Source organism: Sminthopsis crassicaudata, chromosome 2 (genome assembly GCF_048593235.1).
Source record: "Sminthopsis crassicaudata isolate SCR6 chromosome 2, ASM4859323v1, whole genome shotgun sequence".
In the NCBI taxonomy this organism is placed as follows: domain Eukaryota; kingdom Metazoa; phylum Chordata; class Mammalia; order Dasyuromorphia; family Dasyuridae; genus Sminthopsis; species Sminthopsis crassicaudata.
Window position 1 is genome coordinate 345,978,511 of NC_133618.1, and position 288,358 is coordinate 346,266,868.

Sequence of the window (288,358 nt, forward strand, 5' to 3'; positions counted from 1 at the left end):
GTCTTATCAAAAATTTGTTTTCATGCTTAGTGGTGTTCTACAGATATATAAGTCCTTATTAAATATTTATTGATTGGTTGTCTGGTTGTTGCATGGTCTAGTACCCTACCCAGACCATCTAATCCCTTAAGGCCTCACTTTTTCTAATTTGTATATAATGAGAAGTTTCGACTACCTGTTATGCCTAGAATTTTCACTTCTTTCTCTTGCTTTACTTGGCTTCCTTCAAGTCTTAACTAAAGTTCCATATTCTGCAAAGTGTTTTTCAGGGTCCCCTGTAATGTTTGTGCCTTCTCTCTAGAGATTATCTTGAATTTATCCTGTATTTTTCTTGTTTGTGCATGCTATCTCTACCATTAGACAAGGAGCTCCTTTTGAGAGCAGGAATTAATTTTTTTTTGGGGGGGAAGGGGCTTTCTTGGTATTCCAGCTTTTGGCTCAATATCTGGCATATAGAAGGCATTATAATTGTTAATAATCGTTGACTTGATTTGACTTTACTCTCAGACCCCCTTCAGTTTCTAAAATTGTGCTTATTTGACTACCTAAAAACAATAGAATGACAATAAGTGGTCTAGATAACAAATAATTTCAGCTCTTAGTCACTGAATAATTTAAGTTGGATGTATATTTTTGGGGAAAAAAAACACCTATTGGTAAATTTAAAGGAAGGGTTGGGCTCTGATTTTTTAAGGTTCCTTTTCACTCTGACATTTTGGGATTCTTCTGTACGAATAATAGTTTATTTATTGAATTCCCTTCATGTGCTTATAGTTTTAAAATGTTCTTTTTGGAATTCTCTCCAAAAGCTTTTAGAAACTTGCTTAAATTTTAGACAGTGTAGTTCTATATTCTGTCCACATAAAGAATATTAATTTGGGCTTGCCTGCTGTATACACAGTAACAATGTTATAGTGTTTTAATGTTGCTACAAATTACTTTGACTTTTTACTGTTGCAGACAAAACTTCCCTGGGGCCCCTACTTATGGTTTTACATGCTTCGTGCTGCCACATCAACCCTTTCAGGTATTGCTTTAATATTTGAGTACTGTAAATAGCAGGTGACTTAGCAACATTGATTTAGTAAGCCACATTAATGAAGGAAGGGAATGGAATTTCAAAACCATCTTTCTTTATCTCCTGCCTATTCTGCCTCACATATATCACTTCCTCATTTATTATTATATCACATTCCTCACAATGATGTTTAAATGGCTACACCTGCTTCCCTTTTCTTAATCTTTATTTTTATCTTCTGAGCAATTTTTGCTATAATTGACTGCCTTTTATATTTTCTTTTTCTTGGCTTTCATGATTTCGTTACCCCATTGTTTCCTCTTGCTACCTTTCTGACTATTCTTTCTCAGCCTGATTTGCTAAATCATTATCCAGATTCTATTCCTTAATCTCAAGTATTTGTAGAAGGAATCAGACTTTACTCATGACCCTCTTGACTTTTCTTTCCAAACTCCGCATTTTAGAGATGTCATTAACGTTCATGGATTCAGTTACTATATCTATGAAGAAGATTCTCCAAATTATGTATACATAATTCTCTCTCCTGAATTCCAGTCCTGTATCACTATCAAGTATTCCCTGCAGACAAGAACTGTTTCATTTTTGTCTTTGAATTTCCAGGTGATTGACTGAAATCTCTGCCTAGATGGTCCTTTAGGCGTCTTAAAATCAACATCTTCCATGCTCCCTAGATCTGCTCTTTCTATAGGTTTTTCATGTTTTCTTCTGTTCACTTAGTTTCACAATCTTGGAGTCATTCTTAGCACTTTCATACTTTTCCATCTAATTAATTGCCACATCTTGTTAATTCTATAGTCTGCAATATTTCTTGCATCTATCTTCATCTTTTAACTCATGTGGCCACTACCCTCATATAGAACTTTATCACCTTTTGCTTGAATTCATTAAAATGTTTTATTGTGGCCCCATGTCTTAATATATCACCTCCAACTTCTTTCTTGTCACAAAAAACTAAAAACAAATCATTAGACAAATATACTCTATATAATGCTGTATCTAAAGTTTATATGATATTATATTTCAATAACTTCTCTGCAATAATGAGGGACTGAGACACCAATCTCTCATTGTCTAACTCTGAGATCTTCATTGATTTTTCAGTTATTCAAAGTTCAATTTGATTTTCGGATATTTTCATTTATATTCTGGTAATCACATATGTAACTTTCTTAGTATTGCCTATTTTACTTTGTAATTTAAATTTTTTCCCATATTTCTCTTAATTCTTATTATTCATTGTTTCTTACTGCATAATGATATTCCTTTTTTTTTTTTTTGTCATCTCATAGCTTTCTAGTAATTTCCTAATGATTGTAACCCACTTTTATATAGTTCTATGATCTCATAGGGTGTTACTATTAATATTTTTATATGTATCAGATCTTTGTTTCTGTTTATTTCTTTGGGACATTTCCCCAATAAAACAATATGATAGCTGATTAGGCACAGATCAGTCATTTTGCATAATTTCAAACTGTTGTCCAGAATGATTAGTCTATTATCACAGCTCTACCAACAGTGCATTCATGCTTTTCACCTTTTAGTGGTGACTTTTTTGCCAATTTGCTTGATGTGAGGAAAGACTTCAGAGTTGTTCAAGTTTACATTTATTTCACATTAATGATTTATAACTTGTTTTCATTTGGGCAATTATAGTTTGTAGTTATTTTGAAACCTTTTCATATCCTTTAACCACTTAAATATTAGGGAATCTTTTTTTGATATATGTTTTTGTCAGTTTCTAAATAGTTTGAATATCAGTTTCCTCAACTGTATTTGACTGCATTTCTTTCATTTCTCTTCTGATGCCATCTTTGTATCACTTATTCAAAATCTTATATATCTAAGTTTATGTATTTTAGCTTTTTTGATCTCTTCTATCCCTAATTGGTTTAAGTAGTCTATTCCTAGCCATTTTATGAAAGTTGCATAATTGTTTTTCAGAATGTTTTTATGCTATGATGTATTATATTTAAGCCACAACCATTTTGATATATATTATTGCATATGGTATGATATAGTCTAAATTCAATTTCTGCCAATAAGCTTTCAAGTTTTTCAAAGAGTTCTTATCAAAAAGGCAAACCTCTTGTTAATTTACCAACAACTAGACTTCTGTTCTTTATATTTTTTATTTATTTCCCCTAACTTGTTGATCTATTTTTCTTTTTTGTTTTTGTTTTTAAATTTCAGCTGGGGGATTCCTTCTGATTGGTAGGATGTAAATTCCTTCAGTTTAGAGAATATTTCATTTTTATATTTGTAATTCCAGCACTTAGCACAGTGCTTGGCACATAGTAGGTAGTTAATAAATATTTATTAATTGATTGGTTTCCCTAATGGTGTTTTCTCTCGTCTATCATATACACAATTGCCAACTGGTAGTTCTAAAATTTGCTCCTCTCTAAGAATGTTCAATGTCTTCCATTTCCACTAGAATAAAATTTAAAATGTCTAGCTTAGCATTTAAAGCCCTTCACAGTTTGGTTTCAATCTTCTTTTCCACATATTTTTTGGAAAAAGCAATCCTTCTTACTTTTCCCACATATAGCATCTTTGATCTTGGAGCCTTTGTTAAAAGTGGTCCCCATTCCAGGAATGAACTTTTTTCCTCATATAAGGATCTAAATATGCTAGAGATTTAATATGGCTATTAAAGTTTCCTATCTCTTAATTATTTATCTTTATATTCCCAGCATTTTTCCTTGTGTTAATATGTATTTAGTGTTTGTTTTATTGTATTTAAAAAAAAAAATTGACCCAGAGAATTTATATCCAATGTAATATCCAACTGTAATAGCCAAATAGCATTCCATTTATGACTCCTACTTGTTTTTGGTGGATTTTGACCCTTTTTCTCTTCTTATTCTGTCTCTTCCTGATTCTCTATATTCAAGCTTATCAGCTATTATATATTTCAGTGACATTACATTTAAATTAAGATAAGGCTAGAAAAGTGATAGTTTTGAAAAATTGTTTTTGATTTCTATGCAGCATTGGACAGCTGATGACTGTCCCTTCCTTTTGGATACTGCCTTTGACTTCCAAGATAACATATTCTTCTGGTTCTATTCATATTTCCCCATTTATTCTTTTTTTTTTTTCACTGATCCTTAAACCTCTTGCTACTCTTTAAAGTGAGGTTCTGTTCTTGGCCATTTTCTATACTCCCACTATACACACTCACTCTCTCTCTCTCTCTCTCTCTCTTTTTTTTTTTTCAGAATTTTTTTTCCCACAGTATATATGCATGAGTAATTTTTTTTATAATATTATCCCTTGTATTCATTTTTCCAAATTATCCCCCCCCTTCCCTCTACTCCCTCCCCTAGATGACAGGCAATCCCATACATTTTACATATGTTACAACATAACCCAGATACAATATATGTGTGTAAATATCATTTTCTTGTTGCACATTAAGTATTGGATTCCGAAGGTATAAGTAACCTGGGTAGATAGACAGTAGTGCTAACAATTTACATTCACTTCCCAGTGTTCCTTCTCTGGGTGTAATTATTTCTGTCCATCATTGATCAACTGGAAGTGAGTTGGATCTTCTTTATGTTGAAGATATCCACTTCCATCAGAATACATCTTCATACAACCTTGAAGTGTACAGAGATCTTCTGGTTCTATTCATTTCACTCAGCATCAGTTGATGTAAGTCTCTCCAAGCCTCTCTGTATTCCTCCTGCTGGTCATTTCTTACAGAGCAATAATATTCCATAACCTTCATATACCATAATTTCCATTCTCCAATTGATGGACATCCATTCATCTTACAGTTTCTAGCTACTACAAAAAGAGCTGCCACAAACATTTTGGCACATACAGGTCCCTTTCCGCTCTTTAATATTTCTTTGGGATATAAGCCCAATAACAGCAATGCTGGGTCAAAGGGTATGCACAGTTTGATAACTTTTTGGGCATAGTTCCAAATTGCTCTCCAGAATGACTGGATTCTTTCACAACTCCACCAACAATGTATCAGTGTCCCAGTTTTCCCACATCCCCTCCAACATTCATCATTATTTGTTCCTGTCATCTTAGCCAATCTGACAGGTCCCACTATACTCTCTCACTTAGTAATCTCACTCATTTCTGTGACTTCACTTAACACCACTTCCATGCAGATGACTCCTAAATATTTCCTTAAATATAAATTTAATCATACCTGAGCCTCAGTTTCCTAATCTATAAAATGAAGTTGATAAGTTAAATCAAGGGTTTGTTTTAGCGTGAAATCCTCTGATCCATGCTATTTCTGTTCAAACCTGTTCCCTGTTGCATAGGGAATATTGTAGCCAAAATAGATTGCTAATTTTCCCTGGAACAACATTCTCCCATGTTGATAGTTTTGATTATTTTATTTCCCCTAACTAGTATTTCTTCCCTTTTCCTACCTCTGAATAAAAGCTCAAATGTCACTTCTTCCACTTAAGTTGTTTCATACTAGAAAATAAATTCCATGTTAGTAGAGTTATCCTATTTAAACCTTTCCCCTTCCTTCCTACCTAATTTATTACTCTAAACATAGTAAATAATTAATGAATGTTTGTTGAATTAAAAATTAAATGCTGTTAAGTCCAAGTTTTTATTCAGAATTCTCTACTATTTTAAATTTGTACCTTCAGTGTGTGACTTTCTTGGAGAGAAGATTGCATCACTTCTGGGTATCAGCACCCCAAAGTATCAATATGCGATTGATGAATATTACCGGATGAAGAAAGAGGTGTGTCTTTCTTTACAGCTTTCTTTTTTTCTTTTATGCTTAAGATTTGTATGGACATAAATTAATTTATCTGTTTAACCCATATTTTGCAAAAAGAAATCTATTTCCATTAGGGATTTTATCCTAGAGTTATTGATTTTGCTTTCAGACTCAGGTTTACTATATTTTCATGCTTTGACCAAAAATTCACTCTAAACTATTGGAATCTATTCTGTGATTTGTGTACACCACAGGAGCTATGGAGGATGTCTACATAAAGCTACCAGGCTTTCCTTTTTTTAAACTAGTCTCTGAATAGTCTAAAGTTTGCCCTTCTTTGATATACATATAATAAGGAAGCAAGCACATCATGACATAAAAGAGAAGAGCATTGGCAATGAAGTCAAAGATATTGTTTTGAATTATGCCTTTGTTACTTACTCTTCCTTATATGATACCTTTCTACTGACTGTCTTTTCATGCCTAAAATTCACTTTTTTATGTATGTGTGTTTTTTTCCCCTCAATATATTTTATTTTCTCAAATACATATAAAGATAGTTTTCAACATTCATTTCTGTAAGATGTTGTGTTCCAAATTTTTCCCCCTACTTTCTCCATTCCCTCTCTTCCCAAGACAGCAAGCAGTCTGATATAGGTTAAACATGCACACCTTCTAAACATGTTTCCATGTTTATCATGTTGTGTGAGAAAAATCAGACCAAAAGAGAAAAAACCATGAGAAAGAAAAAGCATTCAAACAAACAAAAAAGATGAAAATATTATGCTTTGATCCACATTCTGGCTCTTTCTTAACTTCTACTTTTTGCATCACTTGTATCTTTCAAACTTTGCTTAGATGTCATTTTATACACGAAGTCTTTTCTGATTCCCATTACCAAGTATCCCTGTCCTCAATTATTTTGTATTTATATTGTATATAATTATATGTGTATACTTCGTCTCTTCTGATGAAATAAATGTAAGCTCTTTTTTTTTTTTTTTTTTTTTTCATTTTTCCAAATTATCCCCTCCCTCTCTCCACTCCCTCCCCCCGATGGCAGGTAATTCCATACATTTTACATGTGTTACAATATAACCTAGATACAATATATTTGTGTAAATACCATTTTCTTGTTGCACATTAATTATTAGCTTCCGAAGGTATAAGTAACCTAGGTAGATAGACAGTAGTGCTAACAATTTACATTCGCTTCCCAGTGTTCCTTCTCTGGGTATAGTTATTTCTGTCCATCATTGATCAACTGGAAGTGAATTGGATCTTCTTTATGTTGAAGATTTCCACTTCCATCAGAATACATCCTCATACAGTATTGTTGTTGAAGTGTATAGTGATCTTCTGGTTCTGCTCATTTCACTCAGCAACAGTTGATTTAAGTCTCTCCAAGCCTCTCTGTATTCCTCCTGCTGGTCATTTCTTAATGTAAGCTCTTTTAAGGGAGACTGTTTCATTTTCATGTTTGTATCATTAACATTTATCATGGTTCCTGGTACATGGTAAGTACTTTGTTGATTAGCCTCTCTGAAGCTCATTTAATTCATCTGTAAAATGGAGATAATTTGTATGATGTTTACCTCACAGAATTGTTGTGTTAAGAAATTTGTAATCCTTACAGGGTTATATTAATGCCAGTTATTATTTATTAACTTTGTAAGTAAAATTTATGAAGGAATCAGAATATTTTGAAATGAAAGTCTAAAATACTGTATAGTTAGCATAAAGGGATAAGTATCATTTCCAAAAAATTAGCAATTTTGCTTATGAAATACTATAAAATAGAGAATACTTCATTGCGAGTCAGGGAATGTAGTTCCAGCAGCAAATCCAATCTTGAGCAAGTTATTTAACTTTTTTCTGACTTAGTTTTTCCATTCTTTAATACTTTGGGTTTGTAATATCATAGATATACATGTGCCTTCTATTTTTTGAGATAGCAAACTTATAGGTATGTAGGTGACACAGGGGATGAATACTTATACTTGGAATAGGAAGACTATAATTCAAATCCAGCACCAGACACTTACCAACTATGTGATTCTGGGAAAGCATTTAAGCTTGCCCAACAAATAAAGACATTTCCCAGCTTCAGTTTCCCCATCTGTAAAATGTGAAATAGTAGCACATCCCTCATAGAAATATTGAGAGGATAAAATAAGATAATACATATGAGGCTTTGCAGACTTCCATCTCCTCTTTCTACTTCTCCAGTTTATGTCGCAAATATGTAGAGTGCCAAATACAATGCAAGTGTCCTAACATTACTGGAAATCAGTGACATTGAAATTGGTTTAATTATCTTCATTAAAGTATCAATATTTTTGACATTTTTATTTCATTAGACTTAGGACAGATTTTGTGGTAATTAATGTTTTATATCATGGCATGTGAGTTTAATGGAAATTTTCTGCTTAAAAATTCAGATTTGGACCGATATTTGCTCTATAACTTGTTCAGTAGTTTTGGTCTTGACTAACTCTTTATGACCTATTTGGGATTTTCTTGGCAAAAATAGTGGTGTGCTTTGCCATTTCCTTCTCCAGCTCATTTTACAGATGAGAAAACAGGCAAAAAGGGTTAAGTGACTACCCTAAGGTCACACAACTAGTAAGTGTGTGAATCCAGATTTGAATTCAAGTTTTCCTGATTTCTCTGTCTTCTCTTATATCTAGGTACCCCCACTCCATATTTGCTCACACTTATATTGCACGTTAGGGTTTAGAAATAATTTTGCACATAGCAATCTAATTAGATAGGTGATGCAAGCAGCAGTACTCCCATTCTACAGATAAGGAAATCGAAACTTAAAGTCATGTTAAATGACTTATCTACAGTTATAACAAGTAAGTGTTGGAACTAAGATTTAAACCCATTTCTTTGTACTTTTTCTACTCTAATATACTATATATAGATTAACCTCTATTTACTGAAGATACTAATAGAACTCTTTTACCCCAGTTTGGGTCTCTATTGTTGTAAACAACTTTCTTAGCAACATTCACTCTAATGTACTCTAAGAACAGGAATGAGGAGTACTTGCTAACTTATATATGAATTATTAATTTAAATTGGGGAAGATTTTTTAAATATTAAATATGTTGAAGGTTGGGGTTGAAGACAAAAAGCAACATTCCCAGTGTTTTTCTTCAGGTCCTTATTATCTTTTATCTGGATTACCTTATTGCTGTTGTAATAACTAGTTTCTTTGCTTCTTGTCTTTTTTTTGTAATCTCCATATTTTGGATATAATCACACCAAATTAATTTTCTTTAAAGTACACTTCTAATAATTCTCCCTTCATTATTATCATTAGGATAATTCTCAAATTCTTTAGTATGATGTTCATTGCCTTCCATAAATCCATCCCAGTCTATATAGTTCTGGTCAATTTAATTCTTTAATCATATACTGCTATGTTCAAATTGGATTATTTTCCATTTCCTAAAAATGCTTTGTTCTCATTTCCCTTTATGAGTGATATTCTGTTCTCGTGAGATTTTTTTTTCTCCTCTTTATATCTTTCTTTTTTCAGAATACTAATTAATATTTTTCAATTTAATGTTTTATATCCAAATAGCCCTTGCAATCGTCTTCAGGGACTGCATTGTTCTTGTTGATGACCTTACAAATAACCTCTTATCTTAACCAGTTTGAGAGTAGACCACTAGTTTGGGGGAACAGAGGGGACTTTTGTATTCCAACCACATATCACAGTATGTTGCTATATGAAGTCCTTAATAAATGTTTTATTTAATTAAATAAATTATCTTACGGCTCTACAAAGTCTACACTTTTTGCTACATTATCCAGAAGCTGACATGGATATTTTTGACGCCATTATCATCTAAAATTGTTCCACCTTTCAGATTTCTTTAGCCATAGTTACCTTACTTGCTTGTATATTTCTTCTGTTTTGTCATTCACTGACAAAAGTTATTGTTAACCCATATTAAGAACTTGAATCTCTCTAATCTTCTAATCTTTTCCCCTTACTTTGGTTTCTCTTGTTTCCTTACTTAATCTTGAGTCAATTCATCATAAGCATTTCATTGATTCACTTGGTGCCAGGGAACCTAAAAAGTGTTATTTGCTGTGACAAGTAGGTAGTCTAGGATTCTCTCTATAAAATTGGGGCAGTGAGGTGGCTTAGTGAATAGTGTGCTGGGCCTGGAATCAAGAAGACTCATCTTCCTGATGAGTTCAAATGTAGAATCAGATACTTAGTAGTAGATATGTGATCCTGAGCAAGTCACTTAATCCCCTTTGCCTCAATTTCTTCATTTGTAAGATAAGCTGGAGAAGGAGACTAAATATCTTTGCCAAGAAAACTCTAAAGGATGTCATAGAGTCAAACATGATTTAAAATAGCTGAACATTTGAATTATGTGATTGATAGAATACGTTTTTCTATATACATTGTGGAAGTATAAGGACAATGCTTTTATTGTTGATTTGCCATTTACTTTTCCAGATCATTTACAGATATAAAAACTGAAGCAACAGGGTTAATTGACTTCCCCAGGATCACACAACTAATACGTGTCTAACTCAGGATTTGAATTCAGATCTTCTTGACTTAAGGCTGATCCACTGAACCACCTAGTTGCTGCATTAAGAATATTAAGTGTTATTATTGCTATTCTAAAATCTTTCCCCTCTTCCTTTCACCTGCCTACCCTTAGACTTGGATAACTACCCTGTCTCCTACCCTCCTCTCTTTACCCTTTTCTGTATAGTTCCTATTAAAGAGAAAGCCATGAAATAAATTTCATTTCATTACAATAAATATAATATAGTTTAATCTCAACTAGGTCAACTCTTATTATATTATTATCTACAAGAATTCATTCAAATTTTTTCCTTTCCCTTTAGGCACCAGCAATTTATAATCAGAATAGATTGTCTTGTGTTTTGTTTTACTAAGAGAAAGTCAAGGAATTTTGTTGTAAGATTTCTCAATGTCAAACTTCAAAAATAAACTCTTTAACATATCAGTCAGAATTTCAGAGTTGGAAGGAATCTCTGAGATCTGATTTATTTGGAAGCTCTAATACTACATCACTTATTATTTATTTTGAGTTCCAGAGCTACATACATTATGTAGGACCTTCTGGACATATTGAACTGGATATTTCTTAGGCACCTCAAGCTCAACATATCCAAATTCTTCATATTATAATTTAATATATCTTCTTGATTTTTTTCTGCTTTGTCTCACTTTTCTATTTCTAGGGAAAGCATCACTATTGTTAGTTATGGTTCTTAATTTTGGTGCCATCCTTGACAATTCATTTTCTATTATTACACATTTTGAGTTAGTTGCTAAATCTTATCATTTTAAACTATACAACATCTTTTGTACCTCCTGTAGCCAAGAAGGCCATCCTTCATCTTTCATCTTAGTTTTCCTGCTTCAGAACTTTTTTCTTTCCTATCTGTCCTTCAACACTGCTGCTAATATGTGATTTTTCTAAAGTACAGGTATGACCAATGTTTTCTAATATCTATAGAATCAATTATAAAGTCCTCCATTATGCATAGAGTCCTTTATAACCTTTCTAGATTTATTGTTAAAATAAAGCACGTTAATCCTTGTAAGAACAATTAGCTTTCTTATCCTTCTTTGTATATGATATTTAATCTACTATCTTGTGGTCCATTTGTACTAGCTATCCCCAATGCCTGAGAGATATCCTTTTTCCATTCTACTTCTTAAAACTCTTTGTTTCCTTCAAAACTTCATTCAAGCATTACCTTCATCCTCTAGTTACTAATCCCTTCCCCCTTGAAAGTACCTTGTTTTTATTTTCAATCAATCAATGACTATTTATTAAATAACAACAATGTCCTAGATAAAGGTCACAAAGTGAAACAATCTCCACCCTCAAAGAACTTTAATAGGGAAAGACAACATTTATGTTTATAAGTAGGTGTAGAACATATTCAAAATTAATATAAGAAGTTTTGGGAGACAAAGAGATCTTAAAGGAGGGGAAAGGATCCACATGTGCAAAAATGTGGCAGCCCCTGTGTGACCCTGGGCAAGCCACTTAACCCTAGTCTCAGGAGAAAAAAAAAATGTGGCAGCCCTTGTAGTGGCTAGAAACTGGAAATTGCAGAATGGCTTAATAAATTATGGTATATGAATAATTATGGAATATTATTGTTCTGTAAGAAACGGCCAAGAGGATGATTTCACAGAGGCCTGGAGAGACTAAATGAACAGATGCTAAGTGAAATGAGCGGAATCAGGAGAGTAACAAGAAGACTATACGATGATCAATTCTGATGGACATGGCTCTCTTCCAACAATGAGATGATTCAATCCAGTTTCAATTATTCAGTGATGAAGAAGGCTACATACACTCAGAGAGAGGCTTGTGGGAACTGAGAGGACCATAACATAGCATTTTCATGCTTTCTGTTGATGTTTGCTTGCATTTTCTTTTCCTTCTCAGGTTTTTTTTTCTTCTAGATCTGATTTTTCTAGTGCAACAAGATAACTATAAATATGTATACATAATACATATATTGTATTTCATTTATACTTTAAACATATGTAACATGTATTGGTCAACTTTCCATCTGGGGGAGGGGATGGGGGGAAGGAGGGGAAAAATTGGAACAAAAGGCTTGGCAATTGTCAATGCTGTAAAATTACCCATGCATATATCTTGTAAATAAAAGCTATAATAAAAAAAAAAAAAAAAGAAAAAAAGAATCATTGGATTTAACATATATTTTAACATATTTAACATGTTTTGGACTACCTGCCCTCTGGGGGGGAGGACTGGGGGAAGGAGAGAAAAATTTGGAACAGAAAGTTTTGCAGGGGTCAATGTTGAAAAATTTCCCATGCAAATGTTTTGTAAATAAAAAGCTTTAATTAAAAAAAAAAAAGTTTTGGGAGAAAGCACATGTATCTGGGGAGGTGGAGATCAGAAAAAGCTTCTTGTGGAAAGAAGTATGACTAATGTCTTGATAGAAACCAAGGAGTCTAAAGAATTAGATAATTAAGGCCATTTGCCTTGAGCTCATTCATTTTCCTTTCTGTTCTCTTGAAATTGATAGGATCCTCTAATCTTTTCTATCTTCATGTAGAAGAAGCAGTTTCTTGGGCTTCATGTAGAATAGTGTTAGGGCTATATGTCTTGAAGAAAGGAATATTGTAAGGCAGAGATAGGCTCCTGTTAGAAAAACAGACCAGTTTGTCCAGATCAAAGATTGTGAGAGAGGGTAAGTAATGTTCAGTGAAGCTAGAAAAGGTTAGGTCCAAGTTGTAAAGAGTTCTAAAAGCCAAGCAGAAGTTTTTATTTGAAACTAGAACCAGTAGGAAGCTCCTAGAGTGGTAATTTTCCCTCAAGGGAAGGGAACAAACACATATTAATCAATTAATGTGCTATACACTGTGCTAAATGCTTTACAAATATTATCTCACTTGATCCTCACAGCAATCCAGGAAGTAGATACTATTATCCATGTTTTATAGTTGAGGGAAATTGAGGCAGACAAAAGGTGACTTTCCTAGGATCATATACGTAGTCTTATCCTTTGACTTCACATAATATTTTTTATCTATCTTACACAAATGTGATGTGAATGTTTGTGTCATATCTCTTTGAATAAAATTATATATTCCATAAGAGCCAAGTCTTTGTTACCTGGACCAAGGCTTTGTATGTAAGTATATAATAAAGGATTATTAAATGAATCCTCCAAGACCCAGCTTAAATATTCCTTGCTCTAAAATATTTTTCTTTCTATTTTTGCTGAGGCAATTGGAGTTAAGTGACTTGCCCAGGGTCACACAGCTAGGAAGTATTAAGTGTCTGAGACCAGATTTCAACTCAGGTCCTCCTGACTTCAGGGTTGGTGCTCTATCCACTGCACTGCCTAGCTGCCCCTTAAAATATCTTTCAAGATAATTCTAGCTCAAGTAATTTCTTTTTCTAATCCAGATGGTACTTTTTATTCTTGACCTTGTTAATTAAGAGAAGACATTTCATCATTAAGCTTACATCTATTTAATTTTATCTCTTTTTAGGAGGAAGAAGAAGAAGAAGAAAATCGAATGTCTGAAGAGGCAGAAAGACAGTATCAGGAGCAGCAGAGGAAGCTCCAGGCTGACTCTATTGTTCAAATGAACCAGCCAGACACTGTGGCATCAAGTTCTTTTGTTAATCTCAATTTTAAAATGGATGGAGACTGTGAAGTAACTATGGAAAATAAACAAAATCTAACCCCTATTGGCCACAACGTAGAATAAAACAACTTAGTAAATTTCAAACTCCAGGGTATTTTTTTTAATTTAAGGAAACTTATGGTGAAACTTATATCTAAAATTTTGTTAAAAGGAATAATTCTACATGAAGCCCAAGGTCACACAACTATTAAGTGTCTGAGGTTAGATTTTAATTGAGGATAATTTAGGATGTCTCTTAAAGAATTCAAAGTCTGTCTAGTAAACAGCAGTTTTCTTTCAAATATATGATTGCCTATAGACATAAGCATAGGCTAAAGCTAATTATCTAACATAAATATATATATATATAAAAACAGCAAAAGCTCTTTTGTCTAAATGTCTTGTGACTATGAAAACATGCTATGTTTTTGTTTATAACACTGTAAGGAAGATGGTGAACTGAACTTGTATTCCTAAATTTTCTAAATAGGATTTTTTAAGATAATATTTTAAAATTTGTATTCATATTTCCGTTGATTCTAGTTAATATACTATTATAGTTGCTTTTTTCAGTGCCTAAAATTTGGTCTTAGAACAAGATGGAAACCAATTTTTTCTTGTTAGTTTAGAAAAAAATCATATTCCATGGAAAATAACGTTTTGGTTAGAATGGAACTGTTCATTTCTATTCTTCCCAATTTAGGTTTTAAGATTAATTTTGGCTTGTTTAAACCTCCTTAATATTGATTTTTTTCTTAATAGTAGAATTAGGGACTAAATCAAATTTTGTCTCATTTCAAATTGAAAAATACTTTTTATACAAGTTGTAAAGATCCATTAGCAACTGAATAAATTACAGTGAGTATATAAAAGCATATATAGATTTCTCAGAAATATTCCAGATTTTGGCAATGAAATTTTTGCCTTTATCTCGCTTCTTTATTTTCCAGTGGATAGAAGTGATTGAGTTTTAAATTAGCATAATTGGTCCATTGCCCACCATGTTATTTGCAAATCTTATATGGGTGTAAGAAGTTACTTTTGAATATGTGCTTAAATACATAATCAGTATGGATATGAGATTTGTTTGTGATGGTCATTTATAACTTTAAGAAATGCAGGGGCAGGAAAGAATAAGTGGTGTGTTTTATAAATGCTGCTTTTAAAATCCTGTGCTTATAAAACAGAACAAAAAACTGAATAAGCTTTCAGAGGGCCAATTGTTAAGACATAAAATTAACCAAACATTGTCTTTCATTTAAATAAGTATATAAATTAAAAACAACTATTAATGTAGATATTTTACATGTGTTGAAAACTTGCTCTTCCTGATCTTTGTTTTTCTCTCATTTTTTTAGTTGTGTCTGATGCTTTGTGACACCAGTGGAGGTTTTCTAGGTAAAGATACTGGAATAGTTTGCCATTTTCTGTTCCAGCTCATTTTATAGTTGAAGAACCTGAGGCAAACTAGGTCAAGTGACTTGCACAGAGTCACTCTGATAGTGTCTGAGGCCAGATTTGAAATCAGGAGGAAGAGTCTGTCTGACTCCAGGCCTAGCACTCTATCATTCCAGATGTTTGTCACAAAGCACTTGAATTGCAATTTGAAAAAGAAATCTGAGAAGGGCTCAGATTTTTATCCCTACTTATTTTCTGTCCTCAGAAAAATGTCCTCTTTTTAAAGCAGATTGTAATAGAAGGAAAATCCAGATTTGACATCTAAGCCTTCTCCCTTTTTACCACTTTATAATTTATAAACGTTTAAAAAACTCCAATTACAGATAGAATAATTTTCAAAAAGCATGCTGATAGCATGTAAGTGGTACTTTATCTTCCTAATGATACGCATTGCTTAAAGCATTAACTTTATATTTAACAATTCCTTTCTTTCAAAAATAAATTTTCCCTTTAAGTTCTGGTTGTAGGATAACTTTTTTATAAAATACCACATAATGTACTTAAATGTTTCTTTCTAGTAATTTCTGCATTTCATCTACCCCCTCTCACCTCAACTTCTTAAACTTAGACTTTATATCACAATCAATCATTTGTCTTATTGTTGAAAGCTAGCTAGCAACTGAACTGTGACTTTAAAATTATGTATTTGTGAACTTTTAATGTTAAGATGTGAAATGTCTAGAACTGTCTTTTTGTACTACCTTCACTATGATCAGGCAGGCCCTTGTCCTAACTTTCTGTACAATATATTTACGTGCCTTAATATGTAATACTTAGTATGTGCAAATTTTATGAAATGGTTAAACTGATTGCCTGTTAATTCATTAAATTACTTTACCTGATCATCTGAAGATCCTCATTTGTTCCTATCCATACATAATTCATCTCTTTTTTTTTTTTTAAACAAAATACTCCGTTCTTTTCCTTAATTTATATAAAATAGAACCATACTCAGAATATTTTTGTGTTCCTCACTGCCACTTCTGGACCTTAGCTATCTGTAGTTCCCAGATAGGGCATCTTTTCCCCTTTATGAAAAATTTTAGAACTCTGGGAGCTTAGTCTCCACTTCCAATCCTCACTTGAAGGACGTCAACATAAATGTTAATATCCCTTCAAATACCCTTCCTTCCCAGTTGATTAGTTTACAAACTCCCATCATTGGTACCTTTACTCCTCACTAGCAACACATATACTTTATATAATCTACAAATATTCCATTGCATGATCTGGAACTCTGAAATTCCACTTTGACAACACTAATCTTTCCTTCTCTTTTAAATCTGTTCTCTAATTTATTTACAACTTGTTACTCTAGTCCATTTTCCCAGGCACTGACATATTCTGGCCTGATTTTCCTCCCTTTGAAATCTTAACCCAGTTTGATTTTAGACTGTTCTTTAATATTGAATTCCTTCTCCCTTTTCCAATCCTAATGTTAGATTACTCTTGATGTGGATAATGTAGATACTAGATGATGGTAGACACCAAAAGTTGAGGTTCATTCACATAAAGAATTCACAGTGGCCAGTCTCTTTGGCAAAAGGTTGATTTTATTAATTTAGGGAAGAGGTTACAGACAAAATGGAGGAATACAATCGACACTGAGAATGAAAAATATGAAAGAGTAGGAGAATGTATGAAAGACAAGTTTGTTAGTGGAACTCAGTAAAAAGGGAGTACCCCCATGAGGTTGGGGAATGTTCTTAGCTGATTTAGCTTGGTTAAATCCTGAAATGGACTTAGCATTCTAAAAGACTTAGCTGTAAGGAGAAGTAGGATTGAGCAGAAGAATTAGGAGAGGTAATATAGGGAGGTTTAAGGAGAAAAATATAAGGCAGAATGCCATTGCAGATCCAAAGGAAAGCAGCAGCCATGGGATCACCCATAAGTAGATTTTATAGAGAAAATTTAACCTCAAGGACATGACTGGGATTTCCAGTAGGGCATGGCAAGGTGAGTGCTGGAGATCTCTAAAGAGGTTGGATCTTAGGGGTTTGCCATAAATTGTTTTTCAAATTGGACAACTTTCCCAGAGAGTGGGGCCATGAAGTTAAGTGGGGCCTTCTTCCTGCTTGCCTCAGGGATCAAAGTAGAAAAATGACAAATACGCTTGACAAAGAAAATAGTAGTTAGGTTCCAATCCCAGCTCTGTTATTTCTACTTATGTGAGACCAGAAAAATTTTATAAAGAATCTAGTCCAAATGCAGTTTCCTCTTTAAAATGTGGTGGGGGTGAAGAGGGATTGGATGAGACCCTTTAAGATTTCTCTCAGCTCTAAATTATCTTTGTAATCCAATTAGACAACCTATTAAAGATCACTACCATTGTTCTTTCTCCAATGTTAAAACTCTCTTCTCAGTCCTTAATGACCTCTTTGAAGCTCTGAAATGGGTTTCTTTCTTGATATTTTCCTCAGACACTGCTCTCTCCTGGTTCCATTCTTTTCCCTCCCGATTGTACCTTCTTAGTATTATCCACAGCCATTCATCTCATAAATCTTCGTAATTTTCTTTTATCCTGATGATGCTGACCTCTCATCTATCTCCACTCATAGAATGTAGCCCACAGTTTATGCCCTCATTGTTCAGACACCTGTAATAGCTTTTAAGTTTTCTTGCCTCTAGTCTTTCCACAAAGCTGCCAAAATGATTTATCTGAAGCACAGGACATACCTCCCCTAACCCACATGTTTTAGCTTCTTTGGGTAAAATCTAAATTTATAAATTGAAGCCCTTGACATTCTTGGTCCAACTTCTTTTCCCCCCTGAAATTTCATATTATTCCCCTTTCTGAACTTGATTCTAACTTCCTTGCTATTCCTGGTATGGAATATCTTATCTTCTCCTTTCTGTGCCTCTGCATAGGCTGTCCTGGATATTTTCCTTACTTAGTTCAAATGCCACCTCCTACAAGAAGTCTTTTGTAATTTCCCCAATATTTTAATGTTAGTTATACTTATTTACCTATATATTCTGTATTTCTATATATGCACCTATGTATACATTTGTTTCCCTCCCCAATCTTGAGCATCCCTGTTTTGGGGAGGATAGGAAGGGCATATTCTTGTATACCCAGCACTTAGCACAAGATGAACTCTTGATAAATATATACTTGAACTGAACTGAAATTAAGTTTACTCATTTTAGTAAATGGAGCTATTCTTAAAAAATACAAATCCTCTCACCTCTATAAAATAGTAATAAAATTTGCTTGCTTTTAACATTGTTAGAAATTTTCTATTTGATCCTTTTAATAAAAGGCTTTTCACATTTATTTAAGTTTTTAAAGTATGGTCTTCTATATTTTCACTTATGTTCCTAAATCCTCCCAGTAAAAATTTAAGCCCTTTGAAAGTTTGGTCTGTCCTTTTTTAATCTCTAATGCCATATGGCAAAGCTTCTTAAATGTGGGAACTGTAAAATTATGACTTATCTGCTTATGTTTGGTTGGCCTATTTTATATACCTACACACTAAGGGGTGCAGAAAAATTTCTCAGGCAAAAGGGGGTCACAAGTAGAAAAAATTTAAGAACATAAGGAAAACTTAGCAAATGTGTATATTCAAAAAGCCAAATGAATCTATAGTCTTTTTCAATGTGAGTTATTCTCTCCAATGATGTAAATCATAATCTATATGATTACAAATCTTTTCCATATTCTCCATAAATCTGCTACATGACATGCTGGTAGCCTTCCCTACTTTTATAGATAAAGAAAAGATACAAGTCTGTAACATAACCAGTCCATATTCCAATGTCAGTTGAAGGTATAACTAGTGCAACCATTATCCCTATTTTGTAGAAGAGGAAAATGATCTGCCCATACAGCTAGTAAATTTTGACTACAAAACCAATGTTCTTATTACTTGCAGTAATCCTTAAAGCAAAACTCAAGGGATTCTAATAGGCAATAAAATAAATATTATGTTTGGTTCCTTCAACTATTGTTGAACTATTGTAAAAAGTTCAATCCTAGTCATCTCAAAGCTTATACCCAAATATCTGCACTTTCTATTGAAATTATACAGAACAAATGGCTAAAATAAGTTCATTTAGGGTTCCCCCCACACTTGGAATTAGGGGAAAAAACTCTTTAAAATATTGATTTGACCCTTTGTAATCTTTTAGATGCTACAGTATAAAAACTGTCTACAAACCCAGGAAGTAGTATGATTTTATAAATGACTTTGGTTTGGGGATTAGAAGATCTGCATTGAAAAGTCTAAGATCTACCACTAACAGTGTGAGCTTTAACTATTCTGAACCTGTTTCCTCATCTGTAAAATAGGATAATTCTTCTAATAGCTTATACTGTTTTTTGAGGGTCAAATGACAATATATAAAATATTTCATGAACTGCCATTAAATGACTGATTTACAATAAAGCTAAGCTTTATAGTTTTGTTTTGAAGTTCTATTTTGTTATTAGAATTACTTGTTACTATTACAGACATTTAAAATATGCCCTTTGACATCAGCAAAACATTGACATGGTACATCAAAGTTTCTTAAATCTTAAACTTTGAGTCATAACCCATGTGGGATCACATGACAATGTGGAGATTGTGAAAAATTTCGCACGGTAAAAGATTTCTGAATGTGATGACCAAAAATTAATTCAAAATCAAACACATAATGGATATGACATGTTTCTGACAGCTCTTGCCTGTTTTATATCACATAATTTTGCTGCAGCCTTGGTTCTGAACACATAATACACACATTTTGCATGTCCAAAAAAAAACTGCCAGAAATACCTCATCTTATTAGATTCAAGATGGGTTTGTATAAAAATTTCTCAGGAAAAAAAGGGTCATGAGTGGAAAAAGTTTAAGAAGTCCTGTGGTTCATGACTGTCTGCCATATATGAGTTAAATATAATCATTTTACTTCCTAAAAATAGTATTTAACCCCATTGATTAAGTTAACATGAAAATCCAAAAAAAAACTAGGCTCTTGTGGCTTTCTACAGATAATATGAATAGTTTAATTGTGCTCTTACAATTTATTTTTTTTTTTTAATAATTATACAGTATTCAAGCATGTCTCAGATGGAGTCATTTTAGTCTGTTAAAGATCATGTGTCCTCTAGGTCTGCAGTGTTTTCATTATCATTTGCAACAAGAGCCTCTCTGTTCTCATAAGTCCAGAAGCCATTCAGATCAATTAGGATGGTAGTGACTGTGTCTCCTTGATTACTGCTGATTAAATCCTGAAGGGATATTTTCAAAGGATCCTTAGGTTTCACCATATCAAAAATTTCATCCTGTAAATGTGGAAAGATACAATAAAACATGACCCACTGGACTGATTTCACTCAATTTGTATGACTAGTAAATAAAAAATATGGGTTATGAATTACCCTTGCTTTTACAATTTCTTTTGTTTATTTTAGTAAATTTAACAAATAATCTAAATAACTATTTTATTCATGAAATAGGGAGAGGGAAGGAGAGGAGAAAAAGAACCCTATGACTGAATACGATTATAGTTAATTGATTGGCAAAGCTAAGACTAGATTTCAGGTCTAAATTCCAGTCTACTCGAAGAGCAACTAGTAAACTGAGAAGATTTTTGATTTGGGATTCCAATAGCAGGTTAAAAGTACTCACCCCATCAAACAATATACATTTGATCAAAGAAAGATCAATATAAAACATGATTTTCAACAAATAATAATCATTTAAATGAAGGAGCCAAGATTAATAGTAAAGCATCTGCTTTACCCTTTTATAATTTAAAATAAAGACATGGGACTTTATAAATCATAAGTAGTAATCAAACTTCATTATTTAGATTAAATGGAGTAAAGGCAAGACTACATATATATACATATATATTTAAATCTACATATATACTTCCTAAGTATACTTTAGTAGTTTTCTACAAATCAAAAACAGATACAGAATCTCAGAAGCATTATAGAATGAAATAGAACCTTACATTTACAAAAAGTTGGTATAAGATTTAGATTAGTTGGATTTAGTGAAATGTATTTCTTTTTAATTTTGAGCGTGGGTAGATCTGTGAAACCATATTCCTAGATTTAGGCTGGTTATAGTTTTTTTTTTTTTTTTAATTGCCAGATATTAATGTACTTGTAACAAAATTTCAAATGTGTAATGGTGAAACTAGGTTTTGATATAGAAAATAAACTGGTTTGTTGAGAATACAGTTCTGAAGAATAATGTTCTAAAAATATTGGGTAGCCCATATAGCTAAATTATTCTGGAAAAAAATTACCAATTGATCAAAATAAGAACCAACAATAAGAAAATAATCTAATTAAATTCAGTTAAAAATATCCTATAATTTTGCTCCATTTAATAAAAAGATAGTGATAATGAATACAACAAAAGGAAATTCAGTTTAAGCAACTGTAATCTGAGTGAGTCTAACAGCATAATAGACAGATCCATCTAATTATTAATCAGTCTTTCACTGATAGGAAAAAACTCCTTATTTGAATAGCTTCCACATATCACAATTTAACTTCTAAAAAAATACACTATTAAAAATTTCCTATCATAATAAAAATGAAATTTAACCTCAATTCAAATATTTTTACTCTTTCTATGGAATTCATATATGGTGATCAATTCACTTTCATAACATGGTTCTATAGAAATTGAAAAGAAGTAACCTTAACATCTTGAAATGAGACAGGATCTTGTCCATGGATTTTCATTAATTCTTGTATAGCCTGCATTAAGAAGAAATAAATGTGCAAAAACAAAAAATACATAAATTAAAAAATAAATCTTGACTGAAAAGTGAAAAATGAGCAGTGTTTATCTGATTAAACATGCCTTTCATTTTAAAATATAAAGAGAATGTGTGAGTACTCACTCTATAGTATGCAAAAACAGGTCATGTTGTCTGCCACTCTAGCTGTGGAATGAGTATGGCAGCAGTAAGAAAGCTCTCATGTCCACAGATTCTATGATAGAATGCTGGCTAAGAGTTCTCTGAAAAAGGTTATGTATTTATAGCTCATACTTAATCCATCTGGACAATAACATCCTAACTACTGAAAATCAAAACTAATTCCAAGTCTGATACAATTAGAAGCCAGAGAAAAATTATATTAAAGAAACATGAGTGAAAAAAAAAATTCTTTAATAAAGATCCACAGATATCCAATAAAGCTTAATCTTGTAATGAATCCTAACTGATCACAATAGTTCTATATATTCCTTTATTTGGAAGCTGCCTATAGAGCAAAAAATAGTGCAGACATGTGGCCGAGTCAATGTCTGCCAAAACTGACATTCACTACTAGAACTGGAGTATCCACCTCACTTAAAAAAAACCAAAAACATAACTTTGACAAAAATCACAGTGGTTAATAAATTAAACTAAATATAAACTGTTAAATGGTAAAGTACTGCTGTAAACATTTATAAAACTATGATCTAAGCTGACATATATTCACAATATACATCCCCAAGACAGACTTACCCTGAAGAAATAATTAAGGGAAAAGACATTAAGGTATCCTCTGTTCTCTATATCAAGCAATTTGAAAATATATTGCAATGCAGCAGGTTCTTTTCGGTTTTCTAATGCAAGCACAAAGTCTAGATAGGTCTTATAATCCTATGAAGAAAGGAAATAATATTAAAGTAGGATATGCAAATAGAATTTAGAAATCTCAAGGACAGGGACTTATTTGGATTTGTCTTTGTATCCCTAGATTTACAAATAATAGGTGCTTAATAAATATTTGACTGGTTGAATTCAGGACTGATTTTCCAAGTCAGTACATGATAAAATTATTTTGCAATAAGTGAAGGTAAGAGTTTAAACATTACTTTAAAGTCAGTGGGAAATAACTATTATAGCCATAAATTTAATTCTACCTTTGAGTACACATTAATAGTTAATCCTGGATAGTTGATGGGCACACTTAACTATTCCCAATCAGACTACTTTAGTCATATCATATCTGCTTTTCATTTTAAAAAGGGAAAATAAGTTAGTGACTGAACTCTCACAGTGAAATAGACAATAGACTTAAATTTCTTATTCTGAATTTCTGCTGCATATTCTAAATTAAATTAAACTAAGAATCAAGTCTGTCACAGTAAAATTTATATACCACTGTTAAGTGTTTAAAATCACAGCAGAAAATTTTAATTAATCCCTTTGAATAGTCTAAAAAATTAAGAATCTATTAAAATAATTATATGGAATCTAAGCAATTTTCCATAGTGACAAGGAAAACTTTTCTGATCCCTGCAAGTGTTGATTCTCTCTTTCCATCCCAGGAAAAAGAAAATATAATAGTATAGCCTGAATTCCCCATTTCAGAGTGATTATCAAAAAATCGTTTTGACATGGTAAAGGAAGATGAAATATATGAGAGCTACTTAGTGAAAATAAAATAATATGTAAAAGGTTTTGAAAAATAAAAAGTATTAAGGATTCAGATCCGTAAAATCACAATAGAAGGAATCAAATTAGCCTATCATTACTATCTAACTGAATCCAGTCTCTGCTTTGGTTTATTTACTCCAAATCATCACAAACTCTATACTGCTGGTTGCTATGGTTGTAGGAATTACACAGCAAAAGCTATCACTGCCTTTTCCTTCACTGCTTTTGCAATCAACTAAATGAAATCCATTCTTTAGCTGAGAGCTGTTTCAGTTGTAAGATAAAGCCTTTTAGGAGCAACTAGGTGGCACAGTGGATAGAGTACCAGCTCTAAAGGCAAGAGGACCAGAGTTCAAATTTGACTTCAGACACTTAACATTTCCTAGTTGTTCCTAGCTTCCTGGGCAAGTCATTTAACCCCAACTGCCTCAGGGAAAAAAAAAAAAAAGAGAGAGGAGAGAAAAGGCTTTTTGCATACTATTCATGTTGTTCCTCAATTATTATTACTAAGATTTTTACTAAGATATTACTAACATTTTTTCACTCTCCCTCATTGTTATAAAGTTAAATTTTTATATAATTAGACTTTTCATTTTTGACAGCTCTAAAATTATGAGGTCATTCTCTCAATCTATTTTTGTCCTTTATCTCTTCTTTCACACACACACACACACACACACACACACACACACACACACACACACCCCCCAAAAAAACCCAACCCTATTCTCTGTATACTTCCCCACCTACTAATCACTGCTGTCACCTAACATCTGACAAGTAAATCCAATCATTGGTCTTTTCTCACTCTTTTTTGAGCTCTCTGCTCATGACATGGCAGAACCCCTCTTTCATGATGATTTCCTATTTAGAAATAATTCTTAATATTTAACCACTACTTATAAATTTCTTTTGTGAGATTACCACAATGGATGGATGCCTCCATGCCTTGCTCCTTTATGTAGATATTTACTAGTGCTCTTTCTTAAGCCTTATTCTCTAACTAACCTTCTATCTTGGTTGTCTCATTAGTTAAGAGTCAATTTGCCTTGCAGAGATAACTCTTACATATATATATAAATATATATATGGTACATATACATATTTAACCCATCTCTTTCCTGAATTCCACTTCTGGGTAGTACCAATTGAGTACTACCCATTTCTACCTGGATATATCACAGATACTTCAAATTCAGGATATATAAAATCAAACTATTTTAATAGATTGATTTGTTATATTGGATGATGACCAATGGTTTGACAAATAATACATTATATAATAAATAAGAATAGCATTTTGGAAACCAAGAAGTCTGAATTTTAGCCCCAACTGTATTGTTTATTTGGTATGTGAGTTTGGATGAAAAAAAGTCCTTTACCTCAAATCTATCACCCAATGGAATTAGCCTTCAACAGGACACACTATCTCCTGACTTGTAAAAGCAAACTCTTCATCTCCCAACTTAACCCTATGCTTCCTTCTGTCTTTCCAGTCATGTGAGGATTATCCTCAAATCTGTAGTTTCTGTCATTCTACTTACCATAGGGAATAATATGACTTATTGATTCCTCTTCATATCTCTTGGAGATTTAATTTCTTTACTCAACAGGCCATCATTCTAGTTCTAGCTCTCATAATCTCTCACCTGGATTATTCCAATAGTGTCCCTGCTTTTAGTCTTTCTCCCCATGTCAATCCATTCTCTATAAGGCTTATTTAAAAAAAAAATATTTTAGGAGCAGAGACTGGACCAGTGATTTCATTGAATAAATAAACACCATATGAGGAAAGTTCTTTTTATCAATGCAGGTCTATACCTTCTCTTGCCACTTAAAAAGTCTTAAGGAATTGTCTAGATTAAAAAATATAGAATTCTGATCCTTGAGGGCACTGCCTGTCCTCTTTTTGTCTTTCTCCAGTAACTAGTACAGTTCCTAACATATGGTATATGATTTATAAATTCTTAATGGCCTTGAATTCCTGCTGATCTCAAAAGTAACATTAACTAATTTAGTAACTGTATAAAGCACTTAAGTGCTTTAAACGCTTAAGTGATTTCTTATCAACCGAACAAAAATATTTAATTTTAACTGTCCAAGAACTTACAGTAAACCCAGAGAAACAAGAATTTTCATTTGTTTCCCAGTTCCTAGGATAGAAACTTGCACATAATTTGCAGTTGGTAAATATATGTTAAACTGAATGTGATTTTATAACTGACCTTATAAATACTACCTTTTTAAAAATCCACAAGATTTGGCAGTTTATGAAATTATTTTGCCAATCAGCATACCCTGTTCTACAATAGGTACAGTAACACAAGGAATAAAATCATCAATTTTTATCTGACCTGGATTAATAATTATTTCCTAACCTATTCAACAAGTAAGGAATCAATACAATCTGAAGCTCAAAGAAATTTTGAGTGCTGGGGCAGCTAGGTGGCACAGTGGATACACCAGCCTTGAAGTCAGGAGGACCTGAGTTCACATTTGACCTCAGACACTTTATGCTTCCTGGCTGTGTAACCCTGGGCAAGTCACTTAACCCCAATTGCCTCAGCAAAAATAAAGAAAGAAAGAAATTTTTGAGTGTCCAAAAAGAACTGGCTATATTTCTTTAGGAAATCACCGACTAAGAGGATATTGATACCATTTCTCCATCATAAGTAAGGCACTCTTGGAAGACACGATCAAGGAAGACATTAGTCATAGTTGCTGTTCCATATCGGGAGAGTTCTTCCTTGCTGAGCATTCCATTGTGGTCCTTATCAAGATTCAAATATTGGCCTGGGGGACAGAAATGTAAACAAACATAATGCTCCAATATAACTGATGGATTAAAAACAATTATTTACATATATATTCCTATCAATACTACTATTTATAATAATTGACATAAGTGTATAATTTCATCTGTGCTTGACTGATGATGTTTTTTTTTTTTTTTTTTATAAATTTTATAACATTTTTTGACAGTACATATGCATAGGTAATTTTTTACAACATTATCCCTTGTACTCCCTTCTGTTCCAAATTTTCCCCTCCTTCCCTCCACCTCCTCCCCTAGATGGCAGGCATTCCCATACATATTAAATATGTTATAGTATATCCTAGATACAATATATATGTGCAGAACCGAATTTTGTTGTTGTTGTTGTTGCAAAGGAAGAATTGGATTCGGAAGGTAAAAATAACCTGGGAAGAAAAACACAAAATGGAAACAGTTTACACTCATTTCCCAGTGTTACTTCTCTGTCCAGACTGATAATATGTTTAATAAATGTTTGGTGAATGACTGATTTAACAGCACAGTAGTTCAGTTTTTGGTATAGGTACAACCAAATTTTTAAATAATGTTCATTCTGATATTATCAGTAGGGAAGACTGCATGATCATCATCTAGAAGAGTTCACTGACTTGAAGAAATTCAGTCTAATTGAGCTAAGCCCTATACTTAATTGTTTTTGTGGACTTCATTATGCTATAGTATTGTAAAAATTCATATTCATAATATCTCTGAGTAAGAAAATGGTTTTCTGGGGATCATGCACTATAACCTATTTAAGAAACCTGAAAAATTTCTAGAAAAAATTTTAAGTCAGTTGGGAAATGGTTGAGTAAGTTATGATATATCAATGTAATGGAATATTATTGTTCTATAAGAAATGGTCAATAGGGTGATTTCAGCAAGGCCTGGAGAGACTTGCGTGAACTGATGTTAAAGTGAAGTGAATAGAACCAAGAGAACAAAAAGATTATATGATGATCAATGATGATGGAGGAGTTGGCTCTTTTCAAATATGAAGTGATTCAAGCCAATTCCAATATACTTGTACTTTTTGTGTGTGTGTGTGGAGCAAATGGGGTTAAATAACTTGCTCAAGGTCACACAGCCAGTAAATGTTAAGTATCAGAGGCCACATTTGAATGCCAGGGCTGGTGCTCCATCCACTGCGCCATCTAGCGGCCCTTTCAATAAATTTGTAATGGAGAGGCATCTGCATCCAGAAAGATGTGGAGACTGAATGTGGACCAACAACAATTTTGTTGTTGTTTGCTTTTTTATTTCTTTCTCATTTTTTTTCTTTTGATTTTTTTTTGTACAGCATGATAAATGTGGAAATACAGAATTGCACATATTTAACCTGTATTGGATTATTTGTTGTCTAGGGGAGGAGGCTGAGGGAATGAGGAGAAAAATCTGGAACACAAGATTTTACATGGGTGAACGTTAACTCTCTTTGCATGTATTTTGAAAATAAAAAGTTGATATTAATTTTACAAAATCCACTTTTGGCACTAATAAAGTACTTTTATAATCTTGGAAATCCTCCTAACCCAGAACATAATAAATCTTATGAAATGATAAAATATTAAGGTAATGCATTAAGATTATACAAATTGTAGCATAATTTAGCAACATACCATAAACCCGCAAAGCAGAAGGAGCAGAAAACCAATTTGTTTCTTGACTTTCCTTGGAAAGTTCTTCATCCCGAAGCTAAATGCACATGACAATAACTTAATCAGAATATTGTTACAATAAACTAGAATAATAAATATTGTTAAAATAGTTTACTTACCTCTAGTAAATCATCTAAGAAGCTGCATGCTAAAATATCTTGTATTTTTATCTTTCCTAAAAACACATTAAAACAGTTAAGTTTCATCTTAATCCTAGTACATATTTAAAGAGTTGCCATTCTAAAAACCTGGAATATATTTCATTTGTTTCTGAAATAAGAACAGATTCAAAAGAAGAGGATAAGCAATTTCAAATATGACCCTCAGAATCTTCCCATGGAGGCAAAAACATCATTATAACTCTATAGATGGGCTTCTATAAGTCTAGGAAGGTGAAGTCACTTGATTATAATGTATGGGATAAACTGAGTGAAGATACTTTCAAAGGAAGATAGTCTTAAACTATATCTTAATTGTGACTTGAAGCTTTACAACAAGTAGAGCTACAGCTTAAAAAAAGTATGTTCCTCCCTACTATTTCTTAATTAGCACTTAAGTACCTCTTTTAAAGGCAGTTTATTATTTTATTTCTGGGATAGATTTTCCATTAGAATGTAAGCCTGGACAATGGGAGAAAAGGCCAGGCAGGGTGATGGTGGGGTTCTGCTCTTTAATCTTGTGTTTTACAGTTTTTACTTTGCATTCCTTTTATTTACAAACATCTTGTCAGATGGGAGATGCCTTTTCTCATGAGATCTTAATAAACTCGTTTTTTTTTTTTTTCCTTACTCTTGAGTCTCTGTTTTTGTGGTTGATACTGTCCTACACAATAATATGGTGTTATTAATGAAACCAAAATTACTAATCTACTTTCTTTCTTTTTTTATTATAGCTTTTTTTTTTTTTTTTTTTTTTTTTTTTTACAAGACATATGCATGGGTAATTTTTCAGCACTGACAGTTGCAAAACCTTTTGTTCCAACTTTTCCCCTCCTTCCTCCCACCCCCCCTTCTCCCAGATGGCAGGTTGACCAATACATGTTAAAGATTAAGTTAAATACAACATATGTATACATGACCAAACAGTTGTGTTGCTGTACAAAAAGAATCGGACTTTGAAATAGTGTACAATTAGCCTGTGAAGGAAATAAAAAATGCAGGCGGACAAAAATAGAGGGATTAGGATTTCTATGTTCATAGTCATCTCCCAGAGTTCTTTCGCTGGGTATAACTAGTTCAGTTCATTACTGCTCTATGCTAATTACTTTCTAAACTTTATGGAGGGAAAAAAGTTATGCTTCATGATCAGTTATAAATGTATATAAGAACATTTTGATCAAAGTAGGAATTGGGTAGGAATACACACAGTGAACATATTTAACTTCATTGGTACAATTTAAAAGTGTACTACACAATGTCTTTATCTTAAGTAATTATAAAACACATTACTTTTAAAGTAAAATATTTTTTAAAAGCACCAACAAATATACTAAGGAACCTGTCTCATTCAATTCCATTTTGCAAATGATATAACTGAGACCCTGAATTTAAGTTAACATTTATTGAAATTCATAGAACCAAGTTAGTGGCAGTTAGTAGCAATTAGGTATCATTCAAAGACAATTTCTAAATTTGTAAATCACTGCTGCTACTTTTTCTTTTCTATCTTTTGAAGTTTAATAGCTATAGCAGCATTTCAGAGATATGGCAACATTTTCAAGACATGATATTTCTACTTATCACATTTATAAGCAAATATTATTAACAATGCTCAAGTTTGACAAAGTATGTTTTTACCTGTTCTCAGAGGATCTAAGAAGAAGAAGAATTTCCTAACTGCAGTGCAGACATAAAAGGAATAAAAGGATTTTTCTAGTCCATCTAACTGTGGCAGAGTGGGGATAAGTTCTAATATGTAGTTTTCTAAATCCTGGGGGGAAAAAAGTGTTTAAGCTTTAATATGCAATCTTCCTATTTTTTGATTCCTATTTAAACAATGTTATCTAATCTTCCATGATTATTAATCTCTACTGAAATAAGCTCATAACTAATGAGGAAACCATTTCATAATTGTTTAAAGCTACCTATATTGTTCAAAATATTATATTCTGGTATAGCAAATTTTGTTACTTATCACAGTGCAGAAATTTGTAATTTTGAGCTTTTTTTTTTTTTTTTTTTTTTTTTAATTAGGAATAAAAAGAGATCTGGTTCTAAAAGAGGACTAAGCTGAATCTGAGAAAGTTCTCTTTCTCCCCACCTTAATTTACTCCTTTACTTCCCTCTATTTCTATGTTTTTCTCTCTCCCTTCTCCCTTACTTTCCCTCCTCTCTTTAGTCATCTACATTTCTTAGGCTCCTTTGCTTTCCTCAAGTTCAACTTGCTGTAATATGATTTTGTGGACTTTGAGGGGGGGCGCCCTCTGTTCTGGCAGTGAGTCAGAAAATCCTAAATCCTTTGGTTTTGGAGTCTGCCTCAGGAAATTCCTGTGCCTACTCTGTTTGATTCTGAATAGACTACTTCTCAATTCATTGCTCACTGATCTGGTCAGTGAAAATCAAATTTCAGAGACTATCCTCAATTCATCTGGAGATTACTCCTTACCCCTACCTGTGGGCCATAGAATTAATATATCTATGATTGAAAGCTGAATAAATATATCTCCTTACTTCTGTTTCTTTACTGAATTCCCTTACAATTCAGTCCACTTTGTAATGGTGTACCATCACTTTCAATAAAACTTTGCCCCTTGACTAGGAAGTGCGTTTTAACCTGCAAATTCTTTTGAGATACCTCGCAACACAATTCTGGTACTCCAAACTTTTGGGGTCCTCCTTTCCCAACCTCAACAAACTTCAGGTGTCACCTTCTACAGAAAGCCCTTTCTGAATTCCTTAATTATTAATGTTCTTTCCCTTCTAAAAAGTTGTTTTATAAAGAACTCACTGTATAAAAAGTATGTAGCAGCCCTTTTTGTAGTGGCAGGGAACTGAAAATTGAGTGGATGCTCATCAATCGGGGAATGGCTGAATAAGTTATGATATATGAATGTAATGGAATATTATTATTCTATAAGAAATGATGAACAGGCTGATTTTGGAAAAGCCTGGACTTACATGAATGATGCAGTGAGCAGAGCCAAGAGAACATTATACACAGCAACAAGATAATGATATGATTGATTGTGATAAATTTGGCTCTTAGATTCAACAATGAGGTGATTTAAGGCAATTCCAATAGCCTTGTAATAGACAGAGTTCTGTGGCAGGCTGACCCAAAGGAATGTAGCAGCAAAGCCATGAGCCATAAATTGTTTTATAGGGAAAATTTAGCCTTAGGGTCTTGATATAACTTAGATTTCTAACTGGATTACCTTTAGAGAGTGGGACCAAGGAATTAAACTGATCTCCATTATGACAGCCTTTTTTCTAAAGCATTGCCTAAAGTGGTGGTCCTCAAACTTTTCAACTAGGGGGCCAGTTCACTCTGTCTCTGCCCCTCAGCCCATTTGCCATAACCGGGAGGGCCGAATAAACATCCTCAGCAGCTGCATCTGACCTGTGGACAGTAGTTTGAGAACCCCTGGCCTAAAGGATTAATTTTTATCAATTCTTTTGCTAACCATACCTAAAATTTAAAATCTCATCATTACTAAATTCATACTTACTGATTCCCGAAGGTAACCTTGGCCAGCCACATCATATAAACTAAGCCCTATTCTTGTTTGGTGGAGCCACACTATAAAAGAAGATTCAAAATATATGAGATTAACCTTTCAATATATTTGGGCACACATAATGAATATAATGCGCTAGTAGTAGATGTAGACTTCCAAACCCAACAATGCAATTTACACACGTTGACTAGCTTTTAGTTGCAGAATATTTCCAGTGAAAATAATGCCCAACAGAAATAGGAAACCATAATTTAAAAGGAAGGATATTTGATGCTATAAATTAACTGCTTTAATTCTAAAGAAGTTCATTTACTCAGCAAGCATTTATTAAGTGCACCTCCTATCTGTCATTGTGAATACAAAGCCAAAATTAAAATAGTCCCTTTTCCTGAAGGATAACAATATATAACATAACAAAGAAAATACCTACTACAAAATAAACACATGCATGAATCAGGATGGACTTCATGAAGAAGAAGGCATAAAGCTGAATCTCCAAAGATACAGAGGTAAAGAAAATACATCCTAAACATGAGATCAGGAGATGGAACTTATTTTGTCCATTTACTCCGTAACCCAGTGATACTGCTCTCAATGCCTTTTTGCTGTTCCTCAAACATTTTGAGTAGCAGTCCCAATGTCATAGAATGTTTTCCCTTTTCTTGGCTGCTCTGCCTTTCTTCAGGTCCTAGATAATATCCCAGCTTATACAGGAAGCTTTTCCTGATCTCTCTCAATTTTAATGTTGTCCCCTTGTTGATCAATTTAAATTTATCCTGTATATAGCCTGTCTGTAGACAACTGTTTGCATATTATTTTTCTTAATTAGAATGTGAGGTCCTCGAGAACAGGGACTGTTCTTAGTAATTTTTTTTTTTTTTTTTTTTTTTTTGGTAAATGTAGCATTTAACACAGAGCATGGAAATAGCAAGTGTTTAATAAATGCTTGTTTTCTAAGAGAAGTTAAGAAGGACATGTTGGCTAGATTGCAAAGGTAAAGAAAGGAGGCAATGTATAATAATGTATGATAAGTATGCTGGAGCCAAACTGGCAAGAGACCTCTGGAAAAGAGTTTGTATTTTATTCTACTAGGATAAAACTGAGAGTCACAGATGATTTTTGAACAAGGTAACAAAATGTTTGGATTTGTGCTTAAAAAATATTAATTTGGCAGAAGAACAGAGGTTGATTTGGAGAGAAGGAAAAAACTGGAAGAAAACAGAATAGGAATGTATGCAAATAGTCCATGTGAAAGGTAAAGTGGGCTTAAACTATGGTAATCCCCATATTAGTAAGTCCTTGTCTCTATATGGAAATACAATTCTACAGGTTGCTCATATCGGATATAATCCACTCATTTTTAAAGATGAGGAAACTGAGGCCCAGAAAGATTAAGTAACTTATACAAGGGTAAGATGATTAGAGCAGGTTTTGAGCCAAGGTCTTCTAACTCCAAATCCAGGTATCTTCATTATGTCACATTTTAAATTGATCTGAATTACTATATGTTTCTAATGCATTTTGAAGTGGTTTAAATAGTGCTACTATTTAAAAGAGATATGAAAAGCATTAAATCTGAAGTCAAAAGACCCAAGTTTACCATTGTATTGTATTATTGTGGTCAAATCACTTAAAATTTTAACTAATATTTATATTATACTTTAAAGTTTGCAATACTTTTCATAGGTATTATATCTATTCGTGCAGGATTCAGAGTTTAAAGATCTCCTCACAACAATTCCATGAAGTTAAATACTATAGTGATTATCTTAGTTGCTTTTTTATATGAGGAAACTAAGGCATAGAGTAGTTTAACTGATTTGTTCATCATCACAAGATTAGTAAACATAAGAGATGGAATTTGATGGAATCCAGGTTTCTCTTAACTAAGCAAATTGTCCTTTAAGTATCCATTTACATTTGTGAACTTCAATTTCCTAATCTATAATTTTATATACTTGCATTATCTACTTTACAAAAATTTTTGAGGGATTAATAAATTTGAAAAGTACTATGCAAAGAGAAGCTATTATAGTTTAACAAATAAAGACATGGTCATAATCTAATCATATGATTGTTTTCCCAAGATGTAGAAGATGGGGGAAGGGAAGGAATTACCATCCTTATACTTACCTTTTCTCATAACATAATTAAAGAACTGCATGATAGATATTCTTCCATAGGGATCTGTGTGAATAAGTTTAGCAAAAACTTTTGCCATAAAGAACTGCCTAAGAAAAATAAATAATTTACAAACATGATATAAATTACTTAAGAGATGAATTATTGAATGTAGTTTCATAAATGAAGTAATTTTTGAATAAAGCCAACAACCATAGGGAATATTTATTCCTTTTAAAAATTATATTTATTATGAATTCAATCATCCACAAACATTTAGTAAACAGCAAGCACTTAAGACCTTACTAAGTGCAACATTGTGTAGACTCTTGGGAAAGAAAGAGAAAAAATTCTGTAGTATCTTTAATAGAATTGTCCATGAAACATGGCTTACTAATTTAAGTATTTTAAATTTAACACAAATGTAATAAAATCACTCATATATTAGTAAAGTATACTGCATAATACTTTAAGATTACTGACTTTTAAAAGTTTTTTTTCTCTATATTAAAAAAGTATATATTTTATTGTTGCTCTCCTTTTCAAACTATTTTCCATTTTTCCTCTATCCCCCCCATACCACCTCATATTATCACAGGTGTTAGTATCCCCATTACTGTAAAGGGGCTGTTTATTCTTCAGATATTTAAATTATTAAAAACCACATAAAATGTGGGTTGCTTTGTCCTTTGAGTGTTGGTCAGGAATTCATGGTCTACATTTCTATGGTCCCTTCTAGCTCCCAACTCTAAGACTCCATGCCCAATAAATCAAAAATAAATAAATAAATAATTGGTCATTTTAAACTTTTATTATCTTTCATCTGATAGTTTGTAATATTTAACTTAAGCACAAATACTACTTTAAATGATTCATACTTGCACTTTGGTCCAGATTTTTCTCCAACTTTCAAAAAGTTTTCATAATTGATCATTGCTTCCTCCCCAATCATAGGTGGTGTCTGGTGTTTGTCCAGTAGAAACCATAAATTCTTAAAAGTGACACAGAAGAACATACAAAACACAACAAAAAAACCTCTGAATTTTGAACAAAACTAGCTAATTCCCTTTAAGAGAGTTTTAATATTGTACTTTTTAATCTTCTTTTCTCACCACTGCTAAGCCCCTTATTTCATTAAAGAATAGTTCTTGCTTTAGAGACCTTGAGTTCATCATCCCTTCAAGTAGGACTCTTAAGACAATTCTATGTCCTAACTCAGTAGAAAACAGTTTTAGAAGACCTCTGTTGCATACCCCAAAAGAGTTTGGGTCCTGTTTGAAGAGATGATAAAGGTGAATAAAAAAGTAATTTCCCTGCTAGCAACCCAGTGTCAAGATGGACCAAGGGGAGGAGAGTTGAGAGAGACTGATTTTTTACTGTTAAAAAAAAAAATCTGGAAAACAAGTTACTCCTTAAAGTAAGCAAGAAGGAACACTGATCTGATTATCTCTTAAATAGATCTTTTGATTTTGATTAGGCCTTTTGTTATCCTAAGTGGGCTTTTATTGCAGTAGGCCCTCCCTGATTGAAATCCTTGTTGAAGTCTTTTCACTGACAAACACTACAATTACTGGACCCAATTAGAGAGTCAAGTTATGATGTTAACCCCAGAAGTTATTTCTCTCCTATATAAAGAACCTACCAGTGCATCACTTCCTTGCTAACTCCCATTAGGGCCCTAAATCCTTTTCTAGGAATTTAGCATCTCATGTTCATTAGGAATTGCTTATTTTGTGGCAGCAAATCCATTAGGACTTAGTCTACCTAAGGGTGTCAGCCCCTTAGTTAATGGCAGTTTGCTAATGAATCTAGTCTGGTTCTTTTCCCTTGTCAATAGCAAACTCCCTTTTGGAACTTGACATATCAAGTAATTATAAAATCTTTGCCTCTCTATTTGAAAAACAAAAAAAAAAAAAAGTGGTTCTAAGTCAAACATTCATAGTTTAGGTGCTATCTATATTTACTTATTAACATTTACATTTTTTTCTATTCTCACCTGTAATTCTTCATTGTCTAACAGTTCCCTACTTTTCCTTTGCAGAAAAACAGCTCTAGACTCTTCTCTTAATTTCTGCAATAAAACTTCATCTTCAGCTGGGAGCTAAAACAGATACAGAAAAGCGTTACCAAACATTTTGCACATAGGTATATTGACTGGAAGTGTTTATCTTGACTCTAAAGCAACCATTTTGGTGCCTTAAGTAGCCAGAGAAAAAACTCATCAAATTTTTTCTTGACTTACATTTTTGAGTGTTCTTAATTTCATTTTATCATACTATTTTTGGAGAAATGCTTTTATTGCAGCATTAGGCTAATGTAAAAGAACCAGTGTGATGTAACTGAACTTAAAATTAGATGATTTGAATTCTAACAATGTAAATATGGATAAGCCATTTTAACTCCATGAAAGAATTTCCTCATTTTCCAAAGTAATAATATTTGTGTTAGTTATACCAAATTCAATCAAGCATTTATTAAGTACTATGTGCCAGGCTTGGTGCTGGGCCTTAGAAATAGAAACACAAAATAACTGTTGCCCCTCAAGGAACTTAACGTCTTGGAAGATCATGTAAGCATATAAAGAATAAATACAAGGTATTTAGGTAAAGAGGGCATTGGCATTTGTGGGGAGGGGTAATATCAGTAAAGCCTTCACAAAAAAGTTCATGCTTAAATTTAGTCTTGAAGACTTTCTATGATGTAGAAGGGTAAAGTGAGAAAATTTCACAGAAAAATGTAAACAGCACTGCCTCTGAAGCCAGAGGACCTGTGTTAAAATTTTGACTTTGATTCTTTACTTATAAGATTGGGGTAGCAATACCTAGTTCAAAATAAACATGTGACAAATTCACAATGGTCATTCTCATTGACAAAAGGAAGGTTTATTGGGAATAAGGTACAGACAAAAATAAGAGGTAAAATAGGCACCAGGAGTGGTAAATATGAAATAAAGTTTAGAGAGCATATAGTTAGGCAAGGAAAATGACAAGTTCTCCATGGGAAAACTCAAAATTAACCAAGAGAAAGGAAATATTCTATGAGGTGGGAATAAGCAAATGAATAGCAAGTTAAGTTGAAGAGAGTAAGAAGAAAGGTGCCATTACAGGGAAGGTACTGTGAGGGAGAGAAAAGAGATAGTGGGTTTAATCCTGAATAGAACTTAGCAAAGCTCTTCATCATATGCAGATCTTTTTAGGGAAATATAGCCTTATGTGTTTCTCTGGGAGACCAGAGAAGTAAAGCTGGGAACTCAAGAGGGAGGATCAATGAGAGGAAGTGCCAGGGAGCTCAAAGGTGGAAGAATCAAGGAGCCAGATTGAATGCACCTAGCAGATCAGGTCCCAGACCTGTCTAAAGATAAGCTAATTAATATTTCAAAAACAAAGCGTTCCATCCTCACAATCACTCTATACCAAATGGATAGTCTGGAAATTGGTTATAACTGATAACTGCCAGATAGTCTTCTTTCTGATGGGAAGATAATCAGTTCACATCACTTATTGCCTGTAAATCTGGAGAAGTCATTTAATTCTCCTGGAGCTCAGTTCCTCACCAGTGAAATGAGGGGATTGAATTAAATGTGCCTTTTGTGCCTTCCTGCTCTAGCTCTATTAGCCAGAATAGTCATTAGGAAGGTACATAGATAAGGAGATACATATTATGGGTGAGAAACAGCAAGAATGCCAGTGTAAACATTAGTGTATAAGAAGGGAAATTATAAAGAAGTTTGTAAAAGGAAGCCAGATTGTGAAGGATTTTAATAACCAGAGGACTGTATTTTATCCTAACGGAAATTGAAAAGTACTGAAATGTATTAAATAAGAAAGTGACATGGTAAAATATGATCTTTAGAAACTGGCTATGTAGAAGATAGATTAGCAGGAGAAAACTGAGGTAGAAAAACCACCCCAGTGGAGGCAAGTGCATGATTCAAGTGAGAGCTGTATGAATAGTGTCAGGATAGATGTGAGAGATATTGTGGCTATAGAAATGGCAATATTTCACAAATGATTGGATATGGGGAGTGAAGAAGAAAGTTAAGAGCTTGAGAATCTAGAAGCCTAGGGAAATGGTAATGTAATCAATAGCAAATGGGAAAAGTATAAGTTGAGGACAGGAGAGGAAGAAATAGTGAGTATTGTTTTAGACATTTTAAGTTTGAGAGAATTCTCAATTATTAAGAATGAAATGTCTAACAGGTAGTTAGCTGATAGGATTTCAGGAATAGGATAGGTGTTCAGGAAAGAGACCTCGAACTGGATAGATAGATCTGAAATTAATCTGCATTTGAGAAAATTAAACCAAGGTCAACAATTAAGATAATATTAAGAGAAGAGAGAGCCTTAAAGTGCATATATAGATAAGAAATATGCATGAAAATCTAAGAAAAAAATTAATAAAGGTCATACAGATAGGAGAAAAACCAGAAGTCACAAAAACTTAAGAGGAAAAAGAATATCCAAGAAGAGCACGTTATCACAAATGTCAAATGCCGTAGAAGGGACTGAAAGGGTAAGAGCATCAGATTTGGCAATTAAAAGATCACAGGTAATTTTGGAGGGGGCAATTTTAGTTTACTAATGGAATGAGAGAGAAGTGGAAGCAATGAGTTTTTCTAAGACTTTGGGACTAATGGAGTAATATAATATGTTTGCCTGAGGAACTAATATGATTTAGAAAATATTTTTTCTAATAAATGATTTTTTCTAATAAATGAGAATTTAAGATTTGACTGAAGTTATATTCTGAAGAGCCTCCATTTTCTTAGTAAAGTATAAAGCAATGAACCCTGCTAAAGGGTGTATGTAGAGGAAGGTACAACATGATCTTGACTTTGATTTCTGAGAAAGTTCTAGAAAGAAAAGTAGTGATTCAAAGCCAATATAGCTTTATCAAGAAGTTATTACCAGACTAAGCCCACAAGATTATCAAATTAGTAAATGAGGGGGATGCTGCATATATATTTACCTAAATTTTACCAAAACTTGTGAGAAGGTATCTCATACTACTCTTAGGAAGAAGAGAAGAGCAAGGATTAGACAACAATGCAATCACATAGACTCAGAACTGGTGGGATTCTGTTAGCTGTTCAATGTTAATGTGGTAGGAAGTCTCCAGTGGACTATCCTAGGGAAATATAGATGTTCTTGTACTGTTTAACATTTTTATCAATAATTTGGATAAAATCACAGCACATCATATTGCAGACAGAACTAGGAAGGATAATTAACACACTAGATGATAGAATCCAAAAGAATCTTGATTTAATAGAAATAAATTTAAAGTCTTGTACTTGGGATTAAAAAAAATCAATGTCACAAGTATTAGATTATAAAGGTATTAATTATTCTGAAAAAGATTTGAGAGTTTTAGTGAACTACAAGTTCAATGAGTCAATAGAATAATATGATAGGCAAAAATAAAGCTAATTCAATTTAGATGTCCCACTGCATTTTGACATTAGACCTTATTTAGATCTATGTTCAGTTCTACACACCATAATTTAAAGATGTTGATAAATTGAAGTATATCCAGAAAAGGGCATCCAAGATGGTGAAGGAACTAGAGAATATGATCTAAAGATGGTTGAAGAAACAGAGTATGTTTAGCCTGGGGAAAAGAAAACTGAGGATGAATATAGTAGAAGTCTTCAAGTATTTAAAAGATAGCCTTAAAAAAGAACTACTTGAGAGCAGGCCTTGTTTCACAAAATCAAAAAAATGTTCATAATATTATCTCTTGAGCAAAGAATTTACCAAATATTTAGATAATTTTTATAGGAAGTCTTCAAATCTTCTGACATGCTAATTTTTTTTTTTTTTTTTTTTTTGCTGAGGCAATTGGAGTTAAGTTACACAGCCAACTCAGGTTCTCCTGACTTCAGGAATGGTGCTCTATTCACCACACTACCTAGCTGCCCTTGACATGCTAATTTTATGACTTAGAACTGAAGAGTGGTGAAGAGTTGTACCATAACTGAATTCTATGGCTTAGAAGTAGAACTGAGGAATGGACTGAGAAATGGAGTTGAAGAGTATTGAATTCTAGGGTTTAGAGGTAGAATTGCACCTCACTATTGAATTTCATGGCCTAGACTGTCTCAGATTGTTAGTTTGTGGAATTATAGCAGAACTATAGCATTTCCAAGACCAGGTAGCCTTAAATTATTTCTATATCTTCCCTAGTAGCTGTACCCCACATCATTAGCATCAGTTCATGGGAGTCTCCCCAGGCCTTTCTGAAACCATCCTGCTGATCATTTTTTTACAGAACAATAATTTTCCATTACATTCATATACCATAACTTATTCAGCCATTCTCCAATTGATGGGTATCGATTAAGTTTTTATTTCCTTGCCACTACAAAAAGGGCTGCTACAAACATTTTTGCATATATGGTGGACCTCCAATCTTATCACTGACCTGAAATTGCACCCTCCAAAGACAGCAGTTAATACTCACTATTATTACTAAGAACTCATTGTTTGACAAAAGTTGAAATGGAAGGCAGACTGGCAAAAATTAGATATAGACTATCATTTTATGTTATATACCAAGTTACAAAATGGGTATATGACTTGGACATAAAAAGTGACATCAAAAACAAATCAGAGGACTAGGGGAAAAAATTTACTCATTAGGCAACACTATCATCATCCTAATTCCTCAGGCTTGCAACCTAGGAGTCATCCTGGGCTTCTCACTGTCTCTCATGCTTCATTATCAATCTGTTGGTAAGATTTGTCAATTTTACTTTTGCAAAATCTCTAATATGCCTCTTTCTCTCCCCTATCACACAAATGCAGGCCTTTATTTACTCATGCCTGGAATATTTATAATGTCTTGCTGCTGCAAATCTCTCCTAATTCAAATTGATTTGCCTGAAGCACAAGTTACACCATCTTATCCTCTTTTTCAATAAAGTCTAGTAGCTTCCTACAGCATTCAGGATCAAATACAAAAACTCTTGTTTAGTATTCAAAGCCTTTTTATAATATAACCCCCTAATACTTTTCTAGTCTCCTTTCATTCAGAGATAGTGAGACTTTCTGGTTGTTCCACAAACAGACATCCCATCTCTCAACTTCAACCATTTTCTCTGTTTCCTACGTCTGGAATACTAGTCCCTCCTCCAATTCACCTACTGGACTGACCTGACCTCCCTGGCTTCCTTTAAGTCCCAACTAAAATTCCTTCTTTTACTAGAAGCCTTTCCCATTTCTTCTTCATTCCAGGGCCTTCCTACTATTAATAAAGAAGCTTGCATTGTATTTATTTTTTGCATTTTGTTTCCCCCATTGTGTTGAAGCGTGAGAAAGTGGCAGGGCCTGAGTGGCACAATCAATGCTGGCCAATAGCAATAATGCAATACTAATTCTGTTGATCAGAAAGCTGTAGAAAGAAATCAAAGATGGGAACTACCTGCCCTTACCATTTAGCAATAATACCTCTAAATCATAATATTAGCATATCAACTTAATCTTTGCTTCTCTTTCCCAAAAAGTTATCTCCCTGATTCTCTTTGCTAGATTCCCTAGGAATTTTTGCATCCTTCAATTGGTGTCCCAATTATCTCCTTGATTCTGACTCTGCTGGAATCCCCTGGAATTAGCCCTCTGCAGCAGCACTTCTTGCTTTTGCCTTTTTACTAACTTTAGTCATAATAAATCTTTGCCACTTAACTTGGAAGACTGATTGTGCAAATTATTTCCCCAAAACAACAAACAACACTGGACCACGGGGGACTCTAATCTTGAGAGTTTCTTTTGAATGGGACTGACTGGATGAAACTTTCTCAGTATTGAGACTAAGTTACATGATCTCTATTCTCAAATCTTGAACCCTGGATTGTAGGGAGTCACATGGTCTCTAAAGGTCAGACCCTCAAGAACTGCTATGATCCACAGGAAGCAGACATTAGTCAAGGACGGTTATGTCCTTTTAGTCTATCCAATGAAAAGGCTCCAGTCTTTTCCTGGATAAGCCAGAAGTTGGGTAGGTTACAGGGGCACATGGCTGGAGTTGGGATGGCTTTCAGGTGTGTCTGAGCCTTTCCCTGCAGGGATTATATAAATGCTTTCTCTTCATACCTGAAGATGTCTCTGATTAGTTAACTTGGGAAAGAAGGTCTAGTGCCTGTTCCATATACTTTCTCCTCAATGACTGGGTTGTAAGCTCCTTGAAAGCAGGGACTCTCTTTTGCCTCTTTTTTGTATCCCATAGCATTATAAACAATATTTTTATTGACTGATTGAATTTTGATTACATAAAATTAAGTTTTTACATAAACAAAAGGAATGCGGTCAAAATTAGATGAGAAGCAGATAAATGGGAAAAATGTTGGCAGCAAGTTTCTCTGACAAAGATTTTATTTCTGAGATATACAGGGAAAATATTTCAAATTGGGGAGCTATTCCCCAATGATGAATGACCAAAGCTGTTTTCAGTGTGATATGATTTACTCTCTTCCCCGCCAGCAAGAAGCTATTATCAGGCAATTCCCAAATTATTTAGGAAGGATTTTTTTTACCAACTCCCACTATTTCCCCCCCAAATTCTGGGTAGCTTCAAATAACCTTTTGATATATTGATTGGCATATCTTTAGACAGGCCTGAGATCTGATCTGCCACTGCTGCCTCCTGATGACTCTTCCCTCTGAGCTGCCACTTAGCTCTTGACCCCTCTGTCCTGACCCCTTTTTTCAGGTCTCACTGAGAAAACGGCCCAGTAAATTTTAGAAGATCTGATTATGATGAAGATCTTTGATAAGTTCTCTTCTGAACTAAGTCTACTGTGAGGTACTCTCTCTCCTTCATAAAGCCTTCCTTTGAATGGCACCATCCTCCTTATTTTAGCTATCTTTTGTTAGTCTAACCCCCCAAACAATAGCTTCCTTCCTCCTTACTATTTCCTTTGTCCTGATTGTGAGTTCCCCTGGGGAACTAGTGTTTTTCCTTAGCCTAACTCTCTGCTCTAACTATTTCATATTTATCATTTCTGGTATCTGTTACATTCCTTCATTTTGTCTATAACCTCTTCCCCTAAGTAAATCTACCTTTTGCCAAAGAGGTAGTGAATTTGTCACATATTTATTTTGAACAAGGTATTGCTATCCTTACAACATCAAGAGGAAGAAATCCAAGCTGTAAGTAGCCATGTGAAAAAAAAGCTACATCACTGATAGAAAATACAATATTAAATACAAATTTTAAAAATTCTGAAGTTCTAGCTTGGGTTGGCCATTTTTAATAAGCTCCAGTGGCTCCTTAATTCCAGAATCAAATACAAAATCCTACATTTGGCTTTTAAGGATCTCCATAATGTTCCTATCTTTTTTGTCTTTTTATACTTTCACATATCCTATAGAGTTCAAACAATCTGTCTTCTAACTCCTTCCATCTTGCACCCCAGCTTCCTTTTAAGTCTTATTTTTACCTTATGTAAGAACTTTCTCATTCTTCCTTAATCTTAGTGCTTTCCTTTTAAGATAACCTCCAATTTATCCTATATATATCTTATTTGTATAAAGTTTGCAAGCTGCCTTTCCCACTAAACCATAATTTACTTAAGAGCAGGGACTATTGGGTTTTGGGAGTTTTTGGTTGCCTTTATATTCTGAGTTTTTTTAGCACTTGATGGCACATAGCAGGTGCTTAATAAATGCTTTTGTAGACACTGGAGCTGTGAACGGGTCTAGATTTCTGGAAAGCAATTTGGAAATTTCCAGCAATCTGGAAATCAAAAAGTTATTAAACTTAGCATAACCTTTGACCCAGAAGTACTACTACTAGATACATATCCTAAAGAGATGAAAAGGGAAAACTGAAGACTTATATGAATTGATGCAGAGTGAAGGGAGCAAAAGTAATTTATATGATAACAACTAATACAAAGACAAAGATTCAAAGAAAATTTAATTAACAAATAAATTAAAACGAGGGGGTGGAAAAAATTCAAGTGTTCTATGCTCAATTCTGTTTTATAAGAATTATGATAACAAAGGTACAAAAATAGTAATATATTAAATACATCTCAGTTAATTGGTATTTAAATAAAATATCTTGATTTTATGTACATTAAAGACTCAACCAATACTTAAAAAAGATTCTAGGCTCTTTCATTGCCTAATTCTATTACTTACCCTATAATAAAACCGTGGAATAGATTTGTAGAATGCGTTTGCATTTTTTCTACCTCCTTTCCATTCTGTGTAGTATTTTGTAAACAGATCCATTTCTTCCTCTTTAAGTTCTTTTTCATTTTTTTTTGCTGATAACAGAAGATATGAAGACACATAGAAGTATTTAATATGTTATAGTCATTTGCAAGCCATATTACACCTTCTATTGTCAGGAACTTTATTCCTATCCTATTTACATAGCTTGCTAGAAAGAAAAAATAAACTTTTGTAGGATGAAAAATTTTTAATATTCCATTTGGGTAAAAGATATTCATGTATAGGCACAAATCTCAATTTCTGTGGAAAAGAACCCAGCTATGGCCACGTAAGGGAAGTAAGCCTAAAATATCTGAAGCAGCTGTGAAGGAGAAATAGAAATAGCACATGCCAACCAAGTCAAATCACAATTAACAAGAATCTAGACAGAGCTTTGGGCCTAGAGTCAAGAACTGAATTCAAATCCAATTTCAGATACTGTCTAACTGTGTGACAGTCACTTAACCCCAGTTTCCTCAATTGTAAAATGGGGATAATAACAGTACCTATCAATGCCTATTGTATAGTAGGCATTTTTAATAAATGCTTGTTCTCTTCCCTCTCTAGCCTGCTCTCCAACTCCTGACATCTTGACTACTTCCCCTCAAAGTAGACTGCAGATAGCCTAAGACCCTAACTTTTCCCCCCTTTATTAAAGATTTCTTTTTTTCAAAACATATGTGTGCACAATTATTCAACGTTAGCCTTTGCAAAACCTTGTGTTCCAATTCCCCCCCTTTCACCTATCCCCCTCCCTGGCAAGTAGTCTAATATATTTTAAACATGGTAGAAATGTTAAATCCAATATATGCATACATATACAATTATCTTGCTGCATAAGAAAAAATAAATCAAACCAGAAAAAAAAAAAAAAAAAAGAGAAGCAAAATAAAATGCATGCACACAACAAAACAAGTGAAAATGCTATGTTGTGAGCCAAACTCGGTTCCCACAGTCCTCTCTCTGGGTAGAGACAGTGCTCTTCATTACTAAACAATTGAAACTGGTCTGAATCATGTCACTATTGAAGAGAGGCACATAGGAACCTAAACTTAAGAAATCTGGGAATAGCAGTGCCTACCAGATTTAAGTCAAGAAGATCCAAGTTCAAATCCTACCTCAAGAATTTACTAGTTGTGTGACCCTGGGCAATTAACTTAAGCTCGTTGCTTCAGTTTCCTCATCTATAAAATATAGTTAATATAAATATAAATAAACATAGTCTCTTATCTCCTAGGGTTGTTGTGAGGATCAAATGAGATAATAATTGTAAAATACTTAGCCACAATGCAAATGTTAGCCATTATATTAAAAGATGGGGAAAAATGGTAATAGAAGGGCTTTTCTTCCTCACGCCACTAGAATGAGACCAACTTATTCCAATAATAAGGTTAAGTACAAGAGCTCTGGGAGTCACAGCATCTCCCAAACCATTAGTCTTGCTTCTAGTCTAGCCCTCCTGGCCAGAATTTGAGGTAGCAACAACTGTCATGAACAGAGCAGATAAACCAGCTTAGCTAAAGCTGCAAGGAACATTTAAGGAGAAACAGGAGGTATTCTGTAACAGGCAAGTCAAATCACCACCACTATTTTGACTACCATCTTCTCCTTAGATTCTGATGGAAACAGCTCAGGAACCCACAAACCTTAAGAATGGCAATGCCTTCAAACCTGTGGCTTCAGGCATCATCCTGGGAAGTAATTCCTGTGGGTAGGCAGCCTATCAACTGCTCTTGGAGGTGCTATGGTCACAGCTCTTGCCACCATAATCCTTGGCATTATCAGAAACATATAATTTCATAAGTGGAAATAATGTTAAAAAGAGATAGGAAGTACTTAATTATAGAGCATGGTGGGAAAATCAGTGAAGTTCCAAAGTTGTACAGTTATGTTAGATATGAGGGATTAGTTCTTCCATAGTGATTATGGAGTTCATGGCTCAATCTTCCAATCAGAGGGACAGTGATGAAATAAAATACCAAATAGGTTCTTACAGCATAAGATTTTCCCAATTCCTGGGGTATTCCTGGGAAAAAATAGAGGAGATTATATTTCCTTCCAGAGGCAAAGAGATGCCTCTGAAGCTTCATGAGAGATTAAACTGACGGGATAAGATCTGCACTTTAGGAATACCGGTTGGACAGGACATGAGTTTGGCATATATAAACCTATTCCTATATAAACTCTCTCTCTCTCTCTTTATATATATATATATATATATACATATATATATATATTCCTGATGGACAATATAATTCATATCAGAGTTGAAAATATGGACAACATTTGGTTAGACTGCCTTTGGAAAACTGCAGGACCCCTTTGTCCCACAGAAACAACACTCCTAACAGTGTTGCTAGATGAGACAGGATATTATAATTTATTAAAGGATATAATTTACACATATTAAAAATTAATTTCACTCAGAAGGAAACTGATGAGATAGGGTATGAAAGGGGGGAAAGAGATAGATGTGACTAATGAGGAATTTCAAAGAAGACAACATATAAACAACTCCCTACTAAAAAGATATAAAACAGGATAGATAGTGATCTTAAAAAGAAAGCACTAAGATTGAAGCAAAGAGAAGGGAGAGAATTTCAGGCATGAAAAGCAGGTGAATAAAAACACGTGTTTGAATTGAAACATGGAGTCTCATATACAAGAAACGTTAAGGATGCCAGTGTCACTAGACTGCAGAGTATATAAATGGCAGAAAGGGTGTAAGAAGACTAGAAAGGTAGGGAGGTACAAGATGAGGGTTTTAAAAGATAATGAAGGTTTTAAGAGCAAAAAAGAAAATTTTATAATGTTTCCCTAGAAATAGTGGAGAGTCCCTAGACTTTCATTTTAGGAACATCAATTTGGATGTGACTGGATTTCGAGACCTATAGCAAGGAGAACAACTAAGAAACTACTGCAACCTAGACTTGAGGGCCTGTACCAGAACGGTTGCAGTTATCAGTGGAGGGAAGGAGATATATACTAGAGATTTTATTAAGGTTGAAATGATAGGACTTAATAACTGATTGCATTTTGATAGGGAGAGGAAGAGGAGTCATGGATGACAACTTGGGTGGTGTCTGGATGACTCAGTTTAATACTTTCAATAGGCCCTAGCATGGAGGAGTACCGATAAGAATACCAAAAGTACTCTTGAATGCGTGTTGTCCGGGAAGAAGGAAACACGTCTTTTCGACTTCGGCATAAACTCACGGTGCTTAAAGGACAATAGAAACACAGACACTGCGTAGAAATTAACTGGTTTTTATGCAGAGAAAGCTCAAGGTACACCTCTCACGGACACTGGTGAAAACCCGCAAACTAGCAACCGAGGGTCCAACATTTCCCAAAAAGTTATCCCTCCTCCCCTTCAAGAAAGCGGGAGGCGTCGAGGCGCCCATGCCAAGCCCAACCTCACCCTCCTTCCGTGGCGGCTCCCCGAGGACCATCAGAAGAAGGTGACCTTCCCGCTCCCACCTCCCGCCGTCTTCGTGTCCGTCTAACTTCTCGCACTCACAATTTGGGGCTGCTAACCGTCGCCGTAGCACCTCTTTCCAATCCATTGATGAATCCCTGCGTGGTGCCTCCGACCGTGGCTAACGGCTGCCCGGTGGCTCCCTCTCTAGAGTTCCCATAGCAGGCCACCGTAGTCATTTGGGAAGGGGGCGGGGCGTGGCGGGGAAAGGAGGGAGGCTCCAGGAAGGAGGTTGATGCTTATTGTCCATTTTAAGTACGGGCGGAAGTATGAGCGGAGAGGGATGAGGGCGCTAACCGACCACCTGGGAGAAAGCCAATTATTCATTCGCAGGTTCTAAAGGAGAGAGTTACAGAAGTCGGATGGATTTTTTCTTCTAGTAGCTCGCAGTGTCAGCCATCCTCTTTGCGATTTTCTTATAAAGACTAGGCGTCTTTTTTTCCTTATCGTGTTTTATAGCTTCCTAATCGTCACTTGAAGTTCGGTTGAAATGGGTACGCGCCGCTCCTCGCCTTCCGGAAAGAGCACTGTTTCTTCACTGCCCCCCGCCCCTTAACGGTGAGTTCCTTTTTCGCTGGAATGGAATTGGTTGTAGGAACCGTCTTTCGCTGATAGGAAAGGAGACAGGAAGTTCTCAATTATCCCACCTCTGTTCGCTAGGGAAGTGGAGGAAGGGGAAGTGAAGCTGTGTGTGGCAGACATTGAATTTTTTTCGTCCCAGTGATTCACAATATCTATTCCATCTATACCCTGGGATTGAATTGCGAGGCATTTTGGGAAAGGTAATTAATGCGTTTCTAACTTTTTTTATTTAAACAAAAATTTCCCTTCCTCCCCTTTTACCTTCTCTCCCCATGTGCCCGTTAAGAAATCAAGGGGGGGAAAACTCTTTACAAGCACATATAATAAGATAGTTGTCACCATCTGCATGAACTTGGTGGAGTCAGGTGGTTCTCAAAATTAATTTTAAAAATCCCCTGAGGCAGTGGTTCCGACTTTTTTCCCCCTTTTAAAAAGAATACTTTGTCTGGTAATTTATAGGTTCTTGTAGAATCGCATTGTGAAATAATGATTTTTACATTAAAAAAAAAATCTTCCTAATTTCGAAACTAGAAGGGCCCAGTTCTTAGTAGTTATAAAAGCTTCCCCCAACTTTTTGCTTAAGGTAATTAGTTAAGGACAGCAGAGACTCTCATAAATGTTGGGAAAACATCTGTATCTGCTGAGAACAACTTTTATATAAGGTTCCCCACTGGGTAACGAACTTTAAATGTAAAGTGAAACTAACACTCCTAATTTATATTGGGACCCCAGTTCAAATCCCAGACTGATTGATATCACTGTATCTATATCACTAATCAAGTACCTCCCTTAACCTTTCTGGCCCTCTTTCCTCATCTGTAAAATTGGAGGGGTGTGTGTGTGTCTAATTAGATGACCGTTGAAGTTCCCTCCAGCTTTAAATCTATGATCTACTTCCTAAGATTTATTCTAAACTCCTTGTTTTAGAGATTAAAAAAAAAATGATATCTTCAAAATCACATTGTTAGGGGTGAATGGAACTGAGTTGAAGAAGATGAATATCCCTCTTTTTCCTAAGTGCTTAGTGAAGTTTTTTAGCTAGGCATTGAAATGAATAGAGTACTTGTCCAGAATTCAGGAAGATCTGAGTTCAAATGTGTACTCAAAACTTGCAAGTTGTACAAGTTATTTAATCCTATTTGCCTCAGTTTCCTCATTTGTAAAATGAACTGGAGTAGGAAATGGCAAACCATTCCAGTATCTTTGCTAAAAAAAACAAAGAAAAAACAAAAACAAAAAAACGAGGGCATGAAAAGTAGGACGAAACTAAGTGAAGAACAACAAAATTTATCAGTGTCTGGTTTGGGTGAGGACTTGACCAGAGTTGGGCAGTGTAATGCACTGGATTAATTTGACTTTTCTGGCTTAAGATTTTTTAATTGTGTTGATTGATATTTGTTGTTTCAGTATTCATCATTCTTTTTCATTTGACACTCCCAGGTTCTCTCTCTTCTGTAAATTTTCATGACACCATCCTCTTGCTTACACTGAATAACCACGCCTCCACAGTCTTCTTTGCTGGTTCATAATCAATATCTTGGACCGTTAGTGTGTATTCCCCAAGGTTTTGTCCTGGACTCTCTTCTTGGGTGACCATATCAGCTTTGACATAATATTTGTATTCTGAGGAAATAAATGATTTACAGGTCTCTTATCTTCAGTTCTGATCACAAAAATTTATTAGATCTCTGACTGGATATCCTAGAAACATCTTAAATTCTGTGCATTTAAAAGAGAACTCATTGTTTTCCTCATTTCTCTAAACTCACTTTTCCAAATTTTCTTATGGCTAATATGACATTTTAAAAATTCAAGAGATAATTTCTGGGTAACTTAATCATTTTGCTACTATTGGCAGCCTGTTTGTTAATAAAAAGATGATCATTTGGCCATCTTTCATAGACCAAAGACTTTTCATGGAGTTCTTACCACTTTATGAGCTCTCTCCCTGTGAGTTCTCCATAAAATAGTACTTTTACATTTAGCATTTGGACAATATGACCAGCTAAGCAGAGCTGGGCTCCCTGCAGTAGAGTTGGAATGCTTTGGTAATTTAGTTCAGGAAAGGACCTCAATATCTGGTATTTTATCCTGCCAAGTGATCTCCAGAATATTCCTAAAATAATTCAAATGAAAGTGATTCAGTTTTCTGGCTTATATATCTGCATGAAGCCAGTATAATGGCTCCATAGACCTTCAGTTTGGTAGTCAATCTAATACCTCTCTCCCACACTTTTTCTTTGGAGCCTCTCAGACACTGAATTAGCTCTGGCAATGCATGCCAGTTTCATTATCAGTATGATGTTTGCAGCCCAACAACTCCAAGAGAAATGCCAGGAGCAGAACAGAGGTCTGTATATAACATTTTAGATCTGACTAAGCTACTGTCAGTCACAAGGACTTATGGAAAATTATGTCAAAATTGGGTTGCCCAGTATAGTGGTTCATCAGAATAGTACATCAGTTTCATGATGGCATGCTTGCCCATGTTCTGGACAGTAGACGTTGGTCTCGTGTTTTCTCAGGTCACCAGTCAAGTGAAACAGGACTGTGTGTTTTCTTCCATTCTTTTTGGCATAAAGTTTTCAGTCATATTGTCAACTGCCTTCAATGAGGACAAACATGGAATCAAAGACAGTAATTGTAGGATTTGTCAATGCAAGGCATTAAAGGGGGAATTCATCCAAGACACAGTACAGTAAATGTCTGCTTAGGATAATAAAAGGATAATCAAAATCAAAAGATCCACTTAAAATTCTATCTGGTAGTAGCTTGGCTTCCAGATGGTTTACAGTAATTTAGCTTTCTCTGTCATTGCATACCTAGCTGCCAAAGACTTGGTCTTTGCTGGAGTCTTTTTATTGGAGTCCATTAACCTCAAAAACGTAATAGCTGTTTGAATTTGGATAAGTCACTTAATTTCTATTTATCTTAGTTTTCTCAACTATAGAATGGAGATAATTAAAAAAAAAAATAAATAATAAAATAGCTATTGTAAGAATCAAATGAGATAATACTTATAAATATGGTTAACACATCGCCTAGCACAAAGTAAACAGTTGTTTCCTTCCTTCTTAATTATCTTCTTACCTCTTACCACTTCAGTTCATCCTCCAACTCTATCATGAAAGTGATTTAACTTAAGTTCAGATTTGACCATCATACTCCTATTAGGTAAAATCCATTGTCTCCCTATTGTCTCTAGGATGAAATAGAAACGTTTTTTAGCTTTTAGAGCTATTCATGACTTTGACCTAATTTATCATTCCTAGCTTATTGGACTTTACTTCTTCTCCTGCACTCTACAATTCAAACTGGCACTGTTCCCCATATCTGCTTTTGTACTTGCTTACTCCCATACCTAGAATGTACTCTTTTTTTTTTTTTTTAAACTTCATATCATTCCTCTTCAAGATGGAACTTGTACAACCTTCTTTATGAAATTTTTCCTGATTTTCCAACTGCTATTGTTCCCTCTCCCAGACAATCTTGTAAACTTCATATTTATTTGCTTTATATTTATTCTTAATACATCCATATCTATAATTGTTTTCTCTTTCTCCTTTTTTGTGTTGTCTTTCTCCTCCTTATTTAGTAATAAGCTCTTTGCAAATAGGAATTGTATGTTTCTTTTTGTATTTTCAACATTTAGCATAATTCCTGGCATGTAATGATATTTTATAAATACTGGTTGATGGACTGACTGTGGAATCCATTTTGGTCCAAGATTGATGTTTCCCAGCGAGTGACAGCTTTTTAAGATCTGGCACTCAACCTGGGTGGGCCCCTAATTACATAATAATGATTATTATGAGGATTGGATGAGGTACCATGTAAGTGCTTTGGCAGCCTTAAGTACTATATAAACATTATTATTATTTTTTCTCCTCCAAGAGACTGAACTCTAAGCTCTCAAACAAGGTCTGTTATCCAATTTTGTGCCTCCTCTAAATAAATTATAAACATTAAGCACTTATGTGCCAAGCATTGAACTGGGAATACAAAATCAAAAAAGAAAGTCCCTACCTTCAAGGAGCTTACAATCTCACAGAAAAAGACAACACATAAAAGGAAACAGGAGGGAGAGGAAGGGGAGGGTAAGTAACCCATTCTAAGACATATTAGAGATAACAGGAAAACTCTCCTGGGCTTAGCTTTTTCCTTAAATGGAACTTTGACATTCATGGCCCTACCTTCCAATTGAAAGTTAAGATTAGTGGTGAGGTGGATTAGTGTTGCAAGGTTGATGAGATCTTATATGATGATGAAGTTATAATAATAATGAACTTCCAAGGACATGGTAGAGAAGCCCCAAAGTAGTATAGCCAAGAAAGGAATGTTTGAATTGAGCCTTTTGTAAGAATATTGTGATTTACCCAATTCTTACCATGCAACAAGAAACTCAGTTTTACACACATATATTGTATCTAGGATATACTATAATACATGTAACATGTATGGGACTGCCTGTCATCTAGGGGAGGGGATAGAGGGAGGGAGGGAAAAATTCGGAAAAGAAGTGAGTACAAGGGATAATGCTGTAAAAAAAATTACCCATGCATATGTAATGTCAAAAAAATTATAATTATAAAATTAATTTTAAAAAAATATTGTGATTTACCTCGGTTAAATGCCATTTGTAACTCCAGATGGGGTACTAATATATATATATAATTTTTTTTTTTTAGGTTCTCTGATTGGCTTATAATAAAAGAGTTCTCAGTTGGAGTCAGAAGACATAGATTGGATGTTTTCCACTTATTGTTTGATCTTCAGAAAGTTATTTAACCTTTTTGAACCTGTTTACATCTGTAAAATGAAGACATTGGACTAGGTGACTTCTAAGGCCATTTGCAGCTCTGAACTGTAGTACCTGGAAGAACCTTAGTTGTCTTGGATCTAACTGCCTCTTTGTTCCTAGAAAGAGATCATGTTTCCCTACAGTTTGACATATTGTGATCTCCTTACAAAGAAAGGACATTAACTTGCGACATTAACTTGCTTTTTCATTGAGAAACTAAATATCTGTCTTCTCAAAATTAGTCCCATTTTCATCCTCTCATCCTCTTTTTATTCTCTTGTTCTTGTGTTCAGACAATCCCTGGATTGCTTTTTCCATTTTGCATGATGACTCTCCTTTTATCTTTCTGTCGAAGTTTGCTTTGGAAGAACAGACTGTATTCTGGCCCAAGTTCCAGGAACTGGACATTTTCTGTTTTATACTCTTACTTCCACTTCGGTAAGAAAGAGCGGAGATATTTTTCTTTTACTTTACCATTTCAGAGAAATACCAAAGCAACTAATGTCCTGATTTCCAAGGCCATATCTAGTAATAAGAGTGATAAGGATACAAGTAGGCAAGAGTCTTCTTTTTCCCCTCATCCTTTATTTTCAGCTGGAACTGCAAAGAAGAAATCAGAGATACTTGGATATAAGAAAGATCAACAACACTGTTTTCCCTTTAGTCACCCTGTGTTACTCCCAACAAAACCTTTGAATTCAGAAGAATGGGAAAAAGTAAAGGAAAATTTTGAACAAAAAAACATTTTTGAAAATTGGATGATGAGGCAGATGATCAAATATAACTATTCTATAGATATTGCAAAGTCCTTGCTGTCTTGGATAGCCAGGAAAACTAATGGAATTGTGGAATATAAGCTACTTATTGGGTATTTGACTTTGTGTGTTTCTCAGAGACAAACAGCAGAGATTATTGATGTGTATGAAATTATGAAAACCAGGTACAGAACTCTCGAACGTGAAGGTTATACCCTTCTCATCCGGGGATTAATTCATTCAGATAGGTGGAGAGAAACCCTGATCCTATTAGAAGACATCAAAAAAGTCATGCCTCCTTCAAAAAAGAATTATGGAGACTGTATTAAAGGAGCTCTTCTTCACCGAGAAATGAACTTAGCTTGGAATCTCTATCTTGAAATGCTTAATCATAGAATAACTCCTAATTGGGAAACTTTTCAAGCTTTCTTTGATTTTGCAAAAGGTGTGAAGAACAACGAATTTGAAAGAAGACTTTTAGACATCCTTTTATATCTAAGAAACAACCAAATGTATCCCAATGAACCCTTTGCCCAGAGTATAAAAACATGGTTTGAGAGGTAAGTTGTGATTTTTAAAAAACAAACCAAAACATTTAGAAAACATATATAACCTGAACTAAGTAGTACATTTTCTGCCTTTTTCTCCTTTCTCTTTATCCACTTCATCCAATTTTGAGTTTAAAGGTGATTAATTTTTTTGTTTTGTTTTATTTTTAAACTCAGGTGCTTGGAGTGAAAGGAAAAGGAAAGTAGAATTTGACTAAAACTTTAATTTCTCAAGTTCTTAAGTGGTTTAGTTGCTAGGATAGCATACCAGTGTCACTTTATTCTTAGCACTTCACAGTTATATGTCATAATTTCAGTGTGGTTTATTGAAACAGCTTCGAATTAGACAGTAGAATATTTTTTAAGAGTACATCCCACTTCAAAAATTCAACATTAATATAAGGAATGTCAAAGAGAGGGGTGCTAATATTTAGAAAGGTTAGAAAAGGCCTTATAGTGGGATTCAGTATCTAAATTGTGCTTTGAAAAAAGTGATTATATGAAACAGATGAGGAAAGGATACATTCTAAATATGTACAAAGGCATGGAAACAAGAGATGGAGATGAGACAGATGACTCTAAATTGTTAAAAATTAGGTGATCAAAAAATGGTTTAGGGAATAGATAGATGGATTTGATTTTGAAAATGAGAAATTGAGAAAGGAAGTTGGAGATGTTTAGTGAGTAGTTAGTAATAAAGGTTATGTGCAGATGTATAGATTTTGGAGCTGTTAGTGATTTGAGTTTGTGAAGTCACTGGAGAGAGTAAAAAGAGGAGGGTTTAATAGAGAATCTTTGAATTACCCACACATAGTAGATGTTCTAGTAAAGGAAATTTAAAAAGAGTACTTTTATAAATACATAGAGAATAGAATGAGGGAGATAGGGATCAAGTAGAATGAGAAATGAGAAGATGCTATTGGATCTGGTAGTTAATGAGATTGTTGGCAACCTTCAAGAAAGCAGAGGGTGTAGAGGGAGAAGTGGGAATCAACCATGTTATAGGAAACTGAAGCAAGCTTGTAACAAGTGGCAACAAGTATGGAAATCAGTTCTAGTAGTTTGTAAAGGGGAAAAGATACAGAATTTTAAATGTAATTTTGTGTATTAGTTAAAGCATAAAACAACTCTAATCAATACAGTATAGCTGTTATTACAAAATAAATATATGGATATTTTTCTACAATAAAGCCATTCTGAGATGTTTTTTCACATGATAGCTAGTAAACATAGTTTCTAATGTGTGCCAAGCACTGACTGTGCTAAAGGGTAGAGGTACAAGTACAAATAATGAAATCGTAATCATTAGAAATCTTATCTTTTAATGGGATATTCAAATACACATAAAAATACAGCATAAATATAAAGGTAATAAAATATATACAAAGTAGTTAAGTGAGAGAGGCCACTAGCAGTTGGGAGGAGCAAAGGCTTTATGCAGAACAAGAGAGGGTAGGAGGAAGAAAAGAGTATATTCTAAATATCTCTTAGAGGTGAGGATTACACTTTGTGAATGACTAGTATCAAGGCACACAAGACAGGAGACAAAGCACTGTGTTTGAGGAAAAGAAGGAATACCAGTTTACCTGCAGAGTACAAAAGGGAGAATGATGTCCATTGAGGCTGGAAAGACACATTGTGGCCAAGTTCTGTAAGATTTTAAAAACTGAACAGGTTTTTATTTTTGTTTTTAGAGATGCTAGAAAACCACTAGTAGGGGCTGAGTAGGATGGTTAGTTTTTAAGGAAAATTATTTTGGCAACATCATATAGTATAGATCAGAGTGGTGACAGAATTCAAGTATGGAAACCAACTAGTTGGCTATTAGGATAATCTAAATGGAAACTGAATTAAGTTGGTGATCATGTGAATAGAAAGGATCAGATTAGAGAAATGTTGTGAAGTTGAACCAAGAGGATTGGTTGGATATGTGGAATGAGAGACAGAGAGGAGTCAAGGGTTATTAACCTAGGAGATTGTAAAGATGGTGGTGCCTTTGACAGCAGGGAAAATAGGTTTAAGATATCTCTAGAAAATCCAATAGATGATGCAAGAATGAAGTTGAGAGAGAAGACTAGAGTCTTTCATAAAGATGAAAGTTATATCTATGGGAACTAAAGAGCATACTGAAAGAATATAGAGGAAGAAGGGGAAAAGACCCTTGGGGAAAACCTATAATTAGGTACCATTATATGGATCATGAGCAAGCTTGGAAGATTGAGGGAGGAGGTAGAAAGGAGAGTGGTGACAAAATCTCTGAGAGCATTCAGGAATAGAAAACAATTGACTATCAACTGAAACAGGCAGGATGTGAAAAATACAACTGAGAAAAGACCAGATTTGAAAAGCATTGGAGGAAAGTCCAAGATTGGAAACTAAAGAGAACAGTTTCACTTGAATGATGAAATCAAAGACAGACTACAGAAGTTGAGGGTGACTGTGTATGCAACTTTTTCAAGAAGTTTGTTTTAAGAAACAGAGGGAAGATAATGAGTGCTTGGGAGTAGTAACTTCTAGTGAGGGTGTTATAAGGGTAGAAAGAATTGAAAGAACAAAAGAGGATAAACATTCATATGGCACCTATTATGTACCAAAGACAGTGAGGTGATACAGTGGATGGAGGGCCAGGCTTGGAGTCAGGCGACCTCATGTCCTTGAATTCAAATTTGGCCTCAGACTCTTAATTAGTAACCATCTTTGCTTCAGTTTCCTTAGCTATAAAATGAGCTAGAGAAAGAAATGGCCAAAAAAAAAAAAAAAAAAAAAGTATCTTTGCTAAGAAAATCTCAAATGGGGGTTGCAAAGAGTCAAACACAACTGAAGTGACTGAACAACAACAACAAACTATCTATGTGCCAGGCACACAGTGACACAGTGTGTTACACTGTGTTACAAATACTTAATAGTATTTTATTTTCCAGTTACATGTAAAGATAGTTTTCATTCATTTTCGCAAGATTTTGAGCTCCATATTTTTTTTTCTCCTTTCTCCCTGCTTTTCGAGATTGCAAGCAATGATACAGATTTACATGTACAATCATTTTAAATATATTTCCATATTAGTATGTTTTGAAAGAAAAATCAGAACAAAAGGGGAAAACAAGGAAGAAAAAAAAGGTGAAAATAGTATGCTTTGATCCTCATTCAAGCATTTTCCATCCTAAGTCTAATGGAATTGTTTTGTATCCTTGTATTGCTGAGAAGAGCTGTGTGTCATAGTTCTTTATACAGTCTTCTTGTCAATGTGTACAGTGTTCTTATTTAACCCAACATTAGTTCCTGTAGGTCTTTTCAGGTTTTTCTGAAATCAGCCTGCTCATCATTTCTCATAGAACATTACATTACATTCACATACCAAAACTTATGCAGCCATTTCCCAATTGATGAGTACTCAGACAATTTCCAATTTTTGTTTGTATAAAAATAGCCTCTACAAACATTTTTGTACATGTATTCTTTTATGGTTTCTTTGGGATACAGACCAATAGTGCACTTCTGATTTTAAAAAATATTCAGTTTTATAGCCAAATTGCTCTCCAGAATGGCTGGATCAATGTGCTAAGTGCTTTACAAATATTATCTCATTTATTTCTAATAACAGTTCTGTGAAGTCGGTGCTGTTGTTGTTATTCATTTTACATAGTTGAGGAAACTGAGGCAAATGGAGGTCAAATGATTTGTCTGGGGCCAAATGGTTAGTAAATGTCTGAAGTCATATTTGAGCTTAGATCTTCTCTAATTCCAGGCCTAGCACTCTGCCTACTTTGCCTTAAAGCTGGCTACAAAGAAATGAACTACTAAGTGGGAAGAAAGACTACAACTTGGCCAGTGATTGGGGAAAAGAAGAGAATAGGTAGTTAGCCTCACTTTTTTTTTTTCCCTCACAAAATAAGAGGAAAGTCCTGAGCTGAAGGGGCATGAAGCAGATATATGGGAGTTTTGGGGAAGATAAATGTTTGACTTATCCTAACTTAAGCTAGTCCCCTGGTAGTTTTAAGTTTGATCTAGGAACAAAATGAATGAAGTAGAGGAACCAAAGGAAAAGAATATTCAACAAGTATAGGCATTGACAATTTGAGTTGATTTAATTCATTGAAGCTTTTATCCTGGTACACTAGCTATGTATTTTTTAGCACCTACACCACTACCATGTGTTCATACCACAGAAAAGGTTTGGAATAGCTTCCAAGAAGTGTGAGATAGGTAATCAATTAGGGAGGAATAAAAAGTCTACCTTGCTCAATTCTCAAAATTCCCTTTTCCTTTTCAGATTTTCCTCTTTAAAACCAGTTTTCTAAATCATTTTTGGTATTTCCTTTATTCTTTTTTTTTGGAAGTTACGTTGAAACTCATTTTTCTTTAGTTAGATCAGACTGTGGTCTGAGAAGGTTTGGGAGTCTGAGACCCATGAAAGGGAGGGTATCTAATTTTTAATTTCTATTTCAGTAAATGTCAATAGATATAATACATGAATAAAAGCTCTGGGGAAATCAGTAAATTTTTAATTTTTTAATTGAAAAATTGCCTAAACTTTTAAATTTTTCTTATTTTATTCCTCTAACTAGAATTTCTAACATCATATTGAATAGTAATAATGATAGTGGACATCCTTGCTTTATCCATGATGTTACTAGAGAAGCTGCTACTTTTTTCCCATTACAGAAAATTTTGGCTCTTGGTTTTAGATAAATACTACTTATCACATTATGGAGAAGTCCATTTATTCCTTTTTTTTTTTTTTTTAACATAAATAGATATTGAATCTTATTAAAACTAATAAGATGCTTTTTCTGCTTCTCCTGATAAAATAAGATTTCTGTTCAGTTATGTTTATAGTTATCCTAACATTGAACCAGCTCTGCATTTCCTTATATAAATCGAACAAATTCCTGATAATTTTTTTGTGATATATTATAGTGGCTTTGCTAATATTTTATTTAAAATGTTCTTATAAATATTCATTAGAAATATTGGCCTATACTTTTCTTTCTATTTTCACTCTCCTTACTTTAGATATTGAGACCATTAGATTGTGATTTCCACAAGGACTAGAATTAATTTTTGTCATTTTTTATATCTGCAGCACTTGATATACTACCTGATATATAATAAATACTTAATAAATGCTAACCTTCTTGATTTGACTTGATTGATTGTATAATTATTATTGAAGGGGCTTCAGGACGATAGGGGCAATGGAGCAGTGTTGGCTGATCTGTAAATTGATCTGAATCATTCTGGAAAGTTTTTGAATTATGTCCAGAAAGTTAACAATTTTGACCTAGCAATACTACTATTCAAATTTTACCTCAAAAAAATCAAGAAAGAGGAAAAGGTTTATAGATGTCCAGAAATATTTGTAATGGCTCTTTTTGTTTTACTAAAAAAATAAAAACAAAGAGAGGGCTCATTGCTAGTTGGGGAATGACAAACAAATTATGATATAGAAATATTACTGCACTTTAAATTATGAAAGACAATTTTATACAGACTTGGTGAGTTGTTTGTAAACTGTTTTAGTTTAAGTGAGTGAAAAAACAAAAGCAAAACTCAATAATCGGCTTTGTGTGGTGAAATTTGAAATGAGTAAATACTGGTCAAGATTTTGAGCATATCGGTATATTAAGGAACAAATGCCAGTTGTAACACAAATTAGGACCAGGCCTCCTCAGTTTTGGCACTGGACCCCAGATAAGGAAGACAGGAAGACAAATTTTCATGCATTAAAACAAAAAAGACCAATTAATTAAAACGATTAACCAGTATACAAAATTAGGTCCTTGGATTTCTAATTAGAGGACAAATTATGGGCTTTCTAAGTTGGAAGGAAAAGAATTGAACCAGAACAGTTCCCTGAAATCAGAAAAAGAGTGTCCCATTCCCTCCAAGTGTCAGTATTCACTCAACAGAACAAAGAACCAATAACTAATTGATCAGTATGGAGCCAGTTTTCAAATAAGACATGAGTTGAATTGCAAAATTATTAGAAAACTTGCATCCATTTTCTGAATTGGTCTGTATAATATAGATCCTTATATAGATAAGGATCTCTAAACAGAAAGTAGAAGTGGTTCATCTTCCTAATCACAAAGGGCCAGATTTAAATAAATAGGTTTTCTCATAAGTCAAATTGAACTAGACCATTATTAAATTGAAAGGGAACTGTGCTGATTTCAGAATTGAGTCACAAGATAAGAATAATTGTTGTTCATGAAATTCCTAAAACATTCTCAATTAAACAACAAAATGAATCCTCACGATGTCTCTCTTCAAAAATTTTGTCTCTGCACCTTGAATCCTTCACCTTTGTATTCAGGAGATATGTAATATTTTATCTTAAAATTTTCTGGAACATAGTTCATCATTTCATTGATTACATTTTACGTCTTAACAATTTTTTTTTAAACTTTTGTTTTGGTCTTGGCAATATTGTTGTCCTTATAGAAATTGTTTTTCTGGTTTTGCTTACTTCAATTTGTTTCATTTCATTTCCAGCTCCTCTGCAGCCTCTCCCTCTCTCTCTTTTTTTTTTAATCATTTCTTACATCCCATTAATATTCCATTCATATAAAACAGTTTGTTCAGCCATTCCTTAATTGATGGACATCCTCCTATATTCCATTATAATCCTTAGTATTAACCTTTCATCTCTCTTCTATTTGATTACTTTCCAGTTGGAATAAATATATTTTTACACCAAATTATCTATTTGAATGTGTTCAGCCACTCTTTTAGTTTTAGTTAAGATGCCTACTTTTCCCCTGTCCTAATCTCCATGTTTTTACATACTCTTCAAGTGTTCCAATTATTAGAAAGGCTCCTGTTATTAGAAATAATATCTATCATCTTCCTCCTTTATAAATTGGTGTGTTCCTTTTGCTTTTTATTCCTTATCCTTTTAAAATCCTCAGAAGTATTAGTCTACCCACCAGCCCTCTGTTTTTTTTCTATTTAACTGTCTTCAATGTACTTTGGGACATTTAAGTTTCTAAAAAGCTTTCTTCCCTTTTATTGTACTGTTAGTGCTGATACATCATACAGCTCCTTCCAATTGCTCAAGTAAATTTATTTTCTATTTTTCTGTAGACTTTTGTGGTTGTTTTTATATATTTCATAGCTCTAATCATGTGAGAAAAAAATGCTTGAAATTACATCATGCTACTCTGATTTTAGGGGATCTATAGTTCTGAGGTCTTGATAGCTTAAGAATAGATTAGGTATTTGGAGATTGGGGTTCCAATTTGGAAACCTTATGTGTGTGTGTGTGTGTATATATATATGTATATATATATATATATATATATATATGTATAAGTAATATAAAGTCTTAGAAATTTACCTAAGGGAATGATGGGTTAAGGAATTTACCTATTATCACACACATGGTTTTGGGATAGAACTTGAACCCCCAACTCTTTCTGACTTCAAAGCCAATCCTTTGTTTACTTTAAAGAGATACATAGATACATTTATTGGCATTTTTTTTTTCCATTTTCCAGATAAGGAAACCAACTTGTCTTTGGTCACATGTAAGTAGTAAATATTAGATGTTAGATTTAAATCCAAGATCTCATCTTGACTCCATATTTTGTATTGTTCTCAAAGCAATGAGAAGAATGAGTCAAGAATCAGGGTATAAGCTATCATTTAACTATTCAGGTTACAGTACATGTACAATGTAGCATGTTTTTTTCTTTTTTTACCTTGTCCATTTAATGTGCCATTTGAACTTTTCTTATTAGAAGCTATTGCTCCCCCCACCAGGGAGAAAATAGTTCCAGATAGATTTTTGTCTTTCCTATGATTATAGAGGTTCTAAGTAACAGAGCTGGGATTTGAACTGAAGTTATAAGATTTCAAGTCTGGTACTCTTTGCACTGTACCACTTGATCACTTTAGTAAGTATGTCATACATTTAAGATATTTATATGTTAGTGAGCTTAAATTTTAAATGAACTTTATTATTTTGTGGCTAAATATAAATCTGACCCTCTTTTGGCAATCCTTTTTCAGTATTCCTGAGAAAAAATGGAAAGGAGAATCTGTCATCATTCCTAAGAGGTAAAAGAATTTTGTTTATTTTTAAAAATCTTTAATTAAGACATGATATATTGAACAAAGAAATTCATCATAAATCTTAGTATTAGTGGGGACATTAAGAGTTCATGTAGTTCAGCTCTCCTTTCATTTATAATTGAAGAAATTGAATCCTAAAGAACTAAGTTCTCCAGTGCAAAGTTATAAAGGGATTACTGAAAAAATCTGGGATATAAAAGAGAATAAAAATTCAAACCTATTGGCAAACTTCTAAAGATTATCAATGTATAAAATCACATGTGTAAATAAACAACCCTGAAACTGTCTCTCACCCATCATATTAGTAAACATGGTTACATGAAAAAACTTGTGAAAATAAATGTGATAATTAGCTTCTAATGAAGAAAGCAATATAGAATCAACCAAAAAACCTATTGTGTGATCATACCCTTTGATCTTATAATCCCAGTACCAAGTTTATTGAAAACAAGGAGAAAACATTGTATTTTGTAAAGCAAAAAAAGAAAAAAAGGGAACTGAGTATTCAATGACTCAGAAATTAAGAAAAATTCTGCATCATTAGCGACAGATGAATATGAAGAATTCAAATAAATATGGGAAGACATATAAAATGACAATGAATAGAGTAGAACCAAAAGAGCAGTTTACACAATTATTACTATGTAGTAAATGAAAATAACCTTAAATAGCAACAAAAAAGATCTGAAGAACATTGGGCTATGTTAGTACTGATTTTTAAAATAAACATCTGGCATGTCATTTGTTGCATGCCCAATTCATTGATTTTCTCTTTCTCTGCCATGTCAATTGATAAGTGGAAAAGTACCAGAGTATAATGTTGTATTACAATCAGTTTCACTAGTTCTTTTTACTTAAAACTTATTTTGCTTAACTTTTTTTCTAGGAATTAATTTGAGAATAAGCTTTGTATCATATGTTAAAACAACATCATACATATCAATATATCAATTAAAAAATAAAGACTAATGCATAAACCAGTTTTTAAAATTTAAAATGACTACATATCCTGTTATAAGGTATAGTACAACTTTGAATCTGTTTTGTCTGATTTGAGGACTTAGTTTTAATTTCCCTCTAGTTGCAAATTCTGATAATTATTTTAGTAAAAACAATTATGTAAATACCTATTTGCCTTTTATGGATGGCTTCATATACCTAATTTGGTAACTAAAAGGCTGTCTCTGAGACCAGGAAGTCACATTGATTTTGCATAATAATGTATTTTGTTTTTCCTTTTTGGCTATGTTCTGGAATGTTCCACTGAAATAATTCCCTTCCTGAACTTAGTCATACTTATAAAATACTATTATTATTACAGTGGGCAGTGTTTAGCCTGTGGAAGAATGTTAGAGTCTATTCACTTGAACTCAGAAGAGTATGAGTTTCTTAAGCAGAGAGTCCTGAAAGATATACTTGATGGAGGTGACCAATACAGAAAAACAACACCTAAGGTGAGACCAGTCATTTCCTTTTTAGAGAAATTAGCATTACATAAAGTGATGAGATAAAATAATTATCTGGTTTAGACCTCTTACATATGGGCACAAGTATACTTTTTAGAATTTTTAAAAAATGTTTTTATTCATGTTATAAATTAAGTTGGTTAACGTTTATTGCTTCTACCTTCATAACTTTAAATATCCTATAATCATTGATCTCAAAGTCAGACATAAAGATTCAATCATAGAGAAATCTGTATTATATGTCAGCCTCACTAATATTGTTTTAGATGCATATGTATATGCATTTTTTTTTTGTGTGTATGTGGTTAAATATATCTGTTTTAACTGTAGCCTGCTTGGGGGAGGTAAGAGGAAAAAAAGGATCAAGTGAAAAGTGCACAGCAAAGAACAAAAAACCTATAAGAAGTTAACAGAACTGGGAGATCATTATAGACAGCAACAGCAAGATTAGACAATGATTGATTCTGATGGACGTGGCTCTTTTCAACAGAGATATGATTCAGGCCAGTTCTACCCAGAGAGAGGACTTTGAGAACTAATTGTGAATCATAACATAATATTTTCACACTTTTTGTTTGCTTTCATTTTGTTTTCTTTCTCATTTTTTTTCTTTTTGATCTGATTTTTTTGTGTGTGTGTGCCGCATGATAATTGTTGAAACATGTATAGAAGAATTGTACATGTTTTAACATATACTGAATTACTTGCCATGTAGGGGAGGGGTGTGGGGAGGAAAGGAGGGACAAAATTTAGAAAATAAAATTTTGCAAGGATGATTGTTGAAAGTTATCTTTGTATATATTTTGAAAATAAAGAGCTTTAATAAAAAATTTTAAAAAGAAAACTTAGAAGAAAGCAAAGAAAAAATGTTTGGTCAGTCATGAATAAGATGTCTTCTATTTTTATTATATTATTACTATATTATTATAATATATGCTTTCTTGAAATGGAAATTTATTGTTACATACTTTGAATCCTCCCTGATGTTTTGCTGGATTTTAACTCTTTGTTAAAGTGGGGATCTGTTTCCAAGGTGGAGGGTACACTGTCCTAAGATTCAAGGTAGCTGTTTTGTGTAGATGTTAGCTGTTTTGTGTAGATGTTTTCAGAGATTCTTCTAGAAATTTGACCACAAGCACTTTTTTCTGCCCTAGAGCCATATTCCTTATGACCTTTTGGTATATATTCCTTATAATCTTGATCTTTTATGCAAAGCTATATAAGAAAATAATAAAATTGTGGGATTCTCTAAGGAATGGCCATGGGGAGTTCAGATCAGTTTTTAAACATAATTTTGATCTTTGCTATAAAATGTCAGTGATCTGATGGTGGTCAGTTGATTCAAGAATAGCTTTGTCCACAACCCTCTGCAGATATAAAATCTATTGTGCTGGCTAGGACTAGGACTATGCTAACCATGGCTCTGCTGACCAGGGCTGCACTGGGAATGGCACTTTGGGCTACCCCCTCATTGCCACAAATTTTCTCCACTGGCCTTCCAAGTCCTCCTTGGTATCCCCAGGCTAAGAGCTCTAAAAGCCTCTAGCTTGATTCAGAGGGCCTGCCTTGCTGAGGCTGGGGTCTAGACTGGAGCTGGGGCCAGGCCTGTGCTGGGATTGTGCCTGGGCTGTAGTTCCACAGACTTTCTAGATCTTGCTGATTTTGTAGATCCTCTTTGGTGTCTGAGAGGTATGGAAGCCACCAGTACGTACCACCACTGATTCAGAATCAGGATGGGTGGGGGAGAAGATAAAGGGAGATCCTTGGAAAAGGGGTAGATTAATTAATAGCAGTGTCAAGGTAGTTGTGTAGAAGTAAAACAGAGGAGACAGGAGGGATAGGAAATAAGAAATATATATAAAATAGTAATAATGATCAGGAGTAGAATTTATTAGGGAAAAAAAAAGAGAGGTAGTAATCATTGATCCCAGACAAAATTAGAGCAAAAATTAATTTAATCAAAAGAGAAAAAAATAGGGAAACTATACTATATGGCAGCCATATTAATATTGTTTTAACAACTAGATACTATACAATTGGACTATAGCTGTGGTAAAGGAAATGATGAATTGGCAGATATAGAAAAATATGAAAAGACTTGGACTTATAAAATATGATCGTTATTTACTTTCACAGAAATAGGACAAGTATAGTAGGCCCTTATATAACTCTTATGTGAGTGTATGTTTATATATAGTATGATTATTGATATCTATACTATGAATGTATATGTATACATATATGTGTGTGCATATATACACGTGTGTGTGTGCGTAAAAATATCCACATTTAATGGTAGACTTTTTGGGGAAAAAAGGAGGAAAATAAAGGAATAAAGTTAAAAGTACACAGTAGAGAACAAAAGAAAACCTATAAGGAAAAAAGAAAAGATGGGACAGTTCTGAATACATTATGTAATACTTATTACATTTGCTTTGTTGAAATGGAAATTTAATGTTTCATATTTTGAATTCTCATGTTTTGTGCAGTCTTTTTTTCTTTTCTTTTTTTTTTTGTATTTGTTTTAAATAAATAAAATTTAAAAAGAAATACTTTAGATATATTTCAAGAAATTGTGAAGAAAATCCCAAAATCCCAGAACCAAAAGAAAAAAATTCACTACATAAAACTCCTAGGAATATTATAGTCAAATCCCAGAGCTCTCAGATCAAAGAAAAAATACTTTAAGCTATCAGAAAGAAACTTCAAATGTCATGGTACTGGAGTAAGGATCACACAAGATTTATTAGCAACCATATTGAAGCAGACAGAGGGCTTGGAATATGAATTTTAGGAAGGCTTGAGATGGAAAATACCATTTCCTTCTAGAGAGAGAACTATGGAGACTAAAAATGGATCAGACATACTATTTTCACCTTTTTTGTTTGCTTTTTCTTTCTTGTGATTTTCCCTTTTTGTTTTTCTTTCACAAAATGATCAATATAGATAAATGTTTTTTTTTGTGATTGCTATTCAATTTTCTTTTTTTTAACATGTACAATGTGAAATAAATTTTCTTTAAAAAAACTCCAACATGTTTTTCAAGGGAAAAAATGAATATATAGTTAAGTAGCAGATTTTTATTCCTGATGAAAAGTCTAGGACTGATTTCAGAATTTGACTTTGAAATATAAGACTCAAGAAAAGCATAAAAAGGGAAACATGAAAAAGAAAAATGGGATCCAAATAAAGTTAAACAGTTTTTTACTACATGGGAAGATAATTATAACTCCTAAAACTGTCTACTAAGGCAGCTAGAAGGTAACCCCACTGGTCACACTAGAAGCTTACAGATCCCTGGCCTTAGATTATAGAACAGCATGATAGTCAAGAAAACATGAGAAGAACCCAAGAAGATCTAAGTTTTAGTCTAGACATTCCCAGCTGAAAGGCCCAGTGCCTGGCCCTAAGAATTATTGAACTAACCTGAAGCCTTGATCAGGGAAAAGAGTCTAGACTTATTATTTCAAGAAATCGTAAAGGAAAACTGCTAACTTCAAATAGAAAAGCAGCCATATAACCTTTCTGTTTTAACTTTTTTTGATGTTGTTGACATTTTGGTTTTGTACAAAATACTTATCCATTCATATATCCCTATTTCTCAATACTCACAAGTCCTTTTTCTTTTCTTTTCTTTTTTTTTTTTTAAATTATAGCTTTTTATTTACTAGATATATGCATGGGTAATTTTTCAGCATTGACAATTGCAAAACCTTTTCTTCCAATTTTTCCCCTCCTTCCCCCCCACTCCTTCCCCTAGATGGCAGGTTGACCAATACATGTTAAATATGTTAAAGTATATGTTAAATACAATATATGTATACATGTCCATACAGTTAATTTGCTGCACAAAAAGAATCAGGCTTTGAAATAATGTATAATTAATCTGTAAAGGAAATAAAAAATGCAGGTGGAGAAAAATAGAGGGATTGGGAATTCTATGTAGTGGTTCATAGTCAACTCCCACAGTTCTTTTGCTGGGTGTAGTTGGTTCACTTCATTACTGCTCTATTGGAACTGATTTGGTTCATCTCGTTGAATGAATTGATCATCATATAGTATTGTTGTTGAACTATATAATGATCTCTTGGTCTTGCTCATTTTACTCAGCATCAGTTTATGTAAGTTTCTCCAGGCCTTCCTGAAATCATCCTGCTGGTCATTTCTTAAAGAACAATAATATTCCATAACATTCATGTACCACAACTTATTCAGCCATTCTCCAATTGATGGGCATCCATTCAATTTCCAGTTTCTAGTTCTGGCCACTACAAAGAGGGCTGCCACAAACATTCTTGCACATAGAGGTTCCTTTCCCTTCTTTAAGATCTCTTTGGGATATAAGCCCAGTAGTAACACTGCTGGATCAAACAGATTGATAACTTTTTGGGCATAATTCCAGATTGCTCTCCAAAATGGGTGGATTCGTTCACAACTCCACCAACAATGCATCAGTGTCCAAGTTTTCCCACATCCTCTCCAACAGTCCCCATTATCTTTCCCTGTCATTCTAGCCAATCTGACAGGTATGTAGTGGTATCTTAATTTGCATTTCTCTGATTAATAATGACTTGGAGCATCTTCTCATATGGCTAGAAATAGTTTCAATTTCTTCATCTGAGAATTGTCTATTCATATCCTTTGACTATTTCTCAATTGGAGAATGGCTTGATTTCTTATAAATTAGAGTTAATTCTCTATATATTTTGGAAATGGGGCCTTTATCAGAACCTTTGACTGTAAAATTGTCTTCCCAGTTTATTGCTTCCCTTCTAATCTTGTCTGCATTAGTTTTCACAAGTTGTTCTAATGAAAAAGTCTAGTCAAAACATCAAATTAGTAAACAGATTTCAACAAATAGTCATGTATTATCCTCAATTAATATTAAGAATTATTTAATAGAGTACTGGTCTCCAGGTCTCAAAATTTGGTTGCACCATTGAGTACCTAATAAGTCAAGTGAAATTTGAGTATGGCACAGATATCTTGAATCTGATAGAAGTATTTTCTCTAGTGTAACAGCTTGACAATCCATAATAGGCTTACTCTGTCAATATGGCTATTGTACTCTTTTAAAAAGCCTACTTTTGAGACAGTTTGTGTATGCATATGTTTTGTTATGTTAAAAAAAAATTTAAATCAACCATAAAAATCATGATGAATCTTTAGTAAAAATTCAACTAAGTTCTTGTTAATGCAATAATCATTTGTCTTTTATTTTTAGGAAATTGACAGATTTGAAAAGTTTATTAAAAGTTGTCCTCCTTTTGATATTGTAATTGATGGACTCAATGTTACCAAAATGTTTCCTAAAATTCGTGAATCTGAAACTGTGAGTAAAGTGTTTGTTTTTCTTTTACTTTATATCTGTAGAACTACTTTTATATTGTATCTTATTATGTAATTGCATAGATCTTTCTCTCCCAGAATTTCTGTAACTGTTTCCAAGAAAAGAAAATATTTGTGTTACAGTGACCAAACAGGTTGTGCAAGTTATTACAATTTTCCTTTGAGTACATTGAATTTTAGGGGCTGGCAAAAAATACCAGAATTCACCTTACTCATATTTTGGAGTTTTGGTGGAGACATCTCAGTTCTTTAGTTTCTGTGTGCTGTTGACTTTCAGAGGAATCTGGTGAGAATTATGAACCAACATAATTCATGAATGAAGGAGTGAGTAAATGAATGAAAAAGCTTGTATTAAGCACTTACCCCATATATAGCATTGTGCTAAGTATTAAGAATCCGATGAGTGAATCTGGAGAAATTAATATAGCCATGCTGACTTTGTCCAGCAGCTGCAAGTTAGTTTTTTTTATTCCTCCCTAAATTATTCTTTATTTTACTTCTCCTAGTAACTATTCCAAACTTTCTTTTCTTTTAATCCTTTCACAACTCTTTCTTTTTGCCTTTTAGCTGAGAATCCTGCTTCTTATGTTACTGAGAAAACTGTAACCATACAACATTAATTTCCTCTTCCTTTCTCCATCTTGGGAGAAATAACTTCACTGGAATTGAAAGGAATGAAGTCCATTTAATTATGCAACTGCAGAAGTGGGTGTCCTAATAGAATAAATACACTTGAAGAACAAAAAGCAGTCTTTTATTCTGTAATTTGAGATGCAAATCCTTTCCCTGTTCTTACCATTGGCTAGGTACTACCAGGGTTACAACCTAACTGGCAATGCCTTCCATGTAAGGGTTAATTGTGTTCAACTTATTTGGACTTATTCAGAGTCTGATTCCCCCACATATGAGTCTCTACTGAGTGTAAGTCCTTAATTACATCTTCCCTTCCATTTGTGAGTGAGTCTCCACCTGTAATTACATTTTACAGTATGTTTCTTATTCTAAGTCCCTACCTTGGATTACTTTTTTCCCTGCATTTGTAAAACCTGAGGCCCATCCCTGATTACATTTCCTTTTTCCTTCTTATCCTAACCTCCATTTCTTAGGTTTCAATTTTATACAACTACCCTCACTTCCTCTCCTTTCATTAATTCTTCCTTTTCTTTTTATTCTGCATTCTGGACCTCATCACTTAACTAAAATTGCTGTCTCCAAATTTACTAATGATTTTTTTCTTTTTTTTTTTTTTGCTAAATTTGATTCTAATTCTTTTCAATCTGCCTTCTACATTGGACATTGTTGACCATCTTCTCCTGGATATATTTTTCTGTCTGTTTTTGTGATCCTTTTAGAAAGAGTATTTTATTTTTTTCCTATTTTAACATTTGCTTTTTAAAATTTTGAATTTAAAATTCTTTCCCTCACCTTCCTTGAGACTCCAAGCAATTTGATATAAATAGTACATGTGCATTCGTGCAGAACATTTCTATATTATGTTGTAAAAGAAAACAGACTTCCCTCCTTCCCCTCCCCCGCAGAAAAGAAAAGACAAAAATAAAATAAAAAATACTACATTTTCAACACCATCAGTTCTTTCTCTGGAGTTGGATAGCATTTTTCATCTTGATTCCTTTAGAATTGTCCATGACACTTTTTCTCATGATTTTCTTCTGCCCATCTAATTGCTCTTCAGTCTCCTGTGCTTTCTCTTCAATCTATATGACATCCCCTAATTGTGGGGGCTCTGCAAGATTATGTCTCTTTTCTTTCTCTATATTCTTTCAGTTGGTAACCTCATCTTCTCCCACTGTTTTAATTCTCTATGATGTATGGATGTACATACATATCTAGCCCCCAGTCTGTTCCCTGAGCTTCAGGCCTATATAAAGTCAAGTCAGTAAGTATTTAATAAATACCTTCTATGTACTAGGCATTGGACTAAGCATAAAGAAATGAAGAAAATTCCCTTCTCTCCAGGTGTTCATAGCCTAATGGGAAGGACAACATGAAAACAACTGTACAGAATTGGACAACCTTAAAGGGACAACACTAGCACTAAGGGAGGATCAGAAAAGACTTCTTACACAAGATGAAGTTTTTTTCTCAGACTTGAAGGGAGATAAGAGGCAGAGATGAGTGAAAGAATTTCTTATTTAGAGGCAACTGGTGGAAATCCTAGAACTAGGGGTAATTTTTAATGCAGAGAATGGGAAGTTGATTGATCACAAGAAATGCTTCTCACCATAAAATTTTTCCTGTAACTTATCCTCTATATTGATTTTGCTTGTTTCAGCTTCTTGATGTAGTCTCTCAGCTAACAAAACAGAACCTTCGGGTGCTTGTCCTGGGTCGGAAGCACATGCTAAATGGAAGTTCCAGGTGGCAAAAGCATGAAATGACAGCTGTGCAGAACATGGCCTACTGCTTTTTTGCTGACAATGTGTAAGTATATAGGACAAGAGGCACATGCAACTAGTTTCTGGATGAGTTGCTCTCAGTAATATTTTATTGTGGTATTCCATAAAGGTGAAACAAGCATTTGGTTAGTTGTGTGTAAAATAGAAAGATTAAAAATCATTTGAAGCAAGAATATATCCCCAAACTATGTGGAGTTTGCCATTGTATTTTGTCAGTTTTTGAAAAATCCCTATTTCTGAAGATGACTGAGTTGCTTGCCTAATGCATGGAACACCAGGCTGAGTTCAGGAACTTAAATTAGAGGCTTTAGAACTCAAAGGAACCCTAGAGATTATCTTATCCAGAATTATCTCACTTTGAAAATGAAGAAAGTTAAGGTCCTTCCTCTAGTCATTAAGCATTCAATTTGTAATGATGGCCAAATTTATGTTGTGTCTCTGTGCTTATTTTCCCATAAGTTTAAAAAAAATTTTTTGAAAGCAGATCATTTTAGAATGCCTGAATGGAAATAACTACATTAAGACAGAATGTTGTTGTCAGGAAAAAGCCTTAAAGAAAATAGATTCTAGTTTTATCTAGGACTGTGCATTTAGTGCTAACTAAAGTTACAAATTCACTTATTAGACAACTCTTTTTACCATAGGTCCTCAAATTTTTCAATTATCTCATTTCATCTGTTATCTTGATTTCCAATCAAGTCCAATAAACATTGATTACATAAAATTACCGTGTGCAATGCATTGTACTAGAAATATAAAGACAAGCAAAAAAAAATTCCTCTCAAGGAAGGATAGAAACCATCATGTGTGTACACATATAGAATAATTTGAAATGATAGAACACTAAAAACCTGTGGCATGGGAAAAGATTTCCTTTAGGAAATGGCTCATATTTTCAACTTTGAAGAAAGCTGGAATTCTCAGAGGTGAAACTGAGTATGTAGGGCATTCAGGCATGGAGGAGAGGTTTTTTTTTAGAATTTTTTAAAGCTATTTTATCAAATACATGCAAAGATAGTTTTCAACATTAACCTTTGCAAAAGTTTAGCATCACAACTTTTTTCTCTCCCTCCCATCCCCCCAATTTCCATAGATGGCAAGCAATCTAATATAGGTCAAATATGTGCAATTCTTCTAAATATATTTCTATATTTGTCATGCTGCTCAAGAAAAATCAGGTCAAAAGGTGAAAGAAAAAAAATATTCACATACACACACACACACACACACACACACACACACACACCACACATATATATTTAATCCATATTCAGTTTTTACAGTTCTCTCTAGATGTGGATGGCTCTTTCTATCACATCTATTGGAATTGCCTTGAATCATCTCATTGTTGAAAAGAGCTAAGTCCATCACAGTTGATTATCACATAATCTTGTTGTTGCTCTCTACAATGTTCTCTTGGTTCTGCTCACTTCACTTAGCATCAGTTCATATAAGTCTTTCCAAGCTTTTCTGAAAACAAGTCATTTCATATAGAACAATAATATTCGCTTGCATTCATGTTAATACTTGAATAACTTATTCAGCTATTCCCCAACTAATGGACATCCACTCAGTTTCTAGTTCCTTGACACTGCAAAAAGGACTACTACAAACATTTTTTGCACATGTGGGTCCTTTTCCCTTTTTTATGATCTCTTTTGGGATACAGGCTCAGTTAGAGACATTGTAGATCAAAGGGTATGTACAAGAAAAATCAGATCGGAAGGTAAAAGAAAAAAAAAGACCAAAAAAAAAAAAAAAAAGCGAACAACAAAACACAAACTCTTCTTCCCTCTCTCCCCCCCAAAAAAAGAAAGAAAATGAAAAATAGTACATTTTGAACTCAATCATGTTTCCAAATTTGGACATGTTTCCAAATTGCTTCCCAGAATGGCTGGATGATTTCACAACTTCATCAACAATGTATTTAGTGTTACAGTTTTCCCACATCTCCAGCATTTATCATTATTTTTTCCTGTATTCTTAGTCAATTTTTGAGAGGCGTGAGGTGGTAGGAGGAAAGGTTTTTCAAAAACAGGGGCAGCACAAACAAAACTAATGCAAACAAGATTAGAAGGGAAGTAACAAATTGGGAAAACATTTTTACAGTTAAAGGTTCTGATAAAGGCCTCATCTCAAAATATACAGAGAATTGACTTTATAAGAAATCAAGCCATTCTCCAATTGAAAAATGATCAAAGGATATGAACAGACAATTTTCAGATGATGAAATTGAAACTATTTCCACTCATATGAAAGAGTTTTCCAACTTACTATTAATCAGAGAAATGCAAATTAAGACAACTCTGAGATATCATTACACATCTGTCAGATTGGCTAAGATGACAGGAACAAATAATGATGAATGTTGGAGGGGATGTGGGAAAACTGGGACACTAATACATTGTTGGTGGAGTTGTAAAAGAATCCAAACATTCTGGAGAGCAATCTGGAATTATGCCCAAAAAGTTATCAAAACTATGCACACCCTTTGACCCAGCAGTGCTACTCCTGGGCTTATATCCCAAGGAAATACTAAAGAAGGGAAAGGGACCTGTATGTGCCAAAATGTTTGTGGCAGCCCTTTTCATAGTGGCTAGAACCTGGAAAATTAATGGATGTCCATCAATTGGAGAATGGTTGGGTAAATTATGGTATATGAATGTTATGGAATATTATTGTTCTGTAAGAAATGACCAACAGGAGGAATACATAGAGGCTTGGAGAGACTTACATCAACTGATGCTAAGTAAAACGAGCAGAACCAGAAGATCATTATACACTTCAACAATGATACTGTATGAGGATGTATTCTGATGGAAGTGGATATCTTCAACATAGAGAAGAGCTAATCCAATTCCAATTGATCAATGATGGACAGAATCAGCTATATCCAGAAAAGGAACACTGGGAAATGAGTATAAACTGTGAGCACTGTTTTGTTTTGTTTTTCTTCCCAGATTATTTTTAGCTTCCGAATACAATTCTTCCTTTGCAACAACAACAAAATTCGGTTCTGCACATATATATTGTACCTAGGATATACTATAAATTTTTAATATGTATGGGAATGCCTGCCATCTAGGGGAGGGGGTGGAAGGAAGGAGGGGAAAATTTTGGAACAGAAGGGAGTACAATGGATAATGTTGTAAAAAAAAAAAATTACCTATGAATATGTATTGTCAAAGAAAATGTTATAATTATAAAAAATTAATTTAAAAAAAAGAAAGTTGCTGACTTTAAGGAACTTATATTTTAATGGAGTTAATACTGAATTTAGCTTCCCTGTTCTCACATTTTTTATTGTAAAACAAATATGATACTGGGTCTATAATCATTTTTGCAAAATTAAAATCAACTTTTTATATTCGAAATTAAAAAAACAACAAACAAACAGGGGCAGCAAGTAGAATTCCCATTTGGGAAAGACTTAAATGGCCTGGTTGCTCAGCACATATTGTGAATGAAGATGATTTAATGCACAGACTGGAAAAGTTGACTGAAGCTTTCTGAAGGGCTTTAAATTGTTGAATTTATGCTACAAGAAATAGGAAATCCCTCAAGTGACATGGTCAGATTTTGTATCTTGGGAAGATTATCTTGGTAGTTAAATGGAGGAAAAAAATAGGAAAGAGAATGCATCAGAAACCAGAGGATCCAATTATGAGAACTATTGCAAAATATGGTCATGTGACACTGAGAAGGTGACAGATGTAGGGGATGAAATGAGTTGATGTAGAGGGCTGAAACTCCAAAAAGGTATGCTTGACAACCAAGCGCTAATTACTTAATTAACTAAAAGGCTATAACACATAGCTACTAATTACCCATAAGGCTAATTACCTATTCTATGTGAGACAACGACTCTATAAGCATATATTTGGATAAATGGCTCTTCTCACTGTTGATGCTTGCTGAATGTTAGGTGTTAAGATAATCAGAGGCAAGAATTGGAGGGAGAGAGAGAGAGGCAAAGTCACTTGGTGGTAGGATAAGGAGGAGAGAAGTTGGTGACTCCAGATTCCTGAATCCAGGATTCTGCTTGCCCTGCCTCTTTCACTTTTCCCCCTAAAGACCAAGGACTTTAATTTATCCCGATTCCGGCTGACCCTGAGGCCCTCCAAGGAGCGAGCCAGTACTCTACAAGTTGATCAACACATATTTACTAAACATCTATCATATCAAGTGCCAGCACTGTGGTGTAGGTGTTGTGAACCAAAGCAAAACAATTCCTGTCTTCAAAGAATTTATATTTTAAATTAAAAAATTTTTTAAAATAGTTTTTATTTACCAGATATATGCATGGGTAATTTTACAACATTAACAATTCCCAAACCTTTTGTTCTAATTTTTCCCCTTCTCCCCCCCCCCCCCGCCCCCCACAGATGGCATGTTGACCATTACATGTTAAATTATAAATTAAATACAATATACGTATACATGTCCAAACAGTTGTTTTGCTGTACAAAAAGAATCGGACTTTGAAATAGTATACAATTAGCCTGTGAAGGAAATCCAAAATAGAGAGATTGGGAATTCTATGTAGTGGTTCATAGTCATCTCCTAGAGTTCTTTTGCTGGGTGTAGCTAGTTCAGTTCATTACTGCCCTATTGGAACTGATTTGGTTCTTCTCCTTGTTGAAAATGGTCACATCTATCAGAATTGATCATCATATTGTATTGTTGAAGTATACAAAACGATCTCCTGATCCTACTCATTTCACTCAGCATCAGTTCATGTAAGTCTCCCCAGGCCTTACTGAAATCATCCTGTTGGTCATTTCTTACAGAACAATAATAGAATTTATATTTTAACAGGACATAACAATGTACAAATATTGGTATCCACAGAACACACACAGAATCTAACACCTGAGGGGAACCCATACATACAAGAATAGATTTGAGCTGAATATTGAAGAAACTAAGTCTTCCAAAAGGCAAAGATAAAAAGAAAGAATTCTAGACATAGGGATTAGGCAATTAAGAAATATAGACAGGATATTGAATATCATGTATAAGGAACACCATGAAAGCCCATGTGACTGGAGTAGCAGAGCACTTACAAGGTATTGCAAGACAGTAATATGTTATAAAATGGGAAATGTAAGCTAGGTCTAATGAATAAATGTTAAACATCTACTTTGTGCCAGGAACTGGGCTAAGCTCTAAAGGAAAAGGGTGGGAGGAAGGGTTAGGAAAAAATTTGGAACACAAGGTTCCTTGCAAACAAGGATGAACGTTGAAAATTATCCTTGCATGTATTTTGGAAATAAAACTATTATTAAAACATTAAATACAAGGAAAGGCAAATCGTTCTTTATCTCTAGGATCTTATAATCTAATGGCCAGGTCATACAGACATTTAACTGCCAGAGTAGTTTATTTATTCTGCCCTAAGTTTCTTCCTACTTCCCATTGCTCAAGTGATGTGCCTAAAGCACAAAGCTATGTCATCTCTCTACTTAGTAAATTGTAGTTGTTCCCTATTGTCTTTAGGAGCAAATCCAAAATCATCTCTTTGTTATTCAAAGTCCTTTGTAACCTAACCTACCCCATGAGTCTTCTTATACTTTATATTGGCCTTTTTTCTGTTCCACAAACAAATTACTCCATCTTTCAACTCTGGGCATTTTTTCTGTCTCCATTATATTAGAAAGTTCTTCCTTCTCTTCTTGACTTCCTTCAAATTCCATCTGAAATCCCACTTTCTATAGGAAATATTTGCCCAATGTCTCTTAATTTTAGTGCCCTCCTATTTATTCTATATTAGAACTTCCAAGCATATCCTTTACTTGTTGCCTATCCACTAGGTTGTGAAATTCTTAAGGACAAGGAGTATACAAGCCTTTTGCGTGTATCCACAGGCACAGGGCCTGGAATATAGTAGTATAATAAGTGTCTATTGATTGACTGATTCTAAAGACAATAAGGAACCCTGGAGAGTCATTAGCGGGAAAAGCCAAGATTGGCAGGATGTAACAAGTCTACATGCTTTGATCACAAATTAGAATTTAGGAATTGAAAATCAAGATTTTAAACAGTTTTTTAAAAATTGAATTAGTAAACAGAACCCTGATCTTCAAATCAGATTATTTTTCCTTTCAGTTTTTTCTTTTTTTTTTTTTTTTGAAATATTACTATTTCTGTTATAAAGATTTACATGTAGATAATGAGTGTTCAAAGTATCAAGAATTTAGAACACTTCTTTTAAAAAGTAGTACAGAAATATAAAGCATAGAGAAAATAATCATATATCTTTGTCTGGACTCTTCAGACCTCTCTTTCTTTTTGGTTGACTTAGCTCAGAAGATGATGCCTTCCTATTATATGCCACTCTGCATTCAGGGAACCAGTGTAGATTTCTCACCAGAGATCTGATGCGGGACCATAAAGCTTGTCTCCCTGATGATAAGACTCAACATCTATTCTTTAGATGGCAACAGGGACATCAACTTGTGTTCCTCAACTATTACCCAGGAAAAAAGATCATTTTTCAGGTATGTTCAGGAGGGTACTGGTTAAAAATGTGAAACCAAAAATTTTTTAAAGGCATTATTTCAGAAAGGCCAAATACAACTATTAACTGTTAAAGAGGATTTCAATCCCCTCTTCCTCTTTCCTTCCAAAAAGATGTAATTACTTCATTTTTTCACTGTCTGAAATTTTCTGGGTTATAAAAACTAAGTTTCTAACACACTTAATGTTTTCAGTATTCATAGCATTGAAAGAATTTATGACTTCATGAAATGTTCCTTCATAGGTAGCTTTTTCAAATGGAATCAAATTATTAATTAGTTACTATAGATTCAAAACTCCCTTAAGATTCTTCATAGTTCTTTCCCTTGCGCGCGCGCGCGCTCTCTCTCTCTCTGTCTCTCTCTCTCTGTCTCTCTCTCTCTGTCTCTCTCTCTCTCTCTCTCTCTCTCTCTCTCTCTCTCTCTCTCTATTTCTCTCTCTCTCTCTCAATATATATATGTATATAATCTGTTGTGGTGTGTGGGTGTGAGCACCTGTTAGTTCCAGTGAGTTGTTTTGTTATGCCAAGTGAACATTGGCAAAAAAAAGCTAGTGTAATCTTGGGCTGCATTAAAGAGATTCTGTTTTGGTCTAGAAAAATAATAATACTTTTGTACTAAACCCTGATTTTACTGTATTTGGAACCCCTTATTTGGTTTTGAGTGCCACAATTTAAGAGTGACATTGATAAATTAGAGAACATTCAGGAAAGGGCAACAGAGATCTGGGAATTACCAGCATAGAGGCAATTTGAAAGCATGGGAAGTAGTGACACTAAATAAATATAAAGGGAGAAAATAAAAGGGCCCAGTATAGAGCCTTGGGAGACTCCCATGGGTTAACTGATATGATCTGAATGAAGATCCAGTAAAAGAGACTGAGCTGAGTGAGACAGATAGGAAGAGAATCAGAAGATAGAAATATTATGGTAATCTAGAAGAGATTGTCAACAAGACAGTAATCAACACTGTCAAAGACTACAGAGATGGCAAGAATGAAGATTGAGAAAAGGCCATTGGATGTTACATTTAAGAAAAAACTTGATTACCTTGGAGAATGATTAAATTGGAATTTCAAGAACTATACCAAAAGCCAGCTATAAGCCCGTGGACAATAGAAAAGGGAATCTATCAGGAAAAAGCTAGCTCCCACTCGAGCAAATAAATGGAAAATATCCATGCAGATATAATATTCCTGGAGGTGTTAAAATTAGACTTGCCAAGAAGGCCCCAGAAGGTTAGAATGGTCTGGGAAGGATAGGGAGGGACCAAGAGATGGAAGGAAAAAGGCAGGTGAGCCATTGCTCAGATTGGGGCACTCCAGCCCAAGGTCCTTGTATTTCTAACCTGAAGTGCCAAAAAGGACTTTGAAGAGCTAGCAATCTGAAACTCAAAGATCCACAAAGGCCTAACCCTAGGAAATAAAAATCAGGTGGGACCATGTGCAAAAATGTTTGTAGCAGCCCCCCCCCCTTTTTTTTTTTGATAACTTAATTGACAGATCATATGCATGAGTAATTTTTTACATTATCCCTTGCATTCACTTCTGTTCCGACTTTTCCTTTCTCTCCCTCCACCCCCTCCCAAAATGTCAGGCAGTCTTATACATGTTAATGTGTGCAGAACCGAAAAGTTCTCTTGTTGCACAGAAAGAATTGGATTCAGAAGGTAAAAATAACCTGAGAAGGAAAACAAAAATGCAAACAGTTCACACTCATTTCCCAGTGTTCCTTCTCTGGGTGTAACTGATTCTGTCCATCATTGATAAATTGGAACTGAATTAGATCTTCTTTGTTGAAGATATCCACTTCCATCAGAATACATTCTCATACAGTATTGTTGAAGTGTATAATGATCTCCTGGTTCTGCTCGTTTCACTCAGCATCAGTTCATGTAAGTCTTTCCAAGTCTCTCTGAAAAAGAGTAAGGTATTAGAAAGTTGGAAAGGTAGGAAGAGATCAAGTCATGAAAGACTTTTTTTTTTTTTTTTTTCTGAGGCAATTGGGGTTAAGTGACTTGCCTAGGGTCACACAGCCAGGAAATATGTTAAGTGTTTGAGACTATATTTGAACTCAGGTCCTCCTGACTAAAGGGCTAGTACTCTATCCACTGTGTCACCTAGCTGTCATGAAAAACTTTTAAATGCCAGAGAAAATTTACTAGATTCTATAGACACTTAGGAATCACCAGAATAAAATTAATGTGGATGTGGGGAGCAGAGGATGACAAATTTGACATGTGCTTTAGGAAAATCAGTGTAACAGCTGAATAGAAGATGGATTGGAATGGATTTATTTCAGTCATCTTATGTGTGTGAGGCAATAAATACCTGCTGAGAGATAGTGGCTGTGTGACTGGAGAAAAAGAAATTTTGAAGCTTGTACTCATAGAATTGGGCATGTTGTGGGTGTTGTGAGATATGGAGATCAGCGATCTTCCTGTAGTTGAGGAAGAGTTGAAGAGTAGGCATGAGAATGAATAAACTGGAATGGAAAGTTAGGGTATTTTAGAGATCATCATTATGTATATGGAGAGAGTAAGAGTTGTAACAATGAGAAAGATTAGATCAGGCACTGAAATTATAGAACGATAAAGAATGTCCTAGGGGTTTAACAGATAATTCTGTCATTCTTTTAGGCCAGTGTTACTGTCAATATATACTATTAATCTTAACGTAATTTTTATGTCCTGTTTTCTGATTCAACAGTCTGTTCTCACCTATGATACAGTGGTACAAACAACAGGAGACTCATGGCATATACCATATGATGAAAACATGGTGGAAAGATATTCTTATGAAGTGCCAACTAAATGGCTTTGCCTTCAACAACAAAACTGAGCCTTCTAGCCTGGACTAAGTGATGTCTGAGTGTCCTTTCTGCTCTATATCTGTGATCTTCATTAAGTATCTGTGTACCATTTTGGCTACTGCAAAACAAAAGTTGCTATCTTATAGGAAGATAGATGATCCTAAACTGGAGTTCTACATATGCTCTAGAAAAGAAGAAAATATATCTGTTGCTCATTCAAATAAATCTGTAGTTTTAGTAAGCAGGGTTTTTTTTTTTTTTAATTAAATGAGGCATTTAATCTTTTTATTTCAGATTATATTTTCCACTATACCTTTTCTTCTGTACAATATTATTTGTGAAATCCTGTTTGTTCCCTTCACATAACTTTATCAAGGATGCGCCCCTAAAGTATTCATTTATTATTGTCTTTAAGATGTTATAAATTTGATGATTATATAGATATTTTTGGTGCTACCCAATAATAAACAATGAATATTTCTACATTTATTTGTTTTCCTTTATTAAATGTTAATGATCTTTATAGATTAATTTTGTGGAAGCTGTAATTATATTGATTACCATATTATTGATTTGCTAGAATTTTCTATATAAATCACATCAACTGCCAATAGAAATAATTGTCCCTCCTTTTTGCTCATACCTATTCCTTTAGTTTCTTCTTCTTGTCTTGTACTTTGTCATAGTGGACAATGGAGATTTAACTTTTTGGCAAAGCTTCTAGTAATTCTTCATCATAAATCATGCTTTCTCATGGATTTAAGTAAATACTGTTTTCAACATTTTTCGTAAAACTTTGTGTTCTAAAATTTTCTCCCTTTCCTCAACACAGCAAGCAATCTTATATAGTTTGAATATACATAATCCTTATAAACATATTTCCATATTTGTCTTGTGCAAGAAAAATCAGACTAAAAGGGAAAAAAAAAACACAAGAAAGAAAAAGGGAAAATAATATGCTTTGATCTACATCCAATCACCATAGTTTTCTCTTTGGATGTGATTGGCATTTTCCATCCCAAGTCTATTGGAATTGCCTTGAAACACCATATTTTTGAGAAGAGCCAAGTCATCATAGTTGATCACATAATCTTATTGCTGTGTACAATGCTTTCCTGGTTCTGCTCACTTCACTCAGCATCAATTCATGTACTTTCCAGGCTTTTCTGAAATCAACCTGTATATTATAATTTCTTATAGTACAATAATATTCCATTACAGCCATATGCCATAACTTATTCATCCATTCCTCAACTGATGGGCTTCCACTCAATTTCCAGTCCCTTGCCACTACAAAAAGAGCGGTTGCTACAAACAATTTTTCACACATTGGGCCTTTTCCCTTTTTTTATATCTCTGGGATACAGATACTGTAGTTGAGATTGCTGTATCAAAAGGTACACACAGTTTTATTAGGCTTTTGAGTGTAGTTCCAAATTGCTCTCCAGAATGGTTGGATAATTTCACAACCCCTCCAGCAATGTATTAGTGTTCTGGTTTTCCCACATCCCCCTCCAACATTTATCAACTTTTTCTGTCATCTTAGTCAATCTGAGAGGTTTGAGATGGTAACTCAGACTTTTCTTAATTTGCATTTCTCTAATCAATAGTGATGTAAAGCACTTTTTCATATGACTAGAAATGGTTTTAATTTCTTCATTTAAAAATTTTCTGTTCATATCCTTTGACTGTTTATTAATTGAGGAATAACTTGTATTCTTATAAATTTGAGTCGGTTCTCTATAAATTTTAGAAATGAGGGCTTTCTCAGAAGTACTAGCTGTAAAGTTTCTCTTTAGTTTTCTGCTTTCCCTTTAATCTTGGCTGCATTGACTTTGTCCAAAACATTTTTTTAATGTAATCAAAATTATCCATTTTTCATTTCATAATGTTCTCTAGCAGAACATAGCTTTTAATTAATATCTTAAAATATACTCCAATAAGTTCCAAGTGGATAAGTGATCCAAACATGAAATATATCTCAAAAGTGAGACAAATCCTTGTCTGATTATTACAAGGAAATTGTAATTGTCAAAGAAAATTTTGATTTTTACAACATTTGGAAAGCTTGCACAAACAAAAGCATTTCAGCTAGAATAATAAATGAATTGGGTTAAAACTTTTGTATTGAACATTTTTGATAAAAGTCCTGTGTAATATACCATTCAATTCTGAAGTTAGGATTGAAGGGAAGAGAGTTTCCTTGGGATGCAGGATGGGTGGGCTGGATAAACCATATCCTTTTACCTCGGGGTTCTGAGAGGAGAATTTTAGGATTCAAGAAGTTGGGGATACAGGAAGTTCCTACCTAGAGAGAAACTGAGGAGCATACCATACATCAGAGTGGCAGTGATCTTAAGCAAGATGGCAATCTAATCAGGATGGGTTTAAACAATGAAACTCAGGGGAGAAGTTTAAAGAAAAACTCCCAATTGCTTTGATGTAGAGATGGAGAAAAAAAAATACTGGGTCTCCCCTAAAAAGCTCTGTTATCTAAAGGAATGGAACTTAAAACGGAGAACTCTTTTTACATAGAAGGCCAGATGTTTGCTGGGCTTCTAGTCACTTCCTGTAATGTTCTGATCGTCTCTCAGTTGTAAATTGTAATGTTCTGATCGTCTCTCAGTTGTAATCCTTCTCTGGGAGGAGGTTTCTTTTCTGTATAATCTTTTCCTCTATGAGCAGGTTTCTTGGGAGGCTTCTGGAACCTCCAGCCAGCCTCTTCTTCCTGAATCCTGGCTCTGAATCTCCTCCAGCTCTTGTCCTTCCCCAATCCAGACTGCTCTCCAGGCTCAGTGTTGCCTCTTTTTATCCTCCCAGAGAATGGGCGTGGGATAATGCAAGGGCTTCTGGGAAGAACCACTTACAATGAGCTTGCTCCTCCTAGAATTCCTAAGGTGTAAACTCCTTTAAAGGCCCAAACCAAAGGTCTGAGCTGTCAAGTCAACCTGAGTTTTCACCTTGTAATTATCCAGACAACCTGAATTCTCAACTTGTCACTGTCCAGACAACCTTTCTCACCTGGTAATCCTAACAACTTCCCACCTTGAGTAGCAGGAAAAAATATTGGGGTGCATATTATACTTTGTCAAGAAGGCCAAGGGTTTTGTGTACCAAAATGATGTGGTTCAATGACTAAGATGATATTGGTGATGTAGACACCAGATGATGACAGGCAGCAAAAGTTAGTTCAGTTATGTGAAGAATTCACTCTTTTGCAAAAGGTAGGTTTATTTAGGAGAAGGGGTTATAGATAAAATGGAAGGGATACAATAGGCATCAGGAATGGTAAATATGAAATAGAGTGGGAGAGCATATGAAAGACAAGTTCCTCAGTTCCTCAGAAGAATTCACAATTCCTGTAGAAAGGGAGCACCCTATGAGGTATGCCCTTAGCTGGCAGGCTAACCCTTGAAAGGAACTTAGTATACTGAAAGAGTTAGTTGTAAGGAGAAGTGGGATTGAGAAAAGTATAGTGGAGTTAGAGATACCATATGGCATGGGGGAAGGATAAAGAGAAAGACACTGAGGCAGAATGCCATGGTGGAGTGACCAAAAGAAGACGAGCAGCCATGAGATGACCTGTAAGATTTTTTTATTTTTTTTTATTATTTTTTTTTTTGCTGAGGCATTTGGGGTTAAATAACTTGCCCAGGGTCACACAGCCAGGAAATGTGTTTGAGGCCAAATTTTAACTCAGGTTCTCCTGACTTAAGGGCTGGTGCTCTACACCAACTAGTGGCCCCCATAACTAAATTTTATAGGTAAAGTTTAACCTAAGGGACATTTCTGACAGGGCATTCTTTACACAGAGTGGGTCTCAGGAGTTAGATATAACTTAGATTTCAGGTTGGACTAACTTCCCAAAGGGTGGGACCATGGAGTTAATCTGATCTCTATCAGTGCCTTTTCCCTGATTGCCTCCAGGATCAGTTTTTTAGTTCTCTTTATCCAAAATACCATTCAGGACCGAATTAGTCATATATTTCAGAAAACACAAGTGAAACTGTTCAGATCTATTACAACCAGAAGGAAAAGGGAAAAATAGAAAGCATTCACCTGTCACCTCTTGAAACCTCATAATGAACATTTTCCAGGAATGTCAGTCCCAAGCCAGAACTACAGCTGCTACAGGGAAAGTTTGGAAGAAAGAGTATCAAGGATACAGGAACACCCAAGAATTGGCAGCAATTACTGTGATGGACAGAAATCCTTGGAACACCAAATTCCAAAGGATAAAAGATAAAAAGGTTTACAATCAAGAATTTACTGCCTCAAAAGCTGAGTATAATCCTATAAGGTGACAAACTTTCTAACATTGCTGACAAAAATACCAGAGTGACTAGGAACTTGGAAATTACACAGGCATAGAAAGAAATCTAAAAAAGTAAAGACATCTGAGCAAGTTTTTGAAAAGGGCTAAATGTTGATAAAATGCTTACCTTTTTAGAGGAAAAGGAGTAACATGCATCCCTTCAGAAAGTTAACGTTACCAGTGCTCATTAAATAAAACAAGTCTGGAGTTAGGTTTCTCCATTTTGATAAAGTTAAATCTTAATTATGTTATAGATCTCTTGACAATCTGGTGAAGTCTATGGACCTCTTCTAAAAATATTTTGGGGCACAATAGTTAGAACACCAGCCCTCAAGTCAGGAGGATCTGAGTTCAGATTTAATCTCAGACACTTTAACACTTCCTAGCTGTGTGACCCTGACCAAGTGACTTAACTCCAGTTGCCTCAGCCAAAAAAAAATATTTTTAAAGGCATAACATAAAATACATTGAATTATAAAGGAAACCAATTATATTGAAATAAATCTATTACACTTTTTTTTTTGTAAGTTCATGGGCCGTTTGAAATCTATCCATATAACTTTTGGGGGCCCGTGGACCCTAGTTTACACCCTCTTTATTTTTCTTGCCTTTTTTTTTTGAACAGCTTATGTGTAGATGTTTTGCTTGACTTAACACATAGAATTGATAACATATTGCTTGCCTTGTTAGTGGGTAGGAGTGAGACTGGAGAGAATAATTTGAATTTGAATTTGAAATGCAATTTAAAAAAAAATGTTAAAAACAATAATTTCCTCTCCTCTCCCCTCCGCTCGGCTCGGGTATGCTCGGCTTTGTAACTGTTCCATCTTCCTTTTCTCAGCAGTCAGCATATTGCTGCGCATGCCCATTCCGAAACTCGTCTTTTAAACTTCCGAGAACGGCGTCTGCTGCCCTATATTCAGCGCTCCGGAAATAGTCTTTGAGACTTCCGGGTGTTGTATTTCTGCTGTGCGAGAGCACCAGGACTAGTTAGATCGAAGGTAGAGAAAGTGAGCGCGTCGAGATGTCCCGAGGCTCCAGTGCCGGATTTGATCGGCACATTACTATTTTCTCTCCAGAAGGTCGCCTGTACCAAGTAGGTGAGTGTCCTGGTTCCGCCACCTCAGCGGAATTACCCCCGTCATGATATGGCCTGGAGTCGTGGCCGGCAATGCAGCCGGGAAGCGCGCCCACGCTCCAGCAGGCCTGGGCGTGTGTTGGGCTTCCCCAGGTTTCAGGAGCAGAACCCGTTTGAACTCGGCTTCTTTTTTTGGGCCTTGTTTTGAGAGATGGTCCCCGAATGGGAGAAAGGCCAGGGTCTCGACCCTTTTAGGACCATGATCCTTAGAAAGTGCGGCCTCAGGTCCCCAAATCTCGGGTGTGGGAAGTAAAGAGGACGGGAGGGAGGGAGGAGGATGGCAAATCTGGGTTGTGCTCCTTAGTACAAATTAAATTGTAAAGTAATCCGAACTTCAGTTATTTAATTTGTAAAACGAAAAACTTGGGCTAAATAATTTCTGAAGTCCCATGCTAACCAGGTGCCGGGAGAATTCGAGGGCCCTCGAGACCGTCACATTTTAATAGGGGGACACATACATTCACAAGTAACTGATAAGGATTTCATTGACTAGCTTGAAAGAATACATAAGTAGAAAAAAGAGACTTCTGGGTTAAGGCACATTTTTTCCGAGTTATTTTACTAACTTGACCCAGTCATTCTGAATCCTGGTAGAGGTTACTAGAGAACAAGAAAATGAAAGTAGTTGCAGCCAGTATGATTATTATCTTGGTCATTATATTCTACCACCCCCCCCACCCCCCATCTCTGTGCCTTTGTTCTCTCTCCCTACCTTGTCTTTTGGAACCTATGGCTTCCTTCAAAACTCAGCTTAAATGCCCTCTTCTTAATGGTGCTATTTGTGTTTTTTCCCCCTCATTTTCTAATGCTTACTCCACTCTCCGCCTCACCTTCTCAGAAAGTCCCACTACCTTATATTTATTACCATCTTATTTATGTGCATATTGTTTTCCCTTATAGAATATAAGCTTCTTGAAGTCAGGAACTATTATGTTTTTTTTTTTTTAATGTCCTTAGAGCCGTGTATAGTATCTTAATATGCTTAATATTTATTATTTGTGTTTATTTTATTAAAGTATTATACAATTATAAATAACATGATTACAATCCTTGTCTTCAAGTAGTTTATAATCTGATTATAGGGAAAGGAGTATGACTTAAATCTCTAAGTATGACATCATAATGGGTTCTGACAGGAGCAAAGAAAATACTCTAGGTAAAGTACCAGGGAATGATTACTTTTACCTGGAAGAAGGGAAAAGTTTCATAAAGAGATAAAATATTAGTCAACAAATGGGAACTAGGAGCAAAAATGATTTGAATTTGGTTATAAGAGGTGACCTTAGAGCTGCTTCCATACATTGCAAGAGTTGAAGATATAGATATATCTCTATATAGAAATACAGAAAAGGAGGCAAGTACATATAGATAATTATATAATTTTTCAATGGACAGGAGAAAAAATATTAACTTTCATCCTGTAAACACAGCCTACTGTGTGTCAAGTTCAGGGTATTCAGAGACAAAAACAAAACTATTAGTAATCCCTACATATATATGTGAAATAAGGATTTTGACTCTCTGGAAAGGTGTGGTAGGTTAAAGAGAATAAGTATTTCCTCCCCTGTCTGGAAGGAGGGGTGATTAGGTTTCCTCCACAGATAAAATGACTGATATAGTTGTTTGGTGGGGGTGGTTGTCCTTACTGTAGCAAATACCTGTTCTTGTCCATCTCCATTTTAGCCTAAGTTTTTCTAGGGTTTTAAAAATTCAGTAAAATAATCATTTCCATAAATACATTGCAACTTTGGCTTAAATTTTTTTCCCTGGGAAATTTCCATCTATAGCCTACATGTAATTTGTGTCATTCTCCCATTCCTTCCCTCCCCCCCCACTCACTCCAGTTTCACAATCCTAGAGTTTGGAAATCAGTCTCATTACATTTCACCTGGTTCATTGGCAAGTTGAATCAAAGTGAGGAACTGCCTTAATTTCCTCAAGATCTCTGTTTTGGTAGCTGGCCATGCTATTTCCTTATCTCCTTTGGCTGGTTCTCTCATATCTCCAACTTCCTTTGCGGTCATAGTCTTTGTTTTCCCTCCATTTCCAAGAGAGGTAGGGAGCTTCTTATTAGACAAGGTGATCTACTTGTAGTTTCTTTATGCTGTGTCATTATTTAGCCCCATGTTACCAGCCAGTTCATTCTGGCCTTTTAAAAATCTCTTATTTGGCATGGCAGTTCTTGACATTATTTTCACTTTTAATTCTCTATTTTCTCTCAATCCTCTTTTTCTGTTGCTTAGGTATGCAAATTTGGGAAGAATGGGGTTATAACCCACTGGGACTGGAAGGAAAGATATATAAGGATATGGAGAAGAGTTTGAAATTCACCTCAGATTCCCTTGGACATCAGCAAAGTCATCTACTGATAGCAAAGGGAATAAAAATAAAATTGAAGGCTTAGGAAGGGAAGTTTGGAATAGCTGGTGTGGGGAATGTAATAGTAAGAAAAGAAGAAAAGCATTTTGATGAGGACAAGTTGAGGTTAGATAAATTTGTGGTTGACCCAGTCTAGATAATTGCCTGAGGCAATTTAGGAATAAGAATGGAGGGGGGTATAGATCTGAATTACCAGGGACTATGCAGAAAATTCTAGGGCAGATGAAACGATAAGTGCTATTAAATCATTGTTCTTAGAATCTTAATCATATAGAATGTTAGTAAAGACCTACCAGGAGACATAATACAGACAGGCCTCTCATCACCATCAGAGGAAAATAAGATTCTCAGAGTTGATAGATTGGGAAAACATGTGCCCCTCCCGGGGACAAAGAACAGGAAAGGAATGAGGAGTGAGAGAGGTGAAAAGAGATTGTGAGCAGAGTTGAAAATTTCATAGTTAAAATTTTTTTAAAGTGTGATTTCAGAATGAAGGTGAGATTTAAGGTTTGATCCGCAGGTATCTAAAAGAGAATAAGAAGTATTCAACACATTTGTGAAGTTAACATGTAGAGGAAAGAATAGGGTGGAGAGGAAGACCTAAGTCAGATGTCAAGATGTGGGAGAATCGTGATGAAAGTCACAAGGATTGGAAGAGATGGTTTAATATGTGACATAAAATTGACTTGCTACTTTTAATACACCTCAGTTAATTATCAAGAATTTGATTTCCTTCTTAGAATTCGAAAAGACTGTCGTAATGATGACATTTTAAGAAACCTAAGTTTCTTAAAAATCAGTTATTTGAGGTAATTTTTGTCTGAATAAATGGTTTTTAACAAGAAGTATTCAAAATCATTCCAATACTCTTAGATCTGCCCATTGTAGTGGGTGCTAAGTTGGGGCAACTAGATGGTGCAGTAGATTTTTAAAAATTGAGTCTGGAACAATTAAGAAGATTTATCTTCCTGAGTTGAAATTCAACCTTAGATACTTATTAGGTGTGTGACTTTTTGCAAGTCACTTAACGCTGTTAAGTGTTTGGAAATCCCAAATGGGATCATAAAGTGTTAGGCACAACTCAGACATCAAACTATTATGCTGAGAAAGATACACAATTATTAAGAAGTGGTGTCTGTTTGCAAAATATACCAAATCACTTTGTTTCTTTTCTTCATTCTTACCTGTTTAGCTCAGTTTATTGGAAAAGCAGCTACCTTCATGTATCAAACCAAATAAAGGCCAGGAAGAAACAATAAGTGCTATTAAGTCATTGTTCTTAGAATCTTAATCATATAGAATGTTAGTAAAGACCTACCAGGAGGCATAATACAGACAGACCTCTCGTTCATCACCATCAGAATGCTTCACGCTTCAATGGACAGCCATTAGCTCAGACCTGTAGAACTGCTCACAGAGTCACTAATACAGGGGTTATCCTGCTTTAGCATGCTTATGAAAAAAATGGATAAATTCAGGAAGACTAGAGGTATGACTCTTAGACATATTCAAATCAAATATTCCCTTCCCACATATATAAAGAAAACCTTTTGGGGCCTCAGTTCCTTCACCTCTAAATTTCTAATCCAGTGACTTCTGAGGTCTCTTCTAATTGAGATTCCATTATATTTGTAATTAGCTCTGTACTTTTTGCTAATTTTTGTTGGTAGGTTAGAAGATAGAAGAAGTGGTAAGTGGTAATTATTGTGGAGAGAAAAAGAAAAGTGATTGTTCTGTGTATTGTTTGGAGTTAAAGTATATGGCTGAACATGCATTTTATATATTTAAACCATGGCAATTCACCAAGCCTAATACATGCAAAATACAGTAAGGGATAAATGGTTCCTGCCCTCATGGATTTACAGTCTGGTTAAAAAAATAATAAAATAAAATAAAACAAGCAAAGAGAATCTGGTAAATACATGAGAGTTACACAGTGCTGTGATAGTTTGATGGAAAGAAAAAAACACTTCTAGCTGAGAAGTCATTAAAAACTTTAGAGAAGACATCATATTTGAGCTACTCATAGTCTCAGTAGGTATTCTCAGACCTGAAAAGTATTCAAGAGGCTGAAAAGATTGGTTAAAGCTTTCTTTTAGAGCCTTTGTGAGCAGTGGGAAGAATTTCAAGGTTTCTGACTATTGGAGTAAAATTTTTTGCATTTATACCAAAGGAAGATTATTTTAGTTTTTAGAACGTAGTGGAAACAAAATGATGTAGGGAATGTAGTTAAGAGGTAACAGAAAATGAAAGCAGTGTGAATACAATGACAACTCACTAATAATTCAGTAAAATTACATAGCCTTTTAAGTTTTCAAAATACCAACAGGCAGCTAAGTAGGCAGTGGATAAAGCACCATCCCTGAAGTCTGGAGGACCTGAGTTCAAATCTAGCCTCGGGCACTTAACACTGCCTAGCCCCTGGGTAAGTCACTTAGCCCCAATTGCCTCAAAAAAAAAAAAAAAAAAAAAAAAAAAGGTTTCATACCACCTTTTACAAGTAGGCTGGTTAATCTTACCTAGAAGGCATCTATCTTCAAGGTCAACTAGTTTAATTACTTCATTTTATAGAGGGGAAAAGGATCCACAGAGGTCAAAGTTACTGATACAATTAGTTAACAGCAGAACTGGGATTAAGATCTAGGTCTCCTAGGACTCTTAGTCACTTGTTCTATCCCCTCTATATCCTTGTTTTAAGATAAGTCAGCTGAAAGAAATTTTAAGTGATTTGGCAGTGGGTAGTCAGTACTTGGGTCTGATTCAGAATCCATTGTTCATGTTTCTACTGTTAACTGATGGGGAATTTTAAGAGAAAAAGCGTGTTTAGAGTTTTGAAAAATAATTAATTTATAGTTTGTAACATTGAGTTTAAAGTGTTAGTGGACATCAGATAAAAATGTTCATAAAATAATTGGATATTTAGATCTGGAACTTGAGAGTGATCAGAGAACAGATTTAGGGAAGAGTTAAGAAACAATACAACACAAACTCATTCCAGGATACTTGAATGGGGAATATGTTTTAATTAGAAAAATGAATGTTTAAGTTAGATTTTTAAAGCTTCTTCTTCTTTTTTTTTTTTTTTTTAAAGTATTCTGCCTAATCTTTTTTCCTTTCCTTGGGTGATTTTTGTTTTCCTACTATTAACTTTCATTGAAGTAGAAATAGTGCTTAACTTGGAGTCTTGGTTAAAACTTGGCCCTGTTTGTACTTACGACTTATTATCAGATTAACTTGTTATATGACCAGCAAGTTAAATTGATCTTATAATTGGTCTTCCCCCCCCCAAAGTCTCTCCCCACTTTATCTTCTACATAGCTTCCAAAGTGATTCTCTTAAAGCCTGGGTCCTATGCCTCCAGGATCATGTAAGTTTCTTTACAACCTGCTTTCTTCTTACTGTTTTCAGGTTTCTCACACTTTACTCCCTTTAACATTCATTCTACAGTCCTGTTTTTTTACAGAGGATGCTCCATTATCCTTTGTAGTGCCTTGTACTAGCTGTCCTCATCTATTTCTTGACAATCTTGGTTTCTGTTAAGATTCAACTCAAAATGCCACATTTGAGTCTGTCTTTGTTACCTTACTTTTCTATGTATCTTACATAAACTTATTTATTTACGTGTTGCCTGCCTCATTAGCATGTAAACTCTTTGAAGGATGAACTATTTTTGTTGTTTCTCTTTTTATCCTCACTGCTTAGCACAGTGCTAACAGGTAGTAAGCATTTAAATAATGCTTACTGATTTATCACATAAGGTCTTAATGTTTCTTTTTTGTTTTTGTATGTTATTCATCTGGAGGCATTGGGGAGTTTTAAAAAGAAATATTGTTTTATTAATTTTTTAAAAATTAAATTAAAATTTAAAAAGTTTTTTTTCTCATTACACATATGTATTAACTTTTTTAAAATAAAAAATAAACTTCTTTTTTTCGTGTTTTATTACAAGCATTTTTTATTTGTATTATCTTTTATATTTTTACTATCTTCATTTATACCTTTACCCTGTATCATCCAAAATAGCAATCTGTTGTAAAAAGAATAAAAAAGAAAGAGGAAGGAAAAAAAAAACTATCCTAGTTTCACAGTATATAAAATATTCCAGACCCATGACCTTCTATCTCTGCAAAGAAGGCAGAGAGGGTCATTTTTTCCCTCTATTTTTAGGGGTCAGATTTGATTGTTATAAAAACATGAGTGTTCATTTTCTCTTTTTCTCTTTTCTTCCCTTGCTTACCATTTTTCCTTCTTTCTCTCTTTTCTTTCCTCCTTTCTCTCCCTTCTTAACTCTCTCCTTTCCTTCCTTCATCTCTCCCTCCTTCCCTCTTTTCCTTCCTTCCTTTTTTCCCTCTTCTTTTCTTCTTTCTTTCTCACTTTCCCTCTCGCTTTTCTTTAACCATTTGTATTTTATTTTATTTTTTAATTTTATAATTATAACAATTTTTTTTGACAGTACATATGCATGGGTATTTTTTTTTTTTACAGCATTATCCTTTGTACTCATTTCTTTTCCGAATTTTCCCCTCCCTCTACCCCTTCCCCTAAATGACAGGCAATCCCATAGATGTTAAATGTGTTACAGTATATCCTAGATACAATATATGTGTGTAAAACTGATTTTTCTTGTTGCACAGTAAGAATTGGATTCAGAAGGTAAAAGTAACCTGGGTAGAAAGACAATAGTGCAAACAGTTTACACTCAATTCCCAGTGTTCCTTCTCTGGGTGTAGCTGATTCTGTCCATCATTGATCAACTGGAGCTGAATTAGATCTTCTCTATGTTGAAGATATCCACTTCCATCAGAATACATCCTCATATAGTACTGTTGTTGACATGTGCTGGAACTCTATCTTTCCAGAAATCAGCAGGAGTCAGGATCACTAAACGTCTTTATTCTAGATCTTTACCGTCGCCTCCAACGCCAGGTCACGAGTGCAAGTGAGCGAGAGTTCCACCACCCAAGTTTCTCTTGCTCCTCCCACACAAGTCACTTCCCTCTCTTTGTCTCACCAATCAAGTCAGCACAGAACAGCTGGGGAGGGTCAACCTTAAACAAGTTAATAGGGAACCTTCCAATTGGCAATTAGTCTCACGTGCTTCATCATTCAAGTGCATTGCTCAGTTCTAGCCCTTTACATCTCCCGCTTTCTTTTGTTTTAGACCACAGGAGGTCGCGCCATCCCTGACCTTTCAGGGAGATGAGAACCCCAAAAAGGAGGTGATCACGCCCCCCCTGACTTCTCAGGAGGGGAGATGAAAGCACTAAAAAGGAGATAATCACGCCCTCCCTGACATCTCAGGAAGGGAGATGAGAAGCACCAAAGAGAAGTGGGGATTTGCTAGCGGGTTTCTGGATTGAAGGGCCTTATTAGAGACAAGTATGCACAAACCCATCAGCATGGGAGTTATTACACAAGCACATAGCAATAACGCAGAGGCTATTAGTGGTGACTCTCCCCACAATCAGTGCAGACTCGATGTGGTGTAACAAACAGGAATTGTACATGCAAATAGTGATATAACAAACAATATAAATCAACATGGTATTGTAAGAGATTTCCAGAAGTCCTAGAAGGAGGGTATGTAGACACCAGACACACATACCCCTTCTTCAGCAACCAAGAAATAGTCCAAAACCAATCTATTGTCCATTGCTTCACTGTTAGGGAATCCAATGATCCCCACAAGTTTTTGAAATCCCACATCAGTCTTTTTATATGTTAGGGAATCCAATGATCCCCACAAGATTTTGAAGTCCAGCAACAGTCTTATGATGCCTCAGAGAATCCAATGATTCCTGAGGACTTTCAGTCCTAGCAATAGTCTTATGATGCCTCAGAGAATCCAATGATTCCTGAGGACTTTCAGTCCTACAATAGTCTTATGATGTCTCAGAGAATCCAATGATTCCTGAGGATTTCAGTCCTACAATAGTCTTATGATGTCTCAGAGAATCCAATGATTCCTGAGACTTTCAAGTCCTACAGTCTTATGATGTCTCAGAGAATCCAAGTCTTATTCTTATCCAAGAATTTCAAGTCTTATGATGTCTCAGAGAATCCAATGATTTCTGAGGATTTTCAAGTCCAACAGTTTTTGATGTCCATGGGTCAAACGCCATAACTGCCAGGTTCTTTCAGTGGTGGGCACAGTCAGCAATGGAACCACCCGATGTTTCTTGGGCCTTCTCCTTCGTTTCAAGGGTCTGCTCTGTCTCTCTCCGATGGACAAGGCGAATACGGCTCGTTGGCACCCATCTGATTCCTTCTCCATCTGTAGAGATACAAGCAAACCCTCTCCCCCAAGCAGTTAACCTATCTGGTCCCTTCCATTCACCACTTTCTGGGTCTCTCCACATCACTTGGCGATTATCTAAAGACAGTGGAGCTGCTCGCACTGGACACTGCCCTTCCGGTGAGTTATAAAACCTGTCTGCTGGAGCCAGTGCATCTTTGTCAAAAATTAAAAAATTAATGGTATAAAGAACTAAATTTAGAAGTTCTCTAGGGTTACCCGTGGCTCCCCCTTTCTTTTGTTTTTGGAGGAGTGTCTTAATATCTCTGTTTCTTCTCTCTACTATTGCCTGCCCTTGAGGATTAAAGGGTATGCCCGTGATGTGTAAAATCTTATACTGTGCACAAAAGTGTGTAAAATGTTTAGATGTATATGCAGGTCCATTGTCTGTTTTTATTGCTTGTGGCACGCCCATAATTGCAAATGCTTGTATAAGGAATTCAGTGACCACTCGGGCTGTCTCTTTTGCTGCTGGTATTGCAAATGTGAATCCTGAAAAGGTGTCTACCACGACATGGATAAAAGATAGACGACCAAAAGATTTATAATGGGTCACATCCATTTGCCAAATTTCATTAGGTCTCAAACCACGAGGGTTCTTCCCTGGAGGGAGTGTAGGAGCATGGAAAGGAAGGCAAGCTGTACAGGCTTTTCCTATGCTCCTAGCTTCTTCTCTTGTTATTCCAAACTGCAAACGTAAAGCTTGGGCAGCCTGATGATATTTAGAATGAGACTCTTGTGCTTCTTGAAATAAAGGAGTACTGGCCAGCATGGTTAGAAGGCTATCTGCCTTTGAATTACCATCAAAAATAGGACCTGGAAGTCCACTATGGGAATGGACATGCAAAATATAAATCTTACCTGGATGCTTTCTCACTTGCTCTTGAAGCTCTTTAAAGAGCTGATATATATTGGAGGCTACAAATTTTATTTGGGCTGTGGCAATTCTTTGTACCACACCTACTGAATAGGCTGAATCATATATTATATTTATGTCTCCCGGATAATAAGCAAGAGCTAGAATGATTGCATACAATTCATTCTGCTGAGTGGACTGAAAAGGAGTTCTGATTACTCTCTTTATAGTTAAGTCACGAGAATACACAGCGCAAATATTATGTTTGGATGCATCTGTAAAGATAGTTGGTCCTTTAAGAGGAACTTTAGAAACCTTTTCTTCAAGAATCCATTGCCAATTATGTAGCAGTCTGGTTATCTTTAATGGAGACCCGTGTGCAAAATTTGGAGCCATGGTTAATAAAATTTGCCACTCTGGGATGGTTTCGCAGCACACATTAACTTGTGCATTAGTATAAAAGGTATATATCTTGTCAGGTCTTGTCCCAGATAATTGTACTGCTCGTTTAATGGCCTTTAATAAAATTCTAGCCACAAGCACTGGGTAAGGAATAAGGCTTTGTTCTGGTTGTGCTGGGAGGTTCACCCACTCTATCACACTGTCTCCTTGATGAAGGACTGCTGTGGGGGCCTCTTGTGTAGCAAAAACTGATATTTCCAAGGGTTTTTGAGTGACTCTTTCAACCACATTGGATAAAGCCAGTTCAACTTGTCTCAAAGCCTTTTGAGCTTCTTTTGTAAGCTGGCGTGGTGAATTTAAAGCACTGTCTCCCCTTAAAATGTCATATAATGGTTGCAATTGACAGGTAGTCAAGCCTAGCACGGGACGCATCCATTGGATATCTCCTATCAATTTCTGGAAGTCATTTAAGGTGTTTAGCTTCTCTGTTCTTAAGGAGAGTTTTTGTACTGTAAGCACCTTAGGATATACTTCATATCCTAAATATTGAAAAGGAGCATGTCTTTGAATCTTTTCTGGAGCTATGTGCAATTTATAATTCCTTAGTGTTTCTATGGTTTTTTGTAGACATGCTTCTAACATTTGTTCCTTAGGTGCACATCCCAATATATCATCCATGTAATGTAATAACATTACTTTTGGAAATGCTTTTCTTACTGGACTAAGAGCAGCAGCAACATACATTTGACACATAGTAGGGCTGTTTTTCATTCCCTGTGGCAAAACTGTCCATTCATATCTTTTATAAGGCTCAGCTAAGTTAACGCTGGGCACTGAAAAGGCAAATCTTTTCATATCCTCCTTATCTAGAGGGATAGAATAGAAACAGTCCTTAATGTCTATAACCCACAGAGGCCATTCTCTAGGCAACTGAGTAGGAGATGGAAGTCCAGGTTGAAGAGTTCCCATAGTTTCCATCTGTTCATTTACCTTTCTTAAATCAGTCAACATTCTCCATTTTCCAGATTTCTTTTTTACAACAAATACTGGGGAATTCCAAGGACTTAGAGAAGGTTGTAAGTGTCCTTGATCAAGTTGTTCCTGTACTATATCTAGTAAGGCCTGAATTTTATTGTTATCTAAGGGCCACTGTTCTATCCACACTGGTGTATCAGTTTTCCACTGGATAGGAACAGATGAAAGTGTTGGCAGGCCTTCAACAGCAGCCCTGCCTAAAAAACCAAAGTACTCATTTTTAACCCTAATTGTTGTAAAATGTCTCTTCCCCACAGATTGATGGGGATTTTTTCAACTATAAAAGGAGTAAAAACTCCTGTTTCACCTTCAAATACCCATCTTAAAGGGGTAGCACTAACTTCAGCTGCTATTGATCCTCCTACCCCAGACATGTAGGTGTCTGCCTTAGTCTTTGGCCAGTGACTGGGCCAGTTGGCACCTCTAATGACTGTGCGATCTGCACCTGTGTCCACCAGTCCTTCTAATGCTATGCCATTTATATAGATGGTGAGCATAGGTCGGTCAGCTGTCACAGCTGCTGTCCAGTATATTCCTGGGTTTTTCTGCTTGGAGTCCGAACATGGGTGACTGTCACCAGGTTGCTTATTAGTAGTCTGTATCAATAAACCTGATGCTACTACTTCCCCTGGTTGATAAGTCACACACTGTCTCCCTGTGTTAGTGACTGGGATATTATCTACACATTCCCCAGTTTCCCACATCAGTGTATGAATGAACACTGTCTTGTAAGTACTCTCAGGAGGTGAAATGGTCAAGCCTACTGTGCCTGGAGGCAAGGGATCCATAGGTTGGAGAGGAACAGATTTCACCTCTCCAGGGGGTATCTCAATTGTCCCAGCTGCATACAACTCTATCCTCCCTAATTGTAGTCCCTTTCTCCCATCATGTTGCTTCCTGGCTGACTGATTGTGTAATCCCTTTCTCCCCTCAGATGGCTTCCTGGCTGATTGGTCATGTCTGGGTATTGGACTTGGAGGCACTCTCTGGGTGTGGCATCGGCTGCCATCATGCCCCAAGTGTTTTTTGCTTGGGGCCCTGGAGCTGGGCCCCTCATCCCGTTTCCCTGAATCAGTCTACACTCTGAGGTCCAATGGAGTCCTCTGTTGCATTTTGGACATGGGGTTTTGGGTCTTGTTCTCCCAGCCTGTCTTCTCACTCTGTCTCTATGCCAACATTGAGCTTTCAAATGGCCTACTTTACCGCATTGAAAGCATTGACGAGTCTCTCGGGAAACCCCTTGCCAAAAGGGATCCTGTCTCCCCATGTTGGGATCTTGGGAAGTCTGCACCATAGCCTGGCTATAAAAGGTATTTGTGCCCATTGCGGCACAGCGTCTTATGATCTCCTCTAAAGGAGCATCCTTACGTAGTCCTAGTATAATCCTTCTACAAACCTCATTGGCATTGTCTCTAGCAAGTTGCCTCACCAAAGTGTCTGTTACTTCATTTTCACCATTTGCCTGTATGACAGCTGTCTGCAAACGTGCCACAAAATCAGCAAAAGGTTCATTTGGTCCCTGTACAATTTTTGTGTAGGTCTCACCCTCGTAGTTTTTACTGGGGAGAGAAGCCCATGCTTTGATAGCAGCAGCAGAAATTTGCTCAAGTGCTGTTATGGAGTAATTAATCTGTACCAAAGCGTCTGCATAAGAACCTATACCCATTAGTAGGTCATAGGTGATGGAAGTATTAGCTGCACTTTGACTATTTTGTTGGGCTTGAATTCTACAGAGCTCAGTAAATTCAGAAAACCACAACAAATTTTGTCCAGGTTCTAAGCACACTTTTGCAATGACTTTCCAGTCACTAGGGGTTAAGGTTTCATAAGCCAAATTGTGTATTAACATTTTAACATAATCTGATGTAGCCCCAAAGACAGTGCAAGATTTTTTCAGGTTTTTAAGGACATCCATATTAAAAGGAGCATATCTTCTACTCTCTTGACCTGCAGAATTACGCTGTTGAATCACGGGAAAAATTTGAAGTTTGAAATCATTATCTACTTCTTTTCCATTTTCAATTGCTTCAATAAGCCCTCTTTCTAATCTAGTTACAGGAGTGGGCAGTTGTTGGGAGGGGGGGCTCTGTGTGGGAGGAGGGGGGAGCGCTGATGATGTCACCGCCCCTCCCACTACTCCTCCTCCCTCCGTCCCTGAAGGTGGAGTGGATGTGGGCTGATCAATAATCTGCTCTCTAGGTGGGGTTGAAATTTTTTGCCCTCTGGCAACGTCCTGAGTTTGCCTATCTTCTATCTTTTGTTCCTCATGCTTCCTTCTCTGAGCCTTTTTAGAACTCTTCCTTCTTCTAAACTCTTCTTGATAGCTTAAGTCTAATAGAATCAAGTTGTATAGGTAAAATACCTCTGGGAAAATTTGACAATTCCCATTTTTTGAGTAAAATTCTTTCATTTCAAGTCCCACTAGCTTCCATTTATCTATACGTAGTTTTTCTTCATTTAAGAACCAAGGGGACGTGCAAATCAATGAGTGTAAGAGATTATTCATTTGTGGGATGGGAACAAGTAAACTTTTCTCATCAATTATCTTAATTATATCCTCTATAGCATTGCTAGATGAGGCAGGGGCTGGGGTTGGAGCAGGGTCAGCTGAGGCCCAGGATTTACCTAACATCTGCCCCATCTCAGTTACTAGAGATTGCTGATTTAGTCCTTAACAAGGTAAGTTCCTTATTTCTATTAGAATACTCACCTAATCTCCTGGTCACAGGAGGACTTCGGTGGAAGTAGGGTGCCAGCCACACGTTGGACGCCAAATGCTGGAACTCTATCTTTCCAGAAATCAGCAGGAGTCAGGATCACTAAACGTCTTTATTCTAGATCTTTACCGTCGCCTCCAAGGCCAGGTCACGAGTGCAAGTGAGTTCCACCACCCAAGTTTCTCTTGCTCCTCCCACACAAGTCACTTCCCTCTCTTTGTCTCACCAATCAAGTCAGCACAGAACAGCTGGGGAGGGTCAACCTTAAACAAGTTAATAGGGAACCGTCCAATTGGCAATTAGTCTCACGTGCTTCATCATTCAAGTGCATTGCTCAGTTCTAGCCCTTTACAGACATGTATAATGATGTCCTAGTTTTGCTCATTTCACTCAGCATCAGTTCATGTAAGTCTCTCCAAGCCTCTCTGTATTTTTCCTGCTGGTCATTTCTTACAGAACAATAATATTCCATAACATTCATATACCATAATTTACCCAATCATTCTCTAATTGATGGGCATCCATTCATTTTCCAGTTTCTAGTCACTACAAAAAGGGCAGCCGCAAACATTTTGGCACATATAGGTCCCTTTCCCTTCTTTAGTATTTCTTTGGGATATAAGCCCAGTAGTAGCGCTGCTGGATCAAAGGGGGAATGCACAGTTTGATAACTTTTTGGGCATAATTCCAGATTGCTCTCCAGAATGGTTGGATTCTTTCACAACTCCACCAACAATGCATGTGTCCCAGTTTTCCCACATCCCCTCCAATTTATCATTATTTTTTCCTGTCTTCTTAGCTATTCTGACAGGTGTGTAGTGGTATCTCAGAGTTGTCTTAATTTGCATTTCTCTGATCAATAGTGATTTGGGGGCAACTAGGTGGCGCAATGGATAGAGCCAATGGATAAATCTGGTCTCAGGCATTTAACACTTCTTAGCTGTATGACTCTGGACAAGTCACTTAACCCCAGCCTCAAAAAAAAACAACAACAACAAAAAAATAGTGATTTGGAACACTTTCATATGAGTGGAAATAGTTTCAATTTCATCATCTGAAAATTGTCTGTTCATATCCTTTGACCATTTATCAATTGGAGAATGGTTTGATTTCTTATAAATGAGAGTCAGTTCTCTACATATTTTGGAAATGAGGCCTTTATCAGAACCTATAACTATAAAAATATCTTCCCAATTTGTTACTTCCCTTCTAATCTTGTTTGCATTAGTTTTGTTTGTACAAAAGCTTTTGAATTTGGTGTAATTAAAATTTTCTATTTTGTGATCAATAATGATCTCTAGTTCTCTTTTGGTCACAAATTCCTTCCTCCTCCACAAGTCTGAGAGGTAAACTATCCTGTGTTTCTTTAATCTATTTATGATTTCATTCTTTATGCCTAAATCATGGACCCATTTTGATCTTATCTTTGTATTTGGTGTTAGGTGTGGGTTCATATCTAATTTCTGCCATACTAATTTCCAGTTTTCCCAACAGTTTTTTAATCCCAAAAGTTGGTATCTTTGGGTTTGTCAAACACTAGAGTCGGGAGGTGGGAGGCTTGCTATAGTTGTACACTATTTTGTCCTGTGAACCTAACCTGTTCCACTGATCAACTAGTCTATTTCTTAGCCAATACCAAATGGTTTTGGTGACTGTTGCTTTATAATATAGTTTTAGATCAGGTATAGCTAGGCCACCTTCATTTGATTTTTTTTTTCCCATTAATTCCCTTGAAATTCTTGACCTTTTGTTCTTCTATATGAATTTTGTTATTTTTTCTAGGTCATTAAAATAGTTTCTTGGGAGTCTGATTAGTATAGCACTAAAATAGATTAATTTAGGGAGGATTGTCATCTTTATTATATTCACTTAGCCTATCCAAGAGCATTTAATGTCTTTCCAAAGCTGACTTTATTTTTGTGGCAAGTGTTTTGTAATTTTGCTCATATAATTCCTGACTTTTCTTTGGTAAATGGATTCCCAAATATTTTATGTTCTCGACATTTGTTTTGAATGGAATTTCTCTTTGTATATCTTGCTGTTGGATTTTGTTGATGTATAAAAATGCTGAGGATTTATGTGGATTTATTTTGTATCCAGCAACTTTGCTAAAGTTGTGAATTATTTCTAATAACTTTTTATTAAAATCTCTGGGGTTCTCTAAGTATACCATCATATCATCTGCAAAGAGTGATAGTTTGGTTTCCTTATTACCTACTCTAATTCCTTTAATCTCTTTCTTGACTCATCGCTGAGGCTAGCATTTCTAATAACAATATTGAATAGTAATGGTGATAGTGGGCAACCTTGTTTCACTCCTGATCTTACTGGGAAAGATTCCAGTTTATCCCCATTACATATGATGCTTACTGACGGTTTTAAATATATGCTCCTGACTATTTTAAGGAATAGTCCATTTATTCCTATACTCTCAAGTGTTTTTAGTAGGAATGGATGTTGTATTTTATCAAATGCTTTTTTTTTCTGCATCTATTGAGATGATCATATGGTTTTTGTTAATTTGATTATTAATATGGTCAATTATACTAATAGTTTTCCTAATATTAAACCAGCCCTGCATTCCTGGTATCAATCCTACTTGATCATAGTGTATTATCCTGGGGGTGATTTTTCTGAAGTCTTTTTGCTAATATCTTATTTAAGATTTTAGCATCAATATTCATTAAGGAGATTGGTCTATAGTTTTCTTTCTCAGTTTTCAACCTATCTGGTTTAGTTATCAGTACCATGTCTGTGTCATAAAAGGAGTTTGGTTAGACTCCTCCATTCCCTATTTTTTCAAATAGTTTATATAACATTGGGGCTAATTGTTCTTTAAATGTTTGGTAGAATTCACATGTATGTACATCCATCTGCTCCTGGAGATTTTTTCTTAGGGAGTTGATTAATAGCTTGTTCTATTTCTTTTTCTGAAATGGGACTATTTAAGCAGTTTACCTCCTCCTCTATTAATCTGGGAAGCCTATATTTTGGAGGTAGTCATCCATTTCACTTGTTATCAGATTTATTGGCATAACGTTGGGCAAAGTAACTCCTTATTATTGCTCTAATTTCCCCTTCATTGGTGGAAAGGATCCCTCTTTTCATTTTTAAGATTAACAATTTGATTTTCCTCTTTCCTTTTAATGATCAGATTTACCAAAGGTTTAACTATTTTATTGGCTTTTTCATAAAATCAACTCTTAGTTTTATTTATTAATCCAATAGTTTTTTTTACTTTCAATATTATTGATTTCTTTTAATTTTAGAATTTCAAGGTTAGTATTTGGTTGGGGGTTTTTAATTTGGTCTTTTTCTAGCTTTTTAAGTTGCAGGCCCAATTCATTGATCTTCTTTTTCTCTATTTTATTCAAGTAAGCCTTTAAAGATATAAAATTTCCCTTATTACCACTTTAGATGCATCCCACAAATTTTGGTATGATGTCTCATCGTTGTCATTATCTTGGGTGAAATTATTAATTATGTCTATAATTTGCTGTTTCACCCAATCATTCTTTAAGATGAGATTATTTAGTTTCCAATTACTTTTTGGTCTGTTTACTCCTAACTTCTTGTTGAATGTAGTTTTTATTGCATTGTGATCTTAGAAGAAAGCATTTACTATTTCTGCCTTCCTGCATTTAATTTTTAGATCTTTATGTCCTAATTCATGGTCAATTTTTGTATAGGTTCCATGAACTACTGAGAAGAAAGTATATTCCTTTCTATCACCATTCAGTTTTCTCCAAAGATCTATCATGCGTAATTTTTCTTATTTGTTTTGTGGTTTGATTTATCTAATTTTGAGAGTGCAAGGTTGAGATCTCTCACTATTATAGTTTTGCTGTCTATTTCTTCTTGCAACTCTCTTAACTTCTCCTTTAGGAAGCTATATGCTATACCACTTGGTGCATATATGTTTAGTATTGATATTCCTTTATCTATGCTACCCTTTAGCAGGATATAGTTTCCTTCCTTATCTCTTTTAATTAGATCAATTTCTTCTTTTGCTTGATCTGAGATAAGGATGGCCACCCCTGCTTTTTTTGACTTCACTTAAAGCATAATAGATTCTGCTCCATCCTTTTACCTTTACTCTGTATGTATCTCCCTGCTGTAAATGTGTTTCTTGTAAGCAACATATTGTAGGGGTTTTTTGCTTTTTATTTACAAGATATATGCATGGGTAATTTTTCATCATTGACAATCGCAAAATCTTTTGTTCTAATTTTTCCCCTCCTTCCCCCCACCCCCTCTCCCCGATGGCAAGTTGACCAATACATGTTAAATATGTTAAAATATAAACCAAATACAATATATGTATACATGTCCATACAGTTATTTTTCGGACTTTGAAATAGTGTACAATTAACCTGTGTAGAAAATAAAAAATGCAGGAGGACAAAAATTGAAGGATTGGCAATTCTATGAAGTGGTTCATACTCATTTCCTAGAGTTCTTTCGCTGGGTGTAGCTGGTTCAATTCATTACTGCTCTATTGGAACTGATTTGGTTCATCTCATTGTTGAAAATGGCCACATCCATCAGAATTGATCATCATATAGTATTGTTGTTGAAGTATATAATGATCTCCTGGTCCTTCTCATTTCACTCAGCATCAGTTCATCTAAGTCTCTCCAGGCCTTTCTGAAATCTTCCTGTTGGTCATATACCACAGTTTATTCAGTTATTCTCCAATTGATGTATATCTACTCAGTTTCCAGTTTCTGGCTACTACAAAGAAGGCTGACACAAACATTCTTGTCCCTTTCCCTTCTTTAAGATTTTTTTGGGATATAAGCCCAGTAGTAACACTGCTAGATCAAAGAGTATGTACAGTCTGATAACTTTTTGAGCATAGTTCCAAATTGCTCTCCAGAATGTCTGGATGTATTCAGAATTTCATCAACAATGTATCAGTGTCCCAGTTTTCCCTCATTCCCTCCACCATTCTGCATTATTTTTCCCTGTCATTCTAGCCAATCTGACAGGTGTGTACTGGTATCTCAGAGTTGTCTTAATTTGCATTTCTCTGATATGTTTTTTGTTTTTTATATCATTCATTTCTGAGCAAAGCCTTCTCTCCTTACCTCCTTACATTGAACTCTCCTTTGTAACAAAAACCAAGAAAACCAACCTATTTGATGACAGAATATGACAGTGGCTAGAACATTCTTCCCAACAGATTTTCCCACACGTTTTTATTATTTCATCCTGTTTGTCATTTCTCATTATACAGTAATACTTCATGTCATCCATATACTTATTTATTCAATATTTCTCCAATTTATAGACACTCATTTTTTTCCAGTTTTTTCCGTCCAAGAAATATTTGTTAAATAATGATTTAGAAAGGGACTTATGCATCGGGGCTTATAAAGATGAATAAAACATCTTACAACTTAATCTGATCACATAAACAACTCTAGTAAAAATTCAAACAAAAGTTGACAGGAGAGGAATGAAATAGATGGGGAGAAGAAATAATTTAGGATTGAAGAAATCTTTCATGCAAGAGGATTAATAACTATGCCTTGAAAGATTTTAGTAGATAATTGAAATTTGAGATTAGAGGAAGATGGATATTCCAGAGACAAAATCAGCAAAGTCATAGAAATAATGGACTGAATCTGGTTTAGATTTGGAAAATATAAGATAATCTGGTTATAAGGAGGTTCAGGTCTTGAACATGTCTAATGAATGATGTATTGAGTTAGCAGTGCAATGTTAAGCTCTCTCAGAATGATTTTTCAGCTGAGCCTGGGAAGATTGTTTTTCCAGGCCCACTTCTGAGCTGTTCCTCTGAAAAAGAACTTAAATGTATTGGGGGGTTGTGGAGGAGTTGGCAGGAGCTAGGAAATGACAGATTTTATCTGCTTGCCTTGAATATGTTGTATTGTAAATGAATGAACTAAAATGAATCTCTTTATCATTTTTGTTTTTAGAGTATGCTTTTAAAGCTATTAACCAGGGTGGTCTTACATCGGTAGCTGTCCGAGGGAAAGACTGTGCAGTAATTGTTACACAGAAGAAAGTACCAGTAAGTATTATTCATTGAGTTACTTTAAGTATATTAGTATGCAAGAATTCATTATGATTTTATATATCTCTGTATGCCTACTTTAACACTTTTCTCTATGATTCTAAATGATCAATAAAAAAAAATTTGCACTCTATGAGGAATATATCCCAATGGATCTGTGATCTTTTGAATGTGAGTATTTCCTCCGACCTCTCTCAACTAATGCAGATTTCAACCTTTGCATTTCTCTCCATCTTTGTCTGTCATTTTTTCATATGATCCTAGATGGCCTTAAAGGTTCCTTCTAATATATACTGGGGAATTTTCCTCAAATTCTCTTGAAATTATAATAATAGAGTGTGTCTTACTCTTATGTGATCAATCCATTTTTTTTAATGTGTTGATTCCTTGTTTGTAATGAGTTACATTTTGCTAGCATCTGCTATTTTTTTTTTTTTTTTTTTACACTTTGAGTGATCCTGCACTTTATTTCTTTCCAGACTAAAGTTCTATGAACCTTTACGCAGCCATGCACCATCATTAGAAAAATAATAATGTTAAAAAGTGATTCTTTGTTTCAGGGGAGTAATTAAAATTGCTATTTTCCAAAAACAATCATTCTGAGCTGCCCTATCTTCTATTTATCAATAGTAAAAAGTGAAATTAATAATGAATAATTCTGTCATTAATTTGAAGTTTTTTATTGAATTAATCTATGATTTATCTTCATGTACATAAAGGACTGTTTTTTTTTGTTTTTTTTTTTTTTTTTAATTATGAAACGGGGGCAGCTAGGTGGCTCAGTTGATAGAGCACCAGCCTTGAATTCAGGAGGACCGGGAGTTCAAATTTGGTCTCAGACACTTAACACTTCCTTGCTGTGTGACCCTGGGCAAGTCACTTAACCCCAGCCGGGGGGGGGGGGGGGGGAACAGATTTTTTTTCTATAAAGTTATTAATGAAACATATCAACATCAGCTTATTTTAAACCTTCTAATCAGTTTGATATATACATTTTTATAACCACAGTTAATTGAGCATATACTTAAGATAATTGCCTACTATGTGAAAAATAATACCAGACACTAAGTATACAAAGATTTTTTTAAACATTCTGAAGGAATTTACAAAGTAATATATACTATTGATTTTTCTTTGTTTCTTTTCTTTCTTTCTTTTTTTTTTTTTTTTTTGATTGAAAGAGTTTTTTTTTTTTTGTTTATCTTTTAAGTTCAAAGAATTCTCTCCCCAAATCTATTCTGTAGATTTGAGGTTAAAAATCAACAATTCTCCTGGGGGGAAGTAACATAGTACATGATAAACACAAAATATACACAGAGTAAATACAAAGTAATTTCTGAAGGAGAAGATGGTATGCAATCAAAATTGAGTCCTTTAACCAAGATATGAGTTGGAGAATCAAGTGGTGCTCAGGGTACCTTGAGATGAAGGTGAGGAGGGAATTTCAGGCATAAATAATAAAAATGAGATTTATCTCATTGGATCTTAACCCTGTCAAGCAGATACTATAGGTATTATTACTCTAATTTCTGTAGATGAAAAATAATGACCAGAGAGATTGAAAGACTTGCCTATTATCACATACTATCAGATTTGATTGAAATCTAGTTCTCCTCTGATTCCAAACCCAAAGTTCTTTGTACTACCAAGACATCAAGCTGATGCTCCTTTCAGTGTGCAATACTACAAATTAGTGAAATTATTTTTCAGGCTTTGTCCTTTAAAGATTTTTTTTTTTTTTTTTTTTTTTGAGGGCAGGGGAATGAAATAAGAGGGTTTGTGTTTGTGTTTTGTGGTTTTATTTGTATTTGGTTTTTTTGTTTGTATGCTTGTTTTCTTAATTGGTAATGGGAAGGGGAAGATGTAGGGAGAGAATTCAAAATGAAAATAAAATAGAATTTTTCTAAAGTTACTTAAAGTTAAAATTTGTCAAAAATACTCAAAAGAATTGTCCCAAGCCCTTAAAATTATTATTACAAGAGTTTTAGAAATGGAGTAAGTTGTGTCTTTAACTTCTAGTATATTGGTGGATTTTTTTTTTCCATTAGTCAATTCATTTTTTATTAGATAAATGTCTTGCCTATTAAATACTATCATTCTGCTATTTGAGGCATACCTCACAAATTATTTCCTATCTCTTTTTTTCCCTATTCTTGTATGTTTTTAAAATCAACACCTAATAATTCATAACATTTCTTTTTAATTATAGTTTTTTGTTTTTTTATTTTTGCCTTAGGACAAGTTATTGGATTCAAGCACAGTGACTCATTTATTCAGAATAACTGAAAACATTGGCTGTGTGATGACAGGAATGACAGGTAATTTGTTCAACTTAGATAAACTCTTAAACTATCTTCTTTATATTGAATTTTTAAAAAACAAAGCACCTTGCAAAATGTGCTAGATAAATGTCAGTGAGTCCTGACAGTATAAACAAACTTTAAGACTTTGGTATGGTAGAACATTATTTTGTACAAAGCTTTCAGGACAATAACTATCTTGTTCACTTTGTATATGACTTTTATTTAGAAGGATTCAGTCTTTTATAAAAATCTACTTAATAAGCTATGAACTTCTGCATTTTCTCCTGATGAAAGTTATGCATTTGTTACCTAAATGCTTATATTTAGGAGCTGGGGACAGTTTTATTCATATTTGGACAACTTCTAGACATTGAGATTTTCTGGAATAAACTTCAGGTAGAGGCATAAAAAAAAGAGAGAGAGAAAATAACTCTTTATAGTTTAGCCCCAGAGATCAGATCTAGTCTATGTTAAGGTCCGAGATGATTTTGTTTTGGTTTTGGTGGTGGAGAGGATGGATAGGGAGATCTGATAAGCCTGAATCCATATGGTAATGATATGTTACAATAAATAGGAATCCAACTGTGATAACTAACTTTAAAAGAATTTATTTTTTGGAAACAAGCTGGATCTATACCCTAAATCAATATTGTTTGTACTCTACTTAAAAATATATTGCTTCTTGATTCCAAGACAGGAAGCAAATAAGCAGCAAAACTTAACCTCAGCAAATTAGAAGGAGGTCCTGACCTTCCCAGTGCAATAGATGCCAACACCAGAACACCCTTACCCTCACCCATTACCATATGTCTCTTAGCCAGGAGAATGGGCAATGTGCAGCTCAAAGAACAGGAAAGAAGAGAAAGGGGAAAAGTCTCCAAAAAGATAAGCAAAAAATATCCAAAAAATCTCATTATAGAAAGTTATTATGGTGACAGGGACGGTCAAGACATAAATTCAGAAGAAGACAACAGTGTCAAAACACTTGTGGGCAGAACTGCAAACAAAAAGCAGGAAGTATTCTCAAGCCCAGAAAGAACTCATGGAAGAGATTTAAAAAAAAAAAAAAAAAAGTTTAAGAGAGATAAAACATACTATAAATATAAAGAAAAAATGGGGAAAGTAATGAATTCTCATTACTTTCTCATTATGCAAAATGACTGAAAAAAAGAAGAGTCAGTATTTTAGAAAAATCAACTGCTTAAAAAATGTAATTGGTCAAATGGAAAAAGGAAGTATAAAGTAGGACTTCTTGGGAAAAACAACTGACCTAGAAAATAGATCCAGAAGAGACAATGTCAGAATCATTGACCTATCTGAAAGTCATAATCAAAAGGAGATCTGGACAGCAGCTTTCAAGAAATTATCAAGGAAAACTCCAATGATATTCTGGAGCCAGAGGCAGAATAGGCATTGAAAGGATCTAGTGATCACCTCAGGAAAGAAATCTCAAAATAAAAACTCTTAGGAACACTATAGTAGCCAAATTTAAAAATTATCAGGTCAAAGAAAAAATACTGCAAGTGACCAAAAAGAAATAATTCAGTTATTGGGTTAGGATTGGGATAGAAGAAGTATTAAAGGATTAGAGTTCATGGAACATATTCCAGAGGGCAAAGGAGCTAAGATTATAGCCAAGGATCACCTGCCCAGCAAAAAGAAGCATCAAGAGGAAAAAATGATCATTCAATGAAATTTAAAGGATTTCAAGCTTTCATAAGAAAAAGATCAGAATTGAACAAAAAGTTTGATCTCCAGTAAAAAGACCCAAGAGAAGCCTAAAAAGAAAAGAAAACTTAAGGGATTCAGTGCAACTGAACTATTTACATCCCTACATGGGAAGATGATACCACTAATAGTACAAAAATATACATGGACAAAGGGTACAGATGAATAAGATGAATTTGTGGGAATTAATTTTTTTTTTTTTTTAAGGAATAAAAAAGGAATACACTGGATACAGAAGGAAGGGAGAGTTAGAGTGAGCTAAATTATTTCACATGAAGGGGCACAAAAAACCTAAACCTATTACAGTGGAAGCAGAGGTGGAGGGTAGATAATGAGCATTGCCTGAAACTAACTCATCATTTTTGGCTCAAGGGCGAATAATAGAATCAGTTGAATATAGAAATCTGTCTTACCTGACAGGAAAATAGAAAATGTGAAGATTTAAGTAAAGGGGGTGGGGAGACTGACAGAAGAGAGGCCCACTAAGGGAGACAGTAGACAGAATCAAAACACTGTTGGGGAGGGAAAAGATGAAAGGACAAAAAGGAGATAAAAAAGGATCGAGGGAAATAATAATCATAATTGTGAATGTGATGAACTCTCACATAAAATGGAAGAGGAGCAAAAATCAGAATCCTACAAAATGATGTTTATAAGAAACATACTTGAAGCATAAAGACACAGAGTAAAGGTACAAAGTTGGAGTAGAATCTGCTAAGATTCAGCTGAAATTTTTAAAAGTAGGTGTAGAAATCCTGATCTCAGACTAAACAAAAGCAAAAACAGACCTAATTTAAGAGATAAGGAAAGAAACTACATCTGGCTAACGGGCTACAAAGTACTATAGATAGTGAATTAATAACAACACTAAACATGTACCAAGTGGTAAAACATCCAAATTCTTTCTTTTTTTTTTAATTATAGCTTTTTATTTACAAAACATATGTATGAGTAATTTTTGAACACTGACCCTTGCAAAACCTTCTGTTCCAAATTTTCCCCTCTTTCCTCCCACCTCCCCCACTAGATGTCAAGTATTCCAATACATGTTAAAATATATGTTAAATCCAATATATTTATACATACCCATACAGTTATCTTGTTGCAGAAGAGAAATCAGATTTAGAAAGAAAAAAAAAAAACCTTAGAAGGAAAACAAAAATGCAAGCAAACAGCAACAGAAAGAGTGAAAGTGCTATGTTGTGGTCCACACTCAGGTTCTCACAGTCCTCTCCCTGGGTGTAGATGGCTCTCTTCATTACTAAACAATTGGAACTGGTCTGAATCAATTCATTGTTGGAAGAGAGCCACATCCATTAGAATTGACCAACATATAGTCTTCTTGTTGCCATGTACAATGATCTCCTGGTTCTGCTCGTTTCACCTAGCATCACTTCATATAAGTTTCTCCAGGCCTCTCAGAAATCATCCTGTTGGTCATTTCTCACAGAACAGTAATATTCCATAACACTCATACATAATTTATTCAGCCATTCTCCAATTAATGGGCACCGATTCAATTTATATTTTCTAGCCACTATGAAAAAGGCTGCCACAAACATTTTTGCACATGTGTGTCCCTTTCCTTTCTTTAAGATCTCTTTGGGATATAAGCCCAGTAGTAACACTGCTCGGTCAAAGGGTATGGCATCCAAATTAATTCATTATTATTATTATAGCTTTTTATTGATAGAATATATGCATGGGTAAATTTTTCAACATTGACCCTTACAAACACTTCTGTTTTAACTTTTCCCTTCCTTCCCTCCACCCCTTCCCCTAGATGGCAGGCAGTCCCATATATATATTAAACATATTAAAGTATATAGCATCCAAATTCTTAAAGAAGTTAAGTGAATTATATGTTTGGTTCATGGTCAAACAAGAGAGAGCATTATTAAATGTAAAATAAACAATTTTGATTATATTAAATAATTTTTGCACAAACAAAACCATGCAACTAAGATTAAAAGGAAAACAAAAAGCTGGGAAACAATCTTTATAGAGAACTGAATAAAATATGTAAGAATTATAAGCTATTCCCCAGTTGATAAATAATCAAAGGATATGAACAAGCAGTTTTCAGATGAAGAAATCAAAGACATCTATAGGCATATAAAGAAGTGCTCTAAATCATTTTTGACTATTAAAAGTACTCTGAGATAATCAAACTCTTGAGTACCACCTTACACCTAACAGATTGGTTAATGTAAGAAAACAGGAAAGTGATAAATGTTAGAGAACATGTGGGAAAAGTGGGCAACAAATGAATTGGTGATAGTCATAAACTGATCAGCCATTCTGGAGAGCAATTTAGAACTATGCCCAAAGGGCAACCAAACTCTGCATACTCTTTGATTTGTCAACATTGTTACTAGATCTGTATCCCAAAGAAATCTTAAAAGAAGTAAAAGGACCTACATGTGCAAAAATATTTATAGCAGTCCTTTTTGTGGTGGCAAAATATTGGAAATTGAGGTGATGCATATAAATTGGGGAAGGCCTGAACAAGTTGTGATATATGGATAATGGAGTAGTATTATGAAATAAGAAATGATGAAGAGGCAGATTTCAGAAAAACCTGGAAAGAATGTACAAATTGATGCAAATTTATGAAATGAGCAGAGCCAGGAAAATGTTGTATACCATATCAGCAACATTGATATTGATATTAATGATCACCCATTAATAATTCAGCTATTCTAACAACACAATGATCCAAGACAAACACAAAGGACTGAAAAAGGAAAATGCTATCCACATTCAGATAAAGAACTGATGGACTCAAAATGTAGATTGAAGAATATTTTTTCACTTTTTTTGTTTGTTTTGATATGTCTTTCATAATTGTGACTACGTGATAGCACTAGGGGAAGGAGAAAATGAGAAAATTTTGGAACTCAATCTTATAAAAATGAATGTTAAAGTTTGTCTTGACATGTAGTTGGTGGGAAAATTAAATTTTTTTAAAAAGTATGTTGTTCCTATGCCTAAAGGGCAATCAAACTGTATATTCAGTTCAGTTGACCCAGCAGTCTATCTATTAAGTCTGTATCCTAAAGAGATCATAAAAAAGGGAAAAGGACCCAAATGTTTGTAGAAGTCCTTTTTGTAATAGTAAGGAACTGGAAATCAGGTGGATGCCCATGAGTTGGGAATGGCTGAATAAGTTATGGTATATTATTTTCTTAAGAAATGATCAGCAGGATGATTTTAGAAAGGCCTGGAGAGAGTTATATGAACTGATGCTGACTGAAGTGAGTAGAAACAAGAGAACATTGTATAGAGCAACAAGAAGATTATGTGATGGACTTGATTGTTTTCAACAATGATTTGATTGAGGTCAATTTCAAGTTTTGTGTTTGTCTGGGGATTTTTAATTTGTTCCTTTTCTAGCAATTTTAGTTGTAAGCCCAATTCGTTGGCCCTCTCTTTCTCTATTTTATGCAAGTAGGCCTGTAGAGATATAAAACTTCCCCTTATTACTGCTTTGGCTGTATCCCACACATTTTGGTTTGATGTCTCATTATTGTCATTTTCTTGGGTTGAGCTGATTTTTCTTGTAGAGCATAATAAATGTGGAAATATATTTAGAAAAATTACACCTGCTTAATCTCTCTTTTCTGTATTAGGGGTAAAAGAATAGGAAATTTCATCAGTGAGAATGATCTTCTTAATTCACAAATGGTTTTTAAATATTACCTGCTATTTTGCTCATAAGGCATGTTTGGTAGCATATCTTAGTTGTTGTTTTCCCCTGCTCCTGATCTTATCCTCTTTGAATATATATTGTGATATGTGGTATAAAATAATATTAAGCTTATGAGACATTTCTGTCAGACTGCTTTCCAGTTTATCTAGCAATTATCTAGCAAAAACAGGTAGGGAATTCTTTTTCCAGGTCAGACACCATTTTCTTAATTAGCTGTTCCCTTTCCATATCCACCTCCTTGTCCAATGTTCTTGGGATTCTGCCCCTTTTTTAGTGTGTCCAAAAAAGTCAAATTGCATGTTGCTTTAAGAGTAATAAAACAGGGGCAGGTAGGTAGCATAATTTATAGAGCACCAGCCCTGAAGTCAGGAAGGACCTGAGTTCAAATCTGGTCTCTGACACTTAATACTTCCTGTCTATGTGACCTTAGGCAAGTCAATTAACCCCAATTGCCTCAGGGGGAAAAAAAAAGTAATAAAACAATTTACCCTAACAGCCATGTTAGGTAGGCATTACATATATTCTCATTTTGCAGAGGAAGAAACTGAAGCTCAGAGATTCAGTAACTTGTCTGTGATCACATGACCTCTCAGTCCTTTCTGGGGCATCAGTCTTGTTACCTGAAAAATGAAAGAGCTAGACTAGATCATGTTGTTGGGAAATTTGTCAGATGAGACAAGAGAGAACTTAGGGCTTGAAGGTATTGAGTAGCAGAAGCAAGGTAGTCAGATCTCAAACCAGTAGGATTTTGTTTCCCAAGTCTTTTCTGCTAGAAAGTTTTTTCCAGGCTACTGATATGAAAAGTTCTGACAACAGCTAAAGCTCAGAGTACAGGTCTGGCTCTGACTTCTATTCTAGATTTGCCTCTAGTTCCACTGTGATTCCTGTTCTACACAGGCCCAGGGCAGCACTATTTAAGATTCTTGTTCAGACTGCTTTGCTTTCTCCAGTGTTGTCTCTGCATGGATCCTACACCACAGGTGGCAGCAGTTTCCCCAACTCCGACTTCCTAGATTCCTTCCTGATCATCTTTTGGGGTTTGGGTACAACCAGGGTTAAGTGACCATGTGGGGCAGGGCACAGTGCAGATGCTGGCTTTGGAAGGAAGGTGTGGATATGACCTTAGTGTGGAGACAATATTCATTTCTGAATTTAGATAATGAGCATCTAGAGTCTCCCATATCTTGTTTTATCTGGGTTTTGCATATTATTCATCTTTCCCACTATGATCTTTTTTGTCTTGCTATCAGCTGACAGCAGATCTCAGGTGCAAAGAGCTCGCTATGAGGCTGCAAATTGGAAATATAAGTATGGCTATGAGATTCCTGTGGATATGTTGTGTAAACGGATTGCAGATATTTCTCAGGTCTACACGCAAAATGCTGAAATGAGGCCTCTTGGCTGTTGTAAGTATGTTAAGGAATTTTGAACTATTTTCCCTTGATACCAGAGTATTTATTTATTTTAATTTAGAAGACATATAAAAGAATGCTGCTAAATATCATACTTTATTGAAATAATATGTAAGGTAGAAATCCAGTAGATTTTTGATGTTTGGGACAACATTTACAGTCATGTTTTACTTATAGTCTATTCTCTAATCTAAACATATATGTATGAACATCACAACATATTCATCCTAGCACATCCTGTTGCGGCAAAGAGTTGGAAGAGAAATCAGTATCTATCCATTAGGGAATTGTTGAATATACTGGGGTGAAGAATCTAAAGAAACATAAGTACACATAAACTAACTTGAGGCAACTCAGTAGAATATGGAGAATATATAGTGATGAGAATGAAAGGAAAAGGAAACCTAATGTTGAATAATTGTAGTAATTTAATTATAATAAAACATCTTCAGTAAAAAAGATATGGCAAAACTGGGGCAATGAATGTTTCATAAATATACTATTAGATGCATATTATTGTAATTACCACTATGCTGTAGAAATTATTTTTGTTTAACTGTTTTTAAAAGGCAAAGTTTAATGATGAATGATTTATTTAGAAACCACCAAGAAAAAACAAAAGGCAGCAGTGCATGCTTTTTCTAAAAGAATACCATGGCAAATACTTTTTGGTTTTTTTCCAAGTGAAAAATGACTTAAACATAATCTATTAGTTTTGTAGTTTTTCCATTGTTAATATATTGTTGTATGCTTTTGTATTGTTTAGTTTTTGTTTTTTTAATGAAATGCACCTTTCCAGTCTGAGATTAAAAGTGACCATTAATAATGGAATATATCTCAAGATTAGCTTCATGATACCATTCTGTTACAGCTACAAAATAGTTGATGTGGATCTTTCCCTCTGTAGGTATGATATTAATTGGTGTTGATGAAGAACAAGGCCCTCAAGTATACAAATGTGATCCTGCAGGCTACTACTGTGGATTTAAGGCTACTGCAGCTGGAGTCAAACAAACTGAGTCAACCAGTTTTCTTGAAAAGAAAGTGAAGAAAAAATTTGATTGGACATTTGAACAGACAGTAGAGGTGAGTTTATAAAAATTGTTAATTTAAATTTTTAAAAAAGATTTAAAGCTATAGTCAACAAAAGCTATAATTCACATTTTTAGAGAACTCCATGTTTTACAAGGCACTTTTCTCACAATAGCATTATTTAATAGGTAGTGAAAATTGTCTTCATTTTATAGGTAAGGAAAGTCAGGCTCTAAATGATTCAGTGATTTGCCTACCTTGTCTCACACTGTAAATATTTCAGTTAGGATTTGGACCTGCCTCCTCCCTTTAAATCTAGTGCTCTTTTCCCTTCTCCATGATACCTCTCTTGAATTAATTGCTTAATGTGATCAAAATGCTTTTTATCTTTCACTACATAATTAAAATTGGCTGTGAGTGTGGAAGTTTAGTAACAAAATTGATCTTGTAAGACTTAAATTATTTCCATTATATTATCATTATCAATTTGCAGATTTACATAAAGAAGAAAGATAAAATCCCAGAAGGATGATGGAAGAATAAAATTGTAGAAATGTCTGTGGTTGTACATATTAATCATATTGAATGGTTCATAATAGGTGATCTAAGAAGGAGGAGAAAAGTATAGTGTAATTTTTTGGGGGGTGAAGTTTTATTTTTTTCATTTAACAAAAATTTGCTTTCCCTCCTGCCTTTCTCCTCTTATTTCTCCCCTCACTTTGGGTGGGATGGAATGGGAAAACAAGACCATGATAACAAATGTGCATATTTAAGCAAAACAAATTCCTGCGTTGGTCACATCCAAAAAATTGAGCCTCATTTTGCAGCCTGAGTTTATAATTTCTCTTAACAAGAGATAAGTTTCATAATTAGGCATCCTTCCTTTAGAGTCAGGGTTAATCATTGCATTATGCAGAATCTTAAACTTTTCAAACTTAATTTATCTCTATAGTGTTATTTTTATATATTCTGATTCTGTTCATATTACTCTATAACAGTTCATATAAGTCTTTCCAGATTTCTCTGACACCATCCCATGTATAAGTTCTTAAAGCATAATAATCCATTACATTCGTGTGCTACAGTTTATTTAGTGATTCCCTAATAGATAAAAACTCAATTAGTTTCCAGTTTTGGGCTACTATAAAAGAGTCCTTTTCCTCTTTCTTTTATCCTTTTCATTGTTCTTAATCTCGCTACAATCTTTGACTTTGTTCATCTTTCTCATCTTTGTTCATCATTTCTCTTCTCCTTTTTTTGTGTTTTTAATGCTTTCTCTTTCTTGGTTCTCCTACCTATGTAATCGTTCCTTCTCAAGTTTATTGATTGTTGTCTTTATCAGGATCCCACTTGTTAATCTTAAGTGCTGCCTGGCACTTTATGCTGGATCTTTCTCTCTTTTCCATTTATATTATCTTATTTGATCTCATCAGCTCCCATAGTTTGTTATCTTCTCTATGCAAGTGTTTCTCAAATTTATTCTTCTAGCTTTAACCTCTCTCCTGATCTTTGTCTCTCATCACCAGCTATTTTTATACATCTCTGAATGGATGTCTGAGAGAGATTTTTTTTTTAATAGTTTTTATTTACCAGCTATATGCATGGGTAATTTTACAACATTGACAATTGCCAAACCCTTTGTTCCAATTTTTCCCCACCTTCCCTCCCTCCCCCCCCAGATGGCAGGTTGACCAATACATGTTAAATATATTAGAGTACAAATTAAATACAATATATGTATATATGACCAAACAGTTGTTTTGCTGTACAGAAAGAATTGGACTTTGAAATAGTGTACATTTAGCCTGTGAAGGAAATCCAAAATGCAGGTGGACAAAATTAGAGGGATTGGAAATTCTATGTAGTAGTTCATAATCATCTTCTAGAGTTCTTTTGCTGGGTGTAGCTGGTTCAGTTCATTATTGCTCTGTTGGAATTCTTTGGTTCATCTCATTGATGAAAATGGCCACATCCATCAGAATTGATCATCATATATTGTTATTGAAGTATTCAACGATTTCCTGGTCCTGCTCATTTCACTGAGCATCAGTTCATGTAAGTCTGAGAGAGATCTTAAACTCAAAAATATACAAAACTAAACTTGTTTTCCTTCTCTTCCTGACTTCCATTTTAACTCTCAAAGGCATTAGTATCGTCCCAGTCACCTGGGAGTGACCACTCTCTTTCATCTCTTAGCCAATTAGTTCAGTCATCGATGTCTGGTAAGACCTTCATTCTTCATAATTTTTCATATGCCCTTAGTTTTCTGTGCAGGTCTTTGTTACTTCACATCTAAAGTTATAAGAACCTTGCTGATTAGTCTTTCTGTTTCACATCTCTATTTTAGATCTTCTTATATTTAGTTGTTAAATAGATCTTCCTAAAGTGAAAGTCTGAACATCTCTCTCTGTCTCTGTGTGTGTGTGTGTGTCTCTCTCTCTCTCTCACACACACACACACACACACACACACACCTCTTCCCCTCCCCAATTTAATTATTCCAAGGTCAAAAATAAAATCCTCTTTTTGGCTTTAAAGGCCTTCACAACCAGGCCTCTTACTACTCTCCTCTATGGTCTAGTAGTACCAACTTCTTTGCTGTTCCTCAAACAATGTACTTAACATTTTTGTTGTGTGTCCCCTTATCCCTAACATCTTACTTTCTACAAGATGTCTTTCTCAATGCTTCTTAATGCTAATGATTCATTTCTAAGAATATTTCCAGATTATTCTGTATGAATCTTGTTTGTATGTAGTTGTTTGCATGTTGTCTTCCTATTAGACTTATAGGTTCTGTGGATGAAGTGATCTCCTACTCAAAGCAGTACTTGGAACGTGGTATAAACAAAAAACAATTTGTTATTTATTTAACTTGAAGTATAGACCTAATAATGGTGTAGTTGATTGAGTCAAAGGAATATGCAAAATTTAATAAATTTTGTAGCAAAATTCCAAATTGCTTTCCAGAATGATTAGACCAATTCTCATGGCTCTATTAGCAGTGCATTAGTATACTTGTTTTCCTATAACTTATTTTTTCTCCCCAACATTTATTATTTTCTACTTATGTTTTTTGTTTTTGCTGAGGTAGTTGGGATTAAGTAACTTGCCCAAAATCACAAGCTAGGAAGTGTTAAGTGTATGAGGTCAGATTTGAACCAATATCCAATATTCACTGCACCAACTAGTTGCTGCAATTTTCTGTCTTACTAGGTAGGTATGAGATAGAATCTCCGAGTAGATTTAATTTGGATTTACTTGATTATTAGTAATTCAAAGCTTGGATTTTTTCTTAAAAAACTGCTTGTTCATGTACTTTGACTATTAATCTGTTGGCATATGGCTGTTACTAATTTGAATCATTTCCTCAGATATATTGATGGTAAAAGCTAACAGAAACTTGCTGTGCAGTTAAATTGGGAAATTTCTAATTTCAATTGTATGTTTTGTTTGTACATGCCTTTTTAACTTTAGTCAAAATTTTTCTGTGATTCTCTATATCACTTTTTAAATCCTCTCAACCTCTCCAGAAATAGGATAGGAAATTTCTGTCTTGTTCTCTTAGTTTGTTTACATTGTGACCTTTTATATCTAAATCATATAGTCATTTAAAACCTTTTTTGATATGTGGTGGAATATGTTGTCTAAAACTAGTTTTTGTCAGATGACTATCCAGTTTTCATAGTGCTTTTTATCGAATAGTGAATCGTCTAGGTGAATTTTTTTCTGTGTGTTGTTTGCTTAAGTGGTTCCACCAATCAACTTCTCTTTTTTTAACCAGTACTAATTATTTTCATTATTGCTTTGTAGTATAGTTTGAGATAAGGTACTGTTCTGCCTTTTTCCTTCCCATTAAAAGAAAAATTTCCTTCATATCTGTTCCTGTAGATCTTATCACCTATGTGTACCACCACAAACCAACCCTACCCTTTTTAAAAATTTTATTTAATATTTTCTCCAGTTATATTAAAAACAAAAAAAAAAATTTAACATTTGTTTTAAAACACATTTGAGTTCCTGGTTCTCTCCCTTATCCCCATCCCTAGCACCCATTAAGAAACTACATGTGAAGTTAGGCAAAATATTCCCATAAATGTCATTCTGTGAAAGAAAACATAATCCCCCATTCTTAACTTAAAAAAAAAAACCTCTCAAAAAAAAGTTTTTAAAAAAGGGAGTATGTTCACTCTGAATTCAGACACAATCAATTTCTTCTCTGGGTATGGATAGGATTTTCATAAGTCCTTTAGAGTAGTTGTAGAGTATTGTACTGTTGACAACTTCTTTGCTGTTCCTCAAACAATGTACTTAACATTTTTGTTGTGTATCTCCTCATCCCTAAAATCTTACTTTCTACAAGATATCTTTCTCAATGCCTCTTAATGCTAATGGCTCATCTCTAAGAATATTTCTAGATTATTCTGTATATATTTTGTTTGTTCATTCATTCAAGGAGAATGAATGAAGGGAGAGTTCATTCAAGGTTCATTCATTCCCCCTCTTCCCCTCCATTGTAAAAGCTTTTTCTTGGCTTTTTATTTATGACAGAAAATTTACACCATTCCAATTCTCCCTTTCCCTTTCTCCTAGTATACTCCACTCTCACCCCTTAATTTCATCATGTTCTTTTTAGGTACTATCCTTTCATATTCAACTCACACCTATATATAGACAAAGATCTATATATACTTCTTCAAACTTCCATAATAATGAGAAAGTTCTAATGAGTTAAAAGTGTCATTCTCTCATTTAAGAATGTAAACTTTATTAAGTCTTATTACCTCCTTATACTTCTTAGTCAAATTTTTGAAAATCATATTTTCTATTCAGCTCTGATCTTTTCATTATGAATGCTTGAAAATCCTCTATTTCGTTGAATTCTTATCTTTTCCCCTGAAGGATTGTACTCAGTTTTGCTAGGTAGGTGATTCTTTGTTGTATTCCTAACTCTACTGCTCTCCAAAGTAACATTGTAAATCCTCTAATCCTTTAATGTAGAATCTGTTAAATCTTGTGATATCCTGTCTTTGGTTCACCACTGTACTTGAATTTTTTTCTTTCTGGATGCTTGCAGTATTGTCTCCTTGACTTGGGAATTCCAGAGTTGGCTATAATATTTCTGGGAGTTTTCATTTGGGGATCTCTTTCAGGATATAGCTTTCAATTTCCATTTTACCTCTGGTTCTAGAATATCAAGATAGTTTTTTTTTTTTGTTTGTTTTTTTTTTAACCTTCAAAAAGCTTACATTGTATGGGGATAATACAACAATTATACAATTAAATAAGTATGGATTACATGTGAAATGATAGAGACAGCTAAATTGTATGGTGGATGGAGCTTTGAGCTGAAAGTAAAGAAGACCTGAGTTCAGATCCTGCTTTTTTCATTGACTAACCGGGTTACTTTGGGCAAGACTTGTTTATGCTTCTCAGTCTCAGTTTCCTCATCTGTAAAATGATGTGATTGGACTTGATGACCTCTAGTATCTATTCCAGTTCTAAATCTGTTTTTGTATGAAAGTTCAGTAAGAAGAGAATAGGAACAATCAGAAAAATCATAGATTTAGAGGTGACAGATATCTTAGATTGTCTAAATACCTGGTGAGATCTAGCTCTTTTTAAATTATAGTAATTTTACTTTTTAATACACATGCTTTATGAATCATGTTGGAAGAGAAAAATCAAAGCAAAAGGAAAAACCATGGAACAGATAAAAAAAATTTTTTTAAATGAACATACCATGTTGATTTACAAGCAATCTCCTTAGATCTTTTCCTAGATGCAGGGAGATTTATGCTTTGACAAAAGCTGGACATTCTTTTTTAATACTTATTTTTTAAATTCTTTTTGTTTTCCTCAGTTAGACATAAAAACATTTTTTATTATACATGTACATTCGTTCTTTATTATATATTTCCTTATGAATCATGCTGGTAGAGAAAAATCAGAACAAAAAGGGAAAAAACGAGGGAAAAAAAAGTGAGCATAGGATGTGTTGATTTACATTCAGTCTCCAAAGTTTTCTTTCTGGATGCAGATGGTATTTTCCAACCAGAATTTATTGGGATTGCCTTAGATCACTGAACCTCTGAGAAGAACCAAATCTGTCATTTGATTATTGCACAATCTTCCGGTTCCTCTGTATAACCTGGTTACTTGGTTCTGCTTGTTTTGCTCAGCATCAGTTCATGTAAATCTTTCCAGACCTTTCTGAAATCAACTTGTTCACCTGTTTTTATAGGACAATAATATTCCTTTACTTTCATATACCATAATTTATTCATCCATTTCCCAAATAATGGGCATCTACTCACTTTCCACCACAAAGAACTACTACAAACATTTTTTGCACATGTGGGTACTTTATACCTCTTTTATGATTTCTTTGGATTACAAACCCAAGCTGGGCATTCTGTAAGGGAAGACATAAGGAAAGTGTGATTATTTTGGGTTTTTGTTTGTTTGTTTTACAAAGCATATGCTTGGGTAATTTTGATAATTTCTTGAAAGATAATGTCCAAGGTCTTTTTTGATCATGATTCTCAGACCAGTAATTTTTAAATTACGCTCTCTTGGATCTGTTTTCCAGGTCACTTGTTTTTCCAATGAAATATTTAACATTTTTCCTTTTTTTCTTTCTTTTTTTTTTCCTTTTTATTTATTTATTTATTTTTTGCTTTATTGTATCTTGATTTATCATAATGTCACTGGCTTCCATTTGCTCAATTCTAATTTTTAAGGAATTATTTTCCTCAGGGAGCTTTTTGTACCTCCTTTTCCAGTTAGCCAATTTTGCTTTTAAGGCATTCTTTTCATTAATTTTTGGGTTTCTTTTTGCACCACTCTCAATTCTTTTTCTAATCTTTGCTATAATCTCTCTTACTTGATTTTCAAAAATCTTTTTTAAGCTATTCCATAGCCTGAGCCCAATTTTTATTATCTTCTGTGTGTGTATTTGGATCTTCCTTGTATCATAGTAACTTTATAAGGTCAGAAACTTTTTTTTGTTGTCTGCTCTTTTTCCTAGCTTATTACTTGGCTTTTAACTTTTTGTTAAAGTAGGGCTCTGTTCCCAGGGTAGCGAGTTCACTTCAGGAATTCAGCGCTCCTTCTAGGGATCTGACCACAAGCACTCTTTTTTTGCCCTAAACTCTTAGGAGTAGCCCCCTACACTGTAGCTGTAAGATATAGTGTGCTAAAGCAATGAGTCCTGTTTTGGTGTGGCTAGGGCTAGGGCCATGGCCAGGGACTGCACAAAATCCCCTTTCTTTTTATCTTGCTTACCTTTTTATATTGTTTACCTCAGTGGAATGTCAACCCATTGAGATCAAGAATTTTTAATATCAATTATCATACTATCTAGTTTATTGTAAGTGTGAAACTACCTATGTAAAACTGCTGAAATGAGGGAGAGTATCTAGTGCAGAAGGTAACTAATATGCCAGTATGGCTGGAATTTATAGTATACAAAGGATTGTAATGAAACAAGTTTGGAAGTCGTATTTTGGAGATCTTTAAATTCCAGGAAACAAAAGTTTTTATTTTATTCTAGGGGCAACTAGAAGTCACTGTTTTTTCATTAAGGTCATAGTCACTTGTAGATTTATCATTGTTACCTGTTTTTCAAATTTGACATACAGCACAATTTCATAAGTTGCCTTTACACATCCACTTGTCTCCCTGTGGTAAGTGAAAGATGAAATGACTAAAGGAAATAAAGATTTACCCTTTCAAAAATAAATTTATTAAGCAATGCATGCCAATTTCCAATTAAGCAGAACTAGACCTCTTCCACTTAAACCTGCACCCCAAATATAGGGAGAGACAGACTTTTTATACTTTAAAAACAATTAAAAGGAAATAATACAACATTAGATAATGATTTTTTAATTGGAGGAAAGATTAGGGACTTTCCAAGTTGGGAGGGGGAGATTTAATAGGTACAATTCAGAAAAAGAAGTGTCCCATTGCCCTCTCCTTCCCCTGCAAATGTCTATTCAGTCAAAGGAACAAAGAAATAAAGATCTTTAATTTTAATCTTTACAGGGCCAGTATGGAGTCAGTGTGGTTCACTCATTTCCCACGATTAGCCAACTACTGTCCTAATTCTCTCATACCTGATTAAGTTTATGTTTATATAAGAAATGCTAACTTTATAATGTTGATTTTCTAGAAATACCAAAACATTCTAGGGGCTTTAAAGGAGAATTAGTTCTTTACTATTTTTTTGAAATTTACTCATTATTTATTCATTTAAATTTCATTTGCTTATTAGTTTTATTAATTTAAAATTAGAATTTAATTGAAAGATTAAAATTGTCATGGTGCAATAATTCAAGACAGTTCCAGTAGAAGGGGAATGGAAAATGCCGTCTGCATCCAGAAAGGACTATGAAGACGATATGAATAGCAGCATAACATAGCTTTAGTTTGTCATGTTTTTTTCCCCTTGTGGTCTGATTTTTTTTTTTTTTTTTTTTTTTTTGGTACAACATGACAGATATGGGAATATGTTTAAAAGAATTGCATGTATCTGATTTATAAACTTGCTGTATTGGGTGGGGAAGGAGACAGAAAAACTTGAAACACAAAGTTTTGTAAAGGTGAATGTTGAAAACTGTCTTTGCATATAATTTGGAAAATTAAATGGTATTTAAAGTTATTCTTATACTCTTACAATTAGCTTTTTTTTTTTTTTTTAAGTCTTATATTTACAGAAAGGGGGTCATGTATGATTTCCATGAATTACAGAAGAAATATTAAAAGTAAATATTAGCATTGATGTTTGGGAAGAAAAAGTAGTGCTTTCTCAACTTAAGGGATTTTATTAAGAAAAATTCCAAACTATTGTTCCTAAGATCATAGAAATACCAAGAGTCTGAAGCTGTTCTTCAGATTTTAGCCTTTTCTCCTTATAGGTAAAATAGATATTTATCAAGTCTCTCACGGGGTTATTGGGAATAAAATGCTTTTTGGTAGGGTAATATGTAATTATAAGGTATAGCTTTAAGGCCATATTAGAAATAAAACCCAGCTCTATAGAGAAGAAAATCTATTGGTCTTTTTATGTATAGCTTTGAGTACTGGAAATTTGATTATAACTTTTATACCACTGGAAATTTTATGTTGTGTTAAATAGTTTGAGCTAGAATAGTAAGAACTCAGACCCATCAGAAAAATTGTTCATTAGAGATAGATTGTGATTTGAAAAAGGAAGACCTATTGAGATCTATATTAAATAATTATTAATAAAAATGATTACCAATCAAAGAACTTAACAAGGAAGTATGGGATAGTCAAAGGAACCCAGGCTTAATAGTCAGTAGAGTCATGGCCCATTGATTTGGTGAAGTAGGGGAAAAGAGTTCCTTGGCCCCTTTCCCCTTTCTACTTCTGATTCAAAACTTGGATCTGGAGTCCAGACATCAAACAATTATGTTTGTTTTGTTTTCTCTTGTTGAATAATTATTAGACAGTGTAACTGTCTGATCTGCTTGACATTGACAAAATAACCAGTAGGGAGAAAGGAGGTTGGAGGGGGAAGGTGTAAGATATCACCACTCCATCACACTAACCCTGATATTGAACAGGTAACTTAATCTATGAATTTGTTTTATCTATAAAATAGAATTAATACCTACCTTTCCTATCTCAAAATTGTTAGAAGAATCAAATCAGATAAAATGTAAAAAATGTGAACTATTTAAAGAATATATATTTTTGTATTTTTCTTGCAGACGGCAATAACATGCCTGTCTACTGTTCTATCCATTGATTTCAAACCTTCAGAATTAGAAGTTGGAGTAGTTACAGTTGAAAACCCTAAATTCAGGTGAGTTATATTTTCAATCATATTCATTTACTTGAAGATGGATATGGACTAAGACAGGAACTATTTCTTGGTCATTTGTGACCCAGTTAATGATAGAGTAGGAAATTTCAGAACAAGAGCCTTTGAATTATATATAACTACTTGTTTTCCTTAAACATCTGGGGGAAAAAATGCTAAACCTACTTGAATGACTTATTGAAAAAAATTTTTTTCTTTTTACTTTTGAGCAGTTCTGAATGGAGCACATTTTTAAAAACTTTTACAATATTGAATTCAAAGTCATAGCCAAAGGAAAAAATAATTATTAAATAGCAATCTTATTTTCATGTTTTAAGATATTTCATTTTATAATACTTATCTCAAAAAAATTTACTGCCTCAGTTTCTGCTTTTTTCTAAAGATATTTGAATACTCAATTTCCTTAATTTCATTAACCAGCAAAATTCAATCTTATTACAAGATACTTCACTACTTAGAGCTCCTTGCATTCATTAACCTAATACTCTCTGTGCACCTTGAACTTAAATGATGAAGTAACAATTTGAAAAGTTTCTTAATTCTCTTGACAAAAGTTCCTAAGTAAGAAAACATCACCTTTTCCTTCCAAAATATTGCTGCTGATAGTTTTGTTTTTCATTTCACTTTTTTAGGGACTTTAAATTCTGGTGATAGTTTAACCTAATTTTTTGATCAGTTTAGATCTTGCTTTAAAATGCAGTTGTATAACATACCTTTGCTAAATTTTTTGATATTTCTTTTAGAAACAGACTTTAGGAAAATACAGTAGACTAATTGATAGATATTTTTGTCCAATGTTTAAACATTTAATTTTTTCCCCTTTGCCTTCTAGGATTCTCACAGAATCGGAGATTGATACACACCTTGTAGCTCTAGCTGAGAGGGATTAACACTGTAATTAGTCTCCCTAATCAACTATGTGCTGACCAGGATATTTGGTGAATACCAACATATTCGTCATCATCAGTAACTCTTAATTGAAAGAAGAACCATATTCCCATGAAGTGGACTTGGCTCTGTTATAAATAAAACAGAGGTTTTAGAAAATGTGTCCTTTTCTTTTTTTACTAGATTAAAAACTAAGCCTTGAAGTAAAAACATATTTAAAGTTTGCCAGTCCCAAATTGCAAATTCATTGAATATGAGTCTCCTATTAAGAGTGTTTTAAGAGTCAATTTTTTAGTATAGCTATGAATAGCCAAGATTTAGATAACACCCTAAGATCAGGATTAAGCTTCAAATAACCAAATGTCTTTTTGTCTGTGTTTTAAAAAGCAAATATGTTAATACGTAAAGCAATCCATAATTAAATACCTAACTATATGAGCATGAAATTCACCTGTCTTTTTTTCCTAGAAGTGCTCTTATTTTGCAATTTAATTGCAACATTTAAATTCTATCAAAATTTTTTTTTCTTTTTTTAAGCACTAAAATTTTATTGATTTTTTTTTTTTTTTTTTTTTTTTTTTTTTTTTTGTTGTTGTTGTTGTTGCTGCTGTTGTTTAGACATTACCCTTGTTTCCCACTGTATCCCTCTCACTTCAAAGAACCATTTCTTAAAACAAAAAGAGAGGTTCATTAGGCTGTTTTTTGGTGAGTATTGGCCCTGGAGTTAGGACTGCATTCAAATTTGGTCTCAGACACTTCGCTTCCTAGATATGTGACTCTGGGCAAGTCAATTAACCCCAGTTGCCTTAAAAAAGTAGTTAAAAGAAAAGTTCAGAAAAACTAAACAGAAATTTTTGATGTGATATTCAATGTCCTGTCCTAAAACACTTTACCCCCTTAAAAAAAAATCATTGTAATATATTATATTACATTATAAAAAATATTGTAATATATTATTTTACATTATATAATTATCATTATTATAATTTTGCACTTTCAGTTTTTCTCTTTCCCAATTCCTACTTTTATTTCAGCATATATAGACTCTCCCTTAAACACCCTAACCATTATAACTCATTTCAGCTTCAGCCACAAAGACAGTCATACCCTTGATATTGCTATCACCCACAAATATACCACCTTTATGTTCAAAAATTACTTCCTACCTTTTTCTTTGCATTTTCTTAAGAAACCCTGTTCTGTGTCATAGTATACTATGACCTTCAATTCCTTCATTCCCCAGTTCTTTCCCAGGCCATCACTTCTGCACTAGCCACTCTTTTTATTAATCTTGACCTGTTGGTGAACCAATTCAAATCTACACTGTCCATCTCTCAAATTTTTAGCTTCTCTCATTCTGCTTCAGCTTTGGATCATTCCAACCATCTGCCACCCTTGCTTCTATGCATATGCTATTGAGCAGAGGTGGAGAAAATCACACAATTAGTCTCAACTGGGCCCTCACAAACTCAAATGTTGCTATTGTGGCTTTTCTAAACTTCATCCCTTAAATCTCCTATGATTTTTTTTTTTTTTTTTTTTTTTTTGGTCGTCTTATTCTTTTCACCTGAAGACTTTCTTCAGGGAAAATTTTGAGTTACCTTTTCTTATATCATTTATATGTCTTCTACTAGTTCCTTCACCCCTCTTCCCTGATAAGACCTCACTCCTAACCCTCTCTATTTGCTCATTTCCACTGTGGTAGAGCCAAGGTGGTGAAGAGTATTCACTTCTTTGATCTTTTCCTGGCTTCTCTCAGATTAACACCAGATCAAACCTCTAAATGTGTTTTGGAGTGACAGAACCTGTAAAGTCTTCTGATTCGGTTTTCTTGGAGTCTTTGGGAGCAGTCTTTTCAGTTCAGTAATCACCACAAGAACAGCCAGGGGTTAAAGTCCAAATCCTTTATTACCTCCTTCAAAGTCTTGTCTCCTTTCCTGGGGCCTGGTTAGCTTTCTTAAAGGCCTTCTGGACTTTTGGTTTCAGTGGAGATACTAAGGAGGACAGCCCTGCCACCAAGGTGATGTGAGATGGGATGAATGAATCTGAGTCTAAGGGCTTGTGCTTCAGCCTCCAGTCTGCTTGTCTTCTCTGTCAACCTGGCTGAAGCTTCTAGCTTATTTATATGCTCTACACCAGGGGTTCTCAAACTACGACCTGAGGGCCAGATGCGGCCCTCTGGGTTGTGGCAAGTGGGCTGAGGGGCAGAGACTGAGTGTAAGTTTTTGTTTTTACTATAGTCTGGCCCTCCAACAGTCTGAGGGACTGGCCCCCTATTTAAAAAATTTGAGGACCACTGCTCTACACTGAATATAAACCAATCACTAGGAAACCATTATTTGTTGTAAGATTAAAATCAATCATACTGAACTTAAGAGTACTGTTAATCACCATGATAAACTAGATAACCATTATCTCATCCATTCCACTTAGTACCTTGTAAGAATCCTTTCAAGTTCAGAGTTCTGGCCTATAACATCTCCCCCTTTCTTTTTGTTTTAGAACGTAAGGTGGTCACTCTCCCTGACTTCTCAAGGAAGTGAGAATTCCAAAAAAGGAGGTGATCATGCCTTCCCTGACTGCTAAAAAAGAGGTGAAAACACCATAAAAGGAGGTGATCACACTCTCTCTGATGTCTCAGGAAGGGAAGGAAATGGGAAATCAAACCAGATTAGCAGGTTTCTGAAGGGTCTCACTTGAAAACAGGTATACATAAATTGTCCAAAACCAGTCTATTGTCCATCACTTCATGTGTCAGAAAATCCAATGATTCCTGTAAGTTTTGAAATCTTGTATCAGTCTTATGTCTCTGGGAATCCAATAATTCCTAATGGTTTTCAAGTCCTGCAACAATCTTATCATGTCTCAGAGGATCCAATGATTCCTGTGGATTTTTAAGTTCTGCAACAGTCTTTATCAACAATTTTTATCTCAGAAAATCCAATAATTCCTGCTGGTTCTGTGATAGTCTCATTGTCAGCCATGCTCTCTTTCAGTGTCAGATGTTTCTTAAGTCGTCTCCTTTATTTTGAGGATTTTTCTTTTTTTCCGTCTCCAGGTGCTTGTTGGCACCCATCTGATTCCTTCTCCATCTGTAAAGATACAAGCAAACCCTTTTTCCCAAGCAGTTAACTATCTAGTCCTTTCTATTTATCACTTTCTAAATCTTTCCTCATCACCTGGCAATTGCATTGGAGCTGCTTGCACTGTACACTATTTTTCTGGCTTTAGAAAGCCTGTATTCTCCCCAATTGTAATCTTCCATCTGATTGTTTTTTGGCTGATTGATTATATCAGAATCCTGAACTTCTAAAGACTTTCTGGGTGTAACCTCGGTTACCATCATGCCCCACCTGTTTTTTGTTTGAGATCTTGGAACTGGGCCCCACTTCTTATTTCCCTGAGTCAATCTATAGTCTGAGGCCCAGTGGAAGCCTCGATTGCATTTTGGACATGGGATTTTAGGTCTTCTCTCTGTCTTCTCATTCTATCTCATTGGTCTTTCAGATGTCCAACTTTACCACACTTTAAGCATTGACGAATCTCTCTGGACGGCCCTTGCTAAGAGGGACTCTGTTTTCCCATGTTTTGCACCATAGTCTGGGTACAAAAAGCATTTGTGCCTATTGTGGCACAGCGTCTTATGATCTCCTCTAAAGGAGCATCCTTTTGTAGTCCCCATATAAGTCTTCTACAAATCTCATTATCATTTTCCTTAGCCAGTTGTCTGATCATTATTGCTGTTGAGGCATTTTCTCCAATCTTTTTCGTATGACAGCTGTTTGCAAACATTCCATGAAATCAGCAAAGGGTTCATTGGGACCTTACTCTTTGTGAAGGCTTCCCCTCTATCTTTTCTTAGGAGAGAGCCCCATGCTTTTATAGCAGCAGCAGCAGTGTGCTCATATGCTGCTATGGGGTAATTATTCTGTGCTGAAGTGTCTGTATACTGAGTTTTACCTTCTAGTTGGTCAAAGGTGATTTGTAGATTAACTCCAGTTTGCTTATTGCATTGGGCTTGTATCTTGCATAGTTCACTGTACTCTAAAAGCTACAAGAAGTTTTGTCCAGGTTCTAAACATGTCCTTGCTATAGATTTCCAATCACTAAGGGTTAAGATTTCATAAGCCAAATTCTCTAGTAACATCTTAACATAAGATGATGTAGCCCCATAAAGAGTGCAACCCTATTTTAAATCCTTGATTTTTCCCAGATCAGTTTCTCCTTTGCTGACCTGAAGAATCAAATTCTTCAAACACAGGGCATACATTCATTTTAAAATCAGATACATCCTGTCCATTATAAATTTATCTTTAATGCCTTTTGTAATCTTGCTTCACAGATGGTGCTGATTTGTGTCACTGCCCCTTTCCTTCCTCCTCCTCCCTCCACCCATGAAGGGTTCATTGAGGAAGGTAGGTCAGGGTCTGGAGAATGCCCTAATGGCTCCTGCTGTGAAGCATCACAATCCTTAATTTCATCAGAGTTGCATTTAACTCCATTCTTATCTGATTCATTTTTTTTCACCTAGTTTGTTAGTATCCTCCCTTTCCTGTTCTTTCTTCTTTTTTCTTATTCTAATACTTATATAATTTCTTAAAGCCAGTTGTATTAAATTATATGTATAAAGTGTTTCTATAGAAATTGAATAAAGTCACATAGTTGCTCTCCTAATTTCCATTCGTCTAGATCTAATTCTTTTTCTTTAGAGAACCAAGGAGATGTGTACTGTACTGTTTCTAAAAGTTCAATGATCTGCTCCCAAGTTACAATCAAACCTTGGTTTTTCATAAGTTTAACCAAGTTTTCGACACTTGAAGTGGAAAAGAAGACTCTTTTCTAAACAAATGTTCCATTTTAGCTGAAGCACTACTTTAGCCCTTTACAAAGTTTTCTTCTTGTACTTACCCTAATTTCTGGGTCACAGATGTAGGTCCTTCGTGCCACGTTCGGACACCAGAATATAATGTCCTCTGGTTCAGTTTTCTTGGGGTCTCTGGGAGCAGCCTTCTTTTCAGTTCAGTAATCAGCTGGTGTTAAAGTCCAAATCCTTTATTACCTCCTTCAAAGTCTTGTCTCCTTTCCTGGGGCCTGGTTAGCTTTCTTAAAGGTCTTCTGAACTCTCAGTTTCAGTGGAGAAACTAAGAAGGACAGTCTTGCCACCAAGGTGGTGTGAGATGGGATGAGTGAATCTGAGTCTAAGGGCTTGTGCTTCCAATCTGCTTGTCTTCTCTAACTCTGTCAACCTGTCTGAGGTCTCTAGCTTATATGCTTTACACTGAATATTAATCAATCATATCACTATCATTATTTGTTAAGATTAAATCAATCATACCAAACTTAGAGTACTATTGATCACTATGCTAAACTAGATAACCATTATCTCATCAATTCCATTTAGTACCTTGTAAGAATCCTTGTTTCAAGTTCAGAGTTCTGGCCCATTTCAAGAACCCACAAATATTTGGAGTGTAACAAATTCCCAGAAAGATATTTTGGAGGAACTTAACAAAAGGCCTGTCTCAATTGAGCAGGGGGGAACTCTGCCTAGCACAGGCACAGTGCAGGGAAGCTTAGGGGAGAGACCTCCATGGGGGGGGGGGGATTTAGTGGGAGGTTCTTAGCCAGAATACAGCAGTGTTGGCTACTCTATCTTGGTTCAGAAGCTAGTGAATTAGCAGACTAGTTGTGAGACCTCCAACATAACTACAGAAGACCAATAGTGAGCTCTAGAAACTCAACATAAGCAGGACTTGGCCCTGTCCACTCAGCAGGAGAAGGAAGCCAGCAGCACCTTTAGAGGAAGCTTCAGACAATCTCCCATTTACTCTAAGAGCAGACCTTAACCTTAAAAAATGAGTAAAAAAAAAAAACCAAAAAGAGCTCTGGCCCCATAGATAGCTATTATGAAGACCGAGAAGAACAGAGTGCAAACCCTAAGGACACTAAAGACAGAATATCTCCATATGAAATCTCAAAGGGTAATATAAATTGACTCAAAAGGCTTTCTTGAAAGAATTCAAATAAAATATTAAGAGAGAAATGGGGAAAGGAAATGAGAGCTTTGGAAAAGGAAACAGAAATTGTCTAAAAAAAAAAAAACAGTCCTTAAAAAGTAATTTTGGTAAAATGGAGGAAAGAAAACTCCTTGAAAAACAGAATTTGTGAAATAGAAAAAAAAAATCCATTGAACACTTACTTATTTAAAAGTTCAATTGGCCAAATGCAAAAGGAGATAAAAAAGCTAACTGAAGAAAATAATTCACAAAAAATTAGAAACTGAACAAATGGAAGTGAATAACTCAATGAGACATCAAGAATCAGGGAAACAAAATCAAAAATATGAAAAAATAGAAGAAAAACAACTGAACTGGAACAGATTCAGGAGAGACAAAATCTAAGAATTACTGGATTATCTGAAAAGTATGATGAAAAAAAACCTAGACTACATCTTTTAAGAAATTATCAAAGAAAACTGCCCTGATAAGTAAAGATCCAGATAGGAAACTCACATAGCACAATTAGGAAGTACAGAGGCCTTGAAGCCTGAGATATCTAGATGTGATTTCTGTGAACAATGCAGACTGCCTTGTGAGTGGAAGCTCTGATTGCATTGAGATCTCATCATTAATGGAAGGCGTCTCCTCTAAATGGCCGTACATGTGACCTCATAGACCTGATATAAGAAGTGGGGATGAGGAAGTAAGGCAAGGGCAGGATGTGAACACGTGGAATAAAGATCTTAAGCTTCTGAGCCGCTGTCCTTGGGTGCTTTGTTGAACATGAGAACCACTGCTCTGAGAGGTAGTGGCCAGAGATCTCTAAAGACCTCTGATTGGGGTAAGATTGGTAAAGAACCATTAAGTCCAGTAGGAGACTTTTCTGAAAGCCTGGGAATTAGGCATGACTTATAATCAGTAATCTCTAGGTGGGAGGTTACAAGGGTAGCCTTGGAGGCAGTGCTGTAAAATTATCATGCCCTGTAATCCGAAGGTTCAGCAGCTCTTGTCTAGAAGGAAAAGCAGAGAGGCATTATAGGTCTGGGTATAAGTCATGACCAAGCCTGAGAGTACAGTCATGCACACAGCTCAAGCATATAAGTTAGAAAATTGGACGGGTGATCCTTTAACAAAAATCATACCCAATGAGGAGCAAGGGGTTTGCTCCCCAATGCTGAGGCATTTATACTCTTCATTAACACGTCTACTGGGGTATATGCCCTCAGACAACCAAGAGAGCAAAGATGGAAAGAATACATTAAGAATTGAACAACAGAGGCAGCTAGATGGCACCAGCCTTGATTTCAGGAGGACCCGAGTTCAAATATGATCTCAGACACTTAACACTTCCTAGCTGTGTGATTCTGGGCAAGTCACTTAACCCCATCCTCAGGAAAAAAACAACAGGAAATTTGCTTCCCACACCCAAAAAGTATAGCTCAGCAAGAAGGGATGGGTGAGGGGATTAAGCTGATAGAACAAAAGATGCAGGAACTTTGTGGGTAGAGTTAGAGGACAAACCAAAAACTACCTTAAGACAATTAAAACCAGAAGAGCAACAACTCCACCTAAAAATTGAGGCAGAGAACAGACAAAAGATTATTTCACTGAAGAGAGAATAAGAAATGTAATGGCTCTGCCTACAGGCTAAGCCAGAGAAGAGACAAAAAATTACATTACAGAGACCTATTGCTTTTATGATAAAACACAGAAAGAGCAACTCCCCAAACGGCTTTATAGGAAGCTTTGATAAGGGCAGCTGCTGAGGGGAAAGATGTAATTCCATGGGATTCTGATTAGGGCCTCCAGTTCTATCCAGTAGAGGATGATAGGGACTGAAGTCAGACCCATGTCCCTATCCCATTTAAAATGTTGAAGGAAGTGAAACAAGCTTGTGTTAATTATGGCCCGAATGCTCCTTATACCATATAAATGTTAAAGCTGTTATTAAGTAGGTATGCCTTCACCCCGAATAATTGGAAATCCATGGCATCTGCCTGTTTTACTCCTGGCCAATCAGCTGTATAGTTATCAGAATCTGCTAAAAACAAACAAACAAACAAAAAAACCAGCTCGGAAGTATGCTGTGGCCAATGATCATCAGGACCCAGAAGAGAGTGTTCTTTTAATTACTGGCACTGGCCGCTATTCAACAACTCAGGCTCAGACTGTATTTCCACCTATTTGCACAGTATGCTATACAAGCTTGGGAGAGAATAGATAAGGAAGGTTTGGTGCAGCAACATCTTACTTCAATAAAACAGGGCCCCCAATCACCTATTCAAGATTATGTGTCCTGATTAAGAACAGCAATTGACAAGAGTTGTAGGGAAAGGTGGCGCTTCAGACATCTTCAGGCAACTGTTAAAAGAGGGAATGAATAAAGTGTGCAGCTATATAATGGCTGGACTTTCTAAAGAAGCTAATCTCTCCGAGATTATAGACAAATGTTATGAAGCAGATTATGAGGCTGTCAATGCAGATGCAGTGGCCTTAGCTGTCATCCAAGGAATCATACAGGGGATGAACAGGAAGGATGATAAATAGAAATGTTATAGCTGTGGCAAAAAAGGACATTTCCAAGTCCAATGAGATAAGCAGCCACTAAGGGATAGAAAATCCCTTTGTTTTGCTTGTGGCAAGATAGGGCATGTTGCAAAATTTTGTAGGACCAGGATGAGAAATAATTCTGTGGTCCAGGGAAATGGTTGCAATGACTCTATGGGGGCAAGAACATTGACAAAGGGTGGGACTATTAGCCATCCCTTGTAATAATTTCCACTGCCACAAGGAGCTGAAACGGAGAAGGCAAACTTCTCCCTGTCAGTAGGATTTAAGGGAACAGAGTAAAAGCAATCCTTTATGTCAATAACCACCATATGATATTCCCTAGAAACCATATTAGGAGATGAAAGGCCTGGTTGTAGGGGCATCCATGGGTTGCACAGCAGCATTCACAGCTCTCAAATCAATTAATATGCACCATGATTTCTTCTTATTCCTAATTACAAAAACAGGTGAGTTATAAGCACTAAGGGAGGGCTCAATATGATCCAGTTTCTTTTGTTCAATAATGATGGCTCTCTTGTACAAATAAATAAAAAAAAGATGATAGGAAATATGACATATTGAATCCTCTCTTAGGGTCCACTACATACATTACTTTTTTTCTTTCTTTTGTCATTTGGTATTTTAGGTTAAATTAAAAAAAAAAAAAAAAAAAAAAAAAAAGAAAACAAAAGAAAAGAAAATTTCCATTTCAAAAAATAATCTATATAATAAGTACAACACATTGTTTTCAAAACTGCCCAGCTTTTTTTTGCTTCGTTATTGATTTTCTTTTGTTCTCTGCTTCTTACATTTTACTTTATTTCCTCTCCCCACACATCCTAAACATGATTGCAATTGTTTGGATATATATGATACACAGAGATATCTATAAACATGTACTTATATACACATATATTTCTTCCTATCATCTGTTTCTTTGAAGGTGGATACTTTCTTCATAAGAAGTCCAAGTCTTCCCATGTTTTTCTAAACCAATCAAGTCATCATTTCCTTCACTGCAGCAATAGTCCAACCCAATCACATTTCTATCTGAGAAATTGTCTATGAAAACTCTTCTGCATTTCTTCTGTTTTTACTACATAGATTTTATTTGTACAAGAAAATTTTAATTTAAAGTAATCAAAATTATCCTTTTTATACTTCAATAATGCTCTCATCTTACATAATTTAAGGTCTGATACTGCTGAATCTACTTCCTTTACACTCCCCTCAGTTTCTTTGAAGTCCCTGGCTTTTTGTTTTTCTGGGTGAACTTTATTATTTTTTTCTCCTCAGTATGATATTTTAAAAGCAATTTAATTGGGATAACATTGAATAAATAGATTAGTTAGGTAAAATTGTCATTTTAAAATTTATTTTGCCTTTATATATACATGAACAATATTACTTCAATTATTTAGATCTGAGTTTATTTGTATAAAAAGTGTTTTTGTAATCATACAGTTCTTGTGTCTGTTTTGGCAAGTATATGTTCAGGTATTTTATACTGTCCAAATATTTTAAATGGTCTAAAGTAATATTGAATAATATTGCTGACAGTGTATTTTATCTATTTTCACTTTTGATTAAATCTACTTTCACTTTAACATTGTCTGAGATCACGATTATAATCCCTGCTTTTTTTTTTTTTACATTCTAAATCCTACTCCTGCCCTTTATTTTGTTTTTGTGAGTCTCTCATTTTTATTTTCCCGAAAAGCAACATATTATTGAATTCAAATTTTTATTCTACTGTCAGTTTCCATTTTATGAGTGAATTCATCCCATTCACATTCTAAGCTACAATTATGTTGTATATCTTCCTCCTTCCTATTTTTCCCCACTATTCTTCTCACCTCATTTACCTCATTCATTTTACTTCTATCCATTATCTTGTTCTCCTGTTCTTAATTTACCTACTCCATTGAGCCCTCCCTTATCTTCTTCCCTCATCTTATCATCTTGCCCTCTTATTTCTTTCTAAATTTAAAAGACTTTTATACACTTCTAGATATGTGTATGTAGGTATACACACACACACACACACACACACACACACACACACACACACACACACATATACATATGCTGTTACCCTATTAACTCATTCCTGATGAGAGTAAGGTTCCAGCACTTTCTGCTCTCCTCTCCATTAGCTTCTTCTGTATCATTTTTTCCTTTTATGACTCATTTGTATGAGATAATTATTCCTTTTAAATCTTTCTCTACAGTTTTAGTTTTGTTTTAGAATCACCCAATAATACTCAGCTCAGTCCAAGCCTTTCTTTCAAACGATCCAAATAATGATGACAATCATAAAAGTACTGGTAATATTTTCATAAATATGAAATAAACTATTTGACCATATTGAGTCCCTTATAATTGGCCTTCAATGTTTACCTTATATTACTCTTGGATGTTAGGTGTCAAATTTTACCTTAAGTTCTGTGTTTTTAGCAAGATTAGATGATGATCAATTATGATACATTTAGCTCTTCTCATCAATGCAGTGATCCAGGATGACTCCAGTAGACTTGGGATGAAAAATGTCATCCACATCTAGAGAAAGAATTATGGAGACTGAGTGCAGTTCAAAGCACAGTATTTTTTGTCCTTTTTTGTTTGTTTGCTTTTTCTTTCTTGCATTTTTTCCCCCTTTTAATCTCTTATTTTTTCATTTTTTTAAATTTTGTTTTATGATTTCTTGGAATCTTAGAATGTCATTAGCTTCCCTTTGTCCAATTCTAGTTTTCAAGGAATTGTTTTCTTAAGGTTTTGATTCTTTATTTCCTATTTTTGACTTGCTTTTCATAATTTCTTGATTTTCTTTCATTTAAAAAATTTTTTTTCCTCAATCTCTCTCATTTTATTTTTAAGTTCTTTTTAAAATTCTTCCAAGAACTTTTTTTCTGCTGGGGACCATTTGATATTGGCCAGTTACAATGGTCTTGTGAAGAAGAGCCATCTGCACCCAGAGAAAGGATGTGTAGGGACTAAGTGTGGATCGCAATATAGTATTTTCACTTTTTAAAATTGCTGTTTGCTTGCATTTTGTTTTCTTTCTCTCTCTTTTTTCTTTTTGATCTGATTTTCCTTGTGCAGCTTGATAATTGTAGAAATATGTATAGAAGAATTGCACAGGGGGCAGCTACGTGGCATAATGGTTAGAGCACCAGCCCTGAAGTCAGGAGGACCTAAGTTGTTTGTTTGTTTGTTTTTTTTTTTTTTTTTTTTTTTTTTTTTTTTTTTTTTTTTTTTTTTTTTTATTTATTTATTTATTTATTATATATATATATATATATATATTTTATAATATTATCCCTTGTATTCATTTTTCCAATTTACCCCCCCTCCCTCTATTCCCTCCCCCCGACGACAGGCAATACCATACATTTTACATGTGTTACAATATAGTCTAGGTACAATACATGTGTGCGAATATCACTTTCTTGTTGCACAATAAACATTAGAATCCGAAGGTACATGCAACCTGGGCAGACAGATATTAGTGCTAACAATTTTCATTCCCCTCCCAGTGTTTCTTCTCTGGGTGCAGCTACCTCTGTCCATCATTGATCAACTGGAAGTGAGTTGGATCTTCTTTATGTTGAAGATTTCCACTTCCATCAGAATACATCCTCATACAGTATTGTTGTTGAAGTGTACAGTGATCTTCTGGTTCTGCTCATTTCACTCAGCATCAATTGATTTAAGTCTCTCCAGGCCTCTCTATATTCCTCCTGCTGGTCATTTCTTACCGAGCAATAATATTCCATAACCTTCATATACCACAATTTACCCAACCATTCTCCAACTGATGGACATCCATTCATCCTCCAGTTTCTAGCTACAACAAAAAGAGCTGCCACAAACATTTTGGCACATATATGTCTCTTTCTGCTCTTTAGTATTTCTTTGGGATATAATCCCAGTAGTAGCGCTGCTGGGTCAAAGGGTATGCACAGTTTGATAACTTTTTGGGCATAATTCCAGATTGCTCTCCAGAATGGCTGGATTCTTTCACAACTCCACCAGCAATGTATTAGTGTCCCAGTTTCCCCACATCCCCTCCAACATTTGTCATTATTTGTTCCTGTCATCTTAGCCAATCTGACAGGTGTGTAGTGGTATCTCAGAGTGGTCTTAATTTGCATTTCTCTGATCAGTAGTGATTTGGAACACTCTTTCATGTGAGTGGATATGGTTTCAATTTCTTCCTCTGAGAATTGTCTGTTCATATCCTTTGACCATTTATCAATTGGAGAATGGTTCGGTTTCTTATAAATTAGGGTCAGTTCTCTATATATTTTGGAAATGAGACCTTTGTCAGAACCTTTGTTTTTAAAAATATTTTCCCAATTTGTTACTTCCCTTCTAATCTTGTTTGCATTAGTATTATTTGTACAGAAACTTTTTAGTTTGATGTAATCAAAATCTTCTATTTTGTGATCAATAATGATCTCTAGTTCTCCTCTGGTCATAAATTCCTTCCTCCTCCACAAGTCTGAGAGGTAGATTATCCTCTGTTCCTCTAATCTATTTATTATCTCCCTCTTTATGCCTAAATCATGGACCCATTTTGATCTTATCTTGGTATATGGTGTTAAGTGTGGATCCATATCTAATTTCTGCCATACTAATTTCCAGTTTTCCCAACAGTTTTTTCCGAATAATGAATTTTTATCCCTAATGTTGGAATCTTTGGGTTTGTCAAAGATTAGATTGCTATAGATGTACCCTTTTTTGTCCTTTGTATCTAATCTGTTCCACTGATCTACCGGTCTATTTCGTAGCCAATACCAAATGGTTTTGGTGACTGCTGCTATATAATATAGCTTTAGATCAGGTACACTTAGAACACCTTCCTCTGAGTTTTTTTTCATTAGTTCCCTTGCAATTCTTGACCTTTTATTCTTCCATATGAATTTTGTTGTTATTTTTTCTAGGTCATTAAAATAGTTTCTTGGGAGTCTGATTGGTATAGCACTAAATAAATAGATTAGTTTGGGGAGTATTGTCATCTTGATTATATTCGCTCGGCCTATCCAAGAGCACTGAATGTCTTTCCAATTATTTAAATCTGATTTTATTTTTGTGGCAAGTGTTTTGTAATTTTTCTCATATAATTCCTGACTTTTCTTTGGTAGATGGATTCCCAAATATTTTATACTCTCAACATTTGTTTGGAATGGAATTTCTCTTTGTATCTCTTGCTGTTGCATTTTGTTAGTGATATATAAAAATGCCGAGGATTTATGTGGATTTATTTTGTATCCTGCCACTTTGCTGAAATTTTGAATTATTTCTAGTAGTTTATTAGCAGAGTCTTTGGGGTTCTCTAAGTATACCATCATGTCATCTGCAAAAAGTGATAGTTTGATTTCCTCATTTCCTACTCTAATTCCTTGAATCTCTTTCTCGGCTCTTATTGCCGAGGCTAGCGTTTCTAGTACTATATTGAATAGTAATGGTGATAGTGGGCAACCTTGTTTCACTCCTGATCTTACTGGGAAAGGTTGCAGTTTATTTCTATTGCATATTATGCTTACTGACGGTCTTAAATATATACTCCTGATTATTCTAAGGAATAATCCATTTATTCCTATACTCTCAAGAGTTTTTAGTAGGAATGGATGTTGGATTTTGTCAAATGCTTTTTCTGCATCTATTGAGATGATCATATGGTTCTTATTAATTTGATTATTAATATGGTCAATTATATTAATAGTTTTCCTAATATTAAACCAGCCCTGCATTCCTGGAATAAATCCTACTTGATCATAGTGTATTATCTTGGATATGATTTTCTGAAGTCTTTTTGCTAATATCTTATTTAAGATTTTAGCATCAATATTCATTAAGGAGATTGGTCTATAATTTTCTTTCTCAGTTTTCGATCTACCAGGTTTAGGTATCAGTACCATGTCTGTGTCATAAAAGGAGTTTGGTAGGACTCCTTCATCCCCTATTTTTTCAAATAATTTATATAACATTGGGGCTAATTGTTCTTTAAATGTTTGGTAGAATTCACATGTGAATCCATCTGGCCCTGGGGATTTTTTCCTGGGGAGTTGATTAATAGCTTGTTCTATTTCTTTTTCTGAAATGGGACTATTTAAGCAATTTATCTCCTCCTCTGTTAATCTAGGGAGCCTATATTTTTGGAGAAAGTCATCCATTTCACTTAAGTTATCAAATTTATTGGCATAAAGTTGGGCAAAGTAACTCCTTATTATTTCTCTAATTTCCTCTTCATTGGTGGAAAGATCCCCCTTTTCATTTGTAAGACTATCAATTTGATTTTCCTCTTTCTTTTTTTTGATCAAATTTACCAAAGGTTTATCTATTTTATTGGCTTTTTCATAAAACCAACTCTTGGTTTTATTTATTAATTCAATAGTTTTTTTACTTTCAATTTTATTGATTTCTCCTTTTAATTTTTGTATTTCGAGTTTAATTTTTGGTTGGGGGTTTATAATTTGGTCTTTTTCTAGCCTTTTAAGTTGTAAGCCCAATTCGTTAATCTTCTCTTTCTCAATTTTCTTCAAATAAGCCTCTAAAGATATAAAATTTCCCCTTATTACTGCTTTAGCTGCATCCCAAAGATTTTGATATGATGTCTCATCATTATCATTATCTTGGGTGAAGTTGTTAATTGTTTCTATAATTTGCTCTTTCACCCAGTCATTCTTTAAGATGAGATTATTCAGTTTCCAATTACTTTTTGGTCTATTTACCCCTAACTTTTTACTGAATGTAGCTTTTATTGCATTGTGATCTGAGAAGAAGGCATTTATTATTTCTGCCTTCCTACATTTAATTTTGAGATCTTTATGTCCTAATATATGGTCAATTTTTGTATAGGATCCATGAACTGCTGAGAAGAAAGTATATTCCTTCCTATTGCCATTCAGTTTTCTCCAAAGGTCTATCATACCTAGTTTTTCTAATGTTCTATTTACTTTTTTAATTTCTTTCTTGTTTGTTTTGTGGTTTGATTTGTCTAAATCTGAGAGTGCTAGGTTGAGATCTCCCACTATTATAGTTTTACTGTCTATTTCTTCTTGCAGTTCTCTTAACTTTTCCTTTAGAAAGTTAGATGCTATACCACTTGGTGCATATATGTTTAGTATTGATATGGCTTCATTATTTATGCTACCTTTCAGCAGGATATAGTTTCCTTCCTTATCTTTTTTAACGAGATCTACTTCTGCTTTTGCTTGATCTGAGATAAGGATAGCTACCCCTGCTTTTTTGGCTTTACCTGAAGCATAATAAGCTCTGTTCCAACCTTTTACCTTTACTCTGTATGTATCTCCCTGCTTTAAGTGTGTTTCCTGTAGACAACATATTGTAGGGTTCTGCTTTTTGATCCAATCTGCTATCCGTCTCCGTTTGATGGGATCGTTCATCCCATTTACATTTACAGTTAAAATTACTAATTCTGTATTTCCTGCCATCGTATTATCCCCAGATTATGCTTTTTTCCCTTGACCCCCCTGATCCCCCTCCCCGATATTTAATTTACAGACCCTCCTTGTGACGCGCAACCCTCCCTCTTTTTTTTTTTTTTTTTTTTTTTTAGGATCCCTCCCCCCTCCCTCCAAGTCCCTTCACTTATTCTCCTTTTCCTTTCCCCTTTTCCTCTCCCCCCTTTTAATGAGGTGAGAGAAAATTCTCTGAAAAACAAATATGTTAATTATTTACTCTTTGAGCCTCTTCTGATGAGAGTAAGATTCACACAATGATTCTCCCCCTCACTAAGTTCCCTCAGATATGGTGTATTTTCTATGTCTCTTCCTGGGATGTAGTTTCCCTCTTTTTATCACTCCTTCCCCTTTTTCTGAACCGACCTCCTTCCCTTTACCACACCCCCCTTTTTTTCTTTTATATCAGTAAAATCAAATTATCCTTGAGTATTTTTTATATACCCACAACAAAGTTACAGTTCTCAAGGGTTCTGTGTACCTTTTTCTGTTTCTCTTCAGTCTTGTGGATGTAGATCAAATTTTTTGTTTAAGTCTGGTTTTTTTCTTAGAAACATATAGAATTCCTCTGTTTCATTGAATGACCATCTTCTTCCATGGAAAAAGATGCTAAACTTAGCTGGGTAGTTCATTCTTGGTTGCAGTCCTTGATCTTTTGCCTTTCGGAATATCAGGTTCCAGGCCCTTCTATCTTTTAATGTGGAGGCAGCCAGATCTTGGGTGACCCTTATTGTGGCACCTTGGTATTTAAATTGTTTTTTTCTAGCTGCTTGCAGGATTTTCTCCTTTGTGTGGTAATTCTGCAGCTTAGCCACAATATTCCGTGGTGTTCTTTTTTTAGGGTCTATTTCAGAAGGAGTTCGATGAATTCTTTCCACATCTACTTTCCCTTCTGTTTCTATTATCTCTGGACAGTTCTCTTTGATAATTTCCTGTAAAATAGAATCTAGGCTCTTTTTTTGGTCATAGTTTTCTGGAAGTCCAATAATCCGCAGATTATCTCTCCTAGATCTATTTTCCAGGTCTATAGATTTTCCCAGTAAGTATTTGACGTTGTTCTCCAGCTTCTCATTTTTTTTGTTTTGTTTGACTGATTCTTGGGTTCTCTGTGAATCATTCATTTCTATTTGTTCCATCCTGACTTTTAAGGAGTTATTTTCTTCTTTCACAGTTTTTAGTTCTTTTTGTAAATGCCCAATTTCATTTTTAAATGAATTATTTTGCTCTATTGAATTTTTTTCCATTTCCCTAATTTTTTTTTTTTGAGAATTATTTTCTTTTTCCAATTCAGAAATTCTATTTTCTTGAGACTTTTTTATCTTTTCCAATTCAGAAATCCTACTTTCCTGTGTTTTTTTAACCTTTTCTAATTCACTAATTTTGTTTCCCTGCATCTCCTGTGAATTCTTTATTTTTTCCAACTCCAATTTCAGGACATTGTTATTCTCTATCATAACTTCTCTTTCCTTTCCCCATTTTTCTTCGATCTCCCTCAATTTCTTAAGAGCTTCTTCTAGGAGAGAGTTATGTGATGGGGGGCAGGAATCATTCCTATTTAGGTTGTTATCTTCTGAATCTTTGCTGTTAACTTCCTCGGGGTTGGATACCCGCTCTTTCTCTGTATAGAAGGAATCTATAGTTTTTCTAGCTTTTTTGCTCATACTTAAAAAGTTTTTTGGGGTCTGTCCCTGGGGTAGGAAATTATTTACTTCTTTACCAGCTTCCTCCCAGACCGGATGGATGCAGCGGCCCCTGCGCCTGCGCTAAGAGAGAGCTCTGGGAGAGAGTTCCCCACCCCCTCCCTGGAAGTGCCTCAGAGGTGATTAGCACTACTGTGCTTCGAGGGCGTAGAATAGTGAAGACTGCAGGAAGCCCAGCCTATGTGTCCGGGTGGGGAGTGGACGTCTGCAGCAGGTGACGTGAGAAGCCCCTGCGCTCAAACTGGAAGTGTCTGCCAGAAACCTCGGTCCCTAGTTCAAAGGTTCCGCTTCTCTGGGACTTCCTGGAGCTGAGTTCCACTCCCTCCAGCTAAGCTAGGCAGTGTGTGTTGCCTTGGGCCGTATCCACCCACTTGTCAATCTCTTAACTATTCTCAGGTGGTAGCTGAGGCCGCACCCCCTGGTGCCTGAGTCACCCCCAGGGTCCGGGGAAAATCTAATCTGAGTTTTAAAATATTTTGGCTTTCTCTTCTGAACTGCTAAATAATTAGCAGAGAAGAGCTAACAGCCTGTGCCAGATTCCTTTACCTCAGTGGCTTCTCTGATCCCAGAGCCCCTCCCAGCGCAATGGGCGCAGTGTGCCCCTACCCCACCGTCTGTGCTGGTCTTTCTTATTCCTCCCCTGAGAACTGACCTTTCCTGTTGAAACTCCAGATTCTCTTCAGCTGGTAAGTCGTGCTTCCAGTCCTTGTGGTATCTATCAGTCCTGAGCTAATTTTGAGACTTAATTTATCTAATTGGTTGTGAGGGAGTGAGGACGTTCACTGAGTCGTGTGTTTCCTCTCCGCCATCTTGGCTCCGCCCCCTGTTTGTTTTTTTAATAGCTTTTTATTTACAAGATATGTGCATGGGTAATTTTTCAGCATTGACAATTGCAAAGCCTTTTGTTCCAACTTTTCCCCTCCTCCTTACCCCTTCCTCCAGATGGCAATTTGACCAATACATGTTAAATATGTTAAAGTATAAATTAAATACAATATATGTATATATGTCCAGTTATTTTGCTGTACAAAAAGAATTGGACTTTGAAATATTGTACAATTAGCTTGTGAAGGAAATAAAAAATGCAGGTGGACAAAAATAGAGGGATTGGGAATTCTATGTAATGGTTCATAGTCATCTCCCAGAGTTCTTTAGCTGGGGTGTAGCTGGTTCAATTCATTACTGCTCTATAGGTGGCTACGTCCATCAGAATTGATCATCATATAGTATTGTTGTTGAAGTATATAATGATCTCCTGAGGACCTGAGTTTTAAATCTACCCTCAGATACTTAACAATTCCTAGCTGTGTGACCCTGGGCAAGTTGCTTAACCCCAATTGCCTCAAAAAAAAAAAAAAAAAAAAAAAAAAAAAAGAATTGTACATGTTTAACATATTGAATTACTTCTCATCTAGGAGAGGAGATGGGGGGAAGAAAAGGAAAAAAAATTTTGGAACACAAGGTTTTGCAAAGATGAATGTTGAAAATTATTTATGCATATTTTTTGAAAACAGCCTTAATCAAAAACTAAAAAAGTTTTTTTTTAAATTAAAAACAAACAAACAAACAAAAAACCCTGAATCAACTGGTTAAGGGAAAGCCCTGATTGGGCCTTATAAACTAGTGTTTAGGAAGTTAACCAACTACAAGATTATCCCTAGGGCTCCAAAAGTAAAAACAGTAATCTCTGAAGAGGTAACCACATCTTTAGGAATCAAACCACCCAGAGAACTTGTGGATTAGGCAAGTGAGATTAGGATTCATATCATTAGGAATATCTGAGTGATTTAGTTTTATATTTTGGTCAGTATAAACTTATTTCCCCAAATTCTTCTTCAAATAAAGAATCTGTATCCCCAAGTTATGAAACAAAAATTGAAAACATAATATTTTGAATTCATGGTATATGAATGTTTCTAAATGCAAGATAATCCAATTTGTAAAGCAGAAAGCATGTATGACATCTGTGTGAGGTTCTTAACTATGTCCAAATGGTAAGGTAAATGGCCCTTGACTTTGTATTGAGATTGGAGAAACCACAACAGAGGGTCAAAATCAAGAGTATAGTGTCTCTGAAACATATGGAATGTATCAGATTGGCTTATGCTCTTTGGGGTATTTTATATGATAGTTTGTTAAGGCTGGAGCTATGCAGGCATATTCATGTATGAATAAACAATAGAAACAACCAGAGTCTGTGAACAGGAATAGCATGTTGAAACAACAGAAAACAGCCTTGCAGGGTTATACAATACTTTCCTGAGTATAGGGCTGAGGTCAAAATGAGATCCTATCCTGGATCATAAAATCACTTCCACCCTGAATGTTGAGCTGACAATATAAAGTGTTATTATTACATCCTTCTGATGGTGGCCTCTTGGGGACAACTTTTAATAAGACAAAATATGATTTTAATCAGGAGGTAGAGGAAAGAAAGTTTTTTTCTTACCTTAACATAATGGTTGAGCCAGGTACTCTAAAAGCTCATTCTTCACATGAAGTGTGGACTCAGTCAGACTTGTACTGGAGGCCTTTAGCTGCTTTGAATTTGCTTTCATGATTCCTCTTCTCATCAATTTTATGAATGTGGAAGGCTCTTGGAAATGCTTTCAAATGCCAACAACAAGAGGAGCAACTTGCAGAATGGTTGTGGTTGCAGCAGCACTAACAGGATGAAGCTTGAAGCAAGGTAGGTGTTGAATAAACTATACTCAGTGGAAATGAAATGTGAATTGACTAATCAGCAAATTATTTAACACAACATAGTTAGTGCCAATGAAATTTCAATATTGGTCTCCCAAATAATAATACTAAATGATTTTTGGTATCTGATACTACCAGATTTTGTTCTAATCTATGATTTATCTTTTTTATTTTCCCTTTCCCTGGGGAAACCACTTAAACTTCCAGCCAATTTCAATATTTAACAATTCTATTAACTTTCCCAAAGTAACTAGCATGGGGATAAAAATTCAATGAATAGAGAATTTGGAGAGTTCATTTTGCCTAGGCAGTCCCAGAAGCTATGAACCAAAGACAAACCAAAATAGAAGGCAAGAATTAGTTCAATATGTGTCTTTGGCCATACAGTCCCTAAACAGACATTGTGCTAGAACAGAATCATTGAATTTAAGACCTGGAAGGGTCATAAGCAGTTCAACCCACTCCCAGCAAATGATCACTTAGTTTCTGCCACCCAGCTGGTAAGGAAAGGAAACCTCCCATAGCCTCCCACCATTAGCAATCGGTAACTACACTTTTGGATAGTTATGATTGATAAAAAAATTTTCCTGACATCAAGTTAACTTCTTTGCAATTTTCACCAGTTGTTCTTGCTAGGATCAATCAAAGCAAGCCTAATGACCTTTCATCTAGCCTCTTTGAGTGGCATGATTGACTATAAAGCTAGAAGTAGGGTTGCATTCAAATATATTAGTCACCAAGAACCACTTTCTTTTTTCTTTGGCTATCTTATTCCTATCTGGAAGCATTCCAATGACAGAAAAATTTAGCTAGTGGTGTAGTAGTGGAAGAGAACTAAGTATACTATTTCTTTCCAATATGACATCTTGGTTAGTCCATCAATTAGCTTTTTAAACTTTTTATCTTTAGTACCAACTCACACCTATTAGATTTCCTAAAGTGACAAAAAGGAAAATGATGAATATTGGTAGGGATGTGGAAAAATTGGGATAGTAATGCACTGTTACTGAAGGTATAAACTCTTTCACCCATTCTGGGAAGTAATTTGGAACTATACCCAAAGGACTATAAATAAATCCATGCATACCCTTTAGTCTAGAAAAAAAGAGGAGAGGGATAGGAGGACCTATTTTTTAAAAATGTATTTATAGTAGCTCTTTTTGTAGTGGCAAAGATTTGGAAAAGGGGGATCTAAGGAGAACAAAGAGCTTGAGCTCTCCTTAGTTTTCCACAGAAACAATATGAAACCAAGTCTCTGAACAGATACTGGATTGAGAGAACTTACAAAGAGATGGAATGGAACAATTTTTGAGCTCAAGATGAAGATAGCTTGGAAGGATATCAGGAAAAGTCAGTCTCACTTGGGGGAAATGGTAGTTATAGCCCAGCACAGTGTCTGAACAAGCCAATAGGAGCTATGAAGGGAGTTTACATAGACAGATGTATGTGGATATAAGTTGACTTTTATGTGATGATGAAAAAAGACATTAAGGTATGGGAAAATGATTGTAGTAGGAGACAAAGGAAGAGGAGATAAAATGGGATAAATTAGATCATATGAAGAGTCAGAAAGGGAGGGGGGAATGAGCATTTGTCCGAAGCTCTCATTAGATTTGGCTCAAAGAGTGAATAACATACATAGTCAGTTAGGTATGGACATTTATCTTACCCTATGGGAAAGTAAGAGGAGAAAGGGGAAAGAAAAGGGAGGAGGAGTTACGGGAGGGAGGGCAGATTGGGAGAGGAGGAGTCAGAAGCAAAACGCTGGCAAGGAAGAAAAGTATGAAAAAAAAAGAAAAAAGTATAAATAGGAAAGAAAATAGGATGGGAAAAAATACACTACTGGCAATAATAACTGTGACTGTAAATGGGATGGACTCTCCCATAAAATAGAAACATACAACAGAGAAGATTAAAGAACAGAATCCTAAACTATGTTGTTTACAAGAAACACATATGAAGCAGAGAGATATATACAGAATAAAGGTAAAAAGCTGGAGCAGAATATATTAAAGTAAAAAAAGGTAGGAGTAGTGATCTTGATCTCAAAGAAAGCAAAAGCAAAAGTAGATATAATTAAAAGAGATAAGGAATAAAAATACATCTTGCTAAAAGGTACCATAGATAATGAAGTCATTAATATTAAATATATATGCACCAAGTGGCATAGCATATAAATTCTTAAAGGAGACATTAAGGCAGTTACAAGAAGAAATAGACAGCAAAATCATATTAGTGTGGGATCTCAACTTCCCTCTCCCAGAATTAGATAAAATTAATAACTAAATAAACAAGAAAGAAGTTAAGGAGATAAATAGAATCTAAGAAAACTTAGATTTCCATAGAAAGATGAATGGAGATAGAAAAAGTATGAGGGAATGACCATCAACTAGAAAATGACTGTACAAGTTGTGGTATATGATTGTAATGGAATATTACTGTGCTACAAGAAATGATGAACAGAGCAGACAGATTTCAGAAAAACCTAGAACTGATGCAAAGTGAAGTGAGCAGCACCAGGAGAATATTGTACCCAATACAGCAGTACTCTGTGATGATCAAATGTAAATGGTGTAGCTATTTTCATAAATCAATGATACAAGACAATTCCAAAGGACTTATAATGAAAAATGCTACCCATTGCCAGAGAAGGAACTGATGGGGATTGAATATAAATGAAAACATACTGTTTTTCACTCTTTGCATGTTTTTGTGTATTGTTTTTCTCTTTGGGTCTATATCTTCTTTCACAATATGACTAATATGGTAATATGTATTGCATAATTGAATATGTGCATTTTCTATCAAATTGTTTATTATCTCAGGGAGAGGGGAGGTGAAGGAAGGAGAAAAAAAATTGGAACTCAAAAATTTTAAAAATGTTTAAAATTGTCTTTATATGCAGCTAGGAAAAACAATATATATATATATATATATGTAAAATTTTATTTACTTATTTATTTTTTTTTGCTGAGGCAATTGGGTAAGTGACTTGCCCAGGGTCACATAACTAAGAAATATTAATTGTCTGAGACCAGATTTAAACTCAGGTCCTTCTGACTTTAGGACTAGTGCTCTATCCACCATGCCACCTCCCTGCCCCAAACTACTTTTAAAAGAGTTAAAATTATGTAAGTGAAATGAGAGCTATAGAGAAGAAATATGAAAAAGAATTAATAGATTAAAATAATCAATATTAACAGCTTTAATTAATAATTTGTACACAGGGAGTACAAAACCTTATTCTTGTTATAAATGGCCTAAAAATTAGAATGGAGCAAATAGAGATTATTGTCTTCAGGTGACAAAAAATATTAAAATCATTTAAAGATTGAATAAAATATAAAATATCTCATCTGAAAAACGATTAAAGAAAATATGAAATATCTCATCTGAAAAACTGACCTACAAAATAAATCAAGGGGAGATAATGTAAAAATCACTGGACTATCTAAACTGCTTAGACAAATTGAAAATGAGGTCAATGTGAAAACAGAACCCTGAAAGAAAACCCAAAATGAAAGCTCTCCAAAAAATCATTGCCAAAATCTAAAATAACTAGATCAAATAACAATATGTAAGTGACTAAAAAGAAAGAATTCAAATACCAAGCTAGCACAAGATTTAGTAGCTACCATTTATAAAGAAGCAGAGCACATGCAATGCAATATTCTAAAAGGCAAAAGATAAAGATTTATGACCAATATATTGAATAATTCAATAATATTGAAAATTGTGGAGGGCAGACCTTTGGAGAAGTATACTCAAAAGAAGTATACTAGAAACAAGATGTTAACTCAGTGGAATTGATGAGACAATGGTTATCTAGTTTACATATACTTCGTACTTAGCATGGTGATGCAATAGTTCTAAAACTGATGTAATTGTGATAGAGAATTAAAAATGAGGACAAAGTCAGCTAGCTATCTTTGACTATCCTCATGGTGGCTCTCCTGCCTCCTGCACTATGGGGGAGACTGGCAGAATGGCAGAATGCTGGAAGAAACTTAGGACAGTTAGTCAGACTGTGCATCAGACTGCTAGAAGAGACTGGAGTGAGTGATTCAGACTGGGACACTGAAGGAGACAATAAAGACTTTGGACTTTATTCCTGACTATTCTTGTAGTTATTATTCTGCTGAGACCAAGGCTGGTTCTGCTATGGTCCAGTCTAGCTCCTCTGAAGGGCTCAGAATAAGTCCTTGTCAGAATAAGGAAAGGTCCTGGCCCCACGTGTGGACGCCAAATGTAGCAAGCTGTCGTCTCCAGAAGCTGCTGGATTGCTCTCTGGGAAGAGATCTGCTGTGTCTACTCAAATCTCTCAGACAGATTCTTCTTCCTGTAGTGAACCGTTGTCTCCAGGCAGTTGCTGTTAACTCTTGTCCAGAGAAGTGACTTCTCTTTCTTCAGAGAGCCCCGTCAGGCCTGATGTAATGCAGAGACTTCTCCTCTTCCTGGAGTGCTGTCCTCCAGCCCTTGTCCTTCCCCAGTCCAATCTGCTCTCCAGGCCCAATGTTGCCTCTTTTATCCTCCCAGAAAATGGGCGTGGGATAATGCAGGGGCTTCTGGGAAGAACCACTTCAACCAATGAGCTTGCTCCTTCTAGGATTCCTAAGGTGTAAACTCCCTTTACAGGTCTGAGCCAGAGAACTGTCAAGTCAACCTGAGTTCTCACCTTGTAATTGTCCAGACAACCTGAATTCTCACCTTATCACTGTCCAGACAACCTGAGTTCTCACCTAGTAATCCTAACATGGTTCCAAGGCCCTCCTGAAAGCTAGCCCAAACAAATGTGGACTTAAGGTTTACATTCAGCAATTTGACTGACATGATTGTGAGTTCAGTGAAGTCCCCATGACCTTGAAATAGGGTGAGAACAAAAATAGATAAGCAGAAAACTTTGGTAAAGGCTAGCCTAGTGTTTCAGCTGAAATGGGACAAATGTTTAGAAAATAACCTTACTGGAGGGGCGGAGCCAAGATGGCGGAGAAGGCACACATGACATTCTGAGCTCCTCTCATACCCTCATTAGCAATTTTAAAAATCAGCTTCAAAAATAGCCCTAGACTGGTAAAGTTCACGAAGATTGGAAGTACAACTCACCAGCCAAAGATAATCTGGAATATCACCAGAAAAGGTTTATTCTGAGTGGTGGGAACAGACCAACACAGGTAGGGATATAATTGGGAGTGGGGCAGCCTCTGCGGTTGGAAGGTTTACATAGAGCTCTCTGCCATATCCTGTCTGCTTTGCTTTGGTCGCAGAGTAGTGGACCAGCAGAGAAATTAGAGCCTAGGGTAGAGAGTACACTGAGGGATGCCAGAGCTTAACAGGATCTGGCTGTGCCCACCCAGGACTGGAAGTGACTCAGGGCAGACCATAACACAGCTCTTCAGTGTCATTCTGCAGCTAGGGGCTCTTGTTGGGGGGCAGTCACAAACCTGCATGGCAGGGACACAGCCTGGGGCAGCCTCTAATCTGTACAGTTGGGGGCTTGGTGTGGGATAGTGGAATCTCCCCAGCTCAATTATGCTTCCCAGGCAGAGACACTTCTGGTGTTGTGAAGGTTAGAGCAACTGCTACTACTCAAAGCAGGCTTTTGTGGGCGGTAGTGATACTCTCGCTGCTTAACCTCTAGCCCCAAGGCAGTTGTTAATCCTCACAGCGGGGCTCCTTGCAGGGCACTTATATAGCCTGGCCCTTGAAACCCAGGCCTAGTCACTTCCGTGTGCAGCTCTTCCTAGAGCACTCCCACAGCTCAGCTGCTCCTTGCAGCCCATTGAGAGGAGAGCTATTGTCCATATACCCATCCTTGCTCTTCAGAGGAAGCTGGTAACCTCCTTGCCTTGAAGGCAGACCCTAAAGGCTTTTTAAAAAATGAGTAAAAAAATCAAGAGAACAATTGATAGCTTCTGTACAAAAAGAGAGTAGGTTTCCAAACCCGAGGAGACTAATAGCAAACAGCCTCAAGAAAATACCCCAAATAACACTCTCCTAGAAGAGACTATAAAAATCTCAAAAGAGAATTAGAAGCAAAATGGGGAAAGGAAAGAGAAGCTATGGAAGAGAGTAACAACCTCCTGAAATGTAAATTGGAAAAGGTGAAAAACTACCAGGAAGTGCAGGGAAATAGAATTTGTGAATTTGAAAAGGTAAAGAGCTCTCAGGAAAGTAGGATTTGTGAATTGGAAAAAGAAAATAACTCATTAAAAACAAATTGATGAAATGGAAAAAAATTCCATAGAGCAAAACAACTCATTTAAAAACTCAATTGGACATATACAAAAAGAAGTAAAAAAAAACTAATGAAGAAAATAACTCATTAAAAATCAGAACTGAACAAATAGAAATAAATGATTCATTGAGACACCAAGAATCATTCAGGTAAAACCAAAAAAAAAAAAAAAAAAAAAAAAAAAAACCAAAAAACTGGAGAAAAATGTGAAATATCTACTTGTAAAAATGACAGACCTGAAAATAAATCTAGGAGAGATAATCTGAGGATTATTGGACTTCCCAAAAATTATGATGAAAAAAAGAGCCTAGATACTATTTTACAGGAAATCATGAAAGAGAACTGTCCAGAGATAATAGAAACAGAAGGGGAAATTGGCATTGAAAAAATTCATTGAACACCTTCTGAAAAAAGGCCCTCAAAAACAAAAACAAAAACAAAAACAACCAAAAAAAATTCCACGGAATATTGTGGCTAAATTTCAGAACTATCAGACTAAGGAAAAAATATTACAAGCAGCCAGGAAAAAATAATTCAAATACCGAGGTGCCACAATAAGGGTCACTCAAGATCTAGCTTCCTCTACATTAAATGATTGAAGGGCCTAGAATCTGATATTCCAAAAGGCAAAAGAACTTGGAATGCAGCCAAGAATAAACTAAGTTTAGCATTTTCTTCCATGGAAGAAGATGGACTTTTAATGAAACAGATGAATTCCATTTGTTTCTAAGGAAAAAACCAGATCTAAACAAACAAAAAAAAATTAATCTTCAACTATAGGACTCAAGAGAAGCAGAAAAAGGGAAAAGGAATTCTTGAGAACTGTATTTCTGTTGTGGACATACATTAAGACCACATATATAATTTGATTTTACTGATATAACATTTAAAAAAGGAGAAGTAGAAATGGAAAGGTGATAGTGTCAGAAAAAGGGAAAAGGGGAGATAAAAAGGGGGAATCTACAGCCCACAAAGAGGCAAAAAAAAAAAACCACAACAAACCCTATCATATCTGAGGGAATTTAGAGAGGGGGAGAAACATTATGTGAATTTTACTCTCATCAGAGTTGGCTCAAAGAGAAAATAATTGACATATTTGTTTTATAGAGAATTCTCTCTCACCTCATTAAAAAGTGGGAGAGAAAAAGGGAAAAGGAAAAGAGTAAGTAATAAGGAGAGGGTACAAGAAAGGGAAAGGGATTTAAAGGGAGGAGGGAAGGATACTAAAGAAGGAGGGCTGTGTGACACAAGTTGGGGCCCATAAGTTAATACTAGAGAAGGAAGATGGCGGCGTGGAGGCAGACAGCTGCTTGAGCTCCTCGTTTTCTCTCAGAACTTACTTCATGACAAGCCTCTGACTTAATGCTTGACCCAGAAAGAAATCCACAAATAATCACCAAGAGAAGACATCCTTGAAAGTCGCCAGAAAAGGTCTGTGTTTGCTCGGGGGAGGGTCAATCAGACTGGGCGCAGACTGAGGGCAGACAGCCAGAGCAAGACAGGCAGCTCACACAGCTCAGACCGGAGGGGGAGGGGTGTGATCTCTGCCGTTTCTGTGAAAGGGCTTTTGCCCCAGTGTGGATGCTCCGTCTTGGCAGCAAGCCAGGAGCGGTGGAGAGGGTGTAAACACCGGAGGTGAAGATTAAAACCCCAGAAAGCCAGCGTCTCTCAGAGCCTGGCCACCCCCAACCCCCACCTGGACTGACTCGGTGCGTTCTCGGAGCCTCAGAGCGCAGACTCAGTACAGTCATTGCTATTCTGTTAGTGGCTCTCTGCTGCCCTACCCCCAGTCTGTAGAGGAAGCCCATTAATACCATCCAGCCCCATCCCCCGCAAAACAGACCAATTGTTTCTCTTGTCAGTTTGTTTTCTTTGATTCCTACTCTGACAAAATGAACAAAAAATTCAAAAGGGCTCTAACCATTGACAGCTTCTGTGTGGAGAGGGAGCAGACTTCAAATGCTGATTAGACTAGGAACAGACTGTCCCCAGATGTATCCCCTGGGAGGGATATAAACTGCTCCTCAATACAAAAGAACCTCATAGAGGAAATCAAAAAGGCTCTCACAAGAGAGCTGGAAGAGAAATGGGAAAAGGAAAGGGAAGCTTGGCAAGAGAGCCTGGAGAAGTCATCCCATGCATTCAAAGACAGAGTGGATAAAGAAATCAAATCATTGAGAAACAAGATTAGTGAGCTGGAAAAGGTAAACATCTCCAAGGAAAACAGGATTAGTGAGCTGGAAAAGGTAAACAACTCCAAGGAAAACAGGATTAGTGAGCTGGAAAACGAAATCAGCTCTCTAAAAAATAAAATAGATAAAATGGAAAAAAATTCCATAGAAGATAAAAACTCAATTGGACAATTACAAAGAGATATAAAAAAAGTGAGTGAAGAAAATACATCATTGAAAATTAGACTAGAACAAGTAGAAATGAATGACTCAAGGAGAAACCAAGAGGGAGTCAAGCAAAACCAGAGAAATGAAACAATTGAAAAGACTGTCAAGTACCTTACCAGAAAGACAACAGACCTGGAAAACAGATCCAGGAGAGACAATTTGAGAATAATCGGACACCCTGAAAAATGGGAGGAAAAAAATAGCTTGGACACCATTTTCGAGGAAATTATCAAAGAGAACTGCCCAGACGTTTTGGAAACAGAGGGTAAAATAGACATTGAAAAAATTCATCGATCACCTACTGAAAGGGACCCTAAAATCAAAACGCCAAGAAATATAGTGGCCAAGTTCAAGAACCATCAGACAAAGGAAAAGATATTGGAAGCTGCTAGAAAAGAACAATTCAGATATGGAGGATCCACAATAAGGATAACCCAGGATCTAGCAGCGTCCACATTAAAAGAATGCAGGGCCTGGAACATGATATTCCGAAAGGCTAAGGAACTTGGTATGCAGCCAAGAATAACTTACCCAGCAAGAATGAGCATCGTTTTCCAGGGAAGAAGATGGACATTTAACGAAATAAATGAATTCCATCTATTTTTGATGAAAAAACCAGACCTACATAAAAGGTTTGATCTTCAAATACAGAACTCAAGAGATTTCTAAAAAGGTAAAAAGAAATCTTGAGAACTATACTTCTGTCAAAAAAATATGTAAAGAACATATGTACAATTTGTCTTAGAAACTAGAGGTGGAAAGGAGATTATATCATAAAAAAATGTAAAGTGGTGGTACTACATCTCATGAAGAGGCAAAGGTAACCTATTATATCTGAGAGAAAGAAAGGAGGGAGATGAACATAGCGTGTATCAATAGACATATTCGATTTATGGTGAAACTTCTTCCACTTCATTGAAAAGTGAAAGGGAAGGAGTAAGCTAAGGGGAAGGGAATACAGTAATTTCGAGCTAAAGGGGTAAAATAAGGGGAGGATCTTAAAGGTGGGGGAGGGATCCTAAAAAGGGAGGGCTGTGAAAAGCAAGTGGTGTTCACCAGTTTAATACTGGATAGGAGGGTAAAAGGGAAGGAAAGGGGAAAAGCATAAGCAGGGGTTAATAGAATGGCAAGCAATATAGAATTAGTCCTTCTAACCATAAATGTGAATGGGGCAAACTGCCTCATAAAGAGGAAGCAGTTAGCAGACTGGATTAAAAGTCAGAATCCTACTATATGTTGTTTACAGGAAACACACCTGAAACAGGGTGAGACATTCAAACTAAAAGTAAAAGGGTGGAGCAGAATCTATTATGCTTCAGGCAAAACCAAAAAAGCAGGAGTAGCCATCCTCATCTCAGATCAAGCAAAAACAAAAATTGATCTAAGTAAAAGAGATAAGGAAGGGCATTATATCCTGCTAAAGGGAAGCATCAATAGTGAAGCAGTATCAATATTAAACATGTATGCACCAAGTGGTGCAGCATCTAAATTCTTAAAAGAGAAATTAAGAGAGCTGCAAGAGGAAATAGATAGCAAAACTATAATAGCGGGAGATCTCAACCTTGCACTCTCAGAATTAGATAAATCAAACCACAAAATAAATAAGAAAGAAGTCAAAGAGGTAAATAGAATACTAGAAAAATTTGATATGATAGATCTTTGGCGAAAGCTAAATGGAGACAGAAAGGAATATACTTTCTTCTCAGCAGTTCATGGAACCTATACAAAAATTGATCATATACTAGAGCATAAAAACCTCAAAATCAAATGCAGTAAGGCAGAAATAGTAAATGCATCCTTTTCAGACCATAATGCAATCAAAATAACATTTAATAAAAAGCCAGGGGAAAATAGACCAAAAAATAATTGGAAACTAAATAATCTTATACTAAAGAATGATTGGGTAAAACAGCAAATCATAGACATAATTAATAACTTCACCCAAGAAAATGACAATAATGAGACATCATACCAAAATGTGTGGGATACAGCCAAAGCAGTAATAAGGGGAAGTTTTATATCTCTACAGGCCTACTTGCATAAAATAGAGAGAGGGCCAACGAATTGGGCTTACAACTCAAATTGCTAGAAAAGGAACAAATTAAAAACCCCCAGACAAACACAAAACTTGAAATTCAAAAAATAAAAGGTGAGATTAATAAAATTGAAAGTAAAAAAACTATTGAATTAATTAATAAAACTAAGAGTTGGTTTTATGAAAAAACCAACAAAATAGACAAACCCTTAGTAAACCTGATTAAAAAAAGGAAAGAGAAAAAGCAAATTGATAGTCTTGAAAATGAAAAGGGTGAACTCACCACTAATGAAGAGGAAATTAGAACAATAGTTAGGAGCTACTTTGCTCAACTTTATGCCGATAAATTCGATAACTTAAATGAAATGGAAGAATACCTTCAAAAATATAGCTTGCCCAGATTAACAGAGGAAGAAGTAAGTAGTCTAAATAGTCCCATCTCAGAAAAAGAAATAGACCAAGCTATTAACCAACTTCCTAAGAAAAAGTCCCCAGGACCAGATGGATTTACAGGTGAATTCTACCAAACATTTAAAGAACAACTAACTCCAGTGCTATGTAAACTATTTGAAAAAATAGGAATTGAAGGAGTCCTACCAAATTCCTTCTATGACACAGACATGGTACTGATACCTAAACCAGGTAGATCGAAAACTGAGAAAGAAAACTATAGACCAATTTCCTTAATGAATATTGATGCTAAAATCTTAAATAAGATATTAGCAAATAGACTTCAGAAAATCATCCCCAGGATAATACACTATGACCAAGTGGGATTTATACCAGGAATGCAGGGCTGGTTTAATATTAGGAAAACTATTAGTATAATTGACCACATTAATAATCAAATTAATAAAAACCATATGATCATCTCAATAGATGCAGAAAAGGCATTTGATAAAATCCAACATCCATTCCTACTAAAAACGCTTGAGAGTATAGGAATAAATGGACTATTCCTTAAAATAATAAGGAGCATATATTTAAAACCTTCAGTAAACATCATATGTAATGGTGATAAACTAGAACCTTTCCCTGTAAGATCAGGAGTGAAACAAGGTTGCCCACTATCACCATTACTATTCAATATAGTACTAGAAACTCTAGCCTTGGCAATAAGAGCCGAGAAAGAGATCCAAGGAATTAGAGTAGGAAATGAAGAAATCAAATTGTCACTTTTCGCAGATGACATGATGGTATACTTAGAGAACCCCAAAGACTCTGCTAAAAAGCTATTAGAAATAATTCAGAATTTTAGCAAAGTCGCAGGATACAAAATAAATCCACATAAATCCTCAGGATTTTTATACATTACCAACACAATCCAACAGCAAGAGATACAAAGAGAAATTCCATTCAAAATAACAGTCGATAGTATAAAATATTTGGGAATATATCTACCAAAGGAGAGTCAGGAATTATATGAGCAAAATTACAAAACACTTGTCACAAAAATAAAGTGAGATTTAAATAATTGGAAAGACATTCAGTGTTCTTGGATAGGCCGAGTGAATATAATAAAGATGACAATACTCCCCAAACTAATCTATTTATTTAGTGCTATACCAATCAGACTCCCAAGACACTATTTTAATGACCTAGAAAAAATAACAACAAAATTCATATGGAAGAATAAAAAGTCGAGAATTGCAAGGGAACTAATGAAAAAAAAGTCAGAGGAAGGTGGTCTAAGTGTACCTGATTTAAAGCTATATTATAAAGCAACAGTCACCAAAACCATTTGGTATTGGCTAAGAAATAGACTAGTTGATCAGTGGCATAGGTTAGGTTCACAGGGCAAGATAGTGAATAAAAATAGCAATCTAATCTTTGACAAACCCAAAGATCCCAAATTTTGGGATAAGAATTCATTATTTGACAAAAACTGCTGGGAAAACTGGAAATTAGTATGGCAGAAACTAGGCATGGACCCACATTTAACACCACATACTAAGATACGATCAAAATGGGTCCAAGATTTAGGCATAAAGAATGAAATCATAAATAAATTGGAGGAACATGGGATGGTTTACCTCTCAGACTTGTGGAGGAGGAAGGAGTTTGTGTCCAAGGGAGAACTAGAGACCATTATTGATCACAAAATAGAACATTTTGATTACATCAAATTAAAAAGTTTCTGCACAAACAAAACTAATGCAAACAAGATTAGAAGGGAAGTAACAAATTGGGAAAAAATTTTTACAGTTAAAGGTTCTGATAAAGGCCTCATCTCCAAAATATACAGAGAATTGACTTTAATTTATAAGAAATCAAGCCATTCTCCAATTGATAAATGGTCAAAGGATATGAACAGACAATTTTCAGATGATGAAATTAAAACTATTTCCACTCATATGAAAGTGTTCCAAATCAGTATTGATCAGAGAAATGCAAATTAAGACAACTCTGAGGTATCATTACACACCTGTCAGATTGGCTAAGATGACAGGAACAAATAACGATGAATGTTGGAGGGGCTGTGGGAAAACTGGGACACTGATGCATTGCTGGTGGAGTTGTGAAAGAATCCAACCATTCTGGAGAGCAATCTGGAATTATGCCCAAAAAGTTATCAAAATGTGCATACCCTTTGACCCAGCCATACTACTACTGGGCTTATACCCCAAGGAACTACTAAAGAAGGGAAAGGGACCTGTATGTGCCAAAATGTTTGTGGCAGTCCTTTTCATAGTGGCTAGAAGCTGGAAGATGAATGGATGTCCATCAATTGGAGAATGGCTGGGTAAACTATGGTATATGAATGTTATGGAATATTGTTCTATAAGAAATGACCAACAGGAGAAATACAGAGAGGCTTGGAGAGACTTACATCAACTGATGCTGAGTGAAACGAGCAGAACCAGAAGATCATTATACACTTCAACAATGATACTGTACGAGGATGTATGCTGATGGAAGTGGATTTCTTCAACATAGAGAAGAGATAATCCAATTCCAATTGATTAATGATGGACAGAACCAGCTACATCCAGAAAAGGAACACTGGGAAATGAATGTAAACTGTTATTTTTACCTTCTGAATCCAATTCTTCCTGTGCAACAAAAAATTCGGTTCTACACACATATATTGTATCTAGAATATACTGTAATATATTTAACATATATAAGACTGCTTGCCATCTGGGGGAGGGGGTTGGGGGAATAAGGGAAAAAATCTGAATAGAAGTAAGTGCAAGGGGATAATGTTGTAAAAAATTACCCATGCATATGTACTGTCAAAAAAATGTTATAATTATAAAATAAAATAAAAATTAAAAAATAAATAAATAAATAATCCCTAAAAAAAAAAAAAATACTAGAGAAGAAGTTCATGGGGGGCAAGGGAAAAAAAGCATAATTTTAGGATAATATGATAGCAGGAAATACAGAATTAGTAATTTTAACTGTAAATGTGAATGGGATGAACTCTCCCATTAAGTGGAGGTGGATAGCAGACTGGATCAAAAGTCAGGATAATATGTTGTTTAAAGGAAACACATTTACAGCAGGGAGATACATACAGAGTAAAGGTAAAAGGTTGGAGCAGAATCTATTATGCTTCAGATGAAGTAAAAAAAGCAGGGGTAGCCATCCTTATCTCAGATCAAGCAAAAGCAAAAATTGATGTAATTAAAAGAGATAAGGAAGGAAACTATATCCTGCTAAAAAGTAGCATAAACAATGAACAATATCAATACTAAACATATATGCACCAAGTGGTACAGCATTTAACTTCCTAAAGGAGAAGTTAAGAAAGTTGCAAGAAGAAATAGACAGCAAAACTATAATAGTGGGAGATTTCAATCTTGCACTCTCAGAATTAGATAAATCAAACCACAAAACTAGAAAAAGACCAAATTAAAAAACCCCAATCAAATACTAAACTTAAAATTCTAAAATTAAAAAGAGAAATTAATAATATTGAAAGTAAAAAAAAACTATTGAACTAATAAATAAAACTAAGAGTTGGTTTTATGAAAAAACTAATAAAATAGATAAACCATTAGTAAATCTGATTAGAAAAAGGAGAGAGGAAAATAAAATTGTTAGTGTTAAAAATGAAATGGGAATTTTCCACCAATGAAGAGGAAATTAGAGAAATAATGAGTTACTTTGCCCAATTTTATGCCAATAAATTTGATAACCTAAGTGAAATGGATGACTACTTCCAAAATTATAAGCTTCCCAGATTAACAGAGGAGGAAGCAAATTGCTTAAATAGTCCCTTTTCAGAAAAAGAAATAGAACAAGGTATTAATCAATTCCCTAAAAAAAATCTCCAGGATGAGATGGATTTATCTGTGAATTCTACCAAACATTCAAAGAACAATTAGCCCCAATACTATATAAACTATTTGAAAAAATAGGGAATGAAGGAGTCCAACCAATTTACTTTTATGACACAGACATGATACTGATAACTAAACCAGATAGGTTGAAAACTGAGAAAGAAAACTATAGACCAATCTCCTTAATGAATATTGATGCTAAAATCTTAAATAAGATATTAGCAAAAAGACTTCAGAAAATCACCCCCAGGATAATACATTATGATCAAGTAGGATTGATACCAGGAATGCAGGGCTAGTTCAATATTAGGAAAACTATCAGTATAATTGGCCATATTAATAACCAAATTAACAAAAACCATATGATCATCTCAATAGATGCAGAAAAAGCATTTCCTCAAATCCAACATCCATTCCTATTAAAAACACTTGAGAGTATAGGAATAAATGGACTTTTCTTTAAAATAATCAATAGCATCTATTTAAAACCATCAGTAAGCATCATAAACTGCAACCATTCCTAATAAGATCAGGAGTGAAACAAGGTTGCCCACTATCACTATTACTATTTAATATTGTATTAGAAATTCTAGCTTTGGCAATAAGAGTTGAGAAAGGGATTAAAGGAATTATCACTCTTTGCTGATGATATGATTGATGATAAATTTAGAGAACCCCAGAGATTCTACTAAAAAGCTATTAGAAATAATCCACACCTTTAGCAAAGTTGCAGGATACAAAATAAATCCACATAAATCATCAGCATTCTTATATGTCACTAACAAAATCCAACCTTTAGAGCTACAGCGAGAAATTCCATTTAAAGTAACTACCGATAGCATAAAATGTTTAGGAATCTATCTGCCAAGGGAAAATCAGAAACTATATGAGCAAAACTACAAAACACTTTCCACACATATTAAGTCTGATCTATCCAATTGGAAAAATATTAAATGCTCTTGGATAGGGTGAGCAAATATAATAAAGATGATAATACTCCCTAAACCAATCTATTGATTGACTATACCTATCAGACTCCCAAAAAATATTTTAATAACCTAGAAAAAATAACAACAAAGTTCATATGGAAAAACAAAAGGTCAAGAATCTCAAGGGAATTAATGAAAAAAAAAATCAAATGAAGGTGGCCTAGCTGTACCAGATCTAAAATTATATTATAAAGCAGCGGTTACCAAGACCAATTTGTATTGACTAAGCAATAGCCTAGTTGATCAGTGGAATAAGTTAGGTTCAAAGGACAAAATAATCAATAACTTTAATAATCTAGTGTTTGAAAAATCCAAGGACCCCAGCTTTTGGGATAAGATCTCAATGTTTGATAAAAATTGCTGGGAAAATTTTAAATTAATATGGCAGAAACTAGGCATTGACCCACACTTAAACCATACACCAAAATCAGGTCAAAATGGGTTCATGACCTAGTCATAAAGAATGAGATTATAAATGAATTAGGAGAACATAGGATAGTTTACCTCTCAGACCTGTGGAAGAGGTCTGAATTTATGTCCAAAGAAGAACTAGAGATCATTATTGATCACAAAATAGAAAACTTTGATTATATCAAATTGAAAAATTTCTGTATAAACAAAACTAATGCAGATAAGATTAGAAAGGAAATAATAAACTGGGAAAACATTTTTATGGTCAAAGGTTCTGATAAAGGTCTTATTTCCAAAATGTATAGAGAATTGACTCTAATTTATAAGAAATAAAGCCATTTTTCAATTGATAAACAGTCAAAGGATATGAACAGAAATTCTCAGATGAAGAAATTGAAACTATTTCTAGCCATATGAAAAGATGCTCCAAGTCATTATTAATCAGAGAAATGCAAATTAAGATAACTCTGTGATACCACTACACACCTGTCAGATTGGCTAGAATGACAGGGAAAGATAATACAGAATATTGGAGGGGATGTGGGAAAACAGGGACACTGATACATTGTTGGTGGAATTGTGAATACATCCAGCCATTCTGGAGAGCAATTTGGAACAATGATCAAAAAGTTATCAAACTGTGCATATCCAGCAGTGTTACTATTGGGCTTATATCACAAAGAGATTTTAAAGAAGGGAAAGGGACCTCTATTTGCAAGAATGTTTGTGGCAGCCCTCTTTGTAGTGGCCAGAAACTGGAAACTAAGTGGATGCTCATCAATTGGAGAATGGCTGAAGAATTGTGTATATGAATATTATGGAATATTATTGTTCTGTAAGAAATGACCAACAGGATGATTGCAGAAAGGTCTGGAGAGACTTACATGAACTGATGCTGAGTGAAATGAGCAGAATTAAGAGATCATTATATATAATAATAAAAAAAAAAAAAAAAAAAAAAGAAACCAGAAAAAAAAGAAAAAAAAAAAAGAGATCATTATATACTTCAACAACAATCCTATGATGATTAATTCTGATGGATGTGGCTATCTTCAACAATGAGATGAACCAAATCAATTCCAATAGAGCAGTAGTGAACTGAACCAGCTACACCCAGTGAAGAACTCTGGGAGATGACTATGAACCACTACATAGAATTCCCAATCCCTCTATTTTTGTCCCTGCATTTTTGATTTAACATGTATTGGTCGACCTGCCATCTGGAGGAAGGGGTTGGGGAGAAGGAGGGGAAAAGTTGGAACAAAAGGTTTGGCAATTGTCAATGCTGTAAAATTACCCATGCATATATCTGGTAAATAAAAACTATAATTAAAAAAAAAAAAAAAAAAAAAAAAAAAAGAACCTTTCCCACCCAAGGGAATTGTGTAGAATGCATAGTTAAACTAATAAAGAACCGAGGTTTGATGTAACTTGGAAGCAGATCATTAGACTCTTAGAAACATTTCCTTGGTTCTCTAAGGAAGAAAAATTAGAGCCAGATATGTGGGAACTGGTGGGAGAGCAACTGATTGACCATTACGAAGCTATGGGTCCTGATTCAATTCCTGAAGAAACATTTCTTATATACAGCATAATACAACTGGCTTTAAGAAATTACATAAGTTTTAGAATAAGGAAACAAGAGAAAGCAGGAGGGGGAATGGTACTGACAAAGTAGCTGAAAAACATGAAGAATTAGACAAGAAAGGAGTTAAGTACAGTGCTGATGAAATTAAGAAGTATGGTGCGTCATGATCCTCCTCCCTCAAATTCCCTTTTGTGGGCGGAGGGAAGAGAAGCAGGGGGAAAAGCAGTGACACAATCAGCACCACCCATCCAGAAGCTTTGTCCACCTCCTATGACAAAATTACAAAAGGCACTAGTAAAAGCTAAAGAAGAAGGGCAAGATACATATGATTTAAGAATAGAAAGGTATCCTGTGATTGAAGAGTTTGATTCTTCAGGTTAAGAAAAAAAGAAAATACCCTCCAATTAATCTAGAAATTATCAAAGATCTGAAAAAGGTTTCCACTCTTTTGTTAAAGATTAGTCTTTTGTTAAAATTAGAGAATTTGGCTTTTGAAGTTTTAACCCCTAATGATTAGAAATCTATAGCAAGGACAGGTTAAAAACCTGGACAAAACTTGGTGTGGCTTTCTGAGTATAATGAATTCTGTAGAATACAAGCCTAAGGAAATAGGCAACCTGGAGTTAATATATCAACCTTTGATCAACTAGCAGGTTTAGGTCTTTATGGAGACACTTTATGGAGCAGAGATTAATTACCCTATAGCAGCATATGAGCAAATTGCTGCTGCTATCAAAGCATGGGGCACCTCCTAGGAAGTCAAGATTGAGGGGAAGCCTTCACAAAAAAAGCACAAGGTCCAAATGAACCCTCTGCTGATTTCGTGGGATGTCTGCAGATAGCTGTCATATGAACTATAGGTCAAAATATAGCAACAGAAATTATGATAAGATAATTTGCTAAAGAAAATGCTAATGAGGTTTGTAGAAGAATTATAATAGGACTACACAAGGATGTTCCTTTAGATGAGATCTTAAGACACTGTGCTATAGTGGGCACAAATACCTTTTATACCCAGGCTATGATGCAGACTTCTCAAGATCTAAACATGGGAAGTCAGGGTCCTTTTCAGCAAGAGACTTCCAGAGAGACTTTTCAGTGCTTTCAAATGGCTCCATCACTAACTGTGCCCACCACTGGAAGAGCATGGCAGTTATGGCAATTGACTTATGAACAAAAAATTGTTGATAAGACTATTGTAGGACTTTAAAACTAGCAGGAATCAATGGATTCCCTGACAGATGAAGTAATGGACAATAGATTGATTTTGGACTATCTCTAGGACTTATGGACATGTATAATTTCTCATGTTGATTAATGCTGTTTGTTACATCACTACTAAGTGCCTGTGTTATATTATTATGTGCTTCTGTCATACCTCTCATGCTTATGGATTTATGTATACCTGTTTCAATTTTAGCCCAGAGGAAAACTGCTAACAATATCTGGTTTGGTGTTCTCACCTCCATGAGAAGTCAGGGAGGACATGATCACCCCCTTTTGGTGTTTTCACCTCTCTTCCTGAGAAGTCAGGGAGGGAGTGACCGTCTGTGTTCTAAAACGAAAGAAATTGGGAGAAGTAATATCTGGGCTAGCTTTCTGGAGGGCCTTGGGACCAGCCTTGGTCTCAGCAGAATAATCACTACAAGAATAGTCAGGAATAAAGTCCAAAGTTTCCCATCCTGAACCAGTCTGCTCCACAGTCTCTTCCAGAAGTCTGATGCACAGTCTGACTGACTGTCCTCAGTTTCTTCCAGCAGTCTGCCATTTTGCCAGTCTCCCCCATAGTGCAGGAGGCAGGAGAGCCACCATGAAGATAGTCAAAGATAGAATGTCTGTGGCTGACTTTGTCCTCAGTTTAAATTCCCTATTACAATTACATCAGCTGTAGAACTATTACATCACCATGCTAAGTACTAAGTATATGTAAACTAGATAACCATTGTCTCATCAATTCATCTTGTTTTAAGTATACTTCTTTCAAGTATACTTCTCCAAAGTTCCACCCTCTAAAGAAAACTATCTTTGCATGTATTTTGAAAAGTACAAAGCTACTATTTTAAAAAGAAAATAAAGAAATACATTCACTTTAACAGGACTACCTTAAGGAACAGGGTCTATAGCAGATGGCCTTAAGGAAAGACGTCTCCAATACTTCAGAAGTGTGTACCAGAACTCTGTGGTGCTAGGGAAATGGAGCCAGTCTCGTTTTAGGAGAATGAAGTCAGAATCAATCAGTCATAATCTTGTCCATCTAATTCACAAGAATAATAGATAATAACTTATCAGAAATTTTGTCAAAAATCCATTTAAATGATAACAGCATCTTCTTTCATCTCTTAGTTTAATAATCATGTCAAAAAAGGGAAGGAAGCTTATCTATCATGTCTTTTTATCTTTTTGTAATCACTGCTTCTCTTTATAGATGCCCTTCACCTACCATTTTATTTATCTATTCCAGAATTTTCCCTAGAAACAAAGTCAAGTTCACTGTCCTATAATTGGCAGATTTTTTAAAAAAAATCAGAACAAAATTTGTTCTTCCCCAATTTCATGATATCTCTTTTGCTTTCCATAGTTTTTCAAATATGACGGAAAGTGGCCCAGCAGTTACTTCTGCCTGTTTATTCAGGACCTGAGGATGTAGTTCATTTGAACCATGTTAATTGAATTTATCAAGAGAATCCTACTGTCTCCTTACCTAGCCTGGGTAGCAAATCCCTTGTATAAGTAATTTTTGTTTTTGTGTTTGTTTGTTTTTTCCTGTGGAAAAATCATTGTTCTTTGCCAAGAAAAGCAAACCAAACAAAATGATCATAATAAAATCTATTTTTGCCCAGTTGGTGAATAGTATTCTTCAATGACAAAATCACTTCTGCCCAGATACTCTCTATCATGCCTACTGATTCTATTTCCTGAATTTCATCACATGAATATATCTTCTTAATTTACAATGTTAATTCTTCCTTTATCTAATATTTCATTTGAATGAAGCATACTCATCTAGTATATGTTCCAGTCATAGATTTTATCTTGTCAAATGTCAGCGATACTTATGAGGCCAATTGTTCCCTTTGTATTAGGGTCTCTAGTTCTTGTTTGTTGCTTTATTTTTGGGCAAAACTGAATATAGTTGTGTAACTCTAGGCAAGTCACTCAATCTCTATTTTGGCATTTCTTTATAGAAATTTCTGGATTTTGCTTCTCTCTCAATCCAGAAGTAGTAGGATTTGGATTTATGTATAGGTCTAAAAATTGTTTTTCAATCTTTCTTCCATGTCTCCCATATTTTATCAAATTTCTTCTCCCATAAACTGAATCCATGATCTATTTTACTAGTCCAAATTCTTTCAAGTCACCTACACAATTTTTATTTCTCTCTTTGCCTCATATTATCTCTTCTATCAGTCTCTTTCCACAGCATTCCCTTACAATAGATCAAACCAGAAGCTTTGCTTATCATCCAGACTCCACTTCAGGAGATTGAAACCATTCTTTTGAATTACTGGACAGAGTTCACCTCACTTGGAACTGAAGAGGTGGGTCTAAACAGATAGGGGCAGTGTTCCTCTGTACTTATGTAAAAAGCTTGAGTACTATAGTGCTATATTTTATCAAATAAAAATCTCAGTTTTCTTATATTTATTCTGTTTAGAACTACAAAGAGGGCAAATTTAATACTAATAATAGTCAATATTTACTTAGTGCTTACTGTATGTGCCAAAACACTTTGCAAATACTATCTCATATGAGCCTCACTTTGGAAAATTGATTCTATTATTATTTCTATGTTACAGTTGAGGAAACTGAGATTATTTAGTTACTTGCTCAGGGTTACATGCCTATACATAGCTAATCAGTGTCTGAAGCTGGATTTGAATTTAGATCTTTCTAACTCCAAGCCAAGTTTTGAGGATGGGTTCCTAATTCAAAATACAAGGCACAAGACAACATGTGAAGAATTCACAGTGGCTTCTCTTTGCCAAAAGGTATCTTTATGAGAAAGTTACAGACAAAATGAGGAGGTAAAATAGATACCAAATGGTAAATATGAAATAGATTATGGAGAGTATGTAGTTAGCAAAGAAGGAGGTTTTAACACTCAGCAAGGAAAAGGAAAAGTTTTCTTGTAAAACTCACAATTAGCCAGGAGAAAGGAAATATGCCATAAAGTAGGAGTGTGCATTGACTAGCAGGCTAAATATAGAGGAGTTTAGCACCTAAAAAAGTTATTGCCTTTCCCCTGCTTGCCTCAGAGAGTATTATAATCTTACCACTTACTCACGCTTTCTTTGCCAACCCATGAACTCATCACTAGCATTCTATCTACTGTGCTACCCAAATTTAATGTTAATGAAAAAAAAAATCAACAATTAGAGCTATACCAAAATAGTAGTTTCCCCATTATTAGAGATTTTCAAGTAAAGACTGCATGACTACTTGCCAGTTGTATAGTAGAGGGGGTTCCTGTTATAATGGGTTATCGATAACAGGTATCACAGGTGATCTATGAGGTTCTTAACTTGGAATCATCTAGTATACAGAATGTCAGATCTGGAGTTAGAAAGATCTGGACTCACATTGTGCCTATTACTAGTTATTGTAACACGGAATGAGTCTTTTTATTTCTTTGGCTATAAGTTTTTTCATCTATAGAGTGAGGGTATTAATAGCACTTGCCTTAAAGTGAGTTTGAAATGATGAAAAAAATATTTTGAAAACCTCAAAGTGCTTTATAATTGGCAGTTATAAAAGCTATTAAAATATATTATTTTTTATGATTGTGACTAGTATTTTATACCAAAGGAAATTTCCTCTATGACTCTTGAACAAGACAATAAAAAATGGGGAAGAAGAGGAAGATATATTATACTGACTCAGTTCTGACTTCCCATTCAAACATTTCCAAGAGTGATTACAACCTCAATGCAAATCACCTAAAGAACTCAGCATTTCAGTTCATTGAATCTATACAAAAATTGACCATATATTAAGACATAAAGACCTCAAATTCAAATGCAGGAAGGCAGAAATAGTAAATGCATCCTTTTCAGAGCATGATGTACTAAAAATTACATTCAATAAAAAGCCAGGGGAAAATAGACCAAAAATAAATTGGAAACTAAATAATCTCATTCTAAAAAATGATTGGGTGAAACAGCAAATCATAGACACAATTAATAATTTCACCTAAGAGAATGACAATAATGAGATGTCATACCAAAATGTGTGGGACGCAGCCAAAGCAGTAATAAAGGGAAAATTTATATTTCTAGAGGCCTACTTGCATAAAATACAGAGAGAAAGACAAAATCAATGAATTAGGCTTGCAATTAAAAAAGCTAGAAAAAGAGCCAATTAACCCCCAAAACACTAAACTTGAAATTCTAAAAATAAAATGAGAGATTAATAAAACCAAAAGTAAAAATTAAACTACTGAATTAATAAATAAAAGTAACAGTTGGTTTTATGAAAAAAAACCCAACAAAATATATAAACCCTTGGTAAATTTGATTAGAAAAAGGAAAGAGGAAAATCAACTTGTTAGTCTTAAAAATGAAAAAAGCAGAACTTGCCACTTAATGAAGAGGAAATTAGAGCAATAATTAGGAGTTGCTTTTCCAAACTTTATGACAATAAATTTAAAAACTTATGAGATGGATGAATACCTTCAAAAATATAGCTTGCCCAGATTCACAGAGGAAAAAGTAAGTTGGTTAAACAGTCCCATTTTAGAAAAATTAATAGAACAAACTATTAATTAACTCTCTAAGAAAAAATCTCCAGGACCAGATGGATTTACATGTGAATTCTACCAAACATTTAAAGACCAATTAACTCCAATGCTATATAAACTATTTGAAAAAATAGGGATTGAAGGAGTCCTACCAAATCCCTTTTATGACATAGACATGGTACTAATACCTAAACTAGGTAGGATGAAAACAGAGAAAGAAAATTATAGATCAATCTCCCTAATGAATATTGATGCAAAAATCTTAAATAAAATACTAGAAAAAATATTACAGAAAATCATCTCTAGAATAATACACCATGACCAAGTAGGATTTATACTAGGAATGCAGGGCTGGTTCAATATAAGGAAAACTATTAACATAATTGACTATGTCAATAACCAAATTAACAAAAATGATATGATCATCTCAATAGATGCAGAAAAAGCATTTGATAAAATACAACACCGATTCCTATTAAAAACACTAGAGAGTATAGGAATAAATGTACTTTTCCTTAAAATAGTTAGTAGCATCTATTTAAAACTATCAGTAAGCATCATATGTAATGGGGATGATCTGGAACCATTCCCAATAAAATCAGGAGTGAAACAAGGTTGCCCACTATTTTCATTACTATTCAATATTGTATTAGAAATGCTAGCTTTGGCAATAAGAGATGAAAAAGAGATGAAAGGAATTAGAATACGTAATGAGGAAACCAAATTATCACTCTTTGCAGATGATATGATGATATACGTATACTTAGAGAACCCCTAGAACTTTAGCAAAGTTGCAGGATACAAGATAAATCCTCAGCATTTTTATATATCAGCAATAAAATCCAACAGCAAGAGATACAGAGAGAAATTCCATTTAAAATAACTGTCAATAATATAAAATATTTGGGAATCTATCTGCCAAAGGAAAATCAGGAACTATATGAGCAAAACTACAAAACACTTTCCACACAAATAAAATCAGATCTAAACAATTGGAAAAACATTAAGTGCTCTTGGATAGGGCGAGCAAATATAGTAAAGATGACAATTCTACCTAAACTATTCTATTTATTTAGTGCTATACCGATCAGACTCCCAAGAAACTATTTTAATGACTTAGAAAAAAATAACAACAAAATTCATCTGGAAGAACAACAGGTCAAGAATTTCAAGGGAACTAATAAAAAAAAAATCAAATGATGGTGGCCTAGATGTACCAGATCTAAAACTGTATTGTAAAGCAGTGGTCACCAAAATAATTTGGTATTGGCTAAGAAATAGACTAGTTGATCAGTGGAACAGGTTAGGTTCACAGGACAAAATAGTCAATAACTATAGCAATCTAATGTTTGACAAACCCAAAGACTCCACCTTTTGGGATAAAAATTCACTATTTAACAAAAACTGCTGGGAAAACTGGAAATTAATATGACAGAAACTAGGAATGGACTTACACTTAACACTGTACACCAAGATAAGATCAAAATAGGTTCATGATTTAGGCATAAAGAATGAGATTATAAATAAATTAAAAGAACATAGGATAGTTTATCTCTCAGACTTGTGGAGGAGGAAGGAATTTGTGACCAAAGAAGAACTAGAGATTATTATTGATCACAAAATAGAAAATTTTGATTATATCAAGTTAAAAAGCCTTTGTACAAACAAAACTAATGCACACAAGATTAGAAGGGAAGCAATAAATTGGGGAAACATTTTTACAGTTAAAGATTTACAGTTAAAATTAAAGGCTTAATTTCTAAAATATATAGAGAATTGACTCTAATTTATAAGAAATCAAGCCATTCTCCAATTGATAAATAATCAAAGTATATGAATAGACAATTCTCAGATAATGAAATTGAAACTATTTCTACTCATTTGAAAGGGTGTTCCAAATCACTATTGATCAGAGAAATGCAAATTATGACAATTCTAAGATACCACTACACACCTGTCATTTTTGCTAAGATGACAGGAAAATATAATAACGAATGTTGGAGGGGATGTGGGATGCATTCTTGATCTGGAGAGCAATTTGGAACTATGCTAAAAAAAGTTATCAAACTATGCATACCCTTTGATCCAGTAGTGTCACTATTTAATATCCCAAAGAGATATTAAAGAAGGGAAAGGGACGTGTATATGCAAAAATGTTTGTGGCAGCCCTTTTCATAATGGCTAGATACTGGAAATTGAATGGATGCCCATCAATTGAAGAATGGCTAGGTAAATTGTGGTATATGAATGTTATGGAATATTATTGTTCTGTAAGAAATGTCCAGCAGGATGAATACAGAGAGACTTCCGTGAACTGATGCTAAGTGAAATGAGCAAAATCAGGAGATCATTATATACTTCAACAACAATACTGTATGAGGATCAATTCTGATGGAAGTGGCTACTTTCAGCAATGAGAAGATCCAATTTAGTTCCAACGATCAGTGATGAACCCAGAGAAAAAACATTGGGAAATGAATGTGGACTGCTTGAATTTTTGTTTTTCTTCCCAGGTTATTTTTACCTTTCTAAATCCGATTTTTCTTGTGCAACAAGAGAACTGTATAAATATGCACACATATATTGTATTTAAGATAAACTTTAACATATTTTACATTTATGAGACTGCCTGCCATTTAAGGGAGGGAGTGGAGGGAAGGAAGGGAAAAGTTGGAACAGAAGTGATTGCAAGGGACAATGTTGAAAAATTATCCATGCATATGTTCTGTCAATAAAAAGATATAATTTAAAAAAAGAACTCAGCCTTTTAGGAATGAACTCTAGCATTTCAACTCCACTCCAGATAACCCAGTTCATTTAAGGCTCTTGTACCCAAATTCTTGGTTTAGTAGGAGGTTTAGTAAGGAGATTGGTTATCTAATTTGAAAGAAAATCCCTTTCTTTTGGGAATGACTATTTCATTCTTGGAATGGGAGCCAGACAAAGAATGCTTTTAGTTGGTTGAAGTAGCCATAAGGAATCATGATCAAAGAAACAAATTAAGGAAGTCTCTATTATATGACTAATTTTATAATTTCCCCTTCTTCCTCTCTTCTTCGACTTATTTAGTTCCATCTACCCCAAAGAGTGTGGTAAGGACAAATATTTCTACATGTGGTAAAAGTTTTTTCAATCAAAAAAAAAAAAAAAAGAAAAAAGAAAGAAAGAAAGAAAGAAAGAAATGAAAGGGGAAAAATAATTCTTTTGAAATAGTCATAACCAGGTGACTAAAATTCCTTGAGAACTAGTACAAATATAAGTTTTATAAGCCTATGAATTATATATGCATATTTCTATATCCTTCTATCCATGTCTGTCTTCATTGATATATCTATATATCTTTCTACATCCATATTTACTTACACACAAATTTAAGTAGCCCTCATCATAGTGTATGGTTCTTCTTGAATTTTTATCCTCTGGAACATGGGATAACAGGAACTCTTAGTCAAATTAAGAATGACCAACAACACTCACTTGATCACTCCTATCCCTAAGGAAGGGAGACAGAGAAAGAGGAAGAGAGAAAAGGAGGGAAAGATAGAGACAGTATGAGAAAGAGAGAAAGAGAGGAAGAGGTGGGGGACTGGGGAGAGGAAAAAAAAGAGAGATGGAGGGAGGGATGGAGAGAGAATTTGTTAAGAATAATCTTCTGAGGGGCAGCTAGGTGGCGCAGTGAATAGAGCACCAGCCCTGAATTCAGGAGGACCCAAGTTCAAATCTAGTCTCAGACACTTAACACTTCCTAGCTGTGTGACCCTGGGCAAGTCACTTCATCCCAGCTTCAAAAAAATAAAAAATAAAAAAAGAATAATCTTCCGGAATGCATATATGCATTACATCCATGATCATGCTTTCTATAGATCTTGTTTGTACTCATTATGAGAAAAAAAAACTAGCAAAGGAATGAACATTAAAAGTATGATATGGGGGGGGGGGGTTCTGCTTTATATCAGCCTTTGGTGCTTTTATTGAGGGAGTGACACAAACAGCCAGAGACCCTTGAACTCAGTGAAACATTAGCAGGCACAAGCATTGACTTGTAAGTAGTATCCTAACAACAGTCCTCCATCACACAGCAGATCAATCTTCTGGTATTTTAAACATTTTTTGGTACCTTTGGAATTTTGAAGATGTATTTTATTTACTTCTTATTGTTTGATTTGTCTTTTAAATAGGCTGCTGGGGGACACTGAAGCCAGTAACACTATACTGGTAGCCTCAGCACCTGGCACAGGGCCTGACATGGAACAGGGACTTAAATCTTGCTTTACTATGTTATTGCTAATACAGTACTACATACCTTAAATTTTATTTAGCATTATTGGATTGCTAAATGCTATTGTAAAAAGGTTTTTATAGTAAGCCCAGATCACCTATCAAGGAGATACTTTGCTTCCAGAAGACATCTTATGTTTTTTCAATCATGTTCAACTCTTTGTGATCTTTCTTGAAGAATTTTATTGGCAAAGATACTGCAGTAGTTTGTCATTTACATCTCCAGCTCTTTTACAGATAAGAATATTAAGGCAAACAAAGTTAAATGACTTGCCCAGGGTCACATAGCTAGTGTCAGGCTGGATTTGAACTCAGGCATTTCCTTACTCTAGGTCTGAAGATGTATCTCACTATACTATCTTATCTCAAGTATAGCTACATTTTTTAATTACACATTGATGAACATGTTAGGGCGATGGAACTGGAATGATGCCACTGACTTTACAATATAGTTGTTGATGTTTTGACAACAGTTATGCTAACTTTGACTTGAACTGTGGAGTCTCACAGCTAAAGATAGCAAATACTTAAAACTCTCTTGTTTGAAAGGCTGAAAGAATAGCTCTAACTTCATATCCCATTCCCTCTTATTATCTCTGACACATTGCCCCCACAATTGTCCTACTTATTTCTCTAATTTTCAATCACAGTACTTTGTTCATGGACACCATTTGTTTTGGAGAGACATTTAATTCTTTCAGGGATTCCTCTTGGAACCTTGAAAGAGTAGTAGTATTAACCTTTCTGGGGACTCAGCTCATAACTTTGACTGTAGTTGTCACAGAAAGTACACAACATAAGAACTATCTTCTGGGTTCTTTCTATTCACTTCATTCTATATCAGTTCATAAAAGTCTTTTAATTTCTCTGAAACATCATTTCTTTTTGTGCAATGATATTCTATTAATTCATAAGTATAATTTGTCCAATCATTCCACAATTGATGGTACCCATTCTTCTTCAGTACTTTGCTATAACAAACAATGCTATTGTAAAAAAAATTATGGATCAACAAGAAGTTAACAAGCATTTATTAAATTGTCTATAATATGTTAGGTACTTTTTTAAATTTAAATTTTTTTTCTATTTATACATATACATTCATTAAAAAAAACACAACATGTTTCCTTATAAATCATGTTGGGAGAGAAAAATCAGAACAAAAGGGAAAAACCATGAGAGAGGAAAAAAACAAAAGGAAAAAAAGTGAACATAGCATATGTTGATTTATATTCAATCTCCATAGTTCTCTCTCTGGATGTAGATGGCATTTTCCATCCAAAGTTTATTAGGATTTCCTTGGATCACTAAATCACTGAGAAGAACCAAATATTTCATAGTTGATCAATGCACAATTTTACTGTTACTGTGTATAATTGTACTGTGTATAAATCAACTTTTTCATTTTTTATAGAACAATAATATTCCATTACTCTGATATACCATAACTTATTCAGCCATTTTTCCATTAATGGGCATTTACTAATTTTCCAATTCTTTGCCACCACACAAAAAGCTGCTACAAACATTTTTGCACATGTGGGTCCTTTTCCGTCCTTTCTGATTTCCTCAGGATACAGACACAATAGTGGTACTGCTGGATCAAAGGGTATATGCATAGTTTCAAATTGCTTTCTAGAATGGATGCATCATTTCACATGTATTAGGCACTATTGGCTAAGCCATGGAGATACATAGAAGACAAAAACAGTCTATGCTCTCACAGGGAGACACAGATATATTAGGAAGTCAGAATTGACATATGATTGGATATGAAGTGCAAAAGTGAGAAATCAAGGATGATGCCTAGGGTTTGAACAAAGGTAACAGGATTGTGGTGCCCTCTACTGTAACAGGGAGGTTAGAAAAAGGGGAAGCTTTTGGGAAAAAAAGATAAGTTCAATTTTGGACATGTTGAGATGTTTATGGGACATTCAGTTCAAAATGTCCAAAAATGCAATTGGAGATGTGAGACTGTAGGTGAGAAGAGTAGTTAGTGTTTGATAAATAGATCTGAAAAGCACTTTTTAAATTGGTCTGAAGGAATTGTGGTAATTAAATGGACCGTACTGACTCCTTTTTGTGATTCAAAAAACAAACAACCCTTCTTGTGATTCAATTCTGAATCTTGATCAGTTGCTTTTCTATTCAATTATGGGTTTAGTCCAAATTCTGTTTTGTAAGAAAACTTTATTGAATTATGGGAATCGAGAGAAAACTTTATTGCATTGTTTGAACCTAACCCTACAGAGCTGGGAGGGAGAACCATCTTTTTTTGTTGCTTAGAGATCTTTAACTAAGGATCTAGTTTATGCTGATCAGAAACCTAATCAGAGCTGAAGATTGAGTCAAAGAATTTTCTAATAGTTATACATTTCAAGGAATACTTATGTCTTATCTGAAACTGACCCTGTACTAGTCAATAAGCTATTATTTCATCCATTCTGAAGAGCAATTTGGAACGAGGGCCAAAGGACTATAAAACTATATAAATATATTTGATCCAGCAGTACCACTCCTGCATCTGTATCCCAAGAAATCATAAAAGAGGGAAAAGGATTCACATGTGAAATGTTTGAAACAGCTTTTTTTTTTGTGTTGGCAAGGAACTGGAGATGGAGGGGATGCTCATCAATTAGAGAATGGCTGAATATATTATATCAGAGTAATGGAATATTATCATTCTATAAGAAATGATGATCAGGCTGATTTCAGAAAAGCTTAGAAAGTTATATGAACTGATGCTGAATAAAGTGAGCAGAGTCAGGAGAACATTGTACAACTAAACAATAAGGTTATGTGATGATCAACTATGCTCTTCTCAGCAATATAGTGATACAAGACAATTCCAATACACTTGGGATAGAAAATGCCATCCCTATCCAGAAAAAGAACTATGGTGACTGAAAATTGAAGCATCTATTTCCATCCTTTTTTCTTCCTTGTGGTTTTCCCCTTTTGTTTTGATTTTTCTTTCTTAACATGACTAATATGGAGATATGTTTCAAATGATTGTACCATGTATAACTTATGTCAAATTGCTTGCTGTCTTGGAGTTAGGTAGGGAGGAAAAATTTGGAAATTAAAAACTTAAAGAAATGAATGTTGAAAACTATTTTACATATAGTTGGAAAAATAAAATACAAAAAAATGAAAAAAAAGTTATTGTTCCTTTGAACACTTGAGAGGAGTGAAACACCTATTTTTCTGGTATCAAGAAATAGTACCTTTTTATTTTCCCCTTTCAATTTTCCCTCATCTTTTTTCCAATTAAAAATCAGATTACTTATTTTATATTCTCATTTGTACCCTTTTAATTGCTTCCTTTTATTTAATTGATCTGATTTGACTATTTTTAATGCATAAAAATCTCTCCTTTTACATTCAGGATCCAGTGTCAAAGTTGAAAAGACCTGGTTCACAGCTTCAGACTCTCTCTCTCTCTCTCTCTCTCTCTCTCTCTCTCTCTCTCTCTCTCTCTCTCTCTTCTCTCTCTCTCTCTCTCTCTCTCTCTCTCTCTCTCTCTCTCTCTCTCTCTCTCTCTCTCTCTCTCTCTCTCTCTCTGTTTTTAAATAGCTTTTTATTTACAAGATATATGCATGGGTAATTTTTCAGCATTGACAATTGCAAAACCTTTTGTTCCAACTTTTCCCCTCCTTCCCTCCACCCCTTTCCCCTGATGGCAGTTTGACCAATACATATTAAATATGTTAAAGTATATATTAAATACAATATATGTGTACATGTCCAAACAGTTATTTTGCTGTACAAAAAGAATCGGACTTTGAAATATTGTACAATTAGCTTGTGAAGGAAATAAAAAATACAGGTGGACAAAAATAGAGGGATTGGGAATTCTATGTAGTGGTTCATAGTTATTTCCCAGAGTTCTTTTGTTGGGTATAGCTGGTTCAATTGGAGGTAATTTGGTTCATCTCATTTGTTGAAGAGGGCCATGTCCATCAGAATTGATCAACATACAGCATTGTTGTTGAAGTATATAATGATCTCCTGGTCCTGCTCATTTCACCTAGCATCAGTTTGATGAGGATTAAATGATGAGGAGTAAATTGTGGGGAGTAAACTGAGGTCTAAACAGAGATGGGTCAGTTCCTTTTCTCTCTCTCCTTCCTTCCCCAAAGTAACCAAGGGTGGGTTTGGCAGCAAATGAATTTGCTACTTAATGCTGTATGGAAACATAGTCTTTATTGATTAGAATGGAAACACTGGAGAGCCGGTGGGCAAAATGGCTGCATGGTACAAGGCCCATTTTGCAAAGAGTAGATTTTTGAGTTCTCTCTTTTATACAAGAGCACAATCATTTAGATGCAATGATGTAAGGAGGTTCAGGAGAGTGATGTAAATAAGATAAGGACTCTCTTGTTATCTTTTGGGGACAGACAGAAGTCTCTTCCCAAAAAGGAATTTCCTGATGCCATATGGTCTGAGAAGATTAGAATGGGGGATGTAAAACCCTGGCCAGTTCAGAGAGCCCAAACTAGTTTGACTACATCTTGTATCAAAGGTCCAAGTCCCAAAAGAAGTTGGAGATCAAACAAAGAATATCAAGGGGCTACCGCCCTCAACAAGTTCATGTAAGTCTCTCCAGGCCTTTCTGAAATCATCCTGTTGGTCATTTCTTATAGAACAATAATATTCCATAATATTCATATATCACTATTTATTCAGCCATTCTCCAATTGACTCAATTTCCAGTTTCTGGCCACTACAAAGAAGGCTGCCACAAACATTCTTGCACATACAGGTCCCTTTCCCTTCTTTAAAATCTCTTTGGGATATAAGCCCAGTAGTAACACTGCTGGGTCAAAGGGTATGCACAGTTTGATAACTTTTTGAGCATAGTTCCAAATTGCTCTCCAGAATGGCTGGATGTATTCACAATTCCACCAACAATGTATCAGTGTCCCTGTTTTCCCACATCCCCTTCAACATTCAGCATTCTTTTCCTGTCATCCTAGCCAATCTGACAGGTGTGTAGTGGTATCTCAGAGTTGTTTTAATTTGAATTTCTCTGATTAATAATGACTTGGAGCATCTTTTCATATGGCTAGAAAGTTTCAATTTCTTAATCCAAAAATTATCTGTTCATATCCTTTGACCATTTATCAATTGGAGAATGGCTTAATTTCTTATAAATTAGAGTCGATTCTCTTATGTTTTGGAAATGAGGCCTTTGTCAGAACCTTTGACTGTAAAAATGTTTCCCCAGTTTATTGTTTCCCTTCTAATCTTATTTGCATTAGTTTTGTTTGTACAAAAACTTCTCAATTTGATATAATCAAAATTTTCTATTTTGTGATCAATAATGATCTCTAGTTCTTCTTTGGACATAAATTCAGACCTCTTTCACAGGTCTGAGAGGTAAAATATCCTATGTTCCTCTAATTTATTTATAATCTCATCCTTTATGTCTAGGTCATGAACCTATTTTGACCTGATCTTGGTGTACGGTGTTAAGTGTGGGTTTCTGCCATACTAATTTCCAATTTTCACAGCAATTTTTGTCAAACATTGAGTTCTTATCCCAAAAGCTGGGGGTTTTGGGTTTGTCAAACACTAGATTATTAAAGCTATTGACTATTTTGTCCTTTGAACCTAACCTATTCCACTGATCAACTAGTCTATTTCTTAGCCAATACCAAATGGTTTTGGTAACCACTGCTTTATAATATAATTTTAGATCTGGTAAAGCTAGGCCATCTTCATTTGATTTTTTTTTCATTAATTCCCTTGAAATTCTTGACATTTTGTTTTTCCATATGAACTTTGTTGTTATTTTTTCTGGTTCATTAAAATAGTTTTTTGGGAGTCTGATTGCTATCAGCTTCAGACTTTTAACACTAACCAGCTGTGTGATCCTGGTAAAGCTACTCAACCCCAATTGCCTTAAAAAAAAAAAAAAAAAAAAGAAAAGAAAAGAAAAAGAAAAAGAAAAAGGCCTGGTTCTGAATTGGGCAATTGGGTGGTATGGTAGATATAACACTGAGCTTAGAATTGGGAAAACTCATCTTTCTGACTTCAAATCTGACCTCAGATACTTATTAGCTATGTGATCCTGGAGAAGTCACTTTATCCTGTTTGAGTAAAATGAGCTGGAGACAGAAATGGCAAACTATTCCAGTTTCATGGAGAGTCTGATACAACTGAACAACTTGCATACATTGCTTAGTAAATCAATATCTTTGGAAGCTTAAACTTTTATTTCTTCCATTATTTCATATTTTACCTTCCGCAGATCTATGAACCTCAGAGTACTATTACCAGGTAAGAAAAAAAAATGCACATTTTAATGACTTTTGGTATATAATTCCAAATTACTTTCCAGAATGACTTGATTAATTCATACATCCACTGAATATCCTAATGTTCCCACCTTCTACTAATTGTTATTTTCATTCATGGATTTTTGGCAATTTCTTGGGAAAGACTTTTAATTTATATTTCTCTTATTAGTGATTTAAATATATATATATATATATATATATATATGTATATATATGTATATATATACATACATTTTTTTGTGTGTGTTTTTTTTTTTTTTTTTTTTTGAAAATGTCTGTTCCATGGAAGTTTCCAAAGGAAAAAATCCAAACGATCAAAAATATGTGAAAAAAAATGTTCTGAATAATTAATAGAGAAATGTAAAATTAAAAGTTTTAAAATTTTATATCATACCTATCAGTCTGGAAAAAACAAAAAAATGGAGGAATTAATAGGAAATAAAGCATATTATTTCATTATTGGTGGAGCTGTGAATTGGTCTAGCCATTCTGGAAAGCAACATCCTAGTACAGAATCATACTAAGTATTGATTGGAACATCAAAATATTCTTCTGGTTGCTTTATTTTCACTTTAGTGTATCTTCCAATCCACGGCTAAAGAGATTTTCCTAAAGCACAGACCTGATTATATTACTTGTACCTTGGTTAAATTCCAGGATTTCTTAGTATTCCCAGGATCAAAGAAACCTCAAATACTTACATTGGCTTTGAAGATCTTCCATAATCTAGCCTTTTTCTAATTTTTCCAGGTTTTTTTTTACCCTTTACTCTCCTCCATGTATTTCATAAACCAACAATATTAGTCCACTGCTGCTCCACACACAGAACATTGTGTTTTTGTACTAGCTGCCTCTCATGCTTGGAAAGCTCTCAGATTTTCTGCTCTGCTTCTGCTTCCCTGACTTCCTTCAAGACCATTCAAATTCCACGTTTTATAAGAGTTTCTCTATTCCTCCCCAAGTTTCTTCCTTTTGAGATTTTAAATTTATACTACACATAGTTATTTGAAGATCTCCTACCTCCTGTAGGATGTGAACTCCTTAAAGACAAGGAAAATATTTTGGTTTTCTTTGTATCCTGAATATTTAGGAAAGTGCTTGGCACATAGAAAGTGCCTAATTAGTTATTGGTATTATATAATGACTAATATTTATATAGTACTTTAAAATTTACAAAGTGCTTTATATATATAATTTCATTTGATCCTCACAATAACTTGTTTAAATAGATAGTCTTGTTATTTCCATTTCATAGTGAGGAAACTGAGACTGACGTGATATGGAAAGAGTGAGAAATATATATAGTACATAGAAGGCTGACCTTGGAGTTCAGAAAATTTGGCTCAGTTCCTGACCACAGAAAAAGTCATTTAACCTTTACCCCAGAGCAATTCTTTAAAGTTACAGACAAGTTGGTGATCAGTATTAATATTAAGAGTTTTTCAGTTTGTCAAGTACTAGATTGTTATAGTCATTGGCTATTTTGTTCTGTGAGCCTAACCTATTCCACTGATCAACTAGTCTATTTCTTAGCCAATACCAAATGGTTTTGATGACCATTGCTTTATAATATAGTTTTAGATCTGATATAGCTAGGCCACCTTCATTTGCTTTTCTCTTCATTAATCCTTTTGAAATTCTTGACCTTTTGTTCTTCCAGATGAATTGTTATTTTTTTCTAGTTGAGTAAAAGTTTCTTGGGAGTTTGGTATAGCACTAAATAAATAGATTAGTTTAGGGAGTATTGTCATCTTTATTATATTTTCTCCACCTATCCATGAGCACTTGATATTTTTCCAATTGCTTATATCTGACTTTATTTGTGTGGAAAGTGTTTTATAGTTTTGCTTATATAATTCCTGATTTTTTCCCTTGTCAGATAAATTCCCAAATATTTTATATTGTCAACAGTTATTTTAAATGGAATTTCTCTTTGTATCTCTTGCTGTTGGATTTTGTTACTGATGTATAAGAATGCTGATGATTTATGTGGATTTATTTTGTATCCTGCAACTTTGCTAAAATTGTGGATTATTTCTAATAGCTTTTTAGTTGATTCTCTGGGATTCTCTAAGTATACCATCATATCATCTGCAAAGAGTGATAATTTGGTTTCCTCATTACCTACTCTAATTTGTTTAACCTCTTTTTCTTCTCTTATTGCCAAGCTTATTCTCTCCTTGTAAATAAATAGCATTTCTAATACAATATTGAATAGCAATGGTGATAGTGGGCAACCTTGTTCACCCCTGATCTTATTGGTCTAAAACTATATTATAAAGCAACTGTCATCAAAACCATTTGGTACTGGCTAAGAAATGGAGAAGTTGATCAGCGGAATAATAGGTCAGGTTCACAGAACAAAATAGCCAATCACTATAGCAATCTAGTATTTAACAAACCCAAAGGCTTTACCTTTTGGGATAAGAATTCACTATTTGACAAAAACTGCTGGGTAAATTGGAAACTAGTATGGCAGAAAGTAGGCATAGACCCACACCTAACACTGTATATATACCAAGGTAAGGTTAAAATGGGTTCATGATCTAGACATAAAGAATGATACTATAAACAAATTAGAAAGAATATAGGATATTTTACCTCTCAGATTTGTGGAGGATAAAGGAATTTGTGACCAAAGAAGGACTAGAGATCATTATTGATCATAAAATAGATAATTTTGATTATATTAAGTTTAAAAGTTTTTGTACAAACAAAACTAAGATAAGATTAGAAGAGAAGCAATAAATTGAGAAAACATCTTTATATTCAAAGGATCTGATAAAGGCCTCATTTCTAAGATATATAGAGAATGGACTCAAATGTATAATAATTTAAGCCATTCTCCAATTGATAGTCAATGAATATGAACAATTTTCAGATGAAGAAATAGAAACTGTTTGTAGCCACATGAAAAGGTGCTCCAAATCATTATTATCAGAGAAATGCAAATTAAGACAACTCAGAGATATCACTACACACTTGTCAGATTGATGAAGAATACAGGAAAATATAATGACGAATGTTGGAGGGGATGTAGGAAAAACTGGGACACTGATACATTGTTGATGGAACTGTGAATGGATCCAACCATTCTGGAGAGCAGTTTGGAACTATGTTCAAAAAGTTATCAAACTGTGTATACCCTTTGATCTAGCAGTATTTCTACTGGGTTATATCCCAAAGAGATCTTAAAAGAGGGAAAGGGACCCATAAGTGCAAAAATGTTTGGGCAGCCTTCTTTGTAGTGACAGGAAGCTGGAAACTGAGTGGATGCCCATCAATTGGAGAATGGATGAATAAATTATGGTATATGGATGCTATAGAATACTATTGTTCTGTAAGAAACGACCAGCAGAATGATTTCAGGAAAGCTTGCAGAGACCTACATGAACTGATGCAAAGTAAAATGAGTAGAACCAGACACAGCAACAAGAAGACTATATTATATGATGATCAATTCTGATGGATGTGGCTCTCTTCAACATTGAGATGATTCAAACAGTTCCACTTGTGCAGTGATGAAGAGAACCACCTACACCCAGAGAACCATAGGAACAGAAGGTGCAATACATTATAACATTCTCACTCTTGTTATTTGCTTGCATTTTTTTCTGTTTTTCTTTTTCTTTCTTCTTGATCTGGTTTTTCTTGTGCAACCAGATAACTGTATAAATATGTATACATATATTGGATCTAACATGTATTTCAACATATTCAACATATGTTGGACTATCTGCCAGATGGGAGAAGGAGTAGAGGGAAGAAGGGGAAAATTTGCAACAAAAGGTTATGCAAGGGTCAATGTTGGGAAAATTAACCCATGCATATGCTTTGTAAATAAAAAGCATTTTCAATAAAAAAAAAAAAAGTAAAAGCTGAAGTTCTAAAATGAATAAAAAGTATTTCATATTAAAAAAAATACTAAAGAGTTTCCATATCTTCTGTGGGTCTAAAATGTTCAATCGTGATAAAAACAACTTCAAGCCAATAACCATTTTTTTTCCCCCTGAGGCTGGGGTTAAGTGACTTGCCCAGGGTCACACAGCTAGGAAGTGTTAAGTGTCTGAGACCATATTTGAACTCCGGTCCTCCTGAATTCAAGGCTGGTGCTCTATCCACTGCGCCATCTAGCTGCCCCCCAATAACCATTTATTAAAGAAAGTTCAATGCACCCCCAATTTCCCAACCCTTTAATGAATGGGACTTCAGATCTTCCTCACAATCTGAAATGCCCCTTTTCTCTAGGGCCTCAGTTTTATAGTGCTTACTACTAGGATGATACAGACAATAGTTAAATACAATACCTTACTAATTGACAGATCTATATCTTGACCCTATAGCTGGTAAAAGCTAGGCAGAGCTGATGATCATAGGATGGGCAGGATAAATATCACCCACTAGCTACTCATAGTTGTTTTCCCATGTTGTACCCAATGGAAAGGGATGATGAAGGACAGACGGATAATAAAAATAGCTGGGGGATTTTCCATATGATTAAGTCATTTCTGACAAGCTGGGCTTGGTTACTTGCTCATAGGGGGAAAAGGGTGGAAGTCCTCCAAGTGAACTTATATCCTATAGTTTGAAGTTTGGGGGTGGGGAGTCTAAGATAAAACCTTATCTAGTTATCCCTAATACAAGATATGCAAATATGTATTAATAAATGTTAGTAGGCACAAAAATAAAGTCAGATTTAAATAATTGGAAAGACATTAAGTGCTCTTGAAAAGGCCGAGTGAATATAATAAAGATGACAATACTCCCTAAACTAATCTATTTATTTAGTGCTATACCAATCAGACTCCCAAGAAATTATTTTAATGATCTAGAAAAAATAACAACAAAATTCATGTGGAAGAACAAAAGGTCAAGAATTTCAAAGGAATTAATGAAAAATAAATCAAATGAAGGTGGCCAGGGGCAGCTAGGTGGCGCAGTGGATAGAGAACCAGCCTTGAATGCAGGAGGACCTGAGTTCAAATCTGATCTCAGACACTTAATACTTCCTAGCTGTGTGACCCTGGGCAAGTCATTTAACCCCAGCCTCAGGGGGGAAAAAAAAAAATGAAGGTGGCCTAGCTATACCTGATCTAAAACTATATTATAAAGCAGCAGTCACCAAAACCATTTGGTATTGGCTAAGAAATAGACTAGTTGATCAGTGGAACAGATTAGGTGCACAGGACAAAATAGGGCACAACTATAGCAATCTAGTGTTTGACAAACTCAAAGATACTAACTTTAGGGATAAGAATTCATTATTTGAAAAAAACTGTTGAGAAAACTGGAAATTAGTATGGCAGAAATTAGATATGGACCCACACTTAACACCATATACCAAGATAAGATCAAGATGGGTCCATGATTTAGGCATAAAGAATGAGATCATAAATAGATTAGAGGAACAGAGGATAATCTCCCTCTCAGACTTGTGGAGGAGGAAGGAATTTATGACCAAAGGAGAACTAGAGATCATTATTGATCACAAAATAGAAGATTTCGATTACATCAAATTAAAAAGCTTTTGTACAAACAAAACTAATGCAAACAAGATTAAAAGGGAAGTAACAAATTGGGAAAACATTTTTGCAGTTAAAGGTTCTGATAAAGGCCTCATTTCCAAAATATGTAGAGAACTGACTCTTTTATAAGAAATCAAATCATTCTCCAATTGATAAATGGTCAAGGGATATGAACAGACAATTTTCAGATGATGAAATTGAAACTATTTCCAATAATATGAAAGAGTGTTCCAAATCACTACTGATCAGAGAAATGCAAATTAAGACAACTCTGAGATACCACTACACACCTGTCAGATTGGCTAAGATGACAGGAAAAAATAATGATGAATGTTGGAGGGGATGTGGGAAAACTGGGTCACTGATGCATTGTTGGTGGAGTTGTGAAAGAATCCAACCATTCTGGAGAGCAATTTGGAACTATGCCCAAAAAGTTATCAAACTGTGCAAACCCTTTGATCCAACAGTACTACTACTGGGCTTATATCCCAAAGAAATACTAAAGAAGGAAAAGGGACCTGTATGTGCCAAAATGTTTATGTCAGCCCTTTTTGTAGTGGCTAGAAATTGGAAAATGAATGGATACCCATCAATTGGAGAATGGTTGGGTAAATTATGGTATATGAATGTTATGGAATATTATTGCGCTATAAGAAATGACCAGCAGGATGAATACAGAGAGGCTTGGAGAGACTTACATGAACTGGTGCTGAGTGAAATGAGCAGAACCAGATCATTATACACTTCAAAAACGATACTGTATGAAGATGTATTCTGATTGAAGTGGATATCTTCAATATAGAGAAGATCTAATTCAGTTCCAGTTGATCAATGACGGACAGAAACAGCTATACCCAAAGAAGGAACACTGGGAATTGAGTGTAAACTGTTTGCACTACTGTCTATCTACCCAAGTTACTTTTACCTTTGGAATCCAATTCTTATCGTGCAATAAGAAATTTGGTTTTACACACATATATTGTATCTAGGATATACTGTAACACATTTAACATGTATGGGATTGCCTGTCATCTAAGGGAGGAAGTAAGGGAGGGAGGGGAAAATCTGGAAAAGAAGTGAATACAAGGGATAATGTTGTAAAAAAATTACCCATGTACTGTCAAAAAAATTATATTTATAAAATTAATTAAAAAAAATAAATGTTAGTAGGCAAGCATAACAGGAATAAATACTACCCCTACAGAATCATACTAGACTGAATACTGATTAGGGAAAAAAATAATGGTTAAATTAATCATCTGACATATTTTCATATAAGGATAAAATTATTGGTCCAATGATTAGAAGGCAAACTTGGAAATTATCTTTGCTAAAAGTTCATCTGATATCTATTGTCTGTTCTCATTCTACATTATTGATTATTGATTCAAATTTATAAGAATAGTCAAGGTATATGAGCAGACTTTTTCAAAGGTAGAAAGTTCCTATGAAAAAAGTGCTGTAAATCGCTAGAAAAATGTAGATAAAAATGACTCAGATTCTACCTCACATCTAAAAAACTGGAACAAAAAAATGAAAAATGTTCATTTTTTTTGTACCTATATTGCTGGCATATAGTAGATATGAACAGTATGAAAATAGGTAAATTAATAATTATTATTATATAATTATATACAATAAGATATTTGCGGAATTATGAACTGGTCTAATGATCTAGTGATTCTAGAAAGTAATTTAGAACTAAGCTCAAAACATTGTTAACTATAAGACTGATTTATATAATAACTACAAGTGTAAAGACAAAACTTTGAAAGACTCATCAATTTTGATCAATGCAAGAATTAACTAGATTTATAAAAGAAAAATGAAACATGCTACTCATCAAATTTGATAAATTCAAATTGCAAAATGATCAATACATTTTTGGATATGTCTAATACTCAATGTACGATTTGAGAATTTGTATTTGTTAAAAAAATTTTTTTTAGTCTGGTAAAGTTGTGAGGGAAAGAAGGAATGATTAACACAACACAGACACAGACACACAATTAAACAGATTATCTTTTAAAATCCATAAAGAACAGAAGGCATCAGAGATATACAGGATAGCATTTAAAAGTTACACATTGAATTTAATATGTTCTCATAAAGAAATGTAATAGATTGACAGTTTCATGTACAATCCTCTTTTTTTGTTTTACTATGTTATGAAGTGCTCATTTCAGTTGGAGGTGAACATCAGAATAAAAAAATACAAAGAAAAAAAAAATCGATAGGTCCATTCAATCCTTTCCTCCCCATTTCCATCCCCACATATACAAATAAACACATTCAAAGACTTGCAAAGAATAGCATGTATAAAATCTGTATCACTATTTACCCTTTTAGGACAATCTTTTGATCTCTCTGGCTCCTTTCTTCCCTGTAAAAGACAGGGATTACAATGAACTCAATTCATTAGGCATTTATTAACTGCTTACTTATGTACAAGACTACTGAGTTAAATTATGTATACTATCAAATTTCTAAGTTCCCTTGCAATCTTTAGTATTCTATGAACTCCTCTTTGCCAAAATTTCTTCCCCTTTGGAGACAGCACTTCAAGAAAGATTTTAAAAGTAATCTCACAAAGTGTTCCCACTTCCTTTTCACAAACAAAATAGATGTAGGTAGTTCCAAAATTGATATGCAATATTACCTCTGAAAACTTGCCAATGGACAATCCAGGAAATCAGTATTTACAGATTTCTATCTTATTTGGAACTGGCTAAACTGTGATGGAAAAATAATTTCCAGTTATGATCTATTTCCACATTTCAATTATCACTTCCTATTCATTCTTTCTAAGTAATTGAAATTTTTTTTTAAAATGTGATTTAATAAATGGAGATCCCAACAAAGTATTTCTTAATCTTCTGCCAACTGGAAGCATCAAGCAGTTCTGATTTGCTCAGGATCATGGAGCTTGTCTGTGTAAGATGCAGCGCTTGAAGTTTAGGTATTCCTTAACACTATGTCACAAGCTGTTTACCCGCTACACTATTTGGTTTTATGTACACATACACATACAAGCATGTATATATACACACATATATATGTACATATAAAATTTTTTTCATAGTTCTTTACACATTCATCTGATTACCCCAGTAATCTTATGGGGGTCCTGAGAATATTATCTCTATTTTACAGGTGAATAGACAACTTTGAGAAGTTATTAACACCATTTCTTGCAGCCTAATTCCATGTTTACATTTGCTCAATCAACAGGCATTTAAATATCTACTACGTGCCAGTAGTATAGGTACAAAATCTTTTCCTTTCTAATTTCCTCTATTAAGGTTTGAATTGGATTTTTTTTTTTTTGCATAATTTACCAAATTAAAATTCCCTCCAATGACTTTTGAAGATTTTCCACATGTTTATATGAACTACTATCATTCTTAACATTTCCTCTGTGGAAATGGATCAAACCTAGGGTTATAGTAGAGTAATGAACATCAGGTGTGGAATAAGGCTATCAAGATGTATTCAATGTATCTGGTTTATGTTGCTTAATTGTTCTTCCTTGTTACAAGGAAAGTACATAGTTCTATAGATTTAGATTTTAAAATCTTTTAAATCTAAACTATAGAATTAGACCCTAAAAATCCTTTACATCAACCTCCACATTTTACAGATGAGTAATCTGAAGCTCAGAGTTTAAGTGACTTGCACTTGCACAAGTCTTACACTAAAGTAGTAGAGTGGGATTCAAAGCTAGGTTCCTTAGATACAAAAGCCTGTCTTTTCCATTACACTGCAGTAGGTGGGTATAGTGATTTTTGCATAGCAAAGATGGAAAAGAAAAAAAGCATCAAACCCCATAAAGTTTCCTTTAACTAGCAAAAGTATAGGCCACTGCTTGTCATTCTCATACTGATCCCTCTTTATATTGTCCTTGATCCTTTGCCAAAAGGAGATTGTGGGTGTCTTCAGTGTTTCTCAGAAGCAACAAATGGAACTAGGGTAATCCTGATGGTTGCAATTAACTTATTCTTCTCTACCCTGGAATAAATATGTTCTCCCTTGACTCTAGTATTAATCTGAGTATGACGTGAATAATCTATCATTTATATAAAGAGAATAGAGAAAACACCAACAAACTAGGATGATGCTGGCATAGAAAATCTGTTTAATAAATATACATCTTAAAAATACCAAAACATTACCAACAAAATACACATAATATACACAATTTACAAGAGGCTATAATCATCATTGACAAGGTGATAGGATCAGAAGCCAATTCTTTTAGCAATGTTCAAATTTTTTCTTTCAGTTCTTCTTACTATTAATGATCACAGAAAGCAGCTATGGTAAGCCATTAGAATCCATGGTTAGAAAGTCAGCAAAATACTTGGTAACTAACAAACATGCAATTCTTTTGAGCAAACCAAATATTGAAAATTTCTTCAAAAACCTCAAAAATTTCTTCAAAAAACTCCTTAAGAAATTTTCTTCGAATTTCCAATCTTCTTTCTTATACCATGCCAAGAATTCACCACAAGAAGATACAAGATATTTTATAATAATGTGTTTCAGAACAACTTATATCACTATTTGTGCATTTTTTGTGTTTTAAATTTTTTTTAAAAAAATAAAATTATCTTTTTATACAAATTATACAAAGTAGAGCTTCATGCTCTTTCAATTATGTTCAGTTCATAATGCTAGCCGTTGGCCTCCAATCACACAGTCATCATAGAGCAACTAAAAGAGGAAAAAAAAACAAGTTAATATCTGGAGCTTCAAAGGAAGAGCTCAATAATTCTTGGGCTTCTTTCTGCATTATACAGTTTTTTAAAAATATAAATATATTTTCCTTTAAAAGGGGCAGATTAAATCAAGAGATAGTTATAAAATAAAATTATCTTAGGACATGGGTGAATCTTTTTTGACATTTTTATAAGTAGATATTTAAGAGAAAAGAATTAAGAGCTACTATGCTCAAAGGGTAGAAGAAGGAAGACATATATCTATAGCTGGAAGAACTCTGAAGGTTCATTCTATAGCACAAGGAATTAAGGCCCAGAAAGGGCCTTGACTTGACAAAGATAAGATACATAACATATAGCAGAAATAGGATTTGAACCCAGATTCTTTGTAAATGTTGTAATAGTACTTACTTCATCCTCTGTGAATTCTGACTCTGTGTCATAGCTCTCTTCATCTTCACTCTCTGGAAGAGTTTGCAAGTTTTCCATGGTCAGCTGCCCCAAAAGCTTTTGAATAGTAGTATTCTCTCTGCCCCAAGTGAGTTGATATGGAGAGTAACCCTGGTAAGTTACTTTGTTGACATCAGCCCCACACCTCAAAAGGAGTGATACCAGTTCAGGATTCTGCAAGTCTACAGCAAGATGGAGGGCAGTTCGGCCATTACAGGGCTCCTATAATCCAAGAAAATTAGATGTTTAAAATCTATATATGAAATATATACATGATGAGTGGGAGGGCTTGACCATAAGCACTACAAAAAACTTATACATCCTTGCCCCACAACCATTTAAAAAGTATTATAATCACCTGAGCATTGACATCAGCTCCCAAGGATACCAAATGTTCTACTACTGCTAAGTAGCCATGGATGGAAGCCAAATGGAGGCACGTGTGACCTACAAAAATAGCAAAGGAAATTATATATAATCATTCACATTAATCCTATCATTTCCTACTACTTCCAAAAAAGAGCCTTTTCATCTCACTTTTAGGTTAGGTAATGTTTCCTGAACAAAATTAAACTGATAAAAGAGTCACAAATGACATTTTAAAAAGTGTCTCAAATTTTTAGATATTAGGCAAAATCTTCCCCAATCTAGAAATTCTGTATTAAGCTAGTTAAAGTAAACTAGGTCTAACATACCCTTTCTTAAGATCACTTACTGCCTTTTGAAGAATGAGAGAATGACTGGAGATACAGTCTTACCATTGTAGTTTGTAGACTGTAACACTGAGAGGAGGTCCTGGGTTTGGCAATATTGGGTAAGCACTCCTATACCAGCCAGGCAGCCCTGCTCACAAGCAAGGTGCAGAGGTGTATTCCCTTGAAAGTCCCTGAGCTCTGGGTCACAGCCAGTTTTTAGGAGTGTCTCAGCAATCCCTGGCTGTTTGGTGATCACTGCCAAGTGAAGGGGAGTCTACAAACCAAAGAAAGAAAACAGATAAATCACAGGTCACACAAAAACATTTTAGGATTCCCTTAAAAACGAACACTCTCCTAGATTTAGGGATTGTCAATTCTGCCTTATTAAAATCAAAGGTATAATCCAAAACCCATGGAGAAATCTCTTACACTCTAGTGTTATCGTAGCACTTCTTTCAGGGACCTGGGTTCAAATCTTGGGTTTGCCACATTTCATTAAGGCCTTTCAGTTTCCTCATCTATAAAATGAAGGCCTTTGTAATACTTTCCCCGTGTAAATCTAACCCAAGCAAGTGATTAACTGAATAACTTTAAGTGATAAATTATGCTATCCTAGATCATAACCAACATACCTGTTGATACAAATGAGGCCAAAGAGGTGTCCCTCTAAAATGGAGTGGTAAGGGGACTCACCTGTTGCAGATTGTTCTGGGAGTTGAGGAAAGCCAAGTCCCCTCCCACTTGTCGGATTATTTCCAAAGTCAAGGTCTTCTCTTCGTGAATGATGGCCAAGTGGAGAAACCTGAAGCAGCACCGCAGGACAACAAAAGGAAAAAAAATAACTGTGATGCCCAGCAGGATTGTGAGAAGCTGCAAGGGCGAAGGAGGAAGGAGCATTGCGCAAAGTTGGGGTTTCTGAAGGCCGTGGCCGGTGTTTTCCGCGAGGTTATTAAGAGCTGAGTGTTCCTGGCACTACCCCAGGGACTTTCCGGGCCCTCCCCTACCCATCCCGGGCTGGCGCCGGCTCGGCCCCGCCCCTCCTTCCCCAACTACTGGAACGCCCAGTACTTCCCCCCTCCCAGCAGCCGCCTGAAGCGCCCCGGGAGCCCGGCCAAACCCGGCAGAAAGTCCCAGTGCGTTTCTCCCCTCCCCCAAGTTACCTTATGCAACCTGGGACTTTATGCTGCCCCACCCCGGCGGCTCCGCAGAGCTCGGGTCCCAAACACCAAAGATCTCGCACGATTTTAAAGAAAAGCCGTATGGAGCAAAGCAAATAAAGTTACATTTGCTCGTTGGTGGGGGCAGGGCGGGATAAGATTTGACTCCTAGGCTCCGTTTTCGTGCAGTGCGCAAATGCTAGTCATGCGCTTTCTGGCATTCTCTTGCAGCTACATGGTTATTTCTGCGACTCTCGAGTTGCACCGAACACTATCCTGTGTATCTTCCTTCTCATCCCCCTCCACACTGCCTCCCCCCGCCGCCATTTCATCCCTAGAGTAGCTAGCAGCCTGGGCATATTTCGCGGCACTTACGTGTCTCCGTCCTCGGTGATCTGTAGTTTCCAAGACTCTTGGGGTGGCCCGACATGCGCTTCCTGAGGCTGAATCCTTATCTCCTTCAGCTCTTTCACCATCAGCTCATATTCCTCATCTTTCATCGAGTCCAGGCCACTATCATGACGATCATCCAAAAGCCGTTCCTTTTTGAGCCCGTCCCGGGGGCCTTCCATGCTATGCTCCTGGGGGTTCTCCTCCTGAGACTGCCTCAAAATGTGAAACATGGCGCTGCTCAAAACCTACTAGCTTCGTCTCTTAACTAGGCTCCAAACAGACAGCGAGCGCAGGGAGGGACCGAAGCAAGGAGAAGGGGCGGCTCCTCTGTTTGCTCTTCTGGCAGCACAGGAACAGCCTAACCGCCAGTCGAACAACTGAAGTAGAGCTCGAGGCGCCGCTGACCTATATGCACAGGCAGGGGATTTCTCAGGGGCGGAGTTAGGTTCAGGGAATTTCCAAGCCAGTCAGAGCAGAAAGAGAGAACTAGTCTAGTCCTGCCTAGGGAGGGGGGGTAGAGCGGGGAGGAAGAGAAGCCTAAAGCCAGTGTGATGGTTCAACAGAGAAACTCCCCAGGATGAACCTCTGGAGTCATAAACAGGGAACTTTTTAAATGAATGTTTAAGATGCTGGAAAGTCCTCCCTGCAAGTACCCTCCTCCCTCCTTCCTCTCCTTTCTCCCTCCCCCCCTCCCCCCGCATTTCCCTGCTGCCTTGCCTCCTCCAGTCTTGCAAGTGTGCAAAATACCTTGCTTCTCCTTCCTAGGCATATATTCTCCGCGCTCCCCCCTCCCCCAGGATTTTCCATTATCAACTTTACATTGGATGCTCTCAGTTATCCCAAACTTCCAACAGTTCAGGAATGAATAAATCATGAAATGAGTTATCCCCCTTATCCCGCCCCCTCAGCATTTAAGTGTTTACTAGTGCAAAAGAACAAGGCTAAATGGAAAAGCGTATTGTCTCTACATTATTCAAATTGTTAATAGGTAGTAGATTTCAAGTAGATTTCAAGTGTGACATTAAAAGCTTCAGTCCTTAGAGTAGAGCTAATTTTTAATGATTTCAAGGTAGCCCATCCAAGGAATTTGCTGAATCAAGCAGGTTGCTGCTTTAAAAGGAAATCGTTTAAAGAAGATGGAAATTATGGTTGCATGCAGGTATCCACGCCACCAGATTTCCTCTGTGTGAAAAGTGTTGTCTAGTGGTTGGAATGGGACAGGAATCTGTCCATTTCTCTGTTTGCTACCTCCGTTGCAGTACAGAGCCCACTGATTCCTTACTTTTCTCATCTTCCTACTTAGAAATACTAACAAAGAGTTAAAAATTAGATGCTTTGGGATTTTCAAATGAAAAATACTTCTTGTTATCTGATAGAATTTGCACAAGAATTAGGTACAAGAGGAATAAAACTGATAAACTTTCTTCAATGCTAATAACTTATTGAGTTATACTTCAGTGTACATTAAACTGTTAAGTATGAGATAGTAATCAAGTCAAGTGCTTAGGGCCCCTTTATTTATTTTTTGAAGCGAAGTTTGTAAATAGCATGAAAACTGACCAACAAAACAAACCAAAGGTGGTCAACTATGTGCCTTAAATTATGCTTTTGCAAATCCAGATCAATTATTTTCTTTAGCAACAGCCTTTTATAGTTTAATTACTCCATGTAATACTTTTGTTTAACTGTGTAAAAAGCATGGGGGGGAAGGGGAAGAACAGTTGTTAGGGAAGGTATAATTCAAAGAATGACAGATGTCTGTGAAAAACTTGAGGCCTAAATGTATGTTAATCAGGATCCTGAGCGCCAAGGCTTTGGGTTTCCTGCTTCTCTTCTGGGGTAAGGGAAGGCATTTGGGGCAGAAATGCCAGAATTAGCACCATCATCTGCTTCGTATTTACAGATTCCTCTTCTCCAGCCCATTTCACCTCCTCATCCACAAAGCAGTTTCCCCTTGTCTCAAATGAATTTCCTCTTTGGTGCCCCTGCACATGAATCACATAAGATTAGTCAAAATTTTAGTGACCAATGCCTGGTGTGCCAATCCCTTACCTTTTCCATTCTTTCCCTCAAATAATTTACAATTTCTAATTTCTTTTTCCCTTCACTTATAAATGACTTAAATATTTTATCTCACATTTCACAAATTGCAATTTATCTTAAGAAATCTCAGTCCCTGTGCTCCTAAATAATTTAACAAACTGATAGTGAGTTGGACAAGGTCACTCTTTTTCCTCCTTGCCACAAGAGGATCATCTACATATTGTAAGACTTTTAACAGTAAGAAATTTATCCTAGAACACAATTCTTATATAGCCAAATAGATGTTCCATAAATTGAATATTATACCAATCATTTGCTTTTAAAATACCCAATACACAGAAAAATCCCAAACTACATATTGTCCATAACAAAAACATTTTCAAAAGGACAAAGGCAAAAACTATTATCTTTGGAGTCCCTTTAAATAATTGGTATCAATACAGTTAATTAAAATTTCCTATTTTCACATAAAAGAATCTGAAAAGTTCTTAAAAACATTAATTAAACTTTTAAAAAATAATCCTCTCAAACTATATATCACATTTCTGACCATATTCTTTAAACACAAAAACTATTATGTATCTAAAGAAACAAATGTTCAATCAATTAACATCTTGTAATTGTCCCTTTGCCTGTCCCTTTAAATTAGTTTACTTTCTTCAGCCAAAAGCAGCTGCAACTTTCCACTGCTGCTCTTCCCCTGCAAAAACACATCCCATCTCACAGCCATCTCTCTGTGACTACCCTTTCCAACCACTTCCTTCTTTTTCCCACTGATTTCTTCTTGAAATCATTTGCTCCCACTAATCAATCCTTCTTAAATCACCTTCATTCTCCTGTCCCATCTCTCTGTCTCTTTCCTCCTAATGCCAACTTGCTCAAACCTTCTCCTACATACTTTAAACACTCCCCAACCAATAACGCTTCTGTCTAGATGCTCCATTTAAACTATTAATTGCTTATTAATCAATCTCTCTTGTCCCTTTTCTTTAAATCACCTTTTAAAAAAACAAACAAAAAAACTTTAAACTTCAAGGTTCACAATTAATTTTGAATCAAATTTCATAAAACTTATAATATAGTTTACAAATTACTCAATATTTTAAAAAAGCAATATACCATTTAAGTAGGGAGATATAAATACGACCTTCCCTAAGGTAAGCTACTGGCATTTTGTTTAATATCTATATTTTAATTTGAAATCCAACCAAACAATAAGGCAAAAAAAAAGTTTTTTTCTTCAATTGTAAAGGCCACAATATTCAAACAATTCTTAAGATTTTATACTCAGAATAAATCTAACATGTACAAGGCAACAGTAAAATAATTTCCCCCAATTTCAAAATTATAGTACCTCTTTAAAATATAGTAAGTTCCCCAAAACTCTTAATCAAATGTTGCAGACAATTACCAGTTTAGCCTTCTTAAACTTTCTGTTCTCTAATTCCATGAAAGCAAACTTACTAATAATGATTTTTCTTTCTTCTCCTGGAAAAATTTTTTTTCTTTTCTTTTTAGAAGTATGCCTAGTTTTCCCACAGGTCCAACTGGTCAGATAGCCCCCCGGGTTTAGCTATTTACCTCTCTTACTCTATTTCTCTATTTTTATTCCTCCTTTCCAATATCTGCAACTTCTTGTTTCCAATTTTAACACACATACCAATTTAAAGTTATTTTAAAATTAACCAGTACTTTAGTTTGTGAAATTTCCTAAAATTTATCTAGATATTCCATTCAAACTTCTATTTTTTAGTAAGCCAGGAAAGAGTTAAGCGCCAATCCTTGCTTTACCTTGAATTTTTTTTTTTTTTTTTTTTTTTTGGGCAATATTCTCACAAGCCCAAGTTCTGATAACAGGACTCCTCGTTTACAGGAGCTTTTAAAGTGGTAGATAGCATACTGCTCTTCTATTTTTTCAAAACTTTGCAAACTTTCAATTTTTGTTTTTATTTTTTCCCTTCTCTCCCTCCTCCCCCTTCTCCCCACAAAGCTGAAGCTATTAGATAGAGGTAGAGGGAGAGAGAGAAAAATATTTTTCAAACTTCTTTTCTTACCTAAGCCACTTTGAAAGAATTACTACTGTGAATGAATTCCAATTCACAATTCAGCCTGATATTTTTCTAAGCCTGCAACACAAAGGCTGAATTCTTCTCTCTTATGAACTTGCTAACTTTTTAACACAGAACAAAAAATGCAAAACAGACAAACACACACAGTTTGGGGCCAGTCCAGGTTTTCAGGGAAGGTCCTCCCTCCCCCTTTGCAACCACCTGAGAGCTTTCTTAGGAAGTCCTTTCCTTGGGAATTAATGCAGTCCCAACACAAAAACAAATTTAGGAGGGCTAATGCCTCGGGGTCTCCTTTGACCCAGCCAATAGACCCCCAGATTTCCAAGGGCAAGTACCTTGAGTTTGTAAGTGTATATATCTTTCAAGCTTGAAAGGACTAGCCATCAGGATTCTACTTCCTTCAATATTCAATCTTGAATTTTGCTTTCCACTGAGTATCTCCACCTCAGGTCATTGTCTAAGAGGGAGGGAGGCTGCACACCTAGAGCCAGAGACCATGGAGAAAACTGCTCCATGGACGCCTGTCCCTGTCCCCATCCTGGAGAGTCCCCAACTGTTTGGGACAAAAAGACCTACCCAAATTGACTACTCAGAAATCACTCATAGAAAGCAGACTTATTTATTAGAATCTCGAGAAGCAGACTTCATCCTGGTCTGTGAGCCAAATTTCACAGCAGAATAGGGCCAGAGCCCTGAAAATGCTTACAGCTTTTATACATTTCAAACAAAGAACCTCCAAAATCCCGCCCTCTATATATTGTGATTGGTCACATAAGTTTACTGTTCCCCTAGTTGGTCAGTGGGATGTAGTAGATAAGGTGATATACAGCCACGTAAGCCCTTTGTTGGACTATGGAATGTAGTCCAGGCCTTATCTAAAATCATGTGACTCTGGAGAAGCCGAAACTGAGGCCTTATAGGCTTGATCTACTTCAACTAACAGTCTCTGATCAATATGTGCTATAAGTTCTTCACCTTTTCCCACACAGGGGAAATAACATCTATACAAAAATATCCAAAATATATATAAAGTAACTAAGGGTCACAAGCAAGAGGGCTATCAAGTGTAGCTTTCCTGGAGGAGGTCTTCTTAGCCAGCATTTTAATTTAAGTTTTACAAAGCTCTTTACAGATATTACCTCATTTTATCCTTATAGTATTGAGGTTGGGAAGGGATCCCAAAAGATTGGAGGTTGCAGACTGGTGTCACATTGAGGGTCACAGACTGGTGCCATATTGGAGGTCACAGACTAGTGCCACGAAGTGTCTCAAAAGAATTTGCAGGCTTGAACCCATAACCAAGTCAAGGGACAAAGTTTATTTTAATTTTTTTTTTCTGAGGTAATTAGGGTTAAGTGACTTGCCCAGGGTCACACAGCCAGGAATTATTAAGTTTCTGAGGCCAGATTTGAATTGTAAGCCCTCCTGACTTCAGGGCCAGGGCTAGTGCTCTATCCACTGCACTATCTAGCTGCCCCAGTTTATTGTAATTGTAATGCCAATTGAAGCAAGCACAGATTTTAGCATGGAATCTGAAGCAAGAAGACAAATTTATTCAGTTCACATCATTGATATGCTAATTTTATGGCCTAGAGGTGGAATTTAGGAGGGGTTTCTGGAATGTGGTTATCACTGACCAGTAGACCTAGTATATCTTAAACCCAGAAGACTTTAGAATCATTTACAAGCAAGATTGTTAGAACCATAGCATCCTAAGGTTAGAGAGTCTCAGGATCACTAAATATCATTCCCAAAGTTTAAAGGAACAAATATTATTATATTCCTAGGCTAGAAGACTTTTATAGTAATTGACAGAACAATAGCATTGATAAGGTCTAGATTTAGGGAACCAAAATGAGATTAGGGTTTTTGGTTGCTAGGGAGTTAAATGATATGGTCTAGTGGCAAGTTTGGGGTTCAGGGAACCAAATGGAGAGGTTTGGCTTCCCTGTATCCCCTTGGGATTCGGCACAAGGGTAGGGAGTTTTGGGGAACTCCCTTCTAGTGGTGCAGAGATTCTATCAAATTCATCCTCACAGTTTTGCAAGTAGGGTCCCCAGAGATATGACTACCACTCCCACAGATTCTAAGGTATCCTTTGGGTTGCATGTTTCTAGGACTTACAAATCCCTATCAGTATGTTTCCTATTAATGATCACTCTAGAGACACAATTAGCTCAAAGAAAAGATATTAAAATGGCATAATAAGAACTACAGCTACAAAACATTCCCTTCATGAACCTGTGGCACACTTGGCTACAATTATAGATCAAGATTCCCATGAAAAGACTCCTCCTCCTTTTATTCCTCTTTTTTATTATTAGGAGATAATCCTGTTTTCCAGAGCTAAAGCCTAGCAAGCAAGCTTTGCCTTGAGCTTTTCATTATAATTATCCTTTGTACTCAGCCACAATGATGATCTCAGCCACAACAAAATCCCAGAATTATTTCATGCCAACACCAGGTAGTCTCTAAGCTTAGATAAACACCTATAGTACCTGTGTTGTGGTCATGAAGTCTTGCTATAAATCAAACTTGTCCCATTGTTGCTGTTACTCCTTTATTGTCAGAATACAATTCACAGTATACATTGATATTGGTATTGAGATTTGTCCACACTACATGTATCTAGTTTCCCCTTCTCCAACGGAATAAAGAAAACTTTTTGCTTATAACCATTGTTAGATCTTTTGTTTTGTTTTATTTTATTTTTAGAGTTAATTGTGGTTTTGATAACCTGTGTAAGCTCTATTTTTGTTTGTTTGTTTAGAGTTAACAGTAATTGCAGAGCTGCTGTGATAGCTCTTTGGTCATTTTTAAGAGAACAATAGGAAGAAGGTACATAAATGAAGAGGACACTGACAATTTGATACACTTGTAGGGATAATACATAACCAATGCAATTTATGCTTTTAGTACTACAGGATCTTGATATACTTTCTTTATGGAACTTTCTCCTCTCCTTACCCCCCACATTCATCTATAGCTGGATGCTCAGGTATTGCTTGTCTCCAGAGTGACTCTTAGTTGTCAAGGATAGCTTTTTTTTTTTTTTTTTTTTTTTTTTTTTTTTTGCTTTTTTTTTTTAGTTTACAGCATGCTCTCTTTTTGACTCTCCCATTGCCTTGTCTGTGGAGATTATATAATATCTCTTCTCTTTGCTGGGTACATCTCAACTATGTTTCAAACTCTTTTGAACTGATAAACTTTCTTTCTTTCTTTCTTTTTTTTTTTTTTTTTTTTTTTCCCTGAGGCTGGGTTTAAGTGACTTGCCCAGGGTCATACAGCTAGGAAGTGTTAAGTGTCTGAGACCAGATTTGAACTCAAGTCCTCCTGAATTCAAGGCTGGTGCTCTATCCACTGCGCCACCTAGCTGCCCCCTTGATAAACTTTCAAATTGCTGGATGTGATGAAGTATTTCTTCAGCTAGATGACTCTTCCATGAAATCAGTTCTTGGAATTCTTTCTTCACTGTTGGCTCCTAATCTGAATTAGCTCTTAATATCCAACTGCATCATTTAGGAGTCACAGGGATGATATAGAAGGGATGACCAATTATTATTTGTTAGGCATTTTCCACTTCTGATTCAGAAAGATATTCACACTAAACAAACAGATTAAAATTCATTATTCTGTGATCACTTTACTTCTTGTACTGGGTTGGCAACTTAGATCAGACCAATTAAAATTTTGTCCTTGAGACAAAATTCAAGAGTTTATAGAAATTTCTTGATGTTCTTGTAGCTTCCTTTATCTTTTATCCTTTGTGTTTCTCCTTATGCATTTCTTTTTTAAAAAAACAGTATTATTTATTTTTCCCCCCAGCTACATTTCAAGAAATTTTTTAGTATTCATTATTACCAGATTTTGAGTTCTGAATTTTTTTCTCTCTCCCTCCCCTTTTCTAAAGATGGGAGGCAAGTTTGATGTAGTGAAAGAAGACACATATCAAAAGGAAAGAAAAACCATGAGAAAGAATAAAGTGAATGAAAAAAAAAGTTTCAATCTGCATTCAGAGTCCATCAGTTCTTTATCTGGATGTGGATAGCACTTTCTTTTGTGAGTCCTTTGTACTTGTTTTAGATCATTGTATTGTGAAAAGAACTGAGTAATTCATAGTTCCTACAATTTTTGCTGGCATTGCGTGCAATATTTTCCTGATTCTCCTTCTTTCATTTTGAATCAATTCATGCCAGTCTTTCCAGGTTTTTTGGAAATCTGTTAATCATTTCTTATTGCACAATAGTATTCTATTACTTTCATATATCACAGTTTGATTAGCCATTCCTTAATTAATAAGCCTTCCCTCAATTTACAATATTTTGTTACCACGAAAAGAGCTGCTATAAATATTTTTTGCACATATAGTTTCTTTTTTCTTCTTTAATGACCTCTTTGAGATACACACTATTGCTAGATCAAAGGGTGCAAAGTTTGAGCATCGTTCCATTTTGTTCTTCAGAATGGTTGGATCAGTTTACAACTCCACCAATAGTGCATTAGTGGCCCAATGTTCCCATATCCTCTCCAACATTTATTTATTTTTGTCATATCAGCCAATCTGCTAGATATATAGTGGTATCTCAGAATTGTTTTAATTTGCATTTCTCTAATCAAAAGTGATTTAGAATATTTATTCATATAATTATAGAAAGCTTTGATTTTTTTCATCTAAAAACTGTTTATGTCCTTTGATCATTTATCAATTGAGGAATGACTTATATTCTTGTAAATTTGACTTAGTTCTTCTTATATTTGAGAAATGAAACCTTTATCATTAACACTTGCTCAAATCTTTTGCATTAATATTCTTTAGGCCAAAATTAAAACCCCAAGGAATATTGTAGCTAAATTTTAGAACTATTGGACCAAGGAAAAGCAGCCAGAAAGAAACAATTCAAATACCGAGGTGCCAAAATAAGGATTACTCAGGACCTAGTAGCTTCCACTTTAAAGGATCTAAGGGCTTGGAATCTGATATTCTGAAAGGTGAAGGAACTTGGAATGTAGCCAAGAAAAAATTACCCTGCTAAACTGAGCATTTTCTTTCAGAAAAGAAGATGGACATTCAATGAAACTAGTGAATTCCATTTATTTTTGATGAAAAGACCAGAGCTAAACAAAAAAATTTGACCTCCAAATATGGAACTCAAGAGAAGCATAAAAAGATAAAAAGAAAAAAAAAACCTCTTGAGAACTGTATTTCTGTTATGGAAATACATGGAGAATACATGCATAATCTGATTTTACTGTTAAAAGAAACTAGAGGTGGAAAAGGGATTGTAACAGAAGGAAAAAAAAAAGGAAAGTGGAGGTAAAATTAGGGAAATTACTTCTCATGAAGAAGCAAAGAAAAACTATTATAACTGAGGGTAGGGTGATGAATATTGTATGAATCTTACTCTCATCAGATTTGGCTCAAAGAAAGAATATTTGGTTTCATCGAGAAAATCTCTCACCTTATAGAAAAGTGGGAGGGGAAAGGAGAAAAGGGAAGAGGTAGGCTAAATAGAAGGGAAAAGAGAAATAGTATGGGAAAGGCATAAGAAAGGGGGAGGACTGACTATTTGAGGCAAGTAGTGCTCATAAATAAAATACAGGAGAAGAAGGAAAGGGGGAAAAAGAAAGAGAAAAGTATAATTTGGGATTAATAATATGGCAGGAAATACAGAATTAGTAGTTTTAACTATAAATATGAATGGGATGAACTCTCCCATAAAATGTAAGTAGATAGCAGACTAGATTAAAAGCCAGAATCCTACAATATGTTGTTTACCAAGAAACACATTTAAAGCAGAGTAATACATATAGAGTAAAGGTAAAAGTCTGGGGCAGAAAATGTTATGCTTCAGGTGAAGTAAAAAAAAAGCAGGGATTTCAGATTGAACAAAAGCAAAAATTGATTTAATTAAAAGAGATAAGGAAGGAAATTATATCCTGATAAATGATACCATAGGTAATGGAGCAATTTCAATATCAAACATATATGTACCAAGTGGTGTAGCATCTAAATTTCTTTTCTTTCTTTTTTTTTTTTTAATTGGAAACTGATGTTTAATATTAAATTTCTTTCTTTCTTTCTTTTTTTTTTTTTTGGTGTACTAGAACCAGATTAAAATGTAATTGGGAAATATTTAACAAAATAAATAAAAATAAAACATAGTCAACATTACATTTGAAAACTAAATGAACATACAGCTTACAGAAATTCTTATAAATATAGTTTGGTGATCCAGTCCCATTTCCTTTTTTTTTAATTTTTTTTTAAATTTTTTTATTTATAATATTATCCCTTGTATTCATTTTTCCAAATTATCTCCCCCCTCCCCCCACTCCCTCCCCCCCCATGACAGGTAATCCCATACATTTTACATGTGTTACAATATAACCTAGATACAATATATGTGTGTAAATACCATTTTCTTGTTGCACATTAAGTATTAGATTCCAAAGGTATATGTAACTTGGGTAGATAGACAGTAGTGCTAACAATTTACATTCACTTCCCAGTGTTCCTTCTCTGGGTGTAGTTATTTCTGTCCATCATTGATCAACTGGAAGTGAGTTGGATCTTCTTTATGTTGAAGATATCCACTTCCATCAGAATACCTCTTCATACAGCATTGAAGTGTATAGCGATCTTCTGGTTCTGCTCATTTCACTCAGCATCAGTTGATGTAAGTCTCTCCAAGCCTCTCTGTATTCCTCCTGCTGGTTATTTCTTACAGAGCAATAATATTCCATAGCCTTCATATACCATAATTGACCCAACCATTCTCCAATTGATGGACATCCATTCATCTTCCAGTTTCTAGCTACAACAAAAAGAGCTGCCACAAACATTCTGGCACATACAGGTCCCTTCCCGCTCTTTAGTATTTCCTTGGGATATAATCCCAATAGCAGCAATGCTGGGTCAAAGGGTATGCACAGCCCGATAATTTTTTGGGCATAGCTCCAAATTGCTCTCCAGAATGGCTGGATTCTTTCACAACTCCACCAACAATGTATCAGTGTCCCAGTTTTCCCACATCCCCTCCAACATTCATCATTATTTGTTCCTGTCATTTTAGCCAATGTGACAGGTGTGTAGTGGTATCTCAGAGTTGTCTTAATTTGCATTTCTCTGATCAGTAGTGATTTGGAACACTCTTTCATATGAGTGGAAATAGTTTCAATTTCATCATCTGAGAATTGTCTGTTCATATCCTTCGACCATTTATCAATTGGAGAATGGTTTGATTTCTTATAAATTAGGGTCAGTTCTCTATATATTTTGGAAATGAGACCTTTGTCAGAACCTTTACTTTTAAAAATATTTTCCCAATTTGTTACTTCCCTTCTAATCTTGTTTGCATTAGTATTGTTTGTACAGAAACTTTTTAGTTTGATGTAATCAAAATCTTCTCTTTTGTGATCAATAATGATCTCTAGTTCTCCTCTGGTCATAAATTCCTTCCTCCTCCACAGGTCTGAGAGGTAGACTATTTTCTGTTTCTCTAATCTATTTATTATCTCATTCTTTATGCCTAAATCATGGACCCATTTTGATCTTATCTTGGTATATGGTGTTAAGTGTGGATCCATATCCAATTTCTGCCATACTAATTTCCAGTTTTCCCAACAGTTTTTCCCAAATAATGAATTTTTGTCCCTAATGTTGGTATCTTTGGGTTTGTCAAAGATTAGATTGCTATAGATGTACCCTTTTTTGTCCTTTGTATCTAATCTGTTCCACTCATCAACTAGTCTATTTCTTAGCCAATACCAAATGGTTTTGGTGACTGCTTTAGATCAGGTACACTTAGACCACCTTCCTCTGACTTTTTTTTCATTAGTTCCTTTGCAATTCTCGACCTTTTATTCTTCCATATGAATTTTGTTGTTATTTTTTCTAGGTTATTAAAATAGTTTCTTGGGAGTCTGATTACTATAGCACTAAATACATAGATTAGTTTGGGGAGTATTGTCATCTTTATTATATTTGCTCGGCCTATCCAAGAGCACTGAATGTCTTTTCAATTATTTAAATCTGATTTTATTTTTGTGGCAAGTGTTTTGTAATTTTTCTCATATAATTCCTGACTATTCTTTGGTAGATGGATTCCCAAATACTCTCAACATTTGTTTGGAATGGAATTTCTCTTTGTATCTCTTGCTGTTGCATTTTGTTGGTGATATATAAAAATGCTGAGGATTTATGTGGATTTATTTTGTATCCTGCCACTTTGCCAAAATTCTGAATTATTTCTAATAGCTTTTTAGCAGAGTCTTTGGGGTTCTCTAAGTATACCATCATGTCATCTGCAAAGAGTGATAGTTTGATTTCCTCATTTCCTACTCTAATTCCTTAAATCTCTTTCTCGGCTCTTATTGCCGAGGCTAGCGTTTCTAGTACTATATTGAATAGTAATGGTGATAGTGGGCAACCTTGTTTCACTCCTGATCTTACTGGGAAAGGTTGCAGTTTATTTCTATTGCATATTATAGCATCTAAATTTCTAAAAGAGAAGTTAAGAGAGTTGCAAGAAGAAATATACAGCAAAACTATAATAGTGAGAGATCTCAATCTTGCTCTCTCATCACTAGATAAATCAAACCACAAAATAAATAACAACGAAGTTCTTTAAACAGAATAATAGAAAAACTAGATATGATAGATCTTTGGAAAAAATTGAATGGTGATAGAAAGGAATACATGTTCTTCTCGGGAGTTCATGGAACCTATACAAAAATTGACCATATATGAGGACATACAGACCTCAAAATTAAATGCAGAAAGGCAGAAATAGTAAATGCAATTTTTTTTCAGATAACAATGCAACAAAAATTACATTCAATAAAAGACCAGGGGAAAATAGACCAAAAAGTAATTGGAAACTAAATAATCTTATCATAAAGAATGCATGGGTGAAACAGCAAATCAGAGAGAATGACAATAATGAGACAACATACCAAAAATTGTGGGATACAGCTAAAGTGGTAATAAGGGGAAATTGTATATCTTTAGATGCTTACTTGCATAAAATAGAGAAAGAGAAGATCAATGAATTGGGCTTGTAGCTAAAAAAGCTAGAAAAATAACAAATTTTAAAAATCCCAATCAAATATCAAACTTGATATTCTAAAAATAAAAGGAGAGAACAATAAAATTGAAACTAAAAAAAACTATTGAGTTAATAAATAAAACTAAGAGTTGGTTTTATGAAAAAAATCCCACCTTTAATTTTATTAGAAAAAGGAAAGAGGAAAATCAAATTGTTAGTTTCAAAAATGAAAAGGGACAACTATCCACCAATGAAGAGGAAATTAGAGCAATTATTAGGAGTTACTTTGCCCAACTTTATGTCAATAAATTTGAAAATAAATTTGAAATGGAGGAATATCTACAAAAACATAGATTGCCCAGATTAACAGAAGAGGAAATAAATTACTTAAATAGTCCCATTTTAGAAAAAGAAATAAAACAAGCTATTAATCAACTCCCTAAGAAAAAATCCCCCGAACCAGATGGATTTACATGTGAATTCTACCAAACATTTAAAGAACAATTAACTCCAATACTATATAAACTATTTGAAAAAAAATTAGGGAATTTCTTTTATGATACAGACATGGTATTGATACCTAAATCAAGTAGGATTAATATTTTTTAGGGAAATTGGTCTATAATTGTCTTTCTCTGTTTTAGTTCTTCCTGGTTTAGGCAACAGAACCATATTTGTGTCATAAGAGGAGTTTGGTAGGACTTCTTCTTTGCTTATTTTTCCAAATAGTTTATATAGTTCACTTGTGAACTCATTTGGCCCTCAGGGTTTTTTTCTTAGGGAGTTCATTAATGGCTTATTCAATATCTTTTTCTTAGATGGTGTTATTTCCTGTTGTAATTTATAGTTTTGTAAATATCCATCAGTTTAGGTCAGACTACTGAATTTATTGGCATATACTTGGGGAAAATATTTTCTTATGATTGCTTTAATTTCTTCTTCATTAGTGGAGATTTAATCCTTTTCATTTTTGATACTGGTTATTCGGTTTTTTTCTCTCTTTTTAAAATCAAATTAACCAGTAGCTTATCTATCTTACTGTTGTTGTTCTTTTCATAAAACCAGCTCCTAGATTTACCTATTTAATTGCCTTATGTAATTTTTTTTTAACATCAATCTTATTAATGTCACATTTCATTTTCAGGATTTCCTATTTGGTGCTCAATTAGGGATTTTTAATTTGTTCTTTTTTTCCAGGTCTTTTACTCTTGTGCCTAATTCATTGATTTATTCTTTTTACATTTTATTGATATACGAATTTAGAGAAATAATTTTCCTCTTTGGTTGCATCTCATAAATTTTGGCATTTTGTTTTATTATTATTTTTTTTAATGAAATTGGTGAGTTTTCTGTTTTATTTGTTATTTTCTTTAATGAAATTAGTGATTATTTTTATGATTTGTTCTTTGACTCATTTATTCTTTAGGATTAAATCATTTAGTTGTAATTTTTATTTCATTATGATCCAAAAAGAATACAATGAGCTATTTTATGTTTGATTTTTATGTCCTATTACATAGTTTATTTTTATGTAGGTGCTATGTGCTGCTGAGAAAAAAAAATTCATATTCCTTTTTGTTCCCATTTAGTTTTCTCCAAGGTCTGTCATATCTAGCTATTCTCATATTCTATTTATCTCTTTAGTAACAAGGAGTCCTAACAAGAGTAGGACTTGTTTCTTTTTTGGTTAAATTTTTTTGAGAGGGCACAGTTGAGGCACCCCACCAGTATGATTTTCCTTTATATTTCTTCCTGTAACTCATTTGACTTATCTTTTGGTTGCTATACTACTTGGTGCATATCCTTATACATTTTTAATATGGAGAATCTGAGTTTATAAGTTATTATAGATGAAGAAGCAGAGAATGAAAGTATGGTACAATGGGAAGAGCATTAGTTGTGGAGTCAAAAAACCTGGGTTCAAATTCTACTTTCGGAAGTATAGTCACCTGTGTGCCTCTTGGCTAGCCCCTTAATCTCCATGGGTTTCAGTTTCCTCATTTGTAAAATATAGTTGAACTATATGGCCTCTGAGATCTCCTCCAACTCTAGATCTATGATCTTGTGAACCTTTAGAGAAATAGTAACAACATCTAATTAATCTAGCATATCTTTACTTATCATTATATTGGTTTATTGTTCTGGGTATCTGTCTTCTCAGTAGGGGAACTGAACTCCCCAGTGCTCTGATTTCATCTCATCTTAGATTCCTGAGGAAAAAAAAATTTTTTTGGCTTTACTCTAAATGGTTTTCTTCAATAGAGTTGGGTGAAAAAGTTGGAAGAGAGGAAGTAAAAAAAGTTTCCCAGGCACAAACATGAATCAGGCATGGAACATGATGTTTTATACTATGTAGGAAGGGAACAACTAAGCAAGAAAAACTCATAGAATAATCAACAATCAGTAGAAAAGCTAATGTGCAAGCCTCATTGGGATCTTTGGAACAAGGAAGCTCATTGGTTACTTTTACATTTCGTCTCCACTGAGTATAGCCCAATCAGTATTAAGTAAAACCTTTTTCCAATTGTTTCCTCTATCTATGAATAACTCCTTCCTTCTTCTAAAGGTTTGCTGCTGCTTCCACTGCTGCTGTTTCTATTGCAATTGCTCATGAAATCAATGCCCCAGTATTTGGGAAGGGGGCAACTGTTTTTTGAAATCTCATTAGATTCTGTGCCCAGACACAAACCTAAGGCAGTCTTTTCCCAGACAAACATGTGAGTAGGAGGCTAATCATTCATGGTTTGGCAGGTGGGCTAAAGTACCCCCTTTCTTGGCCCTTGGAAACTAGTCATCCTTATAACTCAAAGCCAGCAAGAATGAGTGGCCTAAAGGGATGGGGATAGTCCTTTTAGCATATTTTAGTATTCTGGTTTAGCAGTCAATTAAATAAGTCCCCATGACTGATAAGAAGAGTTTTTCCATAATGTATCCTCATGTAGGTGTTAGAAAATATAGTCTGTAATATTTATAGTTTTTGCAGAATCACTGCATAAGAGGGATAGAACATTTTACCAAGGGCTATATAAACAACTCAATCAATTAAATAATGCAACAAAATGAAAAAAGAATGACATACTGAATAAGAGAAGAAAACTATACAATCTGTTGCAAAAGAAACACATTTGAAATAGAGAAATACACAGACATAAAAATCAATCCAAAAATCTCAGGAGTTGTAATCATGCAATCAAATAAAACAAAAACAAAACACAAAGAGACAAAAAAAAAACATTATCAATATATGTGCTCCAAATGCTTCACATCTAAATTCATAAAGGAAAAATTAACTGAACTAAAGGAAGAGAGAAACAGTAAAACAACAGTGGCAGAGGATTTCAATGTCTCTTTCCCAGTTAAATATAGAACTAAACAAATTGATGGAGAAACTAGAGCCAAAAGTCTCATGGTGTCTTTTAAATAGTATTGTAATAGTTAATAGTAACTAACATTTTAATGGTGCTTGTTATATGCCAGGTACTATTCTAAGTGCTTTACAATTATTATTTGATCCTCACAACAATCTGAGAGGTAGGTGCTATTATCTCAGTTTAACAGAAGAGAAAATGTGGGCAAATAGAAGTTAAATGACTTGCTCAGGATCATCTACTAATATCTATGAACTTACAGACATTCTTCAGATATAGTTTGGATTTGTTTTCATATTACTGCAATAGTCAGTATTGCAATAAATAGAGTCATCTGAAATTTTTTTTTGGTTTCTCAGTGCATATAAAAGTTAACTTTATCTTATATTGTAGTCAATTAAGTGCACAATAGTATTATATTTAAAAAAGTATATATACCTTGATTTTAAACTATTTTATTGTTAAAAAATGCTATGATCTGAGCCTTCAGATCATCTGAGTCATAATCTTTTTGCTAGTGGGTTGTGGTTGTGGCAACTTCTTCAAATGAGACCACAAAAAAGTTTGCTTCATTAACTTTTTACTTGAATACTTAGAGGTTATTAAATTGACCTAATTGCAATATTGTGTTTCAGGGAATAGGAAGGCCTGAAGAGAGGAAGAGCTCATCACTGTAATTATATGACTATTATATCATTCACTGTCTTATATGACTATGATTTGTGGGGCCCCTAAACAATTAACAATAGCAACATTAAAGATCACTAGTCACAGACCACTATAACAGATATAATAATAATAATGAAAAAAGTTTGAAATATTTTCAAAATGTGACAGATATATGATACGAACACATGCTGCTGGAAAAAATTGTGTTTATATTACTTGCTTCAATCAGGGTTTCCAAACTTTCAATTTGTAAAAAAGCATATTTTTTTGCAAACTGCAATAAAATTAAGTATTTCTGTACATATTTTTTCAGTATCCACATGGAATTTTTAGAAAAATGGCCACATATTGGGTCACAGAGGTATTGCAATAAAATATAAAAAGGATAAATATATAAATGTAAATGTGGTTAATGGTAATTTGTAATTTGGTAATTAAAAATACGTCCAGATTATAATGTAATAAATATTCAGGGAGCCCAAATAAAATACACAGACCCAGAGAGAGGCTTAACAATGAATTTCTAAATAATGGGTGAAAAAAAATGATGATGATGAAACAATTCAAAATTTCTGAGATACAACTAAAGCAATCTTTGGGAAAAGTCCTATCCCTATGAAGATGGATTAATGGATTAATGTACATTAAAAAAATAGAAAGACAACAAAAAACACAAAATGAACTCAAGAGGAAATATTAAAAATTAGAATAAAAATAGGTAACTGGGACACCAAAAATTATAGAAATGCTAAATAAAACTAAAAACTGGTTCTTTATTTTAAAAAAACTAATAAAATTGATAAACCTATAGCCAATCTGATAAAAAAGAGAGTAAAATATCAAGCAAAATAGTTGAATATCAAACAAAACAAATGAGCAAAATGAAATTACAGCAAAGCCAGAAAAAATAAAATGAAAAAAGGAAAACACACAAAAAAAGGCCTTCAAAAATAAAAAATGTTAAAACTAATCAAAGGCCAAATAGATTTTTAGAATAGTTCTACTTCAGAAAAAGAAAGAACTTTTTGTAAAGGAATTACTAAAGAAAAGAATTCTATGCACTTTTAATTAATTAGTATTAATACACACAAGTTATTCTAAAAAAGAAAAAGAAAGCACTCTATCAAGATATCTTCTATGGCACAACTATGTATTTGAATATAGTTCTAATACCTAACATAGGTAAGAACAAAGTAGGAGAATTGCAGACTGATTTCATTAATGAATTTTATTTTATTATTTATATCATTTATATTAATGACATTTATTTTAATTTATTAATAGTAATTCATTTTTTAAATGCATGCAGATAGTTTTCAGCATTCACCTTTGTAAAATCTTGTGTTCCAAATTTTTCTCCCTTCTCTCCACCTCTTCCCCCAGATAGATAGATTAATCATGTGCAATTCTTCTAGACATATTTCCATATTTGTCATGTTGTACAAGAAAAATCAGATCAAAAGAGGAAAAAACACAAGAAAGGAAAAAATCAAGCAAATAGACAACAAAAGGTGAAAATTTTTTGATTCACATTCCATTTCCACAGTTGCATAAAAATTTTAAAATAAGATTCGATTCAAATAGTAATTTATACTAGAAAACAATTCATTATGATTATTACTAGGGATGCAAGGATGGGTTCAACATTAGGAAAACAATGAGCATAATTGCTCACTGAAAACAAAAACATTTAAAAACCATAGGATTACCATATAGAAATAGAAAAAGTCCTCAATAAAATACAATATTAGTTTATGCTAAAAACTACTGAGTATAGACATTGAAGCACCTTTTAATATCATTAAAAGCATCTATATGAAACCAAAAGCAAGTGTTATTTGTTAGGAGGGTACATTAGAAGCTTTCCCAATATATACAGCAATAAACCATGGATTTCCATTTCTCTCACTATAAGGTGATCTAATTCTGGAAATACCAGCAGTAGCACAAATATAGGGCAAAGGCCCTTTGATTCAATAGTGTCTGGACTGGGTCTGTATCCCAAAAAGATTATAAAAAGGGAAAAAGGACTTATGTATGCAAAAATGTTTGTGGCAGTCATTTTTGTAGTGTCAAGAAACTGGAAATTGAGTGGATACCCATCAATTGGAGAATGGCTGAATAAGTTAAGGTGGTCATTGTCACATTGAGTTGAATCATAATATGCTAGTTTAACTACACTTTGGGTTACTAGGCTAGAGATGTTTACTGCAGTAGGCATAAGCTCAAATGGAAAGTTAAAAGTTAAGTGCTTACCACACATAAGGTACTGTGTTCCTACAGAAACAAACAAAAAAAGGTAAAAATACTGCCTTTGCTCGCTAGGATCTCATATTCTAGGAGCGACAATATTTAAATAGGTATATAGTTTCAAGATATATACAGAGTATATGAGATTGTAACCTTTGATGAAAGACACTAGCAACTAAGAATGGATGAGTGGGAAGGTGAACCAAGAAAGGCTTTCAGAAGATAGAATTTGAGTTGAGGCTTGAAGGAAGTCAGGAAAATCAGAGGTGGAAATGAGGAGGTAGAGAATTCTAGGTATGGAAGATATCCAGTGCAAACAAAGGCACAGAATAGAGGGAATGTAGGTTATAAAGGCTGTATTTGAATTCAGGTTGGGACTAACTCTAGGCCCACAGCACCATCTAGCTAGCTGCCTATAGGAGAACAGTTGAAGTGGAGGGACACTACATTCTCTAGAACTTTAGTTGAGAAGGGGAGTAAAGATATAGAAGTATAGTTGCTCACAATGAAAATTTCACAATTGAGTTAGTGCTAGTGCAACCTTTGATAATGGGAATAATAGTAGGGGAAATTTGTTTTAGAAGATGGAACAGAATCAGATCTCTTGTGCATATAGAGAGATTGTCTTTAGCAAAGAAGAGGGCTATATCTTGAGAAATGAAGGTGAAGGAAGAGATAGTTGGGGAGATGATGTCTGAATGATTTGAAATAAGAAGGACAGAAGAAGGAGGGTTGACAAATGGGCTTTGTATGTGTGTGTGTGTGTGTGTGTGTGTGTGTGTGTGTGTGTGTTAGAGAAGGAGAGTTCCTTAGATGAGAAGCCAGGGAAGAGACATGACATGGGATGAAAAGATCTGAAATAGTTATTGTGGTATATGATATACTAGATTTGTTAAAGCAGTGAAAAAGGACTGCTGTGCTACATGGCCTAGTTGAATTTATGTTACATAAATCTGTAGTGGACCTTATTAGCATTTAAATTTTTTTTCTCTACCTCTGTTCATATGTAGGAACAATAGAGGTGGATAGTTAGAATAATATAGAGTTAGGGTTGGAAGGGGTTGGGGTGGGGCAAGGTATTCAAAAGAAAAGGATAGTTTAGCTGTGAAATAGAAAGCCAAAGGGAATCTAGATTGGGAAGGGAAGAGAGTATAGCAAGTGCAGGTCCAGTGTTAAGGGACAGGTCAATTCTCTGAGTGCCTCCACAGCTATGAATCATAGCATCTGAAGGAGTTGCAGGGCAGCCTTTGCTGACACAAGTGTTGCAGATTGGGAATGAGATAAATTGGAGGCAGAGGGAAGAGGAGAGAGGTCAGACAACGCAATGACCTCTCATTCAGAGAGGTCAGGGAACAGCAACTGCCTCTTGTATCATCCTCTCACAACAGGAGATCCATTCTTCAGGTCTGAGTTGGATCTCCAGCAGCCATTGTCAGGTGGCTCCTGTGTATTCCAGCAGCTCTCCCATGTATTCCAACAGTGTAGAGCATACTCATTATACAATGATGGCATTATCTTTGAATCTTCATGCTTTCTGGCCCCACAATACATTGCCAATACAATAAGTTGCCAAGTCTTGCCAAATCCACTTCTATAAACACTTTTTGTATCCAATCCCTTCTTGTTATTCTGATCACTACCACCTACTTTAACATTAGTTTAACTATTCTATTAGCTTGATAATTGATTTCTTTCTCAAGTTTTTCTTCATTCCAATCTATTCTCTACTCAGTTGCCAAAGTTAATTATTAACTATTTTTCTTAACCATTTCTCATATCACTCTTCCACTCAATAGCAAACTCCTTTCTGCATACAATATAAAATATCACCTACTCTGTCACTTAAAACCTTTTATAAACTGGCCTTTTCCTTCCTTTCCAGCTTCATTATTCATTGTTCCCCTTACCATTCTTTTTGTCTCAGACCAATTGGACATTTTATTTTTTTGTTCATGACACATCCATGTCTAATGGAACTCCTATCACTGTGCCTTTGCCCTGCCCATTCTCTATGTCAAGAATATACTCTTTCATTATATTAAGTTAAAAAGTTTTTGTACAAAATTAGAAGGGAAGCAGAAAACTGGGAAAAAGTTTTTACATTCAAGAGTTCTAATAAAGGCCTCATTTCTAAATATATAGAGAATTGATTCAAATTTATAAGAATACAATATATTTGGGGCAGCTAGGTTACGCAGTGGATAGACCATCAGCCCTGAAGTCAGGAGGACCTGAGTTCAAATCTGATCTTAGACACTTCTCAGCTGTGTGACCTTGGGCAAGTCACAATCACAATTGTCTCAGCCAAAAAAAAAAAAAAAAAAAGGATACAAGGCATTCTCCAATTGATAAATGGTCAAAGGATATGAACCGACTTTTTAGATGAATTCTCAGATTGACTAAGATAATGATAATGATGAATATTGGAGGAGATATGGGAAAACTGGGGCACGAACATTGTTGGTGGAGTTGTGAACTGATCCAACCATTTTGAAGAGCAATATGAAATTATGCCCAAAAGGGTTATCAAACTGTGCATACCCTTGGATCCAGCAGTGTTTCCATTGGTCCTGTATCCTAAAAAATCATAATAAAGGGAAAAGGACTCACATGTGCAAAAATGTTTTTGGCAGCCCTTTTTATAGTGGCAAGGAACTGGAAACTGCATGGATGCCCATCAGTTGGAGAAGAGCTGAATATGTTATCATCATATAATCTTGCTGTTATGTAATGGAATATTATTGTTCTATAAGAAATGATCAGCAGGATGATTTCAGAAAAGCTTGGAAAGACTTAAATGAACTGATGCTAAGTGAAGTGAGTAGGATCAAGAGAATTTTGTACACAGCAATAGCAAGATTATATGATAATCAACTGTGCTGAATGTGGCTCTTTTCAACAATGAGGTGATTGAGGCTAGTTGCAATGGAGAGCGTTATCTGCATCCAGAAAGAGGACTGTGGGGACTGAATGTGAATCACAATATAATATTTTCATCTTTTTTGTTGTTGCTTGCTTGCTTTTTGTTATCTTTCTCATTTTTTTTTCTTTTTTGATCTGATTTTTATTGGTAGCATGATAATTGTGGAAATATTTATAGAAGAATTACATATGTTTAATTAATATGTTAATATTGGATTGCCTGCCATTTGGGGAAGGGGGTAGGGAGAAAAAAATTTTGAACACAAGGTTTTGCAGGGGTGAACATTGAAAACTATGCATATATTTTGAAAATAGTTGTTATTAAAAAAAAAAAAAAAGATATGCTCTCTCCTTGCTTCCAAGACTCAGAAACATTTCATGACTCAGATCAATCTTTTTTTCATGAAACTTTTCCTGATTCCACTACTAGTACCTTTCCTCTCAAAATGATCTGGTGCTTATTTTACATAGACTTTTACATCGTGTACATTGTTTTCCTGAAATAACAAGTACACTTCTTGAGGACATGGGCAATCTTTGTGTCTGAAGTGCCTGGGGTATAGTAGGCACCTAATAAATGATAAACTCAGTGCAGTGAAAATTATTTGAAATATAATAATAACAGAATGTTGTTTTGAAAGATAGTTACTTTAAAAATTTTTAAATGCAGCCAGACAAAAAAACTTCTATGGGCTGTAGTTAGTTCACTGGGAAAGATTTTTCAACTTTAACTTCAACTCCCATTAAGCTTACTACAGGAGACTGCAAGAAAAGAGGAAAACTAAAACACCTTTCTCCCCTCTAGTTTCAACATGGGCCAAATTGAGGCTATCAAAATAAAATTAGATAATTAAAGTTGTAGAACCACTGAAAACATTTTAGCAGATTTTGGAAGTTTTGAGATTAAACATTAAAGATTTTAACAATTAGTCATTTTAAGATTACAGGCAAAAACTCCTGAGACTTTGGGTTAATTCCAGGAACTGACTCCCATTTCTGAAACATTTTTATAAATTTTTGAGGTACCACTCAGTAGAATTTATTCTATAAAATAAGGAATATTTAAATTGTTATTAAGAATTATTTTTTAAAATAAGGATTTTAAATCTTTTGAAAGTTTAAAAAAAGTTTCAAAAGCAATTAACAAAATTAACAGCTTCATTGTTTTAGGGTAATGAAGGTAAGTTAGTTGGCAGAGATCCCAGAAATGAAGAGAGTGAAGAAAAATAGGTAAACAGCAACCTTTTTTTAAACCTTTTTTTGACTTCTTATGTTGTTAGTGAATCCCTTTCTGCACCATTAAGAAAGGAAAATATGGTCCCCTTGTATTCCTATGATGGACGCTGAAAAAGGGAAAGCACCTCAGAAAGTATTCAATTCTGTCCCATCTGGTAGAAAGAGGGGGCAGTAACTACAGAAGGGTCCTATACATTTTGTCCCAGCAGCTCCCCAATCCCAGCACTTTTAGCTGTGAGAGTAGAGGATGGGGGAGTGGATCAGGTCCCATGATTCTTCCTTGTACTCTATCATCAGGAACAAACACCAAAATGAATTCTTGGCATCAACTACCCCAACCCCCAAAGCCCAGTCTGTTAGTGTCTCCAAGGCAGGCCTACCCCTTGACAAGCCCTTCCTAGCTGCTTGCCTGGGAGAGTCTGGATGCTCCTGGTAGCATCTATCATGGCAGTACAAGGTAGGGGAACCTTGCAGAAATGTATTGAATTTATGGCAAGTTATTTTATCTATGCACCAATTTCCTAATTTATAAGGAGAAAAACAGTAAGTTATTATTTTTTTAATAATATTTTTTATTTACCTGATATATGCATGGATAATTTTACAACATTGAGAATTGCCAAACCTTTTGTTCTAATTTTTCCTCTCCTTCCTCTCCCCAGCTGGCAGTTTGACCAATACATGTTAAATATGTTAAAGTATAAATTAAATACAATATATGTATACATGTCCAAATAGTTGTTTTGCTGTACAAAAAGAATTGGACTTTGAAATAGTGTACAATTAGCCTGTAAAGGAAATCAAAAAATGCAGGTGGAATAGTTATTGTAAGATTAAAATGATTAACATTCTAAGTGCTATATTATTTCTTTAATTTAATGTTTTTATTACATATTTGATAACTTTAAAGTAGTTTTAAAATGCCAAAGGTAATAAGATCAATGATTTTTATATATCATACTTTGGAACTGCATTTGATATCAACTGATTTATTATTTGTATTATTGTAAATTATATTGTATTTCTAAATTTATGTTGTAAAATTTGAGCGCTGTTAAGACAATGCATTTTAATTTGAATGTTGTCACAAATAAATTGGGTTTTCAAAAAGAGGTGATTATTTGAAAATGTGACCATTATGAAAATGTATAAAGTGATTTAAAGATGTAGCTTTAATATATTAATGATGAGTCAAATATCAGATATTTGCTATATGTCTGAAACCCCAGAATACGGGTAGTTTTAATTTATAAGTAAAGGACCAATGAAATGTTAACTATTAGGAAACTATCAGGAAAAACATTCAAGCTCTAAGTTGTGATTAGTGAAATTTTGTTATTTTAGGTAAAAAATTCCTGGGATTGCACATTTACTGTTGTTTGAGCTTTGGTTACTGGGACAGTTATCTGAATTGTCATAAAACTAATAGTAGAAAATGGCGTGTATGACCGTCTGAGTACTGCTAAAGTAAATGTTTGTGCCAGAGAAAGGTTGTAGAAATGCCTTAGGACATGGTCTAGGTAGGAGCCTCCAGACATTATTTCCATATTGTGCTATTTCCTTGCTGAAAAAGAAAATTTCTCACTTGGTTAATCTTAAGCCTTACTTTTAACAACTGGTGACTACATTGTTGACTATTAGATGTGACTCATGCTAGGAATCAAACAAATCTAAGGGAGTTTTCCCATTATGATATAACTATGTTTCTCTTTTTCCTTTCATAGTAAAATTCTATAATCAAGAAGTTTTGTAAGCAAGTACTAAATGTATTAAATACTAGATTGATATTGAAACATTTCTTAGTTTTTATAATCAGATGCAAGTATGAGCATCTTATAATTTTTAGCTTATATTTTAAATTATAATATAGGGATGATATCCTCCTAAGGGGGAAATTGTCAGACAAGGTGTTAAGACAAAGCTGTAGTGTAAAAGTTTTCTTACTTTTGAACCAGAACAGAATAGTCAATGATGGTATATTTTAGCTAAGAGCCTCCCACTAGATTCTCAGTGCAGGTCCTCTACTGTCCTGGGTCTCCCTGTAGTGTGCTTGTGCTGGGTTGCATCCCCTCATCCCCTTTCCTGAAGTCCTTCCAAGATACCTTCTGCTGGAAATTTTGTTATATTCCAAATATTTGTGGGTTCTGTAACTCCAAAATCTGTTCAGAAGCCTGATCTAGTGTTGATTCTGAGGGAAACCAGAAAGAATTTAGGCAAAGACCTGTCTATTCTCTGTTATCTTGGCTCTGCCAACTAAAGTTTTCTAAATGAATAGAATAATAAAATTTGAAAAAAGCAACAAATTCAGGCTTTGAATATGTATTGGAATAAGTTTCAAAGTTTTCTTAATTAAGTATTAATTGCATTTTATACACAAAATTGTATTAGTAATGGTACAGAAAGTGAAATTATTTCCCCATTTTTAATTATCTGTTTGAAAATTGTTTTTTTTTAATCAATCAATTAATTAATTTTTACAAAAATTTTATGCATAGGTAATTTTCCAGCACTGACAATTGCAATATCTTTTGTTTCAACTTTTCCCTTCCTTCTCCCCACCCCTACCCCCATATGGCAGGTTGACCAATACATGTTACATATATTAAAGTATAAGTTAAGGGGCAGCTAGGTGGTGCAATGAGTAGGGCACCATCCCTGAAGTTGGGAGGACCTGAGTTCAAATCTGATCTCAGACACTTAACACTTCCTGGCTGTGTGACCCTGGGCAAGTTACTTAACCCCAATTGCCTCAGCAAAAAAATAAAATAAAATAAAATAAAAAATAAAGTATAAGTTAAATATAAGTATACAGCAAAATAACTGTACAAAAAGAATCGAACTTTGAAACAGTGTACCATTAGCCTGTGAAGGAAATCAAAAATGTAGCCAGACAAAAATATAGGGATTCTATGTAGTGGTTCATAGTCAACTCCCAGAGTTTTTTTTCTAGGTGTAGCTGGTTCAATTCATTACTGTTCTATTGGAACTGATTTGGTTCATCTCATTGTTGGAGAGGGCCACGTCCATCAGAATTGATAATGATATAGTATTGTTGTTGAAGTATATAATTATCTCTTGGTCCTGCTCATCAATTGGAGAATGGCTGAATAATTGTGTATATGAATATTATGGAATATTATTGTTCTATGAGAAATGACCAACAGGATGATTTCAGAAAGGCCTGGAGAGATTTACATGAGCTGATGCTGAGTGATAGTGGGCAACCTTGTTTCACTCCTGATCTTACTGGGAAAGGTTCCAGTTTATCCCCATTACATATGATGCTTACTGACGGTTTTAAATATATGCTCCTGACTATTTTAAGGAATAGTCCATTTATTCCTATACTCTCAAATGTTTTTAGTAGGAATGGATGCTGTATTTTATCAAATGCTTTTTCTGCATCTATTGAGATGATCATATGGTTTTTGTTAATTTGATTATTAATATGGTCAATTATACTAATAGTTTACCTAATATTAAACCAGCCCTGCATTCCTGGTATCAATCCTACTTGATCATAGTGTATTATCCTGGGGGTGATTTTCTGTAGTCTTTTTGCTAATATCTTATTTAAGAATTTAGCATCAATATTCATTAAGGAGATTGGTCTATAGTTTTCTTTCTCAGTTTTCAACCTACCTGGTTTAGGTATCAGTACCATGTCTGTGTCATAAAAGGAGTTTGGTAGGACTCCTTCATTCCCTATTTTTTCAAATAGTTTATATAACATTGGGGCTAATTGTTCTTTAAATGTTTGGTAGAATTCACATGTAAATCCATCTGGTCCTGGGGATTTTTTTTAAGGGAGGTGATTAATGGCTTGTTCAATTTCTTTTTCTGAAATGGGACTATTTAAGCAATTTACTTCTTCCTCTGTTAATCTGGGAAGCTTATATTTTTGGAGATAGTCATCCATTTCACATAGGTTATCAAATTTATTGGCATAAAGTTGGGCAAAGTAACTCCTAATTATTGCTCTAATTTCCTCTTCATTGATGAAAAGTTCCCACTTTTCATTTTTAAATCTAACAGTTTGATTTTCCTCTTTCCTTTTTCTGATCAAATTTACAAAAGGTTTATCTATTTTTTTTTCATAAAAACAACTCTTAGTTTTATTTATAATTCAATAGTTTTTTACTTTCAATATTATTAATTTCTCCTTTTAATTTTAGAATTTCAAGTTTAGTATTTAATTGGGAGTTTTTAAGTTGGTCTTTTTCTAGCTTTTTAAGTTGTAATTTTATTTATTATTATATCTATTTTATTCAAGTAATCCTCTAAAGATATAAAATTTCCCCTTATTACTGCTTTGGCTGCATCCCACCGATTTTGGTATGATGTCTCATTGTTGTCATTATCTTGAGTGAAATTATTCATTGTGTCTATAATTTGCTGTTTCACCCAATCATTCTTTAAGATGAGATTATTTAGTTTCCAATTATTTTTTGGTCTATTTTTCCCTGGCTTTTTATTGAATGTAATTTTCATTGCATAGTGATCTGAAAAGGATGCATTTACTATTTCTTCCTTCCTGCATTTAATTTTGAGGTCTTTATGTCGTAATATATGGTCAATTTTTGAATAGATTCCATGAACTGCTGAGAAGAAAGTATACTCCTTTCTATCTCCATTCAGTTTTCTCCAAAGATCTATCATACCTAATTTTTCTAATATTTTATTTACCTTTTTAATTTCTTTCTTATTTGTTTTGTGGTTTGATTTATCTAATTCTGAGACTGCAAGGTTAAAATCTCCCACTATTATAGTTTTGCTGTCTATTTCTTCTTGCAACTTTCTTAACTTCTCCTTTAGGAAGTTAGATGCTATACCATTTGGTGCATATATGTTTAGTATTGATATTGCTTCACTGTTTATGCTACTTTTTAGCAGGATATAGTTTCTTTCCTTATCTCTTTTAATTAGATCAATTCCTGCTTTTGCTTGATCTGAGATAAGGATAGCTACCCCTGCTTTTTTTACTTCATCTGAAGCATAATAGATTCTGCTCCAGCGTTTTACCTTTACTCTGTAAGTATCTCCCTGCTTTAAATGTGTTTCCTGTAAACAACATATTGTAGGGTTCTGACTTTTGTTCCAGTCTGCTATCCACCTCCACTTAATGGGAAAGTTCATCCCATTCACATTTACAGTTAAAATTATTAATTCTGTATTTCCTGCCATCATATTATCCCCAGATTATGCTTTTTTTTCCTTGCCCCCCATGAATCCCTTCCCCAGTATTAAACTTATGGGCCCCACTTGTGTCACACAGTTCTCCCTCTTTAGTATCCCTTCCTTCTCCCTTTACATCCCTTCCCCTTTCTTGTACCCTTCCCTCATTACTCTTTTCCTTTTCCCCTTTCCTCTCCCCCTTCTTAATGAGGTGAGAGAGAATTCTCTGTAAAACAAATATGTCAATTATTTTCTCTTTGAGCCAACTCTGATGAGAGTAAGATTCACACAATGTTCCTCCCCCTCTCTAAATTCCTTCAGATATGATAGGTTTTCTTTGCCTCTTCGTGGGGTTAGTTTTCCTCTTTTTATCTCCCCTTTTCCCTTTTTTTTTTTTTAACACTATCCCTTTTCCATTTCTACTTTTCTTTTTTATATTAGTAAAATCAAATTTTACATGTGATCTTTATGTATATCCACAGCAGAAATACAGTTCTCAAGAATTCCTTTTACCTTTTTCTGCTTCCCTTGAGTCCTATGGTTGGAGATCAAATTTTTTGTTTAGATCTGTTTTTTTCCTTAAAAAGAAATGGAGGGGCAGCTAGGTGGTGCAGTGAATAGAGCACCAGCCTTGAATTCAGGAGGACCCGAGTTCAAATCTGGTCTCAGACACTTAACACATCCTAGCTGTGTGACCCTAGGCAAGTCACTTAACCCCAGCCTATAAATTAAAATAAAATAAAAAAAAAAAAAAAAAAAAAGAAATGGAATTCATCTGTTTTATTAAATGTCCATATTCTTCCATGGAAGAAAATGCTCAGCTTACCTGGGTAGTTTATTTTTGGTTGCATTACAAGTTCTTTTGCCTTTTGGAATATCAGATTCCAGGCCCTTTGATCCTTTAATGTGGAAGCAGCCAGATCTTGAATGACCCTTATTGTGGCACCTCGGTATTTGAATTGTTTTTTCCTGGCTGCTTGTAATATTTTTTCCTTAGTTTGATAGTTCTAAAATTTGGCCACAATGTTATGTGGAGTTTTTTTGTTTGTTTTTTTTAGGTCTTTTTCAGAAGGTGTTCAATGAATTCTTTCAATGCCTATTTTACCTTCTGGTTCTATTATCTCTCTATTCCAGTTCTCTTTGATGATTTCCTGTAAAATAGTATCTAGGCTCTTTTTTTCATCATAATTTTCGGGAAGTCCAATCATCCTCAGATTATCTCTCCTACATCTATTTTCCATGTCTGTTATTTTTCCAAGCATATATTTAATGTTTCTTTCTATTTTTTCATTTTTTTTTTTGATTTTGCTTGTCTGATTCCTAGTGTCTCAGTGAATCATTTGTTTCTATTTGTTCAGTTCTGATTTTTAATGAGTTATTTTCTTCATTAGCTTTTTTTACTTCTTTTTTTATATGTCCAATGAGTTTTTAAATGAATTGTTTTGCTCTATGGAACTTTTTTTGCATTTCAATAATTTTTTTTTTAAGTGAGTTATTTTCTTTTTCTAATTCACAAATCCTACTTTCCTGGATTGTTTGTTATGTTTTCCAATTAACAAATTCTGTTTTCCTGCACTTCCTGGGAGTTTTTTACCTTTTCCAATTCTCATTTCAGGAAGTTGTTACTCTCTTGCATATCTTCTCTTTCATTTACCCATTTTTCTTCTAGCTCTCTTTTAAGGTTTTCATTAGTCTCTTCTAGGAGAGTCTTTTGTGTTAGGGACCAACAACTGTCTGGAGACTGTCTGCTATTAGTCTTCTTGGGGTTGAGAACCTGCCCTCTTTCTATATAGAAGCTATTGATTGTCCTTTTAATTTTTTAGTCATTTTTAAAATCCTGTAGCATCTGCCTTCAGGACCAAGAGGTTACCAGCTTCCTCTGCAAAACAGGGATAGGTGTATGGACGGCCAGCCAACTGTCTAGAAAGAGCTCTGGGAAATAGTTTCCCAACGGAAATGACTCAGGGCTGCACTGCAGAGCAGAGGAGGTGTCCTGGGAAAAACCCTGATGCGCAGATTAACGACTGCCCTGAGGCAAGAGGCTGAGCACTGAAAGTGTCACTACCCAAATCGGAAGCCACTGTGGGGCTGTGGATATTAGCAGTTGCCCAGTGAATAGTCGCCCAAGGCACTGGAAGTGGCTCTGCCCACAGTGTTTGTGTTGGGAAGTTCTATTGCCCTAGGCCAAGCCTCTTACTGTGCAGATTAGAGGCTGCCTCAGGCTGCACCCCCCTGCTATGTAGATTTGCAAGTGCCCTGGCTGTGCTGCAGAATTCAGCTACACAGTTGTGCTGGTCTATGCTTATTCACTTCCGGTTTTGGGTGAGTACAGCCAGATCCTGTTAGGTTTTGGCATTTTTAGAGTTCCCTGTACCTCTGCTGGTGCACTGCTTTACAATCAAGGCAAAGCAGTCAGCCTATGGCAGAGCTGTTTCCACTACTCTTATAGCTACAGGCTATTCCAGTCGCTGGTCTGCTCAGGATGCCACTCTTTCCTATCTTCCTGCCTGCCCTGGTTTGTTCCCGTTCCTCAGGACAAAGCTCCTCTGGTGGTCCTCCAGATTATTTTCAGCTGGTAAGTCATTGTGCCTTTAATCTTCGTGAATTTCACCAGTCAGTCGCTATTTTTGAGGCTGAATTCAAAGATTGGTCGTGAGAATATGAGAGGAGCTTAGAAAGTCGCCTGTGCCTTCTCCACCATCTTCTCTGTCTGATAATATTTAAAATTATATCTTTTAAAGACATAAGAACAGACCCAAAATGAGCTTTCTAAGAAAAACATTAGATCTAGACAAACTTATAAGTGAATTCTATCAAATATTATAACAGATACAGGACTCATTATGTTAGAGACAGCAAATGACATATAAACTGAAATTCTCTGAAGTTTCAAATTGGGGAATCAAACAAGTTGTATTACATTACATCAGAACTTCTAGATTTGGAATCAGAGAAGTAGTGTTCCCTTAGAGTTGTCCTGAGGGTAAAGAATATTGTTATCCAAGAAAAGATATCTAGGGAGCAGATAACTAACATGAAACATCTAGGAATGTTTAATTTTTCTTAGTTACTTTGGTGACATATTACTCTCCTTTCTCAGAATTATTCCACTGTGAACCCTCTAAATAATTTAATACGTATCTGACTTTATGTACTTATGCAAATATGAGAATTGTTAGAAAAACTTGATTGCATTGTTTAAACCTGGTTCATCTGCATCAAGCCCCTGTTCTTGAGTGGACAGACCCAAAAGTAGTTGGCAATCAGATGAGACAACTATCCAGAGATTACGGAGAGACTTGAGTCTATAGTCATAGATTTTTGTTTTTCTTCTCCTTTTTGTGCCCAATCACAAAAGCCCCAATTCAAATGTGTGTTGGCATTTTTTTTCACTCTGACATTCTTTGCCCCCTCTCTTTTCCCATGATCCCTCTCTCAAATGATTCTTTGAGATGGGAATCATGGGATTCTGATTGTTGCCCCAGGCTATCCTAGACCAAACCTGCCCCCATCTTCAAGCCCTACAAAATAATTAGTCATGTGTCTCACTAGAACAACAGGTTACCACAAAACATAAAACGAAAATCAGCCAAAAAAAATGGCATCAATAAGATAGAACATTGGACCACAAACATCAATGAATCTTTTTCCTGAACTGATGCTTTTGCAGTTTCCTTTTTTTGCTGTCCTTCTGTTAACCTACATTAGTTATAATATCATGACCCTTAAATGGCATTTTCTGTATGTATCCTGGGTAATCACATGTATAAATTCCACCAAGGCTTTAGGATCTTCCCATGTTAGCAAATTCCTCCTATAATTTCAAAATGTACACATCTTATGATGTAATCAGCTCCATTTACTCTATAAAAATCTTTGATTAGTTGCTGGGCGGCTGACTCCAAAGAACTTGGCCCACGCACTGAATGTGTAAATCTCATTAAAATGTCTTTGCTTAAGTTGGAGAGTGTCTGAGCCTGAATTCTTTCAAAAAAGACACCATTATACTTGATACTTCAACAGTATGTTATAATAAATTAACCCTCCTTTGGTGGAGTTGTGAAAGAATCCTGCCATTCTGGAGAGCAATTTGGAACTATGCCCAAAAAGTAATCAAACTGTGCATACCCTTTGACCCAGCATTGCTGCTATTGGGCTTATATCACAAAGAAATACTAAAGAGCGGAAAGGGACCTGTATGTGCCAGAATGTTTGTGGCAGCTCTTTTTGTTGTAGCTAGAAACTGGAAGTTGAATGGATGTCCATCAATTGGAGAATGGTTGGGTCAATTATGGTATATGAAGGTTATGGAATATTATTGCTCTGTAAGAAATGACCAGCAGGAGGAATACAGAGAGGCTTGGAGAGACTTACATCAACTGATGCTGAGTGAAATGAATAGAACCAGAAGATCGCTGTACACTTCAATGCTGTATGAAGAGGTATTCTGATGGAAGTGGATATCTTCAACATAAAAAAGATCCAACTCACTTCCAGTTGATCAATGATGGACAGAAATAACTACACCCAGAGAAGGAACACTGGGAAGTGAATGTAAATTGTTAGCACTACTGTCTATCTACCCAGGTTACTTATATCTTCGGAATCTAATACTTAATGTGCAACAAGAAAATGGTATTTACACACATATATTGTATCTAGGTTATATTGTAACACATGTAAAATGTATGGGATTGCCTGTCATCGGGGGGAGGGAGTGGAGGGAGGGGGGGATAATTTGGAAAAATGAATACAAGGGATAATATTATAAAAAAAATTACTCATGCATATATACTGTGGAAAAAAAATTCTAAATAAATAAATTAAAAAAAAATTAACCCTCTTAGTAGAGAGCTATAGCATACTTTAAGTGGACCTACCAAGGAAGTTCTAATAAGATAGGTTTACTTTGTAAATGTTTTCATTTCTAAGGTTCCTAGAACATTTTCAAAAGAGAACAATAGAATTGCAGAGCTATTAAAAGATTAAAAGATTTAAATCACAAATGATATAATTCATTTCTTCAAACCATTAAGATGCTTTCTTTCCAAATCTAGTTTTTGAAGTTCTTATTTTCTAAAGTAGTTTTATTTTACTTGGACAATTATTAGAAATCTTGATCAGTTACATAGCCACTTGTTTAAAATGGGAAAGGATCTTAAAGTACTTTGGGTCTGGAACTTATTTTTAGATTAGGTGCTCTTTAAAATGTAATGCCAAAGAAATTGAGGCAAGATAGAGATTAGAGAGTTATTAATATTTTATTTGAAAGGGAGAGATTTACTGGGACCAAATGGATCCATGGTTTGGTCCTAGGACTGAATGAAACTATTGCCTCCAAGAATCTAGCAGCGAATGTTGGATATAAGATTCTTTTATAGGGTAACAAGAACAATGACATAATGGGGGAAGTACCTGGGATGTACCTCCTGCAATGGGGATAATCTAAAGGGGGAAGGCACCTAGGATGACATAATGGAGGGAGGTATGGGAGATGGGGAGAGGCTCCTGATATCCTAGTGATATCTAAGCTATAAGACATTTATCCTATCAAACATTAAGAGGGAATGATTATAGCCTGAGGTCTTGGGGCAGAGTAACTGAGGTAAGATAATTAGGGAAATTAGGTCAAGACATTAAAAAGGAACTGTGGCACAACATTCCACACTCTCTTCTGAATATTCAAATCATTGAATTACTTTCCTCTAGAAGGTTTTAGCACCATAATTTTGACCAACCCTATGAGAAGTAAATAAATACTAAAATAAATGCCAAAAAAACCCCAAAATAAGGCAAGGACTTATGTCAAGGACAAGTCTCTCCCTGATAACCCCAGAGTTAATCAGCAATACAAAGGCTCCCTATTGCAATCATGTCAGGTCCTCTGAAGTTGGGGAACATCTTAGCCAGAGAATCAAGTTTGAGATTGTTTATTGTGAGTTAGATCTGTGGTCATTTGTGATTTAACTTAGTTAGCTTCTGCTTGTGTAGGAAGTAGCAATGCTCAAGACAGTTCTGCTGCCCATCCTAAGAGGGGCACCCCAAATCTATTAGGGACTCCAAAGGGGGGAAACGTGGGCCTTGGAGTAGCTCCACCTGTCCCCTCTCAACAAAACAGGACATTGCTACTAGGATCCAGATTTCTGAGCAGTGTGTGCACAGTTAGACCAAGGCAGGCAACCCCAAACCTAAGAAAAATATACCAGTTTCTCCAATTTCCTATCTCTTCCTCCCTTTTTTTTCCTCACAGAAAGGAATTATCAAATAACCATCCCACATATGCATCCCAAGAGTGAATCAACTCCTTAATACAATTAATACAATTGGAGAAATGGAAATATATATATATATATATATATATATATATATATATATATATATATATATATATATATATATACTGAAGAAAAACACTTCTTAAAAATAGATTTGGCAAAATGGGAAAAGAATACAACTCCTTGAAAAACTGAATTGGTGAAAAGGAAAAAGAGGACAACTCCCCTCCCCCCTTCCCCAGAACTGGTGAAATGGGAAAAAATCCAATTAATAAAACAACTCATTTAAAAGTTCAATTGGATGAATTCAAAAGTGGGTAAAAAAAAAGCTAAGTAAAAAAGTAATTTCCTAAAACTTAGAACTAAACAAATGAATGTGAATGACTCAATGAGACAACAATAATCATTCAAACAAAACCACATAAATGGAAAAAATACAAGAACATGAAAATTATTTCATTGGAAGAACAACTGACTTGGAAAATAGATTCAAGAGAGACACTCTAAGAATTATTAGACTACCTGAAAAACACGATGATGACATATTTCTTTTTTTTTCTTTTTTAAAATTAATTTTATAATTATATATTTTTTGACAGTACATATGCATGAGTAATTTTTTTTTTACAACATTATCTCTTGTATTCATTTTTCCAAATTTTCCCCTCCCTCCCTCTACTCCCTCCCCTAGATGACAGGCAATCCCATACATATTAAATGTGTTACAGTATAACCGAGATACAATATATGTGTGTAAAACCAAATTTCTTCTTGCATGATAAGAATTGGATTCTGAACGTATAAGTAACCTGGGCAGAAAGACAGTAGTGCAAACAGTTTACATTCAATTCCTAGTGTTCCTTCTCTAGGTGTAGCTGTTTCTGTCCATCATTGATCAACTGGAAGTCAATTAGATCTTCTTTATGTTGAAGATACCCACTTCAAGATGATAGCATATTTCAAGAAATCATCAAGAAAAACTTCCCTGATGCCCTAGAACCAGAGGGGAAAAAGAAAAAAAAAAGCTATTGAAAGAATGATTACCTACTGATTACCTACTGAAAGAGACCTCAAAATGAAAAATCCAAGATAAATTCCAGAATTATCAAATCAAGGAAAAAATACTACAAATATCCAGAATGAAATAATTCACATGTCAAGGATTCACAATCAGGACTACCAGGACCTAGCGGCTTCTACATTAAAGGATTTTGGTCATGGAATATGATAATATGATATTCTGGAGGACAAAGGAGTTTGGAATGCAACAAAGAATCAACTACCCAGCAAAGTATACATTATCTTTCAGGGAAAAAGATGGACATTCAGTGAAATAAGGAATTTAAAATTATTTTTGATAAAAAGATGAGAGTTCAACAGAAAATTTGATCTTCAAATATAGAACTCAAGAGAATCATAAGAAGCATAAGAAAAGGGGGGAAACATATGTTTTTAAAGGTTAAAATATTTACATCTCTACATGTGAAGATGATATGTGTAACATCTGAGAACTGTATCTCCTTTGTTAGGCATATATGTAGAGGGTATAGGTATAATTTGAATTTATTGTGATGATATAAAAAAGAAATCAGATTTGGAAAAGAGATTGTATTAGAAGAAGAAGAAAAGGGAGGTAAAATAGGATAAATTATGCCACATGAAGAGGAAAAAAGAGGGAAAGAAGAGAGAGGGATGAACATTGTCTTAACATTAATCTCATAAGATTTGGTTCAAAGAGGGAATATGATACATATTATGTTTGATATAGAACTTGTCTCACCCTATAGTGAAGTAGGAGGGGAAAAGAATAAGAAAGGAAGAGGGACTAAAAAGGAGGGAAACAATTTGACGGAGGTGGTGGTCAGAAGCAAAACCCTGATGAAGAAGAAAAGGGGGAAAGGAAAGAGAAAAGTATAACTTGGGGATGATAGAATGGAGGGAAAAACAGAGTTAATAATTTTACCTCTGAATGTGAATGGGATGAACTCTCCCATGAAACAGAAGTGGAGAGTAGATTGTATTAAAACTGAATCCTACAATATGTTTACAAAAAAACAAAAAACAAAAACAAAAACAAAACATATTTGAAGCAGATACATATAGAGTAAAGGCAAAAAGCTGGAGCAGAATCTATTATGTTTCAGTTGAAGTAAAAAAAAGGCAGGGGAAGCAATCATGATCTCAGATCAAGCAAAAGCAAAAATATAGCTAAATAAAAGGGATAAGAAAAGAAACTACATTTTGCTAATAGATTACCACAGATAATGGAGTAATATTAATACTAAATATTTATTCACCAACTGGCATAGCATCCAAATTTCTAGAGGAGAAATTCAGAAAGCTGCAAGAAGAAATAGAGAACAAAACTATATTAATGGGGGATATCTCAACCTGCTCTATCAAAACCATATAAATGAACCACAGAATAAATAAAAAAGAAGTTGAGGAGGTAAATAGAATTTTAGAAAAGTTAGGATATTAGATCCTGGGAGAAAATTGAATGGGATTAGAAAGGAATATACATACCTCTTGAAAACACTAGTGAGTATAGAAATTAATGGAGTTTCCCTTAAAATGATCAGTAGCATCTATCTAGAATCATCAGCAAGCTTCATATGTAATGTAGATAAACTAGAAGCAGTTCCACTAAGATCAAGGGTGAAACAAGGTTTTGCACTATCACTAATACTATTTAATGTTGTATTATAAATATTAGCTTTAGCAATAAGATAAAAGAAAGATTAAAGAAATAAGAATAGGTAATGAGTAAATCAAATCATCCCTCTTTGCAAATAGTATCATGGCATACTTAGAGATCCTAAAGAACCAATTTAAAAACTACTAAAAACAACTCACAACTTTAACAATGTTGCAGGATACAAAAGAAAGCCACATAAATCATCAGCATTTCTATATGTTACCAACAAAGTCTAGCAGCAAAAGATATAAAAAGAAATTTCATTTAAACTATCTGTAGATAATATAAAATACTTGGGAGTCTACCTGCCAAGACAAAATCAGGAACTAAATGAACAGAATTACAAAACACTTTCCACATAAATTAGATCTCTAATAACTGGAAGAACATGAAGTGCTTCATGAGTCAATCTAATATAACAAAAATGACAATTCCACTTAACTTAATATACTTTGTGCCATAGCAACCAAACTGCCAAGAAATTACAGAATTAGAAGAAATAATAACAAAGTTCACTTGGAAGAACAAAATGTCAAGAATTTCAAGGGAATTAATGAAAAAAATGCAAATGAAGGTGGTCTAGCTGTACCAGACCGAAAACTATAATATAAAGCAGCAGTCATCAAAACTAATTGGTACTGGCTATGAAATAGCCAGTGTTTGATAAACTCAAGGACCACAGCTTCTGGAATAAAAACTAGTTATTGACAGATACTTAACACCATATATCAAGATAAGGTCAAAATGGGTTCCTGATTTAGACATAAAGGGTGAAACTATAAACAAATTAGAACAAAGAACAGTTTACTTCTCAGATCAGAAGGAAGGAATTTGTGACCAAAGAACATTATGAAATGCAAAATGGATAATTTTGATTATATTAAGTTAAAAGGTTTAAAACCAATGTAGATAAGATTAAAAGAAAAGTAGAAAACTCGGGACATTTTCTTTTTTAGATCTAAGGGTTTTGATAAAGGCCTCATTTCTAAAATATATAGAGATTTTTCTCAGATTTTTAAGTATATAAACCATTCTTCAACTGACATGAACAAAGGATATGAACAAAGAAATTAAAACTATTTCTAGTAATATGAAAAAATACTCTAAATCACAACTGATTAGAGAAATGCAAATTGATATAACCCTGAGGTACCTCTACATACTTCTCAGAATGGCTAAGGTGACAGGAAAAGTTAATGATAAATGTTGAAGAGGATGTGTGAAAACTGGGATACTTATTATATTGTTGGTGGAGTTGTGAATTGATCAAACCATTCTGGAAAGCAATTCAGAACTATGCCCAAAGGACTATCAAACTCTTTATTCCCTTTGATCTAGCAGTGTATCTACTGAGTCTATATCTCAAAGAGATCATAAAAAGGGGGAAAGGACCACATGTGCAAAAATGTTCATAGCAGTTGGTAGTAGCAAAGAACTGGAATCTGAATTGGAGAATGGTTGAATAAGTTATGATATATAAATGTTATTGAATATTATTGTTTTATAAGAAATGATCAGCAGGATGATTTCAGAAAGGCCTGGAGAGACATTAAGTGAATGCTGAAAACTATCTTTGTATATATTTTGAAAATAAAAGATTATTATTAATAAAAGAAACAGAAGAAAAAGAAAATTTCATATTCCAAAGTCCTGGCAAGTGCAAAAAACAAACTTGGGGCTCCATTCTTTCCTATCTATTTAGGTAGGTTGAAAATACTACCAATTATTCATGTTAGTCATATTATCAAATTGGCCTATTTTGGCCCTGTATATAGAGTGAAAAGAACGTTAGTCACTCTCCGTGCCCTAAATGCAGGCATTAGGCTACAATCATATATTTATTACTATCTGGAGCAATCTGGGTTTTTCACTTTATATGTATATTAGACACTGAGAAATCACTCAGATGAATCCACAGAGACTATAATATTAAACTGCTTTTTGCTCTTTTCCAAGCCATGGTTTTTTAATTTTGTTCAGTCTTAAGCAATGTGGCCTCAGGTGAAAGAAAGCTCATAATAAAGATTGTTTTCATTGTATGTCACACATAATATATTTCTAAATGATTTCTATTGAAGGTAGAGTAGAATATACCTTTTCTAGGTCACAGTTTCTTTTTTAAAAATTTTTTCCTACTATATTTCTATTAGAATCTATGTGTTGTTGGGGTTCTTTTGTTTTTTTTTTTGTTTTTTGCTTGCTATTATTTGTTTTGTTTTGTTTTCACATTTGTTAGCTCATTAAATCCTCTGCCCCAGCTTTTCTGGGATGATTTTGATTCTAATATATAAGATCATGGCTCATAAATGTAGAGGTTCTTGGGAAAAAAGGCAGATAAAGGCATGCAATATGAATGAGTTGAGTTTATTTTCTCTGACTCAAGAAAGGCTTAACTTTAAAAAAAGTCACAAGTGCAATATAGGATTTAGTCACTGAGCTTAATTTAACTGGTATAATCTGTTGAGAGGCTAATATTTAAGCCTCAACCTAATATTTAAAGTTCAACAATTTATAAAGCAATTTTGCTAATTAGACAGTGTACCTTTCCCCTCAGTTCTGTATTATCTTGCCACTCCAACTTGAACTTCCTCTAAACTTCATTTTTAACCTCTTCTACAATCATCCAGTTTTGTGTGTGATACTAACTAGCTAGATAACATAACTAGCTTCTGTGAACAGTGTCACTGACAACTTGAATTACCTCTGAACTCTTTTCATTTCATAATATCACTTCTTGTCCATCTAAAACTCTTTTTGGGTCATAGACTCCTTTAGCAGTCTGGTGAAGCCTATGGACCCCTTCTCAGAATAATGTTTATAAATTATTGTTGTTATTATTAAATCATTTTCAGTCCTATCTGACCCCATTTGGGGGTTTCTTGGCAAACATACTGAAGTGTTTTGCCATTTTCTTCTCCAGCTTATTTTACAGATGAGGAACTGAGGCAAACAGGGTTGAGTGGCTTGTCCAGGGTTACAGAGCTAGTTAGTGTCTGAGCCTGGATTTGAACTTACAAAAATGATTCTTTCTAATTTCTAACTCAGGGATCTATTCAAAGTGTCACAACTCTACCTAGATTTTTAAATGCTTAAATAAAATACATTGGATTGAAAGAAATTTATTAAATTGAATTCCAGTCAAAATACAAGTTTAATGAAAGGACATAGATGTTGGGAAAAAATTCCTAAGCTATATGTTGTTAATCAAGCACTTATTTAAAAATGACTAATTAAAAAAGCAATCATTTTAACACATATACAATCTATTCATCAATTCCCACCATCAATAAAGCAAAGCTATTGGACCCAATTTTTACATTCTCTAGAATGTATATTGCTTTATAGTGACTGATTTTCCATCTCAAAGCTTCCCGCAGTGCTCATTTTTACCTAATTTGGGGTTAAAATATTAGGGAAAGAGCTCAAAAAGCCTTTAATGGTATTTGCCTAGAGTGCCACACCCTCTCATGATATTTGTAGCAAAAGGGATATGTGAAAAGCACAAAATCTAATAAATTCCCTCCATACATTTTCTTAAAGATTTTTTTCTCAAAGAAACAGCAATTTAGATCAGCAAACTATTATTGTCAAAAGATCCCAATGCAATATAATAGCCTGACAAAGAAACAATATCATTAAGATTAGTTGGTGTAAAAAGAAAAGGGGGGAAAAACTATTCTTGGATGATTGGTTTTCTTAGATTACAATTCACCAAAACCAAAATATAGGTTATATATCTCCATCTAGAGGCCAAAGTCTTGAAGTATTCATTGTAGAAATTAAACTGAGCTCAGTTATACTTATGAAAAATGCCCTTAATCAAAGTTTAATTGTATATTTCACAGACTCCAAGTTTTGGCCTTAATGACTTTTTAAAAATAGAAGATTACTTGTTTGATTCCACTTTTCAATTATTCAAATGACATTTATTAAGTGCTTATGTGCCAGGTCCTATGCTAGGCCTTGAGGGATACACACAGAAAAGTGAAAGAATACCAACTCTCAAGAATTTTACATTCTGAGACAATAGGGATATGTGTGTATATACACATATACGCATATAGACATATTTATACACACACACATATATACTTCTCCTTTCTTCTTTATTGCTGGCAAGTACCTTTTCATACAGTATTAGCAGGAAGAATGGATATGGAGGACATACAGTAGAAGACATGTATGGTTAAAATCTTTGCCTGGGAAAGTTATTTGGCTTGTCTAAATCTTAGTGAATATGAAGAAATTTAATTATATTATCTCTAAATTCTCTTCTAGCTCTAATGTGCTATGATTTTTATAATGAAGGTACTTAAGCATCACATTACTTTAAATAATGAAGACTTAGAACAAAAGGTTACAACATATTTTAAAGATGAAATAATGTCTTTACTGCCTCTAGGATTATCTCCTAAAAGTTTTACATTAATTATTTGCTTAAGTTGCTAAGAATGATTTTGATCAAGGCCTTTAAGGTTCAAAGACATCCTCTGGTCTTTTGGCAACATAATTAAGCATTTTCATTTTTTCTCTGTGTCTTCTTGTTCAGTGAAGTTCAACTCAATGCCATCACTTCACATTTTTGCCCGCAGACCTTATTGATAGCTTTCAGATACTGGCAGATAGGCCAAAGCTATTTCACTAAAAGACAGAGTCAATTTTAAAAGAAAAATTCTGCTCCCTAAATGTGTCTTCTCTGATTTTTGACCATGCTACCAAAGAAGATTATCTCTTCTAAGTTTTGACTCTGAAAATAGCTCTAGATCTTGCTGAATGTTGCATTCCAGATAATATGTATACTAAACATTCTACAAAATGGTTAGAATTAGAGGAAAACAAAGAAAACAAGTTATGAAATTATTTATATTATATTTATATTATTATATTATGAAATTATCAGATAGAATGGTACATAATGTAAACTGTGTAACAGAGTTGAGGTTTTAGATTCTGCTACAGTGATCACACTTCATTTAGTATTTAAAGGATGTAACCAGCCTTTGATACATTAGGTCTGTTATCTGTCTACTAATAAAATAGAACTAAGACTACATAGCACAAAGTAGAGAGGAAAACTCCTTTAGGCAGACATATCTTTCTCCACATTGGTAGAATTTCATCTTAAAAAATAAGTGCTATACATTTTCACTCTTTTTGTTGTTGCTTGCTTGCATTTTATTTTGCTTCTGTTTTATTTTTACTGGTTTGATTTGATTCTTCTTGTGCAACACAATAATTGTATAAGTAGGTATGCATACATTAGAGTTAACATATATTTCTATCATGTTTAACATATATTGTACTACTTACCAGTTAGGGGAGGATGTGGAAGAAGGGAAGGAAAATTGGAATACAAAGTTTTGCAAGGGCTAATGTTGAAGAATTGTCCATGCATATGTTTTGAAAAATAAAAAAGCTTTAATTTAAAAATTAAGTACTATAGACAAATGAGTTATTCACTAAACTAGATAGAAAAGTAATTCAATAGATAGAATGCAAGGCTTGAAGACATGAAGACTTGAGTTTGAATCCTACCTCATATACTTACTAACTGTGTGATCCTGGACAAATTATTTCATTTATGTGTGCCTTATTTCTTCATCTGTAAAATGACATCTATTTCACAGGGTTCTTTTGAGGATCAAATGAATTAACATATGCAAAGGACTCTGCAAAACTTTAAGCATTATGTATAAGGCATTCCAATTATATCAGCATAACGTGCTCATGCTTAAATATGTAGATGTTTATGCCTTTTTCTTCACATATAATTCCCTTTGAGATGGGCATAAGAACATATCTGTACCTCCATTATCTTTTTGGGGAATTGAAATTTTGATTCCTTGAAAACTGTAATATTGCACTATTTGCTATTACATATAATCATCAGGAAAACATCAGTACTAAAAAGCAATATTTTAACAAAGGATAATTTCACATAGATTAAAGACCAGAGGAGATGGGGCCTTATAGGGTAGCAAGAGTGAGAAATAATAGCTGCACTGAAACAATGAAGGGTTTATGGAAAGACATGAATAAGAGTATCAGGATAAGAAGGTATGGATGGATTAACAATCTGCACCACTAGAGAAATGCCTACAACAATGAGATTTCATATATATATATGTTTATATATATATATGTGATATATAGATATATACATAGATATATATAAACACACATATGTGACACATACATACATACATATATATGTGGTTGTTAACCATCAGGTGATCTTATTCCTGATCTTATTCAACAGTAAACATTCAAGCTGAGTTATTCTATGCTCATCCTACCAGTTGTGCAAAAGCCTGCCACAAGATAGCATTATGGAGGAACTATCTCAAACCCTCTATGATCCTCAGAGGAACAATGACCTTTCATTCCTCAGTGTTTTTTTTTCTCCTGGGGGTTCAACTTTGGTAGGAAAGGGTATGAATTTGTGGATCCGATTACCCAATCAGATAAGGTCTTGAGTTCTCCCTATTTAGTCTTCTCTTAGAGGTAGATATACTTCAGTGAGTATTAGTCACATGATTTTGAAATAATGGAGTCAACTTTCCATGGAAGGAGATGGATGTTTGAATATTGTGTTTAGAGTTCACTCAGCACAGAATTGATAAGCATTATATAACTGATATAAGAATAACTGAACTATCTGAAATCCAAGAACAAAAAAAGATGCTAAATATTACATTTTAATAAACCATAAAATTGCCCAGATATCTTAGAACTAGAGATGCAAGTAGAAATTGAAATAATTTGCCAGTCATATCTTGAAAGAAAACCCAACATGAAAATTCCTAAGACTATTATAGTCAAAATCAGGAGTACCCAAGTTAATAGGAAAAAAATATTGCAAATTGCCTGAAAGAAATAATTTATAGCCAGTTCTCTTTTTATGTAAATAACATTCTATAGACTTCTACATAAAGCTATTTTTACATAATGTAAATTTGTCTGAGTACATGGGGAAGGGAGAGAAGGAAAGATGCAAGAAATGGGTTATAATCTCATGGAGGAAAGAACTTAAGACAATTTAAGAATATGTCAGGGCCAGGGTCAGAGAATCAATAGCAAGAGTAGAAGTATGTGGGGCCAGAAACAAGAAAAAAACACAAAGGGGACATGTGACACAGACTCAGGTACTTGAGTGTTGTTGGATAGAAAACAAGCATATGGGTGAATGGGCAAAGTGGGACAAAACTCTCTTCTCTCAAGGCTGGAGGTCTCAAGCCAAGTCCACAGTTAGGAGCAAGAGTCTTTCTGTGCATTCATTCTCCTGTTTTTACAAGCTGCACCTGAGCTCCACTGCTTTTCAGACCATACTATTCCATTTCCTTCTGCATTTTTCAGTGGAAACAAAATATTTTTGTATTATCTGATTTTCCTTTCCCTTGTATTTGAATGTATTTCTCTTAGTCATTTGAAAAATTTGTTTCTGAAGGCAATCTATGATTTTTCTCAATTGATAAATTGCTATTTCATTTTCTGTGTTCAGAAAGTTTTATGCAGCTTTACTGCACTGCTTATTGCATTGTATTATTGAGAATTTGTCATGTTCCTCTAGGAAACCTATTTTCCTTAGGTAATCTGTTCACATCCTATCTTCAAGATTGATGTTTTGCTTTAATAGACAGAATGTTTTCTTTTGATGTTATTGCTTTTGGCTTTTCTTCCTTTAGATTGTCCTTCACTTTTTTGTATTTGAATTCCCAATTAGTTGCCATCTTCTGTCTATCTGTCTGTCTGTCTGTCTTTCTCCTCATAGTCTGTGCATAGAATGAGAACTCCTCGAGAACACTATTTTTGCTTTTCTTTATATCTCTAGTGCCTGATGCAGATCCTAGTAAATCTATGCACATTTACTATTGCTTATAAAATTTCTTGGATCAGAGTAGTTAGATCTTCAAAAAAGAAAATCAGACAAGTCTGATATGATGAACATAATCACCTAAATATTTACAAGGTATCATTTTTGATAAGTTATAGGATTTTGTCAAGAATCAAAATAAAATTCTTCCTTTAGGCATAACCTGTCTCAATGGGTTGACTTGAATTATTTGAACATAGTATAATATTCTAAAACCTCAAATATGTACATATTTATTTTAAATATAAATTTATTTATATATTTAAATATAAATATAAATATTTAAATATTATTTGACTTAAGAACCATACTTTTTCTTTGGAAATTTGTGTCTGTCTTTCAGAATAGAGAGGCTGAAGCAGAGACAGAGAAGAAAGTGAGGACAAAGAGATCAAAGAAGAATTGTAGAAAGTGAGAAAAGGGAGAGAGAGCATTGCTTAGAGCTTTGGACTTGAAAAACCTTGATTCAAATATAATTTCAAACATTACAAACTTTATGACACTGGGTAAATCAACCACTTGAGCCTCTTCCTAGGATCAGCATAGACAATCCTATATGCATTGTGGTAGAAATATTTAATAGCAGGTGTTTGCCCGCCCTGATGAAATCACAGATTTTTTGCATACTTGTTTAAGTACACACAAATATATTTCCTTCCAAACAGATATCATTTTAGAAGTGCAACTTAGATTTGGACTCTATTAAGGCCAAATGGATATTTTGTTCATCTTTTAAAAACATAAAATTGAGCACTCTGCACTACTTGCCTCAGGCAGTCTTTCCTCCATTCCTAAGGGTTACATACCCATGGGTTGATATGTATAAAATAATTGCTGACTTTTCTGTGTTCTCACCAGAATGGCCCAAGGAAGAAAAATGCAAGTTGGCTCTTTCTGGGTCCATGCTTGCTTGTTTGTTTCTTATTAGAGAAGGAATTAGCATCGCCATCTACAAGTAAATCATGAAATTACTTCCAGATGATAAGTCCCACTCCTGATTATGAAATCAGACTTCATGTTTTTGGTGGGTCAGGGAATTATGTGGCTCACACCTTATTTCATTAGATGTTTGCACCCACACATGTTTTCTTTCCCTCTCCATCTTCTATCATTCCTTTCCCTTTCCCTTTCCCAATCTCAGATTAATCCCCATTTAAGCCTAAAGAACAACAAAAACAAAAACAAACAGATTAAGAAATAGTCAATACCTATTTTCTAAGAGATGGATTCATATTTATCTCTTCTTCTATTACTGATAATAGTGATCAGCAAGAATACAATGATCTGGAAGAAACAAGTGCCAGGACCAGATTGCTTTTCTTTTGAAGTCCCTTTGAGGTGCCTTTCTTAGTCTATTCAAAGGCAAGAAACGAAGGGGGGAATAGTTGATATTTGAAACTCTATTCTTTGCTTCTTTTGAAAAGAGTAAACACACATACACACACATACACACACTTATAAGTTGGGCATAGAAATGCACTTCACTCAACAGGAAAAAAAGGAGGCAAAGAAAGAAAAAAAATAGGAATTAAGGGGAGGGTAGATGAAGGGATTAGTGACAGACAAATTTGTTTGAATTTTTAAAAGAAAGAACAAAGTCTCTACAATTAAAGGCAATGGATTTCTATTTTTTTTTTTTCTGGATAAAATTCTAAAATGTTGTATAAGAGGAGTCGCTTTTCCCATGCCCAAATGCTCTAACCTATCTGATTGAAAGGAGTTGTTGTTCTGTCAATTTAGTTATGTCTGACTCTTGACATTTGTAGTTTTCTTGGGCAAACTGCAAAGATTTGCCATTTCTTATTTTAGTTCATATTATAGTTGAAGAACTAAGAGCAGAGTTAAGTGACAAGTATCTGAGTTCAAATTTGAACTCAGGTCCTCTTAGCTCCAGGCAGGGACACTGCCACTTACTCGGAACAGATTGATTCTAAAACTGTCCAGAGAAGGTCTTTTCTGTCTTTTCCATATACTCTTTCCTCAGATTTCCAGAGGGTAATGACCAATCACAGTTCACCTACAGTGTGAATACCACAAAATGAACCAGGAAAAGCAAATACTTTCTTTTTCCTTTTGTCTTTTCACTCTATGACTTCAAGCAATGAACTTAGGTGCTTCTTTTTCTGTTCTGTTTTATTTGTCTTTCTCAGGTTCAGGTGTTTGCAGTGAATATTTCTTTAAGCAACAATATTTCTTTAAGATTATCAGGTTGTCAAAGTCTCAGGTAGTACATCTGGGTTGTTAAAAATACCATCTGCATTAGGGAGTGAAGAACTAGTAATAAACTTCTAACTACAAAGATTCAAAATTATGTTTCTCACAGTCCCATTTGGGGTGCTTTTCCACTTCACTCCCCCCTTTTCTTGAGACCATCAGAAACTGGACTCATCAGAGGCCAGGGGAGAGTAAGTGACCCTGACAACAAACAACTTAACAGTCTGAATCCTGGTGTTAACCTATACACCTTGATGTAGGAGTCCTTGCCTTCATCAACAAGCCCCATGATCCACAGTGGCATTGGCCCAACCTTTGACATTTAGATGGACCATCTGCTGGGTACATATAGTACTGGGTCTTCCTTAACCCTTTTTCCATGCTCAAGGACACTCATCCATATGAGGGGAGGGCTGTGTTCCCACACTCCCTCCCTTCAATGTGGAGAGATCGTTTTTTTTTCATGTGTGTTGTAAAACAATGTCGCTGAGGGGAGGGGAATTCCAAGAGGTTCCCAATAGCTGACATAAATCTAGAAAAAACCATGGCTACCTGTAAGTCTCATTCTGGGCTGACACCTCTCCCCAGTAGTCCATATCAGAGTCTACACATATATATGGGGGGAATAGTGGCTGGGCTTCCCCAGCAGGGTGGTGGAAGCATGAGGGATGAACACGCTGCAAAAGGGGAGGAGACAGAAAACCATCATCTTCCTGAATGGGGTCCCGTAGGCACGTAGGGTATGGGGCAGGGCTTCACATGTGAATGATGGATCCATGCTTTATGGTCAGCCACCTTCAGTCCTGAAGGATTGGAGAGGATGACTTAGTGTGGTCCGGTCCAGCGGGGTTCCAATGCAGAGTCACAAGGAAACTTCCTGGTCAGGACCCAGTCACCCGGTTGAATGTCCCGTACAGCAGTCAGGGGAGGCTGGGCAGAGGCGCGATAGAGGGCTCTGACTACTGCATGGATGTCCTGAAGAGCCTATAGGGACTTGAAAAGGGAACCATTAGCAACATCATAAGAGCCGTCCTGCCCCAAGCCGGGAAGGATTGGGGGTGGAGCATCAAACAGGATCTTAAAGGGTGAGAGATAAAGAACAGAGGATTAGGAGTACACTCAGCCCTAAAGAAAGCAAAGGGAAGGAGCCCTACCGATCTAGGTCTCGCCAGTTTCCACCCGGAGCTTAGAAATGTGCTCCTTAAGTGTCCTATTCATCCTTTCTATCTGACCAGAACTCTGTGGACAATAAGCACAGTGAAGGTGCCCCTTGAAACTGAATAACCTTAGAAATGAAGGCCGGGCCATTGTCAGACCCCAGGGAGAAGGGGAGCCCAAACGGAGGAATAATCTGTCACAAGTTTCTTGGCCACAACCAAAGCAGATTCAGACTTCACAGGAAAGGCTTCAAGCCATCCTGAGAAGGTATCAACAAATACTTAAAGAAAACTATGTCCATGAACCCCAACTTCTATGTCCGTGAAATCAACTTCCCAATGTTTGCAGGGTGTGAGCCCTTGGGGGCACAGGGCAGGCACAGTGGGGGGGTGGGCTGGGTTCACCTTGGCACAAGTCAGGAATCTGTGAGCAGCAGTTTCAGTGTGGGTTTTCATCCCAGGAAAAGAAAAAAAAGGGGAAAGTAGATCATACAAGCTAGTCCCCCATAGATGAGTCAAAGAATGCAGCTTTGAAATAAAAGGATAGGCCAAGGTCACATGACCCCCTGAAGTAGGCCTCCAGCCTTGGCTGTCAGTTGGGCCTGAGGGGTCCTGAGGCCCATATGAGGGTCTGGGTGGCAGGAGGATATCTTGGGGTGGCTCGTCCATCACAGTGAGAAGTTCAGCCGGTCATCTGGCTGCAGATTTGGCAGCCTCATCAGCAGCAGCATTCCCATGAGTCACTGGGTCATTTCCAGCCTTATGGGCTGGAACATGGATGATGGCCACTTCCCTGGGATGCCAGACAACATCCAAGAGTGCCTAGATGCATGCCTTGTTCTTGACCTCTTTACCTTCAGCAATGAGCAGTTCCCATTGTTGGTAGATGTAGCCATGGATGTGGACATACTGGCTATCAGTATAAATGTTCACTCTCTTACCTTCTGCCATCTGGAGGGCTTTGGTTAGGGCAATGAGTTCGGCCCTCTGTGCCGAGGTGCTGTGCGGGAGGGTCTCGATCCATAAGGTGGCAGATGAAGAGACCACCACTGCACCAGCCTGGCGCTTTCCATCAATAACCATTCTACCATCCACGAACAGTGTCAAATCCGGCTACAGGAGAAGTGTGTCTCACAGGTCTGGGTAAGAGGTGTGGAAAGTGTCTAAAATAGAAGTACAGTCATGCAAGGGAGCTTTTGGAAATTCAGAGGCTAAGAGAGTGGCAGGGTTCAGGGAATTTGCTGGAGCAAAAGTTATCATGGTACCATCTAACAGCAAAACCTGGTAGTGAGTGAGGTGAGAAGTGGAGATCCAGCCCTGCAGGGGTGCATACAGGAGTTGGTCTAAACAGTGTTCTGCAACTACCTCCAGGGGCTGCCCGAAAGTGAATTTGAAAGCTTCTTTCACTAAAACAGCAGCTGCTGCTAAGGACCAAAGGTGGCCAGCCAGCAGCAACAGATAGACCACAGGGCAGGACCAAGGACCAAGTCTCTGGGTTAGGACTCCTTTAGCAATCCCTGCTTTTTCAGGAACAAAAAGACAAAAAGGTTTAGAGAGGTCTGGCAGGGCAAGTGCGGGTGGAGAGGTGAGTGTTGACTGGAGTGAATGAAAGGCAGTGTCCTATTCAGAGGCCCACACAAGGGATTCCCCGGGGCCAGCGAGGGAGGCATATAAGGGACTGGCAATTTTGGCAAAGCCAAGAATGCAGAGTCTGCAGTACCCAGTGGCTCCTAGAAATTCCCTAAACTGATGTTTGGTAGTGAGGGTATGGGTGTTCAGAATCCCAGAGATGCGGGAAGGGGCCAGGAAACGAAGCCCTTCTTTGAGAACAAAACCCAAGTATGTGATTTCCTGGGAACAGAGTTGGGCCTTCTTCCCTGAAACCCAATATCTTTCTCTGCTAAGAGTGTAAGGAAGGACAAGGTGAGTAGGAAACATTGATCTTTATCTAGGGCAGCCAGCAGCAGATCATCAACATATTGCAACGGGACAGCTCCAGGGTTGGTGGCTCTAAAGTCCTGCAGATCACTCTCCAATGCATCACCAAAGAGCATGGGGGAATTCTTAAACCCCTGGGGGAGCCTGGTCTAGGTGAATTGCTAAGAATTCGGAATAGTGGGATCCTCCCAAGTAAAAGCAAAAATAGGCTGGCTAATGGGTGCCAAGGGAATTGTGAAGAATGCATCTTTAAGGTCCAACACTGTATACCAGGTTAGAGCAGGGCTCAGGGAGGACAAAAGAGTATATAAGGATTAGACATAGTTGGTGTATGGTCTCAACCCACTTATTCACTTCCCTAAGGTCCTAAACGGGGGTGGGGGGCTGGGGGGGAAATCTCCAGACCCAGATTTTCTGACTGGCAAGAGCGGATTATTCTATGCACTCTGGCAAGGGCAAAGTATTCCAGCTTGTAAGAGTCTATCAATATGAGGCTTAATCCCCAACAAAAAAATTGCTGAGGGATAAAATATTGTTTTACCCATACAGGAACAGCAGCCACCTTGAGTTGGACTATCATGAGGGTAGGGGAGTGGGGGGAGTGGGGAGCAGCATGCCCAAATGGGAAGTCTTCAGCTCAGACACTGGAACTAGGGATTTAAAAGTAGGCAAAAGTATACTCATGGCTATTTGATATTGAGGTGCCGGACCAAGGAGCCTGGATTCCTCCAAGAGGGGGCAGGAAACAAGCAGTTGTGGGGCAAAGGAAACATGGGGATCATCCGAGTCCTTGAAGGAAATAGTTGCCTGTAGTTTGTGTAAAAGATCTCTCCCGGGGCAGCTAGGTGGTGCAGTGGATAGAGCACCAGCCCTGAATTCAGGAGGACCCGAGTTCAAATCTGGTCTCAGACACTTAACACATCCTAGCTGTGTGGCCCTGGGCAAGTCACTTAATCCCAGCCTCAAAAAAAAAAAAAAAAAAAAAAAAAAAAAGATCTCTCCCACAGAGGGGGTAAGGGCAATCTGCCATCACGAGAAAAGAATGGTTTACCACCACCCCTCGGCCCAAGTCGACTGTACATGAGGTCGTATAAGGGACCTTTTTTATTTTTCCGGTAGCTCCCTGTATCTAGATAGTATCCTTTGACAAGGGTCCCAAGGGAATTTGGAGAACAGATTTCATAGCTCCTGTGTTCACTAGGAAATGGATAGGGTGACCCTCCACATTCAAAGTGACCCTCGGTTCCCAGGGGGTCTGTGAAGTGACGTGGAAGCCCAGGCATCCCTATTTGGTCTGTGCAGTGGCCAGAAGTGGTTCCCCTCCCCTCCTCTCTGGGCATTGGTGTTTCCAATATCCATGTTTCCTGCAATATGCACATTGATCAGGTCCCAGTGACTGCCGGTTCCCTTTCAGGGCCCCTGATCTATTTGGCTTCCATCACTCCCCACCCCCCCTTTTCTCTGCCAGCCACCTTTGTCAGCTTCTTCTAGGGCTGCTATAACTGCTTTGGTCATTTTCTTATTCTGTTGGTCCTGGGGTTTCTCCTGGTTATTAAAAATCTTCTTTACAATTTTAATTAATTCTGAGAGATTCTTTCCCTCAAAACCCTCATACTTTTGCAATTTCTTCCTAATGTCCAGGGCTCATTGAGCAACAAAATCAACAATTGCCCTGCGGTTATTGGATGATCTGGGTCAATAGGCGTGTAAGTACGATAGGCTTCCAACAACCTTCCCCAAAAAACCAGCCAGTGCCTCATCTTTTCTCTGCAGTACTTCAGTAACCTTAGACAAATTCTTAGGCTTCCTTGCAGCTCCCCTAAGCCCTCCTAAGAGCAACAGGCGGTACCGTTCCAGGGCTTCCCTCTCTTGGTCTGTGTTATGGTTCCAATCGGGATGTGTATCAGGGACCACCCAGGCCAATCACAAGGGGTCAAGAGTTGGGTGTCCATCAGGGCCCAAAACCCCTTCCTCATTTCCCTAACAATGAACGAACTGTTGGCAATCATCCCAGGTCGGCTGATGTGTAAAGAATATAGTCTCAAGGAGACTAATAAGCCTCTGAGGTTTTTCAGAAAAAGACGGATTTTATTGCCTCCAGTTATAAAGATCAAAAGGGACATAAACAATAAAAGGGCAATCACAGGTGCAATTTCCCATAAGGGAAACAGGGAAGCAGAGGTACTGGAATCGGGACTCATGGGGAGCCCATAGGCGGCACCCCTCCTGGTATGGGACAGATTCTGAACTGAAACACCACTGACAGGAACAGCAGAGTGTAGAAAGGGAGGGGGAACGGTAATGGGGTGGAACCTGTAGTTGATTCTGGAGATCTTCCATTGTTGGGGGAGGCAGAATGGGGTACAGACTGCAATTTTCTGTACCCTCATGAGAGCTAGCTGCCTCTTCCGCTTTTGAAGTCCCCAGGGGAAGTGGTACTGGAGTTAGAGTGAGTACGAGGGAGGGAGTGCCGCAGGCTCAGGGGAGGTTGCAGACATAGATCCCATCATTCTAAAACATGCAGTCTTTCCAAAACACTAAGAATTAAAATATCTATATTATGGTTGCTTTTCCAAGACTGTTAATGCTTTATTTTCTTCCTATTTGGTTTTGTATCTCATAACATATCTAAAACCAAACATTTCAAATACCTTTTTGTCCTGGATAAATAATAATTGATGCCAAAGCAAATAGCAAATGATACTAATTTCATTCATTTAGAACTATATTCAAAATACTCACATTAGATAATTAGTTTTTAATATCCATCACATCCTTCTGCTTCCAGAATACCATATTAGGCACTGTGTGATGTTTACAAAGAATCTTTAAGTTTCTTCCCTCAAAATGTTTGCCAACTAAATACAGAGCCAGGACAAACAGGATTCTGTAATATGTAAACACAAGTAGGAGGAAGTATAAGAAAATATATGCACAACTTAGTTTACTTTTTTCTAGATGCAACCACACACACAGACTCTGGCTGATGAGCCTGAATTTTTGAGATGCTGAAGCATTCTCTTTATTTGATACTAAGCAGAAAGATTCCTATCTTTAGTGCTCTCTTCATCTAGTTGTGTATAGAACCATACCCTTCTAATCTCCACTATTTCTTGAAGTCTAAGTTTATGTTCATGATTTCTATGATATTATTGATCCATTTCATCATCTGCCATTCCCTTTTCCTTTTATCTTCAATCGTTTTGAACCTCAGGGCCTTTTCCGGTGAGCTTCATCTTCTCATTATGTGGCCAAAGTATTTAAGCTTCAGCTTCAATATTTGACTTTCCAGTGAATAGGTTGACTTAATTTTTAAGTATTAATTAATTTTATCTCTTTGCTATTCAAAGACTCTCAAGAAGCCTTTTCCAATACCTCATTTTTAAAGCATCGATTCTGCAGTCCTTAGCTTTTCTTATACTCCAACTCTTACAGCCACACATTGTTACTGGAAAAAACATAGCTTTAGCTAGATATTGGTAAGGTGATATCTCTGCTTTTCAATATGCTGTCCAAATTCCTCAATGCTTTCCCTCCACAGAGTAACTGTATGACTGTAGTAGCTATCTTTAATAATTTTTGAATCCAATAATATAAAATCTTATACTATTTCCATTTCTTTTTCTATTTGCCAGAAAATGATGGGGCCAGTTGCTAAGATCTTAGGTTTATTTTTGTTGTTACTAAACTTCCACCTAGCTTTCACACTCTTCTTTTCCACCCTCATTAAAATGCTTATTGATTCCTCTTCACTTTCTACCATCAGAATAGTATTATCTGCATATTTAAAATTGTTGAAATTCTGTTGGAAAAATTAATTCCAAAATTTGATTCTTCCAGCCTGGCATTTATCTCTCTGAATATAAGTTAAGGAAATAACTTGCCATACTGCTTTTCAAATCTTAAATCAATCATTTGTTTCATGTTCTATACTACTATTGTTTCCTGATTAGTTTGCAGATTCCTCAGCAGAAAAATAAAATGTCCCATTTGTTTTGAAGCCTTCCCATATATTTTTGTAATTCACATAGTCAATGTGTAGTCATTGTAGACATTTTGGTTAGTCAATAAATCAGAAGCAGATGTTTTTCTGGATATCCATATGTTTCTCCATAATCTAATGAATGTTGGAAATTTGGTCTCTAGTTCCTCTGCCTCTTTGAAAACCAGCTTATTTTTCTGATGATTCTCAGTTGATACATTGCTGAAGCCTAGCTTACAGAATCTTAAACATCACCTTGCTGACATGTGAAATAAGCACAATAGTGCAGTAATTAAACATTCCTTGAAATTTTTTAGGATTAAAATTTTAGGATTGTTGCCACTGTTGGTTTTCCAAATTTAGCAGGATTATTTTAAGTTATTTCTTATGAGAGGCAGCAAAGGAGTTACTTCCCCCATCATTCATCTTGTTCTCATGACAGACAAAGAAGTTGGTCATCTTCTTTCGTGTTTATTCTCTCCGGATATCAAAGTATCTATCCTGTCACTTGGACTTAGATACTACTTATGAACTCAAGAAGTCTGAAAATCCTAAGTACATTTGATTGGAATTAAATGGAATTTCCTACCAACAATTATAGTGCATTTGGAGTATATGTTTACTAATAAGTGACATGCAATAAAAGGTCAGGGGAAAATAAACTAAAAATTAATGGGAAAATTAAATAATTTAATCCTAAAAATGAATAAGTAAAACAACAAATCATAGACACAATCAATAACTTCATCCAAGAGAATGACAATAATGAGACAACATACTAAAATTTGTGGGATGCAGCCAAAGTGATTATTAGGGCAAACATTATAGTTCTAAATACTTAGTTGCATAAAATAGAAAAAGAGAAGATCAATGAATTGGACTTACAACTAAAAACAAAGTAGAAAAAGAATGAATTTAAAAACCCTCAATTAAATACCAGATATGAAATTCTGAAAATAAAAAGGGAGATTAATAAAATTGAAAATAAAAAAAAACTATTGAATTAATTAATAAAACAAAGTGTTGATTTTATGAAAAAAAAAAACCCAACAAAATAGATAAACCTTTAGTTAATTTGATTAGAAAAAGGAAAGAAGAAAATCAAATTATTAGTCTCAAAAACGAAAAGGGAGAACTTTCCACCAATGAAGAAGAAATTAGAGCAATAATTAGGAGTTATTTTCTCCAACTATATGTCAATAAATTTGATAATCTAAGTAAAATGGAGAAATATCTACAAAAATATAGGTTGCCCAGGTTAACAGTAGAAGAAATAACTTATTTTAATAGTCTCATTTTAGAAAAAGAAATAGAACAATCAACTCCCCAAGAAAAAAATCTCCAGGGCCAAATGAATTTACATGTGAATACTACCAAACATTTAAAGAACAATTAATTCCAATACTATACAAACTACTTGAAAAATTAGGGAAAGAAGGAGTCCTACCAAATTCTTTTTTATGGCATAGATATGGTGGTAATACTGAAACTAGGTGGGGTGAAAACAGAGAAAGAAAATTATAGACCAATTTCCCTAATGAATATTGAGGCAAAAATCTTAAATAAAGCATTAGCAATGAGATTACAAAAATTCATCCCCAGGATAATACATTATGTTCAAGCATGATTCATATCAGGAATGCAAGGGTGGTATATTGAACCATTAGGAAAACTATTAGCATTATTGATTATATCAATAACCAAACTAACAAAAATCATGATTATCTCAATAGATGCAGAAAAAGTATTTATAAACCCAATACCGATTCCTATTTAAAACACTAGAGAGTATAGGAATAAATGGACTTTTCTTTACAATAATTAGTAGCATCTATTTAAAACCATCAGTAAGCATCATATGTAATGGGGATAAACTGGAACCATTCCCAATAAAATCAGGACAGAAACAAGGTTGCCCACTATCACCATTACTATCAATATTGTATTAGAAATGTTAGTTTTGGCAATAAGAGAAGAAAAAGAGTCTAAAAGAATTAGAATAGGTAATGGGGAAACCAAACTATCCCTCTTTTCAGATGATATTATGGTATAGGATCCTAAAGAATCAATTAAAAAACTACTAGAAACTAGAAATTATGAAACAATTCATAATTTTAGCAAAGTTGCAGGACACAAAAGAAGTCCACCTAAATCATCAGCATTTTTATATATTACCAACAAAATCCAGCAGCAAGAGATACAAAGAAAAATTCCATTCAAAATAACTTGACTAATATAAAATATTTGGGATTCCATCTGCCAAGGCAAAGTCAGGAACTATATGAACATAACTACAAAACACTTTCCACTAAATAAAGTCAGATCTAATCAACTGGAAAAATATTATGGATAGCCTGAGAGAATATAATTAAAATGACAATGCTACTTAATCTACTTATTCAGTGTCATATTAATCAAAGTTCCAAGAAATTATTTTACAGAATAAAAAAATTAATAACAAAGTTCACCTGGAAGAACAAAAGGTCAAGAATTTCTTTTTTTTTTGAGCTTAATTATTTTATTATTATTATTATAGCTTTTTATTTACAAGATAAACACATGGATAATTTTTCAGCACTGACCCATGCAAAACCTTCTGTTCCAACTTTTCCCCTCCTACCCTCCACCCCCTCCCCAGATGATAGGATGAATGGTCAAGAATTTCAAGGGAATTATTGAAAAAAATTGCAAATGAAGGTGGCCTACCTGTACCAGACCGAAAACTATATAATAAAACAAGGGTTATCAAATCCATTTGATATTAGCTAAGAAATATAATAGTCAATCAGTGGAATAGGTTAGGATCAGAGGATAAAATAGTCAATTCCTATAGCAATCTAGTGTTTGACAAACCCAAAGATCCCAGCCTTTGGGATAAGAATTCACTGTTTGATGAAAACTGCTGGGGAAATTGGAAATTAGTGTGGCAGAAAGTAGGCATTGACCCACACCTAACACTGTATACAAAGATAAAGTCAAAATAGGTTCATGATTTAGACACAAAGAGTTAAGGTTAGATAAAGATTCAATCACCTCTCTTCTACCCATCCTTCAAGAATCCTAGAGCTCAAGACCCTGTCTGCCTCTTTGATGCTTATTCTTTCCTAATCTTAGGTAAATGAGTATACCTTAAGGCCTAGCAGAGATCTTCAGAATTCTGAAAAATCAGGAGGTTCTGTGAGGCCTGAGAATGTGATAGCCACTGCAATGTCCATTAGAGAGCTGACTATTAACATCATGGCAACAAGAGTAGGCTGAAGACAATGGAAGTAAATATCTACATTAAAGAAAGCAGCTACATGACACTGCCCAAGCCTAGCTATTTCACCAGCAGCCTAGTAGTAGAATTCAATTTGACAGTGACAAGGTCAAATGCGATATAACATAGTTAATTAATAGCCTGTCAAAGTATTTTGTGTCCTTGTGAGGTTTAATTATTAGACTTCCAGCAATATGTTGGAATCTCAGTGGAACAGTAAATTAAGTTACTATTTGCTAGTATTTTAGATAGAGGAAATATTTCATTAAGAAAAAGCTATCCACATCACCAACAAAATGCAACAGCAAGAGATACAAAGAGAAATTCCCTTCAAAACAAATGTCGAGAGTATAAAATATTTGGGAATCCATCTACCAAAGAAAAGTCAGGAATTATATGAGAAAAATTACAAAACACTTGCCACAAAAAACAAAGTCAGATTTAAATAATTGGAAAGACATTTGGTGCTCTTGGATAGGCCGAGTGAATATAATAAAGATGACAATACTTCCCAAACTAATCTATTTATTTAGTGCTATACCAATCAGACTCCCAAGAAACTATTATAATGACCTAGAAAAAATAACAACAAAATTCATATGGAAGAATAAAAGGTTGAGAATTTCAAGGGAATTAATGAAAAAAAAAAAGTCAGATGAAGGTGGTCTAGCTGTACCTGATCTAAAGCTATATTATAAAGCAGCAGTCACCAAAAGCATTTGGTATTGGCTAAGAAATAGACTAGTTGATCAGTGGAACAGATTAGGTGCACAGGACAAAATAGGGCACAACTATAGCAATCTAGTGTTTGACAAACCCAAAGATATCAACTTTTGGGATAAGAATTCATTATTTGAAAAAAACTGTTGGGAAAACTGGAAATTAGTATGGCAGAAATTAGATATGGACCCACACTTAACACCATATAACAAGTTAAAATCAAAATAGGTCCATGATTTAGGCATAAATAATGAGATCATAAATAGATTAGAGGAACAGAGGATAGTCTACCTCTCAGACCTGTGGAGGAGGAAGGAATTTATGATCAGAGGAGAACTAGAGATCATTATTGATCACAAAATAGAAGATTTTGATTACGTCAAATTAAAAAGCTTTTGTACAAACAAAACTATTGCAAACAAGATTAGAAAGGGAAGTAACAAATTGGGAAAATATTTTTACAGTTAAAGGTTTTGATAAAGGCCTCATTTCCAAAATCTATAGAGAACTGACCCTAATTTATAAGAAATCAAACCATTCTCCAATTGATAAATGGTCAGAGGATATGAACAGACAATTTTCAGATGATGAAATTGAAATTATATCCACTCATATGAAAGAGTGTTCCAAATCTCTACTGATCAGAGAAATGCAAATTAAGACCACTCTGAGATACCACTACACATCTGTCAGATTGGCTAAGATGACAGGAACAAATAATGATGAATGTTGGAGGGGATGTGGGAAAACTGGGACACTAATACATTGTTGGTAGAGTTGTGAAAGAATCCAACCATTCTGGAGATCAATCTTAAATTATGCCCCAAAAGTTATCAAATTGTCATATCCTTTGATCCAGCAGTGCTACTACTGGGCTTATATCCCAAAGAAATACTAAAGATGAGAAAAGGACCTGTATGTGCCAAAATATTTGTGGCAGCTCTTTTTGTAGTGGCTAGAAACTGGAAAATGAATGGATGTCCATCAATTGGAGAATGGTTGGGTCAATTATGGTATATGAAGGCTATGGAATATTATTGCTCTGTAAGAAATGACCAGCAGGATGAATTCAGAAAGGCTTGGAGAGACTTGCATGAACTGATGCTGAGTGAAATGAACAGAACCAGAAGATCACTATACACTTCAACAACAATACTGTATGAAGATATATTCTGATGGAAGTGGAAATCTCCAACATAAAGAAGATCCAACTCATTTCCAGTTGATCAATGATGGTCAGAAACAGCTACACCCAGAGAAGGAACACTGGGAATTGAATGTAAACTGTTAGCACTACTGTCTTTCTACCCATATACCTTCGAAATCCAATTCTCAACATGCAACAAGAAAATTGGATTTAAACACACATATATTGTGTTTAGGTTATACTGTAACACATTTAATATGTATAGGATTGCCTGTCACCTAGGGGAGGGATTAGAGGGAGGGAGGGAAAATTTTGGAAAAATGAATACAAGAGATAATGTTATTAAAAAATTACTCATGCATATGTACTGTAAAAAACAATTTTATAATTATAAAATTAATAAAAACAAAAAAAGAAAAAGCTATCCAGTAAAGAAACCATTCTTGTGTGTGTGTGTGTGTGTGTGTGTGTGTGTGTGTGTGTGTGTATGTTTTTTCCCTTTTGAGGTTTAGAGTGAGCAGCTGCAGAGGCTATGTAGTGGTAATTTTTTAAAAGTTCAAGCTCCTTGGTCTCCCACAGTCAGGTGCTTTCTGAGCTTTTCTGTTCTTGTATCACATTCCTTGTTCCTCTGAGCATTCTATGCTCCAGATAAAGTGGGTTTAACTCTGCCTCCTAGATGGATGAGGTGGCTGTCAAAATGAACATGGAGGGAATAGGATTCTGAGAGGTGGAAAAGAGGGAGCAATAACTATAGGCATGAGGAGAAAGGCTTTTAACAAATTCATTGAGGCAGGAAATGGAAGATCAAGTTTTGCATAAGATTTTTTCCTGCTTGTGCATAATATGCATTTCTTAACATACAATTTCTTAAAGGGGAGGAGTAGGAAGGAAAGATAGTTGGGACCCAGACTGGGAAGGACCTTCAAAGTTAAACTATGACATTTGCTGAAAGGGATGAGAGGAAGGTTATTAGAGGTTTTTGACATAACAAACTTGAAAGAATGGACTGGAGAGGTGAGAAGTTAGAAACAAGGAGACTGATCAGGATACTACTAGAATAGTAAGAAATCAATGAGGATCTGAACCAGAGGAGCAATCATATGAGTGTGGACAAAGAGGACAGATGTGACAGATTATATGAAAGTAAATCAACAGGATTTTTCAACTAACTAGATATGAATACTGGGACCACTTTATATGGTGCAAATAAAAGATTTCAAAGCACTAGAAGTGTCTAATTCACTGTAAACAATTTTTAATTGAGAATAGCTCATCCCAGACACTTCATAGAGATGTTGGTACTAAATATCTGGATATAAAACTTCCCCTTTTTCCCTCTTAAAGAGGCATAGAATGTTAAGAAGAAATTAAAAGAAAAACCAAAAAAATTACAAATGACAAATTTATATATTATAAGCTTAAGTGATTTGTCCAAAGTCACCATTAGTTAGTGACAAAGCCAGAACCAAGAAGGGTCAAAGGTCAGGATATCTATTCTATGCCTATTTGCAGATGACAATGATCACATGCTAATGTGATCAATCGATATATTAAGGTAAATATTAAGTGCCTACTTTTCCTAAAGTACTATGCTAGGTACAGATCATACAAAAACATCCTATGTCTCAAATTTACTTCAAGTCTGTGCTAAAAAGGCTATTGTGATTAGTATTAATTCTTATATGAAAACTCAGTTGCTATATGCAGGTTTTTTTTTTTTTTTTTTAAGACAGATTCTTTCAAGGGACAGTATCTCATTTGTGTTCCAGACTAAGACTAAAAAAATTGCAGCTAAATCTTTATTTAATGATTCTTTACTTTTCCAGTGAAGAAAAAATAAAAACCCAACTTTCTGCTCTGGAAAGAGGGGAGTGTTCTATTTCATTTTATTGTCTTGAAAGGAATTTCCTTTCATGTACCAACATCACCACCTGCTGGAATTTCAAGTTTTTATCTCTAAAGAGGACTAAAACTATGTAATATTTTTTGTATAGCTGATATGAATTATATGTTTCATGTATTTATATTAGCTATAATATGTATAATACAATATACATATATGTGTTTATATATATATATATATATATATATATATATATATATATATATATATATATATATATATATATATATACATGAAACATAAATTCCCATGTGAGAACTTTCCCCAATTCTCTAGTACTTGCACATTTACTTTTACACTGATTATGCTATTATTTATTATTATGCTATTAAATTTATTCAGTAGAATTCACTGTGTAGAAATTTTGGTTGTTTCCCTAATAAAACACTACTCTCTCCTTCATGTTTAAAATGGAAAATTTTGATATTTGCAAAGTTCTCACTGTTTTTAGATGATATCCTCCATGAGTCAGAGAATTAGGTGTTTTGTTTTTAAAAGGTTACTTAATTGAGTTTTTTCCTGAACTTTATGTATCTCTCTTTTCTCTATTTCCTTCTCTGTTCTTTTTTCTCTTTTCTACTTGCTTCCTTCTTTCCACTCAACCTCTTTTCTCTTTTTTCTTAGAAGTTAATTTCAAAGGAACCCAAGCCTCAAAAGTTTGACTAAAATAGTTATGTAGCTATACCAGAAAGTCAATTGTGCTGTGGTTTGGAAGGGACAGAATGACGGGAGGCTAAGGAAATAATGAAAACTGTTTTCAGGATTCAGAATGACCCAAGGCAAGAAAGCATTTTTTTTCCTTTTTTTTTGTTTTTTTTTTCCCCCTTTCAGTCCTTTAATAAAGCTAAGTAATTTTTATGTTATGCATTTTAAAAATTAAACAAAACATATTATTATAACTATTTATATTTAAAACTAATTTACATGTACAAAATATCCATAAAAACTCATTAGTTATCATCTAATTTCTATTTGTTCATTCATCTTTGCATTTTCCTTTTAAGTAATCTTCATTATTTTGTTATTTTTTTCTGGATCTATTTTCTTAATTTTTAATTACATCATAAAACTTTCAAGTTTCTTGCTATTTCTCATATTTATAATTTTAGTGGCATTGTAGTATGCTACAATATTGATATAGCATAGAATATAAAAACATTTGCCAATTGTTAGAAATTTAGTTCATTTACAACTCCTTTTAATTACAAATATCTGTTGTACTTATTTTTACTTTTTTAGTTTACTTTTAAAATTTTAATTCTGAGATCAAATACAAATAGGGAGAGAGACTGAGGCAAATAGAGATAGAGCCAAAACAAAGGAATTCTGTATATAATCATGTTCTTTATTCTTTCAAGTATAGAGTGAGTGCTACTCGTTGCTTTCAAAACTATTCTCCTCTGTGCTTTCTTTTGAATTTCTCATTGTTCTTTTCAGTGAATAAATAAAAGTTTCAATAGCCTGACTTTGTTTTGGCATCACTAACTTTTGCTCCCTCAATTAAAACCTGACAGAAAGGGAAAAAAATCCAACATTGTAACAACTAAGGATATTTGAACAGGACAAACTTACATACTCTCCATGTTTAAAGATGTCCAAATTGGTGTCAGGACATTGGTAGCTCACTTCATCACAGATCCTCATTGCATTATTCAGAGTTCTTAAGATTTTTGAAATTGTTTTCCTTTACTGTATCATTGGATTAATTGTTCTCCTGGTTCTGCTCACTTTATTATGTCTCCATTCATACTATTCAGCATTCTCTGAAATAATCCTTTCACTTCTTATGCCATAATAATATTTTATCACATTCATATAACAAAATTTGTAAACCACTCTCAAAATGATGGGTACCTCCTTTAAATTCTAGTTGTTTAATACTTCCTTTGACATCAGAATCCAGTTAATTCCCCTTTTTTTTGCCTCTTACCTCTTCCCATCCTGCATGTTTCATTACTTAGTTTGATGTATTTTTTAGACCAAACAATTTGAGTATATTTATGGTTGTGGGACAAAGAGGAAAGAGAATAGTAAGTAGCTGGGCAGAGAATTCAAAACTCTTTTTCTAGTTCAGATAGCACTAAGATTCATTTGATGATTGCTAGTTAACCATTTTCTCTATGTTTATATATTCTTTTGACAAACCTAGAAATTCTACCCCATCTCCTTCTCATTACTACATTTATTCTTTTAACTTTCCTTTTCCCTTTTCACACATTTAGAACATAACCAATGCACCCCCAAATCCTCTCATTTTGGTTTTTAACACTCTTAAAATCCTTCAAAGTCATTAAGCTTTTAAAAGGACACTTAGTTCTTCTTTCCCTAGATAGTTAGCATTAATTCATCATACTCCCCATGTAATTGCTCAAATAAACTTGTCTTTCTAAATTTTTCCTTACTCTTGAACTTGCATTTTAAAATTCATCCCCAGTCCTGGTATTTTCATCAGAAATGTGTGAAGTCCTTTCTTCCACTAAAGATTCACAAGAGATAGCACAATACCTCTGTGAGTCTGGAGTCATGAAGACTTGAGTTACACAGCTTCAGAAACTAACTAATTAAGTGACCCTGAACATGCCATTTAATTTCTGTCTGCCTCAATTGCCACAACTATAAAATGGGGGTCATAATATATAGTACTTTCCTCACAAAGTAATTGTGATAATCAAATGAGATAACATTTGTAAAGCACTTAGCATAGTGCCTGGCACATAGCAGACCAAAAATGTTTATTCCTTTCCCTTCTCTTATTCAACTTTGTAGAATAAGTTTTTCCTGATTGTATTTCATTAATTTCTTTATCTACTTTCATTTGTGGTAGGAATACTCAGTTTTGTATGATTCAAATTGTGATCCCATGGCACTTGAACTGCTTTTTTCTGGAAACTTTTAGTAGGTTTCTTTTTTGTTTCCTCTTGGAAATGCTGGATTTTGTATAAATATGCCTGGGATGTTTCTGTTGAGAATTTCATTCAGGAGAAGATTGGTGTATTCTTTCTATTCCTCTTATTCTAATAGATCTGTGTAGTGTGTGTTCTAGAGCCCCCAAATTGGGGTGCCAAAATATGCTATGCTTTCTAGAGCCCCTATGCAGGGGTGCCAAAATATACTGTCCAGACTAGCTCGCTGGAGCACTTTGGGACCAGCCTGAGTCCTTGCTCTTGGTGGAGGAATGATGAAGGCAGGAGACCTACCAGGCTGGTCAAAGATGGAGTCCATTTATTTCAGTCCTCTCAGCCCCTAAATTCCTTAGTATGATTACATTACTACAGCACACTGAGCATGTGCCAATTAGAGAACCATTATATCACCACATCACACTGAGCAAGTGCTAACTATAGTAGCATTACATCACCACAGCACATTGCACAAGTGCTAACTATCAGCACCCTGCGATTGATATGTAAACACATCTCTTTATTGTAAGTATCCCTTGCTTCAAGAAGAACACAGGTGGTCACACCCTCCTTGACTTCCCAGGAAGGGTGAGAGTTTTTAGGGGATATAGGGAACCAAAGCTGACATATTGTCAGCAGGTTCCCTCTGGACTGAAGGGTCTTATACCTTACCCAGAGTTCCCCCATTATCTATGACCCTCTACATATCTGGAGAGTTTTCACGTAAGATTGTTTGAAATATAGTGTCTAGGCTTTTGTTTTATTTAACCTTAGCTTTCAAGGAGAAATTTAATTATGTTGTCTTTTTGTCCCTATGTTTTGATTTTGTGCCAATATTTCTTTGTTTAACAAGGTTTTGTGGTTGTCTTGGTTTGTTTTTACATCATCATAATTTTACCCAGGACCCTTTTATCTCCACATCCCACAGAACTATCTCATATAATAAATACTATTTTTTAAAAGAATAAGAAGAGTAAAAAAGGCTCTTCCTAATTCTCTCAGAATGAGCAGCAGATCAAGTATCTGAACTTGGAGCAACAGAACCCATAAGTATTTGCAGTATAACTAATTTCCAATAGAAGATATCTTGAAAGGACTTTTGCAAAGGTCTGTCTCAATAGAGCAAAGGGGAGAATGAGACCCAGTACAGCACAGGGAGACCCTGGATAGAGAAGTCCTGGATGGGGAATATAGTGAGAGACTCTTAGTCAAAATACAATTAGTGTCCTGGCTGTGCAACCTCCAATGCAACTACAAAAGGCAAATAGTGAGCATGACAAGCAGAGTTTGGTGTCTATGCCTATTCCACATGAGAAGGAAGCTGGCAGCACCAGCCCCTGGACAGCATAAAATCTCTACTTGTCATCCTGTAGAGGAAGTTCAGTACAAGCTCCCTTTGCTCTAGGAGCAGACCTCAGCCTTTAAAAATGAGAAAAAAAAAAAAAAAAAAAAAAAAGCAAAAATGAGTTCTGCTCACAGATAACCATTATGGAGACAGGGAAGAGCAAATCTCAAATCCTGAGGACACTAAACTAAGGGATAAACGTCTCCAGATTAAGCCATAAAGGGTGATATGAGTTGATATCCAACATAAAAGGCTCCCTTAAAAAGATTCAAAAAGGCTCTTAAAAAGAGAGAAAAATAAAAATGGGGAAAGGAAATGAGAACTTTGGAGGGAAGTTTGAAAAAAGAAACAGAAATTGTCTGAAGAAAACAACTTCTTAAAAAATACAACTGGTAAAATGGGGGGAAATATACAGAAGAAAACCACATTTTAAAAAATAGATTTGGTGAAATGGAAAAAGAAAACAATTCCTTGAAAAAGAGAAGTAGTGAAATGGAAAAAAGAGAACAACTTCCTAAAAAATAGAATTGGTGAAATGGAAAAATAATCAAATGAACAAAACAACTTATTTAAAAGTTAATAAGCCAAATGCAAAAGAAGGCTAAAAAAAGCTGAGAAAATAATTTATAATTTACTAAATTTTAGAATTGAACAATGGAAGTGAATGCATTAATGAGACCTCAAGAATTAATGAAGCAAAACCCCCCAAAATGAAAAGATAGAAGAAAATTTAAAATACCTCATTGGAAAAATGACTATTCTGGAAAATAGATCTAGGAGAGACAATCTAAGAATTATTGGACTCTCTGAAAACCATGATAAAAAAGAGCTTAGACAACATCTTTCAAGAAATCATCAAGTAAAACTTCCCTGCTATCCTAGAACCAGAGAGTAAAATAGCTATTGAAAGAATCCAACAATCACCTCCTGAAAGAGACCCCAAAATGAAAACTCGAAGGAATGCTGTAGTTATAGTGATAATTCCAGAATTATCACATCAAGGAGAAAATACTGCAAGCAGCCCAAAAGAAACAGTTCAAATACTGAGGAACCATAATCAGAATTACTCAGGACCTAGCAGCTTCCACTATAAAGATTCAAAGGGCCTGGAATATGATATTTCAGAAAGCAAAGAAGTGTGGACTAAGCATTCTTTTTTTAGAGGGAAAGATAAAACATTCAATGAAATCAAGGATTTTCAATTGTTTTTGATGAAAAACAGAGCTGAACAGAAAATTTTGTCTTCAAAAGCAGAACTCAAGATAAGCAGAAAAAGGAAAAAGAACCTTGTTTTTAAAGGTTAAAATATTTACATCCCTATATGGAAAGATGATATGTTTAATTCTTGAAAACTGTAACTTTGTTAGCAGTATACTAGAGCAGTGGTCCTTAAACTTTTTAAATGGGGGGCCAGTTCACTGTCCCTCAGACTGTTGAAGAGCCAGACTATAGTAAAAACAACAACTATGAACAAATTCCTATGCACGCTGCATATATCTTATTTTGAAGTGAAGAAACAAAACTGGAACAAATACAATATTTAAAATGAAGTAAAGTTAAATCAACAAACTTAGCAGTATTTCAATGGGAACTATGGGACTGCTTTTTGCTAATGTCTGGTTCCATATTTGTCACTGCTAGTCGTAACAAGTGATGCAAGTGTGCATCTGTTAGTCTTGATCTGGTTGAAGATTTCAAATGTTTCATTCTAGAAAAAGTCTGTTCACAGACATAACTGCTACCAAAGATGCTCGCCATTTTGAGTGCATGGTTCCTGAGATGAGGATATGTCTCATAGGGGAGAGATGAATAGAAATTATGAAGGCTGCTTGACTTGAATGTGTCTTTCATAAAGTCACAATTCTGCAGTTCAGCCAGTTCCTTTTGGTAAATTGTATCCACATTTTCAATGTCAATAGAAAATGGGTTATGGAAAAGCTGTATGTCCTATTCATGGAGATGAAGCTCTTTAAATCTTTTTTTTTAAATCTTTTCATGGAGATGAAGCTCTTTAAATCTTTTTTTTTTTTTTTTTTTTTAGGCTGGGGTTAAGTGACTTGCCCAGGGTCACACAGCTAGGACGTGTTAAGTGTCTGAGACCAGATTTGAACTTGGGTCCTCCTGAATTCAAGGCTGGTGCTCTATCCACTGCACCACCTAGCTGCCCCCAGCTCTTTAAATCTAAATTGGAACTCCTTTTGCAACTTTTCCAATGAATCTACCCATGTTTTATTTGGGAATGGAATCAGCGGTTTTTCTGCTAACAGATTTTAAGTTGTGGGGAGATGGCAGAAGTTTTCCTCCTTCACTTGTTTGATGAGGAGGCCTAATTTTACTTCAAATGCTTTGACATGTGATTGCATATCACAGATGAGCTTCCCCTTTCCTTAAAGTTGCATATTGAAATTGTTTAGTAGCTCTGTTACACCTGTTAGAAAGGCAAGGTGCCATTTCCATTCTGAGCTCTGGTACTTCTTTGTTTTTTGAAAGCAGAAAAGTTGTAATCTGTGGAAGTAAGTCATAGAAACATTTCAAAACTCTCCCTCGACTCAGCCAATGGACTTCTGTGTGATATAGAACATCTTAATACTCAACATTTAGCTCAGACAGAAATTCCTGAAATTGTCTGTGATTTATTGCATTAACTCCAATGAAATTAACATAAGGTACCACAATTTTCATAACAGAGTCCCACTTCAGTGATTTACTATAAGCGCTTGTTGGTGGATGAGGCAGTGTATGGCTATTGGATGAGAATGGTTATGTTTGTCCATCTCTTGGTTAATGTGAGTAATACTTCTTTCTTAGACCCCACCATGTTAGGGGCACCATAAACTGGCTAGTTTAGCCCAATGCAGCTCCAAATCATTCATAATTTGGCAAACCTTTTCATAGATATCCTCTCCTGTAGTTGTTCCTTTGATGCTTTGCAGTGCAGCAAGCTCTTCTATGACTTCAAAATAATCATTCGTCCCATGAATAAAAATTAGAAGTTCAGACTCACGAACATCATTGCTTTCATGGAGTGCCAAGGAAAAATATGAATTTTTTTTTTTGTGTGGAGTTTTGCAAATGCTGATGCAGATTGTCTCCCATTTCTTCAATCCTCTGTGTAATTGTAGGTCCTGAAAGATTCACTGTACTAAATAAATCGGTCTTCTCCAGACACATCTCTTTGGCAACAGAAAGAAAGCATTCTTTAGACCTCCAGGAATGATCTGCCAGTGCGTGCTATTAGCTTGGCAACTTGAAACTTGCTTGCAGTGATGAAATATTTAGCTGCTTCACAAAAATATTTTGCTGAGTTGTCAATGTATTTTTCAGTTTTCACATTTTATCTTTTCTCACTTCTCCAACCAATCATATTTATCTTTATGTTGAGTTTCATAGTGTCGATACAAATTATATTCTTTGAACACAGACACTATATTCTGGCATATCAGACATACAGCTCTTTCCTTGTACTGCATGAAAAAGTAATCATAAGTCCATGGTTCTTTGAATATCCTACAGTCCATGTCAATTTTTCTTTTTCTTGACATCATTATTTCCAAATTGCTATTAGTAAAATACATATATATATATATATATACATACAGCGCTACAAAAACAATATACCAGCAATAACTTTGCCCACACAGACACATACAGACTGCAATGCCCGACTTCCTCCAAGCTGCCTCTGTGCTGTGATGCCTCCTATACTCTCTTTACTGCTTCAGACCTTCACTGCACACAAGTCACTGCTCAGGCGGCCCTCCCAAATGCCCTGGCTTCCTCTGAATCCTGGGATCAGTGCTCATGATCCAGCGCTGCATGATCATACATGCTGCACTCGTAATTTATCATAATCGCAGGCAAGACTGTGCATATATGTATATAACTGCACAATATATTGTATGTGCCAAATGAGCTTCAGTGACAAATTGTACATTGGGGCTTCCAGGGGAGGTCATCATGTGACTTGAAGCTGCACAAGTGTATGGGGACCTTAAGAATCTGGAGGGGGATGAAGCAGTACACGAGCTCTGCACCCCCTCATACTCAGGATAAGGGGGGGGCACTAAGGTCAGACCCCCAGTGATTATAAGGTGATGACATATGTTAGCAATATTCCATCTCTTTATGTAACTACAGAACATACACACAATGATAAAACTGAGGACCACAACAGCTAGACATGAAATCACTATGGATACAGGGCCACAATCAGGAGCCTCACTCTGGGCAACAATAGCAATCAGTACCACAACATGTGCTAGAGAGGAAGCCGTTACATTGTCATTACAGCATAATGACAATGATAGAGTCAAGCTGGGACTTGTAGTACTAACTGTTACTATATCCATGCACCAGACACAGCCCATATATTCCCCCTGTAGTAGCTGTGACATGCGCAGCATGCACTGTACATCCCTTGCCCCTGTCTGTTGTGGTTACTTTACAAGGCCACAGGCTGTCAGTCCTCCGATTTCTGCATCTCTCTCCCTTCCCCACACCACCATACACCCCAGCCTGGGAACTCAACTCACCTCAGTATTGCCTCATACTCTGTCTCTGCTGACTCAGCCCAGTGCTAGAAGTGTGCGTTGCTAATGTGAGTTTAGGTTGAATATCACTTCCGGTTAGAGCAAAATAGATTTAATTAAAAAGAGATAAGATAGGAAACATCTTGCTAAAGGGTATCATAGAAAATGAAGTAATATCAATACTAACCAAATCAAAGCGTTGGTCTCAAAAATGAAATGAGTAAACTTTCCTTTTAAGGACCATACATAGTGTGGAACCCAGAAAGCCTGTTAAAAGTTTCAAGGGGACTGTACCTTTAAGGGACGGGTTCATTCTCTGGAGCCCCCAAACTTGTGAATCCTTGTAAAGTCCAGCTTCGCTTCCTGGAGGTCTCAGGAACAACCAGAGTCAGGATAAGTAAAAATCCTTGGTCTTTAAGGGGAGAAGTGAAGGAGACAGACAAACTGCCACAAGTATGCCACCAACTTCCTTCTTCTGGTCTTGTTGCAAAGTGAAGTTCTCTCACCTCTCTCATCCCACCCCTTAATCCTTACCTACAATTCTCTTAACCCCAAACATTGAGCCAGCATTAACTGTGAGAAGAGCAATTCCATATATGCTAATAGAGTCATTGCTTTATTCCAAATAGGTAATTAGCCTTAAGTGCTCGGTTGTCTTATTCAAGCACACTTTTTAAGAGTTTCAGCCCTTTACATCTCCCACTTTCTTTTGTTTGAGAACACAGGTGGTCACTCCATCCCTGACTTCTCAGGAAGAGAGGTGAAAGCACTAAAAAGATGATCACACCCTTTCTGATTTCTCAGGAAGAGAGATGAAAAACACCAAAGGGAAGTGGGAAATCAAGCCAGATATTGTTAATGAGTTTCTGGACTGAAGGATCTTACTAGAAACAGGTATGCACAAACCTATCAGCATTGGGGCAGGGGGTGGGGGGAGGGTATTACAGAAGCACATAGCAATGAAACGCAGGCTAATAGTGATGACTCTCCCCACAGCCGATGGAGGCTCAATGTGGTGTAATAAAATGAATTGTACATTTAAGTAGTGATATAACAAACAATATGAATCAACATGGTATTGTAAAAGATTTCCAGAAGTCCTAGAAGAAAAAATAACAATTACACATATGCCTCCTTCAGCAGCCAAGTCCAAAACAAATCTATTGTGTGAAGTCTGGGTTAGCATCCTGGGTGCTTTAGAATCAGCTGGAGTCAAGATAAGCAAAAGTCCTTGGTCTTTATTCTTAGTCTTTAGGGGGAGAAGTGAAGGGGATGGACACAAGCTCTCCACAACTTCTCTTTTTTTTTGTCCATCGCCAAAGTGACTCTGGCTTGTCTTACTCCACCCCCTAATCCCTCCTACAATTATCCCTCCCTACCAAAAGATCGAGACAGCATAGAACAGTGAGAAGAGCTATTTTTTCTAAGCATATGCTAGTAGAGTATTGTCCAATAGGTAATTAGCTTTAAGTGCTTGGTTGTTTGATTCCAGTGCATGTGTTCAGAATTTCAGCCCTTTACATCTCCTGCTTTCTTTTGTTTTAGAACACAGGTTGTCACACCATCCCTGACTTCTCAGGGAGGTGAGAACCCCAAAAAGGAGGTGGTCAAGCCCTCCCTGACTTCTCAGGAAAGGAGGTGAAAACACCAAAGAGGAGGTGATCATGTCCCCCATGAATTCTCAGGAAGGGAGGTGAAAAGCACCAAAGGGAAGTGGGGATTGCTAGTCGGTTTCTGGGCTGAAGGGCCTTATTGGAAACAGGTATGAACAAACCCATCAGCATGGGAGGTATTACACAAGCTCATAGCAATAACACACAGGCTATTAGTGATGACTCTCCTTACAGCCAGTGCAAACTCAATGTGGTGTAACAAACATGAATTGTACATGCAAGTAGTGATATAACAAATAATATAAATCAACATGGTCTTGTAAAAGATTTCTAGAAGTCCTAGAAGGACAACAATCACACATACCCTTCCTTCAGCAGCCAAGAGATAGTCCAAAACCAATCTATTGTCCATTGCTTCATGTGTCAGGGAATCCAATGATCTCTGGAAGTTTTTGAAGTCTTGCAAGAGTCTTTTTATGTGTTAGGGAATCCAATGATTCCTGCAGATTTTGAAGTCCTGCAACTGTCTTATCATTTCTCAGAAAACCCAGTGATTCCTGAGGGCTTTCAAGTCCTACAATAGTCTTATCATGTCTCAAAGAATCCAATGATTCCTGAGGGTTTTGAAGTCTAACAAAATTTTATGTCCATGAGTCAAATGCCATAACTGCCATGCTCTTTCAGTGGTTGGCACAGTCAGTGACAGAACCACCTGATGTTTCTTGGGTCTTCTCCATCTCTCTCTGATGGACAAGACAAATATGGCTCGTTGGCACCCATCTGATTCCTTCTCCATCTGTAAAGATACAAACAAACCTTCTCCCCCAAGCAGTTAACCTATCTGAGCCCTTCCATTCACCACTTTCTGGGTCTCTCCACATCACCTGGTGATTATCTAAAGATAGTGGAGCTGCTCACACTGGACACTGCCCTTTCAGCTGGTTATAAAACCTGTCTGTCGGAGCCAGTGCATCTTTGTCAAAAATCAAGAAGTTAATTGTATAAGCTAGATTTAGAAGTTCTCTAGGGTTACCTGTGGCTCCCCCTTTCTTTTGTTTTTGGAAGAGCATCTTAATATCTCTGTTTCTCCTCTCTATTATTGCCTGTCCTTGAGGATTAAAGGGTATGCCAGTAGTGTATAAAATCTTATACTGTACACAAAGGTGGGCAAAATGTTTAGAAGTATATTCAGGTCCATTGTCTGCTTTTATTGCTTGTGGCACACCCATAATTGCAAATGCTTGTATAAGGAATTCAGTGACCACTCAGGCTGTCTCTTTTGCTTCTGGTATTGCAATAATAAATCCTGAAAAGATGTCTACCACAACATGGATAAAAGACAGACGACCACAAGATTTATGATGAGTCACATTCATTTGCCAAATTTCATTGGGTCTCAAACCACAAAGGTTCTTCCCTGGAGAGAGTGTAGGAGTGTGGAAAGGAATGCAAGCTGTATAGGCTTTTGCTATGCTCCTAGCTTCCTCTTTTATTGTTCCAAATTGCGAATGTAAAGCTCGATCAGCCTGATGATGTTTAAAATGAGATTCTTTGGCTTCTTGAAATAAAGTAGTATTGGCCAACATAGTTAGAAGGCTATCTGCCTTTGAATTCCTATCAAAAATAGGACCTGGAAGTCCACTATGAGAGTGGACATGCAAGATATAAATCTTACCTGGATGCTTTTTCATTTGCTCTTAAAGTTCCTTAAAGAGCTGATATATATTAGAGGTTACAAATTTTATTTGGGCTGTGGCAATTCTTTGTACCACAATTACTGAATAAGCCGAATCAGATATTATATTTATATCTCCTGGATAATATGTAAGAGCTAAAATGAATACATACAATTCATTCTGCTGAGTGGATTGAAAAGGAATTATGACTACTCTCTTTATAGTTAAGTAATGAGAGTATACAGCGCAAATATTTTGTTTAGATGAATCTGTAAATATAGTTCTTTAAGAGGATAGAAACCTTTTCTTCAAGAATCCATTGCCAATTATGTAATAGTTTGGTTATCTTTAATGGAGACTCATGTGTAAAATTTGGAGCTGTGGCCAAGAAAATTTGCCATTCTGGGACAGCACACAGTAATTTGTGAATTAATATAAAAGGTGTATATCTTGTCAGGTCTTATCCCAGATAATTGTACTGCTCACTTAATGACCTTTAATAAAATTCTAGCCACAAGCATTGGGTAAGAAGTAAGGCTTTGTTCTGGTTGTGCTGGGAGGTTCACCCACTCTATCACACTGTCTCCTTGATGAAGAACTGCTGTGGGTGCCTCCTATGTAGTAAAACCTCATATTTCCAAGGGTTTTTGAGTAACTCAACCACATTGGATAAAGCTAGTTCAACTTCTCTCAAAGACTCTTGAGCTTCTTTTGTAAGCTGGTGTGGTGAGCTTAAAGCACTGTCTCCCCTTAAGATGTCATACAGTGGTTGCAATTGATAGATAATCAAGCCTAACATTGGATATCTCCCATTAATTTCTGAAAATCATTTAAGGTGTTTAGCTTTTCTGTTCTTAAGGAAAGTTTTTGTACTCTAAGCACCTTAGGATATACTTCATATCCTAAGTATTGAAAAGGAGCATGCCTTTGAAGTTTTTCTGGAGTTATATGCAATTTGTAGTTCCTTAATATTTCTGTGATTTTTTGTAGACATGTTTCTATTATTTGTTCCTCAGGTGCAGATCCCAATATATCATCTATGTAATGTAATAACATTACTTTTGGAAATGCTTTTCTTACTGGGGTAGGGCAGCAGCAACATACATTTGGCACAAAGTAGGGTTGTTTTTCATTCCTTGTGGCAAAACTGTCCATTCATATCTTTTATAAGGCTCCATTAAGTTAACTCTGGGCACGAAAAGGCAAATCTTTTCACATCCTCTTTATCAAGATTGATAGAACAGAAACAATCCTTAATGTCTATAACCCAAAGAGACTGTTCTCTAGGCAATTGAGTAGGAGCTGGAAGTCCAGGCTGAAGAGTTCCCATAGTTTCCATCTGTTCATTTAATTTTCTTAATTAGTCAACATCTTCCATTTTCTAGATTTCTTTCTTACAACAAATACACGGGAATTCCAAGAACTTACAGAAGATTGTAAATGTTCTTTGTCAACTTGCCCCTGTACTATATCTAATAAGGCCTGAATTTTATCTTTGGCTCAGGGCCATTGTTCTATCCACACTGGTATATCAGTTTTCCATTGAATAGGAACAGGTGAGAGTGTTGGCAGGCCTTCAACAGCAGCCCTGCCTAAAAAACTTGAAGTACTCATTTTTAATCCTAATTGTTGTAAAATGTCTCTTCCACACAGACTGATGTTTTTTTTCCAACTAAAAAGGAGTAAAAACTGCTGTTTTGTCTTCAAAAGTCCATTTCAAAGGGGTAGCATTAACTTCAGCTGCTATTGATCCTCCTACATCAGACATGTAGGTGTCTGCCTTAATCTTTGGCCAGTGACTGGGCCAATTGGCACCTCTAATGACTTGCACCTGTGTTTGCCAATTCTTCTAATAGTATGCCATTTATTTAGATAATGAGCATAGGACAGTAAGTTGTAACTGCTGTAGTCCAGAATATTCTTGGATTTTGTTGCTTGGAGCCAGAATCTGGGCAGCTATCGCCAGATTGCTTATTAGGAGTCTGTATCAGCAAACCTGATGCTACTACTTCTCCTGGTTGATAAATTACACATTGCTACCTGTATTAGTGACTAGGATATTATCTACACCTTCCCCAGTTTCCCACATTAGTGTATGAATGAACACTGTTTTGTAAGTACTCTCAGGAAGTGAAATGGTCAAGCTTACTGTGCCTGGAGGCAAGTGATCCATAGGCTGGAGAGAAACAGCTTTCACCTCTCCAGGGGGTATCTCAGTTGTCCCAGCTGCAAACAACTCTATTATCCCCAGTTGTAATCCCTTTATCCCATCAGGTTGCTTCCTGACTGATTGATTGTATAATCCCTTTCTCCTATCAGATGCTTCCTGGCTGTTTAGTCATGTCTGGGTATTAAACCTCTAATGGCTCTCTGGGTGTAGCATTGGCTGCCATCATACCCCAAGTATTTTTTGTCTTGGGCCCTGGGCTGGGCCCCTCATCCTGTTTCACTTAATCAGTCTGCATTCTGATGCCCAATGGAAGTCTCCGTTGCATTTTGGATATGGGGTTTCGGGTCTTGTTCTCCCACACTGTTTTCTCACTGTCTCTAGGCCAACATTGAGCTTTCAGATGCCCTACTTTACAACATCGAAAGCACTGATGAGTCTCTCTGGAAGTCCCTTGACAAAAGGGACCCTGTCTTCCCATGTTCAGATCTTGGGAAATCTGCATCATACTCTGGCTATAAAAGGTATTTGTGCTCACTGTGGTACAGTGTTTTATGATCTCCAATAAAGGAGTATACTTGTGTAGTCCTAGTATAATTCTTCTACAAACGTCATTAGCATTTTCTTTAGCAAGTTGCCTTATCCTAATTTCAGTTGCTGCATTTTCACCAATAGTTCATATGACAGCTGTCTATAGAAATCCCTCAAAATCAGCAAAGGGTTCATTTGGCCCTTGTTCTATTTTTGTGAAGGCCTTTCCTGTGTCCTGTTTACCTGAGATAGCAGCAGAAGCAGTTTGCTCATATGCTGCTATGGGATAATTAAGCTATACTGGAGTATTGTTTGTTGGGCTTGTATCCTACAGAGCTCACTATATTCAGAAAGCCACAAAAAGTTTTGTACAGGTTCTAAGTGTGTCCTTGCTATAGATTTCTTTTTTTTTTTTTTAATTTTTTATTATATATATATTTTTTATAATATTATCCCTTGTATTCATTTTTCCAAATTATCCCCCCCTCCCTCTATTCCCTCCCCCCGATGACAGGCAATCCCATACATTTTACATGTGTTACAATATAGTCTAGGTACAATACATGTGTGTGAATATCATTTTCTTGTTGCACAATAAACATTATAATCTGAAGGTACATGCAACCTGGGCAGACAGATATTAGTGCTAATAGTTTACATTCACTTCCCAGTGTTACTTCTCTGGGTGTAGTTATTTCTGTCCATCATTGATCAACTGGAAGTGAGTTGGCTCTTCTTTATGTTGAAGATTTCCACTTCCATCAGAATACATCCTCATACAGTATTGTTGTTGAAGTGTACAGTGATCTTCTGGTTCTGCTCATTTCACTCAGCATCAGTTGATTTAAGTCTCTCCAAGCCTCTCTGTATTCCTCCTGCTGGTCATTTCTTACAGAACAATAATATTCCATAACCTTCATATACCACAATTTACCCAACCATTCTCCAACTGATGGACATCCATTCATCTTCCAGTTTCTAGCTACAACAAAAAGAGCTGCCACAAACATTTTGGCACATATATGTCTCTTTCCGCTCTTTAGTATTTCTTTGGGATATAATCCCAGTAGTAGCGCTGCTGGGTCAAAGGGTATGCACAGTTTGATAACTTTTTGGGCATAATTCCAGATTGCTCTCCAGAATGGCTGGATTCTTTCGCAACTCCACCAGCAATGTATCAGTGTCCCAGCTCTCCCACAGCCCCTCCAACATTCATCGTCATTTGTTCCTGTCATCTTAGCCAATCTGACAGGTGTGTAGTGGTATCTCAGAGTGGTCTTAATTTGCATTTCTCTGATCAGTAGTGATTTGGAACACTCTTTCATGTGAGTGGATATAGTTTCAATTTCTTCCTCTGAGAATTGTCTGTTCATATCCTTTGACCATTTATCAATTGGAGAATGGTTTGATTTCTTATAAATTAGGGTCAGTTCTCTATATATTTTGGAAATGAGACCTTTGTCAGAACCTTTGTTTTTAAAAATATTTTCCCAATTTGTTACTTCCCTTCTAATCTTGTTTGCATTAGTATTATTTGTACAGAAACTTTTTAGTTTGATGTAATCAAAATCTTCTATTTTGTGATCAATAATGATCTCTAGTTCTCCTCTGGTCATAAATTCCTTCCTCCTCCACAAGTCTGAGAGGTAGGTTATCCTCTGTTCCTCTAATCTATTTATTATCTCCCTCTTTATGCCTAAATCATGGACCCATTTTGATCTTATCTTGGTATATGGTGTTAAGTGTGGATCCATATCTAATTTCTGCCATACTAATTTCCAGTTTTCCCAACAGTTTTTTCCGAATAATGAATTTTTAACCCTAATGTTGGTATCTTTGGGTTTGTCAAAGATTAGGTTGCTATATATGTATCCTTTTTTGTCCTTTGTATCTAATCTGTTCCACTGATCTACTGGTCTATTTCTTAGCCAATACCAAATGGTTTTGGTGACTGCTGCTATATAATATAGCTTTAGATCAGGTACACTTAGACCACCTTCCTCTGAGTTTTTTTTCATTAGTTCCCTTGCAATTCTCGACCTTTTATTCTTCCATATGAATTTTGTTGTTATTTTTTCTAGGTCATTGAAATAGTTTCTTGGGAGTCTGATTGGTATAGCACTAAATAAATAGATTAGTTTGGGGAGTATTGTCATCTTTATTATATTCGCTCGGCCTATCCAAGAGCACTGAATGTCTTTCCAATTATTTAAATCTGATTTTATTTTTGTGGCAAGTGTTTTGTAATTTTTCTCATATAATTCCTGACTTTTCTTTGGTAGATGGATTCCCAAATACTTTATACTCTCAACATTTGTTTGGAATGGAATTTCTCTTTGTATCTCTTGCTGTTGCATTTTGTTAGTGATATATAAAAATGCCGAGGATTTATGTGGATTTATTTTGTATCCTGCCACTTTGCTGAAATTTTGAATTATTTCTAGTAGCTTTTTAGCAGAGTCTTTGGGGTTCTCTAAGTATACCATCATGTCATCTGCAAAAAGTGATAGTTTAATTTCCTCATTTCCTACTCTAATTCCTTGAATCTCTTTCTCGGCTCTTATTGCCGAGGCTAGAGTTTCTAGTACTATATTGAATAGTAATGGTGATAGTGGGCAACCTTGTTTCACTCCTGATCTTACTGGGAAAGGTTGCAGTTTATTTCTATTGCATATTATGCTTACTGAAGGTCTTAAATATATGCTCCTGATTATTCTAAGGAATAGTCCATTTATTCCTATACTCTCAAGAGTTTTTAGTAGGAATGGATGTTGGATTTTGTCAAATGCTTTTTCTGTATCTATTGAGATGATCATATGGTTCTTATTAATTTGATTATTAATATGGTCAATTATATTAATAGTTTTCCTAATATTAAACCAGCCCTGCATTCCTGGAATAAATTCTACTTGATCATAGTGTATTATCCTGGAGATGATTTTCTGAAGTCTTTTTGCTAATATCTTATTTAAGATTTTAGCATCAATATTCATTAAGGAGATTGGTCTATAATTTTCTTTCTCAGTTTTCGATCTACCTGGTTTAGGTATCAGTACCATGTCTGTGTCATAAAAGGAGTTTGGTAGGACTCCTTCATCCCCTATTTTTTCAAATAATTTATATAACATTGGGGCTAATTGCTCTTTAAATGTTTGGTAGAATTCACATGTGAATCCATCTGGCCCTGGGGATTTTTTCCTGGGGAGTTGATTAATAGCTTGTTCTATTTCTTTTTCTGAAATGGGACTATTTAAGCAATTTATCTCCTCCTCTGTTAATCTAGGGAGCCTATATTTTTGGAGGAAGTCATCCATTTCACTTAAGTTATCAAATTTATTGGCATAAAGTTGGGCAAAGTAACTCCTTATTATTTCTCTAATTTCCTCTTCATTGGTGGAAAGATCCCCCTTTTCATTTGTAAGACTATCAATTTGATTTTCCTCTTTCTTTTTTTTGATCAAATTTACCAAAGGTTTATCTATTTTATTGGCTTTTTCATAAAACCAACTCTTGGTTTTATTTATTAATTCAATAGTTTTTTTTACTTTCAATATTATTGATTTCTCCTTTTAATTTTTGTATTTCAAGTTTAATTTTTGGTTGGGGGTTTATAATTTGGTCTTTTTCTAGCCTTTTAAGTTGTAAGCCCAATTTGTTAATCTTCTCTTTCTCTATTTTCTTCAAATAAGCCTCTAAAGATATAAAATTTCCCCTTATTACTGCTTTAGCTGCATCCCAAAGATTTTGATATGATGTCTCATCATTGTCATTATCTTGGGTGAAATTGTTAATTGTTTCTATAATTTGCTCTTTCACCCAGTCATTCTTTAAGATGAGATTATTCAGTTTCCAATTACTTTTTGGTCTATTTACCCCTAACTTTTTACTGAATGTAGCTTTTATTGCATTGTGATCTGAGAAGAAGGCATTTATTATTTCTGCCTTCCTACATTTAATTTTGAGATCTTTATGTCCTAATATATGGTCTATTTTTGTATAGGATCCATGAACTGCTGAGAAGAAAGTATATTCCTTTCTATTGCCATTCAGTTTTCTCCAAAGGTCTATCATACCTAGTTTTTCTAATGTTCTATTTACTTTTTTAATTTCTTTCTTGTTTGTTTTGTGGTTTGATTTGTCTAAATCTGAGAGTGCAAGGTTGAGATCTCCCACTATTATAGTTTTACTGTCTATTTCTTTTTGCAGTTTTCTTAACTTTTCCTTTAGAAAGTTGGATGCTATACCACTTGGTGCATATATGTTTAGTATTGATATGGCTTCATTATTTATGCTACCTTTCAGCAGGATATAGTTTCCTTCCTTATCTTTTTTAACGAGATTTACTTCTGCTTTTGCTTGATCTGAGATAAGGATAGCTACCCCTGCTTTTTTGGCTTTACCTGAAGCATAATAGGCTCTGTTCCAGCCTTTTACCTTTATTCTGTATGTATCTCCCTGCTTTAAGTGTGTTTCCTGTAGACAACATATTGTAGGGTTCTGCTTTTTGATCCAATCTGCTATCTGTCTTCGTTTGATGGGATCGTTCATCCCATTTACATTCACAGTTAAAATTACTAATTCTGTATTTCCTGCCATCGTATTATCCCCAGATTATGCTTTTTTCCCTTGACACCCCTGATCCCCCTCCCCGATATTTAATTTACAGACCCCCCTTGTGACGCGCAACCCTCCTCTTTTTTTTTTTTTTTTTTTTTTTTTTAGGATCCCTCCCCCCTCCCTCCAAGTCCCTTCACTTATTCTCCTTTTCCTTTTCCCTTTTCCTCTCCCCCCTTTTAATGAGGTGAGAGAAAATTCTCTGAAAAACAAATATGTTAATTATTTACTCTTTGAGCCTCTCCTGATGAGAGTAAGATTCACACAATGATTCTCCCCCTCACTAAGTTCCCTCAGATATGGTGTATTTTCTATGCCTCTTCCTGGGATGTAGTTTCCCTCTTTTTATCATTCCTTCCCCTTTTTCTGAACCGACCTCCTTCCCTTTACTACAACCCCCCTTTTTTCTTTTATATCAGTAAAATCAAATTATCCTTGAGTACTTTTTATATACCCACAACAGAGTTACAGTTCTCAAGGGTTCTGTGTACCTTTTTCTGTTTCTCTTCAGTCTTGTGGATGTAGATCAAATTTTTTGTTTAAGTCTGGTTTTTTTCTTAGAAACATATAGAATTCCTCTGTTTCATTGAATGACCATCTTCTTCCATGGAAAAAGATGCTAAACTTAGCTGGGTAGTTCATTCTTGGTTGCAGTCCTTGATCTTTTGCCTTATGGAATATCAGGTTCCAGGCCCTTCTATCTTTTAATGTGGAGGCAGCCAGATCTTGGGTGACCCTTATTGTGGCACCTTGGTATTTAAATTGTTTTTTTCTAGCTGCTTGCAGGATTTTCTCCTTTGTGTGGTAATTCTGCAGCTTAGCCACTATATTCCGTGGTGTTCTTTTTTTAGGGTCTATTTCAGAAGGAGTTCGATGAATTCTTTCCACATCTACTTTCCCTTCTGTTTCTATTATCTCTGGACAGTTCTCTTTGATAATTTCCTGTAAAATAGAATCTAGGCTCTTTTTTTGGTCATAGTTTTCTGGAAGTCCATTGATCTGCAGATTATCTCTCCTAGATCTATTTTCCAGGTCTATAGATTTTCCCAGTAAGTATTTGACGTTGTTCTCCAGCTTCTCATTTTTTTTGTTTTGTTTGACTGATTCTTGGGTTCTCTGTGAATCATTCATTTCTATTTGTTCCATCCTGACTTTTAAGGAGTTATTTTCTTCTTTCACAGTTTTTAGTTCTTTTTGTAAATGCCCAATTTTGTTTTTAAATGAATTATTTTGCTCTATTGAATTTTTTTCCATTTCCCTAATTTTTTTTTTGAGAATTATTTTCTTTTTCCAATTCAGAAATTCTATTTTCTTGAGACTTTTTTATCTTTTCCAATTCAGAAATCCTACTTTCCTGTGTTTTTTTTTAACCTTTTCTAATTCATAAATTTTGTTTCCCTGCATCTCCTGTAAATTCTTTATTTTTTCCAACTCCAATTTTAGGACGTTGTTATTCTCTATCATAGCTTCCCTTTCCTTTCCCCATTTTTCTTCAAACTCCCTTAATTTTTTTAGAGTTTCTTCTAGGAGAGAGTTATGTGATGGGGGGCAGGAATCGTTCCCCTTTAGGTTGTTATCTGCTGTCTCTCTGCTGTTAACTTCCTTGGGGTTGGATACCCGCTCTTCCTCTGTATAGAAGGAATCTATAGTTTTTCTGGCTTTTTTGCTCATATTTAAAAAATCTTTTGGGGTCTGTCCCTGGGGTAGGAAATTATTTATTTACTTCTTTACCAGCTTCCTCCCAGACCAGATGGATGCAGTGGCTCCTGCGCCTGAGCTAAGATAGAGCTCTGGGAGAGAGTTCCCCACCCCCTCCCTGGAAGTGCCTCAGAGGTGATTAGCACTGCTGTGCCTGAGGGCGCTGTGTTTTAGAGGCTTCCCTGAGATTTGAGACTGAACAGTAAAGACAGCACAAAGCCCAGCCTATGTGTCCGGGTGGGGCGTGGATGTCTGCAGCAGGTGACGTGAAAAGCCCCTGTGCTCAAACTGGAAGTGTCTGCCAGAAACCTCGGTCCCTAGTTCAAAGGTTCCGCTTCTCTGGGACTTCCTGGAGCTGAGTTCCACTCCCTCCAGCTAAACTAGGCAGTGTGTGTTGCCTTGGGCCATATCCACCCACTTGTCAATCTCTTAACTATTCTCAGGTGGTAGCTGAGGCCACACCCCCTGGTGCCGAGATCTGCTGAGTCACCTCCAGGGTCCGGGGAAAATCTAATCTGAGTTTTAAAATATTTTGGCTTTCTCTTCTGAACTGCTAAATAATTAGCAAAGAAGAGCTAACAGCCTGTGCCAGATTCCTTTATCTCAGTGGCTTCTCTGATCCCAGAGCCCTCCCCAGCGCAACCAGCGCAGTGTGCCACTACCCCACCGTCTGCGCTGGCCTCTCTTCTTCCTCCCCTGGGGACTGACCTCCTCTGTTGAAACTCCAGATTCTCTTCAGCTGGTAAGTCGTGCTTCCAGTCCTTGTGGTATCTATCAGTCCTGGGCTTATTTTGAGACTTAATTTATCTAATTGGTTGTGAGGGAGTGAGGACGTTCACATAGTCGTGTGTTTCTTCTCCGCCATCTTGGCTCCGCCCCTCCCTTGCTATAGATTTCTAGTCACTAGGGGTTAAAATTTCATTCCCTGTTTTACAAGACTTTCTTGGAAGATTGCTTAAAAGATCTTAAAAGAAAGTTAAAAGAAAAATGCTGAAAGGAAATTAAATCATTGAAAGAAGGGATGGAAAAAGCATATAATTCCCTACAAATAGATATAATGAAATGGAAAAAGCATATAACTCCTTACTAAATAGATATGAAAAAGATACCAATTCCTTGAAAAACAAAATTTGTGAAATAGAAAAAAATGCAATGAACAAAACAATTCAATTGGCCAATACAAAAAAGCTGAAAAAGGTAACTCAAGAAAATAAGGCACTAAAAATTAGAACTGAACAAATGGAAGTGAATGACTCAATAAGCTTCAAAAATTAGTCAAACAAAAACAACAAAAAAAAAAAGAAGAAAAAAAAAAAGAAGAAAATATAAAATACCTACTAGGAAAAACAACTGAACTGGAAAATAGGTCTAAGAGGGACAATGTAAGGATTATGGGACTTCCTTGAAAGCCACAATAAACATAAGTACTGAGACATTATCTTATAGGAAATTATAAAGGAAAACTGCCCTGATGATGAATCAGAAGGTAAAATAGCCATTGAAAGAATTCACCAATCACCTCCTGAAAGAGACCCCACAATTAAAACCTCAAGGAATATTGTTGCTAAATTTCAGAACTATTGCACCAAGAAAAGATATTGCAAACAGCCAGAAGAACCAATTTAAATACTGAGAAGCCACAATTAGGATTACCCAGGCCCTAGCAGCTTACACCTTAAAGGATCAAAAAGCCTGCAATCTGATATTCTGAAAGGCAAAGAAACTTGGATTACAGCCTAGAATAAGCAATCTAGCTAAAATGATCATTATCTTTCAGGGAAGAATATGGACAGACATTCAATAATATAGGTGATTGAAAAGACAAGAACTGAACAAAAAAAAATGATCTCCAAACACAGTACTCAAGAGAAGAATAAAATGGTAAAAAGGAAAGAATTCTTAAGGACTATATTGTTGTTATGGGTATACTTTGAGAGTGTAATTTTATTTCTTTATGATATTATGAAAAAGAAACTGGAGATAGAAAGGAGATTGTACTGGAAAAAGAGGAAGAAAGGTAAAATAAGGGAAATTATATTTCGTGAAGAGTCAAAGAAGACCTATTATAATTGAGGGCAAGAAGGGGAAGGTAAGCATTGTGTGAATCTTAATCTCATCAGATTTGGCTCAAAAAGAGAATATCAGACATATTTGGTTTCACAGAGACACTTCTCTCACCTTATAGGGAAGTGGGAGGGGGAAAGGGAGAAGAAAGGAAAAGACACAGAAGTATTAGGAGAAAGGTGTAAAGAAGGGTGAGGGGCTCTAAAAGGGGAGTAAGGAAGGTGGTCATCAAAAGCAAAATACTGGGAAGGAGGAAAGGGGAAAGGAAAGAGAATAAGGATAAATTTGGATAAATTTTGGATAAATAAGATGGCAGAGAATACAGAATTAGTTATTTTAACTGTGAATGTGAATGGGATAATTTCTCCCATAAAACAGAAGAGGAAAACAGACAGGATTAAAAAGCCTGTCCTACAATACATTTTTACAAGAAACACATTTAAAGCAGTGTGAAATTTAAAGAGTGAAGGTAAAGGGCTGGATCAGAATCTATTATGCTTCAGGTGAAGTAAAAAAGCAGGGGTAGCAATCCTGATCTCAGATCAAGTAAAAGCAAAGATAGATCTAATTACAAGAGATAAGACAGGAAATTATATTTTACTAAAGGGTAAAGCAATATCAATACTAAATATATATTCATCAAGTGGTATATCATCCAAATTCTTAGAGGAACAATTAAAGAGAGATGCAAGAAGAAATATACTATACTATACTATACTATACTATACTATACTATACTATACTATACTATACTATACTAATAGGGGATCTCAACCTTGCTCTCTTAGAATAGATAAATCAAATCACAAAATAAATAAGAAAAAAGTTAAGGAGCCAAACATAATTTTATAAACATTAGGTATGATAGATCTCTGGAAAAAATTGAATGGTGACAGAAAGGAGTTTAGTTTTTTCTTGGCGGTTCATGGAACGTATACAAAAACTGACCGTGTATTAGGACAAAATCCTCAAAATCAAATGCAGAAAGATAGAAATAATAAATGCATTTTTTCAGATCATGATGCAATAAAAATCACATGCAATATAAGGCCAGGGAAAATAGACCAAAAATTAATTGGAAATTAAATAAGTTAATCCTAAAGAATGAATGGGTGAAACAACAAATCATAGACACAATCAACAACTTCATCTAAGAGAATGACAATAATGAGACAACATACCAAAATTTGTGGGATGCAGCCAAAGCGGTTATAAGGGGAAATCTTCTATTTCTAGATGCTTAGCATAAAATAGATTAAGGGAAGATTAATGGGCTTACAACTAAAAAAGCTTGAAAAAGAATAAATTTAAAAATCTCCAGTTAAATACCAAATTTGAAATTCTGAAAATAAAATGGGAGATTAATGAAATTAAAAAAATAAGAAAACAATTGAATTAATAAATAAAACTAATAAATAAATAAGAAAAAAATTAAAAATAGATAAATATTTAGTTAATTTGATTAGAAAAAGGAAAGAAGAAAATCAAATTGTTAGTCTCAAAAATGAAAAGGGAAAACTTTCCACCAAATGAAGAGGAAATTAAAGCAATAAATAGGAATTATTTTGCTCAACTATATGCTAATAAATTTTATAATCTAAATGAAATAGAGGAATATCTATTACTTAGTGCCCTACCAATCAAATTCTGAAGAAATTATTTTACAGGCTTAGAAAAATGTTAACAAAGTTCATCTGGAAGAACAAAACATCAAAAATTTCAAAGGAATTAATGAAAAAAAATGTCAATGAAGGTGCCTAGCTATGCCAGACCTAAAACTATATTATAAAGCAGCAGTTATCAAAATCATTTGGTACTGGCTAAGAAATAAAGTAATCAATCAGTGAAATAGGTTAGGATCACAGGACAAAGTAGTCAATAACTATACCAAGCTATTGTTTGACAAAGATTTTGGGATAAGAACTCACTGTTTGACAAAATCTGCTGGAAAAATTAGAAACTAATATGGAAGAAAATAGGTCTTGATCCACACCTAACACCAAATACCAAGATAAGATCAAAATGGGTTTACCTCTCAGATCTGTGGACAAGGAAGAATTTATGTCCCAAGAAGAATTGGAACTCATAATTGAACACTAAAATTGATAGTTTTTGAACCCTAAATTGATAGTTTTTATAATTTTGATTATATTAAGTTAAAAAGTTTTTTTTAACAAACAAAACTAATGCAGACAAGATCAAAAGGGAATAAATAAATTTGGAACTCATTTTTACAATCTGATAAAGGCTTCATTTCTAAAATATATAGAGAATTGACTCAAATTTATAAAAATGTAAGTCCTTCTCCAAATCAAAGGACATGAACAATTTTCAGATGAAGAAATTAAAACCATTTATAATCACATGATTATATTGATCAGAGAAATGCAAATTAAGACAACTCAGATACCATTACACACCTCTCAGATGATAGGAAAAGATAATGATGAATGTTGGAGGGGATGTGGGAAAACTGGGACACTAATACATTGTTGGTGGAACTGTGAACAGATCTAAGCCATTTTGAAGAGCAATTCGGAATTATGTTCAAAAGATTACAAAACTGTGCACACCCTTTGACCCAGCAGTGTTTATATTGGGCTTATATCTCAAAGATATCTTAAAGGAAGGAAAAGGACCTATATGTGCAAAAATGTTTGTGGCAGCCCTTTTCATAGTGGCAAGAAACTGGAAACTGAGTGGATGCCCATCAGTCAGAGAATGGCTGAATAAGTTATGGCATATGAATATTATGGAATATTATTGTTGTATAAAAAATGATCAGAAGGATGATTTTAGAGAGGCCTAGAGAGACTTACATGAACTGATGCTAAGTGAAATGAGCAGAATCAGGAGATCATTGTACATGGCAACATCAATATTATATTCCAATCAATTCTGATGAATGTGACTCTTTCCAACAATGAGATGACTGATGACAGTTCCAATGATTTTGTGATAAAGAAAGCCATCTACACCCATATAAAGAACTGTGAGAACTGAATGTGGATCACAACATAACATTATCACTCTTTTTGTTGTTCACTTGCATTCTGCTTTCTTACTTATTTACTTTCTTTTTTGATCTGATTTTTCTTGGGCAGCAAAAGAATTGTATAAATATGTTTACACATATTGGATTTAACATATATTTTAATATATTTAACATATATTACATTGCTTGCCATCTAGGGGAGGATATGGGGAGAAGGAGGGAAAAATTTGAAACACAAGGATATGCAAGGGTCAATGTTGAAAAATTATCCCTGCATATATTTTGAAAACAAAAAAAGCTTTAAAAATTAAAAAAAAACAATAAAAAGATGATATACAAATCCTCAAAAAGAATTATCTTCATATTTCTTTTCAATATAAAACATCCAGTTTTTTACAAGGGATCAGTTCCTTCTTTCTGAAGATTTAGATACTCTCCTATACTCTTTATTCTGTCATATTAGGCAAATCTTTAGAATGAGGTAATAAAATGCTCAGGTTAGCTGCCTCTTGGATAGAAATAAAGGTCTTAAACTCAAAGTGTGTAATTTGTAGCTTTACAAAGAGGGTATTACTTTGTACCCGGAGGAGGGGGACCATTATGATCTATCAGCCAAGAGTGAAGTAAGTCATGCCTGAGAATTTTGGAAAAAGAGTCACAGTCTCAGTCTATGATATAGCAGAGATGACAGTATACAAATAGACACATATTGGATTTAATATATATTTTAATATGTTTAACATATATTGGATTGTTTGCCATCTGGGGGGGATGAGGGAAGGAGGGAACAATTCGAACCAAAAGGATATGCAAGGGCCATGCAAAAGAACATGGGCATGAGAGTAAGGTGGCATAGTCAATGAGGGCTATCGGAGAGTCCTGAGCCTTGAGTTCTGGGAGTGCAGGACACTGGCAAAGTCTTCACTGAATGGAACAAAAATTGTCTTTGCCATTTTAAAATCTGAGGAGAGTACCAAAAGATTTTTATGATGTCTATGCCATTTTCTTGCTCATTATTTAAAAGGTTTATCTTTTTGATTCTATAAAATATCTATTCTAACATCAATGTTTTTTGCATATAAACATATTGCTATTACATTTTTGGAAGGGGAATTTGAGGAAGATATAAATGCGGTTGGTTAATTGGTTGCTGTCCTACATACCAAAATACAGGACCAAAATAATGTCACTATATTTGAGTTGAGTTATAGTGTGTCTGACTTTGGCTGATCAGACCAATATGAACTCTGAATGATCTGCCACAGGTCTGACTTTAACAGTTCCTACAAACATTTGGAGTAGCTTCTCTAATTTTGCCCCCATTTCATGTTTCTTCTGGGCTAATTCAATACTGCTTTGCTCAGGAAGTACAGGACCTCTCTGATGATAGCACACTATGCTGGATAGTCCTGTGCCATGGCATACAATCAGTTCTAAAGTTTTTAAGAGAGACCTTGAGAGTGTCCTTATATTATTTCTTCTGACCCCCTTATAAGCACTTGCCCTTGTGTGAGTTCTCCATATATGTACATATATCAGACTTCAATTTTGATCTAGATTCTCAAGTATGATTTTATTTTTATTAGTAAGTAATATTTTTAAGCCCACTGAAGCACCAAAGAATAACATCTATATTGGATCATTGGGGCCATTTTACAAGAAGATTAGAAAATAATATTATTTTAGCCGTGTATGACTGCTCAAATCTTAAGAGATCTTGGACAAAACTTTAATCTTTGATATATAAAAAGAAGAAAGGGGAGGAATAGAAGGAAAGGGAATATCAAGCCTCTAATATTATCCAACTGGAAAGGCATAAAGAAATATATATAATTGATCATGAAAAATACTATCTACCTGCAGAGATGGAACTAATAAAGTCTGAATATAGACTGAACCATGCGTTTTAAAGAAACTTTATTTATGTGTGTGTGTGTGTGTGTGTGTGTGTGTGGGGGTGGGTGGCTTGAGGGGGAGGAATGTAAAAGAGGCCCAGGTTTTCTTTCACAATGTACTAATATGGAAATATGTTTTACATGACTGTATATATGTATATATATATATATATATATATAACATAAATATATGCTGTCAGTTTAAATACATTAATAACTAACATTTTTATGTAGATTCTGTGCTAAGTGCTTTTATGTAACTGTTTTATACATCAGTTTATTCTTTTACAAAATGGAGAATAACATTCCCTACCTAGTTACAATTTCATGTATCAGTATAGTATCTTTCAAAATGGAAAACAATGAACCTTACCCATTAAATATATACACATGGGAAAAGACAGAGGAAGAAAAGAAAAAAGGGTAGACCAGAAAGATCTACTGAGGATGAAGTTAGAGAACTTTTAAAAGTTGAGGAGGGATCTTTGTGATCTTGTCACCTACCTCTTTACTATAGCAGATCTAATGACTTTGCAGATTCATAGACACAAAATAAATTACCAACTAAGTAAAGAAAATATCAAACATTGCTTTTAATGAGTTAGGAATTCTGAAACAGAAAGCCATATGGTTGTAGAAATCCCAGAGCAGGTGGGAGTGCTTAAACTCCTATTTATGCATTGTACCACTTTGTTATATAATTTGCTGCCCAATTCTGCTTTCCAGTGCTAAGGAGAAAATAGGAAAGGGTTTCTGTCAAGGAATCACAAGTGATTGCTGCTGAAATTGATTTGCAAATTTATAGCTGTTAAAAGAAAGACATACCACATGGTTTAAGGCTAACTATATGTAATAAATGCATGAAGAAGCTATAAACATATAAATGGCAGAGAAATGTAAAAATATCTTCTTTGTATCTGATCAACTTGGCCTTACTTAAATAGTAAGCTGGATGAATTTGTTTATGGTGGGGGAGGACTCTAAAACTAATTTAAAAGATCCCTTTTCCTTATTAGTCAACACAAGTTTAACTAAAAAAAGAAATAGGAAGAAGAATAGTTTAATTAGGAGGAAGTCAACCATCCTTCATTCAAAGGGCCCATATCATTCATCTAGTTCTTACTAATTCATTTTACTACAAATCAAATCCTTTGTAAGCTCTTGCTGCTGTTTATGCTCTATAACTGACCAAAAACTCTAAATTGCTCCATTATGACACAACCTCTTTCACAATAGTTTTAATGATTTATTTTCTTATTTAAAAATTTGGGCAACAGTCCAAGTTCCTTAAGCCAGTGCACCCTATAATATTCCTAACAAATGGAACCATTCCCAAGCAATAGTGTTTTAATAAGTAGCTAGAAGTTACTTTTGCTTAACATTTTTCCTTCCTTCTTAATTATCCCTTTTCTCTTTCTACTTATTTTCTTGTTCAATTTGGTGCATCTCTGCATCACCATTTACATATGTACTTGTTCAATTCTCCTTTGTCTAGTTCATGTAAGAAAGCATTTCACCTAATACTTGCTTTCCAGACCTTTCCGTTATTTTTGAATGCTCTTCTCAAAAATCCAATTATTAGACATAGCAAGCTCCACCCCTTCTTTCTTTCTACACGACTCTATTCCTTTAAATTTCTGTTTTGTTTCATCTCTTCAATGATGAATTCATTCATATCTGCAAAATCTTCTATTCTCAAATTCTTTCACCACTCTTGACCTATCAATAATCATTTCTCAACAAAGTGTAACCCTAGATTACATCAACCATCTATCTCTTTTGTTCCTTTTCACCTGCTGCTAAATGGAACTTGAGAAAATAATGAAACTTTGCTGTTTGAGTTCACTACAAATGTATAATCTCAAATTAGTTAATCTCAAATCAGCCTTCTTTGCAAAAAGGCAATCCTCTTTTCCAAGTACACTGCTGTGGCATTCTTCAAAGTGTCCAAACATTCTAGGCTCTTCTGTAGCTTCATATTATATCCTCTTCATTCACTAACTTGAATCAGTACTAAATTCAAATTTCACTGAAAATAGAGACCATTTGTGTAAAACTGTCCCTTCTTCACAACTTTTGATCTCATGCTCCTCAGACATCTTCCCCTATTGTTTCCTCCTTCCCTCTATTCTTAAAGAAGGTCTGTTCCCTACTACCAAGTACATTCCTTTTACATGTGTTCTTGAACCCTACCTTCTCCAACAGACACTTCCATTATCATTCCTACTTTTTCACTGTCAATTTACACCAATCTTCTGCCACTTTTTTGATATTTAAAAACTGATTCATATATCCAACATTAAAAAAAATCTTTCTTGATTCTACCATCCTTACCAGCTATCATACTATAGCTTTCCTTCCCTTTCTTGCCAAATTCCTTGAAATAGCCAACTGTACATGATAATTGTGGAAATATGTATAGAATAATTACACATGTTTAACACATATTGCTGTCTGGGGGGGAGAGGGAAAGGAGGGAGAAAAAATTTGGAACACAACGCTTTGCAAAGATGAATGTTGAAAACTCTCTGTGCATGTATATTGAACATAAAAAGCTTTGTGACCAAAGAAGAACTAAAGTACATTATGGATTGCAAAATGGATAAAAAGATTTTGTACAAAACCAAAGCAAACAAAATTGGAGGGGAAGCAGTAAACTGGGGAAAAATTTTCACATGCAAGGGTTCTGATAAAGGCCTCATTCCTGAAATATATAGAGAACTGACTCAAGTTTATAAGAATATATGCCATTCTCCATTTGATAAATGGTCAAAGGATATGAACAGACAATTTTCAGGTGAAGAAATTAAAAGCATTTCTAGTCATATTAAAAATGCTCTAAATCACTGTTGGTCAGAGAAATACAAATCAAGACAACTCTGAGGTACCACTACACACATCTCAAATTGGATAAGCTGACAGGAAAAGATAATAATGAATGTTGGAGAGGATGTGGGAAAACTGAGTCACTAATACATTGTTAGTGGAGTGTGAACTGATCTAACTATTGTAGAGAGCAATTTGGAACTATGCCCAAAGGGCTATCAAACTGTGCGTGGCCTTTTGATGTAGTCATGTTTTTGCTGGGTCCATATCCCAAAGAGATCATAAAAAATGGAAAATGACCTATTTATGCAAAAATATTTGTTGCAGCCCTTTTTATAGTGGCAAGGAACTAGAAACCTAATGAACGCTCATCAGTTGGAGGTAACTGATATAACTGATAACTGGAGATAACTGAATAAGTTATGATATATGAATGTTATGGAATATTATTGTTCTATAAGAAATGATAAGCTGGATGATTTCAGAGAGGCCTGGAGAGATTTACATGAACTTATACCAAGTAAAGTGAGTAGAAGCAGGAGACCTTTGTATACAAACCACAGCAATATTATACAATGATCAATTCTGATGGATGTGGCTCTTTTCAACAGCAAGGTAATTCAGGCCAGTTCCAATGGTCTTATGATGAAGAGAGCCATCTGCATCCAGAAAAAGGACTGTGGGGACTAAATATGGATCATAACATAGTATTTTCATTTTGTTGTTATTGTTTGT

At 35.0% G+C, this 288,358-nt stretch overlaps 5 protein-coding genes across 12 annotated transcripts in view; 3 read left to right on the top strand and 2 right to left on the bottom strand.

The window, feature by feature from the left end:
• SRP54 (signal recognition particle 54) overlaps nucleotides 1-16,250 on the top strand; it is a 114,523-nt gene extending 98,273 nt beyond the window's left edge. Inside the window, exons 16-17 of the mRNA XM_074290680.1 lie at nucleotides 5,677-5,774; nucleotides 13,816-16,250. Of these exons, the coding sequence (XP_074146781.1) occupies nucleotides 5,677-5,774; nucleotides 13,816-14,037 (320 nt within the window). The 3' untranslated portion in view covers nucleotides 14,038-16,250. The remainder of the gene's footprint in view (nucleotides 1-5,676; nucleotides 5,775-13,815) is intronic.
• A 4,127-nt stretch (nucleotides 16,251-20,377) lies between these two features.
• Nucleotides 20,378-48,302, bottom strand: PPP2R3C (protein phosphatase 2 regulatory subunit B''gamma). Of its 5 annotated transcripts, none has more exons than XM_074290685.1 (13): nucleotides 47,798-48,302; nucleotides 44,203-44,330; nucleotides 36,057-36,161; nucleotides 34,939-35,051; nucleotides 34,073-34,170; nucleotides 31,931-32,001; nucleotides 30,060-30,192; nucleotides 28,383-28,438; nucleotides 28,225-28,300; nucleotides 26,450-26,586; nucleotides 22,876-23,013; nucleotides 22,058-22,117; nucleotides 20,378-20,680 (listed from the first exon to the last, which is right to left on the bottom strand). In XM_074290685.1, the coding sequence occupies exons 1-13, from the start codon at nucleotides 47,841-47,843 to the stop codon at nucleotides 20,492-20,494; spliced, it is 1,350 nt and encodes a 449-aa protein (XP_074146786.1). In that variant the 5' UTR covers nucleotides 47,844-48,302; the 3' UTR covers nucleotides 20,378-20,491. The 5 variants fall into 5 exon arrangements, with proteins under 5 accessions (XP_074146786.1, XP_074146782.1, XP_074146784.1 ...); XM_074290681.1 differs by having other exon boundaries at nucleotides 47,699-48,208; XM_074290683.1 differs by having other exon boundaries at nucleotides 26,450-26,628; nucleotides 28,198-28,300; nucleotides 47,798-47,942.
• PRORP (protein only RNase P catalytic subunit) lies at nucleotides 47,929-81,560 on the top strand. Of its 4 annotated transcripts, none has more exons than XM_074290673.1 (8): nucleotides 47,929-48,313; nucleotides 53,026-54,453; nucleotides 62,455-62,502; nucleotides 63,839-63,971; nucleotides 69,208-69,315; nucleotides 71,626-71,774; nucleotides 78,054-78,249; nucleotides 80,975-81,560. In XM_074290673.1, exons 2-8 carry the CDS (start codon nucleotides 53,462-53,464, stop codon nucleotides 81,104-81,106), a joined length of 1,758 nt encoding a protein of 585 aa, XP_074146774.1. In that variant the 5' UTR covers nucleotides 47,929-48,313; nucleotides 53,026-53,461; the 3' UTR covers nucleotides 81,107-81,560. The 4 variants fall into 4 exon arrangements, with proteins under 4 accessions (XP_074146774.1, XP_074146777.1, XP_074146776.1 ...); XM_074290672.1 differs by lacking the exon at nucleotides 47,929-48,313 and adding an exon at nucleotides 48,404-48,537; XM_074290676.1 differs by lacking the exon at nucleotides 78,054-78,249 and having other exon boundaries at nucleotides 48,009-48,313.
• Nucleotides 81,561-86,316: 4,756 nt separating this feature from the next.
• PSMA6 (proteasome 20S subunit alpha 6) lies at nucleotides 86,317-127,341 on the top strand. Its single transcript, XM_074290688.1, has 7 exons — nucleotides 86,317-86,492; nucleotides 106,160-106,254; nucleotides 108,494-108,575; nucleotides 115,251-115,406; nucleotides 116,320-116,498; nucleotides 126,182-126,276; nucleotides 127,127-127,341. The coding sequence occupies exons 1-7, from the start codon at nucleotides 86,417-86,419 to the stop codon at nucleotides 127,182-127,184; spliced, it is 741 nt and encodes a 246-aa protein (XP_074146789.1). The 5' UTR covers nucleotides 86,317-86,416; the 3' UTR covers nucleotides 127,185-127,341.
• A 64,186-nt stretch (nucleotides 127,342-191,527) lies between these two features.
• Nucleotides 191,528-195,268, bottom strand: NFKBIA (NFKB inhibitor alpha). The gene is made up of 6 exons (XM_074290692.1): nucleotides 194,808-195,268; nucleotides 193,969-194,077; nucleotides 193,339-193,549; nucleotides 192,939-193,027; nucleotides 192,542-192,802; nucleotides 191,528-192,125 (listed from the first exon to the last, which is right to left on the bottom strand). Exons 1-6 carry the CDS (start codon nucleotides 195,053-195,055, stop codon nucleotides 192,078-192,080), a joined length of 966 nt encoding a protein of 321 aa, XP_074146793.1. The 5' UTR covers nucleotides 195,056-195,268; the 3' UTR covers nucleotides 191,528-192,077.
• Nucleotides 195,269-288,358: the final 93,090 nt, after the last annotated feature.

Bases quoted from the DNA above. Each gene is read 5' to 3' on its own strand.
- PRORP (XM_074290673.1), top strand. From the start codon at position 53,462: ATGATGACTCTCCTTTTATCTTTCTGTCGAAGTTTGCTTTGGAAGAAC. The intron at 69,316-71,625 runs GTGAGTAAAGTG...TGCTTGTTTCAG, and splicing joins AAATTCGTGAATCTGAAACT to CTTCTTGATGTAGTCTCTCA. The intron at 71,775-78,053 runs GTAAGTATATAG...TGGTTGACTTAG, and splicing joins TGCTTTTTTGCTGACAATGT to CTCAGAAGATGATGCCTTCC.
- NFKBIA (XM_074290692.1), bottom strand. From the start codon at position 195,055: ATGTTTCACATTTTGAGGCAGTCTCAGGAGGAGAACCCCCAGGAGCAT. The intron at 194,078-194,807 runs GTAAGTGCCGCG...GTGCTGCTTCAG, and splicing joins ATCACCGAGGACGGAGACAC to GTTTCTCCACTTGGCCATCA. The intron at 193,028-193,338 runs GTAAGACTGTAT...CTATTTTTGTAG, and splicing joins ACAGTCTACAAACTACAATG to GTCACACGTGCCTCCATTTG.
- PSMA6 (XM_074290688.1), top strand. From the start codon at position 86,417: ATGTCCCGAGGCTCCAGTGCCGGATTTGATCGGCACATTACTATTTTC. The intron at 106,255-108,493 runs GTAAGTATTATT...TTTTTGCCTTAG, and splicing joins TTACACAGAAGAAAGTACCA to GACAAGTTATTGGATTCAAG. The intron at 115,407-116,319 runs GTAAGTATGTTA...TTCCCTCTGTAG, and splicing joins AATGAGGCCTCTTGGCTGTT to GTATGATATTAATTGGTGTT.
- PPP2R3C (XM_074290681.1), bottom strand. From the start codon at position 47,843: ATGGATTGGAAAGAGGTGCTACGGCGACGGTTAGCAGCCCCAAATTGT. The intron at 28,439-30,059 runs GTAAAAACATAC...ATGTGTTTTTAG, and splicing joins CTTAGATCCTCTGAGAACAG to GAAAGATAAAAATACAAGAT. The intron at 26,587-28,224 runs GTATGTTGCTAA...TCTGTCCCCCAG, and splicing joins TTCTGCTTTGCGGGTTTATG to GCCAATATTTGAATCTTGAT.